The following is a 277,146-nucleotide window of genomic DNA, read 5'->3' as shown; positions in this document are numbered from 1 at the left end:
TGCAAATCAATAAGTGAGCAAAGTGCCGATTGGAATTCCACACTTGTGTGAATTTGATCAGAATTTGCACCAGGATTCGCGGGGCTAGTCTATCAGGGGTAATTCGCCATGAAATATCCGAGTTTCGCTTGAGTGGCCCCCATCTGGCCCCCGCCATTCATTTTGTTTAACTATTCCAACGTGGCAATCAAAATAAATTAGCATGACAATCTTAGCTCTAAAATTGCTTCGAGTGGCCCATTTTTTGATGAATTTCAATGAGGTCTTCACAAAAGGTTCTTCAACGTTCCCCGTCAATACCCCTCCCCATCCCCACCCCCCAACTTGACCTTCAGGTGTGCTGTCCTCATCAGCAGTAATCAGTTTTCTCAGCATCTGTTTCTGTGTTTGTGTTGGTTGGAGAAGGTAAGCTCTCAAGGCGATGGAAACATCTGAGCAGATGATGATTGCAGTCATAAATCTCCCCGTGTGTCGTGTTTAAAAGTCATTCAGATAATTCCGATATTTATCTCTCTGAGTGTTACAGGCTGTAATTTAGATGATGAATGGATTTCTGCACTGTTGTGTGTCATTACAGTGTAGGACTTGATAAGATTGAGTGGAAAAAGTGCAATTAGTTATTGAATCTGTTCAAAAAAAAGTTAGAACCAAAATCTTGGTTTGTTTTCCCAGAATTTTCAACAATTTAACAAAACATTTTTGGTTTAGATAAGCAAGGCTGTGCAGTGAGCCGCAGCATCAGCAGCACTAATGCAATTATTGCAGTGCTTGATTCATCTGGTTAACCCTTGTGCTATCCTAGGCAATTCAACATTGGGAGTTGGGTCATCTAGACCCACTAGACAGTGCTCTGAACCTTTTTGCTTCAATGATTCATAGGATAGCACAAGGGTTAACAGTGTTGCACTGCAGTGTGCTAATTACAGTACAAAAGAGTTCAGCTCTGTTTTCCTCCCAAAGTCCAAAAAAAAAGGCTCCACACCACCCCCACATCTATCTGTCTGTCCGTCTGTCCCTTGTGCTATCTTAGATGACCCCCCCCCCTTACAGTGACGTGTTCTCCCTACCATGACAAAGGTGGATAAAGGTGGAAAGATTTCATGTAATCCATGGACACCAGTGAAGATCACAAATCATTGAAGAAAAAAGGTTCAGAGCACTGTCTAGTGGGTCTAGATGACCCAACTCCCAACGTTACAGTGCCTAGGATAGCACTATGGTACCTATCTATCTGTTATGATAGAAATTCAAAACGATTCCCAAACAATTGTGCCAGAGCTGAGCTACAGGAGCTCAGTTTTCAAAGAGGAGCTACAATCTCTGCAAAAGAGATTTCGGAAAAAGGGAGAATAAAGACTGGAGTATAAGATCCTCATGGATGACAAAAAGTCTAAGTTTGGGGAGAATTCAGAACTGGAAAAGAAAAGTCGAAGAGCTCCTAGGGTCAAGGGTGGATGAAATCCGCAGACTACCTTGAGTTCCTGGGTGCTGTTGTGGTTAACATGTCTTTGTAGGAATGTGTGGCAGTCAGGGACAGAACCACTAGATGGGCGGACTGGGGTGGTGGAGAAAGTTTTCCTACTACCTGGGAATAACAGTCCTTGTTCTCCCTGAGGAAGTCTGAACCAGAGTACAAGAGAGGAGATTTAACCGATAGCTGAACCTCAGATTCAGGACCAACAGTACTGTTTCCATCTTGGTCGCACTACACCGGACCAGCTCTACGCCCTCCACAGGGTACTAGAGGATTTGTGGTAGTTCACTCAACAAGTCTGTACGTGTTTTGTGGATTTGGAGGAGGTGCTGCCCAAAACACACTGTGGGTATTGAAGTTGCGCTGCATTTGATGCTGAGGTTAGGTATGAACAGCAATGTGCTGCATTCACGCTGAACTACATTTGTGCAAGCTATATGCATATTCCACCTCTGGATAGTCCAAAGAGTGGGTGTCTTCTGGAGACATGCCTGTTTGTTATCGGAACAACTCCACCGTACTGTTGAAGAAGTTACATACTGTTCACAGCTGGGAAGGTGAGTGGAAATGTCACGCCTGTTAAAACAACTCACTAAATGTGAAAGTGAACTCTGCAGCTACGATGAAGTCTGGGCTGTTGGGGGCATACACTGAGATGACAGTCATTTGTGTGAATTTTTCAAGGAAGATGTTGTGGTCTGAAAGAAACAGTCAATAGTTCCTGATGTTTGCAGCGTTCTGTCTCCCTCTCTGTGGGATTTGTGGCCCCTGATTTGTTTACGGCCATGCAAACCATCCAAATGAAGCTCTGCTTCTCCCTGCTGTTTTCTAGTAATAAGCATGAATCCACCGTTTGACCAAATTTACTAGCAGCATCCTTGTAACAAAAGATAGCTGGTTACTAAGTATTCTGCATTATTATTATGGTCTGTGGGAACAACTGTCACAGTTTATCCATATTTGGAGTAAAGACTCCTGGTTTGTGTCTTTTAAATGCAGCTTTTTGTTATTTTGAAGTCAAAGGTTCTTCCTCTGTGTCATCTTTTCTGCCAAAATACATTTTCCAAATCCATTTTCATTAACTCTGCTAGTTTGGGGGTTTCCAGTGCATGAAGTCCAAACATATGAAGTCTTCAGTTTATCAAATTTACAGAAAGCTTTGATTGCAAAACGATCTCCGGTTTCATTTCCTAAAACTGGACTTTGTTTTTTTTTTACGAAGGAACAGTTTCAAATTTGAAAATAAGAAAAACCTAAATAACATTGGAAAAATCGGCAGTGGCACAAGGAATAAATGTTTCTGGAAATTTTAACCCTTTAAATTACAAATATGAATTGTGCATCTTTTTATAAAGTATGGCTGTTGTGAAAATCAGAAAGTCATCCAAAAGGACATGAGCAAAGTAAATCCAGAGGTCTGTCTGTAGAATGTTCTACAGGTGAAAATGATGTTACTGAATTATTAAAGTGATAAAATAAATGTACAGAAGATTGTCGCCCAGAAAATCTAGAAATCGTTTCAAATGATCAAAACAATTTTTAACGTGTGGAGTTTTTAACCGGACTTTCTGTTGCCAGGTAAAGGTTTTGTGGTCATCATGAGTGACTCAGATTCACAGTTTCTTTGATCAGAAGCTAGAAATGAAAACAAAAACATAAGGAGATGGAACAACATGTTGATTTCCTAACATACATGCATAAATTTTCAAACAGCTGAACCGTTAAAATCCTTTTCACCTTCGATTAGCCTCACTGCGGTCAGAGCAGTAATGGGAAGAGATGCAGGATTTTACCCACAGGTGCTGCTGCGGCTGCAGGTTTGGGGTTTTCAGTGATGACACAGAAACTCTTTTGCATCATTTTTATCACTGTTAATATCAAAGAGCAGCTATTTGATGTGTCTTGGATCAGAAGGTGATTGACAGAACCGTCCTGCTGGGCTCCGAGAAAGGAACTGAAGCGGTGCAGACTGAAGTGGAGGCTGCTCCGTTCTGCTGCGCCTGGGGGAGCTGGCGTAATTGAGACCAAAGGGAGTCCGTCCGTTTGGGGTCCTGGAGGGATTTCCCAGCAGACTTCATCGGCTCCTCTTCAAAGGCAGAAACTGCATGTCAGGCTGTTCACAGATCTTTATCCTCCGCAGAGCCAGTCCAGCAGAGATGCAGCAGAATTGCATCATTATCGTAGAAAAGTAAAAAAGACTGACAGCTCTAACAAGTTGGTGACGGCTCCCGTCTGCGTTCCATGGGGGGGGGGGGGGGTTCTTAATGGACTTCTTAGCAGAGATTTCTGTCTTTTCGATTTCAGCTCTGTTTGTGTCCATTCAGCTCAGCAGTATTGATGGCTGAGGAAGAACCTTTTGGCTCAAATCATTAAAAATCACATGGTCTTCCTCACAAAGGCTGCTCCTCATCGCCCGTAACTCAGCCCTGATCAGCTGAAAGAAAGCTGAGTGAGGCAAAGACGGCTGGTTAGTACTTGTCCATCAGGCTTGGCCCAGACCCCCCCCGTAGAATGTAAATGAAGACAAAACAATAAGGCAGAAAGGAACATCATTTAGGACGGATTGATCAGCAGAGTGGAAGAAAGGAGGGAGGAGAGGCGAAACAGAGGGACGAGGAGAGCGAGAGTCAGAAGCAGACAATGTCCTTCATTAGATCAATGCTGCTTCCTGGAGGCCGCGGCGGCAGACAACCAGAAGAGCGCCCTCACATCCCTCCCTCAGCGCCTGCAGCAGTTCCGATAGATCCTCTCTTCCTTTAGACTCAGACGAGTTTCCTGCGGTTTGAGGCTTTCGTCTACTTGAGACGAGAGAGTTTCTGATTTGAGGAGCAGTCAAGCTTGAATGCAGCTGAGCGTACAGAGGAGCGGCAGCATCTCAGGGGGAGCGCAGGTGAGTCTTGCAGTTCCCTTGAGGCTCGTATGACCACCTCAAGCGATTCACTTATGACGTACAGGTGATGTGGTCGTACGGCGTCCTTGTGCCACACTAGCCGTTAGTAGGGTGTGAGTACTGACTCTTTACTGACCTTGTTGACCATTTTTCCCCTGCAGACAGCGCTGTGAGGACAGGTGAGATGAAGGCTTAAGAACTGTCTGAATGACGCCTTAACAGTGATCTACAGCCAACCGGCTGGTTCTGCTGTCCAACAATGCCTTGTAGAAGTTGGAAGGTGTTTTAGCTTCCGGGCGTCCGTGGTGCAGTGGTAGGGCGGTCGTCCCATAATTGTAATATTGCAAGTTTGAATCCCGACTTGCATGGCCATGTGTCAAAGACTCTGAACCCCACCTGTTTGGCAGCGGAGCTGAACCCCACCTGTTTGAATGTGACTGTGACTGTAAAGCGCTTTTGGGCCTTCGAAAGAAGGTAGGAAAGCGCTATATCAGTATACGCCATTTACCATTTAAACTCTGATGAGATTAGGATACATTAGGATCATGAACAAATTGCACCTTAGACATGTGGGGCTCTTGGTAGGGGGGGTGCTTGGACATCACTGCCAGCAAGCAGCAGATGCTCTTTTAGCGCCCTACCCGCCAATTTTAACTGCACCGTAGACATTTAGGGCCCCTTGGCGGGGAGGGTGATGGTACATCACTGTGAGTAATCAGGAGATGTCCCCTCAGTGCCCTACCCGCCAATTTTAACTGCACCCCCTTAGTACACCCTTTACTCCTCAAAATATACACTGACCAAAAATATAAACGCAACACTTTTGTTATTGCTCCCATTTTTTATGGTATGAACTCAAAGATGTGGAAAATGTTTCACATCTTTGAGATTATACCATAAAAAATGGGAGCAATAACAAACATCACCTGTACGTCATAAGTATTGTTCACAAATCTGTCTAAATCTGTGATAGTGAGCACTTCTCCTTTGCCAAGACAATCCATCCCACCTCACAGGTGTGCCATATCAAGATGCTGATTAGACAGCATGATTATTGCACAGGTGTGCCTCAGACTGGCCACATGAAAAGGCCACTCTGAAATCTTCAGTTGTATCACAGCACAATGCCACAGATGTCGCAAGTTTTGAGGGAGCGTGCAATTGGCATGCTGATAGCAGGAATGTCGACCTGAGCTGTTGCTAGGGAATTGAATGTCCATTTCTCCACCATAAGCCGTCTCCAAAGGCGTTTCCGAGAATTTGGCAGCACATCCAACCGGCCTCACAACCGCAGACCACATGTAACCACACCAGCCCAAGACCTCCACATCCAGCATGTCCACCTCCAAGATCGTCTGAGACCAGCCACTCGGACAGCTGCTGAAACAATTGGTTTGCATAACCACAGAATTTCTGCACAAACTGTCAGAAACCGTCTCAGGGAAGCTCATCTGCATGCTCGTCGTCCTCATCGAGGTCTCCACCTCACTCCAGTTCGTTGTCGTAACCGACTTGAGTGGGCAAATGCTCACATGTGATGGCGTCTGGCACGTTGGAGAGGTGTTCTCTTCAAGGATGAATCCTGGTTTACACTGTTCAGGGCAGATGGCAGACAGCGTGTGTGGCATTGTGTGGGTGAGCGGTTTTCTGATGTCAATGTTGTGGATCGAGTAGCCCATGGTGGTGGTGGGGTCATGGTATGGGCAGGCATATGTTATGGGCGACAAACACAGGTGCATTTCATTGATGGCATTTTGAATGCACAGAGATACCGTGACGAGATCCTGGGGCCCATTGTTGTGCCGTACATCCAACAACATCACCTCATGTTGCAGCATGATAATGCACGGCGCCATGTTGTAAGGATCTGTACACAATTCTTGGAAGCTGAAAACATCCCAGTTCTTGCATGGCCAGCATCCTCACCGGACATGTCACCCATTGAGCATGTTTGGGATGCTCTGGATCGGCGTATACAACAGCGTGTTCCAGTTCCTGCCAATATCCAGCAACGGATATGTGTCGCACTTCATGAGGCAAATGGTGGTCACACCAGATACTGACTGGTTGTCCAAGTCCCCTGACCCCCTCAATAAAACAAAACTAAAGATTTCAGAGTGGCCTTTTCTTGTGGCCGGTCTAAGGCACACCTGTGCGATTAATCATGCTGTCTAATCAGCATCTTGATATGGCACACCTGTGAGGTGGGATGGATTGTCTTGGCAAAGGAGAAGTGCTCACTATCACAGATTTAGACAGATTTGTGAACAATACTTCAGAGAACTGGTTATTTTGTGTATGTGGAAAATGTTTCACATCTTTGAGATTATACCATAAAAAATGGGAGCAATAACAAAAGTGTTGCGTTTATATTTTTGGTCAGTGTATATTTTGAGGAGTAAAGGGTGTACTAAGGGGGTGCAGTTAAAATTGGCGGGTAGGGCACTGAGGGGACATCTCCTGATTACTCACAGTGATGTACCATCACCCTCCCCGCCAAGGGGCCCTAAATGTCTACGGTGCAGTTAAAATTGGCGGGTAGGGCGCTAAAAGAGCATCTGCTGCTTGCTGGCAGTGATGTCCAAGCACCCCCCCTACCAAGAGCCCCACATGTCTAAGGTGCAATTTGTTCATGATCCTAATGTATCCTAATCTCATCAGAGTTTAAATGGTAAATGGCGTATACTGATATAGCGCTTTCCTACCTTCTTTCGAAGGCCCAAAAGCGCTTTACAGTCACAGTCACATTCAAACAGGTGGGGTTCAGCTCCGCTGCCAAACAGGTGGGGTTCAGAGTCTTTGACACATGGCCATGCAAGTCGGGATTCAAACCTGCAATATTACAATTATGGGACGACCGCCCTACCACTGCACCACGGACGCCCGGAAGCTAAAACACCTTCCAACTTCTACAAGGCATTGTTGGACAGCAGAACCAGCCGGTTGGCTGTAGATCACTGTTAAGGCGTCATTCAGACAGTTCTTAAGCCTTCATCTCACCTGTCCTCACAGCGCTGTCTGCAGGGGAAAAATGGTCAACAAGGTCAGTAAAGAGTCAGTACTCACACCCTACTAACGGCTAGTGTGGCACAAGGACGCCGTACGACCACATCACCTGTACGTCATAAGTGCATCGCTTGAGGTGGTCATACGAGCCTCAAGGGGAACTGAGGTCGACATTCCTGCTATCAGCATGCCAATTGCATGCTCCCTCAAAACTTGCGACATCTGTGGCATTGTGCTGTGATACAACTGAAGATTTCAGAGTGGCCTTTTCATGTGGCCAGTCTGAGGCACACCTGTGCAATAATCATGCTGTCTAATCAGCATCTTGATATGGCACACCTGTGAGGTGGGATGGATTGTCTTGGCAAAGGAGAAGTGCTCACTATCACAGATTTAGACAGATTTGTGAACAATATTTCAGAGAACTGGTTATTTTGTGGATGTGGAAAATGTTTCACATCTTTGAGTTCATACCATAAAAAATGGGAGCAATAACAAAAGTGTTGCGTTTATATTTTTGGTCAGTGTATATTCCAACATAAACACACACACATGCAAACACACACCCTCACAAACACACACACATGCATTTCACAAGGAAGGTGGGACCTAGGACCATCTGTCCCCTACCCCATCCCTGGTAGGGGGTACTGGGCCCTTGGCAACGGCGGCCGTGTTCCCCGGGTGCTGGCTTCCTGGGCCCAGCAGTCCTCTCTCCACACAGGGAGGGGGACCCCTAAGCTTTCTGGCAAGGCCAAAAGCCGGGGATCACACCCCACCTGAGCTGGGGGTGTCCGTGTCCGTGTCCCTGTGGTGTGGGTTCTGGTCCTGGCCCCTGAGCGCTGGGCCTCGACAAATTTCCAACTGTGGGTGAGCCTGGTCGGGCCATGTTTACAACACCTCATGTGGACCTCCTCTTCCCCTGGGGGTCCTCCTCCTGGGCGGGGGCGACTGGCCCCTGGCTTGCTCCTTCCTGGACCAACCGTTGGCCAGGTGTGTGGCTGCCTGGAGCACGGGGGGCGGGTCTCCCTTGGGGGTTCCTGGCTCGTACCTGGGGTTGGGGTGGGGGGATACCCAGAACTCCTGGGTAGTGATGAGGTGCTCGTCTGGGGCTGTGAGTGCTCTTCTGGGGCGGGGCCCTGCGTGGGGGTGGGGGTGGGGGGCTGCTGCTTCCCTGGTTGGGCTGGAGCAGACTCTCTTTCCCCACGGCGGTCCTGCTAGCCATGGCCTGGGTGGCGGATGTTCTCCATCTGCTGCTGCCGTGTGGGTGTTGGGGGGTTCTGGCTGCCTCTGCTGCTGCGGCGGGGGTCTTGGTGTGGGGATGGCTGGGCACTCTCCCTCCTTTTCACATTCCACCATCCATTTTAGAAGGACATAAACACTCAATTGAGCACAGGTGTTAGCTCACCTTTGCACTAATAGTTTGCATGATGGAATGAAATATTTCACACTAGTTGGTTTGAAGGCATAGGTATGCGTGTGTGAACACTATTTGTATTGTGTACATGTTGACATTTCTGGAGCCAACAGGTATGTTTACAACATTTGAGTGTGTGTGTGGACGGGCCCCGCGCCTTCTAGATTTGTAGTACACCTGAACCTTACCGTAATGATATACATCCAGCAACTTGTTGTTTTATGCTGCTTCATGGTTTTACCCCCCCCCCCCCATAATCACCCTCCTAACACCCCCCCCCCCCCCCTCTAACATCCCTCTCTCTTCTTCCCTTCTTTCCTTTTCCGTCCGGTCCAACACAAAAGATTTTCAAACATGATTGAAATTAATAAAGTTTGGCCACGATTCCAAAAGGGGTTTATTCAGACATACCTTTGGTTTGTCAGAAGATTCATAATCCCTGTTGTTAAAATAAAATCTGTCCAACACAAGAGGCCCTCAGCTCTCATCTGTTTGCCCAGCTGTTGGACAGGACAAGTTAAAAAAAAAAAAAATTAAAAAAAATTAAAACAAAAGGATGACGAACAAAGATTAAGGAGTCATCGACGCGATATTTTGTCATGTGCATTTATCCTAAAACTGGCTTTCTGTTGCTTTCCAAAAATAGAATCATGTGCAGAAATTTTCCACTTTTAGAACCTTTATCCTGTTGAGGGGTTTGTGTTTTCTGTCTTTAACGGCGACAGTCTCACAGCTGAACAAAGAGCATCCTCCACAGGCAGAGCGGACATTGTCTGCAAATGTTACAAACTCAATGGAGTAATTTAAAATGAATCCCATCTGAGCCGCATTTGTTTGGTTCCTCATGAAACAGAGCGTAATTTGAAGATATTGTGACTCATAGCTGTACACACTCAGAAAAGGCAGAGTCCAAATACGTCATTTGTACTGGGCTAGTACACGAAAACACACTTCTAAGCTTTAGTGTACATTTTTCCAGAAGATTGTGGTGATTGACAGAAACAACAGATGAGCGGATGTAGGTCAGCATTTGTTCACCAACAGGTTCTTATAAAGTTTTAACAGAACAACGAGGATCTTGTTTTTAAACTGCTCGGCATGAAAAAAAACTTTGGAGTTAAGAAATGAACTCTAAAAAGTGAGAATTCGATAGCAGAATACATGTTTTTACTGCTTTTCACACTTGTGTCTCACTGTTGATGTTCGTTTATGCAAAGCAAAGGATGAACTCTGAAAAAAACACACATTTGTGTCTTTTCTGAACTGAAATGTGATCCAGTGAATCAGAATTTATAAAACTAACCAAAGCAACTCGAATGAGCTGGATAGCATAAAGGAGCTGAAGACCCCCCCCCCCCCCCCCCATAAGTGGCTAAAGCGGGTCATGATGGAAGAGCATGAAGAAGAGATTTGTCACCAGTTCAGAGTTCCATGTGCCACTTTCAGGTGAGTTTTTAACACTGAGAGTCTTACATTTTATTAAAATCTGTATGAAAAACATGATTTTTTAATCCTGATTTGTATAAACAGCCAGTGATGTCTTTCTACGCTAGAGGAGCATCGTTCAGCCGTTTCTGCACATTCTGACATTGATCGCAGAATAAAGATTAACAAAGAAAAGTGAGGATTATTTGAGTGTTTAGCTGATTGATTTAAATCCTTCTTTGTGACTCAGTGTCCCTGAAAATCAGGATGATGTGAGCTGTGATGATGTGAACTCGTGCCACTTTCCATTAAATCTAACTTTACTGTTGATTGTTGAAAAAGGACAAACGGGCTAAGAAAGGTTATTTTTCTCGTCGTTCTTTTCCCTCTTTCACATCGCTGCTGTTTCTTTCATGTCGGTCCCGCTGCCTTCATCTAACTTTGCAAATGTAATGTTCTCATTTTCTCTCCGTCGTTCTTTTCTCCTCCTACCTCCTGCCTTTCTCTTCTCCTCTCATCGCTCCATCTCTGTCATCGCCTCGCCTCCTGCATCATCTCTCCTCCTCTCTCCGCTCCTCACCCTCCCTTCTCCTTTCCTTTTCTTCTGAGCCGTGAAGTGTGTTGCTCATTAGTTTGCTGGCCGCACCATCTCCCGTCAGTCTGTCCTTCACATTTCACTGCACCGCTAAGAAGTCATTTACTCTGCCGTGATGCCCCCCCCCCCCCCGGCCCCCATCCACACCATCACCCCTCTCCGCAGAGCCGCCGTTTGGTTCCATCATCATTTTGCAGTAGACAGTAGAAAAAGACATCCCAGACCCAGCACCCCCCCCCCACCACCCATCTACCTCACCTTTGAACACACTGTGAGCACAGTCGAGGGGGGGGGGGGCTTTCAGAAAACGACATTTCACGAAGCGGGGGTGATGCAGAAGGAGTGATGAACAGACCTCCAGCTTACCAAAGCAAAGGTGATGAAGGCTTGGCATTCATGAGGTGGGAGGAGCATCAGTGGCGAGAAATCCCAGCTGTGATGTGAAGCCCTCGCTTCCGACTCAGTGGGGCGTTCGGGTGCTCTTTGGGGAGGTGGGAGGACTGTAAGATAGAGGCCTGGGAGACAGTCAGCATGATAGTTTGCCTGTTGGTGAACCTTCAGCTTCAAAATGTTAGCTGTAATATTGTGAAATGACTGACATTTTCATCATCATACATTCCTGTAATTCTATTTCAGCGTTTAACGTCTGCCACATTAAAGAACAGTCGAATTAAAGCATTGAATCAATTTTTTTTTAATATGGAGTCAATGTCCTGATTTATTATCGCTGCTGCTGAAGAAACCAGAACTGATGGGGAGTAAAATCCTGTTTCTTTAGGCACAGATTGACATTTTAAGTTTTAGTCCAACTGTCCTTACAGGTGGAGACGGGCTGTCTGCAGGTGAAAAAGGGTCAAACCTGTACAGGTCATGCAGGTGACCCACACAAAGTGTCAAGGCCCCAACCCTTAGTGAGCCTTGGAGATAAATTGTTCATGTATGTTTTTCTACGTTCATGCTGCAGGCAACATGTCAGAGTGAACTCTTCTAACCCGTGAGGAGAAGATAAGGGGGAGACGCAGTCGTACAGATTTGACATTTTTTCAACCCCCCCAAATCCTGCTGACTGAACAAGGACCCCGTGAGAGCTGTAGTTTGTGTCACGTGCACACCACGTCCGTGCATGCAGCCTTTGTGCCGTCAGTAAGGAGGCAGAACCATCGCGCCTCACTAACCACTAGAGTGCGGCGTAAGGACGCCGTCCGTCCGACAGCATCACCTGTACATCATAAGCGTGTGGAACTTCCAACATCCTCACGAACACTTCAGCATACACCTACACGCACGACAATGGTACGTTCCATTTTGATGACGACTCTTGAGGTGGTCGTAGGAGCCTTAAGGGAACTGAAAGACTCACTCGTCCCCCCCTGAAGATGCAGCCGCTCCTCTCTACGACGCTCCACGGACCCGGACAACCCAAAAACCTGTGAACCCATCCGGGTCAACGTTCCCATACGGGTGCATGTGATCAAGTCTTCAACGGTTAACAAATGGGAGTCGATATTTCTTGTTTAATAAAAAGGAAGTTATGTTATCATATGAGATAAAATCATTTGTTCTTCTTTCTGAAGTCTGTAAAGGCCTGAAGAGGAAAAGTAGATCAGCAGCATCAGAACCGTGACATCATAGAGGATGAAACGCTTAAGGTGCTTCTTTGACGGACTCACAACAAATACAAGAAACTGACTTTTAAACAAAGCAAAGATGGTTTTTTCAGTCATATTTAGGTTCTGTGGATTCTTCCAGATATGAATTTTCTCCTGTGTACCTTTTTACTTTGGCACAGCCGAGTGAAATGCCCCTTCAGATCCGCTGTTCTGACATGTTTGATGTTTTCTCACGTTTGTGAAAAGCAAAGAGCTTTTATTCTGACCTGAAAAGAGGCACACCCACCAGGGAAACAGAGTGGATCTCTGCACCTGCTAAAAGTAGAGGCTATTAATGAAAAGAGCTGTAATGTGATCTTCTACATCCCTGTGGTAATTTGGCAAAATGTGTCACAGAATTCATTATGACCTGAAGCAAATTGTGTCAGCCTGTAAAAAAAAAAGACATATTACAACACTTCATTTAAAGTACTCTATTCCCTTTTCCCCTCCAGGTCTTAATGTTCTGTTTCTTTTGTTCCAGTCCAATCCATCCTCGGCTAAACTGCACGGCTTAGAAACCAGAAAACACTGAGATCCCAGACTGCAGACAAGGCCTGGAGTCCAACTTCTCACCAGCAGAGCCAAGAAGTCTGCATTTCTAAAAGGCACCAGAATGTTGATCTCCTCACCGTTAGACCCGTTTTTTAACCGTTACCACTTCCGAGGAAGAGGCAGTGGAATTCCAGATCACAGGAACCGGTTTGCAGTGTCAATTTGAGTTTTTAGTTTTCCCACCTTTGGTGATCCTACATGTCTGAATCAGCCTTTATGATGCTCTTTGTTCACATTTCTTTCTGTACATGAATTACAGCATTTTCTATTTTATCTTTACACAGAAACTAAAATGAATCCTCAAATCTTCTGAGGTCTGAGCCTTACAGCCGGTCTGACCTTTTGGATGTTTCCCTCCTCTGAGTTATGAAATCTGCTGCAGGAAAACCTTCAATCCTGAGAATAATCCGACTCTTACACTTTAGTTTAACTGTGACCACTAATCATTGTGGAGTAAAGCTCTAACTGAAGCCAGATTTTGGTGAAGGCGTCAAAGAGTGTGTGACGACCGACAACGGGGATGAAAGAAACACTACAACAACAAGTGTAAGAACACAAACCATCATCAGTTTCAGTAAAGGACATTTTTATTGAATTGTTTTGCTTGTTCAGCAGCTGAAAACCCAGAGAGAAGCAGAGAGGAGCCTGTGGTGTTTAGTGTCACAACAGTAACACAACACCAGGTGTGTATTAAAAAAAACACCTATTCTGGTAGAGGATAGGTGACTGTTATCTTTGCTTTATGATTATTGATGACTGACAACTTTTAGGCTCTGAAAAATGAGAAAAAACACACTAAAACACACACATTCACACACATTTACACACTAAAACCCACACATTGACTCTGAAACACACACATTAATACACTTAAACACACTGAAAGACACACATTCACACAAAAAAACACACACACTCACACAATAAAACACACACATTTACACACTAAAGGCCCGTACACACCGGGACGAATATTCGCCATCGTTTTTCGCCACGTTTTTTGTGTTCACACCGAGGCGATTTTCGCTGACGATGAGCCGAGCGAACATGCAATTTCATTCCCTGACATTAGATGGCGCTTAATGTAAAACAGAAATACCCCCTCTCCACAAGGGGGCGCTGCACAACTTTACGCTTCTTAAAGTCGGTTTTCACTCAGAAGAAGAGAGCAAGTATTTACGTGCTTGTCAGAATCAAACAAAGAAAACATGAATATTTCCAGCACCAGTAGCTCTAGCTCCAGTTCCAGTGATGAAGAAATTATTGTTCTGTTGAATGAGGGAAGACGCCGGAAAAGACGCCGATTTTGGGTACATCCCATAGTTACGAGAAGACAAGAACATGGGGAGTTTTATCGACTGGTACAAGAGCTGAAAATGTATCATGAGCGTTTTCTGGGATATTTTAGAATGTCCGTCAGTGAGTGCATCTTCTTTGTCTTATTTCTTTGCGGCAGTGTAGACGCTACTTGGCGTCTATCTTCTTCGCCGTGACGTATGTATGCTCTGCAAGACAGTTTTGTGTTTGAGCGCCCCCAAGTTGTGTGTTACTGTAACTTCAGAAGCTCCAGACACGTCTGCTAAAGCGCCATTCTCATTGGTCGTTTAGTTTTTGACGCGGCGCGTCAAACCAAAAAAATGAACCCGAGGCGTTTTTTAAAAAGTGACGCTTTGACGCGTCGGTGTGCACACTCACATTGGTGCCCTTTGTTTAGTCACGAGGCGTTAAACGTCGGCGAATATTGCGCGCAAAATTCGTCCCGGTGTGTATGGACCTTTAAACATACCAAAACACACACATTAATAGAGTAAAACACACTGAAAGACACACATTCACACAATAAAACACACACATTTACACACTAAAACACACACATTAATAGAGTAAAACACACTGAAAGACACACATTCACACAATAAAACACACACATTTACACACTAAAACACACACATTAATAGAGTAAAACACACTGAAAGACACACATTCACACAATAAAACACACACATTTACACACTAAAACACACACATTAATAGAGTAAAACACACTGAAAGACACACATTCACACAATAAAACACACAAATTTACACACTAAAACACACACATTTACACACTAAAACACACTGAAAGACACACATTCACACAATAAAACACACACATTAACACACTAAAACACACACATTTACACACTAAAACACACTGAAAGACACACATTCACACAATAAAACACACACACTCACACAATAAAACATACGCATTTACACACTAAAACACACACATTCACACAATAAAACACACACATTTACGCACTAAAACACACACATTTACACACTAAAACACACTGAAAGACACACATTCACACAATAAAACACACACATTTACACACTAAAACACACACATTTACACACTAAAACACACTGAAAGACACACATTCACACAATAAAACACACATTTACACACTAAAACACACACATTCACACAATAAAACACACACATTTACACACTAAATACACATTCACACAATAAAACACACACATTCACACAATAAAACACACACATTTACACACTAAACACACATTCACACAATAAAACAGACACATTTACACACTAAAACACACACATTTACACACTAAAACACACTGAAAGACACACATTCACACAATAAAACACACATTTACACACTAAAACACACACATTCACACAATAAAACACACACATTTACACACTAAACACACATTCACACAATAAAACAGACACATTTACACACTAAAACACACACATTGACTCTGGGTTGATGAGAACCAAACCATAATCCTGCAGTGTGAATCAGAGGCCATCTAACTGCTGAAAATGGAGAAAGAAGCAAAATTGTACATCAGAACATGAAGGACTGTTTCTGTTGTTGCTACAGTTGCTTTTTTTTTTTTCGTTCTACAAATCCGTCTGATGCATTCTGCAAAAGAAGAGACGTGTTTGCTCTAAAATCAAAGCCTCCAAACTGTTGGAAAACGATTCATAATTTGCCAAATAACAAGTTGTAACGATTATCGCTGTCTGTAGGAAAATCCTCCAGAACAGACGGCAAAGCTTTGTGATTTTCACCTGCTGCTACCTTTCATCAATTCTGAGACCCGTTTTTAATATGTAGAATTGAGGAGGGGGATCCTGGCCTTTCAAGCAAATGTCCCTGCACTCAATCATGTTCACTCAATTCACCCCCACCCCCCATGCATGGGGAAATGAGAGTCACTCAGTGCCGCTCTCTGCATGGGGACCAGGACGCCATAAAGACAGAAATGAACAAAACAATCAGCGCTGGAATTCTGTTTGATGTATTTGCCAGCAGATTGCTTCATGCGATGTAAATCCTGACCTTTCTGTCAGCACTGGCTGTTCATGGAAGGCTACTGTCCTGCTGAGAGGACGAGCTGAGCGACAGATTTGGAGAAAGACGGAGGAAAAGGATCTGTCACTGCTGACTAATTACACTGCAAGCAAACAGTTGAGTCCTCTGTTTACATTTGGACAGCCAAGAGATGCTGGGATGAGCATCATTAATCAGAGGTTTTCTCCTGCAAACCTCCACACATCAGATCACAAGATTACAATTAACCATCCGTCATGTTTCTGATTTGACGTGAAGAACGGTCTTTCTAATATCAGAGTTTGCAGTGATGAATAACAATAACAAACGTGTTTAATCAAACAACAAATCAGGACATTTTTACCAAAACCATTTGCAAACTTGGTCAAACAAGAATAGATTAGAGAACCATAAAAAGCCCACATGTTGTCTGACACAGGTGTAAACTGCAGTGGCTTTAACAGCTTAACAAAAAAAAAGAACTTTATTTTCTCTCATTTGTCTCCAAGATCAGCAGAGGATGGAGGAAAAATTAAAAGCAAGGATGTTGAGCATGGAGAGGAGTCCCCTGCCTTATCTCTTTAGTCATGGACCACTGATCATGGGTTGCTTCAGGTCATCTGGCACTAACACAGAGACTCTGCACAAGTACACACTTAGATAACGGCCACTAGACAAGCGAGCCAAGGGGGAAGAAGGGGGAGAGTCTTGAGAGGAGTGGAGGATGTTTCCGTGCAGCTGAGTTTGAATCCAGGACAAACTGAAGATGCAGGATTCAGGTTTTAGACCCAACAACCCAAACGAGCAAATTGTGTGGATTTGTCTGGCCTGTTGAAACTGGTTACTAGGTTGTTGACAGAGTGACGATACAGTCTGACATTTGCTCTGGTTTGATCTGCTCTGAAAGGAGCTCAGATGTCTCAACACATGAGCCTCCATCATCATCATTATCATCATCCGCTGTGATTGATGATTGATGATTGAGAAAGGCGGTTCTGAAGCGTCTGTCATGTCTGGACTTTTCGGAAAACGAGCAGCTAGTTTGAGGCAGCGAAAAAACGGCTGTGAAGACGAGCTGTCGATGTGCGTCTGAACGCCGTGACACGAATGTGATGAGTGACAGGCGGCTCGATGCAAACACGCTAAACACGCTTAGAAGAGACGGTTCGTCCAGAGCTAACCGGAAGGAAGTTCTAATCTGTGTGTGCGAGTGTGTGTCTGTAGGTGTGTGTGTGTCCATGTGTGTGTGTATGTAAGTGTGTAGGTGTGTGTGTGTCCATGTGTGTGTGTATGTAAGTGTGTAGGTGTGTGTGTCCATGAGAGTGTGTCTGTAAGTGTGTAGGTGTGTGTGTTCATGTGTGTGTGTATGTCAGTGTGTAGGTGTGTGTGTGTAGGTGTGTGTGTGTGTGTCCATGGGTGTGTGTATGTAGGTGTGTGTGTGTGTCCATGTGTGTGTGTCTTTAAGTGTGTAGGTGTGTGTGTCTGTAAGTGTGTAGGTGTGTGTGTGCTCCTCCATGAGTGTGTATGTAAGTGTGTAGGTGTGTGTGTGTGTCCATGTGTGTGTGTCTGTAAGTGTGTAGGTGTGTGTGTTCATGTGTGTGTATGTCAGTGTGTAGGTGTGTGTGTGTGTGTGTAGGTGTGTGTGTGTGTGTCCATGGGTGTGTGTATGTAGGTGTGTGTGTCTGTAAGTGTGTAGGTGTGTGTGTGTCCATGTGTGTGTGTCTGTAAGTGTGTAGGTGTGTGTGTGTGTGTCCATGTGCGTGTGTCCATGTGTGTGTCCTGGTATGTTCCAGGTCTTCTGGACCACTGAGCTGCTCAGACTGCACTCGTCACTGTCACCACTCGGCCGCTCTGACAGTCATCCGGGGCAGCCATGACAGGCGTAAGTAACGTGTTTTATCCTGGAATCTAACACGCTGTGACTTCTGTTCTCTGACACACGGGCAGCCCACTCTCCTTTTGTGGGTCCGCCACTAATTATAGGTTCAAGCGTCTTGGGTGAAATGCCAACGACTTCAGTGAATCCTTCAAATTACTGTCAGTCCAGCTGGAAAAAGGAAACGCAGGAACAGACGGAAGCGTCTTACCAGAACCGTGACGTCTTCATTTTTTAACCCTCACTGAGATGAGGAACGAAGGTTCTGAGGGAAAAGCGGTCCGTTTTCTTTGATCAGAGATGATCTTCAGGATGAAGATGCCCTCCACACGCTGCACTGTTCCCATAACCAGCAACCATAATGAGACTCAATGAGCTCCATCGTGGCCTCCTGCCTTTTCCTCCTCTGCATCTGCAGGTTTTCAGCAAAAAGAGCTCATGGTTACTGAGCAAACGCTGTTTTTGTTTCTTCACCCAAAGTAAAGGAGTATTTAAAGACAGTAAATGTGCAAAAAGGTTGATGCTGTGTTCACACCGGGCATGTGACGTCAGTTTAGCATACGGCGCTCACGCTGGCCAGGCTGGGCGCGCCGTCTTCACGTTTTTCTTTTTGCTTCTGTTTACAAGCGAATGTCTGCCACCTACAGTTGGAAGAGTCTGGGTGTGAAATGTGGAAGTGGTGCACATCTCAGGAATCTTCCTCCAGGGTTTTTCTTTCACGGGCGGCTGTGGTGCAGAGATAGGATGGCGACTTCTGATCAGAAGATCGCAGGTTTGATTCCTGCCTTGTCTTCTCATGTGTCAAAGTGTCTTTGGGGAAGACACCAAACCCCAGCTTGCCTCTGGTGGAAGGTTGGCACCAGTGTTTGGCAGCGGAGCCGCCATCCGTGTGTGAACGTGTCTGTAAAGGTCTTTGGGCCTCGAAGAAGGTACAAGTACACACTCTTTACTATTTTTCTCACAGCTCGATTCCGAAATAAGACTTGTTTTCATAGAATTCCATCCAGGCACAAACCAGCCGTATTTATGTCTCCTTCATGATCAATGTTCAAACGGTTCCGTAAATTAAGAAAGAATGCTATTCACATGTCACCACAAAATCTGAGACCCTGATTGGTCAAAGTTCAGTCTGGTTCAAGAGGACCTGTTTGTAGACAACAACATGACACCCAGACATCATTAGCCAGATCCGGAAGTCCAGAACTGGAAGTTCACGTCTTGTTCTCCCCGCCCTATTTCGGTGGGAAAATATTCTATTTTTTTTGGTCCAAAAAGACAAATTTACAGGCGACCCTTTTGGATTCAGTTTCAAAGTTTGGAGCTAAAGCTCTGGTGTAACAACTTTACAAACTGGAACACTTTTGAAATGAAAAAAACAATGACAGTTTTTGCCCCGTTTGAAGCTCGTGTTGCACACTGAACCGTTAATTCACATGAAAACGTTTTAATACAACGTCCTTCGATTCTGAAATCTTTTATGATGTCCAGATAATATGCGGATAATGGATCCTGGGCTCCATCTTGTCATCAACCAAGTCCCCATCATCTGGTTTGACTTTCATGGTGCGGTCAGTGGCTGCGCATTTTTCTCAAAGAGCCTGAAAAGGGTCTTAAAAATGTGCGTAGCGACATGTGATTCCATGAGTTTTGAACGTAGAAGCCCGAAGCGTGCATTTTCCTTATGAAGACGTACAGTTTTTCTTGGAAGTGGTCACCTGGACACATGTCGCCGAGGGCGGCGTGAACGTAGCGTTCCAGGTTCAGGTAAAGTTTTGATTCATCCAAAGTAGCTCTCTTTTTATGTATTAATATTACTTTCTCCTTACAGGAGGAAAATGTAAATACTTCTGCATGTTTGCTGAGATGCTACATAACCAAAGTATCTGATTACAAAACAAAGATCCTTCTGGCATCAAAGGGGTTCTGCACTCAGCAGGAACCCAATAACACAGATGAGAACACAGATCAGACCCTAAAAACATGGACTGGATTGCACTGAAATGTGCAATCCACAAATGCTTCACTTACTGACCTGTCCTCATCAACAGTCACTGTGTAATGCTGTTCAGTTCAACGGAGCAGGAACATTCACGCGCTGTGTCTTATAATCCTGATGTTTGTTACCAGCTTTTTCATGTCTTTCCTTCTCACCATGGCTGCTGTCCTCAGATAAATCAAGATCTGAAATGTGGAATGCATAGAAAATTGTTCGCCCTCTTGGAAGGTAAGAACGTTTAGAAGTGCATCCATCCTTTGGACCAAGAACAAACTCATTTCAAAGTCTTTTGAAACTTCCTGAAGTACTGACGTTACGGTGGAGCTTGCACTTTTTCAAAGTTTTCTGTCTTTCATCACAGCTAAAAGTTGCAACCTGAGTTTCTCCTTCATTACTCCTCAATGAGAAGCTGTCGAACCCAACAGCACATTACATCCAGATAACAGTTTATCCACAATTCTGCGGCGCCGATCGTGACGGGCGATAAGTGGAGAAGACAGGCCTAAACTCCTCTTTAGCTTCACTTCACCGACCACCGGCCCAATTTAGTATTGACTGTAAAATTTTATTGATCAGCACTTGCTGCCCTTTTCTCTTAGGAGCAGCCTAATAGCATCACATTGTTCCACTGATGTGTAGTAAAAGAGCCGTATGAGGCGTGCTGAGCAGGCATGCAGGCGTTTGCTGCATGAACATCTTCTGTTGATCTGTGACCTCCGTCTCTGTTTGCTTCAACATTCTCTCACAAGCACAGGAGCCAGGCTACGGCTGATTACCTCCGCCTTTGCCCTCAGGCTCAGACTGAATGGAAAGTTGGTATTATGAATACTTTAGAAGGTGTGAGGAAAGTTGTGATGCCAAAGGTCACCCAAGCAGCCGCCTCCATCGTTGCTCCATCATCATATGCCACACGCCATTAGGACTGGCAGCCTCAGTTAAATGGACGGCCAGCAAACCAACAGTAGTGGAGCTAAAGTTGGGTTTGGGAATCACTGATATGTGGGTGAGATAAAACATGGCGGCGGTACACGCCTGCCTCCAAAGCTCTCTGAAGTGGCTCTCCTAAAGTGGGACGCTTTGTGCTGCCCCAGGAGCTGCCATTATCCAGCAGGTTTAGCTGATGACATTGTTTGTGTGCATTATTCCCCATCTGCAGCTATATGTTAATGCGTGTGTACGGCTTGTAGAGCTGATTTGAATGTTTCCTCTGCAGCCTCATTACTGAGAAATGTTCCGACCTGATGATAGGTCGGAAGGTGAGCCAGGTGGTTGGATGGGTGTAAAACTTTACGATGTGGGTCCTGATTGTTTTCAAACAGGAAACGGGCCGTGGATCTTCAGTGACTAAAACACTCATCACTCTGAGTCCTAAATCAGGAAGGACTTTGATTTACTGCAGTGAGGACTTTCATATTTCATAATGATCTGAATCGGAAGAACTACAGTATATCACAGGTGTCAAATTCAAAGGCCAGTGTCTTACATGTATTCTCATTAACCTGCCACTGAAGCAGCTTATTGGCTAAACGCAAGACGCTATCTTGATATCAGCCCTAGAGCCTTGGAGTCTGAGACCCCAAAAATCCATTGTTGTTTATAAAGTGAAACATCTCAGAGCTGTGAAGCTGTGACGTTTTCTACTTCCCACCTTAAAGTTCCTTTCCTTGGATGTTTCAACTCTACAAGAAGTCCAATTAAGGTGACTTGCCTGCAGAGTTCTGTGGTCTGTGGAGGGTCGCAGAGAGGAGCGGCTGCACCTTAGGGGAGCACAGGTGTGTCTTACAGTTCCCTTGAGGCCAGTACGACCACCTCACGGGATGCCATGAAAACGTAAAGTACCATGGTCATGGTAAGAGTATGGTGAAGTATTCATAAGGATAATGGAAGTTAAACACACTTATGACATACGGGTCCCTACGCCGCACTCTACTTGTCAGAAAGGCTGCAGTCAGTATCCCATGAACATGAACAGCACAATGAACAATCTGTCTCACCTGCTTCACCCTTACGCCCGTGGTGTCCACTACCACCTGTCGCCAGCAGCATGCCCGTGGAAAAGACGTACATGAACATTTTTTCTACGGGTTCACTGAGTGGTCCACCTTGATATTTCATTGGCGGTGGGGTCACCTGCGAACAGGTTAGACCATTTTTTACCCGCAGACTGCCCGTATCCACCTGTGAGGACAGCTGGGAGTATACGGCATCAAACACTAAACATGCAGCCGCTTTCTCTAGATAACTTGAGCAGCAACAAAAATGTTTGGACTTAAATCATCTCTTTTGCAGCAACAGGCTCATTCTCAGCATGACCCAGTTATGTGGCCGAACCGGGGCAGAACCTGAGCTCACAAGGGCACAAACAAGTAGAACCAAATAAAACTATGTTTGCTCTTTAAACACTGCAGGAATTCTTCTGCTGGATTCTTCATTTCTGTTCCTGTTTCTCAGTTTAATCTTAACTGGTGTCTTTGTTTTGTGTTTGGAATCGTCTTTATGTCTCCTCAAAGTGTCAGAGAACCTTCTCCTCAGACGCCCTGTCCTCTGAATGCACGTCACACCTGAGGCCGTCTGCTGGTCACCGCGTGGCTTGCTGTGGTGGTGAAGCAGTTGTTGGCTGAATGAATGGGTGTTCCAAGCAGCCCCCTCCCCGCTGGAGGTCACTTTGAAATGGGATAGATTTTTCAAGGCTTCAGCCGAGGCTCTGGGGAAGGTCACTTCATTAATCACAGCTAAATGCTGCTGTCTCCCCGTTTGACCAGGCTCCGCCCACAGATAGCATCTCTGATTGATTCCAATAAGTAATTACTGTTGGGTGCAGAACAACCGAGAGCTTTGTCCTGTGATGAACCTTCGTCACTGTGTGAGGACTCCTTAGCTTAATGCTGGGTTTTGCTGTGTGGCATGGGGGGGTCTGTTGGTCACTTGTGTTCTGGTGAACCCTGTCTGCTGGTTCTGAAATGTCAGATGAGGGTTTGCTTGAGAAGAAAGGACGTTGGGGGGGTGACAGGGTATAGGTCAGCCCACTGGATCTGTTGTCTTCACCAATCAGTGCAGACCGCCTCCCGAAGGCTCTTCTTTGTGAAATATGCAAAATGTGAATCTAATTCTCATTCACAGCTTCCCCCCTCCCTCTTTGCATCTGCTGTCTGTCTTTAAAGCTGAACCATAAAAACGGCTGCAGACCTTCACACACAAACTTTCCAGTTTATGGTTCAGCACAGACAACCACAAAGCCATAAATCAGAGTCTGGATGTTCTCATTAGCAGAGGAAGACAAACGCTTTCCTCAGACGTCCTTTTGGATCTCTGCATGACAGTAGCTCCATCTTGTGGTCTACTGATGGTTATTTCTATTTCACCTTTATTTACCCAGGAAATGTCCCGCTGAGCTTATGAATATCTTTTTCAAGGGAGTCCTGGCTAGGAGGAAACAATAAATTACATTTACAATAAAAATGTAAACATTTAAAACGTGAAACAAATCAAAATGAGAGTTTATTTAAAACAGGTACAGTTAAAAGTGACTTTCTCCTCCATCCTCAGCCTGGATTTAAAATTATTCAGAGGAATGAGCTCTTTTAATTTCTGTTTTTATTGTTGAGTGTTCCATGTGTGTGTTTTGGGGGGGGGGGGGGGGGGGGTTGCAGAAAAGACAAAAGCCTTTTTTCCCAGGTCTGTACGGGCAAATGGCACAGCGAGCAACAGACGGTCATTGGAACGCAGTCCGTGATTCTACCGGCAAAAGTCCAAGAAGAGATTTGTAAATAAAAATGCACCAGTGTCTGAACCTCCGGGGGGACAGAGAAGACCGTCCCCCTCCAGAGGACAGTTCACATGAGTCGAGGCCTCACAGTTTGTCACAAAGCTCAAAACAGCGTGATACTCAGAATCTATCTAACTCAAACGTTGAGCCGTAGCATTCAAATATAAAAGGTCTCCATAATCTAAAATGGAAAAAAAAAGAGTCACTTTTTAATCCCAAAAGAAAAACAACACTTGATTCGGAATTAAAAACCCCGTTTCCGTTTCAGACAGACTCATTTACCAATAAGGGCTGAAGAACAGCCTGTCAGATGTGTGTCTGAACACATGTTGTGAGCAGATTCAACCCCTTCAGTCCAGCTGGATGTCATACATGTAGTTTCTGTAGCAATAACTTTATGGATCAGTTCAGTGGAGGGTTATCCGGAGTGGGCGTGTGAAGTCTTCTGACCCGGAAAACATCTCTGATTTTTTGGCATTTCCCTGACATTTACCCGGATGAAGTGACAGATGAGCTCTGTCAGCGCCTGATGGAAGCTGCTGCTGAACCACGGCGACCAAACCCGACCGCAGAAACCAGAACCGATGGAATCAGGATCACTTCTGCCAACAGCAGAAACACCCACGAGCTGATGCCAGTGAGGAGGATGCAGGTTTAGATGGAGGCACCTGATTCGCTGTGGCGACTCCAGATGGGAGGAGCCAAAAGGCTTTTTTTTGGCTTAAAGCTTGTTTCTCAATTTTCAAGAAGGAACTTTCTTTTTTGGTCTCTTTTCCACGTTTTTGGTGCAGAAACTGTGTGCTGTCAGTCACTTTGTTACCATCTAACTCTGCTTTTTCATCTCACGCTGTTCAGTTCATCTCCTGACTTTTTCATCATTTCAGCTCATAGTTTGCATTTCCAAATGTTTCATCCTGCAGTTGGAGGTGAGAGGAGCCATGTGATGCTGACTGACCCGACAACCTTTGGTGTTAAAAAGCCTGCTCATTTTCTTATCAAACAACCATGGGCAGCTGCTGCGTCCTGACATGCAAAAAATAAAAAATATCTCGTTCCCACAAATTAATATTTCATTCCCTTGAAATAATTTGTACGAACGAAATAGTTATTCACGTGATTAGTCATTCATAAACACGGATGTGAGCAGTACTTGGATTTATAGCAGATACTTTCACATTTCTGTCTGTGTTCATTTCATTACATTGCATGGAATGTTTAGAGATCAGATTTATTGAATTTAAAAAGCTCTACAAAAGCATCAGTAACGATGTCTCCATGTCTGCGTTCATTCACATCCCGGTACGGTCGCCGTCCTGCCGCAAAAGCCGCTTTCTGCCGCTACTTCCGTGTCTCTGTGACCCACATTTGTTCAAGAGGGGGAAAATAAAAACAAGAATGATTAATTGATTATTGTCTCGATGAAAATAAGAAAAACATCAAAATATTTAGGATGCCCAAGCTTGCTGCTTCCCCATTCCGCAGCGATTCTCCGGACATAATCGCTCGGACTATGAGCTATTTGCTACGAGCTCCGGCCCGCCGCGGAGCTCCTCTGCTTGTCATTCCGGTAGACGGCCAGCAGCCTTATGGGATTTTGTAGTTTAGGGTTGAATAGGAATAATAATATTCAGGACTTGTCTTTATACTCGTTAGCAGGCACTTAACATCCAGAGGCTATATGTTAAGTATCCCATCATGCATCACACATATCCCATAATGCATCTCGGCCAATCACCGTGGCCCTGTAATTGTGATGCATTCAAATACAACAGGACAAATGATAGGCTAGGTAGCATATAGCCTACTAGCCTTCGGATGTAAAGTGACTGCTAACGAGTATTTTAATAAAAGGCAAGTCCTGAATATTATTATTCCTATTCGACCCTGAACTACAATATCCCACACCGCAGCAGCTGCCCGAATGCCGGCAAGACAAGCACAAGAGCTCTGCGGCAGAGCTAGGAGCTTTGTCTGGAGAATCGCTGCGGTATGGCGAAGCACCAAGCTTGGGCATCCTAAAGCTTATGATATTTTTCTTATTTTCATTGAAACAATAATAAATTGATCATTCTTCTTTTTCTTTTCCCTTTCTTGAATGAATGTGGGTCACAGAGACCCAGAAGTTACCACTGAGAGCTTTTGCGGCCGGACGGAGACCATATCTGTGTTGATGAATGACGCGAATAATTATTTCGTGCACACTAATTAATTATTGCGTGGGAACAAGATATTAATTTATGGGAACGAGATATTTTTTATTTTATCCATGTCAGGACACGGGCTCCGTAAACAACAAAACTAAAAAACGGCATGTCAGAGTATCGGCAACACTGATTTAAACTGTGTAGCTTTAATGATTTTTTTCCGTTCCACAGAAAGCCCAAAGTCAAAGAAACAAAGAAAAACAATATTTTTGTTTAAGAAACCTGAAGAAGAATCTTAGGAACAGAGTGGACATGACAAGAATGATCCAATCATGATGACACAGAAAGTCAGAATGCTGAAGACTCAAACGTCTACAAACGCTCTGAAGATTCAGAGCCAGTGGGCCGCATGACCCGAAAACCGACGGTTACACAACTGCAGAAGATCAAGGGCCCGTCTGCACGGAGGGGAGCCGAAGACGCAGCAGGAGAGAGGCTGTTAGAGGACAAAGACAGACTCTGAAAACAACAGCAAACCCCAGACCAGACACCTGACAGAAGAAGACGACAGACGCAGCTTGGAAGCACCTTCAACAAATGTCTGCACTAAGGATTCTGGGAAAACAGACTTCAGCTTTAGGCTAAAAGAGGAATCATAACTGCAAATCTCCGATGGAGATAAAATGCTCCTGTAAACGACTGTTTCAAGTTCCGGTTGTCCCTGGAGTTTTCTAAACGCCGACCTTTAGCAAGCATGAACCTTCAGTCAGCGATCAAAGAGCTCTACCTGGACAAGGTGAGTCAACTCATCAAAGACAGTGACTGCTGCTCTTCTTCTGAGGGAAAATGATCTTTTTATGCAGATATGTTTATGTTCAGCAGGAGCTTATCATCCTGCTGAAAGGATGGATGGATGGGAGGTAGAGCGTTTAGCCACCAAGCCCCTGTCTTATGGAATAAACTCCCAGCTCATGGAAGAGAGGCCGACTCAGTTTCTACATTCAAAGTTAGACTGAAAACATTCCTCTGTGGACAAGATTATTGTCAGACTAGTTAGTATTCAGAGATTATTTAACTTAATGTTAATGTGTTTAAATTAAACTTAATAATAACTATTTCTTTTAAAAGGCTGCTAGAAGTTGAAGCTGGGGTAACTATGGTACACTGGGGTTCTGTCCTCTTTTCTCATCTACTTCTACTCTTCCTCTCTCCTCTATTCTTGATCATTATTCATCATTTAGTTCTCCATGCCTCTGTTTGCTGCAGTGATTCATTCAATTCAATTCAATTCAATTCAATTTTATTTGTATAGCCCAAAATCACAACAACAGTCGTCTCGATGGGCTTCGAAGTAAAACATGAAATCAAAAGGATCACGAATACAAAGAGTTCAATAGAAAAATACTAAAATGAACTAACAAACTGACTAAACTATACTGGCATCCCTGCCCTTAGACCCCCCTTCGCGGTAAGGAAAAACTCCCAAAAAAAACGGATTCCGGAAAAAACGAAGAAACCTCAGGGGTGCCCACATGAAGGAGGGATCCTCCCCCAGGACGGACAGGCGATGTACCAGAAATCTTAGAGAAGAATTAACTTATCTAAATCTACAACTACATATATAAAAGTCCAGCAGACGAGCTTCATCCAGCCGTGGTTGTGGGGACAGTCAAAGGCGCGAGTCGAGCCGGAGACAGGAACCACAGCCAGGTGTAGGAGCAGGAGCAGAGACGAGGTACTCGGTCAGGCACAGAGCAGAGACGAGCCAGAGATGAGCCAGAGGCAGGATCCACAGCCAGGTGTAGGAGCAGGAGCAAAGGCGAGGTAAACGGTCAGGAACTGGAGCACGGATGAGCCAACTGGAGTCTGGAAGCACTCCCACTCCCCAGGAGGGGAAAGAAGAAAAGAGGGACAATACATGAATCACTGCAGCAAACAGAGGCATGGAGAACTAAATGATGAATAATGATCAAGAATAGAGGAAAGGAAGGGTAGAAGTAAAAAAAGGAAAGAGGACAGAACCCCAGTGCACCATAGTTACCCCAGCTTCAACTTCTAGCAGCCTTTTAAAAGAAATAGTTATTATTAAGTTTAATTTAAACAAACTAACATTAAGTTAAATAATCTCTGAATACTAACTAGTCTGACAATAAGCCTGTCCACAGAGGAATGTTTTAAGTCTAACTTTGAATGTAGAAACTGAGTCGGCCTCTCTTACATGAGCTGGGAGTTTATTCCATAAGACAGGGGCTTGGTGGCTAAACGCTCTACCTCCAACCGTACTTTTACTAATTCTAGGAACCACAAGCAGTCCTGCATTTTGCGAGCGAAGTGTTCTCATTGGATGGTAAGGGACTATGAGGTCCTTAATATAGGACGGGGCCATTCCATGTAAGGCCTTATAGGTTAACAGGAGGATCTTGAACTGGATTCTAGAATCAACTGGGATCCAGTGAAGTGAAACTAACACAGGAGTGATGTGATCTCTTCTGCTGGTTCCAGCTAACAATCTAGCTGCTGCGTTCTGAACAAGCTGGAGACTTCTTAAGGAACTCTTAGGACACGCTGCTAACAAGGAGTTACAGTAATCCAGCCTCGACGTAACAAATGCATGGATGAGTTTTTCAGCATCACTCTTAGAAAGTAGATTTCTGATCTTAGCAATATTCCGCAGGTGAAAAGGCAGTTCTGCACGCCTGAGATATGTGAGCCTTAAATGATAAATCCTGGTCAAATAAAACCCCAAGGTTTCTAACTGTGGAATTGGGGGCTATACTTATGCCATCCAGGGAGACTATCTGAGCAGACAGAGCATCTCTGAGGTTTTTAGGACCAAGTATAATGACCTCAGTTTTTTCTGGGTTCAAGAGGAGGTCATTAATTGTCATCCAGGTCTTGATGTCTCTGATGCAGGCGTTCAGTTTCTCTATCTGGTCATTCTGGTGAGGCTTCATGGATAAATACAACTGCGTATCGTCGGCATAACAATGAAAATTAATGCTGTGTTTCCTGATTATGTTTCCTAGGGGTAGCATATAAAGCGTAAACAGGATCGGTCCCAAGACTGAGCCCTGTGGGACTCCATAGTTGACTCGAGTGCACTGAGAGGAATGGCTATTTACATTAACGAACTGATACCTATCGGACAGATAGGATTTAAACCACTGGAGAGCAGATCCTCTGATCCCTATGTCCTGCTCTAATCTGTTTGTATTGTCCCTCTTTCCCTCTTTCCCCTCCTGGGGAGTGGGAGTGCTTCCAGACTCCAGTTGGTTCATCCGTGCTCCTGTTCCTGACCGAGTGCCTCGCCTTTGCTCCTGCTCCTACACCTGGCTGTGGTTCCTGTCTCCGGCTCGACTCGCGCCCCCGACTGTCCCCCCAACTCCAGCTGGATGAAGCTCGTCTGCTGGACTTTAAATGTGTAGTTGTAGCTTTAGATAAGTTAATTCTTCTCTAAGAGTTCTGGTACATCGCCTGTCCGTCCTGGGGGAGGATCCCTCCTTCATGTGGGCACCCCTGAGGTTTCTTCGTTTTTTCCGGAATCCAGTTTTTTTAGGAGTTTTTCCTTACCGCGAAGGGGGGTCTAAGGGCAGGGATGCCAGTATAGCTTAGTCAGTTTGTTAGTTTATTTTAGTATTTTTCTATTGAACTCTTTGTATTCATGATCCTTTTGAGTTCATGTTTTACTTCGAAGCCCATCGAGACGACTGTTGTTGTGAATTTGGGCTATACAAATAAAATTGAATTGAATTGAATTGAATTGATGGGTGATGGATGGATGGATGGATGATGGATGGATGGATGGATGGATGGATGATGGATGGATGGATGGATGGATGATGGATGGATGGATGGATGGATGGATGATGGATGGATGGATGGATGGATGGATGATGGATGGATGGATGGATGGATGATGGATGGATGGATGGATGGATGATGGATGGATGGATGGATGGATGAATGGATGGATGGATGGATGGATGGATGGAGAGATGGATGATGGATGGATGGATGGATGGATGGATGATGGATGGATGGATGGATGATGGATGGATGGATGGATGGATGGATGGATGATGGAGGATGGATGGATGGATGATGAATGGATGGATGGATGGATGGATGGATGATGGATGGATGGATGATGGATGGATGGATAATGGATGGATGATGGATGATGGATGGATGATGGATGGATGGATAATGGATGGATGATGGATGGATGGATGGATGATGGATGAATGGATGGATGGATGGATGATGAATGGATGGATGGATGGATGGATGGATGGATGGATGGATGATGGATGGATGGATGGATGGATGGATGGATGGATGATGGATGGATGGATGGATGGATGGATGGATGGATGATGGATGGATGGATGGATGGATGGATGGATGGATGGATGGATGGATGGATGGATGGATGGATGGATGGATGGATGGATGGATGGATGGATGGATGGATGGATGGATGGATGGATGGATGGATGATGGATGGATGGATGGATGGATGGATGGATGGATGGATGGATGGATGGATGGATGGATGGATGGATGGATGGATGGATGGATGGATGGATGGATGGATGGATGATGGATGGATGGATGGATGGATGGATGGATGGATGATGAATGGATGGATGGATGGATGGATGGATGGATGGATGATGGATGGATGGATGGATGGATGGATGGATGGATGGATGGATGGATGGATGGATGGATGGATGGATGATGGATGGATGGATGATGGATGGATGGATGGATGGATGGATGATGAATGGATGGATGGATGGATGGATGGATGGATGGATGGATGGATGATGGATGGATGGATGGATGGATGGATGGATGGATGGATGGATGGATGGATGATGAATGGATGGATGGATGGATGGATGGATGGATGATGGATGGATGGATGATGGATGGATGGATAATGGATGGATGATGGATGATGGATGGATGATGGATGGATGGATAATGGATGGATGATGGATGGATGGATGGATGATGGATGAATGGATGGATGGATGGATGATGAATGGATGGATGGATGGATGGATGGATGGATGGATGGATGATGGATGGATGGATGGATGGATGGATGGATGATGGATGGATGGATGGATGGATGGATGGATGATGGATGGATGGATGGATGGATGGATGGATGGATGGATGGATGGATGGATGGATGGATGGATGATGGATGGATGGATGGATGGATGGATGATGGATGGATGGATGGATGGATGGATGATGAATGGATGGATGGATGGATGGATGGATGGATGATGGATGGATGGATGGATGGATGGATGGATGGATGGATGGATGGATGGATGGATGGATGGATGGATGGAGTTCAGAACAGCTCTTGACTAACACAACACTAATAAGGAGATCAACTTTACATCTCTGGCCGGTGAGTCTGATAGAAGTTTTTTCACCCATAATTCAAAGCGATATACAATTCTCTATTGACACTTCAATTTGCAATTTGAAAATGCATTTTGCAACTGACATTTCAACAATTCAGCCTTACAATTTTACAAATGAAATTTTGAATAAAAGCTAAATCATTTGCGTTTTAAATTGTCGGAGCTTTTTGGTACCACAATTCGAATGAAAATGCACATTGAAATGTCAAAAAGACAAAAATATAGACTTGTAGGGAATTTCGATGTTCATGAGTCGCCGTGGAAACCAGACCAATTACCTGAGAGCTGTGAAACTCATAACAGACTATTCTAGTGACAGTATATCTGCAACGGACTACCGTTGTGAGTTAAAGTGTTGTGAGATTTTGTTTTTGTGTTGTAAGTTCTTTTTGTGTTGTGACAAATTGTAGTGTTTTATTTTGTGTTTTGTTGCAAAATCCAAAGTGTGTTGTGAGCCTTCTGGGCCGCCGTAGAATGGTTACCAACAATTTATTTATTTGCTGCAGCAAATGTTGCCTGGTGTTTTATTTTAAAAACATGGATGTACTTACTTCAAGCCTCGGTAAAAGCGAAATCATTGCATCCTTTTTGAATAACCCTCTTTCTGTTGTTGTGTCATAAATGGGATATTACTCATGAATTACTCACTACTTGAGTAGATTTTAATCAAAGTACTTTATTACTCGTACTCAAGTAATCGTTTGGATGCCTACTCAGTCTCTACTTTACCTTGAGTACTATTTTGCTAAAGTAACAATACTTGAGTAAAACGTTTGAATACTCTGCCCAGCACCTCTGGAGGGAAATCATCCAGACCCCTCACATTTCAGGTGTTTGTTACCTGAACGGGGATGTGTGGAAGAGAAACTGCTGTGGATTTGTGCAGGAACTCACCTGCAGGCTCCTGTTTCACCCTGTTCTGTGAGTGAAGCTGCAGGGATTCAGGATCACTTCATGTCAACACCTCCTCCTCCTCCTGCATGTGGGAGGAGGAAGGTTCGTCACGCGGACATGTTTCTGCGAGTTGGCTTCCGCGCGCGCGGCAGATCACACCTGGAAGTTCGGAAATTCTGCGGGGAAAACTTTGAGTGACGTCAGGACGCGTCCTGCTGCTGAACGTCTGCACCTTCAATCCAGGCTGCGTGTTTACAGGAAAGCGGAGATCACGGCTCAGCAGTCATTGGACGGTTCAGGAGCGACGTGATAAAGTCAAACACGATCTTCGACCGGATCCACGTGACATTTCCTTCAAAATAAAGCTTCGTGTCGTTACAAAAGTGTTTATTCCAGAAGAGAGACAGAGTAGAGTCCCACTCCGATGGAAATTGTGTTTTTAACATGTTCTTGGGGCATTTTTCTGGTGGAGAATTACGGTGGCCCTGAAGTGCAAACCATTCAACAAATCACTCGATACAAAAACATTTTTAAGATCACAGCAACAATTTAAAAAGCGTATTACATTTTAGAAAACAAAACAAAATTTCAGAAACCAAAACATAAAAAAGAAAAAAAGAAAAAAAGATTTCAGAAAACAAAATTAATTTCCAGAAAAAAAAGAAATATTACAAAATGAAAACATTTCAGAAAAAAAATTAATTTCCAGAAAACAAAATGAAATAAAAAAAATGAAAACATTTCAGAAAAACAAAATGAAATATTAAAAAATGAAAAACATTTCAGAACACAGAATGAATTTCCAGAAACAAAACGAAATCTTCAAAAATGAAAAACATTTCCAAACCGGAAGAAGCAGGTACTATGGGACAACGCTGATTGGATGATGATGTTTGTCGATCATTTGAACTGAAAAGTATTTTAAATGAAGCGACGACGGATTTTATCGTCCAAACAACAATGTACCATGATAATTCCCGTATTTCCCATTTACATATTAAATCAAAAATGCAGCAAACAGATAATGAAGGTTTAAATTATTTTTTGAATATTTCGTCTGAAGCAGAACGGTCACCCGGAAGTAGTTTGTGTGGATGACGTCCGTTCTGCAGGTAAACAAAGAAAGGGACGGTAAAACGTTAACATAAACTTTAATCTTTGAATATTTAGTGGATGTGATGACAGAACGCACGCAGAAATATCAACACCAACCAGGTTTACAAATGTTTCGAAATGTCGTGAGAGGATTCTGTCTAAAGCAGCAGCTGCGAAGAAACGGGTGTTAAAGACGGCGCACATCAGGAAATGCAGTCCCGCCATCCACAGATAAGGTATGGAGGCACATTTGTTTGATCTAATAAATGTAGCGTTAAACGTGATTTCTAGGTGGGTGTTTACAGACAGATCCAAGATCCTTCAGTCATACGTTAATGACAGGTTACCTCATCAGCTGGAGAGGGGGGGTCACGTGGGCAGGATTCACAGACAGGTGTACCAGCAGCATAAATCAGCAAAGCTGTCAGGTAAACTGCAGCAGTTTGTGTCTCAGAATAACATTTATGAATGCTTCTTATTCACACTATTAAGATCTGTGACTTTAGAGTGTGTCAGTGCACAGAAACATGACAGTAAATGACTGGATGTGCACATCATCAGACACATCCAGGTGTGTAACTAAAGGTGGCAAAGTCTGTAGTGTAAAATAAATCTTTAAAAAAAACGTTTTAGTCTTTCAGGCAGAGGAGGAATACCAAATTGTTTTAGAATGTATTTTTTATAAGACTGAAATAATGTATTTTATTCTGAGTTTGGTGTTTTGACCCCTCCCTAATGAATTTCTGGTTTAACCCATTTTCTCCTCATTTTGATGAACTCAACTTTTTCCTGAATGAAAGCTGAACGGCAGCTGATGTTTTTCTGTCAGGGATTTTTAATTTATTAATTTATCTCTGTCAGGGATTTCAAGAGCTGGAGCTGGAGTCCAGTGCAGAGGAAGCTGCAAGCATGTACGAGCAGGAACTGGGGTCCCTTACCTGTGCATCTTCCTCTGGATGTGATGCTGAGCAGCAATGTGGACAAAACTTCCCTGACATGACTCTTTTTGATATAGTTGTTAAGCACAAACAGACTTTTCCCAGATGCATTTTTTCCTCTAATAAATGTGACTGACAGGTACGCTGAGTAAATGCTGAATGTAAACGCAACATTTGATTGACTGCATGAAGAAGCCCATAAAGGGAAATCAACAACAGTTTCTTTGTTTCTGTTACTGAATAACGTATTCATGTTAAGTTTTCAATAAATATACTGCATTGCTATGAAACAAATTTGTTTATTTTCATATCCATTATTACAATCCTCACATCAGCATTCAGTTTTTTCATTGACAAAAATACATTTCTAAACAACAGCTTTGAAAATCAAACATCATCTTTGTTAATAAAGCTTTAAAACCTAAAATGGTAAACATGGAAAAACTCCTAAATGAAGCAAGTCTAATATGAACATTTTAAACTGGAGTTTTGCTTAAAGGAACATTAAGTTGTTTGGAGTTGTACAAGTGTTTGATGCGGTTCCTCATAGATGTGATTTCCAGATCATCAGCCCGACGCTAAAGCCAGGAATTGTGCTTCGTCTTTCACTCCCCACTGCATCATTTACAACTAATCAGGCTTATGCAGCAGGTTAAAGACGTTTTTTTTAAAGGACCTGCAATTTAAAAAAAAAATTAGATATTAAGGTTAAATAATATTTATTGATTACATTGCACATAAATCATGGTGACTTGCCTGTACACTGCACAATGATCTGAATGACTTTAGTCTTTTTGTATTCCCATGTAGAGCTGCCATCTGTTCTTCTGCAGCACAAACCTTTCTGGAACTTCGCTTTGAGAAACTTCACCTGCAGAAATATCACATGTTAATTCAATTAAGTATTTTATAAACTTTAAAGTTCATTTTTAAGTTTCAGTATATGTGTATATGCATGGTTCAAAAATATACAATGCACTTAAATATTATTTCCCATAAGAACTTGTTTACTGATTTCAGTCTTAAAGTCGATTTTTAGCAACACTGATGCCATATAATTACTGTAATTACTGTATAAATCACAGAATCAGGCTGGCTCGGAGCTTTTTCTCTCATGTTGTCACCGAAAACGGGAACGGCTATCATGTGAAGACGGTTCGTCTCCATCGGGTTCTTTTTGCGCATGCGCAAGATAAAAATAAATTATCTTTTCAAAGCAGCACTTTAACATCCTAAAATTAACATCCTTAGAGACATGTGACTGACAAAAGAAAAGATCACAGAATTGATTCTTACCTAAAGATGATTGACAGCGTGAACCTCGCAGCCGTAGACATTAGCGCACAGCGTTCAAAGTAAAAGTGCTCACAAACTACTTCCGGGTGACCGTGTGTCAGGCGAAATGTTAAAAAAATAATTTTAAAGTTCATTAACAGTTTGCTGCATTTTTTATTTGATATATAAATGGGAAATACGTGGATTATTATAGTACATTGTTGTTTGGACGATAAAATCCGTCATCGCTTCATTTAAAATACTTTTCAGTTCAAATGATTGACAAAAATCATCATCCAATCAGCGTTGTCCCATAGTACCTGCCTCTTCCGGTTTGAAAATGTTTTTCATTTTTGAAGATTTCGTTTTGTTTTCTGGAAATTCATTCTGTGTTCTGAAATGTTTTTCATTTTTTAATATTTCATTTTTTTTCTGAAATGTTTTTCATTTTTTAATATTTCATTTTTTTCTGGAATTTTTTTTTCTGAAATGTTTTTCATTTTTTAATATTTCATTTTTTTTCTGGATTTTTTTTTTCTGAAATGTTTTCATTTTTTAATATTTATTTTTTTCCTGGAAATTAATTTTGTTTTCTGAAATGTTTTTTTTTTTTGTCATTTTTGTTTTTCAAGTTTTGGTTTCTGAAATTTTGTTTTGTTTTCTAAAATGTAATGCTGCTTTTTAAAAAATTTTTTTTTTTTTTAATTGTTGTTGTGATCTTAAAAATGTTTTTGTATCGAGTGATTTGTTGAATGCTTTGCACTTCAGGGCCACCGTAGAGAATAGATATAAAGACGATTGCATTTCTGAGTATTACTTTGTTCAAATCATTGTGAATCAGGAGCAGACGGAAAAAAAAGTCACTTGAAAAAGATTGCATTTGTGATGTAGAGAATACGATAGAGTCGTAATTTTTTTATTACAACTTTTAAGTCGTTAATTTACTAGAAAAATAAGTCATAACTGTTAAATTACGAGATTTTAAGTCGTAAATTTACAAGGAGAAAACACCAAAGTTTTCCGTTTATCTGAGCCGTGCTTGAAGCTGAAATATGTGAAGCCTTTTGTGAAGCTTTATTTCCGGATAGGTTTAAAAAACTAAGAGATTCTGAACCTTTTGGCGACTCAAAATCAAATTATTGCCAGTGTAGCCGTCTTTCCAGGGTTCCGTGGCGGTAAAGCAGAGTTTCATCTGTAAAATAAGGAGCTCAGAGTCACGTTTGGGTGTAGAGGACCACTACTTTATTCTCCTTTTCATTCACACACAGAAGTCCATTTTTGTCAAAACGTCATGAACCTGTCATCCGAACACCAATGCAGAAGTAAACAGTGTTCCATACGGCCCCTCCTGCAGATGAAACGTCCTGTTCCTCAGCATAAAACAACAAAAAATGCCACAAAGTGCTCTTCCTCCTCAGACGGAAGCGTCACACAGACGTAGAGATCTGGTCTTTGGTGGAGGAAGAAAGGACTGAAGTGGACATCTGCAGGGACACCGACGGCTTCATCAACGGGCTGTAAGCTAGCAGGAGAGGGTGTAAACAAACAACTCTCAACTATGAGTGACAGGGAGGGGGGCCGTACTTTCTCTGTGCAATTCTGACCCCGTCTACCTTTAGAAATAAAAACAAAAAATGTACATTAATTTAAAATTACTTTTTGTTTCGTTGGTTGCAATGTTTTTTCCCATCATTTTTTAACGTTATCATGAAGTTTGGGTTTGAGGTCCTTCCACAAGTTTGTTTTTTAAAAATATCGCAGCTTTTACCCCAATATCTACCATCCATGTTTTAATGACACATTATCACACTAACAGTAATAATAATAATATAATAATAATATTAATTATAATCATAATAATGTATTTAATTAAGCAAATGGGATTTAAGTGACTTTTTTGTTTTGTTTTATTTCCTGTCTTTTTAATCTATACATTTCATCATTTCTGTAATGAGTTTGATAACTATGTGTAAATTATTTATTGCTTCGACTACAATGCTTGAAAAAAATCAATAAATCAATCAATAAATCAATCAATTATCTATGATGGTTTGCTTTGTGGCCCGGTGACTTATTTTGAAAGGTCTCTCCGGAAGTCACGTGTGGTCGTGTTTCTCTGCTGGCAGGCTGACAGGCGGGCTGTGGGAGGGAGGTGAAGTTTCTGCTGCTTCCTCGCTGCTCCTCTTCATCATGGACGCGAAGACACATTTCACCCGAGAGGAAATCAACAGTACGGTGTGGGAGGTCCCGGAGAAATACACGCTGCTGAAGCAGGTCGGAACCGGGGCGTACGGTTCGGTTTGGTGAGTGACTTCTTCATTTACCCCCCCCCCCCCCCCCTTCCCCCCGCACCAAGTGCGTGCGTGCGGGACCTGGCGGAGCGTAAAGGGTCGATGGACCCTCACTTAGCGCTGATGATGATGATGATGATGATGATGATGATGACGATGATGATGATGATGATGATGATGGAGGAGCTGCCAAAGGTCGCGCGCGTGAACCCCGTCTGCGTTTGCGCCCAAATCCCAGCGCGGATCCGCAGCCTGCCAGGTAAACACGCACGTGCCGTGCCAGCTCAGGTGAAGCTGGAGGCTCGTTCTCCAGCCTCAGGAACAGAACCGGTTTGGACGGAATCTGATGAAGATGAGGTGACAGCACTGAAGAGGAGCGGTCCAAACCTGATCCAATCCTCCAAACCTGATCCAACCCCCCCTCTACAGGACGACATTCAATCAAACGCCTCCAGACTGTGACCTAATTCTAGAATAGAATAAAATAGAATATCTTTATCAAAAGGAGCATAAAATCAAATCAAAACACAAAGAAGTAACAAAATACAATAATAATAATAAAACAAAACTCAGTAAATCGTAGTAAAACAAACAATAAATCAAAAGCTCTCCTGAATAAAAACGTCTTGACCTCAGATTTAAAACAGTCGATCTGACACAACGACCATGGAGGGAGTTCCAAAGACGAGGACCAACGGCGTGAAATGACGGCGGGTTTTTGGAACGCCTAAAAGATTTTGGTTGGAAGACCTCCAGGATCGGGCCGAAGAGTGCGGGGTTAAAGGTCAGATATGAACGTCGGAGGTTGACCGTGCAAGGTTCTAAAAATTAAAGTAGAATTTTAAAATCAATTCCAAATTTGACAGCTAACCGATGTAAAGCAGACAACAGAGCAGTGATGCGTTCACTGGTTCCTGTTAATCAGGATTGTTTCCATAAATGAACTCCCAGATTATCTGAAGGAGTCTTCTTCATCTTGATGATGAATCCCAAATCCCTGCTGGCCTCAGGAGTCCTTCTGTTCTGCAGTCACCAGTGGCGTCTGGATGCATCCGTTTAAAAATGGCTCCGCCTCTCTGTTTCACCAAACGCCACCTGTGCATTGCTGTTCTGCAGCACCGCCCCTCACCTATGTGGGCAGATGAACCCCCCCCCTGCCCACACGCTGCCGCCCTGCCACTCATTCATACAGCCGCAGCGCTCAGACGGAGACGCGGCGCCGCCCCCACACGTCCAGAAACAGAACCGCTCTGACGTCTTCCCGGCTGTCTTATCCCCGCAGCTCTGCCATCAACGGGAAGACCAAAGAGAAGGTGGCCATCAAGAAGCTCCACCGGCCCTTCCAGTCGGAAATCTTCGCCAAGAGGGCGTACCGAGAGCTGCGGCTGCTGAAGCACATGAAGCATGAGAACGTGAGTACGTGGAGCCCGGCTGGAGCCCGGCTGGAGCCCCTGCTTTAGGAGCTGCTGCCTGTTTTTGTGGCCTTGGGAGAGCTGGAGTTTGAGATACGCTGTGAGTGCCGGTTTAAGCTCCTCCCACGTCCATCAGAAGTTCATGGCTGTGTCCGAGTTCCTTCCCTACTCAATTTATAGAGCCTTCTCCATTTTATAGTTCTGTCCGAATCTACGATTCCAAAATCCAGTGACCTAGAAATTTCCCAGAAGTCCTGTGAAAAACCAGTGTGCATTGATGCTCACTAGGTCGGCTAATATAGACCACAATGCATTGTGTCGGAACAATTTTTGCCCAAAAAATGTATTTAAAGGTATTTTTTAAAAATAAACAATCAACGTTTTTATCTTTAGAAGACAGTGGACTCATAAATGATCATCGTAAAACGCTCACATCAATTACATTTTAACCTCGTATCCGCTGTTTAAAAAAAGAAAATGTAGTGAGCGTGGCGTCTGAATTGCTTTGAAAATTCAGGGCACTACATAGTGCAGCACTATGTAGTTTTTTTAGCAGTTAGGGGTCAGGGTGGGAATCCAGACACACTCCATGTTTTCCTGTAACAATGAGCCGTTTTGTCTCCGTCTCTGTAGGTAATTGGACTTTTGGACGTGTTCACACTCGCCTGCTGCTTGGATGAGTTCCAGGACTTGTGAGTATGAATCTGCACCTCTACCTTGGCGGCTCTACCTGTCCACCTGCATCAGGAACATCTGTAGGCCGGGTTTGGACCGGTTTAGTCTGCAGAGGAAACAACACACAGCTGCTAAAAACCCCTGAAACATTTCACCACTCAGACATTCAGCATTACAGCTTTAGCTAATGATGTGCTAATGCTGTGGTTTTGCTCTGACTCTGTCCTCTCCCAGCTGCCTGGTGATGCCTTACATGTATACTGACCTGTCAAAGGTGCGAGGGTCTCTCTCCGACGACAAAGTCCAGTTCCTAGTCTACCAGATGCTCTGTGGACTCAGGGTGAGGCGTAACAAGAAGCGAGGAATCCTTTAAAGCCCCACTCTGATGAAAATGGGGTTTTTAACCTGTTCTGGTGGCACATTTTTCTGGTGACGGAGGAAGAAAATTAAAATTACATTTCTGAGGATTTCTTTATTCAAATGGTTGTAAAACGAGGGGCAGACGGATAAAATGGCGTTTGAAAAAGCTTCGAGTTGTGACACGGAAGCTAGAACTGAGGCCCACAAGCTCCAAGCTCCGCCCCTTTTTTATCACCCAGCTGCAGACAAACCGATCCACGAACGTCTTTGATGTCCTGGTCTGAGCTGGAATCTGGATCAGAACTGTACGGATGGATAGATCTGATGTTGCTGCCATTTTTGTTGCACCGCTAATGTTACGGTTGGGGCTGTAAGCTAGCAGGAGAGAGTGTAAACAAATGGATGACGGGGAGTGTGGGGAGCCTTACTCTGGGCCAGTAGTCCAGCCCACAACTCGGAGGTGAATTTCTAATGATCTCCTGCCGCTCTGCAGAAACTATGTCATAGAAAACAATACAAGTTTTTGGCTTTTACCTAAAAGTGACATCATCGTACCTAAAAGACCACCAGGGAACGCTTTGGCAACAGATTCAAAGAGGATCGGAGTGGGACTTTAAAGGGATCATAGAACGACTAACGTGGTTTGAAGAACTTTCTCTGTGTGAACCTAAGCGGCGTTTCTCTCTTTGCAGTACATCCACAAGGCGGGAATCATCCACAGAGTGAGTCCAAAGCCTTTAAAGATGTTTAGAAGTGAAAGCATCAAAGCGTGTTCGGGTCATAGGCCGACACGCCATGCTGCTTTAATAACGAGTCAGACCCGGGCCTCAACAGGTTGGATGACTTCAGTCCTCGCAAGATTCACTGCAAGTCTGGAAATGTTAGGCTCCGCCCCCTCCCAAGCAGCAGCAGCAGCTGCGTGGAGTGGAGCGTACCAACTCTTCTTTAAGTCTTTGTTTCTTTTAAACGTCAGGAAGAGCAGGAGATCTTTGAGAGAACGCAATAACGGAACCGGGTCTAGAACCAGACCGACGTCTTTTTTCTGTTCAAATGAATCAGTCCTTCATTGGTTCTCTGGATGAAAGAAGGAAGTGTAAAACTTACCAGAGCATTTCCATCAATGTCTCTGAATGCAAACAGTCATCAGAATGGATGCGAACATCGGATTTGATTCCTGCAGTTTTGAAGGATTTTTTTTTTTTACTACAATGTCCAACCCAAAATCCCTGTTGGGATTCAAAACCAGCAACCCTCCTACCCTTCCTTCCTTCATTCATCCCACAATCCCTCTATGTCTTTAATTGCAAGATTAATATTTTCATGACCTAAAAGCTTTTTGCTCTAAATACTTTATGCCAAAGTAGAAAGTAGGCCTGCACAATAAATCGTTATGTATCAAGCTGTGCAAAACGCATATGGTAAATGGTTACCTTAAATGTGCTAAAACAAACTTATGGCAGCTTGAAGTATTTAACCAATCAAATCCATTTATGCATTTGACCAATCGGATGGACGCCTTCGTGCTGTTGACCAATTGGGTGGAGCCCGTTAATGTTAGATGTAGACGAGGGTTGACTCTTATTTAAATTAAACTGTTCCAGTGAAATAGAAATGACGTGTTTTTGGTTGTTTTGCTCTTTGTTCACGTATCGCAAGCTTTATCGTCATCGCAATATTGATCACTAATCATATCGCGTGTTTTCCCTATGTTGTGCAGCCCTGGTAGAAATAAATATTAGATAGATAATAGATAAAATCCTTCATTAAATTTGAGAATCATTTGTGAATTAGCTGATATTGCCTCACAGTTTACGACTCTGGAGTCGGACGTTTTGTTCACAGTTTGTTCCAGCTGTCACAGGGGGGGGGATAAAAGTCCCATTATCTATCAAACACCAAGGTGTGTGACATTTATTCTCCACATTTGACCCCTCCCGTGGCGGAGCGGTGAGCTGCAGACACAGCCGCACAGATATGATTGTTTATTTTAGGATCATAATATTTAGTTTGTAACTGAAACTGCAGTGTTTGGATGAGGATATGAGAAACAGAATCTTCTAAAACAAAATGACCATAAGGCTGAAAATTATTCAGATAACGATGATGATGATGATGTGTGTGTGTGTGTGCGTGTGTGTGTGTGTGTGTGAAGTGTAAAAATGTGTTCTTGTCTGGTGTTTCTGAACCAGTTCTGGTGTTGCTAACACTCGGTGACTCAGTGACATGTCTCCATATTTCTGCTGGAGCGTTTCTCTTCTTGCTGGTTTGTACAGGATTCTCATTCCTGCAGCAGTAATGCATCGCTGCAAAAGGCAGATCGGATAAAAGCTCTCAGACGTCGTCCGCCCGCCTGTCATGTCACGAACTAACACTCGTTTCCCCGACAGGATCTGAAGCCGGGAAACCTAGCCGTGAATCCAGACTGCCAGCTGAAGGTGCGTTCGTCCCAGAGCAAAAACTGCTCTCCAGACACGCCATCATCCAGACACGCCATCAACCAGACACGCTATTATCAACCAGACACGCCGTTATCCAGACACGCCATCATCCAGACACATATTCATCCAGACACGCCATCATCCAGACACGCCGTCATCCAGACACGCCATCAACCAGACACGCTATTATCAACCAGACACGCCGTTATCCAGACACGCCGTCATCCAGACACGCTGTCATCCAGACACGCCGTCAACCAGACATGCCATCAACCAGACATGCCGTCATCCAGACACGCCATCATCCAGACACGCCATCAACCAGACATGCCATCAACCAGACATGCCATCAACCAGACATGTCATCAACCAGATACTACATCATCCAGACACGCTATTATCAACCAGACACGCTATAATCAACCAGACACGCCATCAACCAGACACGTTATTATCATCTAAACACGCTGTTATCATCCAGACACGCCATCAACCAGACATGCCATCATCCAGACACGCTTTTATCAACCATTCACGCCCTCAACCAGACACGCCTTCAGCCAGACATGCCATCATCCAGACACGCTATTATCAACCAGACACGCTATTATCAACCAGACATGCCATCAACCAGACACGCCATCAACCAGACATGCCATCAACCAGACATGCCATCAACCAGACACGGTATTATCAACCAGACACGCCATCATCCAGACACGCCGTCAACCAGACACGCTATTATCAACCAGACATGCCATCAACCAGACACGCTATTATCAACCAGACATGCCATCAACCAGACACGCCGTCAACCAGACATGCCATCAACCAGACATGCCATCAACCAGACACGCTATTATCAACCAGACATGCCATCAACCAGACACGCCGTCAACCAGACATGCCATCAACCAGACATGCCATCAACCAGACACGCTATTATCAACCAGACACGCCATCATCCAGACACGCCGTCAACCAGACATGCCATCAACCAGACACGCTATTATCAACCAGACACGCCGTCATCCAGACACGCCGTCATCCAGACACGCCGTCAACCAGACATGCCATCAATCAGACATGCCGTCAACCAGACTTGCCATCAACCAGACGTGCCATCAACCAGACACGCCATCAACCAGACATGCCATCAACCAGACACGCTATTATCAACCAGACACGCTATTATCAACCAGACATGCCATCAACCAGACACGCTATTATCAACCAGACATGCCATCAACCAGACACGCCGTCAACCAGACATGCCATCAACCAGACATGCCATCAACCAGACACGCTATTATCAACCAGACATGCCATCAACCAGACACGCCGTCAACCAGACATGCCATCAACCAGACACGCTATTATCAACCAGACACGCCATCATCCAGACACGCCGTCAACCAGACATGCCATCAACCAGACATGCCATCAACCAGACATGCCATCAACCAGACATGCCATCAACCAGACTTGCCATCAACCAGACATGCCATCAACCAGACACGCCATCAACCAGACATGCCATCATCCAGACACGCTATTATCAACCAGACACGCTATTATCAACCAGACACGCCGTCATCCAGACACGCCGTCATCCAGACACGCCGTCATCCAGACACGCCGTCAACCAGACATGCCGTCAACCAGACATGCCGTCAACCAGACTTGCCATCAACCAGACATGCCATCATCCAGACACGCTATTATCAACCAGACACGCTATTATCAACCAGACATGCCATCAACCAGACACGCCATCAACCAGATATGGCCTCAACCAGACATGCCATCAACCAGACACGCTATTATCAACCAGACACGCCGTCATCCAGACACGCCGTCAACCAGACATGCCGTCAACCAGACATGCCATCAACCAGACACGCCGTCATCCAGACACGCCGTCATCCAGACACGCCGTCAACCAGACATGCCGTCAACCAGACATGCCGTCAACCAGACATGCCGTCAACCAGACATGCCGTCAACCAGACATGCCGTCAACCAGACATGCCATCAACCAGACACGCCATCAACCAGACACGCCGTCATCCAGACACGCCGTCAACCAGACATGCCGTCAACCAGACATGCCGTCAACCAGACATGCCATCAACCAGACACGCCGTCAACAAGACACGCCGTCAACCAGACACGCTATTATCATCCAGACACGCCGTCAACCAGACATGCCGTCAACCAGACATGCCGTCAACCAGACATGCCATCAACCAGACACGCCATCAACCATACACGCCATCAACCAGACACGCCATCAACCAGACACGCCGTCAACCAGACACGCCGTCAACCAGACATGCCGTCAACCAGACATGCCATCAACCAGACATGCCATCAACCAGACACGCCATCAACCAGACACGCCGTCAACCAGACACGCCGTCAACCAGACACGCCGTCATCCAGACACGCCGTCATCCAGACACGCCGTCAACCAGACATGCCGTCAACCAGACATGCCATCAACCAGACATGCCATCAACCAGACACGCCATCAACCAGACACGCCGTCAACCAGACACGCCGTCATCCAGACACGCCGTCAACCAGACATGCCGTCAACCAGACTTGCCATCAACCAGACATGCCATCAACCAGACACGCCATCAACCAGACATGCCATCAACCAGACATGCCATCAACCAGACATGCCATCAACCAGACATGCCATCAACCAGACACGCTATTATCATCCAGACACGCCATCAACCATACACGCCATCATCCATACACGCCATCATCCTGACACGCATTCTAAGAATGCATCTTTACTCTTAGGTTGACCGTATACAGTGGTGGACAAAGTAGTTGGTACCCCTCAGTTAAAGAAAGAAAGTCCACAATGTTCACTGAAAGACTTGAAATGTTCAAAAGTACGGTAATAATAAATTAAAATGTATTGAAAATTAAATAATCAAAATCAGCCATTACTTTTAAGTTGTTGATTAACAGACTTATTAAAAAAACAAACCGATGAAATAGGGCTGGACAAAAATGATGGTACTCATGACTTCATATTTTGTTGCAAAACCTTTTGAGGCAATCACTGCAATGAAACTGTTTCTGTATTTGTCAATGAGCCTTCTACACCTGTCCACAGGTATTTTGGCCCCCTCCTCATGAGCAAACTGCTCCAGTTGTCTCAGGTTTGACGGGTGTCTTCTCCAAATGGCATGTTTCAGCTCCTTCCACTGATGTTCAATGGGATTCAGATCTGGGCTCATAGAATCCACTTCAGAATAGTCCAACGCTTTTCTCTGAGCCATTCTTGGGGGTTTCTGGCTGTGTGTTTTGGATGGTTGTCCTGTTGGAAGACCCATGACCTGCCACTGAGACCAAGCTTTCTGACACTAGGCAGCACATTTCTACCCAGAATGCCTTGATAATCTGGAGATTTCATTTGACCTTCACAACTTCAAGACACCCTGTTCCAGATGCAGCAGAGCAGCCCCAAAACAGAACTGAGCCTCCTCCATGTTTCACAGTAGGGACAGTGTTCTTTTGGTTGGATGCTTCATTTTTGAGTCTACCAACATAGAGCTGATGTGCCTTACCAGAAAGCTCCAGTTTGGTCTCATCTGTCTAAAGGACATTTTCCCAGAATCTTTGTGGCTTGTCAACATGCATTTTTGCTTTTTTATTATTTCCTTTCAACGTCTGGATAATATGTGCCACTGTGGTCACAGGAACTTCAAGCTGCTTAGAGATGGTTTTATAGCCTTTTACCTTTACCATGTTTGTCTATAATTTTGTTTCTAATGTCCTGGGACAATTCTCTCCTTTGCTTTCTGTTGTCCATGTTCAGTGTGGTTCACACCTTTTCACCAAACAGCAACTATGTGACTATTTGTCTCCCTTTAAATAGGCAGACTGACTCATTCTGGGTTTGAAAACAGCTGTGATGTCAATTAAAGGACATAGCTGAGTTCATCATGACCCCCTGGACAATTAGTTATCAGTCTTTTATGGAGGTACCATCATTTTTGTCCAGCCCTATTTCATTAGGTTTTTTGTTTTAAATAATTCTGTTAATCAAAAACTCAAAAGTAATGGCTGATCTTGATTATTTATTTTTCAATAAATTTTAATTTATTGTTACTTTTAAACTTTTCAAGTCATTTCGGTGAGCATTGTGGACTTTCTTTCTTTAACTAAGGGGTACCAACTATTTTGTCCACCACTGTATCTACCAGAAGCTGAGGTTCAGACTGGTGCTGCTTCAGATCAGTCATGTGCTCTAAATCCCGCCTTCGTTCTTCGTGGCGTTCTTTCAGTTTCTAGATCACAGGAAAGTTTAAACGGTGCTGCAACACAGTTTTGATTTCAGTTTCAGTCAAATCCAGAAGACCCTGAAGGGTCTGGAGCTTCTTTCGGCTGCTGAGCGAGAAGCTGGGAGGGGTTGGAAGCTCCTGAAGCTCTTTGGTTTTAAAGCAAACCTTTTTCAGTGTAAATCAGAGACTTCCTGTCCCAAAGCTTTTGGTCAGTCTGAACATTTGTGATAAGAAATGCGACCTGGAACAAACGTCCCTCCACGTGATCATGGGAACTTCTGTTTGACTGGTTTCTCTTTCAAAAGCCTTTAAGTAAAACTGACTTTTGATCATTCATAAAAAATATATATATCATTTTACAATACACATTTTTAACCCTACAAAGAGAAATTTTACCACTAAAGTCTGTGGCTTCAGCTTCTGCTTGTTTGCTCTCCTCTTCATGTGGGTTTCTGAACAGGATCTCACCTCAAATCCACCAAATAATGTCCGACGTTGGATCGTGATATGAAGGTGTTTGACAGTGAAAGACGCAGCGCGGCGTCTGTAGATGCGGAGTGCAGACAGGAATGTCTGAAGTTATGCTGCAGAAATGCTTATGAACATTCATGTGGACATGCAGCGTTTTGAAGGCCTCTCTGGTTCCTGTAGTCTTTTATTTTGACAGGGTGATGGATCCAGTCCGTCTTTATTGACACTCGCGTGAGCCTCTATGACCCAGACTGATCGTTTTTTGGTTCTGCCGCAGATCCTGGACTTTGGCCTGGCTCGCAGCACGGATGCAGAGATGACGGGCTACGTGGTGACCCGTTGGTACCGTGCGCCTGAGGTCATTCTGAACTGGATGCACTACACCCAGACTGGCAAGAGCAGCAGTTGCTAATGTTTCCTCTGTCCTCCTGTTGGTGTCTGTGCTGGAACCGTTCAGTGTTTGTCGGCTCACGCGCACCAATGCTCGCAACACACCAGCTGGGCGGGGCCAGCACCACCCGGGATTGATGGTTCGCCATCCTTTGGCTCCAAACTCTTTTAATGCTGATACAGTAAGGGGCGGGGCTTATTCTTTCTACTGGCTACATCATCTGTCACGGCTCACTTGAGCTCACCGCACCAATGTTCTATTCACCTGCGCGAGGCGGGCCCAGCGCCTGGGAACCACCACGGCTTCCAGCGGGGGCGTGCTCCGAGGCTCCGGCGTCCCCCAGCTGTGTGCTGCGAGCAGTTTTCCGTGTTCGGTACCACTGCGGGTCAGAAACGTTTCCTAAAAGTCTAGAAACAAAGTTGGAATACTTGCTGAAAAGCGCATCTCAGTGGATCTGTTGGACGAGCAAACGGACATGTGGTTTCATGACCCCTCCCCAAAGCTGTGCTGTTGTTTTGTGAAGGGCCTCAGTCTGGGACTGAAGGCGCCACAGATGTTTGTTGAGAGGAAAAGCTGACCTTCTTCATTTCTACTGCGGCTCCCGTCCTCTGGCTGACGACTCTTTTGCTGTTCCCTCTAGTGGACATCTGGTCAGTGGGGTGCATCATGGGAGAAATGATCAACGGAAAAACGCTTTTCAAAGGAAAGGACTGTATCCTGTCATGAGCCGTGTCCCAGTTTTAGCTCTTTGAGGAGAAATGATCCTTTTATTTTAACTTGATCAAACACTGATGATAACAAAGTGGCCGTTTATTGCAAAAAGAGAAACATCCAAAACAAAATGTACGAGTTTTTTCTGTTCTTCATTGTTTTACAGGCTTCACTGAGGAAAATCTAGCTGATCCTCTGATGTCTTTTTGGAAACTAAATGTGAAATATCTAGATGTGATGATAAAAAAGTCAATTTCCAATTCTTAACTGCTGCCTCCAGACATGGACCAGCTGACTCAGATCCTGAAGGTTACTGGAGTCCCGGGCCCGGAGTTTGTTCAGAAACTGGACAGTCCGGAGGTGGAACACATTCAGTTTGTCCATTCTGGCTTCAGCCTGAACAAGACAGTTGTTTTTTCCAATGATGTCCTCTTGCTCTTAAATCCACACCAGTTTTAAGGTCTAACCAAACCTGTACAGAGTTAAAGTGGAAAGTCTTTCATTAAATGGGATCCATTTCTCAATCAGGCTAAAACGTATGTGAAGAATCTGCCTCGCTACCCAAGAAAAGCCTTCTCCTCGCTCTTCCCCAAAGCCAGTGAACTGGGTGAGTTGGTTTCCATCCTTCCCATCTCTTTTTCCTGGTTTTGAAGTCACAAACCGTTTAAATGGCTCATGATTTTCAGTTTTCATTGATGCTCTCAGAATTGTTATTTAGGAAATTTCATCACAGAATTTACATGTTAAGGAATTTTATGGAACACATTGGTTTGATAAGGAAGAATTATCAAAGTGATATTTGTTACCAGAATGTGTTTGTTTGTGTGTCAATTGTGTTGAGTTTCTGTCGGACATGCTCTGGTTCTCATGATCCGATGGTGTCTGAGCTTCTTTGGGTTCTGCTTCAATGTCTAGATTTACTTCATGAGAAACAACGTTTCTACTGTTTCTACTTTCTTTAAAGTCCAACGACTTTAAAGAAAGTCACGCAGGTAAACACAGGTGAGCTGTGAGGGACAGAAACAGGTGGGTTACAAAGAGGCTCCTTCACATCAATGGCACCATCTGCTGGTCCTCCTGCTGGTCCTCCTGCAGCTCTGCACGCCATCCTGTGGCCAGACCGCTGAGCTCCTGCAGAAAGGTCGTTTCTTACGTCCTCTGCAGAATCACACTCGCCACCACAGGAAGGCCTTCCTCCTGGTGTCTGTAACCCGTCTGCATTTAGAAGTCTTACGTGGGCTTTAAAAGCCTAGTTGGTGGCTCCTGCGTAGGAACTGCTTTCCTGTTGTCATGGCTACCGGCCACAACACAAGTCTATATGAACATGCATCGATAGCAGCAGGCTTTTAACACAAGTCTGACATCATGCATTATAGATTCAAAGGACAGCAGCTTTCAGGTTCTGCGATACATCATTCTCAACAATAGATCCTTGATGCATCCCTCCATATGGTTATTGAAGCTCAAGCAGATGTGTGTATGACAGCTAATCCTACGATCAAACTAATTCCCCCTCGACTGCACCTTTTTCTGTGAGAATGTCCAATACTGAATTCATGCACGTGTTTTAATAAAACTCTGTCTTTATTTGAATGCATTGAATCAGAGTTCTGAAATTCCCCTTTCAGCCATCGATTTGCTGGAGAAGATGTTGGTTCTGGACGGGGATGAGAGGCCCACAGCAGAAATAGCTCTGGAGCATCAGTACTTTGACAGCCTACGAGACCCGGACGACTTACCCGAGCCGGTGCCGTACGACGACAGTCACGACAACGCCACGCTGTCCCTGGATGAGTGGAAGCGTGAGTCGCCAACACAAAATGGGTTTTTCTTCCCGTTATTCTGGTTTCATTGTTTCAGGAAACGTTTCAGAAAAAGACTGAATAAACTGCTATCAGTGCTCCAGACATACATTAAGATTCTATAAAACTCAAGAGCCAAAACTTATCTATTTAGGGGTTTTACACGCAAGTAGGAGTGACAGAAAACGATTACATATCAGGTCTGCACTCGAAGTGCAAATGAATTCTCACTGTTATATTACAAAGAAGAACACACACAAACAACATCCTCATGTCTGTGGCCTTCAGCTCCCAGGACGGCGAGGTCAACGGCGCCCGGGTTGTTTTGAAGCAGCTGCGAGTGTGCAGACCAAACGTCTCTGTGTGGTCGTCATTTGATAAAAACAGGGAATACGTTCAATAACACAAAGGATGTCGTGTCTAACGATTCTTTCTAAAGATTAAAACAACAATGTTAAGTTGAGTAAAAGCAAAAACAATCGACGTTTCTATGACCTAGATTTGGATGATATTCTACAAACTATGAGTTGTGTGATCACACAATTTAAACTAACTAACAAGCTAAGAACTTCGAATAGATCCAAAGGTAAAAGGAATTTCTCAACGCTTCAACAGCAAACAGCTGGTCTTCAGTTAATAAATTATAGACTTGTTAATTTTCTAATACAAACACATTTTCATTTCAGAAAAACTCCAAATTTGAGATAATTAAAAAAGATCAAATCAAATATTAACCGTCCAAAAGATGATCCTATTTCAATTTGTTCCATTCATTTTAAACTTGAATTTTCTCTGAATTTGGATCAGAACTGCAGCCGCGCTAGTTTAGTACCTTTTCACTTATATGCAAGTTTTCTTTAAACAAAAAAAACTAAAAAACACAAAAGCAATTATTCAAATGTTTGAAAAAATCCCAAGCTAACATTAGCGTGGCACAAAAATTGCGAGCAAAATCTGAGATATCCAGCTGCACAGCCAGACGGCGGCTCAGACGAGGTAAACGAAGACGGGAATGCATTTATTTGTCTTCAAGGGGAGGATTTGGAATTGCAGGAGAAAGTGGAATTTTGCTGCGTCATAAGTCTGAGCTTTTTTTCATCTGCTCCTGATTCAAGACGATTTAAATTAATACTCAGAAATGCAGTTTCAAATCTTTTCTACTCATCCGCTATTGTGAGAAAAATGAACATGTTAAAAACACCAAAAGTAGCTTTTCCATTGGAGTGGGTCTTGAATTCTTAGTGGGCCTGGACATTTCTCTGCTATTTGCTGACACACAGCATGTCTGTGGAGGATTGCACAAACGCTTTCCTGTCCGTTACCATGTGATTCCATAAGGACCCGTCAACTCTGACTTGGAGAACCCAAACTGATGCAGCGCTGCTGCTGGTACTAAACGTGGTTCTTGCTACACTGATCACTCTGAAGCTGTTGTTATTGGATTAACTTTGTAATTTCTTCTTTTTTCCCCCCACAGGATTATGTTTCAAGGAGGTAAAAAGCTTTGTGCCCTTTCCACGGCGGGACTCCAAGAGAAAAAATACCCTCACGATGTCCTCATGATTCTCTCAATGTGATGTTACACAACCCTCCCACCCCCTCAGACAGCCAAGGGTGCCCTTGTATATTCCAGCCGCTGTTTTTTTAGGGTTTGTTTGTTTTTCATATCCATCCTCTTTGTGAAATTCTTTACTAAACATCCTGCCTTTTGTGTAGCGCCTTCAGACAACCTTTGTTGTCCTCTGGTGCTTTATAAAGAAACTGAATTGAATTAAGTGTCCATCAGTAAATTGTGTCAGAAATGAGTTGACTGTACTGCAGGGATCTCTCATGCAGACTTCCTGTTATAATGGTTTCCAAATAAACAATAAAACCAAACATTTGAAGAGCTATTTTTGTAATTCTGACATACATTATGGATGAAATGAAGGTAAAGAGGGTATAAATGCTTCAGAGGAGGCAGCTAGTTATGAACACGAGATGTGTGGATGAAGATTCTCCGTCATACTGTGTGGTCACTTTGTCTTGAAGTTGGATCACAGGCATCTGGACTTGTCTTCACTTCTTTTACCTTTTGATCAGTGCAAATATGCTGGTCTGCCTTTCAGAATTGGCTGACAGGTAAAAAATATTGGCCGATAAATTGGACGGCCATTGAAACTAGGATGACTGATAAAATGAAGACTATTTAATTAACGTATTGATTTGATTAACAAATACTTCATCCATAATTAGACATTTGTAAAGGTGAAAGGCCTAATAAACTGGGTTCTGAGTGATCTAAAAACTATATTCCAGATCCTTACATCACACTAAAAATAAAAGTTCCCCAAAAACTCGCCATTTATTAGATTTGTGCAAACCCCTCAAAGCAATTATTGTATTTTCCTCTCTTGTAAAAGTGTATATTTTTGTTCTTTTAATGTGTTTTCCTCTGCTGTTGTTTCAACATCCCATAATAATAATGTGAAAGTTGGCCATGCCATAATTGTTTGTTAAATCCTCATGAAATAACAAAGAGAGAAAATAAAAATAATTTTAACAATGATCAGTGCAGACAAACGTGTTTGGGTTATAAATTAACCAAAATTTAAATAGAAAAACGGGTCGATCCAGCTGCTCGTGGCCGATGCCGCGAAGCAGTTGCGCGCGAAAAGAAATGACTGGTGACGTCAGATGGGTTTCGTGAACTTTTACCAATCCGGTTTCATCAAGTTAGCGTAACAATGTCCGCAAGTTTCCGAGCGGAAGCAAAGGAGCCCCGCTGTCAAAATAAAGCTACATAATAAAAGGCATTTTTAACGTCCGCAGCCTTCCCAGATTAAGGTATATTTTTGTTGTTAGAATGTGATGAATGTTTTTTGAACCCCATATGTAGGTTTATGTGCTTGAATGTGTTTGCCTATTTATTTCACTATATACATACTTTTTTTTGGGCTTTTGGTTGCACCCTTCGATTACTGCGATTTGTGTTTCTTTCTACTTCTTATGTATTAAGTTATTAAATAATAAAACTGGTATCTTATTTCATTTAGTTTGTAGTTTTAAGGCGCATTAAAGTGAGGAACCTTCCAAGCTAAAGTTAAAATGAAATTATTTTATAACCCACAACCGGAAGTTGTTTTATTTTGGCTTGTGAAGCGCAAATCCCCAAACAGCTAGCTAACTAGCTGAAAAAGCTAGTAAATGTAACAAAATTACACGACAAGAACCGCTTTCTTCCGTAGATATTGCAGATATAGCATTAGTGTATTCTGCGTGTCCGGGGTGCTGCTGTCTGCTTCCAAGGCGCCGATTTGCGAAGAAACAGAAGTGTTGTGTTATAACGAAATATACCGGCTGGAAAAGCGAACTAAGACGGGCTAGCGGTAGCTGTTAGCCCCGAGAGGGTAGCGGAGGCGCCCGGTTTGGCGACCATTTCTGTGAGAGTGGCTCCGAGCGCCGGCTGTCAGTCGGTAGGTAAGACAGCGGAAATGTTCTGCTCTCTTAACTTCTACGCTGTTGTCGAACGATTTTAAACTTTCATGTGTTTAGTCTCGTAATGGTTTTTAACCACCGTTTGAAAATAAAAATAAGACAAGAACTAACGCAAGATTCTGTCAAGCTGAAAGTTAGCAGATCGGCTAGTCTGCTTGTTTTCCTCAGTAGTTTGTGTCAGTTAGCCGACACGTTAAGCTCGTTGATTTTATTCTAACTTGGTAAAAACTGCATCGCTCCTTAAAGTGCTGTCAGAATGAAATCTGTCTGAGTTAACAGTGTTTAGAACTGGAAATATGGCTGACATGTTAGGAAGGACTGTGTGGACGCCGCGGTTTTCGTGACTCTGATTGGCTCTTTGACAGATCAATCAATCTTAGCTGTAAGCTGATTGGATGTTCATGATTTGTTGCGGTAATGCTCGATAGCTCCAGAAAAATCTACTATTGTTACTTAACTTTATTTTACCAAGTTTTCTTTGTAGTTTCTCATGTAAAGCGCTTCCTGATTGAAGTCAAATAGTGTTTGTAATCGTACCTTGTTGCTAGGTGCCACATACCAACAAACATTTAGGGGAATTACAAACAGAACAAGTGTTTTTTTGTTTTTTTTGCATTAGTGCTTAATTCTATGACAGTTTTTTAAAATTCCAGATAAAATCTGTTTTTAAAGCTGCAATATAGAGCATCATAACAAAAGTTCTGCCTCACATTTGGGAAACATTTTTCCTAAAGGTTTTTTTTTTAAATAATACTTTTCTAATATTTATTGCTTGATATTATCTCTTTTTATTCAGGAAGGAGTGGGACGAGCGGCCTATGAGGAAACAACGTCAAAAAGGCCACGCGGGCCCAGGAGGTGAAGTAGATGTTAGGTCCAATGGAGCGATTGGTGGGAGAGGAGCCGCCCGCCAGCGATCTCCTTCTCCTTATAGCCTTAAAGCGTCTCCAACCCGAGAGACTCTTTCTTATTCTCAGGCTCAGAAAGTGGTGGAGGTGGAATTGGATGGAAGGCTCCACCGTATTTCCATCGTTGAGCCTTTGGAGGTCATTACAGAGGACGAAATGATGGCTCAGGACATCAGCGAGTGTAACAGCAACAAAGAGAACAGCGAGCAGTCATCAGGCCCCACCAGCAGTGCCCAAACAACCCGCAAACGCATCACACCAAGAGGTCGCAAGAAAGACTCCAAATGTTTCTCCGTCAGGTCAACGCAGCCCTCCAAGAACCACTGCCCTAGTTCTCGGCCACAGTCCTTAGAAAAGCTACATTCATCACACGGTAACCATGTGACTCTCCCCGAACCGAAGTTCCGTGTCCAGGAGACATTCACACCGGTCGAAGCTCCTCCTCTACCAGCAGCATACTATCGTTATATCGAACCCTCCAGTGAGGAGCATGAAGGAACGGCAGAATACGACATGGATGAAGAAGACACTGCCTGGTTGGAGATGGTCAATGCTGGCCGAACATCCGACGGTTCCTCGGCCATCTCACCGGACACTTTTGAGCTGCTGGTAGATCGGCTGGAGGAAGAGGCGTACCGCGAAGCCCGCAGCCGGGCGCCATCTCAGAGCTCTATCGATGACGATGCCTTCTGCTGTGTGTGCCTGGATGATGAATGTCTCAACAGTAATGTCATTCTCTTCTGTGACTCCTGTAACCTGGCTGTGCACCAGGAGTGTTACGGGGTCCCCTACATCCCTGAGGGCCAGTGGCTGTGCCGCTGCTGTCTGCAGTCTCCTCAGAAACCAATTGACTGTGTTTTGTGTCCAAATCGAGGCGGCGCCTTTAAACAAACCAGCGACGGCCGATGGGCCCATGTGGTCTGTGCTATATGGATACCCGAGGTCTGTTTTGCCAACACTGTGTTTCTGGAGCCAGTGGAAGGAGTGAGTAATATTCCCCCAGCGCGCTGGAAGCTGACCTGCTACCTGTGCAAACAGAAAGGCCGCGGCGCATCCATCCAGTGTCACAAGGCCAACTGTTACACGGCATTTCACGTCACGTGTGCTCAGCGCGCTGGTTTGTTCATGAAGATTGAGCCGGTGAGGGAAACAAACGTCAACGGAACCACGTTCTCGGTGAAGAAGACGGCGTTCTGCGAGGCCCATTCTCCGCCGGGACAGGACGCGGGGTCAGACGAGGAGACTGAAGGACGGGTGGTGGGGAGCCGAGGGAGGGCCAGCAGAGGACAGAGCGCCTACACTGTCGGTCCAACCACGCCAAAAAAAGGCAGAAAGCCTGAAGATGATGGGAAGAGTGATAAAAAGAAAGGCAAGAAGGCTGAAGAAGCATCGCCTAAACACACAGGTTCATTACAGGTGGCAATTCCTCAGATCCCCACCAACAGGTCAGATTACATCTATATTATTTGTTTTCAGCTGGGAGTTTGAGGGTTTAGTTCACAGGATTCTGATCTCTGGCAGCTTCAGGTTGATCTAGAACAGAGTCAATATCATGTATTTCTGTTTATAATAGAACTTGCAGTCCAGTTTAATTTTCAAAACCCCTTTTTTCCCTTTTATCTCGATGTCAGCACATTTTCTTTAACTACCTGGAGAACATCCAGCTGTCAACGTTGTTTAAAAGTCTGAATTCACTGGAGAAGATCACAGTCCTGCAGCGGGAACCTGCAGTCAGCTGTCAAGTGTTTCTATCAAGGATTACACTAATATTCCACCTAAAGTGGGTTCACTTTAGATGTTCATCAAAGAAACTAATGCCTCTGACATCTGGATAAGTTCCATCTCTTCAAACGTGGCAGCAGAACTGTGCTGATCTTCTCCATGAAGGACGACTCGGTGTTTCCTGTGTAAATAAACCATTCTAGTCCTTCAGAAGCATTAGAGTGGTGACACACTCTAAGTTTAAACCGACTAGTGTTAAACGTACATGTTATAAAGCAAAGGTTTTTGTTATAACCCAGGGGTCGGCAACCTGTACCACTCATTTTGGAGTTTCCCACAGAAATGAAAGCACAGGGAGCCGCAACACTACGGGTGTTAGAAAAAAAACTGTTTCGCCGAAATATATATAGGATACACGATAGTTCATTTGGTGATACTTGTATTGATTCAAAATGCTGTCAGGATATTTATTTAATTATTTATTTTAATTAATTATGAGCGCTATGTTTCCTTTGATCTTTTGTCCAGTTTACACAACCTTGAATAGACTTTTCCGTCTGTCAAACACCCAGAGGTGTTTGATGAGTGAGATGATGGAAATAAATTCACTTTGATGTGGACTCCTTTCTATTTTTTTCCCTTTAAATCCAGTAAACGCAATAAATTCATTCATCTTCTCCCATTTTGTCCCTTTTGGGGTCACGGGGCTGCTGGAGCCTATCCCAGCCACTTGTGGCCGAAGGCGGGGGACACCCTGGACAGATCGCTAGTCTGTTGCAGACACAATCACACACCCAATCATTCTCACAATTATGGACAATTTAGAGTTGCCAATTAACCTATGAAGCATGTTTTTGGATGGTGGGAGGAAGCCGGAGACCCCGGAGAAAACCCACGCGTACACGGGGGGAACATGCAAACTCCACACAGAAAGGTCCCCCTGCTGGGACTTGAACTGGGGGCCTAATTGCGGTGAGGCAAGAATGCTAACCACTGTACCACTGGGCAGCCCTAAACCCAGTAAAGTAAATTAATTTAATGGATGAGAACTATTTTTTATTAGAAAGCAGCTTTTAGTTTGTTGCGGGTCTGGAATCATAAGCGGTGAGTCTAAGCCCCGCCCCCGTCTCTCTACCTGTTCACACCTCTGCAGCTCCAAGTTGTTTTCTCCTGCGTGCAACCCCCCCCCCCCTCCCCCAGCTTGTTCCACACAGACAACGCAACATACGGTCATCGAAGCAGATAGTTGACAGGAATGTAGGGGCGCCCTAACAAAAATGTATTTAATTTTACGCGGAAATGGGTGGTTTTAGTCTAGGAGAAAAAAACGGGCTTTTTTGGGGTGTCCATGTGACCCCTACCAGGTACCAGAAGAACTTTCCATCCATCCCATAATAGACTGGTCCGCACTCACAGCTGCAGACGCTCCTGCTGCTGTCTTCCTCCTGCCCGCTTACGCTACCCGATGGTGTTAAAGGCACCACGACTATCTTAGAACATGATAGTTATTTTACAAAAACACAGAGAACCGCAGCTCAGGGAGGAAAGAGCCGCCGGTTGCCGACCCCTGTTATAACCCATTCTGTAGAAGCTGCGATGTTCAATGTAAACGTCTGATGTGCTGAAAATGCTAAAAATGTGTGTTTGCTGTTTTCTCTTGTTCAGGTTGAATAGCATATGCAAAGGAATCTTCCTCCAAAGGAAGAACCACTTCATACAGCGCTTGTATTACTATTGGCGACTGAAGCGCCAGTCAAGAAACGGCGTGGCGCTGGTCCGGCGCCTGCACTCGAATGTCCATCCCCAAAGGAATATAGAGCAGGTCTGGCCAAAAATGTTAGGCTACCAGACTGTTAAAGGGCCTTTTTCATGCTTTTCTCAAGAGTAAACGGGAGATAAAATATTACGCGTTGTCAGTAATGTAAAGATAAAGTCCCAGCATCTGACACACACCTAGGTGTGCAAAAGTTGTTCTCCGCATTTGACCCCTCCCCTGGGGAAGCAGTGAGCTGCAGACACAGCCGCACTCAGGAACCATTTGGTGGATTTACCCCCCCCCCCCCGGTTTTTAGAGGAATCCTCAGCTCAAAATACCGCTTTGGGGTTGTTTTTCTGAGAAATTAACTTTATAAAACACTGTAAAGCTCTAAAAGCTCTAAAACTTGATTTTGCATCATCTAGGCCCTTTAATGTTTTAAAGAAAACAGGAAAAACTGATTGCTGTACAAAAAGGTTTGTGGCTCTAAAGCGAATTCTCCTCTGTAGCCTGAAGTGGACGAAAAGATTTCTGCGGCACGAGAAGCTCTGAGATACTGGCAGAAGCTGCGGCATGATCTGGAAAAGGCGCGGCTGCTGGTGGAGCTGATCCGCAAGAGAGAAAAACTCAAACGAGAGCAGGTAAGACAGCGTACATGGATTCACTACAACGACCACAGTCAGACCTTAGATTTTGGTCTTGAAATGGAAATCAGAACATAAATAATAATAAAGTAAGCCAGGTTTAGTGAGGAAAGCTGTAGTTCCTCATGTGTTCCCAGCAGGTTTTAGTATTTGGTGAATAGCTGCTCTCCTCCTAAACGGTCGTGCTCTGTGGTCTTTGCAGGTCAAAGTTCAGCAGGCAGCTCTGGAGATGCAGCTGACTCCGATGCTGATGCTGCTTCGTACAACTCTGGACCAACTTCAAGAGAAGGACACAGCCCACATTTTTGGCCAGCCAGTTTGCATAAAAGAAGTAGGATTACAAATGTAAACGTTGTCAGTCTTTGCTCGTTGCCGTTTTCCTGACGAGGTTCAGTCACGTGTAACCGAGTTCAGACGGTCTGGGCTGCATTCATTTTCCTTTGTTTCAATCACTGCTGCCTGGCTGGCATGCTGGCTGTAGGATGCATACTGTGGCTCAGAGCTGGAGGGTTGGTGGTTCAAATCTATGTAGTGCAGTTACACATGGAAGTCTTCTGAGGCCAGACCCTCTGTCCTCAGTTTGAGCTGCATAGTGTGTGTGTTTGTGTGGGAGCTAATGAGGGCTTTACAAGTGCAGTGGAAAACACGACCCGAATGATAAAAAGTATTCATGCAGCCTCACATTCTGAGCTGATGGAAACGGAATAGATCCGGTGGAGATGCTGAACTTCAGAGTTCATGTTTGCCTCTGCTAATCACCGTCACGGAAATCAGTGGGTTGCAGGCAGTAATTTCAAAGACTTTGGGGTCAAAGGTCATCTCGGATCAGATGTTCATTAGCTGGTTTAGTTTACATATGTGATCATCTATTATTACAGTGTTTACAGTGGGGATTTGAACTGCCATTAGACATTATTGACCAGCTTTTAACAACATTAAATGATATTTTCCTGTTTCTGGCTGCAAAAGTGATGCACACACACACACACACACACAGCTTTCCCTCAGAGGAAAATGTGACGGCGAGACCGCTTTCTTCTGCCATTAAGAACAAGAAGAAAGAGCTGTTCAGACGTTAGGATGCAGGTGTGAAGATGTTTGAGTTCCCACCAGAAAGCAGAACTATGATCAGATGAACTATTATCATTTAATGTCCTCGGTCGTTATCAAAGCCCAACACACACTGATGGGGAGCAGGAAGTTCAGAATGTGTCTTGCCCAAGGACACTTTGGTACATATGAAGGTCGAACGGCAACCAAACCCGCCTCCCTCTGATCAAAGGTTGACCGCTCTTGCCCTGCTCAGCACTGGAATAAAAACCTTAAGTTAGAATAATGTTTTACAATATAAGTTCTTTATAAATAACATGAATTTAATTTAGCGGAAACTTAGACATGTTATGGAAAATGAGTATTTTAAATTCAAAACCACAGTAAAATCATGCAGAAAAGGTTAGCTTTTCTAAATGCGTGTTGGTCTAAACATGAATCCCTCAAAGTGCAGCATCTTTGAGACTTTAGGAAAACTTCTGCAGCTCAAAGTCCGACTCTTTTTGAAGTTTGTTGTTGTTCCGGGGCACAAAACATCAGTGAGAGATCTCAAAAGTAGGTCAAATGGCTCGGAAATGACAAGAGGAACAAGATCAACTTTGAGGCTTCAATCCAACAGAGAACAGGGACACCTGGTGGCTAACTGAAGCCACAGCACCCTGTTCACCTGCTGGCGGTCCTCAGGGTTCCGTTGATGGGTTTGTTTATTTTATCCTCAATGACTTTTGACAAAAGAAAACTAAGCTCTTCTTTCTTCATTTGTCTTCATTCTCCTGAGCAGCTTTGGTTTGTTTTCAGGTTCCTGACTACCTGGAGTTTATCAGCCATCCCATGGACTTCACCACCATGCGCTCCAAGCTGGAAAGCCATCTCTACTGCTCAGTGTCCGAACTGGAGGCCGACTTCAACCTCATGGTGTCCAACTGCCTCCTCTACAACGCCAGGGACACCGTCTTCCACAGGGCTGCGCTACATCTCCGGGACCTAGGGGGCGCCATTCTGCGTCACGCTCAACGACAAGCCACAAACATCGGCCTGGACCTGGACACTGGCATGCACCTCCCAGAGTCTCCCCAGAAGAGAGACTTCTACAGCTGCACCTGGGAGGACGGTAAGACACCGACATGAGCTTTTTTTTTGTCTTTTGGACCAGATGCAACCTGAGTTTGATAGAAGTCGTCTTTTTTGGTTGAAGACTAGTTTTGATTGATTTCTTGTGGCTTGTAAATTGGACTGCTTCAGCTCTGAAGTCTTTTCAGTACAGCTGCTGAAAGTGTCCCGCTGCCTTTGGACATGTGTTTTGTGATCCTGCGGTGGGACTAACGCCTGGCTGCGCTCAGTCGACAGCGCGCTGGATCCCAGGAACAGACTCCACATGAGCGCGGACGAGCAGCTGAAGGAGCTCCTGGAGAAGCTGGACTTCGTCACCTCCATGCGGTGCAGCGGCGCCCGAACTCGACGCATGCGCCTCCTCCGCCGTGAGATCAACAGCATTCGCTACAGGCAGGGTCAGCCCCCCCGGCACAGCCTCCTTAACGGCCATTTTAAGGAGGAGGAGGAGGACGACGATGAAGAGGACGGTGATGAAAAAGAAGCAAAGACAGAGAACGGCCGTTTGTCCTCCGACAAAGGTGAGAAAGACGCACGTTTACGACAGAATGATGTCTCCGAAGCACGAGCCTTTGACGCCACTGAGACCCGCTTGTGAACATGAGCTAATGGAACATTGTCCTCAGGTAATTGAGCCAGGGCCCCCCCCACGCACCAACCCCAACCACCCCACTGTCTCCAGTCTAGTAAGTAGGGGCCCACAGAGTCTGGTTGGCCTCCTCTCTCCCAGTGTCTGCGCCTCCTCTCTGCATCCCTCCCATGGACTCACCACTCTCCATTGGCCACATGCAGTCATGCCATGTACCATCCCACCTCTGACCACACGCCTGACAGACGACAGCAAAGCATGATGATGACAGTCGTGACTCAGAGGACGTGTCATTCTGCCATGTTGCTGCTGTACAGTTGTGAGAGCATTATCGTTTGCTGACAGAAACGGTCCTCCATGTTTTCCCCAACTCTCCAACTTTGGGTGCCGGTTAGCTCCGACGCCCTGACGTGTGAATTCAGCGCCACCGCATTGCACCCCCGCCGCCATTTCACACTCACTCTGGCTGAAATAAAGTTTTCTGTCCTCATCTTTCAGAAGACCTCAAGTCCACGTCCCCCCCGACACTGGAACCAACAGGCCCGGCTCCTCCTCCGCGACGGGGGGATGCGCCTCTGGAGCCCCCCACCCTGCGCCCCATCACGGCGGAGCCCCCCTATTGGCCCTGCAAGCGGCCGAAGACGGACGGCGGCGTGCCGAGCGGCCCCTCCCACAGCTCTGAGGTCCAGGAACAGGCTGCGGCGCCGTGTGAACATTTGCACAGAGAAGGTCACGTGGCGTCCAACCCTCCGCCGTGTCCTCCCACCGGCGGCGTGGGACGGCGGACGTCCGTATTATTTAAGAAAGCAAAAAACGGTGCCAAGCTTTTCCGAGAAAGAGACAGGACTTTACGGCATGGAAAAGGAGCGCCGGATGAACAGGACTCCTCCTCAACAACCCCGTCCACTACTCCTCTGTCCACTCCAACCAAGACCCCCCAGAGGAGCCCAGGACCCCCCACCCTGTCCCAACTGTCCACCCAGGACCTGTGCTCAGAGCCTGAGCTGGACAGGATTCAGACGCTGCAAACGGGTAAGAAGCTTCAGTCAAACAGCCGTTTGTCTTCCTGCTGCCGTCTGTTTGGGAAGAAGCGATAGATTTCAGGACGGACCAAGAAACACGTTCATCAGTCTGGACTTAGAAAACGCCAAATCTATTCTACACAGTAACTTCCTTACAAGGTCAGGGGAAAAACAGTTTAAGTGATGGAGTTCCACTTTTTAGTTTAAATCACAAATGTCACAACAAAAAAATAGAAGTTAATGGAATTATTTTATACACTGAGCTTAAAGTTTGCACTTGAGTTCAGATCTGCGTTTGAAAGAAAATGTTTAAGGGCCAACTGTTACAAATCAATGCTAATGGAGATCAGTGACTACAGTAAATGTAAGTTCTTTACTCATTCAATGAATTTAGTTTTGCTGAATTCTTTATATGGATGTACAGCTGCTGGTTGTGTTGTTTTGTGCATTATTCTTGCTTTGATTTCTCTAAAGTAGGTCAGACGTATGGATCCATTTTTATGGTCTGAAATGAGAAAATCATTTTTTACAAAATCCATTCCTGAACTTAAAAAATTGCTGCTGTATGTGAGCGCCGCCCTGTTGGTGAGGCTGGGCGTGGCGTCGCTCACGCCGGTCAGGAAGGAGTGAGGCTGCCTCCTTTTTGAGATGGTTTCCTGCTGCTGCCCACAGCACTGCAGGTTAAAACGGAGCACAGGATGCATCCAGAACACGACCGGCTGTTACTGGACGTTAGACATTTATCCTCTGGATTACTTCAGACTTTGCTCTCATTTTTGTAGAAATTGAGCTTTGTCGTTCTTTCTTGTTTCCTAAGAACACAGGACATTTTTAGGTTATTGTCTAATGCAGTTAAAGAACTTTTGAGCTTTTTTCTCTCCCATATTTTACTCTTTAATGTTTATGATTCATAGTTGGTTTTCTTTCAGGACTAACGAACGGCTTTAATGTCCACAAAGACGATGGGTCTGACTCCGAGTCCTGTCCGGTTCTGCACAAAGAAACGTAAGTCTCACAAACAGAACCAGTAAATCAAAGGTTAAAATATCTCCAAATATGTAGTTTGATCCTATATTTCACTAAATCAACAAGGCTAGAAAAACAAAGCACAAGAAATTCGGTTAGTTTTTTATTTTATTTTGAAAATTAAGGACGTTCTCTCTGGTTGGTGCTTTTAGCTTTCTGTCTTTTCAAACACTTGTGTGTTCTGTCATATTTTCATAAATAAAATAAAGTTGTGATTCCTGACAAAAGAAAATCGTTGGAGTTGAAGACTGCTGTATAATATAGTTTTCTGTTTTTTCTTCCAGCAACTCTCCCCCTAAACGAAGCCTTGGAAAACCGGCTCTTTCCAGAGTTCCTCTCTTTGAGATGCTCAATGGAGACTCGGATTACTCTGGTATTCTCTGGTTTCTGTCTTCTCTGGAGCAGCTGTCTCTGTTCCCATCAAGCGACTCCCGCATGTTTCGTCTTTCAGGCGTGGGCGGCCAGACGCCGGAGCAGGACGTGGAGCTGGAGCCTCTGGAGCTGGTGTGGGCTAAATGCCGCGGATACCCATCATACCCGGCGCTGGTAAACACCGAACGTTTCCCCTCAGCTGGAGCCGCCTGGACGCTGAGCTCACGTGACCCTGCGTTTTTTCAGATCATTGATCCAGACATGCCACAAGAGGGCCTGCTGCACAACGGAGTTCCCATACCTGTCCCCCCCAGGGACGTCCTCCACCTGGGGGAGCAGAGACAGGAGGAAGCCAATGAAAAACTCTACCTGGTTCTGTTCTTTGACAACAAGCGGACGTGGTGAGTGCCAACGCCATCAGCGGTACCCGTTAGCGTTTAGAGAGACCTCACTCCGGTCTGTCCGGCTCTGCAGGCAGTGGCTCCCCCGGGACAAAGTGACCCCTCTGGGTGTGGACGACACGGCTGACAAGCTGCGCATTATGGAAGGTCGCAAGTCCAGCATCCGCAAGTCCGTGCAGGTGGCGTACGACCGCGCCATGATCCACCTGAGCCGCGTCAGCCACAGCCACTGCTTCGTGGCCCCCAGCTTCTTTTAACCACTGGCGTCCCACACAGCGGAGCTGTAAGTGAAGTCGCCGAACCCCCCTGTTGGAATGGTATCTCCCAGTCAGGGACTTTTGAAGGTCTTGGATTTTTCTGCCAGTGTCGGAGGAATGTCTGCCTAGCGACAGATGATCACTGCCGTCTTTTTTACCCGACCTTTTCTACGCTTTCCTAAAGAACTCATGGACATTTCAACGACGCGCTTTTGTACAGATGAAGGTGTATTATAAAATCCTTTTAATTTAACGTTGCTGTTTTAAATGCGTATTTCAATCAGCTGACAAGTGTTACGTCACAGAGGGGGGGGGGGGGGTTCTTGGCGAACAACAATGAGCCGTTCTTTATATTTGAATCCTCTTTTTGATACAGAGAAAGATAGTTTATTTATGAAAGATTTAAAAGATGAAATAAAGCTATATTGGTTAAATACAGAGATCAACGTATTTAAATGAAAAGTTTTAATAACCTGCAACAAAAATTTGATAGAAAACTGTTTGTGAAGTCCGAACCGTCACTCAAGGTTTTATTTATTCCCACAACACATAGTGATAATAACTTCTATTTTCTCCTGTCAGTATTTCCTCTTTTTGGAAAATGATTTATTAAAAACTCTGAGAACTTTTAATGTCTCTTCAGATCTGTTTTTGAACAATGTAAGTAAAAGATGAACAAACAGGATTCATCACTTTATTTGGAATAAAAAAACAATAAAGGTGCTGAAAGTTTGTCTACAGGAACTAAAAATATGAAAACATGTTTTTCATCGTGGAGAAATAATCCTGTAAAGGTCAAAGAGGTCATTCCTACGTCTGCTCTTCATCGGCGTCCGTGCTGCCCTCTAATCAGAATGAGGTGGTTGTGATGAAGAGTTCGTAGCTCCGTCAGTCGGCCTAGCAGGCAGCCGAAGCGCTGTGCCCCCCCGTGTGCGGCCCCGGCCCGGGCCCCACACAGCCGGGACAGCAGGTCCAGGATCAGCTCCTGCATCTGCTCAACGCAGCCGGCTGCGTGCAGGGATGCTCGGTCTGCAGACGCACAGGAAACGCCGCTTCAGCTCAGGTGATCGTCTAAAGGTTTCTGTGGTTCTGGTGTCTCACCTGAACACAGCAGCGCTGTGGCGGTGAGCAGCGCATACTCCGCCTCCGTCACCTGCAGCGCCGCCATGCTGTGCAGGAAACCCAGCACGGGCCTGCGGAGTTCCTCGCTGCTTCCTGTTCACACCAGGAAGTCCATCAGAAAGTTTTTCCCTTTCTGGAGGAGGATTTCTGAGCTCACCTGAGGACGTCGGCGCCCTCCCCGCCATGTGGTCCGTGGCGTCTGCGTGTCTGAACCAGCTCTGTGCGGAAACGCCGAAGAGCTGCAGAGCTGACGACCAGGACAATCAGACCGTGCTTTCTGTGCACGGGGTTTCTGCAGGTCAGGCTGCGTCATCTGAGCGCCGTCTGCTCACCTGGACTGGGGCTTGATGGGTTGAGGGAAAACTGCTGAGCTGACAGCAGGAAGACGAGCTCCAGCCAGGAAGCGGACAGGAGGGCGTGCTGCTCCGAGAAGTCCAGGAGGTCAAACCCTGCCGACACGGGGAAACACCAGCAGAAGTATGGAGTGATATTTATGCCACCACGCTGCAAAATGTTCTAAGCTGCAAATGAAAACACGAAAGATTTGCTTTCAAATACATTTCTGTTTGCAACACAAATGTTTTCGTATGCGTTGTGTTATCTTTGATTTAGCTCTCAGCTGTTGGACAAGAAAAAACCCGGAAACTTGTGAGAACAAAAGCAAAGATAGGAAAAGAGTGAGATGAGAAACAAAGAGACGGAAAACATTTGTGTTGCAAACGGAAATGTATTTTCTGAGCAAAAATAAAACTGTTGAAAGCAAAGGAAAAAGTGGAGGGAAAAAAATATATATATTTTGATTTGCAACATGGCGGCATAAATATGACATCACAGACGCCACGAACAGCAGACCTCCACCTCCATCAGGGACCCCCACCTGGCGTTGGAAATCCTCCCCTCACCTGCTGGCAGATGTTTTTCTGGACGTCTTTAAACTGTTACGTCAGAATAGAGGCGCGCCTGCTGCTTCCCTCCCAGCAGGCGCGCCTCTACCTGCATTCTCTCTCACCGGGTGGAGGGTGAAGGCTGAAGGTACCTGGCACCGTCCTGGCAAACTGCAGCAGCTTGTGGAGTTGTGGCGACACCGCAGCAGGCATGCCTCCCCCGTCCTCTGACCACGCCCACTCAGAGACCTGCCGCAGTCACGGCAACCGTAAGGACAGCGGAGGAACTGTGTGGACGTCAAGCTTTCCGCTGACCTACCGTCCAGCCGCCGTCTCCCTGATCCCTGCAGAAGCGCTGCGCCTCCACCATCCTGTCCACCAAGCACCTCTCCTCTCTGTTCAAGCTGGTGGGCGGAGCCTGGAGCAGGTGGAGGGCAGAACAGTCAGGTTTAGGTTTGGAAGGAAGTACTTCCTGTCTGACGTATTTACTGTGATTGGCACAGATGCTAAAACTCCACCTGTGTGTGCTGTGTGGGTGTGGCTTTAGTGGCCAACAGGAAAGCATCCTGTGTTTTACCTGTCCAGGTAGTCTGACAGTGGAAGTCAGGCTCCTGCTTCCTGCTCTGTCCTCCTCCTTGATCCCCTTCCTCAGGCGCTTGGACTGGCACTGCACTTCTGTAAGGAGGCCTGCGAGGTTCAGAAATCACAGTTTCAGCCGCGGGTTCGTGTTTCCAGGTTTGTGCACGGAGGCAGACGTCCTCACACTCCGCCAGCATCCCCACCGCGCGGCACTTCCGGAGCCGGCAGTCCTGGCACTTCCTCCTCATGTACATGTCCATCTCGCAGCTGCCGCCGCTCTTGCAGCGGTAAACGGCCTTTTTGGTCACGCTGCGCCGGAAGAAACCTGTGGGGGGGGGGGGCATCAGCAGCTCACCTAGGTTTGAATCCAAACAAAAGCCAACAGGTGACCTTGGGTACCTTTACACCCCTCACAGGTGAGGGCGTTGTAGTGATACCCCGACGCTTTATCCCCACAAACCACACACAGCTCATCCTGGCCTCTGCTCTTGCCCCCCATTCCCACCCGGGACCTCCGCCCGAGGGGCAGCTCCACGGTTCCACACCCCTGAGCCAGGCCCCCGCAGAGGGGCTCCGGGCCCGGCTCGCAGGGCCCCACCAGGCAGACGGGGTATGAAGGGTGGTACGATGGGTGGCAGAGCTGGGAGGAGGAGGGGGAGGAGGGTGGAGCGCTGTGAAAGGACAAGGGCAGGTTTGCAGGGTGGTGCTGCTGCTGGCTGAACGGGAGCAGCTGGAGATCTGGGTCCTGCAGCGGACAGCCAAGAGGGTCGGGCAGCAGGTCTGCAGGAGAAAAGGAGCCAGAAATCCAGATCAGTAGATGGTTTAAGAATCACCGTCGTGTGTTTTCACTGAATCCGTTTTGGATTTAAACACAAATTCTTCAGTTTCTGCAAATCTGCAGCCGACAATCACAAAAATCCCCAAATCCCAGTTTCCAAAAAAGTATGAGAAATAAAAATGTTATTTTCTGAGTTGGTCTCAAATGGGAGGAAATGGAGCCAGAACATGAAAAGACCACAGAGTGAGGATGGAGAAACTGCTTCCAGCCCTAAAACCCGTTCAGTTCAGGAGGTCAGCGGGTCGGGAAGCCACAACCTTCACCGACAACAGTAGAAAACCAGAAACAATCTGTGCTGAAGACCCGTTTCTGCCAGGTTCTGGGTCATGTCTGCAGGGAAGTGGAGCAGCAGGAACCCGCCACGGCGCCGCAGACATGGCGGTTTCCTGCTGCTCCTGCAGGACGCCGTGAGAAGCTTGTTGCAGCTGAAACAGGATGCAGCTGAGAACTTCAAAGGTGCTCGATGGTCTCGGAAGGCCGATCTTCCTGGAGAGCAGTTCAGGCCACACCCCCTCCCCGAAGGAAACATGTGAAAATCCAAGCGGACTCCTGTGGGACCTGCACTGATGAAAAAGAAGGCCCACCCACGGGGTGGGGGTCCCAGAGGCAGAGAGGGGTTGTACTTAGAAAGGCTGAGTTTTTCCTTTGAACTGACGGCTCACAGGAGCCAGCACAGGAGGGGGCGGAGCTTGTACAACTGACCTCCACCTGAATTCCTGAATCTTCCATGTTTGCTGTTTCTGAAGGTCACCTCGGACCTTCTGGGTTGGAGCTTCCTCCTACTTTTGAAGGTAAAAATGGATAAGAGGAACCTGGTGACTGAGCAGCAGCGAGCTGAACGACCCGTCAGAACCTCCTGAAGAACAGAAACCGGCACGTCTCCATGGAAACTACCAAAGCAGGAGGGAATCAGACGGTGGACATCCTGAGATGTTCCTGCTGGAGTGTCAGAGAGCTGCGAGTGAGTGAGCCTCACCTGGTCAGGAACAGTTCTGGCTCCTCCCACTGAGCTTCACTCATTCCCTGAATTCCGATCGGATTCACGATCCTGACGTCATCCTGCAGATGCTCCTCAGGATCAAAGCTTTTCTAAGTTCTTTAGCCTCTTCATCTTCTGTGAGTGAGGAAGACTCTGAGAAGGTCTGCTCAGGTAGACGAAGGCTTCTCGTTTTCTGTGATCCGTGGGATTTCCATGAATCCCACTTTCATGATCTGAGGTCTGGTTGATCAGGATCAATCACTAGTTTCTATTGATGACTTTGCCTCTGCCTTTCTATTGAATTCTTAGTTTCAGGTCCACTGATATCTATTTAGCTGTTGCCATGGTGACGGTCAAATCTGAGCTTCGCTGGCTGTTCTACTTTGATGAGATAAGTAAAGTAGTTCTGATCAGCCTGGATCGGAGTTTTCCAGGTCAGCTTTGGACTCGTCAGAGTTTTCTGACTGAACTCTGGAGACTTTATTTTCAAAAAGAAATCTAACATTTTTAAATGATCTTTGAGGAGAATCCGACTTTAAAATTCAGGATTTTAAAATTCAAATGTGATTTCTTTAAAAAAACAGCTATACATCTTTAGACAGAAACCCCCTCCCCCTGGTGTTTTGTTGTCATGGTAACAAGATCCTTCATTCATCACAGTAAGGACAGAAATTCTGGTTTTTATAACAGATTTACTGGGAAAGATCAGAAAAACCAGGATTAGAAGCAGGAATCAGGACTCAGTTTGGGGTTTTTGTGGATTATCCAGCAGCAACACGGATCTCTAGTTGACGTCACAGTCTGACCCGGGTTAAAGCGACGGATGATGAAGGAGGACCTTCCAGAACCTTTAAAGGTCCAGAACGTTCCTGGGCATGTCTGAAGGATCCGATAGACGGGAAGTGTTCTGGACTCTCCTGGAACCATTCTGTGACTCTCAGTCCAGATGTTTCTCGTCTCCATCAGACCCCTCTGGCCGGGTGGGCGGGGCCTTCCCGGCGTGTGACAGAGCTGTTTGTAAACCATCTGAACGCTGTCTAAACACTCCTCACCCCCCAACAGCAGGGACAGTTTGTTGATGATGGGGACATTATAAATAGAGCCTGTGGAGGACGCTCTGCCTCCCACGTGCGGGGAGGCTGACCCCCCCCCAGCAACAGCTGACGGGGGGGAAACGGCAAAAAGAGAGGATGGTTTGAGCTGCAGAGACATAGATGTTCCAAAGGACCCGTTTTCAGGCTTTCATCTTCATCATGTTTATTCTGAGGGTCACAGCTCACGTCTTTGGGGAGCATCACCCCCCCCCCCCCCCCCCCCCCCCCAGGGAAGATCTGTCCATCAGCCCCCCAGGGAACCCTCAGTGAGAGCTCCAGGAACTTTTCAGTAGTTTAGCTTTCTCTTGGTTGGTGCTGACGGGTCGGGTCAACATCTGTCTCTCAGAACTGGGTGGTCTTCTCCCTCGAATCAGTGAAGTTCTGGTTCTTCCAGGATGTCGTCCTGAAGCCGAGTCTTCAGGGTCAGCGGTGAGCGTTCCAACGTGAAGTCCAGATGTCATGACTCAACTTCAAGTTGACCTCAAAGGTTTTTTGTTCGGTTTTTACTGACAGTGTCTGTTGAGTTCAAGAACCAAGGCAGAAAAGCCCAAAAGGTTCAAAAGGAAGTCTCACTTACGAGAAAACAAAGACGCCAAACGAACACGCCAGATCTGACAGACGACACCCCCCCCCCCCCCCCCCCCCCAGAACGAAGCTCTGGGGGGGTCTGTGAGGCAGAGGAGAAGCGGCTGAGGACTCACCGTAGTACTGCAGAGGCTCCGTGGAGCAGAAGCCGTCAGAGCTGGAGAGGACTCCTCCGGCCGAGAAGCTCATCTCGGGTTCGCTCCACTCTCTCATCTGGACCGAGAAGCCTCCTGGGGGGGGTGAGCGTCTCCCGCCTCCCGAACAAACAGGATCCGTGCAGACGTGAAGGACGAGGAAGACCAGGGGACGCTCCTCAGGTCTCTGACGTTCCTCACAGCTTTCAGAGAAGTGAGGAAGAGGAGCGCAGCTGAAGATCTGGAGTGCTGGAGGAGGACCTAAGAGTCCCGGGGGGGGGGGGATCCTAAAAAGAAAGTCTGGACGCTCATGGAGACAAGCTGGGACTGGGGCCCCAACGTCTGGATTGACCTCACATCAGGAGCGGGGTCGGCTGGTGGAGCTTCTGCCGTTCGTCCTGGAAGTCTGTTGACTCTGCCTTCTGTTTGAGCTGCAGTTAATATTGAACAGCAGTTGGATTTAAAGGGTTGGTGAGGCTCCGCCCCCTCCAAAGACAGCTTATGGAGCAAAGGGAGTCGAGGCCCCAGCAGCCCAAAGAAGACGGAGGAGTGACCCAGACGCCAGCCCGTAAATCTGTGAGCAGCAGCGGCTGACGGGTAGCGTGCTCATGAGGATTGATGGTGTCCTCCCACTCTCCCATCATCCCTTTCACCGGCTCATTGTGGGAACCAGGACTGAGCAGTGGATGGCAGAAGGTCAGAGGGAGAGCCTTGACTCTCACTCCCGCTGGACCTCCACTGGTACAGGCGCGACCCGTCTCAGAACGTCTCTCCAGAACGGGTCAGCAGGGATCATCTGTGTATGTGGAGGACCACCACCCAAACCCACATGGGAACATGCGTGTGGAGGACCACCACCCAAACACACACGGGAACATGCGTGTGTGGAGGGACCACCACCCACACGGGAACATGCGTGTGTGGAGGACCTCCACCCACATGGGAACATGCATGTGGAGGACCACCACCCAAACCCACATGGGAACATGCGTGTGGAGGACCACCACCCAAACCCACACGGGAACATGCGTGTGTGGAGGGACCACCACCCACACGGGAACATGCGTGTGTGGAGGACCACCACCCACACGGGAACATGTGTGTGTGGAGGACCACCACCCACACAGGAACATGCGTGTGTGGAGGACCACCACCCACACGGGAACATGTGTGTGGAGGACCACCACCCAAACCCACACGGAACATGCGTGTGTGGAGGACCACCACCCACACGGGAACATGTGTGTGTGGAGGACCACCACCCACACGGGAACATGCGTGTGTGGAGGACCACCACCCACACGGGAACATGTGTGTGGAGGACCACCACCCAAGCCCACACGGGAACATGTGTGTGTGGAGGACCACCACCCACATGGGAACATGCGTGTGTGGAGGTCCTCCACCCACATGGGAACATGCGTGTGGAGGACCACCACCCAAACCCACACGGGAACATGCTTGTGTGGAGGACCACCACCCAAACCCACACGGGAACATGCTTGTGTGGAGGACCACCACCCAAGCCCACATCTGCAGAAAACGTCTGAATGAAGGAGACGGTAGGCAGAAGACGTGTGAAGGAAATGGAGGAAATTTTTTGTTTTTACAAAAACAACACAATGACATCATTTTATTGTGTTTTCTTAATGACAAACAGCCAATATCTGTACAAAGACACCTGTCAACATCAGACTGCACCAAGACCAAAGAGCTGTCTGAGGACACCAGGGACTGTAGACCTGAACCAGACTGGGATGAACCCATCTACTATAAACAGCAGTTTGGAGAGAAGAGATCCACCGTTGGAGCCATTCTTAGAGGAGCAGGGACAACCTCCCTCCACCTGCATCTGCATGTTAGAGCCCAGAACTACACGGGGGAACTGGTCCTGAAGAGAGCTGGAACCACAGAAACAAAGGCCGCTACGGGAACTCACAACGTCACGGACCCAAATCCTGCAGAGCTCCACAGGTTCATCCTGCCTGAACCAGAACACGTCCAGGACCGTCTACAGTTCTGCACAGACCATGGATGATCCAGATGAGAAGGTCATGAGGTCAGATGAGACCAAGATGGAGCTCTTTGATATAAACGCCAGTCCCCGTGTTTGGAGGATGAAGACCCCCAGACCCACTGTGAAGCATGGGGGTGGAAGCATCATGATTGGTTGACTGATCTGATTCTGAGTGAAAACCTCCCTCCATCAGTGAGAGCATTGAAGACGAAACGTGGCTGCATCTTCCAGCAGTGACGCCAAACGCATCGCCATGGCAACCAAGAAGTGTTCAAGAAAAAAAGCATTTCAGGGTTCTGGGGTGTTTTTGACCCGTTTCTGGTCCACAATCCATCAGAGATGCTCTGGAGGGAGTCTGAAAACATCCCAGCTCTAGAGAAGATCTGCATGAAGAATGGACCAAACCTGCTGCAGACCTGCAGGTGACCTTTGACCTCTGTCACTGCAACCAGGGTCACGTTACGTTCAGGTGAACATTTGCTATTGACTGAATACTTGTTTTCTGCTCTGCTGTAATAACGGAATCTTTGAGAATTGGGCAATGATGATGGCGGGACAGTGGTGGAGCGGTCAACCTCTGATCTGAAGGTTGCTGGTCCGGTTCCCACCTAGCCCCCCCATGTATCAAAGAGTCTCAGGGAACGACCCCACATTGTTGACGGCCGGCGCTGTGGAGCCACCGCCAGCGTTTGGGCCAAAGTGGTGACGTTCCAATTCGCTCCGGTTCCTGGGTTCCTTGTTCCGTCTCTCAGTTGTTTCTGTGATGAGCATTACGACCAGAACCTGCAGAACCTGTGACCTGTTTGTTATTTCTAGAAAACTTACTGCTGATGGCCGTTTGGCTTTTCTCACAGGCTCGGATGAAACAGTCGGTTGGGATCAACAGTCTGCACTCGTCTGTCTGTCCATCCCATAATCGTGTCCGCCTGACTCTGGGGTGGTGCTGGGATTTCTCCGCACCCTGCAGAGCTCCAAAGCTTTGACCTCCTCATCTCAACCAAAACTAAAACGTTCATCACATCCTGCGACAGCGAGCTCTAACTTCATCGTCATGGAGGACTCGGGTTTGTCTTTCCAGCTGATGATCATTTGTTGCATGTTTATTCTCTTTTAATCTGCGTCTGTTACTCCACCACAGCTGGAAGTAATGCATTACAAAAGTAATCTATTACAGTAACATCTCACCTTTTGCAGCAACTTCAGTGTTCCCTCTCTTCTGGTACTCGTCTTTAACAGTCTCCAGATCCCAGGGAGCCGTTTAGATGTTCCACAAATACAGACTAAATGAAAAGGGATTACTATTGGACAGGAAGTAATCTCAGGAAGTAATGCTGCAGCAGGGAATTTTAGGAAAGCAGTGAAGTTTGATGGGTTTCTTTCCATGGAGATGAAATGTTCTGTTGGGTCAGAGGAGCTTCACACCGCCGATGAACCGTCATACTAACCCTCTCTGACATGCGACCAGCAAAAGGACAACAGGAAGTGAGCACGGAAAGGATGGCGGTCTCGTCTGAGCGCGTGCAAATGTCACCATGGATCTTCTGGACGTTTCCCTCGCTGTGGGGGCTCACCACATGGGAGACGGGCGGCGGGGAGAGGAAGAGCCGAACTCCAAAAACTGCTGACCGCTCAGCAGAAGCGATTCCTGTGAACGTGCGCTGACGTCGTCATGGAAACGTGGTTCCTGACACGAGCACTGAACGAGGGTGGCTGGTTTCAGCCCTCAGCTCATTCGTCCTGAGCCCCTCAGAGGTTCAGCACTTCATAAATCCAGGGAGGACCCCCTCCTGCCTGTGATCAGCTCATGTTCTTATCTGGTAGCAGAAGCTCTGGATTCTTTTTCCTCTCACAGGAAGCATGTCTGCGGCTTTCACTGAAGCTGCAGGGGCTTTTATTTTGAAGGTTTGTAGCATCGCGCTCCTTCCTTCAGGTTTGTTCCTCACATCCTCTATGGGAGCTGAACCCCCCCCTCCCCAAACACACAAAGCGGGGCCGCTTTGTCATGTTGACTGCAAACACATCGAAAACACGCCGCCGCATGGCGCCTGTGTGCACCCCCCCCTGCCCCCGAGCATCTCATTAGGAAATTCCCAGCATGCCGTGTTTATAAACAGCCTCCAGTCCGTCCCGGTGATGGATCGTCCCGCTAACTCCTCAATCTCTCTGCCACTGTTTCACAACAGCAAGCCCCCCCCCCAAACACACACACACAGGGTGTAGGGAAGGGAAATGTGTGTTTCCTGTAGAGGGGGGGGGGCCATGAGAGGCCAAAGATGCTGTGCTAATGAAGAAAAACGGCTGTCAGGGCCCCCCAGGAGCAGGTCAAAGAGGAGGTTCATGTCGGGGGGGGGGGGGGGGGGGGGGGTCAACATGGGGGCAGACCCCGACCTCTGCGGGACTGAGGAAGAGCTCCTCTTCATCACAGGAACGACAGAAAAAGCAGAACAGAAAGAGGCGAGGAGGCGGAGTCAGGTCTTTAATCTTTACAGGAAACTGAAAACCGTCCAACTCCTCTGAAAGTCTTTAGTGCTTTTGTGCAAACGGAGTAGAACCGTGACCTTCGGAACCAGAACACTCATGGAGGAAAATGAGATCCACCCTTTAGAGATTCTGGCCGGACCCCCGCATGAAGCCAAACATCAGAACCCGCAGAACCCGGGTCTGACGGCACCAACGGCTCCATCAGAGGAGCCTCCAGCTGAGAAACTGCTGCGTCCTTCATGAAGGACAGAAACCCAAACGGCTGGAGAGGGGGGGGCAGATTTAGGATCTGCTGTAAACAAACAGGATCAGGATTCACCTTCAAGAAAAAACTCAGATCAGATCAGATTTTAGGAGGAGGAGAGTCTGAACTCCAGTCCGTCAAGCTTCAGCCGATCAGCGGCGCCGACTCTTCCTGGTGGAGGCTCGGGTTCTGGTCCGGAGGGTTCCGATAAATCAGGAACTGTATGGATATCTGAACCCCAAAGTTTAGGAAAGCCGGGACAGGCGGTTCATCTGTCTGCTGGCGCCTCAGAAGGAGGAGCCCCCACCCCCCCCAGCAGCTCTGAAGGATACGATGAGGTCCAGGCTGAGGGTTCCCAGGCTGCCGATGAGCCAGGGCAGGTGGTGGACCAGGTAGCTCCTCTCCCCCTGACTCTGGTCCGGGTTCTTCAGCAGTACGCTGAGTCCGTACGTGGCGTTTCCCAGGATGACCAGAGCGAAGAGGAAGTAGGACACGCCCTCCGTGGACTTCCTCCTGAACTGTGAGGAGCAGACGGGGGGGTTGTAAAAAACCTGGAGCGTTGAGTCACACTGGCATGTTTCAATTCTCCAGGTGACATTTAACCCCCAAAGCCTGAACTCTGGTGGAACACATGAGCTTCGGTTAAAAACCGGAAAAATGATCCATTTCAGTATTTCTTTCCTCCTTTAGTTGGTTGACATGAAAATGTTGGATCTTACAAACTTTAGGCTTTCGTGGTTAAAGACAAACCGATCAATCATCTATTGATGAATTTATCTACAAGCCTCTTTTTTTAACTAACATTAATCATAAAACAGATGTTTCTCATGCAGCTTCACAAGTGAGCAGGAGGCCACACCCCCTCCCACGCCGCGTCCTACTCACATTGGTGTACATCTGTGGGAGTCTGGAGCAGAGGTAGAGGACGGAGGACAGCGACCCGATGGAGAAACCCACTATCTCCTTAGTGGTGAAAGCCTGCCAGAGGAAAAGCGAAACGTGTCAACAAACCGAGGCGGCTCCTCCCCCTCAGACCTGCAGGAGGCGGCCGGTTGGCTCACGGCGATGGCGCCCGCGTCGGCCGTCGACAGCAGCGAGCGACTTCTGAACCCGGAAGGACTCATCTCCGGCTGGGGGCTCAGTCCAGGAAGACGGGTGAGGCTGGCAGAGAGGCCCAGGATGCAGGACACGCCCACCGCGTTCAAAGCCGTCCTACCTGAGGACACAGCAAGGTCCAGCGTCAAACCCAAACGTTCGATTCCGCCCAGGACGTCTTTCTGAGCCGGAGTCAGCCGCTGAAACCTTGTTCTTTCAGAAACACTGTGGTTTTCAGTGACGTTCACACCGCACTCAGAAACGCACGTTCAAGCGACCAACGGAAAGCCCACGTGAACGCGTACAAGCGCGTTTGAGGCCGCCGTGTTCAATACTCTCACGGTCACGCGTCGCTGCGCAGGTTTCTACCACCTGTGCGTACAAAACGCACGGCCATTGAGCAGGTGTCGAAACCAGGCTGGACTTTGACCAATCAGGGACCCTGTGCCCGTCCCCGGCCCGGATAAAACACAGGATTGTGTCCGGAAGGGCATCAGGCGTAAAAATGTCTGCCAAACCGCATGAGCGACTCGAAGTGAGAACATTACTTTCTCCTCCATGATCTATTTTCAAATGTTGGCACTTGAATTCAAAAGGACGCCATCCATACGTCCATACGTCTAACTTTAAGGCGCGTTCAATGGCCGCTCGTTTTGGCCGTAGAGCCTGAAAATGGTTGTAAAAACATGCAAACGCACACATTGACGCGTGTTTACGAAGAGTTTTCCTAGAAAGTGGTTGCTTGATGAGGACGGTGCAAACCTAGTTTAAAGGTTACGAGGTCACCACGGCGAGAAACCTGAAGGCCTTTAAAGTAATTTTCTGGTGGAGCGGGCCAAAACGTCCCGTCTGGGCTAACGGACTCACCTGCTGCTCTGCGGTTCCTCAGCTTGTAGTAGGTGTACATGGTGAGCATCAGCAGGTCCGCCAGAACGTAGTAAACAGCTGTGTAGGTCTGAACCAGAAGGACCAACAAGACCAGACGGATCAACGAGGACCCAAAACCACGGCTCCTCAGAGAACATTCACAACCAGCTTCATCTGGATTCATTCACATTTTAGGACTTTTCTTTTACTGCTCTCAACACTTTGCAGCTCAAAGGGGAGCGTTCCTAAATCCTAACAGAGCGGCAGGAAGACGCTCGTCCTCTGCTCAGTCGGTCACCTGAAGGGGAAGCTGGTCTGCCAGAAACGAGCCCACCAGGTTGCAGGAGTCTCCTGCCAGCCAGAGCAGCAGAAACCACACGGACAGCGCGCTGTCCATGTTCCCCTTCTTCCACGAGTTCCAGTACTGCCTGCAGAGGGAGGAGGACAGACATGGGCCCCTGACGGCTCCTCACGCGGCCCCTGGACGCGACACTTACGGGAGGGAGGACACCATGAAGCAGACGATGGACAGCAGCCCCAGGTAGACGCTGGCCATGTCCCGCCCATCCTGGGCACACTCCCCGAGCCCGTCCCAAACCCATTTGGTTCCATTGGGACACAAGGAGGTGAAGTTTCCCCCGGAGGTCCACCCCAGGGTCCCACGAGCGAGGACCCCGTCTGTGGCCATGTTCCGCTGGAGGAGACGGTCCTGAGGAGCAGATCAGTTACAGACCTGAGGCCGCAGAGCATCAGGTCCTAATCCACAGAACAGAGGTCTTCTGATCACGTGATCACTTCAAAATACCTACACAGACCCGCAAAGGGAACAGAAGAGGAAATAAACACAAAAATCCACGTCAGCTGGAAACAGAAAGACACTTTCCATGGGAAAAAATTCCAATGTGGCGAATTTATGACGTAAAAATGGCTCCAACAACGATGTTTGCGAAGATTCTTACATCCAAACAAACAAACATCACGTTTCTTTCCGTATTTTTGTCTCGGCAGTTCGAGTTTTACAAAAAGTCAAATTAAAGCTTAGAAACAAAGACAGGTGAACAGCAGCTGTTGTGGCGCGAGCGCAGACGAAGAGCCTCACCGACAATTCCCGACAATTTTTTTAAGGAAACGTTTGTAAGGAAATGTCTCCAAATTGAACAAAAAAGAAAGAAAAAAAAGTACTTTGGCCTTTCTTACCTGAAAGTCGCCGAAAAAACGACGGAATCTGCCGTCAACCTCACGGAGGAAAGAGCCCGGAGCTGCTGAGAGCTGATTGGTCGATCCTCTGACACGTGACGAGGCTCATGTGACAGTCCTTTAAAACAAACGGGACTTTCAAAATAAGAGCGTTCTGCCATTTAAAAATCGTATTTTCTTTAATGTTTTAGAAAAAAATGACGCCTTTCATGATTTTTAAATGTTTTTGTTGTCATTAAACATTTGAATCAGGTCATACTGGAATTATTAAAGTTTTGCAGTGGAAGCGCTTTCGTGGAACAAATCCTTTCACACACACGCTTCACATTTCAAGAGGCTTCGCTAAACTCGCCTTCGTCTGTAAAACAACTGTGATCAGTTCTGAGAAACAGTCGCTGAGGTTCCTCAAACGTTCAGATCAAAGACGCTAAACGGGTCAACTTTACCCGGAGCCAAACGTCCGTCAGTTCCTGTGAAGTTTGCAGACATTTGGACACAAATGCAATAAAACCGAGCAGAACCAGAGGAGCGGCAGAGACAAAGTCCAGGAAGGATTTCAGCATTTTCTTCAAAAGATCTTCAGGTCAGCAGAAAATCAGCCGACTCATCATGCTGATGTCAGCGAAAACAACAAAAACCCCAAAGTTTGTGTCAGCCCAGCAGAATCAGAGCTCCTTTCTGCAGGCGGTCCGGATGTGACGGGTCTACGGCTGAAGGGAACCGGGCCGTCCTTCACGGAGCATCTTCAGCTCCTCTGGATCCACCAAAGACGGGAACAGCATGCTGACATCTGAACCGACTGCCATATATCTCAACAAGTTTTATTGACGACGCACTAAAACATCCATAGCGTAGAATATCTTCAGAGGGGCCGTCTCTTATTTACAGAACATCTCCACAGTCATCTCAAAGCGTATGATACAGCAAACAGAACACGGGATTGAGGGAAAAGAATCACATGAATCTACAAAGGGATAAGAAAAACAACCCAAAGTCCACTACTGCAAAACCAGTCCAGCTTCATCGTCTGTACAATGTTGTAGATGGGAGTTCTTCCAAAGGCAACCGTAGGATGAACCGCTGTTTGTGAGGAGCTCTCCTCCTCTTCCTGAAGAAACGGGAGTGAGGGAGGCGGGAAGACGGTCTTCACTCCTGGTTCAGTCACTATTTGATGTGGACCACCTTCTCGTCCGTTTTCAACCGCTTGCGTCGGGGCTGTATGAAGTCGTCCTCCGAGTCCTCCGTCTCCTCCTCCCGCTCCTTCTCATCCGGGGGCTCGGCTTCTGGAGTTTCGGGGAAGTTCTGGCCCGGGAACATCTCCTGCAGCTTCTCCTCAAAGTACAGACCCACCGCCTTCCCGGAAATGGCCATCTCCGACCCGGCCTGCCGGAGGAGGAAGAGGAGGGAGGAGAAAGTGGGAGCGGTGAAAGAGGAGGGAGAAGGTTTGAGAGCACCAGTGAGTGGGTTTGGAGAGGAAGGGTGAGGAGGAGGAGAACGAGGAGACAAATTAAACCTGGTTAAAAGTCTTGCGGGGAGGCGGCCCCACCTCAACCTTGCTGAGCAGAGCAGGAATATTCTGCCTTCCTGTCCCACTGCGGCTCCATGACGTTTTTCCACCATCAGACCTTCATCCATCTGCAGCATTTTCATTTTCTCTCCTTCTGTTCCAACATAAACCTTTAAAAAGGTTTTTAGCTTTAGCGCCCAAAAGATGCGGCTGAAGTTCCTTCATCTGAGGAAGAAGTCAACCTTCACTGATGTGGGCGGAGTCACAACTGAACTAAGATGACAAAGAGCAGAGCGCCTTCGTTTCTCTGGAATGATGGAAAATACAGGAACCAGATGTGTTCAAACAGAAAGAAAGGCTCAACTGAAGCGCAGAGGAACCAGGAGGCTACTGCACATGCTCAGTGTCACCACTGATCGGGACGACATCCAATAATAATCAGTGCATCAGATCAAATCAATCCTCAGGTAAAAGATGGAAAATAAACTATTCTGATATAAACCAAATTCTTTTATTATTTTTAGAATGCATCTTTTCTTTGTGTAAATTTCCCTTTGAATCATGACTTAGATGGATTTGGATCAGAACCAACCACCATATTTGCTGGTTTCATAACCTCACATGAATTAATCTGATTGGTTCGTGGCTTTGGCAGAACCAGCGATTCGGAGGGGTTGGAATCAAACTAACGGGATCAAAAACGGATCCCGCTTCATCAAACGGGTCAAACGGACCCTGAAAGGACGACTATTAATTCACGGCATCCCTTCCCGACCCCCCCCCTCATCACAGTTTGAAGTGGAAAAACCTTTCTAGGAGCCTCAGTGGGAGGAAACAGGTACCTGAGCTTACCTGTGGATTAATCTCTTTCTCCTCATCATAAACCTGGATTATTCGAGACATCTAAAGGGGGCAACGACATTACATCAAAGACCGTGAAGCAGCGAGGAAGAGAAGGTCACAGCAAAAGCAGGTTAGATCATCACAGGAGGGACGTCTGTCTCTGCAGGGGGGGGCTGCAGGACAGGCTGAGGACACCAAACCAGCAGCATTAACAGCAGGATCAAACCCACAATGGGGCGGTTCGTCTGTTCGGACGCTTTCTCCACAGCAATGCTTGAAACCATGTTCAGAGAACCATCAGCAAAGTTCTGAACATGAAACGGTGCTGCAGGACTTTTATTTTGAAAGTCTTTCTCCGGACGTTTTCAACGTCCATGAGGCTTTTTATTGAAATTAAATCAACTTGTTTTCATCTGTTGACCTTTTCCCTTTTATTTTACAGAAGTTCTGTTATTTTAGGTACTGGATCGAGCTCCAGAAGTTCTGGAAATCTTCCGTAACCATTTTCTAATCTACAGCAAAAGCTTTAAAACGGCCCCAGGGCCTGTCGCGGTTTGCCCTTCTTCGGAAAGGTATCTGGTGAAATAAAGGGGAATTGATCCTCCAACCTCTTCCACAGAAAGCCCCCACCCTACAGACAACAGCAAATGCCAGCTCAGGTCCTGAGACGGTTAGGCTGCTGGTTCTCCTCCCACCCGCGGTCCAGGCTCTACCGGGCTCCTGAGGCTGTTCCTCCGGTCCTCCTCCACAGAGAAAGGAGAAGCTCCGCCCCATCAGCTGAGCCGCAGCTTCAGTTTGTGTTTTCTAACCTCGCCACGGTCTGCTGGATGTTTCTCTTTACGGCTTAGCATGACGCGGCGACAGCATCCTGACTCGGCACAAAGCAGCTTCTCAGAGTGCTGCCGCTTGTTTTTCATCGTCACAGAGGTTTTAAATCGAGATGAACCGACCGTTTCACACGCGTTGGTGCGTTACAGACGCCACCGCCGGTTCCTGTAAACGTCAGTTTGTTTATAAAACATCAAGCTGAAGACCAACAGCTCAACCCAGACCCTTCCGGTTCAAACAGATTATTTTACCGGATTAAAGGGACGTGTTAGAGCAAACGCTGACGGTAGAGAGAAAAACAATTTAGGAAACAAACTCCAACAATTTGACACCAAAGGCCCTGCAGGAAGAAAACAACTACTGACAGGAAGGAATGAAACCCAGAGCAGCAGCTTTCCCACAAAACTTCAGCGGTTTAAGAATAAACACCTCTATTCTTTAGTTAGAATCTCTACCTCTGGATCCTCTGGAGATTTGGGTCAGATCTTTGGTTTTCTTTGGTTAAAAATCTCGTTTGTTGAGCCGCTGTTCCACAAACCAGTAGAGACGCCGAGTCCATCTGCTTGAAGGCCGAGTCTGCATTTCCTCATGATTTAGTGCACCATGTGGCCAGTGGACTGTTTTTGGTCTGTTTCCAGACGTGCTAAAGTTTAAACGGGTTCTGTTTGGTATCAGCGTGGTCTAGTTAAGATGAGGTCTTCAATTCTTTGATGCCTCAAACAGAAAATTCAAATAGGAAACAACATCACATTAAATCAGAAACGGACGAATCAAACATGTTCTGGTGCAGAGGCACGGCAGCCCCTCCCTCCAGTAGGGATGAGTAGGGATGGGTACCCAGACTCATAACCTGGTTGGTACTGAAATACACTGAACTACCAGTACAGACGTACCTGTAATGATGTGTACGGAACTACCTGTACAGACGTGTACAGAACTACCGGTACAGACGCGTACAGACCTACTGGCACAGACGTATACAAAACTACCGGTACAGACGTGTATAAACTACCAATCCAGAGGTGTGCGGAACTACCAATACAGACGTGTATTGAACTACCGGTACAGACGTGTACAGAACTACTGGTACAGACGTATAACGGAACTAACGGTACAGACGTATAACGGAACTACCGGTACAGACGTGTATTGAACTACCGGTACAGACGTGTACAGAACTACCGGTACAGACGTGTACAGAACTACTGGTACAGACGTATAACGGAACTAACGGTACAGACGTATAACAGAACTACCGGTACAGACGTATAACGGAACTACCGGTACAGACGTGTATTGAACTACCGGTACAGACGTGTACAGAACTACCGGTACAGACGTGTACGGAACTACCGGTACAGACGTGTACGGAACTACTGGTACAGACGTATAACGGAACTACTGGTACAGACGTATAACGGAACTACTGATACAGACGTATAACGGAACTACTGGTACAGACGTATAACGGAACTACTGGTAGAGACGTATAACGGAACTACTGGTACAGACGTATAACGGAACTACTGGTACAGACGTATAACGGAACTACCGGTACTGACGTGTACGGAACTACCAGTACAGATGTATAACGGAACTACTGGTACAAATGCAGATGTTGGTGCTTCATTTCAGCGAATCATTTTCAAACATTGTTTTGTTTTTTTCCCAATTCATTTTTGAAGCACAGTTTCAAGCACCAGTTATGGACTGGAACCGTCTCAAAAGTACCAGTCCAGCGCCGGCTAAGATCCACATGGTACCCATCCCTAGTAGTGGGGCGGTTAACGAAGTCATGGCGATGCTGCCTCTTGAAATCCTGTGTTAGAACATGCATGAAGCTAGAGGACAGCTTCAGCTGCGTCAGTAGGAGCAGGTAGAGAAGAAGACCTTCATTCCATGGAGGACGGGTTCATTCATGGTCTGCTGTTAGCATGCTCTCAGGAGGAAAGGCATTCCCTGAAAACTCATGCTGCTCACCTCATTGTACTCCGCACAGTTTTTGAAGATAAGGCGCATGTCCGACACAAACTCCTGGACAGATTTGTAGTACTGGGAGCTCCGTAACTGCAGCTTCTTCTTCACCTTCTTCAGGTCCATGGGCTGCTTAATGATCTTGTAGTAGTTGGGCACCTAAGTTCAAACCAGCAGGTTAGAGACGGTCTGTTTTTTTACAGCAAAACCACAAAGAGAAACGGATGTTTAGGTTTGAGAAGAAGCTAAATAAACAACAATTCTGGACGACATTTAATGTTTGAATGTGAAGAAAAGCTGAGACGTTCTTTCTCCGTCTTCTGGGTTTGTGCTTAGCACATGCTATAGCGTGAACTAAAACTGGCAAATAAAGGCCTGAAAAAGCCATTTAAGCAGCAGCCTGGACTTTACAGGGAGGAGCGGCAGAACTTACAGAGCTGGGAACGGGTTCCCTGAAGCCCATGCTGAGCTCATGACAGAAGATGTACAGCAGGACGCGCTCACATCTCTGCAGAACGACAGAACAGATGTTTCAAAGGCTGCAATATTCCAGAGGAGCTTCTTCCGGGAGGCGTGGACTCACCCGTTGGTCTTCAGGGTTCAGGCTCTGCTCCCCTTTGATTCTTTTGTTGTCGTCACAGTACTCGATTTCAGGGACGCTCAGACTCCGGCAGAAAGTGCAGAGAAAGTCCCCCCTGCAACACAGAACGAAGTGAGGAGGCTGGAGGCATCTGGGTGTGAGCCGCCAGGCGTGGACACAGAGGGGAGGGGCTTACTTGGGGAAGATTTTGATGGTGGGGACGTGGCATTTCATGTGGAACACTTTGGGGCAGTTGTCACAGCAGAGGAGGTCGCCCCCGTTGATGCAGACTGCGCACCAGTCTTCGTTGGGGTCGTCCTCTCTGCCCCCATGGTTCCCCTCAGATGCTCCGCCCCTGCTGGTCTCCGCCTCCTTGCCTGCGTTCCCGTTGGTGAGCAGAAGCTTGGGCTTGCCGTGGCTGCGCTCCGTGGAGGTAGACGTGGTTGCGGTGGAGGCGGCGCCGATGCCGTTCAGCTCAGAACACGGTGTCTCCGTCTCTGGCTCGGTTTTGATCCGCTCCCCGAGTCCCCTGGAACCGTCCGGGCCCGTGGATGCGGCCCCCCGCGGGCTGCTCTCTGGACTGCTCATCTGCAGGGACAGTCGGACACACCTGCGTTACGGCTGAAGCTCACCTGGAAGGCGTCATACGTGATGTCATTCTCAGACACGACGGTACCATGCAGGCACTCCTGCCAGAGTCTTTGCCCCGCTCCGTCTTCAGAGACGACGCCGTGCAGCTGGAACTGTCCTCTGAACCCGGCTCCTTCTTCACTCTGACCGGGTCTGCAGTGGCTCCGCCTCCAGGTCCCATCCTTCCCGCAGAACTACAGCTAAAACAAAGAAGGGTTTGTAAAATCTCATTCCACTCCTGGACGTTTCTATGTTCACAACCAGAGGAGCATCTTTGACCGACGCTTTTGTCTTCATCGGTCGCCGTCGTTCTTGGTTTTATACATCGTCTTTATGGGGGAAACATTTCAGGAGGTCCTGATAGTTGTAATGGCTTGGCTCACGTCTGTCCTGCAGCTTCAGTGGTCAAACGTTTTCGTTTCTGCTCATCCAACCACCAACGCTTTGAAAAATCATCAACGTTGCTCCTTTGTCCGTTCTAGGAGTCTGAACAGGAACCAAAATCCAACCATAGGTTTCAGTTAACCAACAACGCCTGTTTTGTAAATTAACGTCTTTCCCATGACCGCGGGATTCGGAAATGTCCCATGTATCCCATAATAAGCTGTAAATATTGCATCACGAGGGAGAAAATTGTGCAAAACCCCAATTTGTTTATTTTTTTAAAGAACTGAATAAGATGTAATGAGCGTTAGCTAAAACAATGGTTAGGCTGTTGTCATGGTAACAGCTGCATGCCGTACCTGCCCCTGCTTCCTGTGCTGGATGTGCTGGAGGGCCGTGCTGGCGTGTGAGCGTTGGACACACCTGCAGGCAGAAGTGCAGCAGGTCATGCAGCTGCTCACCTGAGCAAAGCTCACAAAGCTGCCTCAACGTACCCGAGGACCCGGGAGACAGAGTGGGTAACCCTGGAGACGTGTTCAGGTCGGCGGCGCCCAGGTGAAGCTGCGTGCTCGCCGTGATGTAACGAGACAGGATGTGTCCAAGGTTACTGGAACCTGCGTCTTCCAGCTGGAAATGTCAGAGGAAGAATTAGCAAAGCTGCCAGAGGAGGTTAGGAAGCTCTGAGGAGGAGGAGGGTCTCTGTGCTTCTTCAGGACATGACAAAAGCGTCCGACGCCTCCCTTCCCTCTCTTCAGTGTCGTGCACACGCTCCAGAGTGGTGCAGACCTGAATGGGTGGGATCTCTGGAAGGCAGGGAAGGTTCTCGGGGTTGGTGACGGAGGGGATCAGCTCGATGGGGCCGATGACCGGGCTGGCGGGTCCGCGGTGAGCGTGGGCTCCTGCCATGCTGGCACTGGTGGGACTGGTGGGGTTGGCGTTATGCAAAGATGCCACCGGGAAGGGACCAGCATGCCCCGGGTTGGAATGCTGCGCGTGAAAGAGAGGGTGGAGAGAAAGTATGAGGAGCGTCACCTTTTCCTCTGAACACACGACGACGAAATGGAGGCGCAGGAAAAAGATTGATGATCATGCAGGTGAGCGAGCGCACATGCTACACAACAAACACGAATGACAAGAAAGGAAAGGTGCCAAACCCCTGATTGAAGTAAGAAACGAAACCTTTGGTGGCTCATCTCAGATTCTACAGACATCTGGACACAAGAAAAGGATGTCATGGAGGTTTCACTGTCCCCGTCCCACATCTAGAAAACCTCTGTCATGCTGTGTCTGGAGGAAACTGTCGGAGCAGCAGTGAAAGCAGCAGCTGATGTTTGAAATGTAGCAGGTCTGCTTTCTGCGGTGGGTCTGTCATGTACCAGCACCAGCTGTTCAGGCTCCAAGGCTGAAGCAAGAGGGGGAATTCACTTTTTAGGTCTGGTTCCTAAAATATGTTCTCAGGTTTGTCCTGAAGAGCCTCACAAACAGATTTGTCTCTGTCAAAAGTTGGATTTCACCGTTAGAGATGAGGGACGTTTGACATGAATGCCATTTTAGACGTGCATGTCCCTACACGTGATCACAGCTACTGCTTTACATGATCAGACAAAGAAATCCTATATGGCACAGAAGCAAAAACCCACTTAAAAGACAAAAAGGGATTTTAATCAAGCTCATTGTTCCTTAAAGTCCCACTCCGATCATCTTTGATCTTTCTGTATCCCTTGTGCTATCCTAGGCACTTTAACGTTGGGAGTTGGGTCATCTAGACCCACTAGACAGTGCTCTGAACCTTTTTTCTTCAATGATTTGTGATCTTCACTGGTGTCCATGGATTACATGAAATCTTTCCACCTTTATCCACCTTTGTCATGGTAGGGAGAACACGTCAATGGAAGGATCGGGTCATCTGGACCCCATAGGATAGCACAAGGGTTAAAGTGTTCCCATTGGTCTTTAAGTTATGATTATGCCAAAATCCAAAAACCTGTGTCGTTTTCAGGACATAGTTTCTGCAGAACGGCAGGAGTTCATCAGAAATTCCCCTCTGAGTTGTGGGCGCAACCCGTTGGTGCAGACAACACCGCCGGATTCCAAGTGGGGCTTTAATGATCCGTTTTCAGCCTTTTGCATCTCTGTAATACCCCTAGTGACCTGCAGAGGGCGGTCTGTCATAGAGACATCAATGACCCGTTCTGTCGGTTTTAGTATGGAGCTGAACATCCCGAGATGTTGCAGTGATCGTTTCTCCATCTGGATCCTGAAACGTTCTTGTTGGAGCAGCTTTTTGAAGTTTGTCTATGGGGCTGGACCGCTGAGGTTCTTCCTCCTTCATCACATCGCGAGGAAAGGGTTCAGAGGACTTTCTACACTAGAACTGTGACACACTACATGCACATAGTGATGTAGAAAATGCATGAGTGAGCATGAATCTGCTGCTCCATTAATGCTACACATTAGTTGTTCAGATGTTAAACTGATGACATCATTAGGGAGAGTCCTTACTATATTATATATTAAATAGTATCTACGGAGCCGAACAAAACAGAGACTTTTCAGACTAAAGACGCTTCGTTTGAACTGATTTGGAAACAGATGAATCAGTAAATAATTGTCTTGTCAGCAGTCTGAGCTTTGACCCCCCCTCCCCGGTACCGACCTGTCTCTGTAACTGAGGCTGCATCAGGGAGGAATACTGCTGGCCGTTGGGTCTGGGCTGAGCCGCCGCCATCCGGCTCTGGGGGGGGCCGGGCAGGCGCATGTGATGGGAGGAAGGGTACATGGGGGGGCCGGGCCCCCCGTTCATGCCCCCGGGTCCTCGCTGAAGCTGCTGCATACTGATGAGTCGCGGGGGCTGGGAGGAAACAAGAGGCGCGTGAAAACGGAACCGAACCCTGCAGTGACGTCCAACCAGCCCACCGCCTGCCGTACCTGCTGAACCAGGGGGGGGCCGCCCCCGCCCTGCCGGGCGTGCTGCTGGGACATCTGAGAGGCCAACCGCATCTGCTGCTGCATCTGCTGCTGCTGCTGCTGCTGCTGCTGCTTCTGCTGCGCGTAGGCCGCATGCTGCATGTGCTGCAGCCGCAGCTGAGCCAGGTTGATCTGACCCGGGTGTTTGCCGGGGAGACCCTGACCCGGTGAGATGGGGGGTCCCGCCACCATCACACTGTGGGGCTGTGTCGGTGGGGGGGGTTTCTCAATGACCAGATTACCTGCAAACAGAACAAAGAGGCAGAAAGAAAGTCAACATTTTTAATCTAAGATGTCAGACGGAGGCGTGACGTTCCCTCTACGGCTGCACCGTCAGAATCCAAGCCTCGAGCGCCGCCGGCCTTCCACCTGAGCCTGAAGCTCTTCATTGGCTAAATACACCTGATCCAGGTAATCAGCAGCAGACACCCCTGCTCTAAATCTAGACTATCAGGTTTGTATTTTAAAGACAACCTCTAATTGTTGGAGGAAACTGCTGTGAGCAGGACTACACTTTCTTTCTGCGACTCCGCCTTCTGGGGGCGGGTTTGGGGGGGGGGGGGGGGGGGGCACAGAGGGGAAGACGCTGCACTCATGTTTGTCTTTATAGCAGCAGAAGAAATGAAAGCATGTGTGTTTCCACAGAACTAAAGAAACGCCTGATCTTCTGTCCAGAACTGAGCCGGACACACAATGACAGTAGTCTGATTATGTCTATGAAGACTGATTCATCCAGGTTGATTCCATCATAGCAGTAGGTTTAGGGGCTGTCATCTGGACTTGGTTGTTAAAGTTAGAAGACGTTTAACCTGTTATCCAAAAGGCTTTGTCAATTCGGAAATAGCTGGTAAAAGAGCTGGTATATATACGCTCATGGGGGAGGAGTCAGACCTGAAACTGGATGTCTCTCCAATCTCGCCCATTGTGGCCAACTTGTACATGGAAGAAGTCGAGAGAAGATCCCTGGACTCTTTCCCAGGTACCACTCCAAGCCACTGGTTCAGATATGTGGACGACACTTGGGTCAAGATCAAAATCCAGGAATTGGAGACCTTCACGGATCATATTACCGCAGTTGACAATAACATCAAGTTCACCAGGGAAGACACAAAGGACAACACCCTAGCCTTTCTGGACTGTGCTGTGATTATTGGAGAGGACAGACAGCTCCAGGTTGAAGTGTACAGGAAGCCGACTCACACAGATCAGTACCTGTTATTTGACTCAAACCACCCTTTACAGCACAAACTAGGCGTTATCAGGACACTACATCACAGAGCCCAGGAGGTGCCCACAAGCTCTGACGGAAAGAAGAGCAACACATCAGCCACGCCCTCAGAACCTGTGGATATCCAGACTGGGCTTTCACCAGATCCCAACATACAGGAAAACAAGACAAGAAGGAACAAGAGCCGAAAGGGAACAGTATTTCAATTCCTTATATCTCAGGCCTGGCTGAAAAACTTAAAAGGATTTTCAGACAACATAACATACCTGTTCATCTCAAACCAGTTAATACTCTCAGACAAAAACTGGTTCATCCAAAGGACAAAATTCCCAGCTACAGAGTAATGTTGTGTTTTCTATCCACTGCAAAGAGAACTGCAATGAACAGTATGTAGGAGAAACCAAACAACCTCTACACCAGGGGTCACCAACCCTGTGCCCGCGGGCGCCAGTGCGCCCGCGAGCACCCCTTGTGGCGCCCGCGAGCACCCCTTGTGGCGCCCGCAGGGAATGCACCCAAAAAAATATATATATTTTTTTTTATTGAAGCAAATATTCAACAAACAACCACGGCATGTCTGTCAATGACAACAATATCAATTCTGAGATAAAGGTAGACAAAGAAAACCCAAATATGTAAACAAATATAACTTAAAAAATAATCACTAAAAGTAAGGGTCTATTACAAAAGTTTAAATAGATCAAATAAATTACACAATTTCTGGACATTCTTATGATTAATGTAATGTAAAGATTAATGTGAGGATTAATATTCCTGTCTGTTTTTATTTACATTTATGTTTAAAAAGTTAAAATTAAGTTAAAGTTTTAAAGGTTTAAAAGTTTAGCTTAAATAGGCCACACAAAAGGAAGTCCTCAAATTGTGTTGGTTTTTTTTTTTTTTTGGGGGGGGGGGCTAGGAGGTTTTTAGTGGCGCCCTTCATACCACTTGGTGCCCATGAAATAGCCCTTGGCCTCAAAAAGGTTGGTGAACCCTGCTCTACACAAAGCCTCTTGGATAAGAGGTGAAACGTTTTCTAACTTTAAAAACTAAGTCCAGATGACAACCCCTAAACCTACTACTATGAGTAGTCTGATTACTTTCCTGTCCTTAGTTACTCTTCACAGATGGTAACTAGAAACTTCTGCCACTTGAACCATTAAACCTGAACAATCACCTGAAAAATGGAACCAAAAGATTCTTATTGGAACACAGCAGCCGCAGCTCTCTCCTCTTCTCCTTTAATGTGCCATCCTATGGGGTCAAAATGACCCCACCTTTACATGGACATTTGTGTATGAATGATCCCGGTGATGGTCAGAGGGGCCGTAGGCGGGAACTGGCAGCCACGCCTCTGTCAGTCTGCCCCAGGGCAGCTGTGGCTACAACAGTAGCTACCATCACCAAGTATGAATGAGGAGTGAATGAATAATGGACACAATGGAAGCGCTTTGAGCGTCTGGAAAAGCGCAGATAAATCTAATCCATTATTATTATTATTGAGGTGTTCTCCCTACCATGGCAAAGGTGGATGAAGGTGGAAAGATTTCATGTCATCCATGGACACCAGTGAAGATCAAGAATCATCGTCTTGTGGGGTCCAGATGACCCCACTCCCAACGGTAACGTGCCTTGGATAGCATTAGGGCTAATCTGCCTGAGACTCACAGAAGACGATTCACTTTAATGGATTCAAACCTTCACCTTGTTTGTAAGGCGCTTTGGCGTGAACTCATCTTCATCAGAGCAAAAACGAACAGAACGGATGGCGGTAAACGTTTCTCCATCTGAGGGCAGAAATCCAAACACGGAGGGATTCTCACCTAAATTCACCACATTTTTGGCCCAGAAGTTGGGGTCACAGAAGAAGCGCACCACCCCGTTGGACTGGGGGGCCGGTTCCAGTCTGGCCTTAAAGAGCTTACAAAGCTGGTACATGATCTACAACACAGAGAAGAAGAGGCGCTTTAGTCGCCGGCCGTCTGGGTTCAGATTCACTGCACAGATGCAGGAAATGAAGGAAATCTGCAGTAAATCAGCAAATATTTGGGAAAACCGCTCATCTTCATCACTGAACAGCCGCAGCATCCAATCATTTACCAAACCATGTTTTCTGCTTTTAGTTTCTCAAACTCACTAAAAAACAGCCAAATCTTCAAAATATTTCTATAAAAGTTCAATACGGGGTCAAATCAGGAAGACTAGAATGTTCATTTGAAAAAGAAAAAACTTTTATAATTTAAATTTTAAACCATTTTTAAACACCAAAGACGTATTAAACTTAAAAGAAAAAATGTCAATAAAAGAAAAGTTTAAATAAGAAGAAATACAGAATGAATCTCTAAACCTCAAGCTGTTAACAGATAAAGTTTATTAGCAAAAGCTGCTGTTTTAGATTTTTAGCTTTTTTTCCCAGATTTTTCATTTTCAGAGTTGAGCCTAATTTTACATGGGGGCGGGGCTTAAAGCCCATTAGCTACAGGGACATGATTGACAGGTCACAGTGACATCATTTCTGCTCCAGAACGGCATCTGTTGGCGCCGTTTGTGGCGTACAGTAGTGATAATGCACTCCTGAAACAAATAAACGTCGTTTTTTTTGGGTAATCCTTTTAGGTTTACAGTTTTGACTAAATCCGGTTTTCAGGATTTGGCCCATACTTGTCTGAAAACTGGACTGTAAAATGTTGCATATCAGCACAAAGCCGCTTTTCTCTGCTGAAGTGGATTAACGCTGAAGAGTTTCGGCGGTGGAAAGAATGTAAACACTGGAGCTGAAGCTCCGACGTCACAGGTTTGAGTCCCACAATGAAGGAGGAGTTTATAGCGTATGACCCCCTCCCCATCAACAGAACCTGCAGCAGGACCCGTGACGTACCGGCCTCTTGCTGTACAGCAGCGCCGTGTTGCTGCCCGACGTGATGGCCCAGCTGCAGAACTTGAGAACGTGGGTGATCTGCTGAGCCAGCTGGGTGGTGTCTTTATGCTGCGCCACGAGCCGCATGCTCCGCTCTTTGGTCACATTCTGAACGGCAACAGACAGAGGAGTGACTTCATGGATGTGACCAGGCAGTCAGGATGGCTGGAGATAACCACAAATGCTTCCAAAGAAGACAAGAAATCTAGAACAACCATGAACGGGACTGAAGGAGACATTATTGACAGAAACTTGACCGGCTGGGTCCATTAACTGTCAAAAATCCATGCTGTTAATGAGCAAAACCAAAGAAAAAGGGAGACAACAGGCGTTGGAGGCGGCCTCACCTCCAGCTGCTGCAACAGGGACTTGCCCTTTTTGTTGATCTCATTAATAAGTGTAAAAACGGCGATTTTGATCTCGTGCTCCACCTTCCTGTGCGTCTCATTCAGCTCCTTTAACCTGTAATGACACAGAAACTTCAGCCGTGAACAGACGTCTATCCCGCTGCTGTCAATCTGAACAGCAAGCAGGGCCTCACCTGTGCTGCACCTGAGACAGAGAATGGTGGACAAAACTGTTCTTCTCGTGGAGCTTGGCCATGTTGGTCTCAATGAGACACTTGTGGTTCTGAAAGGCTTCTTCCAGAAACTGGTACCTGCGAAGAAACCAGAACAATCCGTCACAACCCTGCAAACGAGGAACTAGCTTTGCGGTCGATCAAGACTTATAAACTTTAATAAAGCATGAGGTTTCTCTGTACGTTACAACAGCAAAGCAAACATGAAACAAGTAAAACGCAAACTTCCAACTCAGAGGATCTCATCCAAAAACTGTCGTCTTTAGGATTGAGGTCATATTTCTATATCCAGGATGATATTAATCCTGTTTAAGTAAAATTCAGAATAACGTGTCTGCATGAGTCGCAGCCACAGGCTCTGGGAATTGATGGATTCTAAGCGTTACAAACTAAAAGAAGACAAACGTATGTTTATCTATACATAAATATATCAAACTTAGGATACTTGGTGATGAATTGATTAGAAAATAAACCGTTAAAAAGTCAGGACATTTTAGCTAGTCAAATGCTGTCATGTTTAGATTTTATATTTCTGTTTAAGGTGAAGAGTCTTATAGTAATTCGACTTCCTGTGTGTATCCTCGCTCGAATGTACCCACTGTGTTAAGGTTGATTATTGTTGAAACCATGGAGACAACCCTGTGTAATGCTCTGTTGCAAAAAGTTGCAATAAAATATAAGTTCTAAAAAAAAAAAAAAAGAGTAAGGACAATTATATTATTATTTCTGAACAAATAGACCAGCATGAACTCACACAGGAGCAGGAAGTGACACGTCTTTCCTGCGTGGAAGACGTCACAATACTGTTTCTCTGACATTCATAGATTTTTGGGGACAGTTTATTTAAAAAGTTTACAACGTTAAAAGATGCAGACGTCAGGAGAAATTCTCCACAAGTTTCACTGAACACGAAAAACTGGAAAATATGTGACTGGATCCATCAAAGCAGCCGAAAAACACATTCACACGGCTTAGGATGAGAGCTCCTTCACAATAAAAGCATGTAAACATAGTGCTATGACTGCAGTCTCCTGCAGGCCATCATCCTCAACCAGTGTTTAAAGAGTTAGGAAAGGCCAGGTAAAGGGGGCGTGTCCAACATACCTGTGCTCTTTGTGCTCCAGCAGCTGGCAGTCTCTGCAGGTCAGAGCGTCACACGTCTCACAGAAAAGTTTGAGCGGTTCCTGTTTGTGGACCGGACAGAAGACCGGCCTCTGTCCTGAGGGGCTGACAGGTTCTGTGGGCAGAACAGACCAGAGGTTCTATCAGAAACCAACACCAGGAAAGTGGACCTGTTGGGAGATTCGGCCTCGTTCGTCTTGACATCAGCTTTTGAGGCTTTTACATTTCTGCCAAGACGTTGCTTTGGCGTTTTTGGTTCGTGTTCACTTTCCAGACTGAAAGGATGAACACAATCACACTGCAGCAGCAGGGAAGGTCTCTGCCCAGCTCTGCACGTGTGTGTGTGTGTTTGTGTGTGTGTGTGTGGGGAGGGGTAAGCTGTAGCTGAATCTTTAAATTTCAGCTGAACAGCTATTTAACATCTGTGTCCAGCAGCAGAAAAAGTGGATTTTTCCTGTTCAGAGCAAACAACACAACATGTTCTTACACAACATCTACACAACTAAAGAGCATCAAAGGTATGCTGACTATGGGGGGGGGGGCTTCCTGCCCCAGCGTAAAACATTTCAGCGACTGAGAGGCGGCGATGGTGCCGTCAGGACCGCCGTCACCGCAGACCTGCAGCCACTGACCTTCACCTGACAAAAATGTCCCGTTTCTTCTTCTACGGGTTTATTTTCCCGCCCTCACTCAAACGTTTCCATTAAACCCGAGCGCCAAACTTGGCGTTTCTTCACGTCGGCGTAAACGTGTCCGTTCTTTCTGACATCAGCGCCGTTAAATGTCTGGGTTCAGTCTGTTCTGTGTGTTTGCATCTGCAACACTTTAAAAGCTGAGGTTCTGAGGTTCTGACAGAACGGGCCCGGCTGCACTTTGGAGGTTCGTGGCCCCAGAACAGGTGAGCCTTCCTCTTTGGCGTGCGGGTGTTGGATCTTACCAGAAGCGGCGTCGGCGTCCTCCTTTGTGCGGATTTTGTGGTCCTTGGTGATCTTGACCCTCTGGTGGGCCTCCACGCAGGTCTTACACAGCCACTCCCCACACTCCACACAGAAGCCGATGGTCCCAGCGTTGTCTTCACAACTGGTGCAAACCTTTGGACAGAACAGCAGAGAGCGGGACGTTACAGCCCAGAGGAACGGTTCTCCAGAACCGGTCCTGGTATGGCGTCCACAGTCGCAGAAGGAATTTTCAAACTAAATCTGTGAAAAGGTTAAAATACCTCAGAACTTTCTCCAGTTCCAGCTCAATGTCAGAGAAGATTTTAAGTGGAAAATGAAAAAGCATTTTGGCAGATTACTTTTTCTTTTTAATTTTGAGTCAATAAATGCAGCTTCATTTAGAAAATGAAAAAGCATTTCTGGTATTGACTTTTATTTTTAACTACACTACAGAAATGCTTCCATAAGCAGGAGTCCAGTCACAGCTTCAAAACTATCTTTTTTTTTTAAAGCCTCTTGTGTTGGACAGGTTTTACTGTAACAACAGCAGTTATGAATCTTCTGACAAGCCAGGTGTCTATTTGAATAAACCCCTTATGTAATTTAGGCTAAACATTATTCATTTTACTTTTATTTGTAACATTTTTTGTTAGACCAGACGGAAAAGAAAAGGAGGGAGGGGGGGGTAAAAACCACGAAGCAGCATAAAACAAGTTGCTGGATGATTATAATCACGATGGTCAGGTTTATAAGTAACAACTCTAAAAGGGGCGGGGCCTGTCCACACACACACACTCCAATGTTACAAACATACCTGTTGGTTCCAAAAATGTTCACATGTCACAGACATGTCAACATGCACACAATACAACTCATGTTCACACACGCACAGTTTTGTATGAGGTGCCGTGTAGGACATTATTCAGAATTAGCATTCATAAACACATGTGAAATCTCTCACACACACTACCAAAATACTCACACACACTACTGAAAATGCTCTCACACACACATGTGAAAATGCTCTCACACACACATGTGAAAATACTCTCACACACACACATGTGAAAATACTCACACACACATGTGAAAATACTCTCACACACACATGTGAAAATACTCACACACACACTACTGAAATTTTCAATAGAAACGACGGAAGGCATTTCAGTAGAGACAGTTTTTTTTTAAACTTTATTGTTAGAAACGAAGTTGGTCGACGGAAGGCATTTCAGTGGAAACGAACCTGTGTCCGAATTCCTGCCCTAATCCCTAATTACTAAAACCCTATATAGTGCAGCACTATATAGTTCTCTATATAGTTCTCTGAATTTTAAAAGCAATTTGGACACCCATGCTCACTACTTTTTTCTTTCGGGTGTTGTTCATAAGGTGCTTGACACGAAAACAAATTGGCGCATTACCGCCACCACCTGGTCTGGAGGCGAACTACTCCTATTTAACGCAGATAATGACACCTATTTGTCAGAGTAAAAACACAATAAATATGTACATTTTACAAAGACTGCTCTGTTCTGATCATGGAAAACGTGGCTGATTTATAAATAATTAAATTACAAACACTTTGGTGTTGATTTAATGTATTTGTTCATAAATAAACCCCCAAGTTATTTATTCATGGAAATATTTATTTTTGTGCCGCTGAACGATTAACCGGCTCTTGCGAGGAGGCATTTTCTTCTGTAGTTTTCTCACACCTTACTAAAAATGGCTTTGAATATGAATCTGTCCGTGTTCATGTCAATAATTCAACCATTTTTCGTGAGATCATTTTGTATTGTCCCCCGCCCTGCAGGAAAAAAAACAGGTATTGGTATTGATATTATTAAAGAGATTCATGTCCCTCCTCCAGCCTCATCCTTTCATGCATTCCTCCTTTGTGTAATGTGCAACTTAATTATTAGATATATTTTCACAAATCCTGTTCGGTTAAAAGTGTGCGTGTGTGCGCGCGCAGACAGACGGCCTGAAGCGCGCTAAACCAGCTGGTAAAGATGCAGGTCAAAGTAAAAAAAAACATTGTAATGGTTCAACAGAGCTGAAAATCTATGAATTAATTTTTTCCTGATGGAAAAATACTTTTTTTTTTTAGCTTCAGCTATTTCCCGTTTTTGCTGTTCTGGCCTCAGTTGGGCATCGGCACGCAGATCTGAACACCATCCGTGACTCACGATGAAGCTCGTTTGAGCTTCTTTTCTGCTTTATCAATTGACATCATGTCCTTGCCAGGAAACCTGCTCCTTCCTTCCTCATCCAGCGCAGTGTTGCCAGATAGAGTCACAGCTCTTTCATCCTTCTGCTGTCCCAACTATCGTGCGTGCTCTCTGTAGAATACACTGGGAGCGCGGGGAAAACAACTCTCAGCTGCAGAGGATGTGAACAGGTGAACAGGTAGAGAGGAGAAGCAGGTAAAGAGGCGGGGGAGGGGCTTTGGCTTCAAACCCTGTCAGAGAGATGACAACGCGGGCGTCAGATTCAGACGCAGCTTTCCCTGCGGGAGTTGAAGCAGAGACTTTCCCTGGGATGATTTTATGAACTCAAACATGGAAACGTGATTACCAAGTAGAACTCTTCAAGATAATAAACCTGATCTCCACATTCTCAGTGTCTACCATGCATTGATGCACACATCGCTCCATGCAGCGATCAGACCAGAACTTTAGCTGGTAGCTCCGCCCACACGCGACCGCGGTATCAGGCTTTAAAGAACACAATTTCTAAGAGGCGGGGCGGGGCGTTGCACACCCCCAACAACAGGTTAGATGACAGTGGCCATTAGGCGTCTCTACCTGGTGCTTTCACGGAGCTTCAGTACATAAGACTCCAAAAGCCGCACAGCCTAACGTGGTCCGCTAATATATATTCATGATTCATGATGATTCCCGCGGGGTTTTTTTTTCTGCCGCCCGCTCCCGCCCGCAGCACAATTCAAACCGCCCAATCACGCGAGATTTTGGCAATCCCAATGCAGCCCTCTACATCGATCCACACTGGTTTTTCGTAGAGACTTCTGGGAAATTTCTAGTGCAGGCTGGTGATACACATCACCATAGCAACGCTTTTGACTGCCGTTAAATCTCGCGATAATCAGCCAACTTCCGTTTCTACTGAAATGCATTCCGTTTCTATCGAAATTTTCAGTAGTATGTGTGAGAGGATTTTCACATGTGTATGTGAGAGATTTCACATGTGTATGTGAATGAATATATTTTCAGTTGTATGTATACAAGCATTTCACTAGTGTATGTGAGAGATTTCACATGTGTTTATGAATGCTAATTCTGAATAATGTCCTACACGGCACCTCATAGTTTTGCATTCAGACCAACACATGTAAAACATTTCATTCCTTCATGGAAACTATTAGTGCAAAGGTGAGATATCACCTGTGCTCGAGTGAGTGTTTCTCTTCTTCTAAGGTGGATGATAGAATCTAGGGCTACGTTCACACTGCAGGCTGAAACGACCCAATTCCGATTTTTTTCCGATTGAGCATTAAGCCCTGCAGTGTGAACGTAGCCTAATTTGACTTTTTTTCTTTTACTAGCATCACAGATGAAAAGCTGTGCCGTCAGTGTCCTCTGAAGGACACTTTGGGATCATTACCATCAGCGGATAAAAGCTCAGATCTGCACACAGATCACCACCGGCTCCCTAACCTAACTTACATCATAACAGTAACGTTTGGTTTTCCTCTGCAGGAACCACATCTGCTCAGAATCAACAGAGTTTCCTTCTTTGGATCCCCAAAAACAGCTTGAAAATGTACAAAAATGAAGTGACATTTCTGTTTGATGGACAACAAAATCCCGGAGTTTAAATCCCAATCGGCCCAGTCAGGGCTCCAGACTGCGAGCAATTGGTCGCATTTTGCGACCAAAATTTGAGAGTGTGCGACTGAATTTTACATCCAGTCGCACATGTGCGACCAGTAAATTTGCCTCCCCCACCCTTCGTATTTTTTATACATCAAACGTGGAAGGGGCACGTCAATGATCGATGAAATAATCAATGAGACGCGAGCGCACACGGACGCAGGCAGACACACACACTCGCGCACACTCATGAAACGCGAGCACGTACACTCTCGCGTGATACCTGTCTGTGAGGCGGCCACTGCGTGTGAGAAGAATAGGGAAAGCCACTGTGAGTGGCTAAAATGCGTGGAGGGGGCGGGGCCTAGAGATAATCGAGTGCGCGTAAACATCTGTGGGAAGGAAACTGAGACAAATATCACAACCTGATATGTGCGTCTGAGCTATGGGTAAGTGAACTATTGATTCGTTCTTCCGACCTGCGGCTAGTGTACCAGTGCCAGAGTGTACAGCAGGGGTCTCAAACTCGCGGCCGCAGGCTATTTGCGGCCCCCAAGATGATATTTTGCGGTCCCCGCCTTAATATGAAGGTTTAATGTTACCGCAGCCCGCCAGTTTGTATGAATGACACTTTTTCATCGTCGTGCACGGAGCTGACCAACCAATCACAGTGGGGTATATGACTCTTGGGGGCGTGACAATGACAGGAAACCTGACAGCCCCCTCCCTCCCCGGGCCACATTAAGAAGTTCCTTACTTTCCTTTTGAACGTATCTATTCGCTCGTAATTTTCTAAATACATGCAGTCCGTGCTGAACTTTTCTCTGGGCCGCACAGAACCGAAAGGAAGGTTTAGGTTTTGGTTACGGCGGCACATCAAACGGGTTACGGCAGCACACCGCCCCCGTCCCGCGGGAGTCGGGTCAGCTGAGGAGAATAAATGTCCCACACCTACATGCGTGACAGCTAACGGGGCTTGAACTTTAAACACGTGCGGGCAAAAACAACATTAGTTTTAGACACACTGAAAATACGTGGGGAAAATGCAACGATAGACGTGTTTGAGATGAACCGGCACCTCGCCTGGATCGTTGGGGAGACCAGGCCGTTAGAATGTTAATTTACGGTATGCGCCCCTAAATTTTCTGGTTGCGCCCCTAAATTTTTCAGTTAGGGGCCACTGTGCTCCTAGTGAAAAAAGTTAGTCTGGAGCCCTGGGCCCAGTGCATGCTGGGATATCCCCTGCTGTACGTACCTGTGCGGCTTTTTCGTCCGCCGTGCTGGTGGCTTCGCTGGTGTCTTTAACAAAGTAGTTGTCAATGATGTCTGTCTGCTTGTAGTCCTGGTGGCAAATGGAACATCGCATGACGTTTACTGCAGAGAGGAGACGGGAGGATGGACAGGTCAGAAGGGTCAGAGGTCACACGTGCTCACATGTTACCTGCTCAGGAGCCGCGAGGCCCCACCCAGGAAGTCTCTTCCTCCACCCTCAAAAGCATTTCATGGGAACCAATGGCTTCCTCCGCCATCTTCCATCATTTTATATAAATAAATCCCATCATGGCGGCGGTAGCTGATAACCGTTTCACATGTGACTTCTAATGACACTGAATGAATCTGGTATAATCAGATCCCAGAATTGATTATTTCAGCTCTACTTGAACCTTCAACACTGGAAAAGTTTCATGTAACCGCTTTTCAATTGAAGGTGGGGGCGATAAGCTGCCACCTGTACCCCAAACACTCATCATTTCATCAGCGGTTCAAACCGGCGTGATCCGGTTTGAAGCGGTCTGCGCTGCCCGGAGCTGCGTGCAACCGGCTGCACGGGGCCCAGCTGGTTCAGAGGTGGAGGCAGCTGGAGGGGCGGAGCCCCAACGCGACCTCCAAGCATCCGCATGACACCACAACAGCTGTGACTTTAAAACACGGCCCACGGGCTCAGCGTCTAACCTACAACCCCGAAACACCTCGACCACGATGCCAGAAGGCGGTCAGATCACTTATGATTAAAGCTTCATCTCTACAGCACTTTACGGGGAATCAAACCGCTGTACAAGAAAGAGGGTTGATGAATAACAAGAGTTAAAATCGCCATCAGATTACAAAGAAAGCAATAAAATACATAAAAAACATAAGAATGCAACAAAACCAGTCAACGGAAATAAAATACAGCAGACGACTGGGCATTAAAAGCCATTCTAAGAAGGTACGTTTTTCATTTAAAACCGTTAAGATGGGATTTCACGCGCAGTTCTGCAGGAATGTTATTCTGTAACTGACAGCCGGCCATGGAAGAAGCGCGGCGACCTCTGTGTTTGTCGTGACCTCGGCACATGAAGCAGATATTGATCAGCCGACCTTAAAACTGTAGAACGTTAGCGGACAGATAAAAGTTCAGTAAAGTACACAGAATGTTGAAGACAAATGGGAAATGTGCTCTTTTCTCACCGACTGAGTTCAACTCATGTCATCAAGTCAGAACTAAAACATCAGCGTTTAGAAAAACGAAAAGCATTTTCACCGTTTTAGATTTAAAGGTTAGCCAGACAGAAATGGATGGAGATGAGGTCCCTCAATGATCCTTTAGTGGTCAGAAAAGAATAAAAACCTTCATCTTGATGGCTTTAGACTGAATCTGAGCTTCACTGAGGGAACAAACGTCTCTGAACGCTTTGAAAGGTCGTTTTATACGGAGACTGAGTCCTGAGGAGGGCGGGGCAGCTTCACCGTCACACCCCTCCAAAATCCGGGATTCAGGAAGCTTTCAGAGGAAGGAATGAAGCTGATATGATTGTGACAGTTCTTCAGGAAAACATGAATTCATTTGTTTGGACTGAATTCATCCAAAAGAGAATCCCAGCAAAGACGTGGTTGGTTGAAGCAACGTGGTTCAGGAGAACATTTTAGACCCGGGAACATTCATGTGAGGCTCAAACACCCAAGTCCAGATAAAACGGACCTCTACCGGGTCACTGGGATGATGGCAGAGTGTTCACCCCGAAACCAGGACATCGTGGTCAGGTCATACCTAAGACCCCACCTACTGCTTAACCCAAAGCATTATGGGATCGGAACGGAGGGGGTTGAACCCCTGAATGAACCACAGCAAGGCTGTAAATACAGTTGACGCCCCCCACACACACCCCCCAGGGGAGGAGTCACTCCTAACTCCAGTGCATTAAATACCAGTTGCAGAGGGATGTTATTCAATCCCTGAAAATATCAGATTAAACTACAGGGTGAGATTATGATGCGTTCAAACAACTGATATGGGTAAACTATAAAACTATAACAGTCGTCTGAGGTCAAATACACGCGTCCCACTACTTTAGAATGTATAGAAAATACCATTTTAAAAGTTTATCACAGCAAACAAAAAGGAAATGATCACTTTCTGGGTCATATCTCTGAAGATTAGGAGAGAAGCCCGGCAAAGGCCCGGTTCAGCAGAATGTGAGGGTTACTGTCTGTGAGAACCTCCACAAACGAGGAGAAAGGAGGAGGAGGAGGAGGAGGTCTGCTTCCTCCTTGAAACGGTTAAAATCGCACATTTGGAATTTAAAAACTATTTCTGAAGATCTGCATCTACCACAGAAGAACATAGCAGGTGATCATCTACTCCTAAATACTGCAGTAATCCTACAGGAAATACTAGACCCGAGTATTACTGCCAGCTAACTGAAGTACATCTGTTTTCAACCCTGCGTTTATGATCCATTTACATAAAATATGCATGTTTTAATTTAAATGTAAAAACGCTTTCTAAACTCATCAGAGTTTAATGAATAAATTATTAATTTTGTATGAAGCAGTTATAAAAATGCATTATTTCAAAGCGGAACATTTCATAATTAACTGACATTGATTTTTAAGTGAAGATCAATTTTTTAATATGAATCTTTAAGCCAGAAATGATCTTAACCCAAATGGATCCGTGTTCCGGCTCTGATTGGTCGCGTGATTCTGCAGAGCTCGGCCCACCCGCAGACTGACCGGTTCCGAAGGGGGCCGGGTTCTGGCTCACCTATGTGCGTGTCGGCCTGTCCGTGCGGGCCCGGGACCTGGACGCTGATCTGCCTGTCCGGTTGCGGGATGCACTTCAGGCAGAAGGAGTGCAGGCAGGGCAGCAGTTTGGGCTCACAGTCCCGGTTCTGGAGGCTTTCTTTACACACCGCGCACGTATCCAGCAGATTCAGCGGGACGGGGACCGGTGTGGAGGCTGCTGCGGCGGCGGCCGGAGGGGGGGACGCCTCGGCGGCGGCAGGAGACTCCGTCGCCGCCGGCTCCGCGTTGGAGCCGTTGGGCTCGGTCGGGCTAACGATCTCGCCGACGCCATCGTTCGCTTCCCCGCTAGTAGAGGCGGCAGCCTCGCCGCTGCTGCTAGCTTCACCGTCGGGTGTCGGTGCCTCGTTAGCGTTACCGGACGCTTCGGTGTCCGCGTCCCCCTTAGAACCCGGTTCCGTTGTTGAGGCCACTTTCTCTGGTGTCGAGTCCGAGAGGCTTTTCGCTTCCGCGGGAGGTTCTGGCTCCGAGCTCGCAGTCGGATCCATATCCTCTTCGCCTTTGTTATCCGCCATCTTGCTTCATCTTACAGCCACTGCACGTACGACGTCATGACGTATGCTTACGTCATAACGCAGAAAGACAACCGCCAGTCACACAAAGTGAACAGTCAGCTCAGCCTTTTCATGAACAGATGTTGCTTTCTTGGTCCAAAATTCACAAACATTGCTTTCATTTTCACGGCTTTTACATCTGGAACCAAACATATATATAACCTACAACCCCGAAACACCTCGACCACGATGCCAGAAGGCGGTCAGATCACTTATGATTAAAGCTTCATCTCTACAGCACTTTACAGGGAATCAAACCGCTGTACAAGAAAGAGGGTTGATGAATAACAAGAGTTAAAAGAGTTAAAATCGCCATCAGATTACAAAGAAAGCAATAAAATACATAAAAAACATAAGAATGCAACAAAACCAGTCAACAGAAATAAAATACAGCAGACAACTGGGCATTAAAAGCCATTCTAAGAAGGTAAGTTTTTCATTTAAAACCGTTAAGGTGGGATTTCACGCGCAGTTCTGTAGGAATGCTATTCTGTAACTGACAGCCGGCCATGGAAGAAGCGCGGCGACCTCTGTGTTTGTCGTGACCTCGGCACATGAAGCAGATATTGATCAGCCGACCTTAAAACTGTAGAACGTTAGCGGACAGATAAAAGTTCAGTAAAGTACACAGAACAAACCATGAAGAGCTTTGAAAACAAACAGCAATGTTTGAACTGAACTCTAGAATGAACAAATGTTAAAGACAAATGGGAAATTTGCTCTTTCCTCCCCGACTGAGTTCAACTCATGTCATCAAGTCAGAACTAAAACATCAGTGTTTAGAAAAACGAAAAGCATTTTCACTGTTTTAGATTTAAAGGTTAGCCAGACAGAAATGGATGGAGATGAGGTCCCTCAATGATCCTTTAGTGGTCAGAAAAGAATAAAAACCTTCATCTTGATGGCTTTAGACTGAATCTGAGCTTCACTGAGGGAACAAACAATGGCGAGCAATTAACATCCCCCGTGAGGGTCCTTGGGCAAGACCCTTAACGCTATTGCCCACCTCACAACATGAGAGACAATGAACCACATGTCATGCCGGCTCAGACGTCGCCCGGCCAAACAAGGTCTGCGTTAGGTGCTGGGGGACCAGAGCACTCTGATGGAAAGTGGGCTACTGGAACAAGATGGAAATGGACTAGATGTGAGAACAAGGTTCTGTTAGAATACTACTACTCAAGTAATCCCACCCAGAGGGGTTACATGCAGAGAATGTGGAATGAATTGATGCTTCGAAACCCACAATCAAGGCTAACTGCCAAACAACTGGTAGCCCAATGCTCGAACATCCACAAACGGCAACTCCCATCACAACTTGAGATTGAAGTGATACAATACAATTGCAATACCTTGGGAGAGCCAGAACTGCAGGTCAGAGAGGAGGCTATACCACACTCCCACCCTGAGCTTGGGTACACAGCCCCAACAACTACAGATATGCTGAGCGAAGCAGCAACTGACCTGAAAAACAAGATCATGTCTAGAATGAACACTAGGCAACCCCGACACCAGTTACAACGGTTAAGTGATGTACCGCCTGAAAGTCTTGTGAATGAAGCATTGAGGGGAATTCCTACCACAACAATCACAGAAACCAATGAATTGGTCTACACTTCAGCAGCAGTGATCCTTCAGATGCTTGGCTACAAGACCAACCATGGAAGAAAACAGTACCCACCATGGAAGCAACGGTTAAAGGCCAAAATCAAGGCAACTCGGAAGGATGTGAGTAAGCTGACAGAGGCTCAAAGAAGTACATTGAGAAAGCAAGTACCTAAGAGATACAGCCAGATGCCCATACCTGAAGCACTGGAAACTGCCAAACAAAGGCTCCTAGCCTTGAGCAGCCGCCTAAAGAGGTACACAAGAGACAATGAAGCCAGACGAATAAACAAGCTCTTCGCAACTCAACCTGCGAAAGTGTACGCTCAGTGGCAGGGTCAAAACAGCCGAGCAGACCCACCAAGGCTGGAAGCTGAACAGTCCTGGAAAAGCATATGGGAGAAAGAGACAGCACATAACAGCAATGCCCAGTGGCTGGTCTCTCTGATAAATGAACATAGCAACCTCTCTGAACAGAATCCAGTAACCATCACAGTGGCAGACATCCAAGAAAGAGTCTCAGGTATGAGGAACTGGACAGCACAGGGCCCTGACATGATACATGCCTACTGGCTAAAGAAGCTTACCACACTCCATGAGCGCCTGGCAGCACAAATGAACCAGCTGCTAAGTGATGGGACTCACCCCGAATGGCTAACGGAAGGGCGAACGATCCTAATTCAGAAGGATCCCTCAAAGGGTGCAGTCCCATCCAACTACTGGCCAATAACCTGTCTGTCCACAACATGGAAGCTCATGTCAGGCATCATTACAACCAAGATAAATAGGCACATGGATCAATTCATGAGTAACACACAGAAGGGCATTGGTAGAGACTCCAGAGGAGCCAAACACCGACTCCTGGTTGACAGAACAATCGCTCAAGACTGCAAGACGACACACCAACCTGTGCACAGCCTGGATTGATTACAAGAAGGCCTATGACTCAATGCCGCACACATGGATCACTGAATGCTTGGAGCTGTACAACATCAACAGGACTCTAAGAGCCTTCATAGGGAACTCAATGAAGCTGTGGAAAACCACCCTTTAAGCCAATGGGAAACCACTTGCACAAGTGTCCATCAAATGTGGGATATGCCAAGGTGACGCTCTGTCCCCACTGCTGTTCTGCATAGGTCTGAACCGCCTCAGCCAAATAATCAACAAGACTGGCTATGGATACCGACTCAGAAATGGGGCCAACGTCAGTCACCTCCTCTACATGGATGACATCAAGCTATATGCTAAGAGTGAGCGTGACATTGACTCCCTGATCCACACCACCAGGATGTACAGTACTGACATTGGGATGTCATTCGGGCTCGAGAAATGCAACCGGATGGTGACAAAGAGAGGCAAGGTAGTCCACACAGGAGGGGTCTCACTCCCAGAAGTAACAATAGCAGACATTGAGGACAGTTACAAGTACCTTGGAATTCCGCAGGCAAATGGCAACCTGGAGCAGGCAACAAGGAAAGCTGCAACAGCTAAATACCTCCAACGAGTAAGGCAAGTCCTGAGAAGCCAGCTCAATGGCAAAAATAAGACCCGGGCAATAAACAGCTACGCACTGCTAGTAATCAGTTACCGTGCAGGAATAATAAGATGGCCAAAGGAAGAGATACAGACCACGGATGTTAAAACACGAAAGCTCCTCACCATGCATGGAGGATTCCATCCCAAATCAAGCACCCTGAGACTGTATGCTAGCCGCAAGGAAGGAGGCCGAGGACTAGTGAGCGTAGAAGCCACTATCCAGGATGAAACATCCAAGATGCATGAGTACATCAAGCTCAAGGCCCCAACTGACAGTGTGCTCAGTGAATGTCTCAGGCAATGGAGAGCAGAGGACACAGTGCTGGAGGACAGATCCTCATGGGAGGAGAAACCCCTGTATGGGATGTACCACCGGACCATAACTGAAGTGGCTGATATCAAGAAGTCCTACCAATGGCTAGAAAGGGCTGGCCTACAGGACAGCACTGAAGCACTCATCCTGGCAGCTCAGGAACAAGCCCTGAGCACCAGAGCCATAGAGGCTCAGATCTACCACACCAGACAAGACCCAAGGTGTAGGCTGTGCAAAGAGGCGCCTGAAACAATCCAGCACATAACTGCAGGGTGTAAGATGCTGGCAGGTAAAGCATACATGGAGCGCCACAATCAAGTGGCTGGAATAATATACAGGAACATGTGTGCAGAATATGGACTGGAAACCCCAAGGTCAAAATGGGAAACACCTCCGAAGGTGGTAGAGAATGAGAGGGCAAAGATCCTGTGGGACTTCCAGATCCAGACTGATAGGATGGTGATGGCGAACCAACCAGACATTGTAGTGGTGAATAAAGAACAGAGGAAAGCCGTTGTGGTGGATGTGGCAGGGCCATGCAATGGGAACATCACAAACTGGAGAAACACCAGGGACTGGAGAACTGGAGAAAGCCTGGAAAGTGAAGGTGACAGTGGTGCCTGTGGTAATTGGAGCACTCGGGGCAGTAACCCCCAAGCTGGAGGAGTGGCTACAACAGATACCTGGAAAGACCTCAGACCTATCAGTCCAGAAAAGCGCAGTGTTAGGAACAGCTAAGATACTGCGCAGGACCCAGGCCTCTGGTAGAGGACCCGAACTTGGAGGAGAAACCACCCGCGGAGGGTGAGAAGGGCGTTTAATGTATATATATATATATATATATATATATATATATATATATATATATATATATATATATATATATATATATATATATATATATATATATATATATATATATATATATAATCTTTATACAAATAAAATAATCTAACCCTAACCAATTTTTCTCAATCTTAACATTTAATATTATTATTGTGTCATGAGACACAAGCAAAAGAGCCAATATTTTTATTTATGATTAATAGTAATGACTGAAGTATTTACTGGTATATGTGGAACGTATGCATATTTTGCAATCAGTTTTATGAGTAATCGTCCTGTGTTTGATCCATCTATGTAGAGATATCTATGTATAGTTCCATTGTTTGTCTTGTTTTGTATTATTTTTGCTTTGATTGCTCGAAATAAACCATTTCCAAATCCAAATCTTAATATCTAATAACATCAAATATTCAAATTCGGTCAGCTTTACATCCATGAATTCCTCCGACATGTCTGTGAGGGACTTTTCAGTCGTTTTTGATGCTGATCCTCTTCATCTCACCTGTTGACAGGAACAGCTGATCTGACCACCTGCAGCATCTTCAACACAACTGTAGGTCAAATCTGCTTTGTCAATAAAGATTTATTTTACAAAATCTGTTATTATATTGAAATATCCTGTATGCAGAATTGTTTATCTGGAAAAAATAAACATTATAAACTGATTTTAAAAAAAAGTTTTCATGAAGCATCTGTCTATAAAACCAAATGACTGACTCTCTTCAAATATTATAAATCTTTATTAACACAAAGTAGATGTTGACAGTGATTCTGGTCTTTGGCTGCTGACTTGCTTGATGGTTTCCCCTATAAAAGACTCAAATAAGGGGTTTTCCTGCATTTGGATGTGTGGGGTGGTCGGTCCATCCTTTCCAGAGGTGGAGGTGGTGGGGGGGTTGCTTTGATGGAGTAAACACGATCCGGTATTGGGTTGGAGGAGGCGGAGCTGGGACAACTGTAAGTCAAGCGTAAGTCCATCCTGAAAAAACATTAATATAAACTGTGTTCTTCTTCTGTGGTTTAACAAACACCAGAATATGATTTTATTTCTTTAAAATTTGGGAATTGTAAAGATTGCCCGACCCAGCTGGATGAGCAAAAGAAAATGGAGGGATGGGATAACAGGAGGAGGGATAGAAAGAAGTTTGATGTGATTCTCCCACAAGTCTCCCACAAATGGTAAATGGCATTTACCTGTATAGAGCTTTAGTACCTTCTTGTAAGGCCCAAAATGCTTAACAGTCACTGTCCCATTCACTCAACACATACACACACACACACACACAACGGCAGCTCCACATTTCAACAATTCAACACATTGTTGCACAGAGTGCGAACTGAACCTGCAATCTTCCAACCAGCAGTCGACTGTTCTACCTGCTTTTTTGCTTTAAAGCTCAAGAAAGACAACAAAGACATTATAAGAAAGCAGTACTGACTAAAAAGCATAGTGTGAGATTTTTATTCCACATTTCAGCATCATAGGGTCTTTGTGCTGTTGACTTAGAATGAAAAAAAGTAACAAGTTTTACTAGTAAACATTAGAAAGACATTTTTCCATAAAGGTCACTGGGGGATCTGCAGCCTCTTCCAGTCGTTATTAAATCTGTGACAAACTCTAATCAAGTTTTCCTTTTAGCCACGGAAAGCAGTGTATAAGAAACAAAACATGTGAAATCTAGACAACTTAATTAGATCATTTTCGTCTAAATTCAATTAAGAGGGAAATTAAATCATCCAAAAAACATGTTTTCTTTTTATACATTAATTCAATTAAAATAAAAAAATCACTTTTTGAATCAAATCTGCACATTTATTTTTTTCTGTTATTCTGTGGAGGAGCTTGGCCAGAAACTGATCCTGTTTTCCCAGATGTTAGGATTAATTTGGTTTTGCAACGTGTACACACGCAAAAAAACATACTATTAGGCCTGCACAATTAATCGCAAATTTATCGTTATCGCGATTTCAAGCTGTGCAATATCCATATCGCAAAAGTCAGCGAAAATCACAATAAATGGTAAACCTTAAATGTGCTAAAACAATCTTATGGTAACTTTAGCTATTTAATGAATTAACTAAATCCCTTTATGCATTTGACCAATCAGATATAGCCCTTTACGTTGTTGACCAATCGGATGGAGCTCTTACGTTAGATGTTGCCCTACTAATTAGACGAGGGTCATTTGGAAGATAAATTTAAGGTATTTTGACTCTTATTTATACTAAACATTTGAAGGGAAATGGAAATGTTTTTGTTGTTTTTGCTATTTGTTCATTTTTTGCAAGTTATATCTTCATCGCAATATTGATCACTAATATCGCATATAGCGAGTTTTCCTCATATTGTGCGGCCCTACATACTATAATGCATACACATACCAGTACTTCCCCTTTCTTGGCTATTTACTCTTGGTTATTATTTCTGTATTGTTAAGATGAAATGCCTTCAACGTAAACTTATAATTTTATATACATTATTTAAAAAAAAATATTGAAGTGATGATGAAGTATTTTTACAAGATTGATCACATTTGTATCAGAAGAAAAAGCTATTTATATATTTTTTTAGAACAACAACAAAAGAAAGATAAAAAAAGCATTTATTTGTTGAAATTTAATATGAAACTCTTTAAAGGTTTACTGTAGTGCAGTAATAGCTGAAACCTGAAGTTTGTTACACTACACATCTGCAAGAAGCTCCTGGGGATCTTCTATCAGTCTGTGGTCGCCAGTGTAATAACCTACGCTGTGGTGTGCTGGGGGGGGAGCACCTCAAAGACAGACTTCTCCAGGCTGGAGAAGCTGATCAGGCGGGCTGGTTCTGTGGTTGGCACAAGGCTGGACCGTCTGGCTACTGTGGCAGAGAGAAGGACACTGAAAAAACTGACAGGTATCCTGGACAATACCAGCCACCCTCTGCACATGACTATCGGTAGCCAGAGAAGCACCTTCAGCAAGAGGCTGCTCCTCCCAAGGTGCGGGACTAATAGACTGAGGAACTCCTTTGTCCCCCGGGCCATCAAACTCTTTACCACCCCCGGGCCATCAAACCACTTAGGAGGGGGGAGGGGGACAGAAAGGAAAGGGAAAGGGCCTGAATCACTTTTTTTTTTTTGTATATACTGTTTGCAGATATTTAAATTGTTTTTTACTGTTCTAATCTTCCTCATTTTTCTAGTCACTGTGCTGCTTTTTCCTTTTTCCTATATGTATGTCAACCAGTGCTGTATGCGATGGAGATGTCAATTTCCATGCGGGAACCTCCCAAATGGATAAATAAAGTTGTCTATCTATCTACTAAGCTGCAGTTCCATTCCTCAACGCAAGAGGCGACAATCACGATTAATACAACACCGTTGAGACTTTTATTTCGGAAAGTTTTGACCGGAAACGGAAGTTTCTGATTAGCCGTTTGGAGTCTGTTAGCAGAAAAGGACTTTCTTTCTTTATTTTTATTTTTTTTTACTGGGGAGCGAACATGGCTGGAACGGCCTCGGTCGCTGGCGAAGTGTTTGTTGATGCGTTGCCGTATTTTGATCAAGGTTATGACGCACCAGGTGTCAGAGAAGCGGTGGGTAAACAAGAATGCTGCTTTAAAAGCTAGCTAACTTATAGCTAGTTAGAACTGTTAGCTAGCGATGCCGCATGGTAACGCGCCGTTCAATGTATAGTTGGCCAAACCATTATTATTATGATCGCCTGTATATTTCTTTAGATCTTGTCATTATAGGTTTCTGCTTTGAAACTATACAAGTTCATAATTTAGGATGAAAACCTTCAAAGCCAAAGCTGCTGTTTACCTCATCGGGTAAAACAACAGCTGAGGGGTTTGAAACAGCCGGCAGATCTGGAGAACCAGGGTTTGGTGACACTAAGTTGACATGTTAGATCATCAGGGGTTGTGGCTCATTTTTAAATCATGTTTGTATGAAAAATGGAGAGAAATCATTTGTACTTGGCCCTTCAGGCCGCTGCGTTGGTGGAAGAAGAGACCAGAAGGTATCGCCCAACTAAGAACTACCTGAGCTACCTGCCCATGCCGGAGTTCTCGCCGTTTGAGGTGAAAACCTGCAGACATTTGAAACTTGATTCCTAGTCTGGGTTGGCTAACCGGTTTATAATCCTTTCCCGTTTTGTTTTGGGTTTCAGACAGAAATCATGAGGAATGAGTTTGAGCGATTAGCCGCTCGACAACCAATGGACCTCCTCAGCATGAAGAGGTAAAAAACACACTCTGTCTGTCTGTACAATATTTCTGTAAATGTAAAAGAAAGAGAAAGTTTAGGGTGATTCCATAGAACGATTCTATTCTGCTGTGGAGGTATGAGCTTCCAGCCCCCACATCGGGACAGAAGAACGACATTACCGCCTGGCAGGAGTGTGTCAATAACTCCATGGCCCAGCTGGAGCACCAGGCCATCCGGATCGAGAACCTGGAGCTCATGTCGCATTATGGAACAAACGCGTGGAAGGTCTACAACGAGTGAGTGGCGGCCTGTGGGTCTCACCCTTTGGTGTCTGACTCTTCTGAAGACTCAAAGCTAATGTTGTCCCTTTTCAGCAATCTGGCCTTCCTGATTGAGCTGGCTCAAAAGGAACTCCACAAGTTCAGGTGATTGAGGATTGGATCATACATGCCTGAAAAGATCCAACGGTTACCATGGTTACACATTTCTGAACTTATGCCGGCAGGAAGAAGATCCAGGACCTGAACTGGCAGCGCAAAAACGATCAGTTGGCTGCAGGCGCCAAGCTGCGAGAGCTGGAGTCCAAGTAGGTTCTTCTTAAGTTCTGGTGTTCTCGTGGATGAGGGGTGATGTCTGACTCTGGTTCTGATTCCCGCCAGCTGGGTGTCGCTGGTCAGTAAAAACTATGAGATCGAGCGCGCCATCGTCCAGCTGGAGAACGAGGTGGCTCAGCTGAGGCAGCAGCAAGGGGAGGAGAACAAGGAGAACATCCGACAGGACTTTTAGGAGTCACCTCACCGGGATCCGTTGGATGGATCTGATTCGGTTGGTTTGGACGACTCGATGACTGCTGGAGCGTAGCGGGTCACTCGACTCCAAGACGGATGATGTTTGAAAGGCGTCGGTTTCCTCTGATGGAACCGTTGGGTCTTTTGTGTTCAGTTACACACAAATCATGGTTTGAAACTCATGATCGATCGACATGATCGATGTCTTTGTAGCTTGTTGTACAGTTTCTAAGTTGTGGTGGAGAAAAAAAATCCTGTTTTTGATTCAACTTTTGTTTTTTATCGTTTTAATAAAATGAACGTTTCATACACATTGTTATTTTTTTCAGTCTTTTACCTGTAAGTCTCTGAGCTTCAGAGCTGCAGCTGATGAGCTGGAAGCTAACAGATGGGAGCAGCTGGATGGTTTGTCATTCATCCCTCTTGAAGAACAGTGAAACCTAAAGTCTGAGGCCTAGAGTGAGGCGGTTTTGTGTCAGATCCCCTGTCTTCTGTACATCCACTGAACTTTGATCTCAGAAATCTGCAGCATTTTGTGCTGATCCATTTTCAAAAGTCTCAGCGTCTTCCATGACTTCCTGGATGAGTCTTCATCTTTGTTGTTGGTCAGTGGCACAGAAAGGTCACAACACATTAACTCACAACACATTAACTTACCACACAACACATTAACTCACAACCCAAAAACTCACAAAACATTAACTCACAATGGAAGTAAAGCTGCAATGGAGGTGCTTTTATCCTGAAATTAATTAGTGTATATATATATATATATATATATACACATCAAGCTCAAGGCCCCAACTGACAGTGTCCTCAGTGAATGTCTCAGGCAATGGAGAACAGAGGATACAGTGCTGGAGGACAGATCCTCATGGGAGGACAAACCCCTGCATGGGATGTACCACCGGACCATAACTGAAGTGGCTGATATCAAGAAGTCCTACCAATGGCTAGAAAGGGCTGGCCTACAGGACAGCACTGAAGCACTCATCCTGGCAGCTCAGGAACAAGCCCTGAGCACCAGAGCCATAGAGGCTCAGATCTACCACACCAGACAAGACCCAAGGTGTAGATCTACCACACCAGACAAGACCCAAGGTGTAGATCTACCACACCAGACAAGACCCAAGGTGTAGATCTACCACACCAGACAAGACCCAAGGTGTAGATCTACCACACCAGACAAGACCCAAGGTGTAGATCTACCACACCAGACAAGACCCACGGTGTAGATCTACCACACCAGACAAGACCCAAGGTGTAGATCTCCCACACCAGACAAGACCCAAGGTGTAGATCTACCACACCAGACAAGACCCACGGTGTAGATCTACCACACCAGACAAGACCCAAGGTGTAGGCTGTGCAAAGAGGCGCCTGAAACAATCCAGCACATAACTGCAGGGTGTAAGATGCTGGCAGGTAAAGCATACATGGAGCGCCACAATCAAGTGGCTGGAATAATATACAGGAACATGTGTGCAGAATATGGACTGGAAACCCCAAGGTCAAAATGGGAAACACCTCCGAAGGTGGTAGAGAATGAGAGGGCAAAGATCCTGTGGGACTTCCAGATCCAGACTGATAGGATGGTAATGGGGAGCCAACCAGACATTGTAGTGGTGGACAAAGAACAGAGAATCACCTGAGGCCAACGCCGCCATCTCCTGAGTTGAAAATGGCTCACAAAAAGGCTCTGCTGGGTCATATTCAATCAGATAAGAAGTAATGAGATATGTTATGTGGATGTTGAGATAGCTTTATGTGGGGTGGATGGGACATTATTTTTATGTACATTTATGTCTGTGTGTGTGTGTGTGTGGGGGGGGGGGGGGGTTACATGGCCGCATACTCCTATGAAATTAGGTAGTTGCGCCCCTGTTGTGGGTTTATGTGTTGTATGGTAAGTTAATGTGTTGTGATGTAAGTTACTGTGTTGTGTTGTGAGTTAATGTGTTGTGTGGCTCAATTCAATTCAATTTTATTTCTATAGCCCAAATTCACAACAGTCGTCTCGATGGGCTTCGTGTCGGTAATTAAAAAAGTGAAACATAGAATCAAAAGGATCATGAAAACATAGAATTCAATAGGAAAATACTAAACTGACTAAACTAAACTGGTCATCTCTGCCCTTAGACCCCCCTTCTCTGTAAGGAAAAACTCCTAAAAAAACGGATTCCGGAAGAAAAGAAGAAACCTCAGGGGTGATGAAGGAGGGATCCTCCCCCAGGACGGACAGGTGATGGACCAGAACTTTTAGGCCGGCTGTACACTGCAGGTCTTGATGCCCATATCCGATTTTCTGACTATATCCGATTTTTTTGACGACCCGCTTACATCATCTTTTAAAAGTGACCCGTATCTGATTTTTGCATTTACACTACAATGCTGAAACTGTCACATGTAGACGTTCTGAGGACTACGTAGCAGCATTTCCGCCTTCCACGGTCATCCTTTGGACTTTTGTGACTGCGGTTGTCATGGAGGCAAGGCGGCGACGGAAGGAGGCGTTGCCTTGGGCGCTCCAGAGGGGGGGGGAAAGAAGGAGGGCTGGTCGGCCGTCTTATGTGCTCTCTCTGAGTTTTGAATGAGGAAGTGTTTGCAGACGTTGTGCTGTACTAACAGTTTGATCCAAGTGTTGAACCTTTCCTGAGCAATGACACACGGGAGATTTCCTCGGGGTTCTCTTTTCCGTTCTGAACCCTCTGCCTCCAGTGGGCTAAGAAAGACTCCAAAACTTTTGGGCGAGACACCTTATTTTTAATTTACGGTTCTCCGACAGTCCCCCGCTCCGCGCTCACACCCGCTCTCCTCTCCTTAAGTTACACGCACACACACGCAAGCACGCGCGCGCGCACACACACACACACTGTCCCCATCATACACGCCCCCCCAAAAAATAAACAGCTTCTAGCTTGTTCCATAGCAACGGTGTCCCGCTTGATTAGATACCGTTTGCGTCCCGACCGGGACCGGACCGGACATAACAGCGGTTTCCAACTACGGTCTGAAGCCTGAGGCTGAAAGGTAACACGCTGACAGCAAAATCAGCGCACAAAAAGCACCTTAACAAGTCATGTGATCTCAGTTGGTGGTATCCTGAATTGACATCACTGACGTACGACTCGCATTTACTGGGGAATATCCGATTTGTCTGCTTACATGGCACACGCAAATGCATGTATCCGATTCGTATCCGATTTATTTCCACATATGAGAGAGGCCTGTATCCGATCTGAGAAAAACGGAATCCATGCGCTTTTGTCCTGCTTACACGTTCACCGATCATATCCGATCTGTGCCACATGAGAGGAAAAAATCGGAATTGGGTCACTTGAACAATGCAGTGTGAAGGCGGCCTTAGAGAAGAATTAACTTATCTAAATCTACGACTACATATTTAAAGTCCAGCAGACGAGCTTCATCCAGCTGGAGTTGGGGGGACAGTCGGGGCGCGAGTCCAGCCGGAGACAGGAACCACAGCCAGGTGTAGGAGCAGGAGCAGAGACGAGGTACTCGGTCAGGAACAGGAGCACGGATGAACCAACTGGAGTCTGGAAGCACTCCCACTCCCCAGGAGGGGAAAGAGGGAAAGAGGGACAATACATGAATCACTGCAGCAAACAGAGGCATGGAGAACTAAATGATGAATAATGATCAAGAATAGAGGAGAGGAAGGGTAGAAGTAAAAAAGGAAAGAGGACAGAACCCCAGTGCACCATAGTTACCCCAGCTTCAACTTCTAGCAGCCTTTTAAAATAAATAGTTATTATTAAGTTTAATTTAAACACATTAACATTAAGTTAAATAATCTCTGAATACTAACTAGTCTGACAATAAGCCTGTCCACAGAGGAATGTTTTCAGTCTAACTTTGAATGTAGAAACTGAGTCGGCCTCTCTTCCATGAGCTGGGAGTTTATACCATAAAACAGGGGCTTGGTGGCTAAACGCTCTACCTCCAACCGTACTTTTACTAATTCTAGGAACCACAAGCAGTCCTGCATTTAGTGAGTGAAGTGTTCTGATTGGATGGTAAGGGACTATGAGGTCCTTAATGTAGGACGGGGCCATTCCATGTAAGGCCTTATAGGTTAACAGGAGGATCTTGAACTGGATTCTAGAATCAACTGGGATCCAGTGAAGTGAAACTAACACAGGAGTGATGTGATCTCTTCTGCTAGTTCCAGCTAACAATCTAGCTGCTGCGTTCTGAACAAGCTGGAGACTTCTTAAGGAACTCTTAGGACACGCTGCTAACAAGGAGTTACAGTAATCCAGCCTCGACGTAACAAATGCATGGATGAGTTTTTCAGCATCACTCTTAGAAAGTAGATTTCTGATCTTAGCAATATTCCGCAGGTGAAAAAAGGCAGTTCTACACGCCTGAGATATGTGAGCCTTAAATGATAAATCCTGGTCAAATAAAACCCCAAGGTTTCTAACTGTGGAATTGGGGGCTATACTTATGCCATCCAGGGAGACTATCTGAGCAGACAGAGCATCTCTGAGGTTTTTAGGACCTAGTATAATGACCTCAGTTTTTTCTGGGTTCAAGAGGAGGTAATTAATTGTCATCCAGGTCTTGATGTCACTGATGCAGGCGTTCAGTTTCTCTATCTGGTCATTCTGGTCAGGCTTCATGGATAAATACAACTGCGTATCGTCGGCATAACAATGAAAATTAATGCTGTGTTTCCTGATTATGTTTCGGGGTAGCATATAAAGCATAAACAGGATGGGTCCTAAGACTGAGCCCTGTGGGACTCCGTAGCTGATACCTATCGGATAAATAGGATTTAAACCACTGGAGAGCAGATCCTCTGATCCCTATGTCCTGCTCTAATCTATGGAGTAAAATACCGTGGTCGATAGTGTCAAAGGCTGCACTGAGGTCTAACAGGACCAGAATCAAATCAAACTTTATTTATAAAATAGCGCTTCTCATGCATTTGTGCAACTCAAAGTGCTTTAAGGCCCGTTCACACCGGGACGAATTTCGCCGGCGATTTTCGCTGACGTTTAACGCCTCGTGACTAAACAAAGGGCACCAATGAGAGTGTGCACACCGAGGCGAAAAAACGCCACGCGTCACAGCGTCAAAAAAAAAAACGCCTCGGGTTCGTTTTTTTTTTTTTGACGCCTCGCGTCGAAATCTATTGGACCAATGAGAATGGCGCTTTTGCACACGTGTCTGGAGCTTCTGAAGTTACAGTAAAACACAACTTGGGGGCGCTCAAACGCAAAACTGCCTTGCTGAGCACACATACCAGCGAAGAAGATAGACGCCAAGTTGCATCTACACTGCCGCGAAGAAATAATGACGGACATTCTAAAATATCCCCGAACAAAGCACCAGTTGGAGCTACTGGTGCTTGAAATATTCATGTTTTCTTTGTTTGATTCTGACAAGCGCGTAAATACTTGCTCTCTTCTTCTGAGTGAAAAGCGACTTTCAGAAGCGTAAAGTTGCGCAGCGCCACCTTGTGTGCAGGAGTATTCTGTTTACATTAAGCGCCATCTAATGTCAGGGAATGAAATTGCATGTTCGCTCGGCTCATCGTCAGCGAAAATCGCCTGGGTGTGAACACAAAAAACGTGGCGAAAAACGCTGGCGAATAACGGCTGGCGAATATTCGTCCCGGTGTGTACGGGCCTTTAATATTAAAAAGAGAAAACACAATATTACAGTAAAAACCCAATCCACCCTTCCCACTCCCCTCTGTTAAAACATATGACCCATGACCCCCACGTTCAATGAATAATGACTATGTAACTGTAAGAAAAATAAAATAAAATAAAGAAATAAACAAACAAGTAAGGATAGAAAGTATTCCCTTTTCTGAGGCCAATAACAAGTCATTAGAGACTCTAACTAGTGCAGTTTCCGTACTGTGGTGAGGTCTAAACCCCGACTGAAAGTCTTCAAAGTGGCTGTTGTCCTGTAGGTGGCAGTAAAGCTGCTTAACTACAACTCTTTCTAGGATTTTAGAAATAAAGGGGAGGTTTGATATCGGTCTATAGTTGGCCAAGATGCTAGGATCCAAACTGGGCTTTTTCAGAAGACGTTTAACAACTGCATATTTAAAAGACTGTGGCACGTAACCCGTTTCCAGAGAGGCATTTATCATTGTTAATATGGGATCATTAATTAGGGGAAAAGTTTCTTTAAAAAGTCTAGTGGGAATTGGGTCTAACAGACACGTTGAGGATTTGGTGGACGTAATAATTGATGTTATTTCCACCTGATCCACAATAGTGAAGCAGTCTAATGTTACAGAGGTTTCTATGGATGCCTCCATTTCTACCGCTTCAGCCTGCTCTGGGCTGATAGTAGGAATAACTTGATTTAACTTATGTCTAATATTTGAGATTTTACTATCAAAAAATGTAAGAATCATCAGAGCTGAGAGAGACAGGAACATGTGGTTCTACTGAGCTCTGACTGCGAGTTAATCTAGCAATAGTACTAAAAAGAAATCTTGGATTATTTCCATTCTCTGATATTAAGGTTGAATAGTACTGGCTTCTAGCTCTACGCAGAGCTTTTTTATAATTTAATAGGCTATGTTTCCAGATATCCAGAGACTGCTCTGAACCGGAGCGACGCCATTTTTCTTTCCGACTTACGGGTTTCTTGTTTAAGAGAACGAGTTTCAGCGTTAAACCACGGTGCTACTATGGAGGCCAGAGAATGCCCAAGAAGAAACTAAATACAAAATTCTGTTTCCCATCACAACTCAACACCTTTGACCGCACAATCCCAGAAGAGAGGGTGTTCAGTGTTCATGTGGGGGCTCTCCTTTTGGTAAGTTAATGTGTTGTGAGGTAAGTTAATGTGTTGTGTGGTAGGTTATTGTGTTGTGAGTTAATGTGTTGTGTGGTAGGTTATTGTGTTGTGTGGTAAGTTAATGTGTTGTGTGGTAAGTTATTGTGTTGTGAGTTAATGTGTTGTGACCCTTCTGGGCCACCGTAGAGAAGGTTCTGCACTCCGTGTCAGTGAAGGATCTTGTGTAACCATGCAGGGATGACGGATCTCATGGTTCTGCAGTCCGGACCTGTAACCGGGTCACTGATTCTCTTCTGTTTCTGAGGGTCTGGATGGTAGGCGAGCTTCATCTTTAGATCTTTTAAATCAGGGCTGGTCCTGGGGATCTACCATCCGTGTGCTTTGCAGTTCTGATCAGCTGACTCAGGTGTCTCTTCACTCTGAAAACACCTGATCCAGATGATCAGTAGCAAGATGGTCAGGGAGATCTGGAGAGCAGATCCTGTGTCGCTGCAGAACCGTAGATTCAAAAAGAGATCCAAAACATTCGAATTTGACAAAAACTCATTTAATTCATGAAATCTATCGTCTCTGCTACGTCGGAGGGTGGGGGTGGGGGGCACACCTGGACAGGTAGTCAGTCCACCACCAAACCACAGTCACCTCAGAAAGCTTTTTCTGAGCTGTGCAACAGAGAAGAGTCTAACTTCACACGGATGGAAACCCGTTGGGATTCGAACCAGAACCCTGATGGCGTGCAACAAAGAAAACTGCAGCGACACAAACAGATCTGGAAATTATTTTATAGAGATGTCCTCATCTGAAAACAGCCCCCCCCCCCCAGAAAATATTCACAAATGTTTCATCAAATCATCCATACTGTCACATTCCTCTAAAATTCCCATTAACTCCCGTTGGTCACCACTCAGCCGCGGGAATCAAACGCCCGTCACGGTGAAGTTCTACAGAGAAGCCTCGGAACCAAAAGAAGAACCAATCAGAAATCCTACAAACCGGGATTGGTCAGAGTCCAGCAGAAGCATCAGTGGTCAGTCCGGTCCCGACCGCTTCCACGCACGTCCTGCTGCTGAAGGAAACTATGGGACTCGCTTTAGGAGGAGCGTCTGCTGCGACAGAACCGCTGGACTTAGACATGTGCTAAACTGTAGAACTTTCCTCTGGAGGAACACTTGGAGAGACTTCAGTCTAAATACTGAGAGTGTTGAGAGCTGGCACTAAAGTCACAGCGTCCGGCACGTTCTGGTTCTTGTCCGGGGCTGTTCTGCTCTGGAGGAACTTCTGCCGGTGCCTCTCCTCCTGACGCTTCTTCTTCTCTTGTCGCTGCTGCTCTTTCCTTTGCTTGTTGGACACCTGGCCGAGACACAAAGCAAAGGTTTCAAATGCAGGAACGCTGCAGGAACGCTGCAGGAACGCTGCAGGAACGCCGCTGTTTGGATGTTAGTGCTTTAGACAGACTGAATTCTAGGATGAACAGGGACTTTGGTGACATCACTGAGTGCCTTTTGCCTCCACCTTGGATTTCTGCGCGTTGTTGCCCTCTGGTGGCGGTTTTTGCTCGGCGCAGTCCGCTCTGCAGGCTGATTCAGAGTCACGCTGGCCTTGGCAGGGCTGGTCCAGCAAAGAGCCAGCAAGCCATTCAGCATTTATTGTTGCTGCACTCAGCTGGAGCAGGTTCTCCTCATCACCTGAGGAAGAACGAGAGAGACGAGCGGCCGTGAAACATTCTAATCACAACAACAGATAACCTACAAATATTGGAAGACGTTTCACCACTTATCCAAAAGGCTTTGTCAATTCATTCAGCCTCTTGGATAAGAGGTGAAACATCTTCCAACTTTAAAAACTAAGTCCAGAGGACAACCCCTAAACCTACTGCTATGATGGAATCAACCTGCATGAATGAGAGTCTTCATCGATACAAATATAGGAGCTATCAGTGTGAAAGGAGGGCGGAGCCACAGCGAAATGTTGAGATTGATCTGCTGACCCTGCATTCCTCGGTTCTTGATGGAGTTCAGGATAACGTTGTCCTCTTCAGAGGAGGAGTAAAGGGATGGAGAAGGTTTTTTCTGTCTTTCTCTCTGTCCGTCTCCAAACTCGCGCTGACAGCCATGGGAACGCTGAAGATTCTGAGGACAGCAAACACATGTCTGCTAAAGCTGCTGTCATAAATGTCGATTGTGTCTTTTCTGACAAACATGGCGCGGTTACATCTCCTAACTACTGATCAGAAAGAGAATAATGATGACCTCAATGCGGAGCTGAGCAGGACTCTCAGAGTTGTCTCCAAGCCGCCTCACGCTGTCGTAATGATCGCCGTAACGGTAGGCGATGTGCAGCTCTCTGCACCCCTGCTTCTCTGAACCATTTATCTGCAGAGGAGAAAGTCTGGATAAAAACACCCCCAGAAAATGACAAAGGCTGTTCTGTCATGCCTCACCTCCCACAGCGGCGTGTTCAGCTGATGGATGACCACCTTCACCTGCTGACTGCGAGCAAAAGCCACAATGGCGTCGTTGCCAGCAAACGTGCCGGGCTGGGACAGGTTGGACACTGGAGAGACGCAAACGGGGGGAAAGCCGGACGAGAACAGCGGTTTGGTCTCAAACGCTTGTTTTTATGCTTTTCTCAAATAATTGTACAAAACTATTCATTTTATTTACTGTAATGATAAAAATAAAATAAAAAAAAATGTAAATCTTAAATGTCGCTTTATGTTCTCAGGTTGTTTGCTCCAATTGGAACAACAATTTTACCAAAAAACAATAAAATCTTAACCAGAAAGTACGAAAACACCAACAGAAACAGAATGACCACGAGAAGAGCGCCGCATCCGGTCAAAGGTCAATTTCCTGAAATCACTGATGTTCATATTTGGTTAAAAACCCCACAAATATGAATGTAATATCTGTTCATGTGTATCACTTGTCGAGTCTCTCACAGTGCTGAACGAAGGGAACGTCATCCTCCACGAAGGGCTCAAAGTCCTGTCGATGGCTCGTCATGTAGTGGACGGTTTCTTGGCGAAGTCGCAGGTGGTCGCGGGAATGTCCCTGCAGCTGATCCCCGAGGGCCCGGAAAAGACAATTCCTGCAGGAGACGGACACTCTGGATGAACCACAAGCTGTCGGCAGGTTAGAACCAGAGGCCGGAAGGTCGTCAGAGTTTAGTGTCGGTTTAGTCTCATAGTCCTGGAAACCACAGTTTGCTTCGACTCTTTGGACCAGAAACAACATCAGCTCCATGTTCTGCCTGAATGTGAAGTGGCTTTGAACAGCTGATCCCCAAAACCCAGAAGTAATCGGAATACCTGTACAATCAGATTACTTTAGGATTCACAGAGGAAGACTGTCTTTGGCTGAACTCTGTGTCTGCAGCCGCTTTGGGGGGGACGTGTGTCAGGAAAGCCCTCCCCCTTACCCGTCACCCGGCACCTCCCTCAGCTTCAGCCCCAGCGCCTGCAGCTGATTGGAGAAGCTGACGAACTCGGCCCCTTCGTCCGCGTCCTGAGGACGGTTCTTGCGGTCTTTGACGAAGGCCCGGCGTGCCGCCCGCTCGTCCCTCTTGCGTTCCAGTTCTCCTTTCTTGTTGCTTCGCACAGGTTTGGCCGTCTGTTTTCTGGACATGCTGGTTGATGTCAGAGACTCGTCTACAGGTGAGGAGTTGGTTCTTCATCCAGCAGCGTGACGCCTTTGGAAGAAGCACAAACATTCACAGCAAAAGGGTCAAAGTTCAGCTAAAATCCTGCATCAGCATCCCTGCAAAGACTCTTTTGGTTCCTCCGGTCAACTACAATCACAGTTTGCACCACAAACTGTATATTCTAACGCAGAGTCGGAACATTTAAGGAAAACTGCTCAATTCAAAAAGTTTCAAATGTTTCGTGGAGATACTAGTCATCAAATCTAAGTTTTCAGACGATAAGTAGATCCTGCCGCACCGGAAACTGTCATCGATGTATTTTCCTGAGTTAAACGAATGCAGACATTTTGAAGCGGTTTTGTTGTCTATGAAGTCAAGGATGTGAAACCAACGGTCGCTAGCTTTAGTTTAGCCAAACTCCACCGTGACCCAGAATTACATAACAGCTTCCGCCGCTCCTCCGTTAACGTTCCCGGTGTCTATAGATCAGCTCTTCTCCTCTGACCGACCGGTACCGTTTAAACTCAACGTCCGGTGACTTTTCCTTGGGTTTACCTCAGAATACTGAAGAAGTGATTGTCGGGTTTTGTTTACACCTGAGGTGCGTGACGCGTCTGCGCGGTTACGTCAAAAACGTACGGAAGGCCAAGTGGGACAAACTGCACGCGCGCTTTGTAATTTGACGGGGAAAAAAGCTCCTTCAGGTTTTTAAGAAATATAAACTTAATGAGAACCCCTAACAATTATCAAACTATTTGGAATGTTTATATTTTATTTATTTTTTAATGTATTTATTCTATTTCTTTTTTTTCTCTTTTGTGTCTTATGTTTATTCTTTCACTGTTATGCTCAATATATGTTTTATGTTAGGTAAGGGTGATTGTTATTAGTAATGTTGTCTATGTTGTTATTGTTCTATGTAAGGTAATTCAATCGTTAATAAAGTTCTTTGGGTAAAAAAGCTCCTTCAGGTCCACATACAGCAGAAATAATGACCAGAGGCGCATAAAGAACAAAAATAATAACAACAAATATGATAACGCAGCATCATTAAGGTAAAAACGTGTTGTTATGTTATGTTGTTACGTGTAATCTGTTATGGGCAGGAGCATTGGTGAAGAACATCCCACTTCCTGTCATCCATTCGTTTACATTCTGTCCTGCTATCTTACAGCCCCTCACACCCCAAAGCAAACATTAGTTCAGCAACAGAAATGACAGCAGTATCAGTTCTATGCATCCGTCCGGTTCTGATCCAGATTACAGGTCAGACCAGGAAAACAAAGACGTTCATGGATCTATTTGTCTAGATTTATTTCAAGCATTGTAGTCAAAGCAATAAAAAAATTACACCTATTTATCAAACTCATTACAGAAATGATGAAATGCATAGATTAAAACGACAGAAAATAAAACAAAACAAAAACGTCACTTAAATCACATTTGCTTAATTAAGCAGAAGAAGCAATCTTATATAATTCCACCCCTACTGAGTTCACAGAACTCATCTGAGACGACCTCAACTTCAACCGAATAATGTCATATCAGTCTGATTTTTTTCATGATCTAGACAGCAGTATTTGGACAAAGTCAATGTCAGTGATCAGTGATTGGTCCGTCTATCTTCATCGTCTTCATCTGTTTGGCAACTACCGTCGCTATTTAGGAGTGAGCTTGTTAGAAGGCCACACCCCTTCTACTGAAAGCGGGCGTGGGAGAATCTGTTAATCAAACAGACTCCACCTACTTATATTGAGGCATCTGATTGGTCAGTTTATAACTGGAATAATCCGTGTCAGGGTTCTGACTTTTTCCTTAATAAAGAGAAGAACCACACAGGAGATGGGAACTTTTGCTAGACTTCTGCAGAAGGAGAATCGCTCTGTGACAGCCCAAACTGTCACAGAGGAGTTCTGCCTTCTCAGTGGATCCAGTCTGGTTTTATTGGTGGCCGGGGTTGATAACATAAAAGTAGGTCATTCAATCAAGCAGTACAGGACATCGTATTCTTGTATAATCAGAACTTTTCAGGTCATTGTTTTCTTCCTGAAAGATAGAAGTTAGAGAATCATATCATGGTGATAGTAGCGTGTAAGCAAATGATTATTACATAACCCTAACAATCTGAACAGCAGAAAAAAAAAGAGGAGTAACAGCTGTTTATCTCTCTATAGAAGTCTATGGGATGTTGGCTTCTTGTAGCCAGCGGGTACTTCCTGTTTGGAGCGCCAGAGGGGAGAGACCACTCAGTCCAGTTCTCATATATAATCACTGGCTCAACATGGCAATTGTCCCACAAAATCTGCCAATCACAAACAGGTGGGTTTGTGCTGATTGGTCTGGATTCAATCACTGTGAATAAGGAGCAGACAAAAAGATGCTGATCGTATTTGTGATATGGAAAACAGGCTGGGGGGGGGGGGGGGGGGGGGGGGGGCACACGCTCCCTGCTCCACTTCATTCTCATGGCTCAACCAGCAGACAAATAGATCCATGAACGTCTTTGTTTTAGCTCTGCCATTTTTGTTGCACCGTTAAAGTTAGGTTGGGGGGTGTGGGGGGCTGTAAGCCAGGAAGAGATAGTGTAAACAAAGGGATGATGGGACATGGAGGCAGGATTTCATCGTACCAACAGTCTAGCTCACAGCTAAGAGATGAATTTCTAATGAACTCCTGTGTCACGGTTTTAGTTCCTTTACTTTTGTGTTCTAGTTGTCTTTTGTTTTCTGTCATATTTTGAGTTCAGTTTCTTGTTTTATTTTGAAAGTCTTCCTGTTATGTTGGTGTTTCGAGTTTTACTTTTGGTCCCCATCTGCCCTTATTGTTTCCGCCTGTGTCTCGTCAGTCCTTTATGTATTTAAGTCCTGTCTTTCCTTCCTCCTGTGCTGATCCATAGTCTGGCGTTAGCGGTGTTCTGAGTTCCTGTGTCTTTGTAGAGTAATTCAAGTTTGCCTGCACGCTGCAGTGGAGTTTGGTTTAGTTTTGGACTTTCAGTTATTAAAGACCCTTTTACCTGGAACCTCCTGCCTCCTCTCTGCACCTGGGTGCTTCCCACATCCCCCCGTAACATCCTGCCGCTTTGCAGAAACTATGTCCTAACACTGTTTTGTCCAAAAACAGCATCATCATAATGAAAAGACCACTGAGAACACGTTGAAAAAAAAGATGAAAAGATGATTGGGACCTTAAAAGGGCTGGACTTGTCCATAGACTCACTCATCCACACATTCTATTGGACAATCTAATGTCTGCAGACATAACAGCAAAGAGAACTATAAACTGTTCAAACCCAGAAGAACGGCTGTTAATGAGCAGAAGAAGAAATGCCAACCTTGGACAATCGACAGATTATGGAGCCTTTTTATTTTCCCTTACAGCATTACTTTATTAGAAAAAAAAAATACAAAATATAAAAATAAAAAAGTAAAACAAATGAGTAATCACTTATTGAAAATGGTTAAATTGATCGACATTTAATAAATATTACTTCACTTGCTCCAAAAATTGATAAATTGATTCAAAAATCTTTCCTAATGTAACATAATTTTGCACATGTTTTTAACTTATGATACTTGATGAAATTTTGCTATGAAAATCTCTGAAACAGTGTTGTGTCTACTTTACTGATATAGTATTATTTTCTAATCATATGAATGACTTTTATAAGTAACATAATCTGCATATATTTTATATAACTGATCTGCATTTACCATGTTGATTTCTAAAATAGTTATTTTTACATTACAATTAAGTAATTCATCTTTATCATGTGCTTTATTGATATTTCAAGATTCTTAATTCCGTCTGATAAAAGCTAGAAACCGGATATTGATAAATCATGTAATAAAATGGTTATAGTATAACGGGGTGGGATTATATAAGTTCGCTTCCTTCCACTCCCTTTCAAGCAATATTTATTAATATGTATAATTATCCTAATTTTGATTAGTTACTGTATGACTGTATAACTGATGATTGTATTGCTTTTGTGTATTTCTAATTAATTGCTTGAAACAAACCATTTCAAATCAAATCGAATCAAAAGTTTGAGAAGTTTTTATGTAAAAACTCTGTTATCTGTCAACATGTGAGAGTCAAACTTCGTTTAGGTGTCTCTGTTTTTCAGTGGAGTAAATCCACCGTGAGCTCCGCAGTCCAACCAAACACACCACTTATGTCAGTAGAAGTACCAACCTCCAGGAGCGCCAGAGTTTGTCCTGCAGCTTTTTTTTGGGCATGACGGTCACCGTCACTCTTTCCAAGGCTGCCTCACAGCATCGTCTTGTTTTTAGGGTGTATTTTTCAGTCAGATGCCTGCATCAGTAAATTATTCATGAATGCTGCCATGCAGACCTTCATGATCTGGAAGAGACTGGTTATGTTATCTCTGACCAAGATGCTGGAGTCTCTCTGAAAAGGAGAATCCACCAATTACACAATTGGCTCAGTTGAGAATCCTGCAGATACTCACACTTCTGCTGTGGATTCTCCTCCAGAACTGCTCCTTCTGGTCCTGTTTCTGCTGCCGGTTGATGCAGCAGTGTGTCTCTGATGCTGTTTTTTTAAATTTCCTGCTGAAAGGTACAGTGATCATCTTTAAAAACATTTTGTTCTCATTTAAAAATGATACAGTTTTGAATTTCTTGAAGATTTTGTAATCGTCACATTTTCATCAATGTTATTGCTTCGGCAGCTGCTTGAATGATGACCAACAAGTGACTGTATGTGAGAACTGGACCATCTGAGTGCACAGAACCTGGTTTACTTCTGGCTCCAATCAAATAAAGTCAATTCCGTCACTCGCAATTTTTTTTTTTGCCATAATGGCGCCACCATGTTGGAACAGTGACAATGTCCCTACGCAGCGATTGGTCTGAGTCACTGTTTCCATGGCAACCACTCTGACCATTCAGGAGTGAGCTTGTTGGAAGGCCACACCCCTACCCTTTGAAAGTGGGTTACACGAAATCTATGAATTCCACGAAAAATGTTTTGAATGTTGGACGTGGGGCCCAGCAGGCTCCGCCTACTTTTATTGAGGCGTCTGATTGGTCAGTTTATAACTTCAAAAACTTGAACTACAGAAATTATATCATGAAAAAAAGAGCATCAGACCAACCACGGTTCTTCTGATCAATAGAATGTCTGAATACCAGCTGTTTATTTCTCTGTAGAAGTCTGTGAGATTTTGCCGTTACTTCCTCTTTGGAACACCAGGGGGAGGGGTCACTCAGTCCAGTTCTCATATACAGTCGACGGTCATATCTCCTGAAAGTCTTAGGTTCTCTAAACTTTTTTCTACATCCTCCATCAAACAGAGTCAGGAGGGTTGGTCTGCTGTCAGTGAGTGAACCTCAGTGGATGCCGCTCTATTGTGAACAGATGTGAACGCCCAGAGCGACTGCAGGAATTAGAGCGCATGCAGGAGTGGAGCTGAGTGAAAACAACAGCAGTCAACTGGAAATGACCAAAAGCACAACATTTAATGCAGAAAATAACACTGCTGTACTTCAATTGGGGGGGGGGGGGGGGGGGGTTGTAACTTTTCTAAAAATATCTCACTTCACAGAGGTGCTCACTGTAAAGCAACAAAAGTGCTGCAGGTTTACCCATGATCCCTCTGTCAATTAACCAGCTGCAGAAACCCTTCGGTTCACTTCTCAGACTGTCAGAATCTCAGAGTGCTCCTCAAAGATCCCCTGAAATAGAAAACGCTGCATGTTTTAGTCAAATGAACTGATGTTCGTTGAGTTTTTGAAGTTTCTGAAGAAAAAAGAGGCATTGTTGGCATTTACCCATGAAGTATTAACTGCATTGTGAGTTTGTGGTCAATTATGGTACCAAGATATGTATTTGAATGGACTTGTTCAATTATTTCATTATTATCAGACAGTGTGTGTGATGGAGGGTCCATGGTGGAAACAGATGCTCATTTCTTTGGTTTTTGACATATTTAAGTCCAAGCAGTTATTTTTACACCAAGAAGAGAAGGTTTCCAGTTCATGCTGCAACACATGTGGTGTCCACGACTATTCCATATGAGTCATTGCCGGGGTCGAGCTTCTACAGTCATTTGTGAAAAGAGTGAAGAGAAGTGGAGAAATCCCAGAGCCTTGGGGAGCACCTGTGGAGGCCGAGGTGGCTGCTTACTCCGACCCACTGAGGTCAGGACGGACAGGAATGATGAAGGTTGACGTCCATCAGTCCAATTCTGCAGATCCACTTGTGCTGGTCAGCCTGAATGCCGGAGGAGTAGAAGGTCTTCCCGCATATTTATCAGGGCTTCGCTGCTGTATTTTATTCCGAAAGCCAGTGTGGGTCCGATCAGCAACGTAAACATCCACCTTCTCATGAGGAGGAGCGAGGAAAAAGGGTTCTGTCCTGCTCAGCACAGGTTCTAACAGTCTTTGTGTGTTCAAGTACGAAATGTCATTCAGAATTTCTTTTCCAGACGTAAGCTCATTCAGTCTCTCGAGACGTTCCCCTCCAGCTGTCGCCATCACCAAGGAAACCAGCGTGAAATGTGCACGTGTCACATGGATGCACATCTTTCACTGCATCTTCATCCCTGCAGACCTGAACTGCCTGGAGGTCCCGTGTTTGTCTATCAGCATGATGCACAGTTCATGCTTCTCAGTCACTCAGATCATGGAGACACAAACACACACAAGGATAAGAAAATGACAAACCTGCAGAAACGTCATCAGCAAAAATGAAGTAATTTCATTGAAATAATCTCTACCTTATTCTAAATTCTGCAGTTTAGAATTGTTTGATCCTGTTTGACCCTCCAAAAAGGAGGGTCTAAGGTCAGGGATGCCCAATTTAGTTTAGTTCAGTCATTACCTATTGAATTCTATGACTTTATGTTCTTTATGTTTTACGTTGATCACAAAGCTGGTTTGAATCCCACTGTAATATTGGGCTATTTAAATGAAATTGAATTGAAAATTGAATTGAATTTTTGGATAGTGTGGTTTATTTTTGTCTTCAAACAGTTCTGTTGTAGTAAGGAATGTTTGATTGTTGTGTCTTTTACCTGCAGATAAACCAGCTTTATGAAAATAATAATTATTTATTAAGGGCGAAGTTATATTTTTTAGCTTTTAATTATCTCAAGTTTTCCTCCTAAATTTATAATTTTACTCCAAATTGCCAGTTCTTTTAAATTATTATTGTTTTATTAAATTGTTCTTTTGGCCAAGAAGGAGGGAGGGTGTTGAGAGGTGGGAGGGCTGGCTGGGGTATGTAGATTGGGATGTGGGGTGGATAGAGAGGAAAAGGGTTGAAGGGTTTGGGGGGGGTGACATTCTTTAATTGTTTTCCTCATCCATAATTGGAAACACTTTGCACTGGAATGTATGTAAAGGTATGTTATGTTATTTGTAAATGTTTACTAAACAAAGCTGGAAAATAGAAAGTCGGATGAGGACAGAGGAGGGAGATGTTTGTTTGCAGGTCATGGAAAAGCTGTTGAAGACGGAAAACTTCTCTTTTCTGCCTGGTTCAGGTAAGTTTCAAGGCCTTTATTTCAACTCGAACTGAAGCTGAAGAGACATTAAGAAGTTTGAAATGTTACTAGTGTAATGGGGGGTTGGGGGGGTCTGCATTGTGTGACTTCGCTTAAGTGGATCCTTTTCTTTGTACGTTTTTACAGTCAGGAACCCCGAAACTTTGGGTCAACGCTCATCCCTGAATCTGTCTGTGCCGGTTGCTGTCCATGGTGCTGAAACCGTTCTGATGGTGAACTGACCTCCGTCTGTCTGTTTTTCTTTCCTTTTTTAGCAGCAGCATCTTAGTTCCTGAATCAAATGTAAACCAGCGGATTTTCTGGAGTTTGTGCTGCAAATTTGATGATCCAGGTTTTCATCTGATGGAAAAAAAATTAGCAGATATTTTCTTTAAGAGGAGGTAGAGATCAGCTCTAGAGTGTGTGCGGGGCGCTGCGGGAGGAGGAGGAAGAGGAGAAGGGGGGCGGGGGTGACTGACCAGAAGAATTACCAGAAGGTCTGCCATGTTTGGAGCCCGCTCTGCTGAGCAGGTACCCCCCCACAAACGAGAATCAGCTAGCCTGTGGGCCTGCGCCATAGAGGGAGCTTGCGGTTCTCCATCCTCAGTGCACTCCCGCGCACACGCGCGAGAGGTGGGAGTGATGCTGCCGTAGCTGCTGGACGCCGGGATGGGATAATCATGCGCGTCTCGCTTCGGGCGTTGGTGCAGATGCTGCCGTTCGTGGATTCGGTTTGGAACGGGATTGCAGGGTGGGTCTAGCTGCAGACCGGAACCGTTTGGACCTCATATCGATGTTGTCGAGCATTCTGATAGAGACGAGCGCCATGGCCGCGGAACAACGAGACGCAGTTTTTTCTTCGACGGTTTTAGCGACGGAAGGCGGGAATCTGTGAAAACGCACCGAAGAATCGGAGAAGAACCGGGGGATTCCGAAGCAGCCCTCGGAGAATTCCGGGCGGGTTTCTGCGGGGAATGGTCTTTTCCAACAATCTGGGGGAGAAACGCAGCGCAAAGAGCGGAATCTGTAATTAGGATCAAGCTCGAGGCTGAAGCACCACCCGGGGCGGGGGTGGAAGGAGAAGGCGCAGCGAAGGCTGACAGCGGAGCGGCGGCCGTGAGTGTAGGAGGAGACGGTGGGAGACCGGGCGGTGCAGTGACGGCGCGCGGAGCCAGAGGCGGCCGGGCGGCTCCATGAGCGGCCCCTGCCCGCAGAGAGCGCCCACAGCCCAGCCGGAGCCCTTCCGCCGCCGGGCGTCAGGACGGCGGTCAGTCTGGAGGTTTTGATGCATATGATCACAACCACCATGATTTTTATGATTCTGGGTGCCTCCGTTGTAATGGTAAGACATCCCCCCTCCTTCAGCCTCAGTATGATCTGAATGTGTTTTCTCCACAGGCCTGTCAGGGGCATGTGGAAGTGGCTTAGCTCACCTGCTGACTGTCATTAATAAATGATCAGAGTCCATTTCCAGGCAGGAGCCCTCCCTTCCCTTCCCGCCTCTGCCCCTGTCTTGTCCCGGTGTTTCCGGCCTTGTGCTTTCTCTCCCGAGCAGGAATGAAAATGTTTCTGTGGATCCAGCCTGACGTGTCCCGGCTAACCGGTTCGGTTCTTTTGCAGGCGATAGCCTGCTTGATGGACATGAACGCGCTGCTGGACCGCTTCCACAACTACATCCTACCGCACCTACGGGGGGAGGACCGCGTCTGCCACTGCAACTGTGGAAGGTAGGCTGGACGCTCTCCTCCTTCTCAGCTCTGATGGATCAGGGCCTCCTCTCCTGATTCCACCAGCAGATGCTCCCGCCTCGCGCGCTCCTCTGCTGCAAACACCAAGGTGTGCGAGGAGGAGTCATAAATAGGTAATGAAGTATGGCGGCGGAGGCCCGTCCAGTCTGAGCCTCACAGACCCGCTGCAGGGCGCAGACGATGAAGATGCAGCTGAAGACAGTAGATTAGTCCGTTTGGATTGTTTAGCATCTCCCTTTCATCAAACTCTGAACCCGTTCTTCTGTAACCTTTGATCCCGCCTGACTCAGACCAGCTCCAGTCTAGATGATGGACTGAACCAGGGTCCTAATGGAGATGGGGGGGGGGGGGGGGGGGGGCGCTCAGCAGCTGCATTAAGAGGCCAGCTCAATTTTCTTTTTGGCCCACAAACCCAGAAATGGGTCATCATCAGTCATTTTAAACTTGTCTGACTCAACACGAGGCAGCCCGCTGAACCACAGCAGATACTCAGCAGCAGATAGTGTGGGATGGTGCATGACGATGATGCACCGATTGGTCATCAGTGCAGATCTTCAGGCTTTAAAGGATATCATCACAGCTAAACGTTCTGATGAATCTGGAGCAGGCCGCACACCGGAGCTCTGCTTCTCCTGCCAGACTCAGGTCACCACACGTGTGTCTTTACTGACCTGGAAACACCTGAATGAAAGTCACGTTCTCTCGCACGAATAGCAGAACAGCTCTGGCTCCTTGTCCTTCCGGACGGCCACTGCGCTCACCTCACCGGGCTGGAGGACAGCGTCATCGCATTTGGCAGGTTCCCTGCCCTGCTGTGACGCCTGTGGATCCAACAGACTGAAGCTTGACCTACAGCAGCCTCCTCTGCGCCAGGAAAGGGTCTCTAAGTGGATTGCATGTGTCATTACTGAAGCTGTTCTGCTCCAGATTCCTTCCTAAAATTGATCTCCGTAAGAAGGAGAAAAAAAAATCACCCCCCATAACAATTCAGAGCGTAACTCCAGGATCGGGCAGACGTTAGAGGACCACAGGATATATCACAACCACCACAAAGTAACTGAAGGTTCCCTGTGAGTCCAATTTCCCTTCCCCTCATTTAAAGCAGCTTGTCAATCACAGGATGTCTCTGTTAACAGAGCTGAGAGAACAATTGCCTCAGATCACAAAGTTTCGGTAAAAAGTCAGTCCACACCGTATCCCACCCACCATCGCCCTAAGCTCTTCATGCATGCTGCAGGAACACGCGGTCTTCAGTCCCACACTGGCAGGTTTACCCATGCTGTCCAGAGTCTCCAAAAGCCTCAGTCAGTCCAAAGCTTTGACGTGTCCCAGACTGACCCCCCTCTTGACAGTCGCTGTGCTCCACACACCCTTCCTGTTTGTCAGGAGAGACGTCCATCCCCTCCCTGGAGGGGCCGGTACCATCAGTAAAGCTTTTAAACGCCGTTTCCTGCTTACAGCGGGTCAGAACGACACCGCCAGACAAACAAACAAACAGCATTTAGATGAGCAGACAGGACTGACAATCCCACCAAGACCAGCTTCATCTGGATGAAATCTGACTAGAGTGTTTCCATCCATCCATTTTCTGCAGCTGCTGAAGCCTTTTCAGAGTCATGGGGATCTGGGAGCCTATAGCTGCTGTTGGTTCCATATTTCCATGTTGGGTTTTTACTGACATTTATAATCCATGTGTGTTCAAAATGAAACAGCTTTTTATGTTTTTGTTCAGATCAGAAATCCAAACTGACGGGAGAACTGAGTGTCTTTAGTTAATGAGTGAAGCTTCAGCAGATCTTCAAATATCTCAGCCATGAAGTTTGCTGCTGAAAGTGCATCACAGAAACTCAGGAAGGCCCTGAAGTGGGCTTTGGGGGTTTCCTCCAAATGGAGGATTAGTGCCGATTTATGAAAACCTCCAGACGGGCGTTGAAGTTAAAAGGCTTTAAGAAAAGTGAAGACCTCCCTCCTCTTCCTCTGTGTGTCCAGGCATCATGTCCACTATGTAATCCCATATGATGGGGACCATTCCCTGGTGGACTCTTCGGAGAACTACTTTGTGAGTGACAGCGTGACCAAGCAGGAGATGGACTTGATGCTGGGGCTGCTGTTGGGCTTCTGCATCAGCTGGCTGCTGCTGTGGCTGGACGGGGTTCTGCACTGCGCCGTCCGGGCCTGGAGGGCGAGCCGCTACTACGGTGAGCTGGACTCTACACGCTCATATCACGCCGTCTGAACGTCAATGCTCTTGTGATGATCGTCACAGTATCAAACAGCTGTGAGGAAATTGACCCCGCCCACATTTAAAGCTCTTCCTGCACATTCTCAAATCCGTCTGTTGGTGAGAACCGATCAGATGAAGGTCAGTTTGGCGCCACGTTAGGTTTAAATCTGCTGCTGTGGATCAGCAGACAGCACTTTGGGTTCATAACCAGCAGGTTGCAGGTTTGATTCCAGCTGTGGCCAAATAGAAGCTCATCCAGCTTTAACATTATGCCAAAATAATGTGAAATTAAAATTTTAAGATATTAAAAATGGGATCAGAGAAACCTCCCCGTCTGTTCCCGTCTGTTTGTGTGTTTGTGTGTGTGTGTGGGGGGGGGGGTTACAAGGCTCAAATACCTATTGGATCATCAGTGAAAGAAATGTTTCAAACTGCAGCTAAATTATTGAAAATTCAGCACAAGTGATTGTTTTTTTAAAGGAATCGGCCGACTGGATCATTTTTCACTACATTTCAAATCTTTTGATTTATGAAAGCGCTTTTGCTTTTACGTCTTTCATCTTAACTTTTGTAACTTTTATGCATAGGAGTGGGAATTAAAGATGTGTGCTGAAAATAGTGGACCTGCAGCAGGCTGGGGCTCACCTGGCAGAAGATCCACGATGACAATCACAGAGACAAAACAGGCAGGGGGGGGGGTTACAAACCTATAAGCGGCCACTGCTCTGCCTCTGTGAAGTGGGGGCGTTTTAATGAATGCGTGTTTCATATTTCCAGTTTAGTAGAACTGGAAGTTTCATGAATGAAGGATTCACAGGTCAGTTTCCTCCCTCTGGATGATTATTGAGTTTCTGCTTGTAAAACAAACATTTATTCCACATTTAGAGTTTAGCTCTGTTTGACAGATCCCATTTCCACATTTCACATTTTTATACCACAACATCACGCAGAAACCGGAGAGCTGTCTTGATTCAGTGAGCCTGAACCACAGACAGACTTCAACATGTGATGGTTCTGAAGGTTTTGGGTCAGACAGAAGTTCAGGCAGCAGCAATGCTGTTCCACCAGACCTTCACCTTAAGACACCTGAAACTGGAATTATTCTTATCTCACCTCTATATGCAGGAAAGTTAAACGTAAGTAAACGTTAGTAAACGTTATTCATTGGCTGCTGTTAAATGTTGCTACTTAAAATGAAAACAAAAAGTCAAATTAACTTTGGAAGCCAAGAGTTCTGAACTCTGAAGAACAGACAGACGGCTGGATCCAAATGCAGCACGTTTATTAGCTCAGCTAAATCAGAGTCAGGCAGGCAGGAGTTGATAACAGGCGCAGGATCATCAGAGGAGAGACGGGATGGTCAGGATCTAGGCAAGGGTCGGGGCAGGCAAACAGAGTCAGGAACAGAAGATCAGGTCCAGATATAACGCTCAGTAAGGAAGCCAGAGAGGCACAAACATGACTTCACACTGAGTGAAGCTCAGTGCAGAGCTAAATGAATGAGAGTCAGGTGTGCGGCATCCAGGAAGTGGGCACTAAGGTTGCTGGGAGATGTAGTGTAGTAAAAACCCAGGAGACAATTCCCGCCGGTGACCAGAGGGAGAGACACAGCTCTGACTTCTGACACCAACTGAGAACCTTTCTTTTGAAGACATTTTGACTTTTTAATCAAAAACTAAGAGAAAAGCTGTTTGTTTTATAATGAGAAAATTCCTCAAAAAGAAAAATCTCTTTTTGCATCATATAAATGAAATTCAATCCAGATCATTTAATCCGCTTTTTCTTAACTTCTTTTTTAATCAATAAAAGTCTGAGATCAAAAGAATAAAATGCATAATTTTACAACAATTTACCATAATTCATAAAAACTTGAACATGCAGGCTGAGGCCTGTAGGGTCTGAGCTGCAGCTTGCTTTTCCGTCTGTTTAGCTTTGATGTTTCTGGACCAAACTTTTCAGAAAAAGCCTCCAAATCTTCCCTGACAGGAGAAAATGCAAACGCAGCCGTGGCGGGTGTTCCCGCTTCGTTATCGGAGCATGTCTGTGAGCGGGAGATGCCCTAGATCTTCAGTTTCACACTGAGGCGGCTGTACGTGACCCGGATCCTGAAGTTCTTCAGCCAGTTTTAGACCCGGTTTCACTGAACGGAGCAACGGTTTCTGTTCAACCTTGCACTGGGACTTTTAGTGTAACACACCTGTTGTGTGTTCTTCTAAGAAGACAGAGGGGTGGCGCCCGTGTGGACTTTGGTTTCTGCACTCGCGGTTATGCGGCAGCACCAGCTGGTCCAGTCTGGTTCCATCCCAGCTCTCCATTTATGGAGTTAAACGTTCTTTTCGGTCTTGGGCTGATTGTCACCACTATTCTGTGGAAATACATCAGTGTGTGTGTGTGTGGGGTCATTTGGAACGGGGGGGGTCCAGATTTGGCAGGTTATAGTCGGATACTACAGAACAGAATCTAAGGGGTTTTGGGGGGGGTGGCTCAGAACCAAATGGCCGTGCCAAAGGATGAGCAGGCGGGGAGGGAGGGGTGGAGGTGCTGGTGGAGCTGGGAGGAGTGGGGGTGAGATGCTGGGGTGAGACAGAAGAAAGAGTGAGTTATTTATATCTGTAAATGGCTCTGCTGTCCTCATGGGGGGGTTGGGGAAGGGGGGGGGGTCCCTCACAGATCCAACAGAACCCATGATGACCCGAACAGAGGGAACCTGCAGCCACAGTCACGGAGGAGCCCGAGTTTCTCCTGCTGTCTCTGTGATCTCCTCCCACCAGTGAGGAGGAGGAAGCAGGACGGACGTGGATGCAGTCGGGCGGGGGCGGAGCCTCAGACAGAGCATCACTGTGCATTTCAGAGCTGCAGCCATTCCAGCTGCTCTGCTGCTATTTTTAGCGTCGGAGCAGAATGCCGCGCCCCCCAGGCTCCCAGCCGCCAACACACACACACTCCCCATCACCTTCATGCCTCAGGGAGGCGGAGCCAGTCGAACCAGTATCTGACGGGGGGCATTCCCGCCCTGGAGCCACCAGGACACCCCCCACCTATCTATTGAGAACCTCACATCAAATGTTGACATAGAGACTCTTATTCAAGCTCTTATTACTAAAACTCAGAACAGAGAAAATAATCCTTAAAAACAGGAACTTTTTGTTCTTTTATTAATTACAAAATTTCAGAATCTCAGAGAAATAAACAAATAAAAAAACCGAGGGAGATTTTACTGATCAATTACTTCAAGACAAAACAACTACAGGGTTTTATTACAAAGTGGCTGCAGGTTCGTTTTTTTAAGGGGAGGAGCCTCATGCAGCTGAAAAACTGGAAACAAGGGGCGTGTCTCAGCAAGTCTGGCGATACGACATGTATCCCGATACGCGTCCCACGATACGACACGTATGCCGATACGCGTCCCACGATACGACGGGTATCCCCACACGGGTCCTACGATACGACGGGTATCCCGATACGCGTCCTACGATACGACACGTATCCCGATACGCGTCCCACGATACGACGGGTATCCCGATACGGGTCCCACGATACATAACAACAGAACAAGCTGCTTCACTGAAATCTTGTTGTTTTGTGGTGTAAAGCTGTTCAAAGAGGCTCCATGTTCTCTGTTGCCTACTAGTGGTCGGAGGTTGAAGTGGAAAACAAGAGTCAGACGCTGAAGGACGCTCAGAAATAATGAAATATCATCCTGACAGCATTTTGAATTCATATAAGTATCACCAAATGAACTATCGCAATATATCGCAGAATCAATTTTTTCCTACACCCGTATTAGAAAAGTAAAAACAGAAGATCGATGCAAAAACCTGCCTCTGTTTTCCAGTTTCTCCTGATTTTTAAATGGCTAAAGGTTTGACCGCCGTTTGGTTGTGTGTGAAAAAGACCAAATCTGATCACAGTGCTTTACGGTCACATTCACCCACAAGCACATTCTCACACTGATGCCGGCACCATCCCATAACCACCAGGTGCAATGTGGGGTTCAGTGTCTTAACCAAGGGCACTTCAGCACATGAGCAGGTATCGCAGGAACAGAACCGTCAAACTTCCACTCAGGGCTCGACCGCTGTTCCACAGTGCGTTTTTTGAAGGCTTGCTGAAAACCTTCACAAATTTCAAAATAAAGGCACTGGAATATAAAAACCAGCTCCAGCGGGGGAGACCTTTATTGTGAAGAGAAAGTCCAGAGTCTGAAGCTTACTTTTGGGGTGTAGGGTTTGACGTCTGCTTCATTAGGTGCTGTGTTCAATTCCCGCAGATACTCCGTCCTGGTCGTGGCTGCCACAGTTCTGCAACCTTCGAGACCTCCGGCGCCGAGCCCAGCTCAGGCAGCTGGAGGAGTCCAGTGGAAACATGGTCCACATCAAGCAGAAGCTGTACCACAACGGCCACCCCAGCCCTCGGCACCTCTGACTGAGACGCAGCCCAGAGCCACCAGGCTTACCTTCCATCTCTTCTCCCACCAACAGCCCCTTCCTTCCAAACGTTGCCTCGGAAGCCCTGGAAAACTGCCCTCCCACCTCCCCGACATGCCCCCATCCTCTGACAGGATGCTAAACGTCCCACAGAGGGCTTTAACTCGACTGATTTCAATCCAGCAACGTGGAAGGAAGACGGAGAAGAGCATTTTTAGGGGAGTTTTTCTGTAAAAAGACATTTTCTGTGTTCATTGTTAAACTCGGCATGCTCTTCTAGAACAGGGTAAGACGGGGGGGGGGGTCTTTTCCTTTTTCTCTCCCTGCTGGGTGGGTTGGAGGACACTGTTGGGGTGGGGCGCATGCGAGTGTCGGTGGGGGGGGGGGGGGGGGGGTTGTGACAGTCAGACGGCTGCTCCTGTAAATAGTCTTGGTGTGGGACGCTCTGCTGAGGAGGAATCGAACGCTGAACAAACCCCTGTGAGTTCTGATCGACACGGATCCATTAGCTTTGTTACTTAGTGATTAACTGAATGTAATATTTTGTTCCTGTAAATATGTGGGGGGCCGGGGAGGAGGCGCTGTCTGGGTTCTCTTTGCTAACTTACTATTGTTTCGTTAACATGGGGGGGGTAAATGCCAGCCATGATGAGCCAGTCAGCCCACACCCATTGATGCCCCCCCTCACTCTGCACTCAACAGTTTCTTTGCCCAGTTCCCCTTCACCCCCCAGGAGCAACCAGCCTATCTACCAGTGGGGGGAACCCTCACCCAGCCCTCCCCCCACCCCCGCCCCCCTTTGTCCAGACATTGCTGTTGTGAGGATAAGATGTCTGTTTTATTAAAAGTGCTGATGAAGCACAAATGTGATCTCTGACGTGTGGTTGGTCTGGGGGTGGAGGGGTGGGAGGGGTCCCATCTGAGCTCCACCCTGACAGAGATGGAGACGCCCTTCATCCCTGTCTCCATGACGTCATCGGGGGGGGGGGGGGGGGGGGTTGCTGCACATCACAGCCTTCCGCTTTCCTCTGACTTTGGTCCGTTTGTAAAATGTGGTTCCTCTGGTTTTTACAAGAGGAGAAACAGGAGGAGAAGTTTCTGCTCCTCCTGCAGGACCAGGAGCCACCCATTGGATCCTGCAGGACCAGGAGCCACCCATTGGATCCTGCAGGACCGGGAGCCATCCATTGGATCCTGCAGGACCGGGAGCCATCCATTGGATCCTGCAGGACCGGGAGCCATCCATTGGTTCCTGCAGACTCCTCTGCCTGGGTGTGGCCGTCAGCCGGTGGCGTGAGCGTCACTTCAGTCCCTGATGCAAACATCCCAGCGAGCAGAGGAGATGCTCGGACTTCCTGAAGATGATGATGGTTTTTTGTTCCTCTGAAGCTCAGCGGGCTGAAGTTTGGACCCAAGAGGGATGAAAGAAGAAGCATCTGAAATGTAACAAACTGAAAGACTTCAGCTGTCGACTTTTAACGCTTTATGACAAACATCAAAACGCAGAAGCCAAACACGTTTGGACACATCTTCTCCAAAGATCCACCTCCACCGTTTAACAACCCCCAAAAATAAGAATATAGGTTTTTTTCTCATTGCAGTAAGAAATACGAAATAATATTCTCATAAGAAATAATCAGTGTTTTAAAAACCTGTCACCAAAATGTGCTCCACACAGCAGGTAAAGGGTTGAGTGATGCTGAGGGGAGCTTCCTGTTCAGAGGATGATGCAGAATGAGGAGAGTTTCAGGGTTCTGAAGGAGGAGGTTCTGGCTCCATCACTGGTTCTGTCTTTGTGGTTCTGCAGGAGTTTAGCTGCTGTTTTAGTTCAGAAGATGTTTGCTTCGCTGTGGAGAAATCTGTGGTACCATCTTCTTAAAGTTCAGATGTAGACACACAAACTCCACTTAACTTTACATTTATTTTGCATTTATTTGCTTTGATCTAAGAGTAAAAAACAGGAAGTTTCAGGTGTTTTTGTTCATATCACAGTAACTCTGACATGAAGATTTTGCAGATGTAACATCAGTTGTTCATTAGCTGCATTAGTTCAGTCGTATTCAGGAACTGGTGGTGGAGGACCCAAAATGCAGGAGACCAGGATTGATGACAGGAAATAAAACATTTAATTAACAAACTGAAACATGACAAAAATATGAGGAGAAACAAAACTGTGACACAACAGAGCAGATGACCTGACAAGGATGAACAGAAAACAAGACCCTTAAATAGGCTGAGGGCAATTAACTGAACTGAAGACAGCTGTGGATCATGAACCAGAAACTGGAGTGACTTAACAAAAAGAAAACCAAAAACATGACAAAGAAAACCAAACCACTGAATCCTTACAGTCGTTCAGACAGACACAACCATCAGCTCAGTTCCACTTCATGTTTTAAAACAGGAGAACGTTTAGACCTTAGAGAAATGAAAGATCTTCGTGGGTTTTTGAGGAACCTGCATGAAACTGAAACCGGCTCGGTTCTGACTTAGAACGCGGAGGATCGTCGCTTGTTTGACGGCAGCAAACAGGTTGGTCTCTAAAATGGTTTATTACAGTGTCAGCTGTGGAGAAAGAAACGTGTAAAATCACGTGAGTAAAACCACCGAGCTGCAAGGACAGAAAACAAGCAGAGTGATTTCAAAATAAGAGCATTTTTGCTCTTATTTTGAACTAACAGGTGTGACAGACAGGTGGGACTCCTGCAGCTCATGACTGTAGATGTGATGCGGTTCCTACAGAAACTACATAACTGAACGCTTTACCATTTAGGATCACGTGTCACATGATGACCAGGAACATACCGACTCTCCTTGAGGCAGTGAGGGTGAAGACTATCAATTATTTTACAGGCGTATTATTTTTGGATATTTTACACACGGTAGATTTAATGCAGAGAAACGTTATTTAGCTAATTTACTTATAATTATGGCAAAGTATTTCATTTACAAGTGTAAACATGCTAACAAAAAACAGTATTTTATGTTTTTCAGAGAGAAATGTTTCTGTATGTAAACAGCATTAAATGCACTTATTAAAAAAAGCTGTTAGAACAGTTGAAGCATGGTCACTTTTGAAACGTTAACATTTTCCTTTACCTTTATTATTTTTGTTCTATTATTATTTTTAAACTTGTTTTTATATTGCTATTACTATGCCTTTTTTCTTTTCATTTTCCTGATGAGAAAATTTGTGTTACATAGTGAGAAGTGTCAATGTTTGGTATTTTGTATGTGCAATATTTGTTAATAAAGTTTTTAAAAAAGAGGCAATGAGGGTTATGAAAGTATCATAAATATGTTGCCTTCACTTGCCTTTGGGAATACCAGTGTTACAAAGATAAATTATAAACAAGAATAAGTATTTAATGGTCACGTATTTTTCCTTAAAAATAAGATCTGAGTGGGGAAAAAACCCTCGTGTCGTTTAACTTTGTGTCTCTGTAGCAAAAAAAAAAAAAGGCTGTTCTCATTTGGCTCTCGTTTGGCCGAGCTCTGAGGCTGTACGTGAACGCAGCAGCGTCGACGCATCCTAGCGGTGAGGCGTTCACGGGTCAGAATCATCGGAGTCGGTCTGCCTTGCTCACGAGCTCTCTGCCTGCGGTCCTCCTGCTCTGTTAGAAGATGTCGCTGGTTCTTCTGAGCCGAAACCTTCTGGCTTTTACAAATGGCGGGACGATGGTGGTGAGTTCCCAGTTCCTCCTCAAACATCTCCACATCCAGCTCTTTGAGGTTCTGCTGTTTTGGTGAACTTTCTTCTGCTGGATGTGAGTTTTTAGAAGCGTTATAGTCGTATAAAAAATAAAGAAAAAGCAGCATCTTCCCAGAAAGCCGGAGTGAAAACAGGTTTGTTTTAAAGGCAAAAGGATAAATCTGCTGAGAGGGTTCCCTCTGCACCTTCAGGTTTAACCTGCAGAGATCCAAGGAGGTTTAAAGTAGGACGTTTTACCGACAATCAAAACCAAAAATATATTTTTCATATTATCATCTTTTATTGTCCTCTAAGAGTCTGTTAACCCTTGTGCTATCCTAGGCACTTTACCATTGGGAGTTGGGTCATCTAGACCCACTAGACAGTGCTCTGAACCTTTTTTCTTCAATGATTTGTGATCTTCACTGGTGTCCATGGATTACATGAAATCTTTCCACCTTTATCCACCTTTGTCATGGTAGAGAGAACACGTCACTGTAAGGGTGGGGTCATCTAAGATAGCACAAGGGTTAAGTAATCAGAGAAACGCCGTGATGTAACACCATCCTGTCAGTTCTCTGCCAGCACCACAGGGGGGCGACACACCTTTTCATTCATGTGTTTAGAAAAAGGTGAAGTCACCTGATGAGATGAACTTTTCTCAATTTTACCGATTTAAAGAACAAGTGTGTTGTATTCTTGTAGAAGTAATCCTCAGATTTTGCACAGAAATCAGGACATGACTCAGAATGCTTTTCCCGCTGAATCCTCTTTTTTAATGCTTCCTCTTCACACGTAACATAAGAACTCAGTCCGTCATACAACGCGCCCTCTAGTGTTGTGGTGGAGCAATTGAATACACAACATATTTTCCCCCTTGTTTAAGAGCTTAACAGACCTGTAATGGAAAATTGAAACTTTCAAACAGAATAAGAATTTCTTTTGTGTGTTTGTCTCCACATTACCTCTAACTCAGATATTCTCTAACAACCTTTAAATAACCATAACTCAAGAAATCTGCATCAAGTAACACTTTTTTTCTTCTTCCCTAATCATACGACATGACTAATGTTCATAATCATTAAGCCATGCAGGCTTCTTTCTAACCCTTGCGGGTCTGGGCATCCTATCATCCCGCGGTGGTGTGACCTCCGGCTCAGGCATTACATCCGTAGCGCCAGTGCCTGTGTCTTGTGCACTTTCTGGAACCAGCGACAGGTGAGACGCATTCCACGTGCGCCCATCCTCCAGCACGTACGAACTTTCACCTGCTTTCTTCATCACTCTGGCTGGGGCGTGAAACTTTGACAGTCCTTTCTTTACATGAAAGGGCTTTCTCACTCTTACCATGCTTCCTTCTCTGATTTGTGGCACCCGCGCTCCTCTCTTAACATCTGTATAGGCTTTTGATGCTTTCTGTTTTGAGGTAACACGGGTACGTAGTTGTTTCTCTGATGGAAAAGGAGAAGTACTTGCCGGTCCTATGTCCATTTTTGTGCGCATCTTCCTGTTGAACATGAGTTCATACGGTGACACTCCGGTGGTGCTGTGTGGAGTAGCACGGTAAGTGAGCAGGAAGTTCTGTATGAAGGGCTTCCACTGCTTCCTCTCCTGCTCTGCTGTAAGGAGTGTTTCTTTTAGAACGCGGTTCCAGCGCTCTATTGCTCCGTTTGCTTGAGGGTAATATAAAGACACCTTCCTGTGTTTGATGTCTCTCACTGCTAGATAGTCTGCAAACTCGGTGGAGGTAAATTGTGTCCCATTGTCACTAATCAGTTCTGTAGGATTGCCAAACCTGGAAAATATTGTAGACAGGAATGTGGTGATTGCACTGGTTGTGATGGAAGGAGTAAACGCCACCTCTGGCCATTTGGTGTAGTGGTCGATCAGTGTTATTGCATAGCGGCAGTCCCCAGCTGCAGAGTCAAATGGACCAACGATGTCAATCCCCACTTTCTGCCATGGAGCATCTGGAAATGGAATTGGGTGAAGCGGTGCAGGATGTATTTTGGCACTTTTATCATTCAGCTGGCATGTCACACATGCTTTTATGGTCTCCTCCACACACAAGTCCATATATGGCCACCAGTACAGGTCTCGCAGCCTCTGCTTGGTGCGGACGACGCCCTGGTGGGTTTCATGTGCCAGATTAATAATCTGCTTTCTCACTGCTACAGGAACTAACCTGCGGTAAGGGCCTCTGTAAACTATTACCTCTTCCACGGACAGTTCATCTCGAACAGCAAAGTAAGGTTGGAGCATGGCAGGTAACGATTGTGCAGTTTTAGGCCATCCTTGCTTCATCTGCTCTCTTAGGGCGGTCAGTTCTGGACATACCTGACACGCTGCAGTAAAGTCTTTCACTGTGAGGGCTTTCAGTTCTGTATCCAGGAGAGCCACCAGCTCAGGCTCCACCACTGGTTCTGCATTCTCGACTGAAGGAAGAGGCAATCTGGAGAGACAGTCAGCAGCATAATTTTGTGCACCAGCTCGATATTCTACATCATACGTGAAACACAAGAGTCTAGCTGACCATCGTGCAATGCGCATCCCTGCCCGTCCCAGTCCTTTTGTAGCTAGGAGAGTGGTCAGGGCTTGGTGATCTGTGCGCAAAGTGAATCTAGTCCCCCAAAGAAAAGTTCTCCACTTTTCAACGGCCCAAACACAGGCCAAGGCCTCTTTCTCCACAATGGAGTATTTCCTTTCTGCGGGAGTGAGGGAGCGTGATGCAAAAGCAACCGTTCGCTCTGTTTTGTCAGGATGAAGCTGTGTTAGAATAGCTCCCAATCCATAATCTGAAGCATCTGTAGCCACAATAGTTGGGAGGCTGGGCTCAAAAACGGCTAATGCAGGACTGTTGATGATGCGAGTCTTCACTGCATCAAAACTAGCCTGTGCCTCTGAAGTCCACTTGAATGTGTCAGTGTGCAGGCATGCTCTCATAGGCTCCACCAAGGATGCATAATTTTTCACAAATTTTGCATACCATGCAGTAAGTCCCAGGAATGAGCGCAGAGTAGTGGCGTCGCCCGGTGCTGGAGCTTCTGCAATAGCCTTCAGGTGATCCTCATTAGGCAGCAAACCTTTGGCTGAAATGACATGCCCAAGGAACTGCAAGCTCTTCTGGTTAAAATGGCATTTCTCCATATTAAGCTGGAGACCAGCTTCATTAAGTGCGGCTAGAACTGCTTGGAGGTTGCGATCATGTTCTTGCTGGTCCCTGCCATAAACAATCACGTCATCCAGGTAGTTCTGGACTCCTTTTAAGCCTTTCAGCACCAGGGACATGAGCTTGGAGAATGCACTTGGGGCTGAACACAGCCCATAAGGGACTCGACGAAACCTGAACAGTCCTTCATGTGTTATGAACGCAGTTATGTCACGGCTCTCTTCTGCCAGCAACACCTGATGATAAGCATTTGCCAAGTCAATAGTGGAGAAAACTGTAGCTCCATACATGTTTGAAAAAATGTCATCCATATGTGGAAGAGGATGACTGTCCATCACTATTGCCTTATTTGGCTCACGATAATCCACACACATTCTCACTTTCCCATTTTTCCTTAGTGTCACTACAATGGGAGATACCCAGGGAGAGGCATCAATCCTCTCTATGACTTCCATCTCCAACAGCCTCTCAATTTCACAAGAGACAGCTTGTCTGACTGAGACTGGAAGCCTTCTGAGCTTTTGTTGGACAGGTTGAACATCCTCTCTGATCTTCACTTTATGAATAAACCCTTTTGCAAGACCCAGCTTTTCAGCTGCTGCTCCCGTTTTAATCTCGTCTACTGGAGCTGTTGATGAAGTCACCGTCGGTGAAGAAGCTGCTTCAGGAAGTACTGCATTGTTGTCAATGATGAGCCTCAGCGCTCTAAACAAGTCCAATCCTAGCAAAGCTGTGCCTGTTTTCACCACATACAGTGTAGCTGGTACTTTAGCATTAGCATGCTTCACTGTAGCTGAGAAACAGCCCAGCACAGGGACTTTGGACTTAGTGTATGTCACTAGCCTGGAGGCTGGCTCAGAAAGTGACACATCACTGAAGTGCTCTCTGTAGAGATGCTCAGGGATAATAGATACTGCAGAACCTGTGTCCACCACTAATGCAGCAGAGCATGAAGCTGACTGTGTAGTTATGGTCACTGTACAGGTAATCTTTTGGTCGATTAGCTCATCTTGTAACATCAGTACTGTATTCATTTCAAGAACAACCACTTCTCCCACCTTAGCTGTAGCTTTGGACTTACACACACGGGCAAAATGTCCAGTTTTGCAGCAGTTTCGGCAGGTCACTTTGCGTGCAGGGCAGTCTGGAGCGTTGGCAAGATGAGCTGAAGAGCCACATCTAAAACAACACCGGTCCCGTTTAGATGCTGCTCCGGGCTCGGGTGGTTTATTGCTCCTTACTCTGGGTGGGTGTTTTGGCTTTGCAGTCATGACGTGCACCGGAGCCTCCGGCGGTGATGTGAGAGTCTGTGCGTGTCCTATTGCCGACTCCACTTGAGACGCCATCTTTACTGCCATGTCCAGTGTAAGCGTTGCCTCCGTTTGCACCAACAATTTCTCCCGTATTCTCGGACAATTAGCATGCTCGATGAGCTGGTCCCGTATCATCTCGTCCGTATTTTCAGCAAACTCACATGTAGTCGCCAGCTCACGCAGTGCGCCCACATATTCAGCAACAGTCTCATGCGGTCTCTGCAGCCGCTGTCTGAACTTGTGTCGCTCCACCACCACGTTGATTGCTGGTGTGAAGTGTTTTTTCAATGCAGCTACGGCTGAGTCAAAACTTGCACCTCCGTCCTTTAGCGTGTAGAATATGCGTTGTCCTTCCGTGCCCAGGCAATGTAGAAGCAGCGCACGTTTACGCTTGTCGGGCCACTCATCCCCCTCTGCGCCGATAGCAAGCAGGTAGTTGGAAAACATTTTCATCCACATCTCGAATGGAATCGCAGGTTGTCCGGCGGACTGTAGAAACAACGCAGGGCAGGGGACAAGATTCGCCATCCTCGTCGCCAATTTGTTGTATTCTTGTAGAAGTAATCCTCAGATTTTGCACAGAAATCAGGACATGACTCAGAATGCTTTTCCCGCTGAATCCTCTTTTTTAATGCTTCCTCTTCACACGTAACATAAGAACTCAGTCCGTCATACAACGCGCCCTCTAGTGTTGTGGTGGAGCAATTGAATACACAACAAAGTGCAATTTGGATTGCACATTCATAGAATATTCAAGAGTTATTAAAGCAATTTCTACAAACCCATTTAATCAGAGTACGTGTACAAAAATCATCGATTTGACCTCAACTTTAAAAATCTTCCAAAACTGTGATATGATAATTGATAATGTATGTTTTAAAGATAAAAATGCAATAACAAAGTTTTAAGAGTCTCCTTGACAGCTAAATTATTTCCCCTTCCTGTTAGAAGGAAAATTCTGTCACAAATGTGTTCAAAATAGACAATTCTCACACTAGATTAGTTTTAATATACAAGATAATTCATGCTGTTTTTAAATATATTGTTATTTTAGGTACACTTTTTATTCATAAATGTCGTTTCATGAAAGAGAAGCTTAATTATTTGTAGTTCAAAAAACGATCTCCTGTTTTTCTTATAAATCCCTAAAAAAAAATACATAAGAAAACAATGAAACTCTTGAACTGTGTATCGGTTTATCTGGATTAATTTGTTTCTTTTTATTTTATTTTAATAATTTTTGTTTGTTGCTTCTTTTAGTTTGGTTTTGTATGTCTATGTTTTATTTATTCTTATTACTTATTATTCTATTTGATGACATTTTTTACATGGTTTTCATCTGCTGCTTAGACTTTGTTCTAGTTTTCTATTTCTAAAATCCTACACTGCCTTATATTTTCTGATTTTAATGTTCCAAATGGAAAAAATGCTCTGTAATTCTGAATTTTGTCAATAAAATAAATAAAACAAAAATCTTTTCCGGTTCTATTTTTAATTTTAGTAAAGATGCTTAAAGGGAAGAAAAAACTTTTCTAGAAGAAACAGGAATTCTGTCAGTATCACCGTGTTCACCTGAGTCTGTCACTGTTGTTCACACACCTGAAACAGTGTTATAGCGTAGATCGATACCTGCTGACTCAATCGTTCTCAGATGGTGCGGTCCACTCAGACCGTCGCCGCTGCAGCTCCAGAGCCCAGGATGAAGGCGTTCCAGGTGTACCGCTGGGACCCGGACAGGCCCGGCGACAAACCGCGAATGCAGACGTATGAGGTTGACCTCAACACGTAAGCAGTCGGGATGAGATCGATGACACTGCAGTAAAACATCTTAACGAATGAAAGGCTGACCCTTCCTGTTTGCACAGTTGTGGCCCCATGGTCCTGGACGCACTTATAAAGATCAAAAATGAAATGGACCCCACGCTCACATTCAGGCGTTCTTGTCGTGAAGGTGAGAAGAGAAAAACTCGGGTTCCGCTCACGCATCCTGATGCAAGCAGCATTGAAAACAGTGCAACCCTATGTGACGCAAACGTCTGCTCATTTCTGCAGGTATTTGTGGTTCGTGTGCGATGAACATCAACGGAGAAAACACTCTGGCCTGTCTGAACAGGATCAACGCGAACAGCAGCAAAGCCACAAAAATCTACCCGCTGCCACACATGTACGTCGTCAAAGATCTGGTGCCGGTGAGTGCAGCAGGAAGGAGCTGATGGAAAGTTTGTGAGCGTGAACTTAGTGAGATGATGCTGAATCCTGATGTACCGTTATTCCCTTCAGGACATGAGCAACTTCTATGCACAGTACAAATCGATAGAGCCGTACCTGAAGAAGAAGGATGGTAGTCAGGAGGGGAAGACGCAGTATTTTCAGTCCGTGGAGGACAGACAGAAACTGGTGAGATGCTCTGACCTCGCTCACATCCTCAGCATTCTTTCTGAAACCAGCGGTTTACAGCTGATCGGTCAAGGCCAAACCGGTTTCCTTTGATGCGACTGATGAAATGGACATGACCAGTGTAGAGACGACCTTCCTGTGGAAGGAGCTGACGGCTTTGTTTGTTTCTGACGCACTTGTGTCGTATAAACAAGACTCCGTCTTTTCTGTAGTTCTGCGTGTTAACTTCTTTGCTACGGAGCCCTCCAGGTGCCAGTGGCTAAAAAAAGAAATCTGATAAATCGTGCGCACAGATTATTTTGCCTACCGCAGGACTCCAATTTCTTCTTCTACGGTCGTACCGTAATTTATCCAGACCACTCACTATCTTACACGTCATCAGACCAACGTACAGCCAATCAAATAGTGTGATGTCATCATTAGTTGCAGGTGGTGTTCGGACTCCCATTGTAAACAAAGCTCCGACATAAAGCGAGATGATCTTCTAACAGGCTTTTATTATTATGATGATTATTACTAAGTGCCCGGAGGGCGCCGTACTTTTCACAAAAACGGCGGTAGAAAATGGTAAGTGTGCTTTGTAGACTATGATCTAATGAACTCGAATAACGAAGGACGGAAAAAGTGACTGCAAAGGAAACGGCAGTGACAAAGAAGAGGTCAACAACAGTAGGCTCTCCTCCTCAATCCTGAGCGTATAGCCGCCGTTTAGTAAAGCTTTTACCCAATGAGTTCTATCGCTAGAGGAGACACGCCCGCTTGGGAAGCCTGGCCAACGGTGGCGGAGCGCGATGCCATCTTGGTGAGGTCGTCGGCGCCCACATGACAATGCTTTCTATAGCCTTTGGTGGCATCTAAGTAGCTTTTATATAATGTATATTTATTCATACATATATATGTGTGTGTGTGTGTGTGTGTGTGTATATATATATATATATGTATATATATGTGTGTATGAATATATATGTGTGTATGTATATATATATATGTATGTATATATGTATATATATATATGTGTGTATATATATGTATATATGTGTGTATATGTTTATAGGTTTGACACAAAGTTTACATTTATGTCGACAGCAAATTATCCGTACATCATGCAGCATGTTGATAACAGCCCTGCAGCATCATGCATGTCAACATGTGTTCTATTAATGAAGCTCCTTCAGCTTTAAAAGAATAAAATTATAGTCCTTATCTGTCAAACGTTATGCCTTCCTCCTTCTATGGACTCATTTCTCTGATTTTGGCAGTTGAAACCTGCATAATGAACTGGCATTTTACAAAAAATGTGTTTGCATGCACTGCAGCAGAGACTTGACCTCACCAAGATGGCGGTGCTCTCCTCCCATGAGGAACCACGTGATAGAACTCATTGCTTTCACCCAAGTGTCCCTAATTAACACATTTAAACAGGAAATATGCAAAACTACAAAGTAAACAACGAAATGTGCAAAGAAAACTACATTCTGGCTGCTACATTCAGTATCAGATACATGTTCTGGAGTTGGGAGATGGCGCTGTGCATTCATGTCTAACTCTGTGGACCTCTGCAGGACGGCCTGTATGAGTGCATCCTCTGCGCCTGCTGCAGCACCAGCTGTCCCAGCTACTGGTGGAACGGAGACAAATACCTGGGACCTGCTGTCCTCATGCAGGTATGTGAAAATGCAGCTGTTCTTCATCCTTTAATTCAGATTGGACCAATAAAATCCGAACTTTCACGTCTCAACGGATATGTTTAGCAGCCACAGTTTGGATAATCAACACTACATTGAACATGTGCATACATCAGGCTGCAAACCAAAACTCCCTGCTTTCATCCGCAGGCGTATCGGTGGATGATTGACTCCCGGGATGAGTTCACTGAGGAACGGCTGTCGAAGCTCCAGGACCCCTTTTCCCTTTACCGCTGCCACACAATCATGAACTGCACTAAGACTTGCCCCAAGGTGTGAAAGTCTGTCCTCTGTGAGCCACATTTTTGCCTCAGTCAATCGTGTGATGGGTTTTCTCTTGTTTTCTTCTTACAGGGTCTCAACCCAGGAAAAGCCATCGCAGAGATCAAGAAGATGATGGCCACTTACAGAGAGAAAACCACCGCCGCCGCCTCATGAGTGACAGTAACGGTCGCCTGTTCAGAGCTCTACCACGTTGCTACATTAACACCTTTGTGGCGTCTCTGTCTGTGTGTGGGTGTGACGCCTGTGACTGTAGACGGGATGGAGGAACAGGCTAAGAAGGAATATTTGTGTCCTTCATCACAAAAGCTTTTGCTGTTTGCAGAGTAGATGCAGCTGGATTGCATGTCGTTGCTTTTAGCTGTGCGAAATTGTGTATTTAATGGTGATTTGTTGAGCTAACAGCAGCACAGAAAAAAAGCTGTTCTTTCAGTGACTGCTGAACAACCATATCGCGATAAATAAACATGCAATATGACACTAACCTCCCTTGGAATACACCCCATCATCTGTGACTGGCTCCTGGACTGTTTGACTGGCAGGCCTCAGTCTGTCAGAATAGGGAACAGGACTTCAGCCAGCATCATCTCTAACAGCGGCACACCACAGGGCTGTGTTCTCAGCCCCATCCTATACACCTTGTTCACCCACGACTGTGGACCTCACCCGGAAACTCAACACCTCACAGCTGGTGAAGAAAGCTCATCCGCGGCTGTACTTCCTGAGGAGGCTGAGGATGTTCGGCATGTCCCCAAAGATCCTCAGCAGCTTCGACAGCTGCGTGGTTGAGTCCATCCTGACCAGCTGCATCACAGTGTGGTACGGCAGCTCTACCGCCATGGACCGCAAACGCCTGCAGAGAGCAGTGAAGACCGCGTCCAGGACTCCTTTTCCCTCGTTGCAGAGCATCTACAAACGCAGGGTCTGCAGGAGAGCTGCCTCCATCATCAAGGACCCCACCCACCCGCAACCAGGTCTGTTCACCCTCCTCCTCTTGGGACGGAGGTACAGCAGTGTGAAATACAGGACCCCCAGACTCAGGAACTCCTTAACAGCTGACAGGAGTCTGGAACAACAAACAGCACCTTTGCTCATCCTCATTGTTCACTATTGTTTATCATCACTGTTTTTGCACACTTAGAATTTTTACTTCGCTTTGCTTTAATGATGATGCAAGACTCTGTTTTTTTCCCATTGCCAGTCCTCAGTTATAGAATAACAATAAGAAATCTAACCTCAACAGTTTCAAATATCACTTAAAAACTTACCTTTTAGAATAGTTTCTAGAGCTCAGCAGTTAGTGGCGTTTTATTTAATTCCATTATTTTCATTATTATTGATTTTTTTAATGTATTTTGTAGCTAATTGCTTTTCATAATTTTATGTAATGTTTTTAATGCTGTTCTTAATTTGCCTAGTTTTAAACTTTCTTCTGTCTGTCTGTCTGTCTTTTACTATAAAGCACTTTGGTACCCTAAAGGTTTTGTAAAGTGCTTTATAAATATTCATTCATTCATTCGTTCATCTATTCATTCATTCAGTAAAATTGCTTAAAAAAAACAAACAACTGAAATCCCTTCATACTTTTCTTCTCCTGGGTTCACAGAACCGATTAAAAAGTGTTTTTTTAAAATAAGTTTAAATAAGTTCATGAAATCTTACATCTCAAATGTATCTAGATGAGCGTCAGCAACAGTTTTTTCTCCTTGTTTATGCGTTGTCAATGTGACGTCACGGGCCGGCGTGTTCCTCAGTCGCGCGAGCGATCCTTTTGGTCCGCGCGAGTTGCCGTAGGGAGGGAAGCCGCAGCAGCTGCCTGTTTGAGGAAAGCGTAACTGTTTTTACGTTAAAGAGGGACTGTCACCGACCGGCAGGATGCGGAGACCGTGACCGGAGGATGGACATTATCGGTACGTTCGGTACTTACGGCCTTTAAAAACATTTTTACGCCACAAATCCGCCAAGATTTAGCTAACCGTTAGCTTTAGCGGTCTAGTCTGACTGAGTCTGCGCGAAGGTGACAGATAACAAATTAAGTTATCAGATAAAAAAAAGTCAGGAAAAGGATTTTCACTTCTGGAGTGATTTAGGAAAATAAATCTGAGTTTATCAGGTTTGTTTGAGTTTAACTTCAGAAACGAAACGTTTTATCGCCGCTTTTTCAGTTTTTCCTCCGAAAAATAAACAATAAAACTGTTTACAGAAAAAACAGTCAGAATTCTCCTGATGATGAAACTCAAGGTCTAAAGTAAAATAATGATCATTAAATCTACATGCTTTGTGTTAAAATAACCTTTATGATTCATATGGACTCTTTTTTTTATTAGGGTAACTGGAGATCATTTTTATTGAATACATAAATCCATCGACATTCTTTCATGGTCACATCTTCACCTTCAGGGGCGTAATTCCAGAAAGGATGTTAAACCACCCTGACTTTAACCCTGAACTCTGGCTGAAGTCCGCCTGGGGGGTATTCCAGAAAGCAGGTTATGTAGGTTTGAGGCGAAGGAAGCGGATAACCTCAGCTTTCAGTTCCAAAAACAGTTGTAGCTGTTTTACTGTGTTTTGTCTAGTTATTTGTCCTGTTCTGTTTAATTCTTTCTGCACCATGAGTGAGAGGGAGGAAGAGGATGATGAGGATATTTAGCATCACTAGTGCCTGGAAGAACAATGTTAAGGTCCGAGATATTGGAAAAGACGTCGTGTTTCATGTAGTGTACTCATTTAATATCAATTATTTTATTGTTATAAAAATGAGAATATCTGCAGGCTCAAATTTAGACATATGAGAGTTCAAAAATAACAATAAATGAAGATGAAAAAACATTTAATTGAATTCGAGTAAAATGACATTTAGTTAGATAAATATGTAAATTTGAGTTGTAAAAAAATATTGAGTTGGATAGATGTTAGAAATTAAGTTGAAAAAAATTTAACTCAATTACTTGTTACCAATTGAAGTAATTCATTTAAGTTGGATAATTTATATATATAAATATAGATAGATATAGATAAAGAGATATAGATATCACAATGAAAATAGAAATAAGATCAGAAACTCGTGTGTTTACTTTGTTCTTTTTCTCCAAGCAGAAACTCTTTCTTTTGCTGATGATGCAGCCGTGTTACTTTTTTGATGGATGTATAATCTTCATACGCCGTCATTAAAATCTCAGACTCCGCCTCACTGAAGTTTAGCGCTCTCTTTTTTTCTCCACGTGTTTCCATGGTGACTCCAGAAATCTGTGATCCATTGAGAATGTCTTTATGTACCTGCTGTGCACGTGCATTAACCCAGGGTTACCAAGTCGAGCGTAATTACGCCAACTCATATCCGGTCTTTTGGAACCGACATACCCAGAGTAAGCAAGTTCAGGCGGATTTCAGCCAGAGTTCAGGGTTAAAGTCAGGGGAGTTTAAACATGCTTCCTGGAATACCCCCCTGGGCAAACACCTTTGGGGTTTGTTTTGCTTCTTTAGCTTCTGATTCGTCGGTTAAGGTCAAATCTAAGGATCACATTCAAATGGATCTGACAGGAAACCAACAGTAAAGTCAGTAGGAAACACTTATAGACTTTTTACAGGAGTTACACTTTGATTAAAGGACGAAGATTCTGGTTTGTGAAAACAATCTTCTTGTATTTTTCTTATTGATGACATGTCAGTCGGGTTCCAGTGAGAAAACAATAACACTGAGACGCCTTTATTCAGGTTTAGATGATCCTTCAGAGGATGATGATTTATAAAAACACAGTTATTGATACCAGGAAACAACCCTCAGCTGTTTAGTTTTATTCCTGGAAACAATTCCCTCCTCTTAACCTCCTTCTGTTTCGGCCCTTTTTACAGAACGTTTTACCTTTGGGGTCAATGTGACCCCAGGGATATTTGCCTCCAGAAATTCATTCTTTCATCTTCTAATCTGTTTGTCACCTTTCGGGGTCATGGGGCTGCTGGAGCCTAGCCTGGGCACTTGTGGGCAAAGGGGACACCCTGGAAAGGTCGCGAGTCTGTCGCAGGGCCTCAATCACACACATGCACTCTCACATTCACACCTATGGGCAATTTAGAGTAACCAATCAACCTATGAAGCCTCTTTTTGGACGGTGGGAGGAAGCCGGAGTCTCCGGAGAAAACCCACGCATGCATGGGGGAGAACACGCAAACTCCCCACAGAAAGGCCCCCCCACTGGGGTTCTGGTTCAGGGTCCCCTGCCGGGACTTGAACTGGCTGTGAAGCAAGAGCGCTAACCACTGCGCCACCGTGCAGCCCGCCTCCAGAAAATGATTTACACAAAATTATTAACCAGAATTTTGTGTCAGGCACATTGTTTATTTGTTGAATACAGAAATAACCCCTTGATAATGAAACCTATTAGTGAGTTGACCTGTTCTCTAGCGCCACCATCAGGCCAAACATTTAAATCAGAATTCATGTAACTTAAAAAGTTTTCATACAAATCTTGTCACATTTACTGACAATATTAATGACCACAAGACTATGAAGCCTATTGGTTTTGGTGATATGACCAGCCATGTTGAAGACAAAGTCTTTGTTCGAGCTCTTCATGTAACCACCAATTGAAAATATGGTACTTGAGATGATCATTTTAGAGGGGAGGCATGTGTAGTTGGAAAGACTTGGATTTGATCAACTCACAAGCCTACATTGGATTTTTTTGAATGATAAACATTGAATGGGGTCAAATTGGCCCCAAGGATAATAGGAGGGTTAAGCGTTAGTCACAGTTAAATCATTCTATCAGACTATGAATGGGTCTTTTATCAGACGGTATAGCGACTTTAAGGCTTGACTGGTCGCTGCAGACGCAGAAACAGGCGACTAAAAGCAGAAGCAAGTCTATAGTTTGTATCGATAGGCAATACGGTGGCAGAGAACCGCCATTGCAGCAAAAAAAGAATAGCAACTGAAAACAAAGAAAAGGAAATGCAAATAAAAAAAGAAAGGTTGCAAACAAGATTAGCCTCAACTGAAGTGAATTGGGGATTGATTTGCCGGTGATGCCTCTCAGTCTGCCAACAGCTAACAGCCCGTAGGCCGGCAGACAGAGATTCACTGCAGGAGGAGAAGGCTACCTGCTCGGGCATTCTCTGCTCTCTGCCTGTCCAAAATGTGTTCCTGAGCTTGATGCAGCAGCCGCATGTGGGAGGAGCTTTCAGCTAATATTTTTAGCCTGAACCCGTATTTTGTATTATCCAAATGAGAGAACTACAAATGCATTTCAAAAGAAAAAAGATAGTTTTTTTGTGCCTTTTATCTAGAAGTGTTGTCTTCCATCTGTAAATGGAGACACGGACCGTCAACAAAGTGCACGCTTCGTGAAAAGACCATTTTGTAAAAGTCAATAAAAATTAATAAATGTCTACATTTATATGAGCTGGTTATGAAGACTCGTCATGGTGTTCATGCTACAATAAATACTTTGTGAGAAATGTATTCATATATTAATAGCTCTGAAGCTACTGTCACCAAACTTTCCAGTTGGACAAAAGGGTCGTGATTAGTCAGTATACAAAGTTTGGTGACAATAGCTTCAGAGCTGTTGAGCATTTTTGACCAAATATGATCCATATTTATATTTAAAAAATTCTTAGAAATACACAATAATTTTCTGACGATTTTTATTGTAGTAGGACAGTAAGGTCACTATTACTGTAGTCAGTACAGAAAGTTTGGTGAAAGTTTCATGAGTATCTTCGGAGCTATTGAGCACCTTTATTATGAGTCATGTCTCTATTAAAATGTGAATAAAATAAAGATGGATTTTCTCACAAATATTGATTGTAGCATAAATATGCTGAGACGTCTTCATTACCAGCTGATATAAATGTAGACATTCGTTTCTGAGAGATTATTGATTGATTGCACTTTGTTGACGGTCAGCCGTCTCGCTGCCATGTCTGCATTTACAGATGAAAGACATCAATTCTCAATAAAAGGCAAAAAAAAGATATTTTTTCTTTGGAAATTTGTAGTTCACTCCGTTTTTTAATACAAAATGACTGAAATACTTGCTGTGACATTTGAACGTTCATCAGTTATTGAGGCTGGAAGTGCAAATCTGTGAATATCTTTCAAAATGTATGGAACTGACATTTTTCTTATTTTCATAGCAACAATAATATAGTATTAAAAAGAGGTCCTCTGTTTTTATTTTTGTTTTTCTTCTCCCCTTTCGGGTTAGTAAGGGACAGTGAGCCTTCAAAGTGGGTCACAGAGACACAGAAACACAGTGGAAGCCGCCTTAGTCACACAGGAGTGGGACTAAAGCGGCCGGTACCGGTAGAATCTTTGAATGATCACATGAACCCTCAATGGAGACGTGATTGTTTTTGTAGAACTCTTCATAATAAATGAACCTGATCTCTCAACACCACCTGTGTCTTCCATGCATTGTACATGACATAAACACAGAGCGCTCCATGTAGCGTTTAGGCTAAAAACAGCAGCTGAAAGCTCAGGAACACATTTTTGGACAAGCGGTGAGCAGAGAACGCCTGAGCAGGCAGCCTTCTCCTCCTGCAGTGGATAACAGGTTGTGTCTGAATTCCTTCCCTACTCACTCTACAGCGCGTTCTCCATGTTCTAGTTCTGTCTGAATCTACAATTCCAAAATCCAGAGCTCTGGAAATTTCCCAGACGTCTCCACCAAAAACCATTGTGCATCAATGCTCACTGAATCGGCGAATATATAGACCACAATGCATTGCGTCTGAACACTTTTTGCCAAGAAAAGTATTTAAATATGTTATTTAAATAAACCATCAATGTTTTTATCTTCATAAGACAGTGAGACTCATAAATAATCGTCACAAAACGCTCATATCAATTAGATTTAGTCTGTCTGAATTCCCACCCAAACCTCTAACTACTAAAAAACTAGACAGTGGGACTATGTGGTGTCTTGAATTTTAAAAGCATTTCAGACACAGTGCTCACTACTGTTTTATTTTATTTTTTTAAATATGACATCATTGATTTCACAAAGTTAAAGGTTGTGTCTGAATTCCTTCCCTACTCACTACTTAGTGCACTCTACAGTTTGTTTGCCATTTTGAGTCCACGTCTTCTGAAGATAAAAACGTTGATTTAGTTAAAAAATACATGTTTTTGACAAACATTGTTCCGACGCAGTGCATTGTGGTCTGTATTTGCTAATCTAGTCAGCATTGATGCACACTGGTTTTTCACAGAGACTTCTGGTAAATTTCTAGGGCTCTGGATTTTGGAATTATAGATTCAGACAGAAATAGAACATGGAGAACGCAGTAGATGGTGAGTAGGGAAGGAATTCTGAGACAAACTTTAAATTTGTGAAATCAATTGCATCATATCCGCCGTTTCAGGGCACTACATCGTATAGTTTTTAGTGATTAGGGGTTAGGGTGGGAATTCGGCGTGACAAGTGAGCGGATCGAGCTCCGCCGGCCCGTGGGCTGTTAGCTGCTGGCAGACAGAGAGGTGTCACGGGAAAAACAATCCCCGTTTCACTTCCGTTGTGGCTTTTTTTGTTTGCATCATTTTTTTTTGTTTTGTTTGCATCGCTCTTATTTTTGTTTACATCACTTGTTTTTTTTGTTTGCATCGCTTTTTTTTTGTTTGCATCGTTTTTATTTTTGTTTACATCACTTGTTTCTGTTTGCACCATTTTTTTTCTGTGATGGCGGTTATTTGTGGCGTTTCTTTATTTGCGTTTATTTTTCTTCTTTTGCGGTTGCTCATCTTTTTTTGCTGCAATGGCGGTTCTGTAGACTCTGTAAGAATAAAACCTCCTTGGCAAACTAAGTACTTATATTTATTCTTAACCAAAAAAAGAATGACAGAAAACTCATTTCAGGTTAACAAGATAAATGCATCAGTCAGCAAAAAACACCAGGACCTGGCATCTCCCTCCACACACAGAGCAACACAAAACTCACACACACACCTTCCCTTCAGCTGAACGGATTTCCCAAGATCCTCTCCTGTCTGCTCCAAACTTCCCGCTGCTGTTGGAGTCAAACAGAGTCAGAGTCTCAGCAGGAGTTTTCCAGCATCCACGCTGGTAGAAGCCAGATTCTGCTAAAGTTCACAAAAGATCAGAACTAAACACTTTCAAGAGAGAAAAGTGACGTTGATGAACCATTACAGTCTCCTCATTCTAATGTTTGGAACATGGGAACAAGATCAGAAAAGAGTCTGATGCAATCTGAAACAGGAAGCTTTGATTGACAGGAGCTTGTCAGACCAGAATAGAAACATTTATCAAAAACAAGATTGCAGCTCAGGGTTTCAATGGAAAGAACCCACATTCTGCAGTTCTGACAGCGTCATCAAAAACAGCGAAGTCACCAGAAAGCGTGACCGCAAGAAAAACGCTTCCTATAAATGTGACGAAGCTCCCGTCCTGCTGCTCTCAGACGGGTGGAGCTTAGCTCCAGTGGTGGAGTTGATGAAAGCTGTCAGAGATCAACAGGCAGCTTGATGAAAGGTAAGAAACCCTAATTCTGTCTGCAGGTTGTAGTTTTCTCTCAGGACTCAGATGACATTCAGCGAAACGCCGACACATTGGAGGATTCGGCCAATAGAAGCAGCTTTCACAATTTAATGCAGAACGTTTACTCTCTGGAGAAAACTGTTTTCTTATTCATGGTTTAAAAAAACTGTTTTCTCTAACCGGCAGAATTTCCACAGTTGGTTCTCTTTGGACCTCAGCTTTGGCCTGAATCCATCATCCGATTCAGAACTTTCCCTTGAAAACAGAATCTAAAAATCCAGCTGCAGTTTCAGCCCTGAAGAGTTGAACTTGAATTCTGTTTAATTCAATTCAATTCAATTTTATTTGTAGCCCAAATTCACAACAACAGTCGCCTCGATGGGCTTCGTATCGGTAATTGAAAAAGTTAAACATAGAATCAAAAGGATCATGAATACATAGAATTCAATAGGAAAATACTAAAATGAACTAACAAACTGACTAAACTAAACTGGTCATCCCTGCCCTTAGACCCCCCTTCTCTGTAAGGAAAAACTCCTAAAAAAACGGATTCCGGAAAAAACAAAGAAACCTCAGGGGTGATGAAGGAGGGATCCTCCCCCAGGATGGACAGGCGATTTACCAGAACTCTTAGAGAAGAATTAACTTATCTAAATCTACAACTACATATATAAAAGTCCAGCAGACGAGCTTCATCCAGCCGTGGTTGTGGGGACAGTCGGGGCGCGAGTCGAGCCGGAGACAGGAACCACAGCCAGGTGTAGGAGCAGGAGCAGAGACGAGGTACTCGGTCAGGAACTGGAGCACGGATGAAACAACTGGAGTCTGGAAGCACTCCCACTCCCCAGGAGGGGAAAGAGGGAAAGAGGGACAATACATGAATCACTGCACCAAACAGAGGCATGGAGAACTAAATGATGAATAATGATCAAGAATAGAGGAGAGGAAGAGTAGAAGTAAAAAAAAGGAAAGAGGACAGAACCCCAGTGCACCATAGTTACCCCAGCTTCAACTTCTAGCAGCCTTTTAAAATAAATAGTTATTATTAAGTTTAATTTAAACAAATTAACATTAAGTTAAATAATCTCTGAATACTAACTAGTCTGACAATAAGCCTGTCCAAAGAGGAATGTTTTCAGTCTAGCTTTGAATGTAGAAACTGAGTCGGCCTCTCTTCCATGAGCTGGGAGTTTATTCCATAAGACAGGGGCTTGGTGGCTAAACGCTCTACCTCCAACCGTACTTTGACTAATTCTAGGAACCACAAGCAGTCCTGCATTTTGCGAGCGAAGTGTTCTGATTGGATGGTAAGGGACTATGAGGTCCTTAATATAGGACGGGGCCATTCCATGTAAGGCCTTCTAGGTTAACAGGAGGATCTTGAACTTGATTCTAGAATCAACTGGGATCCAATGGAGCGAAACTAACACAGCAGTGATGTGATCTCTTCTGCTGGTTCCTGCTAACAATCTAGCTGCTGCGTTCTGAACAAGCTGGAGACTTCTTAAGGAACTCTTAGGACACGCTGCTAACAAGGAGTTACAGTAATCCAGCCTTGACGTAACAAATGCATGGATGAGTTTTTCAGCATCAATCTTAGAAAGTAGATTTCTGATCTTAGCAATATTCCGCAGGTGAAAAAAGGCAGTTCTGCACGCCTGAGATATGTGAGCCTTAAATGATAAATCCTGGTCAAATAAAACCCCAAGGTTTCTAACTGTGGAATTGGGGGCTATACTTACACCATCCAGGGAGACTATCTGAGCAGACAGAGCATCTCTGAGGTTTTTAGGACCTAGTATAATGACCTCAGTTTTTTCTGGGTTCAAGAGGAGGTCATTAATTGTCATCCAGGTCTTGATGTCACTGATGCAGGCGTTCAGTTTCTCTATCTGGTCATTCTGGTCAGGCTTCATGGATAAATACAACTGCGTATCGTCGGCATAACAATGAAAATTAATGCTGTGTTTCCTGATTATGTTTCGGGGTAGCATATAAAGCATAAACAGGATGGGTCCTAAGACTGAGCCCTGTGGGACTCCATAGTTAACTGGAGTGCACTGAGAGGAATGGCCATTTACATTAACGAACTGATACCTATCGGACAGATAGGATTTAAACCACTGGAGAGCAGATCCTCTGATCCCTATGTCCTGCTCTAATCTATGGAGTAAAAATGTTTAGTCGTTTTCCGCACAGAAGCTGCTTTGGAATGCAACCCAGCGGGTTCTGTTGGTTCCATTTTTGCTGGTCCGGGTTCTGGTGGTTTGGTTTTTAAGTGATGACTCCTTTCTCAAAAAAGGGCCAGAGTTTTCACAGAGATGCAGCCCAGCAGCCTGTGGACCCTAATGGAGGCCCTAACATTTGCAGAACCCTCTCAGAACCGTCTAATGATGCTGATGGCTGCATGGACGTTTGCTCTCTGTCCTCTGCACCACCAGCTCAGACTTCTCCATCTCCTCCTCTCTGTGCTGACTCAGCATTTCCTCTTTTTGGGGAGCAGGAAGTTTGAAGATGAAACTGAAAGTCTGGACTCCCCCGGTGACCGAAGGAACCCTGCATAGATGTGCTGACGTGAGTCAGAATGTGGAACTGGGTTTTTTTGAGATGCTTCCAGCTGACTGGAATTCCTGTGTGTTGACATGAATCTGTCACGTGATCACCCGACTGTAAGGTGAACGTGAGAATCAGTGCTGACTGGAAAACTGCAGAAATCCAATCTGGGGCTGTTGGTTGAACTGGCCTGGTTAGATCCGAGGGATCACGTGGGTCGGATGGAGTTACTCCACCCTGATCCGCGCAGACGTGATCCTCCTGGATGGTTGGAGGTGGACGTGGTTCCAGCTGTGGTCAGAGGGTCTGTCGGTGCATCCAGGTGTCCGCTCCTCCCCGTGTTTAACCCCCCCAAAGGGCCGCGGAGGTTCGGGTTGGCTGCAGGAGCCGGATAGACCGGAATCTCTGAGGCGCGCGCGCCGCCGCCGCCAGGTGTGCCGGAACCTCACCTGGGCGCGTGGACCGACAGCGCCGTGTCGCTCAGATTTTCGGTCTCTGCATTGCGGTAAGGCTCGCGGGAACGGTTCTGTTCGTACCTGAAAGCGGAAGTGTGGACGTGTTCGGTTTTCAGTTTCCTTCTTTCCTGCGCGCGCCCGCCTCTAAGGAAGCCTCGACAAACCAACATTTCCGTTCGTGGGAAGTTCATGATTTTTCAGGTAACCTTGACCTCGGAGCTTAAACGCTTCAATGCCGCGTGCGCTCACGGGCATCCCCCACGCGCGCTGTGGTGGAAGGTGAAATTGTATCTTTGTGTTTTCTGGATGCTGTATTCTCACCTGTAGAGATCTGTTCCTTCCTGTCAGGATGAAAGCGATCAACTCATAAAAGATTAACCATTTGTTTGTCTTATTGATTATCACTGATGCGGTTGAAAGTATTTATCTAAAAAGGAAACCTGTAAACGTTAAGAGTCTAAGTGATATCTCTAAAGCTGGAATTTCTGCTCTCTTGTGCAGTGATGGAGAACCTGAAGGTTCCATTAGGAACAGAATGGTGGAACCAGAACTGACATCTGCTTTCTCACATGACAGAACCTCCTTCTGCTCATGATCTTCCTCCATAGTAGGGAGAACTTGACAGTCTGAGGATCTCTGTGAACTCTGCGTTCCTGCAGAACAACCTGTTCTCCGTTTTGGTGTCATGTTCTGGGCTCATTACAGCTTCCAGGACTGCAGTGATGGTGACCTCTGCGTCCTGCTGGACCTTCTCAGCTCTGATGTTTCTCCTCAGTGTCTCATGTCTTTGCTAGAATTCCTCCGTCGTAGCCTCTAGTGGTGACCGGTGGTTCCTGCCGCATCAGCAGAGCATTACAGGTGTTCCTGCAGGTGTTCCTTCACCTGGGTCTCTGATCGTGATGCGTCGCTCGTCCTCAGAGGTCAGTGAGAGCAGGGCGGCGTGTCCGTGGGTCGTCACTGTGTTGATGGAACGTCCATGCTTTGAGAGTGATGCGGTCCTGCATGGAGCTTCTTCATCATCAGACCTGTGTGATCGCAGGATGCAGCGTGTGGTCCTGCTCACCCCTCCATGCAGACTGAAGGTCTCATGGAGTCCATCCATCCATCCATCCATCCATCCATCTTCCTTCGCTTATCTGGGACCGGGTCGTGGGGGCAGCTGTCTAAGCAGAAATGCCCAGACTTTCCCTCTCCCCGGCCACTTCCTCCAGCTCCTCTGGGGGGACCCCGAGGCGTTCCCAGGCCAGACGTAGTCTCTCCAGCGTGTCCTGGGTCTTCCCCGGGGCCTCCGCCCAGTGGGACATGCCCGGAACACCCCTCCAGGGAGGCGTCCAGGAGGCATCCGGACTAGATGCACGAGCCACCTTAACTGGCTCCTCTCATTTCAGCCGCTTGTATTAGAGACCTTGTTCTTTGAGTCCTGAACCCAGAGCTCTGGGTTCATGGAGTCCTCTTCAAAAATGGAGAACTCGTTCTGGATTCAGCAGAACCTTCTGACCTTTAATTCTTTGAGCTTCTTCCAGTGTGTCCGTTTGTCAAATGGACTGATACAGGTGACGCGCCGTCGGTGACGCGCCGCAGATGCTGCGTCGTCTCAGGATCGAATTCCTTTATAAGCCTCTTAAGCAGTTTGAAATCAGCCAGAGAATCCTTCCCCCTCCTCTCAGGAACGCTCCGATCTTCTGCATGTCTGACACACGTCTCCATTCCAATCACGACACGGAGGAGCGATTGTCTCCTCTGTTCGTTTGTGTGGGAGGGGCCTAAGAACGGGGAACCGATCTCTGCCAGGTGTCCTTTGTTAATATTGACTCTGAAGGTGTGTTGCAGCTCGTAAACATGTTCCACTGAGGAGCCTTAAGGAGTCTTTCCCGCTCTGCAGGTTGCGTGGAGCCGCACGGCGGGCTCTCCTCGCCGAGCCCACGGCGCCCGCAGCTGAGTCCGGACTCCCACATGGTAAACGTCCCCCCTTCTCCCTCATCTCCACTGGGGCACAGCGGTCAGGTATAGCAGAGGAGGGGGTGGAGCTGTTGCTGTCATAGAAGTCCTCCATGAGCAGAGTGGATCTCTTGGAAGCTCCATGACTCCCATCACCTCCTAAACTTCAGTCTAATCAGTTCTCCTCCGTCCTGATGAACTTCTGTCCAACGTTCCTGTTTCTGCTCCACCAGGAGGTTCAGGGGTATAAGTGGGTGAAATGGCGGGTGTGGTTGTGTCGCCTGGCCGCCCTGCTGTCTTTGGGTCTGCTCCTGCTGGTGTTCCACTGGCGTCCGCGGCTCGCCGTCCTGGCCCGCTGCAGCTCCTGCCCTGTGGCTTCAGCAGATGTTCTACTGATCAGAGTGAGAAACCCATTCAGGTTCCCCTCAGGACTGTCCTTCATGAAGAAGCTCAGAGGTTCTAGTGAAGTTCAGTCAGTAAATTCCTGGTTCCGACAGGCTTCCTCTTCATCTGCGTGATCTTCTGACCGTCTTTCTCACCTTTTGGATGTCTTCTTTCAGGACAGCTGTGGGCAGCAGCACGTGGTGGAGGTGCTCACCGAAGAGGTGGAGGAGGGCAGGTGAGCTTCGCCTTTCCATCTAGCTTTCTGAGCGAGTCCTGAAAACCCGAGCGTGAACTCTGCTCTGTCGAAGCAGCTTGGATTTGTTGGGGAAACTGGACGAGTCTGAATGCAGAGACACAGTCCAGCTGTACAAAGACGAGGTGAGGATGGCGGCGGCGGCGTCTGACGGACGGACACGGCTCTTTCTCCACCTGACGTGGCTTCACCTGTGTTGCAGAAAACGCTGCTCCGGTTCTACGTGTTCGAGGGGCTGCGTTACATCTGGCTGGACAGGAAAGGCGCCTTCTGCCGTGTTAGGTACTGAACATCAGGACCGCTGAGATTTCAGACGTCTGTCTGCGTTTGCTCTGTCTAAACGGTCTCAAAGCCTCCTGCTAAACGGCAGAACAAATATGGAATTGGATCCGTGTGACACGTCTGGACCTTCCCTGTCATTTCTGCCTGCAGTGTCCTCAATGAGGACTGGACCTACAGAGACCTGCACCGCCTCCAGAGGGGGCTGGATCCTCTGGAGCAGAGCTCCAGGTGGGGCACGTTTGAGCAAAGACCTTTTCTTTTTGGCGTGCCAGCAGCGTTTCAGCTCATGTTTGCTTTCAGGAGAAGCATGTTTGGGAGCAACCTGATCGACGTACCTGTGAAGTCCTACATGAAGCTGCTGCTCGAGGAAGTCGGTTGGATTCTTCTCAGTCTTTTCATCCACAACACAGTTTGGAATCTCAAACTTTTTCCTTTTTTCAGGTTCTCAACCCGTTCTATGTGTTCCAAGTGTTCAGCATCAGCCTCTGGATGATCGATGAATATTATTATTATGCCCTTTGTATACTTTTAATCTCCATCGTCTCCATCGGCGTCTCACTTTATGAAACTCGAAGGGTAAGTCTGAATAAAGACTCATTCTGTGTTTTAGTTCAGCATTTATCATCTGATCTAAAGCTAACTTGGACCAAACTCCACAGCAAAGCATCACTCTACGAAACATGGCCCGGCTGGTGACCAAAGTCACAATCCGCAGAGGCTCTGGAGGTATGTGACCCAGGTTCCTATTAAGCTTTTTCAACTGAACAGCTATAAATACAGATGACTGATTTCTGAAACAGGACTAGTGGGAACCAGATGAGGGTCCGACCAGCAGGAGCCCCAAAGAGGTCCTCGCTGTTTAGAAGAACTTTCTTGATTTATATTTTTGGGGCCATTCAGCCATTTTATAACATTTAGCTGATGAACTTTTGCAATAATGGAATTATAAAAGTGTCATATTTCTGTTGACTTCTGACAGCAGCACACAAGTTCCTTTCAAAATAAAAATAACAATATAAAATTGTATTTATACGGCGCCTATCTGGGCACCCAAGGTCGCCTTACAGATACAAAACAATTATAAAATTCAGTAACAAGAATGAAACATTATTTAATGAATTAGGGTGGAAATGCTAGTCCGAAGACTGAGGCAGTCCATGATCCGTAAATCCAAGGGAAGTGAGTTCCAAGGCTGGGGAGCAGAGCGGCTGAATGCTCTGCCCCCCATGGAGATTAGCTGAGCGTTGGGTGTAACAAGCGAGGAGGAGGCAGACCTAAGGGAGCGGGTGGGAGTGGCTACACGGATAAGGTCAGACAGATATGGAGGGCTTTTGTAGTTCATCTGAAGAGGCGCTGGTAGCAGAACGGGTGCGATGTGCACAGTGGGTGTGTGTGTGTGGGGGGGTCTTGTTCTGAGTTCTGGGAGTCCAGGTAAAAGGGAGCTGCAGTCGTCCAGACGGGACGGGGTGAGACTGTGGACCAGAACGGCTGTGCAGTGAGAGAGGGACAGAGACGGCGGATGTTTGGAAGGTGGAAACAAGCGATCCGGATGATTTGATTGATGTGGGCAGTAAAGGAGAGAGGGCTGTAAGGACGACACCCGGACTCTAACCTGTGGGGAGGGAAGGATGGAGCAGTCGTCGAAGCAAATAGAGAAGTTAGGGAGTTTATCTTGGGTGGTGTTTGTTCCTACGATGAGAAGTTCAGTTTTATTGCTATTTGATTTAAGGAAGTTTATAAAAGACTTTGTCTCTGAACAGAAACTAGACAAAAAAGTTCAAACTTTGTGTAATAATAAGCCACTCTGTCACCGATCAAACCTCTCGCCATCATTTAGCGTTTTTTATCTGACGTGTGCGTTTCAGAGGAGCGGTAAAGCTCCCAATGTCCCTTGATTCAGTTTATGTGGTAAAAACAACGACAGTCACTTTTACTGACTGTAAGATCACCTCCGTTTTCAAATCTAAACACAACAAACGTATTATTTATTCAAGGTGTTGGCATTTGTCCTCTGAGCCAAAGATCCACGATGGAGGGACAGAATGTGGCTCAGTCTGGAGGTCCAGGTTGCAGACCCTGAACCTTCCTGCTGTCGGGTGGCGTTGATGTTACAGGAACTTTTTTGAGATCGTTTGGATCTGGAACAGGCTTTAAATATGGTCATACTTTCCCCCCTACATATGAATTTCTCTTAATTAACCAAACGATCTGCAATAACAGGTTCTTTGATGAATTCTGGCACTTTTTAGTTTTCACTAATTATTTGAAAAGTTGCAGAATTCTTCCAATCCAGTGTTGTAATAAGGTTGGGGAAATCATTTTTCTGCATCAAACCTGCTGAACAAGAGGCCTGCAGCTCTTATCTGTTCGTTCAGGACGAGAAAAAGGAAAAAGCCGCTGACCTGGATGCTTGTGGTTGTTCTTCTTAGTGGAGGAAAGCGTGAGTTCGGAGGAGCTGGTCCCTGGAGACTGCCTCGTCATCCCTCAGGAAGGCCTGCTGATGCCCTGCGACGCCGCCCTGCTGGTCGGGGAATGTCTGGTCAACGAGAGCATGCTCACAGGTCGGCCTGCAGGCTTTGTTTCTCCCACTTCCACTGCGTTCACATTTCAGCAGAACGCCATTCATTATCGGTGTATTTGGCATTTGTTTGCTTAAGACAAACTTTAAAGTCATTTAAAGTTGGATAGCTCATCATTTGGCCACTGTTCTTCGTTTTATTGATTTATTTTATCTATTTTATTTTTTGACTGCTGCTTTTTAAAAACTGTGTTTATTTATTTTGGCTTCTTTTAATGGCAAACAGAAAAAAGTCAAATAAAGGTTAAAAGCCCAGCATTGGGTTCTCCGGGGGTCACGGTGTACTTTATTATCCATCTATTAAATTAAATCTTCTAACTCTATAGAACGTTTACAACAAAAACTGCTCCAAACCTCATAATGTGAAAAAATGCCAAACAAAAGGATTAAAAATGAAAGCAAAGCAAAAATGAGGAATTTGTTTTTAAATTAAAAATCTTTCATCTATTTTTCCTTAAAGTCTCCACTTTGATCGTGTTTATAAACAAACAAAAACACAAATCCTAAAAACAACCCTTGAAAATAGATTATTTTAATGCTGGTAATGATTGAAGTTAGGGTCCAGTTTCCGTTCTTTCAGAGCGGTTCATCTCTCATGGTCTCGCCGCTCTGCACATTGAACTGTTTCTGCGTCCTGATTGGCTGTTGACTTGTCCATCAGTCTCCTGTCCAGAATGGGTTCAGTTTGTGGCGTTTACATAAATCTTTGATGGCGATCACATCTTTGTTTTCATTTGATAACATTGTTCTATGAAGGTTTGAACTTTGAGAGTTTAGGAGAGAAAAGTGTGAAAATGTTCACGTCTGTCTGAGAAAAGTGGATAAACTGTGCAGTGAGGAGTTTAACCGCACCACAACATCTGGAAGCGGACCTTACCTGGTGCAGATTCCTTATGGAGCACATCCCACCATGAAGGAGGGAACGCCGGCCGCCGTTTAATGCAATTTAAAAAAGAACTTCGTCAAATAAATGAAAACATTGAATAGAATTTACTATGAAAAACTAAAGGCAATCATTCCGGGTTTGAAAATGACAGAGAAAGAAAAACACAATAAAGAATCTCCTGAAGCTGTCGGATCCTCAGGAGACGACCACGATTCATCTGAATGACTCAACTTTTTACTTTGTTTTTAAAAAACAGATTTTGTCCCTAAAATGACATATTTAAAGAAAATAAGCAGTGAATGGATTTGATGAATCATTTCCTTTTCTATAGTAAATTCATTTGTTTAACGGATTTTTATTTCCTGTATTGATAAGAAGCTTTGAGCTCGACCCAGACCTCAGAACAAACCCGTCATCTGAGACGATGAAGGCCTCTGTTCTAGCCGCGCTTGTTCTGCTGAGTCATCAGTAACTCTGCCGCCGTCTCTCCTGTGCTCAGGTGAAAGTGTCCCGGTGCTGAAAACGCCCCTGCCATCAGGAGACGTGACCTACAGCGCCGACGGCGACCGCAGACACACCCTCTTCTGCGGTACCCAGCTCATCCAGGCCAAAGGAGGGGGGCCAGGGGGCAGCGGAGCTGTTGCCGTGGTTACAAACACTGGTCAGTGGGAGCAGAGGGTGTCGTTTTTGTGGTAACCTATAAGGTCTTCCAAAAAGGGTCTCATGAGGTGTTAGGCCTGTTGTCCTGCTAATGTTTATGTACAGTAAATCTAGGCACCTTCCAGTTTCATCAATGCATTTCTTCAGCTTATTCTTAATTGTTCCATTCATTCTTTCTACCAACCCAGCACTCTGAGGGTGGTTGGCACAGTGATTCTTTAAGTCAATGTGAAACATAGTTCCTATCCTTTTTTATGATTTGATTAACAAAATGAGACCCGTTGTCACTATAGATTTATTCAGGTATACCATACCGAGGTATTTTATCTTTGCATTAAGCTTTAGCTGCTGTTATTGCATCAGGATGTTTTGTTGGGAACAAATCAATCCATTTAGAGAATCTGTTATGACCAGACAGAATTTCTTCACTTTTGTTTAATTCTATAAAGTCCATGTGTAAAACTTGGATGGATGTTGGGGAGTTGGAAACTCCCCCCGTTTTGGTCTAAGATTTCCCTGAGCACTGTGTTTGGCACAGCTGAGACATGCTCTACAAAAATGTTTTGAATAAGAATTCAATGCAAAGGTTGTTTAGCTGTCCCATCACAAACCTGTCAAACTTTAGATGTTTATTAAAACTCACCACCAGTGAACAAAAGTGAAGAAACCTGAAGGTTTCATGAACAAAATGATCATTTTTCTGCTTAAAAACATACAAGAAACACCGGAGAGAAGAATCCTTCAGTGGGTTTCATCTCTGAACCCGGTTCTGTCGGCCACATGTCCTTCACTTCACAGGAAAACCCGGTTGAACCTTTTCCTCAGGCCTGACTTTCAGATCTCAGACCTAAGCGGAAGTGATCTATCGTCTCCCCTGCAGGGTTTTTCACCGCCAAAGGTCACCTGGTCAGCTCCATCCTGTACCCTCAGCCAATCGACTTCCGCTTCTATCGAGATTCTGCCAAGTTCCTGCTCATTCTCGGTTTCATTGGTGAGATTCTCTTCAGGAAATTCGTTTCCAGAGAAGTTCTGAGGTTTCTCTGACCCGGTTCTTTCTGCTTCAGCCTCCATCGGAACCATTTACATCTTTGTGGTCCTCTGCAGAACCAGGGTAAGTTCTGTGGGCCTGGGCGGCCTGTCGGTGCTGAGCAGACCACTGCAGTGCTGCTGCTGCTGCTTGGGTTGCAGGTCACCTGGCTGCAGCTGATCATTAGAAGTCTGGACGTCGTGACCATCGCAGTCCCCCCCGCTCTGCCCGCCGCCATCACCACGGGAACCATCTACGCCCAGAGCAGGCTGAAGAACCGCGGCATCTTCTGCATCAGTCCGCCCCGGATCAACGTCTGCGGGAAGGTCTCGCTCTTCTGCTTCGACAAGGTGAGGGCGGGGCCTGGAGCGGGGGGCCGTCTCTATGCACCGGGCTGCAGGCGGCGCATTTACAGCGTGTTTGTTCTCCAGACAGGAACCCTGACAGAAGAAGGTCTGGACGTGTGGGGGGTGATGGAGGCCGGGCCTGCCGGGTTCTCAGACCTGGTTCCAGACCCCAGACTCCTGGCTCCGGGGCCCCTGCAGTCCGGCCTGGCCTGCTGCCACACGGTGACCCTGCTGGATGGTCAGGCCATCGGGGACCCCCTGGAGCTGAAGATGGTGGAGTCTGTCGGCTGGGTACCAGGACTATTCTGTCCGACTCTTAATCTGCTGCACTTGGAGTCTCTTGTTTGTCATCTGTGCTGTCATCTGCTGGGCAGACTCTGCAGGAGCCGGAGGCGGCGGCTGACGCGCTCAACGCAGAATTTGGAGGCTGCAGAGTTCTGGCGGTGATGAGACCTCCACCTCAGCGGCCTCAGGCCTGGGGGGCTGTGAGTGTCCGCAGCGCTGCTCACTTTCATCTGCGTATGAAATGTCGGTCTTTCATGCGTGATAAACGTCATCCATACATGTTTCTTTGTCGTTCCTCGATGTGCACAGATGTCCATGGAGGGTTTCTGCCGATGGGTCTCTACATGAATTCAGTTTTGAACTGTTCAAAATTCTTAATTACACAGTTTATGCGATTTTTACATCGTTTATACACAATTATTATATTAATCGTATGCGATTGTGCGTAATTTTTGAGATGCACACACAAATGTGTGTCTTTCCATGACCGTTCCATGTTTGTCTAACAGACTTTTCCTGCATGAACCGCCGATGTAGAACATTTATATCACGTCTACGGTGCACACATCACGATAAAATGACGTAACTGACGCACAAATCACTAATGAATTACATATAAACAGCACAATGATTACACGCGGTTCATGTTCTACATTGGTTTACGTGTTCTTTGCGTGTTTTATTCGCTCTTATTCTGTGGTTTTAACGTGGTTTATTCCTGATACATCTGTGAACATTTCATGTAAAGACCACAACTTTTCTCACTTTTCCACGTAAATCCATGTATGACCAGTTTACATCCCTGACACATGCACTACATGTGTGTAGCGCCTGTTTGACACGGCCTTCACTGTAACAACAGGCTCCTATAGCCAATATGTAGAGATTGATGAGCAAACAAATGTTACCCCATTGGCAGATATATTTAAAAATAAGAGAAAAGATATCTGCCTTTTTGAAAACATTTTTTTCTAAAGATTCCGTCTTTGCCGTGTTGACGCATTTCCTTCACTGACAGTCAGGAGGCGCCAGAGCGCAAAAGATTTAAGCTTTGGTTCTCGTCCCTCAGAGCGAGCCGGCGGCCATCGTCCGGAGGTTCCCGTTCTCCTCGGCCCTGCAGAGGATGAGCGTGGTGACGGTGGGCCGCGGGGGGCGCCCCGCTCTGGCTTTCATGAAGGGCTCTCCGGAGATGGTGGCCAGCCTGTGTCGACCCGAAACAGGTTCCGTCACCAATCCTCCTGTTTGTTACGGTTCTGCTGCCGCCCGCCGTGACTCTGCGTGTTTGCAGTTCCTGCACAGTTTGCCGGCAGACTCCACGGCTTCTCCAGCGAAGGACTCCGGGTTCTGGCTCTGGCCTGCAAAGCCGTACGCGCCTCCTCTGACGTGCAGAGCGTGGAACGGTGAGAACCTTTCCTCTTTGTGGGAGCGGACTCTGGTTCCTGCTGAAGCGGCTGGGTTTGGTGTTGCAGGGCGGAAGTGGAACGAGACATGCAGTTCTTGGGGTTGATGATGATGAAGAACCTGGTGAAGGCCGAGAGCCCAAAGGTCATCAACACCCTGAGCCTGGCGCACATTCGCAGCGTTATGGTCACCGGTGGGATCCTGATTCATTTTGAGGATTTTCTTTTCTTCTGAATAAAAAGGATCATTTCTAAATGACGCCGTCTGTTGTCCTGCTCCGTGTAGGAGACAACATCTTAACCGCCGTCAACGTAGCCAGAAGCTGCGGGATGGTGGGGGCTGATGAGAAGGTGGTTTTTGTCACCGCCAACCCCCACAGCACCCAGTCTGCCCCCACCCTGAGGTTCAGTCTGGAAGAGCAGGGAGGCGCCGCCGCCGCTGCAAACCCCCCAGACGGCCTGAGTCAGGTTGGTGGGACGTTTCAGGTTCCTGTGTGCTGCAGCGCTTGCTGTCTGCTGGATTACAGCTGTGTGAGTCTCAAATGTTCTCACATCTGCAGCGTTAAAAACCAGACTGGACCTGATCTGATCCTCCAGTTCCATCATGTGCACGCTCACGTGCACGCTCACGCTACCAGGCGCTTTCACTCGGAGTCAGTCACAGTCAAAGCTGTTCAGCAGAAGCAATTTCCACGTGTCCCTGAACGCATCAGCGTCAGCCACTTGTGTTGCCGTGACAACAGCTCCTCTGAGTTTCTCCAATCAGAAGTTGTGCGAGCTGCGTTTGTGCCTCAAGGACAGGGCAAACGGGGGTGGGCTTCCTTTGTCCCAAACATTTAGTGGGATTTAGATCAAAACACAGGAATCTTCATGGAAACTAGATTGGGATTAAATAATCTGTCTTTTGAACAAAGTCGTCCTGTTCTGGAGAACCCAGTTTCCTGTGGCGGTTTGATTCCGCCTTCAGGATAAACTCTTCCCGTTAACGGATCCGCGTTTGTTAGCTCCGTGAATGACATCCGTTTCCGCGCTCATCACGTTGCCGTTTGTTGTTGTTTTTCCCTTTCCAGCATCTTTATCAGGGAGGCTCCGCCCATCACTTCGCCATCAGCGGCAAATCCTTTGCTGCCCTCTGCGATTACTTCCCAGACTACCTTCCAAAGGTGAGAGAAACCGTCGACCATAGTTCAGGTCCAGGAAAGACGCTGCTGGAAATAAACCGGTTGAAATGTCGCAGGTTTTGATGCAAGCCACCGTTTTCGCACGCATGGCTCCTGACCAGAAAACGCAGCTGGTGACGGAGCTGCAGAAGCTGAAGTAAGTTCCAATCATCTTCATGATCCCTGCCCTCTGCCGATCGGAGCACTGAGGTGGCGCTTGCCTCCTTCCCCTCTGCAGCTATCGCGTGGGCATGTGTGGAGACGGAGCCAACGACTGCGGAGCTCTGAGAGCTGCAGACGTCGGGGTGTCCCTGTCCGAGGCCGAGGCCTCCGTCGCGTCGCCCTTCACCTCCAAGACCGAGAACATCAGCTGCGTCCCTCTGCTGATCAGGTCAGGACGTCCCGGAGGTTTGAAGGTCTTCAGACTCTGTCCCGTTTGTGTCCGAGCAAACGCAAACGTTGGGTTCTCTGCAGGGAGGGCCGCTGCTCCCTGGTGACCTCCTTCAGTCTGTTCCGATACATGGCGCTGTACAGCCTGATCCAGTTCTGCTCCGTCCTCCTCCTGAACACGGTGAGAAGCAGCCTGGAAGTTCTTTCACGTGATAGAATAGAATAGAATATCTTTATCTATGGAGCACTTTTCCCAGAAATAATCCCAAAGTGTTTTACAAAAGGAGCAAAAAATCTAATTAAAACACAGAGAAGTAATAAAATACAATAATAATAATAAAACAAAACTCAGTAAATCGTAGTAAAGCAAAGAATAAATCAAAAGCTCTCCTGAATAAAAAACGTCTTGACCTGAGATCTAAAACAGTCGATCTGACACAACGACCATGGAGGGAGTTCTAAAGACGAGGAGCAACGGCGTGAAATGACGGCGGGCTTTTGGAACGCCTGAAAGATTTTTGGTGGAAGAACTCCAGGATCGGGCCGAAGAGGGCGGGGTTAAAGGTCAGATATGTACGTCGGAGGTTGACCGTGCAAGGTTCTAAAAATTAAAGTAGAACTTTAAAATCAATTCCAAATTTGACAGATAACCGATGTAAAGCAGACAACAGAGCAGTGATGCGTTCACTGGTTCCTGTTAAAACCATCGCTGCAGAGCTTTGGACGAGCTGAAGACGGTTTAGGGAACGTTTGTTAAAACAGGTAAAAAGAGAGTTGCAGTAATCTAAACCAGAAGAAATAAAAGCCTGGATCACTGTTTCCAGGTCAGATCAAGACAGTAAACCTTTTCATTTTGCCACGTTCCTCAGATGATAAAAACATTTTTTTATGTTTGGAGCCGCTGCAGAACCTTCAGAGTGTAGATGAATGGATTTGTTTTCTCAGTTTAACTGACAAATGTGGACAGAAACATAAAAGCTTCATAATCTTCTCTCTCTGTTTCTCTTGAATCTTTTCATCCAAGTCTTTTTGATGACGTGTTCTTCCTTTAGTTGTGTCAAACCTTTGAAGGCAGTAACGGGTTTGGGTCTGAGTTCTTCAGGGTTTCCAGCAGTTTTCCTCCGTTGAATCCAGAAGTTGGACTCGGAGCATAAAAGCTCCTGCTGTCTGTCCAGGTGAAGACCAACGTGGGGGATCTGCAGTTCTTGTTTTGTGACCTGTTCTTGGTGACCCTGCTGGCCATCGTGATGGGCAGGGGGGGCCCGAGCGAGGAGCTGCACCCCTCCAGGCCTCCCGCCAGCCTGCTGGCCCTGCCCGTCTTCGGCAGCCTCTTCATGCACGTCTGCATGCTCGCTCTGGGGCAGCTGGCGGCGTTCTTCATCACCACCTCTCAGGACTGGTGGGTTCAGGCGTTCCTTCGCTCTCAGGAGGCCAAGCTTCCGTTTCTCCTCACGGAAATGTTTCCCCCGCAGGTACGTCCCCCTCAACTCGACCGTGTTCGGGACGGCCAACCTGCCCAACATGGAGAACACCGGCGTGTTTGTTCTGTCGGGTTTCCAGTACGTCATGATGGCTGTGGTGGTCACCAAGGCGTATCCTCACAAGAAACCCCTCTACCATAACAGTGAGTCCTCACGGGGGATCCCATTGGGAAGGAAGGGGGGGGTAGCCCCTCCCCTCTGGCGTTCCAAACAGGAAGTGGCTCCAGGAAGCCAAAATCCCACAGACTTCTGTAGAGAAACAAACAGCTGTTCCTCAGTCATTCTGTTGGTCAGAAGAACCGTTCTGGATCTGATTCCTGATAATCCTCATTTTTTATCATCGTACTTTTTCTGTAGTTCAAGTTATTCAAGTTATAAACGGACCAATCAGATTCCAGCAAAGCTAGACTTGTTTCAAATGGAGCTCCGTGATTGGACGTGAAGGTCTGAGCCTCTCCTGCCGCTCCTCTTCAGAGATCTTCCTCCTGGTGTTGTTGATCCACTTCGCCGTGATGCTGTGGCTGGCGCTGGAGCCCGGACCCGTTTTTGCCGGGCTGCTCCAGCTGTATGACATCACCGACATGAACTTCAAGATGCTGCTCGTCGCCGTGGCGGCGCTCAACTTCCTGGTGTGCTTCGTTGCAGAGGTGAGCCAGCTGGAGGTGTGACTTCAGACCAGGAACAGCAGTTTAGTGCTGAGAAATGTGGTCTCTGCCTTTGAAGCAAATATTTTAGAAACAAAAGTTTCAACTAAACAAAAGCAGCCAAAGTTCTTCAGGGAAAAACTGGTCTTCAACCGTCTGAACGTAAAATTCAAATCCTTCAAATGCGCTGCATCAAATCTAACCATAAAATAATTACAGACTGGATGATCTTTGGACATTTCTACATTTAAAGTACTTTTTACTTTAATATCTTTACTATACATGTAAAGTAAATGTGGCAGGCAGAGGGCCCCTTGATTGAGATGACCTGGCACACCAGCTGCTTCATCAGCAGAGGGCTGATAAAAGCCTCTGTCAGTAGAGGTTCAGACAGACCTGCTGCTTCCAGGTGTGCAGGTCCAGCAGGTGGGCAGGTCCAGCAGGTGGGCAGGTCCAGCTGGTGTGCAGGTCCAGCAGGTGGGCAGGTCCAGCAGGTGGGCAGGTCCAGCAGGTGGGCAGGTCCAGCAGGTGGGCAAGTCCAGCAGGTGTGCAGGTCCAGCAAGTGGGCAAGTCCAGCAGGTGTGCAGGTCCAGCAGGTGTGCAGGTCCAGCAGGTGTGCAGGTCCAGCAGGTGGGCAGGTCCAGCAGGTGTGCAGGTCCAGCAGGTGTGCAGCCTTCGGCTGTGTGTGGGGCCCTAACCATAGCCGGGTAGCTTTGTGCTTTGTTCACCTCCAAGTTGCTGCTGCACCATTCTTATTGTTACCAAACAATACCCTAACCCTTTTACAAAAATCAATAAACTTCCAAATCTTCAGTCTTCTACCAAACGTAGGGCAGCATTTAGGAGAGCAACCAAACCTCATTTATCAATCTCCCTGGTCAAAAAATAAATCTTTAAATGTAAAATTCCTATTTTTGTGCATTGATTTTAAACAATCCTCTGTCATACAAAAATGTCAACTTTTATTGTGGAAAATCTGGTTTTAAATATATTTTGGAAAATGGGCATAAAAATAATAATCGAGCAACAAGAATTTCCAGCATTTTTACATTTTTCTGTAAAGATTTAGTTTGTTTTTACCGTAAAAAAAATGCTAAACAAGATAGGTTAAGAGTTAAAAGATAAAATATTTGAATGGTGAACTTCAGGGTCTGAGATGACGTTAGTATTCTCCACCTGCTGTGCTCATGTTTGGAGGGTCTTCTGCTCCCTTAAGCCTCTTTCAAACAGGGACCTTCAAAGGGATCTGGATCCTTGCTGGGGGATCGGGACCCTCATGAGGATCTGGACCCTTGCTGGGGGATCGGGACCCTCATGAGGATCTGGACCCTTGCTGGGGGATCGGGACCCTCATGAGGATCTGGACCCTTGCTGGGGGATCGGGACCCTCATGAGGATCTGGATCCCCGGCACAGGAAAACCTTGTCCTGATGTCTCTGCAGATGCTGGTGGACCTGGGTGTCTTGAACTGCCTCCGTTCTCTTTGTGGAACTCGTCAGTCCAAGAAACAGTACAAACGCCTGAAGGTCCTTCTGTCCGACCCCTCGTTCTGGCCCCCCCTCAATCAGACGCTGGGCCCCACGGACCACACAGCCATCTCCTGCAGCTAGCGTTTGCCTTACCCCACATGGGACCACTTTCCTTCTGGGGTTCCTGCCCCCCCCCCTTCAAAAATGAAGTTCTTAATTTGCAATAAACTATTTATACACAAACTGCAGGCGTGAGTGTCATGGTTTGTTAGCTGTGGTTCCTCTTTAGAAGGACAGACATGAGTGTGTAGTAAATCTGTTTATTAAATCGTATTTACAGGCAGTTTGAGCCCGGCTGCTCGCATCATATTGCAGGTTTTCTGAACTAAAGCAGGAAGTAAAGATGTCCTACAGGAGGCACAAGCTGAATTCAACCATCCGAAAAAGACTGTTCCACCACCAAATATGGCTTTGTGACGTGTGAGCAGGTGAAGAACAGGACGCTCCTGTGGGTCCTCCTGATGTTCCAGCGCTGAGATGTTTCCTGGAGATTCCTCACGGAGCGACGATGCAGTGACAAAAAAACAAAACAACTAGCATTCAGTTCAGCTTTAGCCAGCACCGTCTCTGTGCCAAGCTTCATACCGTCTGAGCGGGCCGACCCGCCGTACGAATACAATCCCGGTTGGTTGGATTACCGACATGGACCTGAGTTCCAACAGGCTGTTCTCCAGAGGACCTGAAGAGGTGGAGACAGAGGGAGGGGGGTGACGTACAGCAGGAAGTTCCCTCCTCCGTCTCCCTGTAAGCTGCTGCTGCCGCCGACGGCGCCTTCAAACGATGACATTTGTGGGTTTCAAAGGGCTTTGGGCTCATTTCTATTAAAATACTGCTCCAAATGTCTGTTTAACATACAAACAGAAAAGGCTACCGTAAAAGCCGAGCGAGGCCGCAGAGAAACCACGAAAAAACAACGGAACCTGAATGAAAAAGGCGGCGTTTAAAAACCACAGGCGGCGCGCGCCGACACGTAACGCTCTGCTGGGTTCTTGGCCAAAGTGCAGCCTCGTGGTGAAGCGGTTTACAGTTTAGGAACCAAATGATTTCATGTTTTCACTGCCAAAGAAAAGTGCAAAAACTTTTGAGAAGAACTGCAGATGTTTGAACCAATACTAGGGTCATAAAAAAGGTTCTCTGTGGCCCAAAAGAACTTCGGTCTTTAGATGTCAGCGCATCGAGCGATTAAAAGAAAATTAAAACCAGAGAAGGTGAAGACTTGAATTATTGCTGGGGGGAGGAGGGGGCTGCTGAAGAGCCAGCTCATCTCGTTTGGATATGGCACCTCGCTTCACCTCATCAGTGTTTCTTTGATCCCGACCGCGGCGGCGGTGTCTCTTAAAGGGGGGGGTAATCACAGTGAGTCCAGAAGACGTCCATAATCACAGTGCCAAAATAAAGCGCAGTGTGGGGGGGAGGACGTTCCGTCCGGCGTCCCCTGCTTCCTGAAGGGTTGCAGCGGCCGGGACCGTCTGATCCAGGGAAGCCAGTTTTCAGAAGACGGTCCTGTTGACCCCTGATGACCCTTGACCTCTCTCCCCTAGATGGCCGGGTCGCCCTGAGACCGGCTTATCTGTGCTGCCGGAACCCCTGGGTTCCGTCGGGGGCGGCGGGCTGCCGGATAGTGTGATTGTTTGATCTGGAGTCCTCTGAAGGCAGCGTAGAGTTATTGCGTCCGGGCCTGGCGGGAAAAGGAGCCAGAATCAGCAGAAGTCTGTGTTTTTATTTAAAGACCCACTCCGGTCATCTTCTCATCTATTGCATTAGAAATTCACCTGCTGCACACACCACCCTGCCCCCCTTCCCCTCCCCTGAGAAGTCTCTGTTCAAGCGGAGCAGGGGGGCTTGTGGGCCGCCCAGCGTTTTTCCCGTCTGCTCATGATTCACATTGATTTGAGTAAAGAAATCCTCAGAAATAGATGTACCCCATCAGAAAAATACCACAAAAACACCATTTTCATCAAAGAGGGTCTTTAAGCGGCCCCTCCCTACCAAATTAGTGTTGTCTGCATTTCAGGAACAAAATCCCAAAATGCTCGCTATGGTCCTGTTGACTCAAACAGCCATTTTGCTGTTTCCAAACAGAAATGCTTCAAACCCAGAGGACGCCTCATTGGTGTCGTCTCCTGGCGTCCTCACCTGTCATTGGCGGGCTTGTCCTGAGCTTCATCCTCTGGGGAGGCGCTGCCCAGTATTCTTTTCCGGGCCTCGGCGTATTCTGCTTCTCGCTGGGCCAGAGACTTCACCTGCGGCGCCGGTCTGTTTTGATTCATGGACGAAGCCAAGGACCCGTTACTGGCGGGCCGTTTCAAAATGCGTATCTGAGGTGGGGGTGCTGATGGGATGGAGCTGTCCTGTATTACCATGGTCGTCCTCAGGAGGGCCTGTGAAGAATTACTGGACTCTCTGCAAAAAAGGAAACCACAGGTCACGAAAAGACGAATAAAATCGTCTGTTCCTTCATCTCCTGGGATACGTTCAGGATACGGTTCCACGTGGAAAGTTCTCCTTATGTTCCCACAGATGAATGAGTGCAGGTGTGTACTCAGAAGGACACTTTCAATTTAAAAAGAGCATCTTCCACTTCCTTACTTGTCGTTGTGGCCGATCCGAAGCGTGTCTTCCAACCGCTTTTCCATTTCCTGAAGGGAAAGTAGTGGCGTATGTAAACAAACATGGCAGCGGTCTGAGCGCAGCAGGTAGCCGCACTGGAGATGGACAGCAGGGCTCAATTACAGGCTATTTATACACGTCAGGACAGCTGCCAAGTCATCGCAGACTGCATGTTCTGTTCAGTAGACGTGTTCCTGCTTAAAGTTTAGAATATTAGATGAACACAGAATTGTTCTACTGCCCCCCACCACCGCCGCCTGGTTCGGATGGGGAGTTTTCCTCCCACAGCCACCCGGTGCAGCACCGAATCCTACAGATCTGTTTGTTTATAGCCTATTAAAGCTGCCTTCAGGCTATGACGTCACTGAAAGGAATCAGAATAAACACTGAGGCAATGGTAAAACATGGCGGCTCAGCGTCCTTTCTTTCATCATCCAGAGGCTGTCAGACAGCGAGCATAAAAACTACAACTCCAGCAGTTCAGAGCGGCGTCTGACAACATGGCTGCAGCTGTTGCCCAACATTTTAGCATCGGAAGTTGCGGCGAACAAGTTAAAACATCGCCCTTTAACTAGAAACGCTCACAAATCTGGATCAGCAACTTTGGAGCAACTTAATCTTGTAAACAATCCGAACACGCGATCCAGCAACTATCGCCATTAGACTCCAGGAAACTATTTTTTCAAATGAAATTCTGAGGCAAATCTACTGCTCTGTTCTCATTATCAGAAAGGGAGTCGCTGTTCGAGCCCGAGTTGTTTTTGATATTAGCTTAATAAGAAGTTATTCAAATTATTTCTGAACTCAGTTTTAACACAGACTGCTGGAGAAAAGTGTCCATCTTTAAGCTATGGTTCTCATTCACTCCATACGAGACCGGAAACTACTTTAGATCAAAGCAGACCGCGTCAGGGTGCTACTAGCACGGAGCAGCTAAGCTAGCGTTTGGTTAGCAGCCATAGCATCTGAGTTAACTACCAGCAGTCGATAGTTAGCGTCTTCTGTCAAGATTCAACAGCAACTTAGCTTTACGGAACACCTGGGAATGATACATCTGAACATTTACATTAAAAAATAAATATGTTAGTTGTGCTCGTCCTTACTATGACAAACTCGTTACTTCGCTCGACAAGTTTCTTCTTGCTAGCATTAGCCACATTGTTGGCCCTAGAGAGCTGCTAACAGGGAGCTTATTCAAACATACCCCACATTTTAGGGATCACCTCAAAGTTTATTCTTATCTAAATGAAACATTTACTGTAACTATAACCGTGTACCCGACTCTCCACAGTTCCGTCCCAACTTTCAGCGACGTCCTCTTCCATGTTTCATTTTCGCCCTCACGCTGGGAGCAGCTCCTCCGCACCGGACCCGCCTCTGCTGTCAGCGCGCGTGACGTCACTTTGGCGGAGTTCCCCACACGCTGCGTCACAGCAAAGAGGCGAGGGGGCGTGTCCAGGTGGTGGTGGTGGTGGAGCTAGTTCATGTCACGCAGAATAACCTATTTATGTTGTCGACAGAAAATGTTTCATTTAGCAGACAAAAAAAGAACTACAGCACTGTCAATATTATGTTGACTCTCAAAGCTATTACTACTTAAACATATCATGATTAATACAGATGCAATCTATATAAATTCCCAATAATATGATTTGCTGCTTAATCTTTAAATTGTCCTTTAACGTGTTTATTCTAAGATGTTTTTTCATCCCTGCATTGCTTTCCAGTGGCTCCTTCTTTGATCAATAAAAAAGAAAGAAAGAAAATGTATATATAATAATGGGAAATGGGTTAAACAATTAATTATAAAAACACCAGATTTAACACAATCACTTTTTACATGTGAAAATAACTAATATTATTATAATAACTAATTATATAATAATTATTATACAATTGTTATTACTAGTATTATAAGTATTGCTTTTATTATTTTTATTATTATATTAGTTATTTTCACATGTAAGAAGTGATTACTCTGCCTTCCTCCCCACTAGGTGGCGGTAATGCAGCTTTTTGTTGAATCCTAAACAACTTCCGGTTAGCCAAAATACCGCTGTGCGTGTTTCGGGTTAGTCAAACTGTTTATCTGCTTCCTAGATAATCATTTCCCATTTTTTACCCAGGTTTTTATTTATACTCACAGATACTTAATTTTTACCACCAATTTAAAGCTGTTAAAAACATGTCTGCTAACTTAAAAAATAGTTTAAATTGGCTTTAAAAGCCTTCAAGTGTCAATTTTATTTAGCTAGTAAAGCTAACGAATGCTAGCTAACGCATTTGATTCGATAGCTAAACGCAAACCTTTAAACAAACAACACCAAACGAACTTCACAGAACCAGTCTGGGAATAGATTTTAATAAAACGCATTTCGTGAAAGTTGTTTTAAATAGTTTTTCAGGTTGAAAGTTTTGAACTGAAGGCTAACTTTGCATTGCCGTGTGTTTAGAAAACAGCTAGTTAGCCACATTTGCTAACAAGCGATGAATGAAACGTAGTATGTAAAAGTATGAGAATAAAAGTAATAGAAGTTGGTTATTGTAATAAAGTAAGTATTTTCTGCACAACATGTTTTAACCGTTTTTAAATTGTGAGTGATTGCATTTTAATGCCAATGAATGAATATGTAGTTCATGTGGATATTCGTTGCAAGTCTTGGATGTTTCTGAGAGAAGAGTTGAAAACAAAACGCTGTCCTGTTTGGTCTCCTGTGTGTTTTTGCTGAGCAGACTGTGGCGAGAGCACGCTGATGGGGGACGAAAAAGAGACCTGGAAAGTAAAAACTCTTGATGAAATCCTGCTAGAGAAAAGGCGCAGAAGAGAATTAGAAGAGAAATCAAACCCTAAACGCCAGAAAAATGTAAAGTATTTCAAATATTCACTGTTGTAACACCCATGTCACACATGTCTGTTTATCTTTAATTATGCTCTGAATTTTATTCTTAGCAGATGTATATTGTGTTGCTTCATTTGTAATATTATTTTTTTCACAAATTGTTGCTTTCATGCTTCTTTTGTGCATCAAAGTAAGTGTGTAATTCCGTAAATATTTTTGTCTTTGTTTTATTTTCAAAAAATAACAAAGAATTACCGCTCATGAAAAAAATGTTTATTTAATTTTTTCTTTTTTTTTTACCTTATTTCACCAAGAAGTTGTTCATACACTCCAAATGTCAATAATTCTCTTTTTTCTGGTTACATTGTTCAGTCATTTCAAAGAATTTTGGTTGTAAGTAAAAGCTGCAATCTCTTTGTTTTCACAGTGCGCACCAGGCCTTGTTCCACAGGCGAATGATCGGGAAACCAAACGAGACACTCCGGAGGAAGGAGAACTACGTGATCAAAGAATGGAAATAACAATTCGTAATTCCCCATATGCACGGGAGGACTCATTGGAGGACAGGTAAATATAGGATATTATTTAGTTACTGTCAGCAACTGGACTTTTTACAGATACGGGTTACATGTGGAAATGTTACATATTCTATTTCTTTGTAAAATGTGGACATTCTTTTTTGTTATTTCTGCTAGAGGGGAAGAAGACGAATCGCTTGCAATCAAGCCTCCACAGCAAGTGGCAAGAAAGGAAAAGTCTCACCACAGAAAAGAAGAAAAAAGAAAAGATAAAAGACGACATCGAAGTCACTCTGCTGAAGGAGGTTAGAGAGTAGTTTCACTTTGCACCTTTTATGTGGTAATTATATTAAATATTTTAAATATGACATGTTTTTTCCAAAAAAAATACAATAATGTATTTGTACTACAAATGTATAAAACATATATTCAAATTTTTGAGAAAACTTGTTTAAAACAAAATCAGCGTTGACGTTTGCGATCAATAAAACAAAAAAAGATCTGTGTTTGTAAAGCAAACAACCCAACCCGGCTTTCTTTTACTGGGATTTCCCCAAAACAGGAGGCAAACACGTGCGACCCAAAGAAAAGGAGAAAGAACGGGAAAGTGATCGCAGGAAGCGTCAGTGGGAAGAAGACAAAGCCCGGAGAGACTGGGAAAGACAGAAACGAAGGGACCAGGCCAGAGCTCACTCACGCAGAGAGAGGTGAGCATCAGCTTCAAGACGGGCTCTTATGTTCAGAGAAAAAGGTTTTCTTACCGTTTTTATACCATCTACTGTTTTTATGGCATCATAGAAACTGGTGCAGTAAATTACAGACTTTTTCTTTTTTTGTCAAAAGCTGCTGATTTTTATCAGATTTATGTAAACTATCACAAAAAAATCCCAGATTTCACTTCTGAATTCTGTGAAAACACTTTTCCTGATGTGGGTTTCATGTTTCACCCTGTTGTTTTTGACAACAGACTGTTTTTTCTTCAGAAGTATATCAAGTTTCACAAGTGGAGATGAATGCTACTATTCTCAGTGAAGCAAGTTTTCTTCCCACAGGGACCGGCTGGAGCAGTTGGAGCGCCAGCGGGAACGGGACCGGAAGATCCGGGAGCAGCAGAAAGAGCAGCGAGATATTAAGGAGCGGGAAAGGAGGACAGAGGAGCGGCGCAAGGAAAGAGAAGGTCGACGAGATGGTGAGTGACACAAACCGCTCACTCTCACCCTGCTGCACGTTTGACGCCAAAGTCCAGTTGGTCTGTGTGCAAATTACACATGGATGATGTTTTGCACACAAAAGCAGAAGACTGAATCTTCCAAATTTTATTAAAATGTAAAAGTTTCTGTACAAGCCTGTGTACTTTATGTGAGCTTTTCCAGTTACCCTCACCAGATAACTGTAGAGGGTATTTATGTGCTTCAATCTGCCCCCCAATGTCAGAAAGCTGCATCAAGCCTCCTCTGTGAGCAGCTTGATTGGTGGCATAATGCAGTTCATGTTTTCAGCCTTCATGCTTTTACGCACCACTTTAAAAAGTCAAACAGACAGAAAACAACCAGTTCTGCTGGCAAATCCCTGCAATTACTGAACAAACCCTTTTCCCGTCTGAAGTCCCGTCTCATCATCGGATGCTGCTGGACGAGTACAGCGACAAACCCCCGAAACAAAGCCACCGCAGCCGCAGCCCCCTCCCTGTGCCCCGGGACAGACCGGAGCCCGGTGAGCCGCGGAAAAGTGCGGGTGAGTTTTGAATCACAGTCGAAACAACAAGGAGTGTTTATTTCACTGTGGGTGTTTGTATTTCAGCATCAAAGGAAGACAAACCGGATCTCAAAGATCTGCTGGCAGATCTTCAGGACATCAGTGACACTGAAAGGAAAACCAGCACAGCAGAGTCTTCAATGGGTAAAGGATGACGTGCTGTTTTCTTTTTATGTTAGTGATTGCAATAAAGAAAAAAAACAAAAGCAGCTGTGGAGCATCATCAAAATCTGCGTTTTCTCTCCCTCCTTCCATCTTAAAAATAGTATTTTTTAATGTTGATAACACAGCATTTTATTGCTCAGAGAAGCTGTTTCCCTGTTTCACATTTGGAACTGTGTGTTCATGTTTTGTAGCCTCGGGATCTGGATCAGAGGTAGAGGAAGATGAAGGGGAGGAAGAAGAAGGGGCGTCTAGCAGCCAAAGTGGGGGTGAGGTGGAGCCGGAAGAGGAGGAGTCTGTGTCAGGTTCAGGACGGTCTGAGCAGAGTCCAGGTAAAATCAGCTTCTTCTATGAAGAGCGTACTAGTCTGGGAAGAGCAGGTTGTCTCTGAGGCCTCTTTGTGTTGCAGATATCAGTGAGGAAGAGCAGTCAGTGGAAGACTATGATGAAGAGGAGAGGGAAAATGGAAACCATATTCCTGCAGGTGAGTGCAGCTCTGCACACCGGAGGGTCCTACTAAATAACTCTGTAGTGCAGGACTTTTTCGCAGAGACTTCTGGGAAATTTCTAGGACACTGGATTTTGGAATTGTATATTCGGACAGCACTAGAAAACGGCTAAGGTGCTATATGTGCATTAAGTAGGGTGTAGGGAAGGAATTCAGACACAACCAGAGTATTCAGACAACTGATTGATCTGAATCAACCCCACAGTTCCACAGTCCCGTTTTGACCATGACTCAGAGGAGAGCGGTGAGGAAGAGGAGGAGGAAGAAGAAGAGGAGGAGGAGGAGGAGGAGGAGGAAGAGGAGGAGGATGACACAGGAGGAGAGGGTGAAGCCACTCCTCACTCTCAAACTCATTCTCGCTCCCTCACTCCTGAAGAGAGCTACATCCCAGAGTCGCCCCCAGTTTCCCCCGTGGAGCTCAAGAAGGAGCTGCCCAAATATCTGCCTGCTGTACAGGTGAGCTGTTACGGTTGCAGCTATAGAGAATTCGGTCAAACCCATGATCTGCTTCTGCTTTCTGCTTCTACCCTGCATGTTTTCCACAAGAGCCCCACATTGAAGCAGTTTGTGTGTCTGTGGTGTTGTGTTCAGGGCTGCCGCAGCGTGGAGGAGTTCCAGTGTTTGAACAGAATCGAGGAGGGAACCTACGGCGTCGTCTACAGAGCCAAGGACAAGAAGACCGGTAAGATCTTCTCTGACCGTTGCTTGTTTTCAGCCTCTGAAAATGTCTTCAGGATCAATAAACATGTCTTGATTGCAGATGAGATTGTTGCTCTGAAAAGGCTAAAGATGGAGAAGGAGAAGGAAGGTTTTCCCATCACATCTTTGAGAGAAATCAACACAATTCTGAAAGCTCAGCATCCGAACATTGTGACTGTGAGGGTAAGGAGTGTTTTCATGGGTGCAGATTATAGATCTCTGCCGTGCGTAAAACTGTCTTTTCTCCGACCTCATCAGGAAATAGTGGTTGGAAGCAACATGGACAAAATCTACATAGTGATGAATTATGTAGAGCATGACCTGAAGAGTCTGATGGAAACCATGAAGCAGCCCTTCCTGCCAGGTGGAGTCACCTGATGTTTCTACTTTCCGTCTGGGGTGTGATTGGGGGGAAAGACCCCGCCTGCATGTGGCAGAAGCTCACCTGAAGAGGAACGCTTGTCTTTCAGGAGAAGTTAAGACTCTGATGATCCAGCTGCTCAGAGGCGTCCGACACCTTCATGACAACTGGATCCTTCACCGAGATCTGAAGACGTCCAATCTGCTGCTGAGCCATAAAGGGATCCTGAAGGTGAGTTTGTTTCTGCAGAGCTCCTCTGAGAAAAGTCACCAGATGTTTCATGGAGGAGAAAACAGGAAGATGGGGAGTTTGATCAGCTGACCGTCACAGACGAAGAGGGATATTTAATGAGCTGCGTCTAGTGCGCGGGGGGGGGGGGGGGGGGGCAACTGTTATGACTCAGGGGGCCACAAAGGTTCTAAAATTTGACCCAAGGGTCGGACCAGGAGCAGACGCGTAGAGGATTTTGGAAATCCGCCTCATGAGAGACGGAAACAACAACAGCCCACTTCGATTTTGATTTAAAGTTGACATATATACTTTAAAACAGAACATTTTTGGGGTTTTATTTCAAAACTGTGGCCTTTTTCTCATTTTAGTGCCAATTGCACCAATGGGTTGATGGAAAAATGCAAAGTTAGAGAAATGCTGCATTCATGTGGTGCTGGAAAAATCTGAAAAAATGAAAAATACACATGAACGTCAGCAAAGACAAATCCTCCATGAACACATGAATGCAAAATGACTCTCTGCACCTCAGCAAAGGTTAGTTTATTAGTAGACCCCATAATTAAAGGAAAACTAATATGGATTACCACATAATTGATTCCAGCTAGGCGGGCCAGATTGATTACTTTAACGGGCCACATTTGGCCCCCGGGCCGTAGTTTGCCCAGCCCTCCTCCAGCGTGTATGCCTGAGGGAACAACAACAACCCAATCTCCAGTTCTGATGCCAATGACCCAAAATGTCAAAAACCATCATTTTAGATTTAAATTTCACACCCCAGTACTGAAGAAAAGTCCTGATCTCTAAGTAAAAAGAAAGTCACTTCAATAAAAATGATTCTAAACTAGTCTACTAAAAAGATTGGAGGCATTTCCTTGAATTTACCTGGAATTTTAAAACTATTTGCACCACAAAAGATCAATGCTCGCTGTTTTTCTGCCCCCTAGTGGCAGACTCCGGGAGCATTTGGAGTGACACAAATCTATAAAATAATTTTGTTAAAATTGAGATTTTCTTGGTATAAATAGTTTTTGTGGACTTCAAGACGTTTTTGTTCTACCACAGATTGGAGACTTTGGTTTGGCCCGAGAGTACGGCTCCCCACTGAAGCCGTACACTCCGATTGTGGTGACCCTGTGGTACCGATCACCTGAACTGCTGCTTGGAGCCAAGGTGAGAGTCCGCACAGAGGCCCCACCAGCCGCCTGCTTCCAAAGCAGATGAACTTCAGCTGGAAGGGACAGCACGAAGGTGGCGAGGGTCTGCATGGTTTTGCTTGCAGAGGCAACATTTCCGTTAGAAGAAAACATCTGTGAAGCGTTTGGATCGTAAGATACCAAATACCGCAAAAGGCTGTTTGAGTGAACTGAATGATTTCTGCAGCCGGCTGGCACAGAAATGCGCCGAGCAGGCGGCCTGAATGATGTGGGCGACCTCTCTGTTTGTCCCTCTCCCCACAGGAGTACTCCACAGCCGTGGACATGTGGTCAGTGGGCTGCATATTTGGCGAGCTCCTTACCCAGAAGCCTCTGTTCCCTGGAAAATCTGAAATCGATCAGATCAACAAGATTTTCAAGGTTAATATTTTCATTCAGTTCTTTAAAGAAAGTGCGTTTTTGAGAGCCGCACTCCTGGAAATCTGCTCCTAATGTAGAGCCTGCAGTCTCACGGTGGCGCTGTCACGCACAGAACATGATATTTATAGGAAAGTGTCCCCAGACGGTTAAATAGTTTCCACATGTCGCGGAGCATCTGAAGGCCTGTAGACTGAAGGCTCAGATCACACATGCAGTGTCTCACCTGTGTCTCACCTGCAGGATCTGGGATCTCCCAGTGACAAGATCTGGCCCGGCTACAGCGAGCTGCCCGCCGTCAAGAAGATGACCTTCACCGAGTATCCGTACAACAACCTGCGGAAGCGCTTTGGAGCGCTGCTGTCTGACCAAGGCTTTGACCTCATGAACACGTAAGGCTTCAGAACCTTCAAACCCTTTAAGGCTTCAGGACCTCCAAACCCTTTAAGGCTTCAGAACCTCCAAACCCTTTAAGGCTTCAGGACCTCCAAACCCTTTAAGGCTTCAGAACCTCCAAACCGTTTAAGGCTTCAGAACCTCCAAACCCTTTAAGGCTTCAGAACCTCCAAACCCTTTAAGGCTTCAGAACCTTCAAACCCTTTAAGGCTTCAGAACCTCCAAACCGTTTAAGGCTTCAGAACCTCCAAACCCTTTAAGGCTTCAGAACCTCCAAACCCTTTAAGGCTTCAGAACCTCCAAACCCTTTAAGGCTTCAGAACCTCCAAACCCTTTAAGGCTTCAGAACCTTCAAACCCTTTAAGGCTTCAGAACCTCCAAACCGTTTAAGGCTTCAGAACCTCCAAACCCTTTAAGGCTTCAGAACCTCCAAACCCTTTAAGGCTTCAGAACCTCCAAACCCTTTAAGGCTTCAGAACCTTCAAACCCTTTAAGGCTTCAGAACCTCCAAACCCTTTAAGGCTTCAGAACCTCCAAACCCTTTAAGGCTTCAGAACCTTCAAACCGTTTAAGGCTTCAGAACCTCCAAACCGTTTAAGGCTTCAGAACCTCCAAACCCTTTAAGGCTTCAGAACATCCAAACCCTTTAAGGCTTCAGAACCTTCAAACCCTTTAAGGCTTCAGAACCTCCAAACCGTTTAAGGCTTCAGAACCTCCAAACCCTTTAAGGCTTCAGAACCTTCAAACCCTTTAAGGCTTCAGAACCTTCAAACCCTTTAAGGCTTCAGAACCTCCAAACCCTTTAAGGCTTCAGAACCTCCAAACCCTTTAAGGCTTCAGAACCTCCAAACCGTTTAAGGCTTCAGAACCTCCAAACCGTTTAAGGCTTCAGAACCTTCAAACCCTTTAAGGCTTCAGAACCTCCAAACCCTTTAAGGCTTCAGAACCTTCAAACCCTTTAAGGCTTCAGAACCTCCAAACCCTTTAAGGCTTCAGAACCTCCAAACCGTTTAAGGCTTCAGAACCTCCAAACCGTTTAAGGCTTCAGAACCTCCAAACCCTTTAAGGCTTCAGAACCTCCAAACCCTTTAAGGCTTCAGAACCTTCAAACCCTTTAAGGCTTCAGAACCTTCAAACCCTTTAAGGCTTCAGAACCTTCAAACCGTTTAAGGCTTCAGAACTAGGGTTGTGCCGATTGACGATATCATCGTCCATCGTGATGGGTGACTGACATCCCGATGGAGAGACCACCATCGTGATGCCACGCCCCCGCCACGTTGCGTGTCGACACCATAAGCCGCGGTTACATGTACAAAATATCTTGATGGGATCAATGGTCAGATTAGAATCCAACCGTGTACATGGGCCCAGAAAAATGTTTTCAGAATATAAAAACGTTCACTAAGGTCACACTTTCCGTCGGAATAAATCATTCGCACATGCGCAGTAGGGTTTGAAAACTGGAAGGATATGAATTCCGCCGAGCGGCTTTTTTTTTCAAACTTTATTGAATGTAACAATTCAATACAAAACAATGTTAAACAGCGCCGAGCGGCTATATACATTGACATGTCAGCTCGGTTATATACGAGATGATCTTCTAAACGTGCTTTTAATAATGTTACGGTTATTATGAAACACCTGTTCGCTCATCATTTGAATTTTAATCCGTGTGGTCAGTGCTTTTTCTGAACGAAGCCAGGATTAGCAGTATGCTAACACGGGCTAACAACATTAGCTTTGGGTGGTGCTGCTTGCTGGCTGCACGTAAACATGTAAGAATAACATCAGCCTTTATTTAGTCGGGACACGACTGGAAACACGAATCCGCGTGATTGTTTGAATGTTTTCTAAGGACTGAGCGACATTTCTGCTTTGAAGCTCAAACCGCTGTGTGTGCTGACGATCCGAGCTGTGCACAGACACACACTTTTAGACCCGGTTCTGAGTTCGGTTGCTTGTACCCCTAGAGCTGCGGGACGGATCGCAGTCCTAAATCTCCCACACATAGCGCTCATGTAACAAAGCACCCCCCCTTCCCCTCAAACACAAAGCTGTAAGTCCGCGCTCCGCCGGTCCACTTCACTAGTTAAGTGCGGGAGCGGACTACTTCTTTTCTATTTTGTTTGTTGCTTTTTTTGTTAAAGTCACTTCCCTCAGTTTGTACTGGATCATCGCGGATTAGTCATTAGTTGGGAAATAAAATGAAAAAAGCAAAAAAACGAATAGCAGTTATATAAGAACGAAACATGTAAAAATACCCCCCCCACACACACACACAATGTCATCGTCCATCCCGATGGTTGACAGCAAACATCGTCAACGGCCAATTTAAGGGACATCGCCCAACCCTATTCAGAACCTCCAAACCGTTTAAGGCTTCAGAACCTCCAAACCCTTTAAGGCTTCAGAACTTTCAAACCCTTTAAGGCTTCAGAACCTCCAAACCCTTTAAGGCTTCAGGACCTTCTAACCCTTTAAGGCTTCAGAACCTCCAAACCCTTTAAGGCTTCAGGACCTTCAAATTCTTTAAGGCTTCAGAACCACCAAACCCTTTAAGGCTTCAGAACCTCCAAACCCTTTAAGGCTTCAGAACCTTCAAACCCTTTAAGGCTTCAGAACCTTCTACACCCACAAGCAAACGTGAAAAACTAATTTTCCGTCGAGTTAGTGAGGCGTCGTGGGGAAGCGTGTGCAGAGAATGAACAAGGTAACTGCTTTAACCCCAGAAAACATTGATGCTCCACCCCTGATCCAGAACATGCCAGCGTCATCTGCACATGGCAGATTAGGAGGGAATCGCCTCACATGCTGGCTGACCAAAGTGCTCCCCAGCAGAGGGTGGGAGCAGGCTTCTGGGGCCCTTCAGATGATGCAGGATCTTGTTTTGAAAGCGTTTGGAGCAGCTCAGAAGTCTGGCAGGTGGATACCACAAGCGGTTTGAAAGGTGAGGGACTCCACCCATGGAGTGGACTCACCTGTGATGCTTCAGTGCTGTGATCTACATTTAGTGTGTAAAAGCTCTTCTGTGCAGTTCCAGTTCTGACATAATCACTCCTCTAGAAGGCTCCACCAGCGATCCCCTTGCATCCCGGTTTACAAGGTGACCTTACAGCATCCGTCGTCTGCTGGTGGACGTATGTAAACACCAGTTATGAACCAGTTATTACAGTTGACTCCTATTCTCCTCTGAATCAAATTAACATCTAATCCAGATTAGGAGCAGAGACCTGTGGGGAAACTCGGCTGTTTGCCCGCACACATTTTCACAGACCAGAGATGAAGCACCCCCTGTCTGCTGTGAGACCGTCCCCTTTCAACTCTGGCATTGTCCCTTGTCCGGTGCGGGAGCATCCCCCATTTGTTGTGGGAGCGTCCCCTTTCAGCTGCGGGAGCATCCCTTGTCAGTTCTGGGAGCGTCCCTCCGTCTGCTGCGGGAGCGCCCCCGTCTGCTGTGGGAGCGTCCCCTTTCAGTTTGCCGTAGCATCCCTTGTCAGTTCTGGGAGCGCCCTCCATCTGCGGGAGCGTCCCCCGTCTGCTGCGGGAGTGTCCCCTTTCAGTTTGCTGTAGCATCCCTTGTCAGTTCTGGGAGCACCCCTCCGTCTGCGGGAGTGTCCCCCGTCTGCTGCGGGAGCGTCCTCCATCTGCGGGAGCGTCCCCCCGTCTGCTGGGGGAGCGTCCCCTTTCAGTTTGCCGTAGCATCCCTTGTCAGTTTTGGGAGCGACCCTCCGTCTGCGGGAGCTAGGGTTGGGCGATGTCCCCTAATTTGGCCGCTGACGATGTTTGCTGTCAACCATCGGGATGGACGATGACATCGTCGGGGGGGGGGGGGGGTATTTTTACATTTTTCGTTCTTATATAACTGCTATTCGTTATTTTGCTTTTTTCATTTTATTTCCCAACTAATGACTAATCCTCGATGATCCAGTATAAACTGAGGGAAGTGACTTTAACAGAAAAAGTAACAAGCAAGATAGAAAAGAAGTGTAGTCGCTCCCGCACTTAATTAGTGAAGTGGACCGGCGGAGCGCGGACTTAAAGCTTTGTGTTTGATGGGAGGGGGGTACATGAGCGGTATGTGTGGGAGATTTAAGACTGCGATCCCTCCCGCAGCTCTAGGGGTACAAGCAACCGAACTCAGAACCGGGTCTAAACGTGTGTCTGAGCACAGCTCGGATCGTCGGCACACACAGCGGTTTGAGCATCAAAGCAGAAATGTCGCTCAGTCCTTAGAAAACATTCAAACAATCACGTGGATTTGTGTTTCCAGTCGTGTCCCGACTAAATAAAGGCTGATGTTATTCTTACACGTTTACGTGCAGCGCCACCCAAAGCTAATGTTGTTAGCCCGTGTTAGCATACTGCTAATCCTGGCTCCGTTCAGAAAAAGCACTGACCACACGGATTAAAATTCAAATGATGAGCGAACAGGTGTTTGATAATAACCGTAACATTATTAAAAGCACGTTTAGAAGATCATCTCGTATTTTACCGAGCTGACATGTCAATATATATAGCCGCTCGGTGCTGTTATCGTTTTGTATTGAATTGTTACATCCAATAAAGTTTGGAAAAAAAGCCGCTCGGCGGAAGTTGTATCCCCTTCCGGTTTTCAAACTGCGCATGTGCGAATACTTCGCATGTGCGAATGATTTATTCCGACCGAAATTGTGACCTTAGTGAACGTTTTTATGTTCTGAAAACATTTTTCTGGGCCCATCTACACGGTTGGATTCCAATCCGACCATTGATCCCATCAAGATATTTTGTACATGTAACCGCGGCTTATGGTGTCGACACGCAACGTGGCGGGGGCGTGGCATCACGATGGTGGTCTATCCATCGGGATGTCAGTCACCCATCACGATGGACGATGATATCGTCCATCGGCACAACCCTAGCGGGAGCGTCCCCCCGTCTGCTGCGGGAGCGCCCTCCGTCTGCGGGAGCATCCCCCGTCTGCTGCGGGAGCGCCCTCCGTCTGCTGCGGGAGCGCCCTCCGTCTGCGGGAGCGTCCCCCGTCTGCTGCGGGAGCGCCCTCCGTCTGCGGGAGCGTCCTTCCCATCTACTGCAGGAGCGTCCCTTCGTCTGCTGCGGGAGCGTCTCCTTTCAGTTTGCCGTAACATCCCTTGTCAGTTCTGGGCGCGCCCCTCCGTCTGCGGGAGCGTCCCCCGTCTGCTGCGGCAGCGCCCTCCGTCTACAGGAGCGTCCCCCCGTCTGCTGCGGGAGCACCCTCCATCTGCGGGAGCGTCCCCCGTCTGCTGCGTGAGCGCCCTCCGTCTGCGGGAGCGTCCCCCGTCTGCTGTGGGAGCACCCTCCGTCTGCGGGAGCGTCCCCCGTCTACTGCGGGAGCGTCCCCCATCTACTGCGGGAGCGCCCCCCGTCTGCTGCGGGAGCGTCCCCCGTCTGCTGCGGCAGCGCCCTCCGTCTGGGGGAGCGTCCCCCGTCTGTTGCGGGAGCGTCCCCCGTCTGCTGCGGCAGCGCCCTCCGTCTGGGGGAGCGTCCCCAGTCTACTGCGGGAGCGTCCCCCGTCTACTGCGGGAGCGTCCCCCGTCTGCTGCGGGAGCGTCCCCCCGTCTGCTGCGGGAGCGTCCCCTTTTAGCTGCAGGTCCTGAGTGGCTCCCCTGCATGACTAACTTTATTTTTCTTACTTGTGCTGCAGTGAAATTGTCTTTGCAGTCACACCTGCATCTTTGTGACGACACCCGTGCCGTCTGGCTGCAGCGGCTCCCTCTGTGAGGATGGGGGGGAATTTATCCGACGTTCCCCATTGGAGCTGCTCTGGAAAATTAATTTCTCCATCAGGAATGTCTGCAGTAATGGGATGCCTGTTTTCCAGATTCCTCACCTACTGTCCCAGTAAGAGGATCTTATCAGACGCGGCCCTCAAACACGAGTACTTCAGAGAGAGCCCCCTCCCCATCGACCCCTCCATGTTCCCCACCTGGCCGGCCAAGAGCGAGCAGCAGAGGGTGAAGAGGGGCACCAGTCCTCGTCCCCCAGAGGGAGGCCTGGCCTACAGTCACCTGGTAAGGACATTATCCTCCACCAGGCTTTCCTGCTGTGTTAAACAGATTACAGACTCTAGTCCGAGTGTTTCCTCCAAGAGGAGCTTCAGAAGGTTCTAATGTTTTCAGCAGCGTCTGCTGCAGACCTGAGACATATTTCTCTGCAGATTTTCCACCTCGTGCTCCAGCAGACCTCAGTTATCTGTCTTTGTTCTCCTCATTCACCTTCTGCTGATGCTGAGGAAATTCATTTTCGATCAGCTCCGACTTTCACATCCCTTCTCTGATCTTTAAAACCCAACGCAGAAGCTGAAAGCTTGTTCTGACCCGGGTCGATTTCTGCTCTGTGTTCAGGGTGACGATGACCTGAAAGACACGGGATTCCACCTGACGACCAGCAACCAGGGAGTTTCTGCAGTGGGTCCAGGCTTCAGCCTGAAGTTCTGAGCCGGAGTTCCTGTGTGGACGTCCAGCACAGGAGGGCGGAGCAAACCCTTTTGTGGGACTTCTTTGGTTTGCTGGTAGATCAGCATCTGATCTCCAACCGGTGTCATCAGTGTCAGGACTGTCTACAGCCAGACTTCACCGCCTTGGTTTTCAGCTCCTTTTCTCCTCTGAAACCTTCTCACGGCTTCGTTTTATCTCCTCCTGGGGAGTCAACCCCAAATCTGTAGAGAAAGTATCTCTGGTGTTGGACTTCTCTGGTTTTACGTCAGAAACGGACCAGCTCTTTTACCAGAAACTGCCAGAACCCGAGCGGTGATGCGGCGGCGTTCGCAGCATCCTTCGGCGGCGCGTTAGAAATGAGCTCATGAGAAATAAAGTTTGAACTTTTTGTCTAAGAATTTTCTCTTCAGATTCAGTTGAAGGTACGAAACCCCCACAAAATCTGCCAAACGGTTCTGTGAGAAGCCAAAAGCTCTGTGGGTCTGAATGTTTTATTACAGCATCAAACCAGAACCAAGAAATCTTCTGATTGTAGCCAAAGGAAACGTCTGCAGACGTGGAAATCTTCATGAAGACGCCTTGTCTGGTTTTTGCCCCTGACGTGCTGAGTTTGGAGGGAACGCCGACGGCGTCTTGGGCAGTAACAGCGTCCGTGGACCTCCACAGGCTGCAGACGGCGCCATCAAGCTCTGGAAAGACGTCTGTGAAGTTTCAGAATCTCTTCCCTAAAGGATGGGGATCTCAGACACGGTTGCATCTGGAGGAGCCACAGAAAAGGTGTGGTGCTCTGAGATAAAAGGCAAAAAGTTGACTTTCCAGTCAGGTGCCGGTCGGTACCGGACCGGGAACGATGGGAAAATGCTCTGGATGAAGGAGACGGTGGGCGTAAAACGGGAAGAAGCAACACGTGTCCCGCAGCGCCGCTTCAGAAGCGAACACGCACCCTCCACGAGTAGCTGGTGAGAACTTTGTCCTTTTTCTTCACCACGCACGTGTACGTGCCCTCGTTGATGGCGTTGGCCACGATGGTGATGTGGTCGTCCTTCAGCGAGATGTAGTTGGGGTGGGAGTACTCCAGCAGCTCCCCATCTTTGAACCAGCTGAAACGGCAGGAAGAGGGAATCGAACTCTGACCTCGGCACGGCCAGGAAGGCGGGAACGCTCGAGACACTTACTGCACTTTGCCTCTCTTTGATGCGATTTTCTTCCCACAGCGAAACGTGAGCTTCTTTCCCTCCACCACCAGCTTGTGTTTGGTCCTGGGGGGAGATGGGGTGGGGGCTGCCGTGGGGAAAGGGAATTCTGGAAAGATAGCAAATATTTGAGCAGGAATGCAGTCAGTTTTTCAGATAAGCTCGCACTTCAGAATTAGAGTCACAATCGAGGCCAAGCAGCAGATTTTTTATCAGAGCAGACCCTTAGCTCTACCGAAGGATCTCCGTCTGGTTTCAGAACCATCGGGACCGGCCCGGCTACACTTCCAAGTCTGCTTTGGTGAGACTCGTTCTCATTAATGCTTCAAAAAACCCAAATTGACCTCGTGTGTCTGTAACCCTCAAGCCGCAGCCTGGAATTCCAGCGGTTTGGAGTCACTCAGGAATTTTCCACTGCCGTTCGTCTCCCGATCAATGAGGAACAGATTCCTGCGAGCGGAGAACCGAGCCTTGGTACCACTCCCCATGCTGTCCCTTCAAGCTGACCACAACCTCAGAAAGCCCCAGCAGTCGGTTTCCTGCAGCGGGAGGCGGCTCAGGCCTGCAGACTGCTCTCACAGGGGAACCGGCTGGCCTCTTCCAGCCTCGCTGGAGGCCACGCCCACTTCCAGAAACACAGCAGATCTTAGAGCCCTGATCTCCCCGCTGCCGGACCCGCTGGACCCGCTGCCTGGTTGGCTGCAGCAGCTCCCTGCGCCGGACTACGTCGGCTGTCGGCCGTCTTACCGTAGCAGAAGTCGCAGCTGGAGGGGCAGTGGCGCTGCATCAGCCTGCGCTTGCTGTCGCAGTAACCTTTCCGGGCCCAGGCAGGACAGATAAACAAGCGGTCCAAACATCCTGGAAGAGAAAAAAAGACGCAGACAGCTTCCTACAGGACAAAGAAACTGGCTTCTCCAGATCTCTGCTAGTGAAACGGACACCAACGATGGACGCCTCATGAGACGTTTACGTTCAAAAAGGAAATGTGAGCCATCGAGGACGAACACTGCAGGCTCTGGGACCCCACCCTCTGCGTGAGGGACTCCGCCCTCAAACCCGAAATCTGTAGCGTCCAGACATTTGATCGTCTGCCGGTGGAACTGCTTGACTGTGGTTCTGAAGCTCTGGTCTGTCGGCGCCTGACCCAGTTTGATGGCGAGGTGGTCAGGATGGGGTTCAGGGTTGACTTAAACGAGGATTTGTTTTCCAATCATTCATTGTTTCATTACAAATCTGTGAAATATGAAACTCCAAACGATGCAGAGATTTGGGGAGAACTTCAAACCAGAGCTGATTCTCCAGGGGGGGCCTTTGAGGAAGCTGCCCCCCCTGGAGACCCATCCTCAGGAGGCTTTGGGTGAATCCAGACCGACTGTATATGAAAACTGGACTGAGTGACCAATCAGTAAAAGTAGGTGGAGCCTGCTGCCCCCCCACCTCCAGCATCCAAAACGTTTGACAGATTTTGTGTAGCCTGCTTTGCAGGTGTAGGGGTGTGGCTTTCTGACGCTCACTCCTGATTGGAGAGAATGGTTGCCATAGAAACGTTGACCAATCACTGCTTTGTGATGACCTCTGGCTCCAACATGGCGCTGTCTGGATGGCGACAAAATGCCGACTGAGTTGATTTGGTTGGAGCCGGAATAAACCATTTCCTGTTGGTGATGTCACACACGCTCAGTCCAGTTCTCACTTACGGACAATGGTTCTGGAGTTCTGTGAAGGTGGACGCGTTTGGACCGTTACCATACAGACGGTGCAGGCCCCACACCTCATCCTGCGTGATCAGTTTACGTCCCGTCAGCGTGGCGTTCAGGTGCATTATGGCTTTGGGGTTCATGGAGTGCATGAGCCCGAGGGCGTGGCCGATTTCATGAGTCGCCACGTGGATCAGGTCCGTCAGCCAAACCCCTGCAGCAAAATCACAGCCGGTTATTTTCTGCCACAAGCGGCCGTCTGATCTAACGGCAGGGGGGGGCGTACCTCGCTTCCAGCTGAAACGCATGTTTCCAACTATCCAGTACTCATCGTCGTCAAAGTGGATCTCTCCTGTTGGCGGGAAGAAAGCGTGCGCCAGCTCCCCGGTGATGCCGTCAAAACAGTGGTGCAAGTAGGACTGCAGGCAGTCTGTGTGGTTGACGGGGTAGAAACCTGTCAAAAGCCCCCAAGGAAAGCCCCCGCCAGTTACTGTGGACATGATGGATGATGACAGGAGGTTTTCATGGAAACCGCACACATAGACATAGACACACACATACACACACACACACACACACATAGAGATGGACACACACACATAGACATAGAGATGGACACACACACATAGACATAGACACACACACACACACACATAGACATAGACACACACACACATAGACATAGACACACACACACATAGACATAGACACACACACACATAGACATAGACACACACACACATAGACATAGACACACACACATATAGACATAGACACACACACACATAGACATAGACACACACACATAGACATAGACACACACACATAGACATAGACACACACACATAGACACACACACACACACACACACACATAGACATAGACACACACATACACACAGACATGGAGACGGACACACACAGACAGACACACACCCAGAGGACGGCTACAGTTTCATCACCATGAATCCTGGAGAACATCAGTTAATCTGCCCCCCCCCCACACTCACCGATCTTAATGTCGGCCTCCTGGTCGGCCGGCACCTCCCTGAAGGTGAACGGGGACACGTCGCTCCACATGCCGAAGGCCTTGGCCAGACCTCTGCGGGTGTCGCTGGCGTTGATCAGGTTTGTGGGAAAGGAGAGCAACCTGTGGAGGAACCGCTGCTGGTGACCTTTGACCCAGAGAAAACATCCTGGCGCTGCTCAGACACAGGAGCATTAACAGTCTGCTTCCACTTAAAAGTGTTGGACCAACTAAACTCTGTGTTCCCGCACACACACACACACACACACACACACACACACACACACACACACACGACTCCTCAGATGGAGGTGCTAACCACTGAGAGGAGGAGCTAAGAAGTTTGAGGAGCATCTGGTGTGAGAGGAGAATGGGAAGGCTCTGGAAATCTCCAGTGTGTCAGAAATGTGGGTTGTTTTTTTTCACCAAATGTGTTTTTTGTTTTTCATTTTAACCTGCGGCTGTGGATGGAGGTGGGTGGAGGTAAATACTTGTATGTCAGCTTGAACTTGTCCCACTTCAGCTTCTCTGGCGTCAGCGTGTAGCGCTTGTTCCTGGACAGGTGAAGGACCTGCGTCCGGGCGTCCTGCCGTATCCCGACGAGCAGCACGGCGCCGTGAGCTTCTTCCTTGGACAAAGCAGAAAGCTTGAATGAATCACCTCACCGAGTTCGAGCGGCGCCTGATGCTTGGAGCTCTGGAGAGCAGAACCCAGCCGGAACGGAGATCTTCACCGTGAGATCCACTGCCACGTGAAGAGGTCGTTTCCGGCCTGACCTCCTCACAGACCCTCAGCTTCTTTCTCCAGAGGTGAAAGACGTTCACATCTGGACTCTACGCTTTCAGTTCATTGATTTCAACTGAAGGTTGTTTCCCACAGACATGAAATGTGTTCACAGCAGCTGGTGAATGTTCTGAAACCTGCTGCTCATTTCCTTTGAGGACAAACATCCATCCCTCTGTTCTTCTGTCACAAACGCTGTCAGCAGATTCAGTCTCACTGATCACATGTTTCCTGTTATTAATAAAAGACAAATATCTCAACTTTCCAGACATCCGTCTCACGTATGAAATCGTCTCATCTGCTGCTTCACGGATCAGAAGTCAGGAGAAAAGCTAGCTGGCACACAAACTCATTCAGTTCCTCTGAGTTGATGCTGCAATGAAGAAGAGTTCAAATATGTCAGGAATGCAAACGCTAAGAAGCTTTAACCAACAGCAGCAACAGGCCACGCCCTCCAACGTCGTCCTTCCTAATCCAAGAAATCTGGAATGAAGGCCTGTGATTTACCCAGAAACTCCTGACCTTATTATTCTGGACATTTTATCCTATGGGGCTTAGTGATGCATGACCCCCCCTCCTTCATAAGACGTGATGTCAGGCCTCCCTTTGCTTCACCCAGAAATCCACTTTCTTCCCCCGCCGTATCCCTTTCGGGGTCACGGGCTGGACGGGTCACCACTCACACACGGTCACTCCACCTCAGATTAATCAGTGAAGCACGTTCATGGACTGCTGGAAGCCAGAACGCCAGGAGAAAACCCACGCATTCACGAGGAGAACATGCAAACGCCACACAGAAAGGTCCCAGCTGGGATTTGAACCAGGGCCTTCTCACTGTGAGGTGCCAACCACTGCACCACCGTGCCCCTACTGCAGCATTTCTGAGTAAAAATGATGGAAAAAGTATCAGCTGAACAAAGGCGACGTCTCTACAGCAGCGACCCATGACGCCTGGATGGCGTCTTAGAATGACTTCAAAGGTCTGCTAAGAAAACACGGGAAGGATTCAGGAAAACCCTGAGATCCATCGGCTGTGTTTGTCCCTGTGATGCAGCTTCCTCCCAGACGACACTGACGTCTCCATCGTCCTGCACCGTCCCACTTTGTCATGACGGTTCAGGGCAGCTTTTCTGATGTCAGAGCTGCTTCCTTCTGATTCCACGTCCTGTTTGACCATATCGGGGGGCAGAAGAGCATTACTTCCTTCAGGGTTCTTCCAAATAAGGAGACTGGATGGTGTCTGGCTCTGAGAGCAACACTCCCTAAGTGGGAAGTGGCTGTTGTCCTGAGCCGGAGCTTCCTCAGAGGAGGGTCTGCGCTGACTTATGAAGACGTCTCATCTTCTACTCCCACACTTTAGCCGGGATCCACAGGGAGGAAGAGCTGAACCTCAGAGGAGCAGAAACGTCAGGAGCCTCAGGGAGGCGGAGACCAAACAGGCCCTTCATGACCTTTCAAACAGGATCACATGACCTGGAAAAGCCATCAGACCTTCTGAAGGTCCAGCAGGCCCCACAAGATAGAGCATATTTGTATGAAACAAACACATCTCAGGTCCCCGCTGCTCACTTTTAAAATCTGCCAAACTGGAATCGGTTTTAACTGGACCGTTGGTTCTCATCTCGTGATGTAATCCCTAATCTGACAGATTAATCTGTTTTATTTCACTGATTTTACTGTAAAGTATGGAAATAAATTGTGATTCCTCATAAACTTCAGTCTGGAGGTGAAGAAACCTGGGATGAAGATGATGATGATGATGATGTGCAGACTCCTCCGTTGAAGGAGGCTGGAAGTCCTCGCGTTAATCTGAGGCGTTTTGCGCAGAATGGCGCGTGCGCTCCCGCAGAGGACTGCGGGCTCCTGGCGGGTCACAGACGCGTGGCGAGGCGGTCGCAGCTTACCTCCAACCTCCGGGACGGCGGTGCGGCGGCGGGGCGCATCCCCGCCAGCAGAAAGCCGAGCAGCCACGCGGCCAGCAGAGGACGGAAGCCGCGCGTACTGCTCCGTGGACTCCTGGCAGTCCCGTGGCGCTCCATGGTCTCCAGATCACACCTCCGGGGGGGGAACCGTTCAACGCAGATGCTGCAGTGTAGATGAACTACTTACTGGCCATGGCTTCGGTCGGTCCGAGAGTCTGCGCAGCTGCAGCGCGGCGGACAGTCAGAGCTGGCTGCGCATCCACATGCGAGCGCCGCCCGGCTCCACACGCCCGCTGGCGCGGCCGGCCGGCCCCACGCCTCCGCGGCTGGGGCAGGAGGTCAGAACCGGAGCCAGGATGAAACCCAACATCTGCAGAAGGTTGATAAACCGAGACAAGAAGGATTCTGACCCACGAAAGTTCCGCAGGAGGACAGGGATCTTGGGGGTGGGGGGTTGTAACAGAAACAAAATGAAATGCTAAGTCTATGGAAAATGATCGATCATAGTCTATGGAAAATGATCAATACTAGTCTATGGAAAATGATCAGTCATGTCAAATGTAGTTTGAACGCTTGCAGGACTGGAGCTTGATCTCTGCTGGAAAATAAGAGAACATAAGAAACAGAATATTATAGTCCTGCTGTTCATCATAACTGCTGCTCTAAACAGACCAAAGAGCTGTCTGAGGACACCAGGGACTGTAGACCTGAACCAGACTGGGATGAACCCATCTACTATAAACAGCAGTTTGGAGAGAAGAGATCCACCGTTGGAGCGATTCTTAGAGGAGCAGGGACAACCTCCCTCCACCTGCATCTGCATGTTAGAGCCCAGAACTACACGGGGGAACTGGTCCTGAAGAGAGCTGGAACCACAGAAACAAAGGCCGCTACGGGAACTCACAACGTCACGGACCCAAATCCTGCAGAGCTCCACAGGTTCATCCTGCCTGAACCAGAACACGTCCAGGACCGTCTACAGTTCTGCACAGACCATGGATGATCCAGATGAGGGTTGGGAGAAGGCCGTGTGATCAAATGGGATCAATGAGAACTTCTTGGTACGAACGCCACTCACTGTGTTTAGGAGAGGAAGAACACCAGACCCACTGTGAAGCATGGGGGTGGAAACATCATGGTTTGGGGCTGCTTTTGTGCAAAGGAGACAGGACAACTGGTCTGTATGAAGGAAAGGATAAATGGATGGAGCTGATTTTGGTCATAAGACTCCTACCTTCAGTGAGAACACTGAGGAGGAAACATGGCTGGATCTTCCAGCAATGATCCTAAATGCATCGCCATGGCAACCAAGAAGTATTTTGTAAAGCAATTCAAGGTTCTGGGGTGTTTTTGACCCGTTTCTGGTCCTCAATCCAGCATAGATTCTGAGGAGGGAGTCCGAAAAGATCCCAGCTCTGGAGAAGATCTGCATGAAGAATGGACCAAACCTGCTGCAGACCTGCAGGTGACCTTTGACCTCTGTCTGTCTGTCATTTATAGAGTGAACATTCAAACGTTTATTTTTAATGGTTGTCCAGTAAATAAGGAATAATACTGTTAATCAGCCTTTTGGTGAAAATTTGGTGAAAAATTGGTGAAAATCAAACACAATCACTGTCTGTGGAACTACAACTGTTGTGCAGATAGTTGTGGTTAGCCCAAGAGACCCTAAGCAGAGCTGATATTGATGCTTGGACTGATGGAGGTCTTTCTGTGGTTTTGTCCTCACGTCTTCTCTGTCTGCTTGTTTTCATCCGAGGAAGGATGCCATCAGTACACAAACTCGCTTCTCTCTGTGTCGTCTCAGGTGTTTCAAAGTTTTGTGTTTGTCCGTCGGTGGTTCTGGACCCACGGAAACTGCATCTGCTGGGGGTCAGAAGTTTTACCTCTGCCCACCAAATACGTCATATGGTGGATTTCACTGCGAATGGTTCTGCTTGAATTACTTTAGTTTATTGGATTTCAGGAAAATCAAATTTTACATTTACAAAAGTGAAGCAGATTCATTGAGATTCTTGAGCAGTGTGATGTCCATCTGATTTGTCTGAATTGCTTTCAGCATAAATTAAGCAGGAAAGGGTCGATTTTCTTTGTTGAAACATTAGGAAAGCTAAGTAGAACATTTTATTTTGGAAAAAGCTTGACTCTCCTTGTAGAATTACAATGGAAGCATAAATGTAAAACTTTATTCTTGTAAATTGTTGATTTCTTTCCTCGTAATTTTATGACTTTATCCCTATTTGTTCATTTTCTTGGTTTATGCCTCATACTCCATAGTGCCAATGTACGGTGGCCCAGAAGGGTCCCAACACAACCCTCCGTCTGCCTTCTGGACCACTGTACAGATAAGTAGACGGCAATCATAAGTGCATAAATTGCGTCCTGCTGGTCAATTGTCTTTGCCCAACAGTAGCTTGGATAGGCTCCAGCAACTTTGTGACCCTAAAGAATTAAGCGGGCCCAGAAAATAGATGGATACATAATTTAATTGTCTGTCCTGATTTCAATTTTTCTTTGATTTTTATTTGTTTTTTAAATGAAGAATTAAAATTGAACTGAATTAAGTCACTCAGCATCTTTCCACGTCATACATTTTGTCCAGTTTTCTGCTTCTGTCACAATAACAAGAAAAACTGAACCAAAATGTCGAAAATCGTCCAGAAAGGTTTTCTTAAAATAAGTCACGTTAACGGGGATTCTCTGTTTGTTAACGGTGACCTTTGAAATGAGAGAATGTCGCGGATTTTGGCTTCACCAGCAGGACCGGGACAGAGCGGAACCTTCGTTCCGGTGGGGTTTTCTCGTCGACTACTTCACAGCGGTGCACCCCGGAAGAGGAAGTGGCGCCAGGCAGGACCAGCAGGGCAGTCTCCCCCCTCCTCCCCCAGAATTCACCCGGACGGTCTCTGCGCCCCTCGGCGCGGCTGCAGTCGCTCGGATATGCGTGTCAGCGGAGACGAACTTGGGCTGGGTTCGGCTCAGGAGACGTAGCAGGTACGAGCGGCCGCGCGCGGACCGGACCTCCTAGCGCGGCTAGGCGGCTAATGTCCTAATCCCATAATCTGAGCCGAGGTGTGACCGGCGATTTCACTGCAGAGTGAGTCTGCTGTAATCTGAGAGTTGTTGAGTCCTCCTCAATGTATGTGTGTGTGTGTTTGTATGTGTGTGTGTGTGGGTGTGTGTGTGTGTGGGTGTGTGTGTGTGGGTGTGTGTGTGTGTGTGTGTGTGTGTGTGTGTGTGTGTGTGTGTGTGTGTGTGTGTGTGTGTGTGTGTGTGTGTGTGTGTGTGTGTGTGTGTGTGGGCGGGCTACTCGATTATGAGGAAAACTCGCGATATGCGATATTAGAGATAATATTGCGATAACGATATCATTTGCGGTATATAAACAAATAGCAAAATATCCAAAAACATCATTCCCATTGCATTGCAACAGTTTAAAAACTATTCTCTAAATGACCCTCATCCACATAGGTGACAAACATCTAACATAATAGGCCTCCATCTGATTGGTCAAATGCATAAAGGCATTTATTTGATTCCTCAAGATTGATTTATTTTACCATAAGATTGTTTTAACACATTTAAGGTTTACGATTTATTGAGATTTTCGCCATCTTTTGCGATATGCTTATTGCAGAGCTGGATATTGCAATAACGATAAACTTGCGGTATATTGTTAATGTGTGTGCGTATGCGTGTGTGTGTGTTTAAAAATAAGGTGAAAAATATACAGAACACTAGAAGTAGCTCAAATGGCTTTTCAAACAATAAATATGTAGAATAAATTAAATAAAAGTATATAAACTATACATATACGGACGGACAGACGGACATTTCTCCAAAGTTTGCTTCACAACCGCCTCCTCAACACTCATAACCTCAGATGACCTCACTGCTCAACCTGAACTTTTACCTCAGAAATACCCCCCAACACCAACGCCATGATGCTGGATTCATGTTAGAAATGTTCTGGTCTCCGGTTCTTTGAAGCTTGTCCTCCTTCAGAATGGATGAAGGTCTGAAGTGTCCTGTTGGGGGGGGGGTTTCGGGTCAGAATATTGTCCTCAGCGGTGAAGAGGAGGTTCTGATCCGTGCCGCTCGTCCTCACCTTGTTTTGGTGTTTTTTCCTCAGGAATGTTCTGGAGGATCGCTGGCGCTGCAGGACTCGTGCAGAGGAATGGCTAAAGAGCAGAGCAGGGCAGAAACCTACGTCCTGGCGGGGTCAAACGGTCATGGTCACCAGCAGGGGCAGACTGGCGTGAATCACTCCGCTCCACCCCCCCCTGCTGACCCCCACCTCACGTCGAGGATGTCCCGTGTGGCCTCAGACGTCAGGCAGAAGTGTGCGGCCTACGTGCTGGCGCTGAGACCGTGGAGCTTCAGCGCCTCGCTCACGCCGGTGGCCCTCGGCAGCGCCTTGGCGTACAAGCTGGATGGTTCTGTGGACCTGGTGGTTCTGATGGTGTGCGCCGTGACTGTCCTTGTCGTCCACGGGGCAGGAAACCTCGTGAACACCTACTACGACTTCTCCAAAGGCATCGACCACAAGAAGAGCGATGACAGAACTCTAGTGGATGAGATTCTGGCCCCCCAGGACGTGGTCATGTTTGGGGCTTTGCTGTACTCGTTGGGGTGTTTGTGCGTCACGCTGCTCTACTTCCTGTCCACGCTCAGACTGGAGCACCTCGCTCTCATCTACTTTGGAGGACTTTCCAGCTCTTTTTTGTATACAGGAGGTGAGTGGAAACCTGAATGTCAAACTCCTCAGAGCCGCTCCGTGAAGCTCTACGCCGCTCTGTGATGCTCCACGCCGCTCCGTGAAGCTTTGTGCCGCTCCGTGAAGCTCCACGCCGCTCCGTGAAGCTCCACGCCGCTCCGTGAAGTTCCACGCCGCTCCGTGAAGCACCACATCGCTCCGTGAAAATCCACGCCGCTCCGTAAAGCTCCACGCCGCTCCGTGAAGCTCCACGCACTCCGTGAAGCTGCACGCCGCTCCGTGAAGCTGCACGCCGCTCCGTGAAGCTGTACACTTCTCCGTGAAGCACCACGCCGCTCCGTGAAGGACCACGCCGCTCCGCTAAGCTTCGTGCCTCTCCGTGAAGCTTCGTGCCTCCACGCACTCCGTGAAGCTGCACGCCGCTCCGTGAAGCCTCGTGCCGCTGCGTGAAGCCTCGTGCCGCTCTGTAAAGCTCCCTAATGCTCTGTAAAGCTCCACGCCGCTCCGTGAAGCTCCACGCCACTCCGTGAAGCTTCATGCTGCTCCGTGAAGCTCCACGCCACTCCGTGAAGCTTCATGCTGCTCCGTGAAGCTCCACGCCGCTTCGTGAAGCTTTGTGCCGCTCCGTGAAGCTCCACGCCGCTCCGTGAAGCTCCACGCCGCTACGTGAAGCACCACATCCCTCCGTGAAAATCCACGCCGCTCCGTGAAGCTCCACGCCGCTCCGTGAAGCTTCGTGCCGCTCCGTGAAGCTCCCGCTGCTCCGTGAAGCTTCATGCTGCTCCGTGAAGCTTCGTGCCGCTCCATGAAGCTCCACGCCGCTGCGTGAAGCACCACACCGCTCCGTGAAGCTCCGTGCCGCTCCAAGAAGCTCCACGCCGCTGCGTGGAGCTCCATGCCGCTCCGTGCAGGTTCATGTCACGTTCTGGGTGAATCATTTAACAAATCTGAACATGATGTATTCCCGTGGAACCTCTCGAAAGTGAATCTCAAGGAAGGTTTGGAATGTGAGGAATAAGATGGACTTGATGGAAGTTGTGGCTGAAAAGAAAGTTCCAATGTGTGGAAACAGCAGGAAGAAGAAAAGAGGGAGGATAGAAGGTCTTCTGCAGTTTCTCACTCGGTCACTAAACATTCTTTTAGTTCCGATAGCGTTTGGTTTATTTTTCTCCTGAAAGTAGCGCTCTGTTGGTCACGTCTGTGGTCACATGAGTGAGATGTTTGCAGAGTCACGAGGATTTTAGAGCCACCATTAGAGCCACCATCAAAGAGGTTTTAAAAAAAAAGTCAAAGTATTTTGTGAGAAAACTTTTGCTTTTGTGTATTTTCATATGGATACGACTCAGGCTTTAGATGCCGGCTAAAAACGGCAGAACCATCATGAAAAGACCGCTGGAAACGCTTTGACATCAGATCAGAAGATGATCGGAGTCGGACTTCAAACTGAGAGTTCTGGAAAGGTGTTTGAATTGATCCCAAAGAGAAAGCCGGACGCCTCCATGTGTTGGAGCTGCTCTGTTTGCAGAAAATGATCCTGATCTGATGAACCCTGCAGACGGAGTTTGCTTCGTATGATCGTTTTCATAGAACAATCCTTTTGAGAAGCAGCTGACTGTCTCTCTGACAAATGAAGGGGTTGTCACCTGATTGGTCTCCACTGACGTGAACGTCACACCTGTGGATCCTGTTCTATAGAACACTATGCTGCATTAGACAGCCAGGTGCATCATGGGAGCACAGACGGCGGCTCATGTGGAGTCTGAGGTCCTGTCCTGTGAATGCTGGCGTTCTGTGGTGACCGTTGGATGAAGCATGTTCTGCTCTCATAACCTCCCGTTTGCTCCTCCTCCAGGCATCGGTCTGAAGTACGTGGCCCTGGGGGACGTGGTCATCCTCATCACCTTTGGGCCTCTGGCGGTGATGTTTGCCCACGCCGTGCAGGTGGGCTACCTGTCGGTGCTGCCGCTGGTGTACGCGGTGCCGCTGGCGCTCAACACGGAGGCCATCCTTCACAGCAACAACACCAGAGACATGGACTCTGACAAGCAGGCGGGCATCGTCACCTTGGCCATCCTGATCGGCCCCACGCTGTCCTACGTCCTGTTCAACCTGCTGATCTTCGTCCCCTACGTGCTGTTCTGCATCCTGGCCACCCGCTACACCATCAGCATGGCGCTGCCCCTCCTCACGCTGCCCATGGCCTTCCCCCTGGAGAGGCAGTTCAGAAGTCGCTGCTACGCCAAGATCCCGCAGAAGACCACGAAGCTCAACCTCCTGATGGGGCTCTTCTACGTTTTTGGGATCATTTTGGCCCCTCCCAGGAGCTTGCCGTTGCTGTGATTCCCTCAGATTGACTTGTCCGGACCGCGTTGTGTGTCTTTCTGCACCGCGGTCCCACAGCTCTGCTGGCGTGGCAGGTTTCTGTAGTTCAGCAGACCTGAGCTCAGGATGAGGCGTGAAGTCCTCTGCAGCGTGTCGGTGGGAACATCCATGGACGGTGCACGATCATGCATCCAAATGTAGAACATCCTCCGTTGTTCTGCCTGTTTGGTACGAGGAATGACTTTGATTTGTGCACTAAACACGTTTTGTTGTTGTGCTGAAACTCCTCCATGTTGGTTTGCCATATGTTCTTACCAGAGAACCAAGATTTCCTTTGTCAGTGTTTAGAGCTTTGAAGCTGCAGGATTTACAGAGTTTAGTTACTCTTGGATAATTATTCTAAAGGGAAACGTCCCAGCGTCTCAGTCTTCTGGCTTCATTGTTCGTGTTAAGATTAAAATCATTTTTTATGTGCAGGAGAAATTGGGCTGAAGGAGCGTGAACGTCTGAAGTTTCCAAACAGAGGAGTTTCTTTGTGGAACTAAAAGTTCTTTTCCATCTTTGACATATTAGTCTGAAGGGACTCGAGGCCCGGCTCTGTTCCAGAACTCTAATGAACTGAAGTGTCGAGCAGAAGACAGCTGAGTGAGTCAGAAGGGGGCGCTGTGGGACGCTGATAACCCCCAACCCATTTAGTTGGTTCTCTTTTATTTACTTATTAAACTGCTGGCTCTGTTATCCATAAACTGTGTTTGTATTTGTCAAATATTTGCCATTAAATGTCCTCCATTCACTTTTTAAAGAAAACCATGTGGCATTCAAGTGTTAGTTTGTTTTAGGAAGCTTCTCTGAAAATAAACCATGACGATCTTGGAGCCACGACTGATCTTTTCACCTGAACGGAGGTCGACTTTGTGTTCTGGAGCCGTAGGAAGAGCAGGTGAACGTTTCTGTCCTCCTCAACCTCCAAAAACAGATCTGCTCTGTGGAGCTTTGGATGTTTTCCTGACAGAGGCTCATCTGTTGCTGCTTTTTGAAAAGTCAGGCTCGGGTTATGAAACCCTCCTTCAGTGTTTTTTTACTTTTGACTCCACGAGAGTCTTCAGAAGTAGAGAAGGATCTGTTTATTCCTCGTGTCTTTACTGATTAATGACTCAGTCAGATGTGCGACCAGCCTTTGCTATGAGTTGCTGGGATTGGCTCCAGCAACCTGCATAGGACAGAACAGGTGTAGCAGAAGGATGCAGGTGGATGTTGAGCAACTGGCTTGTGAGGCAGTGTGGCAAGGCAAGTTTATTTGTGTAGCACCATTGGTACACAAAGTAATCCAAAGTGCTTCACAAAACAGGAAAATGCATTAAAATTAAAAGATTTAAAAAAAACACATTATCGTGATCAAATTGACTTTAAAAAAGGAAAGAGAAAAGAACACGAATAAGGACCCTTCAGTTATAGACACGAGTAAACAGGAATGTTCTGAGTCTGGATTTGAACCTTAACACAGTAGAGGTCTGTCTCTCAGCATCAGGCAGACTGTTCCAGCTTTTAGCTGCATAAGACTGAAACGCTGATTCCCCTTGTTCAGTCCTGACTCTGGGCCCCCGCAGGAGGCCGGTCCCTGAGGTCCTCAGAGTACGAGATGGTTCATACGGCGCTAACATGTCAGAGATGTACTTTACGGCCATGGAGAGACTTGGAAACAACCAGAGCTGCTTTCACGTCGTTTCTTTGAGCAACAGGAAGCCAGAGCAGAGACCTGATGTGACGGTCCTTCCTGGTTCTAGTCAGGACTCCAGCAGCAGCGTTCTGGATGTACTGAAGCTGTTCTACAGCTGGTTTGGGGAGGCAGTGAGCCGGCCGTTACAGTGATCTAACCTACTGGAGACAAATGCATGAAGAAGTATCTCCAGGTCTTTTTTAGATGGTAAAAAGCTGCTGATGTTACTGTTAAAGTTCAGGTTCAGGTTTCTGACTTGATTTGAAGCTTGTAGAGACAGAGAGTGAAGGGAACTGCTGACACTTTCTCTTTGTTTCTGTGGACCAAAGACCATGACTTCAGTCTTGTCTGAGTTTAGCTGGCGAAAGTTGTTGTGCATCCAGTGCTTGGATGCAAAGCAGAGCAAGTCTGATCAAGGCAGCGTTCACCTGCGACTTCAACGCTCACGCATCCCCTCCTCCTCCTGCTGGGTGTCTGTGAGCACGTCGGTGCTGTCTGCTCTCACAAGCAGTCAGGCCTGATGGCCGTCGTCCCTCTGTGAGGTGTAACTCAAAGTACAGCTGCTCCTGCACGTCTCCTCTGCTCCTCCAACACTCCTGCTGTTCACAGGCCTGCAGAAAGCTCAGGTGAGTCAGGTCTTTATGCTGGTTCCCTTTGCAACTCTGCTTTTTTGTGTGTGTGTGGGGGAGGGGGGGGGGGTCATCTATTTTACATAGTAAAGAAAAAAAATGCAAAATAACAGAAGTATTGCATACACTAGAAAAACAGTTAAGTGTTAATGCAAAATGAAATAGTTTCAATTAGAATATCTTTATTATTATTTTTAAAGGTCAACAGCAGAATCGTAAGAGCACAGTTTGGAAAAGTTCAATAGATTTCTTAAAACAAAAATAAACGTATGTGGGATTTTTTTCAAAGCCAAGTATCTGCTGAGTTTTAAAAGTGTGAATGATCTTAGTTTGCTGCAGAGCTGCAAGACCACAACTGGTCAGAAGGGTTGGAGGTTTTTCCCATTTAATTTCCATGTGCATCAAAGAAGATGATGTTTCCTGAAGGGGGAGAAAAGTCCAGCGGGAGAAAGAGCTGCATCCTGGCAACAGAATGGTTGAAACAGGTGAGACTTTAGCAGAAGATAAAGGTTTGTGGAAGATTTAGAACTATGCTGAAAGGAAATGCTGTGCAGTTTTATGTCACCATGAAGGAGACTCATCTCTGCAGTTCAAATGAATGACATCCCTTACAAAAGATCTGGATATCACACTATAATCCAGTAATCCAATTCATTGCCATCTACTTCAATCCAATTGACGATAGTCCAGTCAGTTTCCCTGTAATCCAGCTCACTGGTGTCTTTTGCAGTAAACACGGGGTCGTTCTGTCTTTCTTCTCTGTTAGTAATTTTTTTTCCAACAAACTTCATTGAACACAACGATGGAATACAAAGCAGTGCAATACACCAATAGGAAAAGAACAAGCCAGGGGGTTTTACTACATTTTATACAACATTGATGCACAGATAAAGAGATTTAATGATTGTCTCTTATGGTCAGAATGTTTTATTGTGATCATGTAGTGTTTGATCTCATTGACAACGAGAAAAGAGGGGTATGATTAGAAAATGTGGATTTATGAATGTTCCATTTGCATGAGAAAGAGATTAATGATGTATAACTGTTCTTTTTAATGAGATGGAGTAGGGTGAGGCCAAACAGTACATGTTCTCAGCACAGGCGGAAGTTTGAGTCTATGTGGGCGGAATTGACGTTACAAACTTGAATTAGACCAGAGTTTTAGTGGAAAGAGGACATGACCAAAATAAATCTACAGCATCTTTTGGCTGTTTTTGACAAAAAGATGCGGTTACATCAATGTATTTTTTTAATCTTTGCAGGTATAGTCTGGATGGGTAGAATTTATGTATTAATTTAAATGAGATTTCTTTCACTTTATTGTCTCTGTTATTCATTTCTTCGCTGTCAGCATTTTCACGTTTACATCTCTCCATTTTTGTTTTAAATGCTGTGATTTTCTGAAAGAGATTTGCCTTGATCTACTTTAATTTAATGTTTAAAGGCTTCATAAAGATACGACTATAATATTATAGTGTATGATTTCCCACTGTTTCATAACTCGAAGAGGAGCTTCGATAAATGTCATTTTTGCGACTCCGTGCCACGAGCGCTTTGAAACAATCCGAGCGTAACGTGAACGCAGCATGAGCAGTGACGCAATGCATGGGCGTGTTGTCATGGCTGTGTGCAGCAGAACCTTTCAGCCTCGTAAATGCTCGTTTTTTTAGGTAAGGCAAACATGTCAGCGCGCGTGGCAGACACAAACATGGAGTGTCATCTTCCCACGGAGTGAACGCCGTGGACGAAGAGCCGGTGAGTTTCTGCTCCACGCCACGGCAGGTTGGGTCTCACGGCCAAACACTAGTTAGCTAGCTAGCGTAGCGGCAGCCTGGGAGCAGCTAGCGCCCGGACGGAGCAGCTGTCTGTCAGCCCGCCGAAAGCTGCCAGGAGGCTGACCCCGCGCGCCCGCGTCCGCGAGCTGTCCTCCAGCCGCGCGCGGCCGCGAGGGTCCCTGCGTTCCGCTCCAGCAGCAAACACGACCACCGTCGGTCTGGCGGCCAGAGCGACGGTGGTAATCCGTTACACCCGCGTTACTCCCAAAGCAGGGTAACGAAAGAATTGGAGTGAAAACGGAATCTGCGGGAACTGAAGTAGTCGAGTACTGAAGAACAGTCGGAATGAAAAACCGAGCCATCGTTGATCATGTCTAGAATCAGGCAGACACGCGAACGTTTCCCGGTTTGTCTAGAACCGCCGATTGTCTGAAGGCTTTATGGATGTTCTGGTTCCTCAGACCAGTTCCCCTTCAGACCAGAATGAGCTTGTCAGACGTGAAGAACCTGGATGAACGCTCTCCTTCCTTCACAGCTGCTTTCGGACCCACCTATATGTTTGTTAGATGTATTTGTAGAAACCCCACAGTCATGAGTGGAACCAGCTGGAGGAAAACTCTGATGCTCCATATGGTTCAGGTCCGAGTCTAAAACACCTACACCAGCTCAGCGGGCTTGTGGTAGAGTGTCTGCCCCGTGACCTGGAAGGTCATGAGTTCAGACCAAAGACCCTAAAAATGGTCCCCAGTGCCTCCCTGAGTACCCACTCAGCAGTGTTGAGCTGTGTCTGCAGCTCACCCCCCAGGGGAGGGGGCTGCTGCGGAGAACACATGTCCCACATGTAGGAGTGTGACAGATAACGGGACTTTAACTTTAACACGTTTATGGATCCTTTGATTCCTTAATGTAAACCAATCGGTTGTGATTCCAACATCAGGTTTTCTGGTGGATTTCTCGCCGCTGTCTCCAGCGCTTGCACTTGCTTGCTCCATTGGAGGGAAAATCCTTACAGACGTAAAAAGGAGAACACACTGGGAGCGTCCTCCTTCAGGAGGAGTCCTAAAGGCAGATGATGGTTCCTCTCTCTGCCTTCATCAGATAAACACCTCAAAAATCCTGATCCCTCTGAAGCCTCGCAGGTTTGCTCAAAGCGGCGCCTTCCTGCTGCATGTGGCCGGCTGATGCAGGTGCACACACCTGCACCGGCCTCCGCTCATCCTCAGCAGGAGGTCCAGCACAGATACCAGGCTTTCAAAGCAGACTGGCTTCGCATCAGCTGAATGACCGATAACCATAAATGCTGTTTACAGGAAGTGAAACGGCTCTTCCAGCTGTCGCATTCTGACCTAAAACAGGAAGCTGAACTTTTCACCCTCTGGTGTGGCTGTGGAAGGACGCCGTTCATGAACCAGACTCTTCACCCTTTCTGTCAGAACATTAAAACAAAACAAAAACAACTGAAATTAGTGACAGGAAGAGAGAAACTGAAGGACACGAAGGGTCCGAAGGCCGCCGCCCCTCAAGAAGGATGTGCAGACGAGCAGATCACTGACAGCGGCGTGACGGCCAGCAGTCGTCTGAAGTGACTGCAGACGGTGAACAGAACTCGGGAAGCACAGGGACGGCCAAACCATGAAAGACACCCAGACCAAGCTGATGGCGGTGAAACGAAAGCGACCGACGGCGCCGACCGGGAGAAGAAAATCAGACGCTTGTAGATTTTCATAAAAGTCCTATTCTGTGGATTATAAAACATCTAATCTGATTGAAACGTTTTGTAATCTGAGAACATTTTTCTGACAATTTTTGCCTGGACCTTTGATTTACCTGAACGTCCTACAGATAATTAGTTGAAACCTTTAAGTCATGTTTACCTAAATGTGCGGTTCTAATCCTGGTCTTTCTGTCCAGATTGAGGGCGTGATCCGATGCCAAGCGTGACCCGGATCTCGCTGACTTTTCATGTGGAGGAGAAGGATCTGCTGACGTCTCCTCTGGCTGAGGTGTGCATCTCTTTTGTCAGAGCTCTTACTTTGAAATGTGAACTTCCTGTTCCACCAATCAGAGCTTCAGTTTGATCAGATTAAATGTAAACAGTTCTTCATCCTCGTCATGCTGGTGTTCATTTCATAACATCTTTTATTGTGACGCCAGAAGCTTTGTTTTCATGGTTTGGTTTGTTCTCCATTGAAGCTCCATAAGAACGGCGCCGCTGTCAGATCGCCGTTCACGCTGAGCTGCAGTCATGAGGCCCTCCTTAGGTTTGCTTCCCACTCTGACCTAGTGTCCTTGAGCAGCGCCCCGAACCCCACACCCCGTGTGTGAATGCATGAGTGGATCTGCGAGGCGCGGCGTTGCCGTGGGGCAGACTTGAGCGAGGCGGAGGTGTTATCTGCTGGGGGGGCGTCAAAGGCTCCTCCTGAACGTCGCTCTGTCCTCACGGCTGATGGGGTTTGATGAAGTGCTGGTCTCAGTGTCAGACTGAGCAGAGGATGAAAAGCTCCTCTCATGGCTGAAGAACGGCACATCTGTCTGACGGAGAACACTGACTCGTTTGTTGGCGGGATGACGGACGGCGGGAATGAGCCTCGTTTAATCCGGGGTGAGCGGGCCGTGAGCTGCATATGTGTTGTTTGGAAAACGCGTGGTCGATGTCCTCTGCCCGGGGGGGGGGGGCACCAAAGTGATCTCCAGCCCCCCTCACCGTGTCCTGATCCAGAAGAATTCTCACCGCCATGCAGAAATGTTGCAGCAGCATGGGGGGCACGCGGACCCCCCAGGGCTGGAGCCTGCAGGCAGAGCCCGCTGGCCTGTTTACACCAACGTCAGGACGCGGCGAGCTCGCCGTGGCGCGTCCTTCCTCTGCTGCATGGTGGTAATCCCTGCTGACACACCACAGAGGAACAAATGCTGCATCCTCTCGCTACAGGACGCCGCTCCGCTGTCAGTGTGCATCCAGCATCCCAACGCCTGTTTTCCCGGACCCCCCACCCCTGGGTTCACTGTTGGAGAGCAGCACAGAGGGGCTTCAGCTTTTCCCTCCTTCAGATCAGAAAGGTTTTTATTTTTAGCACAGCTTGAAGCTGCTGGAGAGCGTCTGAGTAGTGGAGAGGTTGGAGCTGCTTCCTCTGATTCATGTTGTGATCGGTTTCTGTGTTCATCTCCATAGCAACAGGTAAACCGCCCAATCAGACCAGCCGCTTTCCCACTCCCTGCAGCTGCAGGAAGCTGTTTGCATGCCTTTTAATATTTGTTAATTTTTCATCCTGTTTTAAAGAGACCTTTATGCGACCTCTTTAGAAAAGACTGCGGGGTCACCTCGCTCCTCGCTCAGAGGCGGCGCCTCCTCATCAAACATGCCGGTGAGCCCGTGTTGTGGTCAGGCGTGTTTGGCGTGTTTTATACTCTCTCATCTCTGGGACAGACATGGGGATCACATGACCGCGGGACTCGGCAGACTTCACTCTGAATCTTTTTCATGTTTGAGTCTTTGTGACACAAAACAACGCTAAGGATATAAATAAAGTTTTATTTGAAGAGTTTCTATAATTGAGCAACTATTGCTTTTGATGTGACGTTTGATGGAACCTTTTTGGAACCGGTACCACAGCGAAGAACTCATCACACCTTCCAGCTGTTGAGGTTCTGTTGCTAAGTTTGAGCGGTTCGATGAGAGAACATTTCCCACAATGCTCTTCTTCCTGATACGTTTGCCTGAAGCACAGTCCACTCAGAAGATTGGCTCTCTGCTTGTTTGTTTTTCCCTGGGGGGGGGGGGGGGGGGGGGGGGATAAAACCAGTTTGTTCCAAAGCTAAGCCCAAAGTTCACAGTTAACCAAATAGTGCATTTGGACTGGGGGAGGTCCACTTCCCTGCTGGGGGGCTTCAGGTTCTTTTGCCCCTGAACTGCAGAGATTAGCAGAAGTGAGCTGTGGGGACAAACAGGAAAAGAGCTGCTGGCATGTTCAAGAGTGGGCTGAGGACCATGGGGAGTGAGTACACGCATGTTCTTCTTCCCAGGAAGACCCGGCGCTGCTTTAGGGCAGAACCGGGTCTGGTTTAAGGGAGAACCGGGTCTGCTTAATGGCAGAACCAGTTCTATCCAAGAGCAGAACCGGGTCTGGTTTAGGACAGAACCGGGTCTGCTTTAAGGGAGAACCGGCACATTCCCAAATGATCCAGGAAACTTCCAGAAACCTCCACCCTCCTCTCAAGCTCCATCATCAGAGAGCAAACCATCTTTGAACGCGGTCCAGAAGAACCATGACGTTCTGTGGACCCGGGGGGGGGGGTGGGCACGCGTGCAGGAATCTGCATGTTTGATGAAGGTTTAGCAAGTCTTCATCATCCAGAGGAGTCTGCACCGACCTGCTGCAGAGATTTCATCTGTTTGGAGTAAAATAAAAGTTAAAATAACTTCAGAATATTCTGGAAAAAGTCTTCCTTAAAAAAGAGACAAGGACCAAAAAAACGGATCCAGACGGGATCCAGTTTCATCCTCTGAAGACCAAGAGCAGAAGAAGGAACGGTACCGCAGCAGCAAAAGCTGAGTCTTTTTCCTGAATCGTTGGTTTTCCACACTAAAGTTTAACAAAACTTTTGTTACGGGGACTGACTTTATTTTCTACCATTACAAGTTGGAATTGATGGGAAATTCTAGAACCCAATTAAAGCTGTTTATAATGGCCCCCCATGGTGTGTTCAGGTGAATGACCATTTACCTGACTGGTTACGGCGTAAAGCAGGGAGGTGTCCCGTCTCCTACATTATTTGCCATTTTTATTAACAGTTTGCTAGATGAAGTTAAAGGAGCAAATGTTGGTGTTGATGTGGGGGATTTAAAGAGTCTATACTGCTGTACGCTGATGACATAGTGCTTCTATCAGGAAAAGAAACAGATCTTCAGATTATGTTAAATCAGGTTTTTATGTGGTGGACTAAGATGAGAATGAAGATAAAATGTAAACAAACCCAAGTTATTTATTTCAGCAGTAAGTGTCATCTGCTAACACGTTTTTAAATTTTGTTTTGGTTTAGCAACTTTATCCTTAGTTAAAACCTATAAAATCCCTGGGACTTATTTCAGATGAACATCTTGCATGAAGGAATCAGTGTCAGAGTCAGCGGGACGAGCCTGAGGAGCTGTGGTAAATAAAACCACAAGCCACCCGTTTCTGCGGGCGGAGCGCCGTGATCCCGTCTGTTTGCCCTCTGCTGCAGACCGCCACGACCCAGCAGAGCGAGGGTCATCTCCTGCACAAAAACACAGAGCCATGTCCACTAGAGAGACCTGACCTGCATCACAGCTGCTGCTACAGCCACACCTGTTGTCTCTAATCCAACTGTGTCTAGTTAATATTTGAATGTGTCCAAATCTGCATGAATCTACCGGTAAATCTGTTTTTGCTCACAGACAGGAAATGCCTCGCTTTCCTGTTCCTCTCATGTTTCTGAAGCCTTTTCCTCGTCGGCTGGCTTTCAAACAGAACCGCGTTCAGAAATACGGCTTTTGAAAACGAGTCTCACAGAAACATCTGGGTGGAGGGCAGCACTGAGGACGTGCTGAGGACATGAGCGTGTTTCTGGGGGGTCGGGGCATGATCAGTGCAGCCGGGCAGAGCGGCCCACTCCAGCTGCTCTCCAGAAGTGTGCCGTGATGCTCGGCAGCCCTCCACCAGCAGGGAAAAAGGAATTCCACTGCGATCCCACGCCGCCAAACACTGATATTGCAGTTTGCCTGTTGGCCAGATGTGGGGGTGAATCCTGAGGGGTTCACGCGTTTGCTCATGGAAAGCGGGGCAGGGTATCAGAGGGTCCCGCCTTCTTTCTTCATCACTTTGTGGTCTTTATTCATCTTCAGCACCAGCAGCAGTGAGGGGGGGGGGTGTTCAGGGACTCATCTTCATGCTGATACACATCAGATGAACTCTGGGCTGATGATGAAACAGCTTTTTTCACCGCATGGCTCCAAACGTGTCTCCGCAGTAACCCCCGATCTGTTCCCGGAAACCACCCTGCTGCCGTCTCTGCCCGCCATTCCCTCGCCACGAACCAGCTCTGCGGCCCAGCAGCTGCGGCGGCGCAGAAGCAGCGTAGGGTACGCCGCCTCCAAGCCCCTCCCCCTGGGCTCGGCCTGCAGGAGAGGCCCCCATAGGGGCAGCATGGAGGTGGGCATGCGCGTTGTGCGTGGCCTGGACTGGAAGTGGGGTAACCAAGACGACGGGGAGGGGCACGTGGGCACGGTGGTGGAGATCGGTCGACAAGGCAGCACCACCACCCCGGATAAGACGGTGGTGGTCCAGTGGGATAGCGGCACACGGACCAATTACCGGACCGGGTACCAGGGCGCCTTTGACCTGCTGCTCTATGACAACGCTCAGATCGGTAAGCATCCTGACCGGAAGAGACGTGCTTCTGAATTCAAATGTCTTTTAAAGGGTTTGAAGTTCATTCTATGCTGCTGCACCACCCAGGCTCATGAAATGTACATCGTCAGTTTGTTCTGCAGAAAATATACTCGATGTTTCTCCTTGTGAACAGAAAGAGAAAGGGTTCAAAGGTCGTTGTGGTCTCTGAGTGATGGTGCAGCCCTGCAGATGTTTTCTGAGAACATGATGCTGCAGGCGTCAGCCGCCGTCCTTCGTGTCCTTCGGTTCCAAAAGTTACGGATTCATAAATTCAGTGGAGAAAACAGAAGGTTTACTAAACGCCTCTGCTCTTGTTTCTGCTCTTCGTAGGGGTGCGACACTCCAACATCATATGTGACAGCTGTAAGAAGCACGGCATCATGGGAATGCGATGGAAGTGCAAAGTGTGCTTCGACTACGACCTGTGCACCCAGTGTTACATGAACAACAAGCATGACCTCAGCCATCCTTTCGAGCGCTACGAAACCGCACACTCGCAGCCGTGAGTAATGCGTGGGGGCAGCGGCAGGGATTTGGGGGCAGTTGGGGCAAAAGTCATCCGAATGCCACAGAGTTTAAACATACTTTAAGAAGTTACTTAAGTACATTTTGGAAAGACTTATTTTATTGCCTCACTGTGATAAGAATGTGCAAACATTTCTGATTGTTATTTGTCTGTTTGTCTTTATACTAAAATCCCTAATAATGTAGTTATAGTGAAAATAAGCCTTTAGAAGACATTTATAGGACATTACTTAGCATTTGTAGATGATTTGTGATGCCTTACAAGTGTTAATAAATTACTCTTAAGTAATTAATTCATATAAATAGTGGATTCATTGTTTGGCAGCTCCTCCTCTTGTCATTGTGAGTCATTGATAAACATATCAAGAGGGTCTTTGTTACTAGTTGTTGTATGACACCTGCTTAATGCTAATAAATGACTAATAAAATTCTAATTAACTCCTAAATCTCTCAAAAATCCTAATACATGTCTTATAAATGTTTTTAAAAGCCTAATAAGTTTTCACAAATGTAGTAAAAGCTAGTAAATGTCTTATGAAGGCTTGTAAACACATTACTAATGCTTTTTATGTCTAATAACTAGATTATTAAGGAATCTTTTTATAAAGTGTTACCGTTTTCTCTTGCCTAAGTCAGGTTGAAAGTGTAACCGGGTTCAATGCAGGACTTTGCGAGACAGTTGGTCTGAGTTGTTTATTTGTTAGTAGTTGACTCATATTGAACCAGCAGGTGATGAACGGTGTCTTTGGTTCTGCAGCGTTCCCTGGTTTAATGACCCGTGAAAGGTGAAACACGAGAACACGGATGTCTGAAGGCAGTAAAACTCCTCACTGCAAACTTTACCCGCTTTTTCTCAGACATGAACATTTTCACACTTTTCTCTCTTGGTTAAACGCTGAACAATAAGTTAAGATGAACACATTCTGTTCAGAAGACGCAGGAGATTGATTGACAAGGTCTACAGCCAATCAGGATGGAATAAAAGAAAAGCATGCAGAATTGCAGAAAAAATCCTTTGCTTAACAGCAAAAGATAAACAGAGAAGAAGCAGTTTGTTGCAGCTTTCTATCTGCTGCAGAACCTTTGACTGGATTCCCTCACAGTCCTTTCATTCTGTGTTTCTGAAGTCTCATTGCTGTAGTAGAGTAACACCAGGATGAACCTCTGCTAATATGTGAGGTAAACACAAGAGTCTTGAGCCACATTGGAAGGATCAACTCTAATCACAGGTTTCTAATCCCGTCTGCTAAATACACTACAGAGCTCCCAGCACAACAACAGCGGCGTCACCTCCATTAGACCCCGCCCACGTATGGAAGCTCTGCTCGTTAGTGCCGCAGTTTAATTAGCCAAAGGGGCAGATCTGTTTCGCCGCAGCTTTCGTAACCACACGGTTCGGTCAGGCAGACCTCAAGTGTTTGGCGACTCCAAGTTTCCAGAGCAACTGGAGCGAGCTCCTCCTTTAGATCCGCTCTGCTGCAACAATTCACAGCGAGGCTCCGAATGCCCGAGGCGCCGTCTGAATGTCAGCTGTTCCCGTTTTAACGCGGTGATACGGATGACCCAGATTCCTCGGTAGTTCCATGTGGAGCCGGTCCAGCTCGCCGCTGTGGTTCCTCTGGCCGGCTGTCCAGTGAAGGTCGCTCAGAGCTGAAGGAAGCACATTAGATCAAATTTCCAGGATGAGTCTCAAGGGAATTTATGGAGCAAGCAAAAGAACTGACCTGTGTTCACATCACAGAACTACATGGATCAGTGTCAACACATTTAGTTTGTTCCTCTTGCTGTTTAGTTTAAATCCAAACTAAGGCTGCTCAATATGAAGAAAACCTGCAATTTGTGATGTCAGTGATCAATATTGAGATGACTATAAAACGTGTGACACATGGACAAAAAGCAAAACATCTAAATACATCATTTCCATTTCACTGCAACATTTAAAAAAGAAAAAAGAGTCAACATAACTTAAATGAGGAGGCGAGCATCGGACACCAAAGGGCTCCCTCCGATTGGTCAAATGCATACATGGATTTTTTTATTCATTAAATACTTTAAGCTGCCATAAGACTGTTTTAGCACATTTAAGGTAACCATGTGTCGCAATTTTCTCCGACTCCTGCCATATGCGTGTTGCACAACGGTTTCTTTTAAAGGAAGCAGATTCCTGACGTCTCTCCATTGTTGGCGAGGAACCAGGAGGACGCCGTCACGTTAGACTGGCTCCGCCTACTGACTTCCTTAAAGAGGAAGCGGTCTGAAATGTCGGGTCTTGGACACACCAGGGTTCTTCTCGGGCCACACTGACCCACAGAGAACATCCAGACCGCCAAACGGCACGAGTGTGGCTGAACGTGCTGAAACTCCAGAGTAGAGAGAAGAAAATAGTCACATTTGATGAAGCCAGAACCCATCCAGAACCCTCAGTTGTCTGGAAGGTTGTGTTGCAACCCTGCAGTATTAGGAAGCTGCTCAGAACAAAGTCGGTTGGTTTTCTTTTTCTGTTCCGTGCATTTTGGCACGTAGCCACGTAGCTTCATTGTAAATCTTCTGCGCCGTTAAAATCTGATGCTTTGTTTACATCAGAAATGGTTTCTGTTTGGTTCCGGGTCCCTTCATTGGTAGATAAAGGCTGTGACATCATGGCGTGTTGTTGTAAGCTTCCTCCCAAACATTGTGTGATACTTGAGCTGCATAAACTGTTCCATTGTGCATTACATCAGAATTAACCGGATTAGCATGCTAGCCGTCTCAGATTAGCATTGCAGCCTCCTGGAAAGGAGTTATTAGATTATGGCGTCAGATCCTGGACACATGCAGGAAGTCTATTTGCAGAATTCAGCTGGTGCCTGTGTTCATGTTGTGTCATACGTGTTGTTCATGTTGTGTAGGAGTTCACGCTTGATCAGTACGTTTATTTTCTTTAGTAACCGTTTCACAATGTTTACCTCTGATGTAACATCCAGAGTCAGGTCAGGGTTGTGTGTGTTGTTCATGTGTGTATCTATGCATGTTTGTGTGGGTGTGTTTTTTGTGTCGGTGTGTTTGTGTGTGCATGTGTCCACATGTATCCTCAGTGACCTGCAGTGACCTCTGCTCGCCTGTACCTGTGTTGACGTCAGTCTCAGAATCAGGGGTCACTGCTGCTCTGGTTTACCACATGCATAGACGGTGTGGCGCTCCAGCGGAGGATTTGGAGCACGAACAGGACCGGTGGTCATTCACCTGACCGTGTCTCTGAGCGAGCAGCCGGACTCAGGAGAACCGTGTCTTTGGGTCAGTGTGTGAGCTAACGGAGTTGAATGAACAGTCCTGAGAAAGCGTGGAAACCATCCTGCGGATTCATGTTTCCAGTGGTGTCCAGACAGAATAAAGGCGAATGTTATTCCCACATGTTTACGTTCAGCCAAGATGCAGATTGCAGCTTTGACCGCATGGATTTGAACTGCAACCACGGCTAAATGTTGTTGTTAGCACGTACTAGCTTAACCCTAACCCTTCTTCCAGGTCAGTGCTGCCAACAATACAAGCACGGATTAAAAAAGTGATGAGCAAACAAGCACCTAATAATAATCATTCCAATGATAAAATCACGTTTAGAAGATCAGCTGCTCTTTGCTGCAGCTTGTTTGTTTACAATAGAAAGTCAATATTTCTTCTTCTGCAGTGGTTTCCGGTATTTTAGAGACTTCTGCACGTGTCACAATGATGCATTCTGACCTAAAGTGTGGCGTATGGAAACCTTTGTAAAGATCAGATAAGGTTTTTCTGGGCCCGGTTCAATTCTGATCCCGTCTTTCATCCCATCAGAGAGATTTTGCACATGTAGAGAACTCAGTCATTTGTTGTGTTGTCTTCTGCAGCGGTCACACACTTTTGTTTTGACACACGTTGTGTCTTTTTTGAGTCTTATGTTGTCGCTGAGATCCGGTGATGTTGTCGTGGTTTTAAACTTTGTAGCCTCCCTTGTCGTGATGCAGCAGCAGCAGCAGCAGTGAGGCAAACTCAGATTAAAGAAATCATGTTTGTCACTTAAAGACGGCTCATCCGGACCGATGACGCACAGCCAACAACCAGGCCTGAAAACTCTGAGGTTTCATCCTGAACAAAGGATGAGACCATCATCAGAGGGTCTGGGCCGTCTCCCAAGGAGGGGCCGTGATGCTCCCTCAGAAGACACGGAACGTTCTCCTCCAGGTCTGACCTCCTTTCATTCCGAATGATTGGAGGAGGGAGTTTGAAGAATTCCCAGCCGGTGCCGCCTCCTCCGTATTGTGAGGAAACATCTGTCAGAGGAGCTTCAGGTGATCCGTATGTGTGCAGCTCTCTAATCGGCTCTGCCCTCACAAACATGCCCCACCTGCTGGGGGAGTCTCGGCCTAATCCTTTTCTTGAGCCGCCCCCCACCCTCGTCCTCCACCTGCAGTCACGGCGAACGTGCATTTAAGCTGCTGCCCTGCAACTTTCTAGAGTTTGTTTTGTCTGCTGGATGGGACTAAAGTTGTCCACCAGCGGCGTTTCTGCTCACGGTCTAAGATAAATGTAAAAAGAGAGAAGAGTCTCCTATTGCTGATCGGTCAGAGTTTCTACTGTCGTCACAAAATGAGACAAAACCCTTCGTAGTCTTACATTCTCAGACAATTCAGCTAAAAAAGGTTTCATTTCCTTTTCCCAAACTGGTTTAGTTTGATAAATCCAATTTTCATGTAACAATTTATTAATATGTTTGTTAAAAAAAACAAATAATTCTAAAAACTCACTTTTTCCCTAAAAAAAAAAGTATATTCTCCAGGGGAAGCTTATTTTGATTGAATATTTAGTTTGTACCCAGCGGAGCGTTGAAGCTGAGGCCTGAACAGAACCTGTTGGTTCTGTGTTGGAGTCAAAGAGGAAAAGGGTTTGACTCTTGACCTCTGCTGCGTCGCTGTGGGCGGGAGGGGTTTTATGTCCGTACCATGTCTGCGAGCGCGGCTCACATTTGGTTGATCAGGATTAGAAATCTGGATCCCTGAGAAGAAAAGCTGCTATAAGAAACTTAACCTAAAACTCCGAGGTCAAGTTTCTCTTTACAGGCAGCTGTCGTATCGGAATACATTTGTCGTAAGAGCAGGATCTTCCATTGACGCTGTAGACGAGCACCTCTCCCTGAGAGCCTTTTGATCGCTCTGCTGTCCAGGATTAGGCTCAAAGCTGTGCTCAGACACTCTCCATTCTGAGCACAGACCTCAGTCCGCCTCTGACTGGCTTCTCCTGCTGCTGCAGCTGCCAAGAACCCCAAACCACGGCCAGAGAAAGCAGAGCGCTCGGCAGGTGGGGGCAGCGTTAAGATCTCTGTCAGGAGTTTTTGGGAGGTTCTTCTCTTCTCCTCTCTGGATGTGAAACGATGCTTCGGGTTCTTTTAAACTGCTGTTGGGTTGAGATGGATTCTGGAGCTTGATCTCGTCCAAAATTATGGGAATTGGCAGCTCTTTTGCACCACGATCAGATCAAATTTTCACCATCAGGTATGTCGGATCTGAGTGTACAGGTAACGCTGCAGGTCAGGTGACGGCTTTTAACCTTAGATTTGATCACGTCTGATGAGTTTCCCTTTTGGTTATTGCGTAATGTGGACTATCGCTAAAGCCGGAGTTCTTTTCTACTGTGGACAGAGAAACTGGTCCCTACACCCTCATGTCCCATCAACAGTCAGAGAGGTTATCAGACCGACACGTTTTGTTCGCGTTAAGGCAGAAAAACGCCGTTTAGATGCTCAGGATGTTGCAGAACAGAAGGGCCTGTGCTTCAGCGTGTCCTCCTGCTGTCATTGCAGAGTGAGCCTGACACCGAGGCAGAACCTCCCACGGATCATCCTGAAAGGAATCTTCCAGGGCGTGAAGGTGGTTCGGGGACCCGACTGGGACTGGGGGAACCAGGACGGTGAGTGGCGTGCTGGGCTCCGCTGACCCGTTTCTGAGGAGGGTGAAACCGTGCTTTCCCGTCTGCGGCGCCTCGCAGTCTGTTGATGTTTGTGTCCTCGCTGATCCCTGTTTGGTAACTGTGTTCTCTGCTGGGAAAGTGTCTGCATTCTCCATGTAAACATGGCCATTAATCTTCAGGAGAAAAGAGTTTCTGACCTCACAGGCTGTTTGGAAAACATCTGCTTTCTCCATTCTGCTGCAGACATGGAGCTGAATGCTCCGTAGAAATGTTTTATTTCAGAAGTGAATGAGTCAAAATGTCCTTCTGTTGTCTTAGAAGATGCGGGGTTTGGTGAAACTCCACAGAGTTTGTGTTTTTGGAGGTGGGACTTCCTGGTGCTCTCATTGACTTTCATTAGAAACCCAACGGTTCCAGTCATTTCTGACTCCGGATTCTCTGCCATGTTAGTTTAGTGAACCGTGTTTTTAGCGTGCTGATCGGCCTCCTCGCCCTCCAAACTCATGCTCCGTTGTTTCCTGCGTATGTGTGTCCTCGGTTCTGTGCTCTCACCTGCGTTTAGGCGGGGAGGGGAAGGTTGGGAAGGTAGTGGACATTCGAGGCTGGGACACAGAGTCTGGTCGCAGCGTTGCAAGCGTCACCTGGTCTAATGGCACCACAAACGTCTACCGCATGGGCCACAAGGGCAAGGTAGACCTGAAGTACGTGTCGGATGGTCAAGGAGGCTTCTACTACAAAGATCACCTCCCTAAGCTGGGTAAGAGGATGCTGCTCCTCAGCTTTCATCATGGAAAGCGTCAGAGTTGACTCCTTGATGTTTGTCCTTCAGGAGAGCATGCAGAGCTGCAGCGGCAGGAAAGTGCCGACGGCCATTCCTTCCAGCAAGGCGACAAAGTCAAGTGTCTGTTAGAGGTGGACATCCTGCGACAGATGCAGGAGGGCCACGGGGGGTGGAACCCCAAGATGGCAGAGGTATCAAACCAGAAACAGGAAAACAATTTCAGAACTGCAGGAGCCAAAGTGTCTGCTGGTGATGGCTCTGCAGAGACGGGATGTTCCTCAGAGGTCCAGTGGTGCTGAACGGTGCCGTTTGTGTTTCAGTACATCTGCCGGATCGGGACGGTTCACAGAATCACCGACCGAGGAGATGTCCGAGTTCAGTACAGCAACAACATCCGGTGGACTTTCCATCCCGGGGCTCTCACCAAGGTAAGCAGAGGCTGAGAAGCAAAAGCAGACGCTGCAGGTGAAGCTTTAGGACGAAACGTCTGTGCAAATCTGTGCTCTCCAGGTGAACACCTTTGGAGTGGGTGAGCTGGTCAGAGTGCTGGACGAGGTGGAGACCGTGAAGAGGCTGCAGGCTGGCCATGGAGAGTGGACGGACAGCATGACGCCTGTACGCTGCTCTGCAACCCATAACAGCCTCTCATGAATGCAAAGTCTGAACGCTCACAGTTTGCTTGAATTACTTTGTAACTCGTGAACACGACTGTGAATCTTAACTTTGAGGAGTTTCCTCTTTTCTGATTTTTGTAGAAAATTGCACATAGAATGCTTTTTATTGTGAGATCTACCTTTATTGTAGTCCTGACTCCAGCCTCTAACCACCCAGGGGTCTGATGCCGACTCACTGACCAACGTTCCTTCATATAATCATGAAGAGACTCGGCTGGACTTTAGGCGTTTGTCCCGGAACCCAAGGGGAACGTTGAAAGTCTTGCTCCTCGTTTCTGTAGGTTCTTGGCCAGGTTGGGAAGGTGTTGAAAGTGTATGCAGATGGTGACCTGCGGGTGGCTTTCGGAGGCCAGACGTGGACGTTTAACCCGGCGTGCCTCTCCGCTCAGCCTGTGGACGTGGACGCCAATCTAATGACGACAGAGAACCCCAACGAATCTGGAAGTAAGGCCTCTGGGACCAGCGCCCCCCGCCTGAACGCTGCAGCTCCTTCTCCTCATCCTCTCTTGCCTGCGTTTGCCTTCATGCATGCCTCTCGCACCCATCAGCCTTTTCTCTCCTTTGTGAGAACATTTCCTTCCCAGCATGCCCTGCGGCAGCACGCTGAAGCGAAGGCTTCTGCTGCTGCTCAGCTGACGGTTGTCATGATTCAGAGGTTTGCAGCAGCCTTGCAATCATGACTGTGTATGTGGAGGGGTGGGCACTCAGGGGGGCACATTGCAGTGCATGGTGGGACATTTTGACTCATTCATGTGGTTTCCGCTCAGCCGAGTTTTGATCATTTCTCTCTCAGCAGCTGTGAAAGAAAAATGTAAAAGCTTAAAAAAACATTCTTTTTGTTTTTGCCCTCTTATCCATCCCACCCCCCTGCTCCGCCCCCTCCCTACCTGTCCAGGTACGGTCATTTCCGTGCTGGAGAAGCTGCTGTCCCAGTCCACGGAGCAGGACAACCCCTGCCGGCTGGTCATCGAGGCCGCGCACGGCAGCGCCGTCAAAGTGAGGGAGCTGGTGCAGAAGCATCCCGACAAGGTTGGTGCTCCCCCCCAAACACTCAGGGTCCCAGACAGATGGAAGGGGGGGTCATTAAAGCCAAGACCAGCTCCATCCAGAGATAAGATCTGTTAGAAAAGAGGATTTCAGCTTCTGCGTTCTTCAGGAAATTCTGACTTTCTGCCGCTTTGGCAACAAATGTATGAGAATCAGGTGATAAATTTAAGGATGTAGCTTAACAACAACAGTTATAGAGTGAAATTCTCAATGACAAACACGTGACAGACAGCTGTCTGTCATCTCTGAAGGCTCCTGAACTGCAGGTCTTTCCCTCTGAAGATCCCTCTGAGCATGAATGTTATTGTTAAAGAATGACATCATGTAGGATCTCCGGTAATCCCGCCTGGTCGTCTGTGGCCTGCCTGCTTACCGGGATTACAGCTGACGCGCGAATGCTGCTGTTCATGCACAGATTATTTTGGAGCAGTCTGTGCCGAGCTCTGTTGGGGGTCCGCGTCACTTCTGAGGAACCCTCATCCGTGTCTGCGCTCCCCGCAGGTGGACATCAAGAACCAGGGGAAGACTGCGCTGCAGGTCGCCGCTCACCAGGGCCACATGGAGGTGGTGAAGGCCCTGCTGCAGGCCAACTGCTCCGTGGAGGTCAAGGATGAAGACGGAGACACGGCGCTGCACTACGCTGCCTTCGGGTGAGGACAGCTTCTTGTCAGAACAGTACTTTCAAAGACGAGCAGGTCACAAGGGATTATGGGAAAAGTCCCCGACTCCTGACATTGTTTAGGAAATCGGTGAAAATGTGGTGATTTGATCTGAACCTGTTTGGACTTCTCCTGCCTCAGGAACCAGGCGGAGATCGCGCGGCTGCTGTTGAGCAAGGGGGCCAACGTCAACCTCCTGAACAACTCCATGTGCACGGCGCTTCACATCGCCGTCAACAAGGGCTTCACGGACGTGGTGCGAGTGCTGACCGAACACTCGGCGGACGTCAACCTACAGGTGCAGCTTTGAGTCTGTTTCATTGCTCACGCTCCCCCCAACCACATGACCGTCTACCTGCTTTAGCAGCGGCGTCCTCCTGGTCTACATTGAGTTAGCGAATGCGACTCCAAGCTACCGAATAAAAGCAGTGGAAGCTCCTTTAAGCTGTCTCTGTGCACAGATGTGTTTGTGATCACAAAAACATGGTCCCTGAATCCCCCAGCTAACTGCTTTACTTCTGCTCCAGTAACGAGCTTGCTCAGCTAAACCACGGCCCCCTTCAGTCTGGTTTCAGTCCCAAAGTCCCGCTCAACCCGCCGGTTAGACAGCGTCTTAGTGAGAGGCTGCTGCGTTTTCTGAATGTTTGTTCTGTCCAATCTGCTTCTGTCAGGACTCGTACGGAGACACTCCGCTTCACGACGCCATCGCTAAAGACTTCCGCTCCATCATCGAGATGCTGGTGGTGGTGCCCAGCATCGACTTCACGCAGCAGAACCACCGAGGCTTCAACCTGCTGCACCACGCCGCTCTGAAAGGAAACAAGCTGTGAGTCTCCACACAAACCTCTGATGAGGGCAGACGAGTCCAGACTTTTTCCACGCCTGCTGTTTCTGTGAATGTGGAGGTTCATTCTGCGTGATAACGCTCATGGAGATAAGCCCCCGCCCCCCCAAACACAGTCCACATCAGTGTTTGTTTTGTCCTATGAATTGTTCCCAGACGTCTCACATGGGAATTCCGGGATTCCCAGCCTCGGTGTTCCCGCCGGTTCCTCCTGGAGAGGTTCTGTTTACGTCAGCTGTGTGGAACCGCATCTCCTCACACAAACTGAAACTCACAGCAGGAATGCATTAGTACTTTGGAATCTGTGAATATGGCTGAATGTTAAATCTGCAAATGCTTTCCACAGATATTTTCTAGTTCAGGATTAAGAGATTTAGACTTTCCAGGAACTTCTAAATCTGGAAATATTGACTTGGCTAAAAAGAGAGTGAGTTTTTAGGAATGAATCCACTCTGGCTGCTGTAATGCTACCTTAACAAGTTCTGGGAGGTCCGTTTCACCGTTGGCACTTCCTGGTTGAATCGGTCCTTAAGGATTTATTGGTGATGTGGGGATTTCTAACCGGCACTACAGAATGAAGCTGGACCTTCATGTAAAAGCAGCAAATGATTCCTGCAGCACCCAAATGTTGTGAAATAAACATGGAAAACAGCTCAAACCTAAAAAACTGCTGAACATCTTTACTGATCTTCATTTAAAGGAAGAGCTGCTAAATTCCTTTCAGCCTCGTGTTAATCTGCTGGATTACAGTCTGGAACTCGTAGACTCCTGTGGTTTAGACTCCTGCACCACAGACTGCAGGCTCATGGTCTGCTTCTGGGTATCAACATATTTGGACCCAGAGTTGATCCCCAAACACGGAACAATCAGAGCCCAGTTTGGGCAGAAAGGCTCTGTTGGGGAACCCAGATCAGCTCAAGCGGGTCTGGGTTCGTTTCCAATCGGTCTGAGCTTCGGTTTGCTCTGGGATTCCTCGGCCTGAAAACAATCCGTCCTCGGAGCGGAACCACTGGGCCACAGCAGCCACTGACTAGGACGGCAGGAAGCAATGAGCCGCGGACGAATAAAGCAACGATTGTGGTGTCAGCAAACAGAATCTAACGGTTGTTTGAACGTTTATTTCAACACGGCTGAAAACGCGGCTTCCATGCTTTTCTGTGTCTCGTTACGCGACACGTCAAGTGCTGCTGTGACGTCATCCTAAAAACGACCTTATAGCTTCCTTTAACAGAATTCTCTTAGAGCAACGCCATAACCCCCCCACGACTCACTAAAGTGTGGTCCCATCAATTCAGACTCATTAAAACAACTTTGAACCAGGCACACATCACTTCTCACTGTTTTCCCGGTGATCTGTATGTCAGAAACACTCATCGGCGCACCTTCTCCGCCGTCAGTAACCGCCCTGCGGTCTCCACTGGACCAAGGAAGCGAATAAAACGTGTTGAGCCTGATGTTGATACAGATGTTCAAAACTTGTGAGCGAAATTTAAAATTGGAATGAACTAAAAGCACAGGACTTCCATCATTTCTTTCTCTAGTTGCTTTGCCCCGCCCTCGTTAATTCCTGACCAATGAGTGAAGAGATCTTTAGTCACATGGTTTTGTTTACAAGCTTTACTCCGGAACAGGAAAGTTCCTTTGACGGCAGTCTGAATACAGACCAAGCGCACGGTTCAGGACTGGATCCGGACCAAGCGGTTTTCCGGGTCTGAATACTCGTTAAGATCCAAAGGGGGACAAAGTTTCTGCATGGGTTTTAGGTGGTTTTAATGCTGTGTGGTGGAACAGTGTTAACTGAAAACCACCTATCGTCTTGTAGTCTATAGATTAGATTTCAAACTCATTCCGACTGATGCTTCTGCTGGTCTGCAGGGCCACAGAGAAGATCCTGGCCCGGGCGCGACAGCTGGTGGACGTCAAAAAGGACGACGGCTTCTCTGCGCTCCATTTGGCCGCTCTGAACAACCACAGAGATGTGGCTGAAGTCCTGGTCAAGGAGGTGAGCGGTGGAGGACGGGGGGCACCTCCTCCCTGCCGGGCTCCTCTCTGGACCTTAACGTCTGCTCCTGCAGGGCCGATGTGACATCAACGTCCGCAACAACCGCAACCAGACGGCGCTGCAGCTGGCCGTGACGCAGGGCCACACGGAGCTGGTGCAGCTGCTGGTGGACGAGGGCGCCGACGTCAACATGGAGGACGAGGACGGAGACACCGCCATGCACGTGGCCCTGCTCCGCCCACAGCTGGCTAACGTCATGCTGAGCCCCGCCGTGGGAACCGGCGCCACCGAGGACAACAGCGAGGGCTGTTCGCCCACGACGCTCCACGGCAGGGTGAGGGCTGATTCCGGGGGGGTCAGGATTTGGATTTGATAAAGCTGGGAGGGGGGATTACAGTGGCCTTAAAGGTTTAAATACGGCGGATAAAAATAACCGTAGAGAAGGCAAAGACAGAAATAGACGGTGAAGCTGTTATTGTTAAACAGAAGGTCAGATTTAGCAGGTAAAGCCTCATGTGAACCGGAACCAGGTGAAGTCAGGACAACGCTTGAGGAGCAGACGGGGAGCTGTGGAGGTCTTTGGTTCAAAGGCTGGCAGTGAATTCAGAGGAGGTCCTTCATGATGGAGATGCTTCCCAAAGGAGGAGACTCGCATGAATCTGCCTTTCTTTCAGCAGATTCATACAAACATTATTATTTCAACCTGATTTAAACAGCAGTTCAGCTCAGGAGAAACTGTCCTTATGAGGGTCTGAACCAGAGGTCTACAACATTTAACCCGTCCTTCGTGTCTCTATGCTAAGGAAATTTTAAAGAAAGCGTAAATGTGTAGTTTTGATTCATTTGTTTTAGTTTAATGTAGTCGTGTTTGTTTTGATGTCAAAATGATAGAGAAGGTTTCATCTACTGTTCAATGGTTGTAGTGTTAGAATTAAAGCAAATGTTCTTATCTTCTGCTGCTCTTACTTTAAAACCATTTTTTAAACCAACATTTTCCTGTTTATATTAAATGGCAGAAGGATGATGATGCATCACAGTCATTACAATGGTCATAACTTTCTTCCATCTTAAATTCCAGTAACTCGGCTGCAGCAGGAGGATCTTTTCTGACACTGGATGTATTTTATTTTGAAAGGAACTTCTTTGTGCTGCAGTAAAAAAAAACATTTTTTTATATATAGAACAATATTAAACTGTTTACTATTTAACATCTTTATTTTCTGGATGCATGAATGGCCCTAAAAAATAAATGAACAGTGCAGGGATGGGTTCAGGTCTGTAAAATACTGGACCGAATGGCTCCTTCAGGGTTAAAGGTCGCAGACGGCTGGACTAAAGGGAACGTCTTCACACTCTTATCTAGTGTGTGTGTTTTTGGGGGGGGGGGGGTCTTCATGACTTCACTCTGTAAAACACGTCTCCTCCTGATCGTCGTTCTTCCTCTGAACCGTCTCCTCCTGTCTCCACGTGCATCTGCAGCTAAGCTCCTCGGGTCTTCTGGGAAACGGCGAGCTGAGCGTGGGCACCGCCATCGCCTGCTTTCTGGCGCAGGAAGGCGCCGACATCAACTACGCCAACCACAAGGGCAAGAGTCCTCTGGACCTGCTGGCGGACAGCGGCGCGCTGCAGCTCATCAAGAGCTTCTCTGAGAAGCACAGGTAGGAGCGCCGCCGCAGCCAGGTGATGAGCATCACTCGTTTCTTACGAAGGGCGCCGTTTTCCAGGTTGCAGCGCCTGCAGGCCATCACGTGTGGGCAGGGCCTGAGCAGCGCCAGCCTGCGGCGGGTCCACACCACCCCCAATACCATGACCAACCTGGTTCTTCCCACACCGCCCGGGCCCAGCGAATGCCTCATCTGCTCCGAGCTGGCTCTCCTGGTCCTCTTCTGCCCCTGCCAGCACAGCGTGGCCTGTGAAGGTGGGGGGGGGCGTCCCTGAGAATCATGCAGTCGTGCAAACAAACAGGACGTCAGCTGTTTGCTGTTCTAAGCTCTGCATTGTTTTGTTCTGAACAGAATGTGCTCACCGCATGAAGAAGTGCATTAAGTGTCAGGTCACGATAACCAAGAAGATCCGGCAAGGTGAGAAGAACCTTTTAGTTCTGGGTTCCTGGGAAGGAATGTTGTGTAAGGCCGTCTGGGCCGCAGGTTTTCTATAAATATTTCCTCAGTAAGTCCGTCCTGACCTTGTCTTCAGTGTTGTAATCAGCTTTCTGTTATCTGTGTCGGCGCAGCAGCAGGCCGCTCTCCTCTGGCCTGTAGTTCCCAGAACGCGGCTAATGTTGACTCTCTCCGCAGACCAAACAGAGGTGGACTGCAGCCCCGGGACGGAGAACTCCGAGCAGCACAACCTGCTGGAGCAGCTGCAGTCCCGCTACCGGCAGATGGAGGAGCGCATCACCTGCCCCATCTGCATCGACAACCACATCAAGCTGGTCTTCCAGTGCGGACACGCCTCCTGCATCGAATGCAGCGCCGCCCTCAAAACCTGCCCCATCTGCCGGCAGACCATCCGCGAGCGCATCCAGCTGTTTGTCTGAGCCTGCTCCTCAGTGGGGGGTGGGGGGCTGAGCCTCATTCTCACCCCCGGAGGAGGAGCTGGTGGGGGGGGAAGCTTTGTTCCATCACATTTAGTTTGGGTGTCCTGGAACTGATGGCTTTAAAGGCCCTTCCAGCCGGACGGGTGATTCTTACCCGAGCCTGAAGGCGTCAGAGGAAAGCGGCGCCGCGGGTGAGGAGGGCCGAAGAGGGTCCCTCACGCCCTCCTCTGCTGACTCCGCCCAGGCCCCATTTCCCGTCGGATCGTTGCTGCTTGAAAGTCTGTTACCCATCATCCTCTGCGGCTTTCCGGCCTCTTCTGTTTACGCGGCGGCGGCTGCACAGAGGTCGTCGTCTTCTCCTCAGATTGTGAATTGCGTTTGCTCTGTTTTGTATCGACCTCTTTATAATCAGTGTTACTCTGCAGAGAGCTGCTATAGGTAAAGGCTCTCCATGTAGTCCCCAACCACCTGTCTGTATGCAAAGGGGAAAACACACTATATATGCATGAGAGTATGCATATGCTAAAGCTAACGTGTTCTTGCGAGTGTTTGTCACGTCTGTGGTTTTTGATGCACCTTTTCGCTCATGTGTGGACGCTGCTTCGCTGGTCTCGTTTTGGCTCCGTCTGCTTGGCAAAAACGTCTCGTTCCTGCTGGAGTTCACCCCACTGTCCTCTTCTCAGGGTATCGGATCATTTGAAGCACTTGGGATATCCGTAAATGTTTCAGGAGCTCCTCCCCCCTCCCAGACCGCCTCCTGCTCTGGATCTGTGCGATTAGAGGAGCGCCCCCCCAGGAGACAGAATGTGAACCAGCAGCGAGAGCTCCAGCAGACGAAGCACGACTTCAAACATCTGTGATGAGGTGAAACACAAAGAAGCACCGGTGGCCTCTGCCGCCCCGAGTGCTGCTGGCACAGAGAGTCGGCCCGGACCGTCACTACAGCGGAGGAGGTCAGAGACGCCCCTCGCCGTGTTTTTGGACAGGAAAAGCCTTCATTTGACGTCCTCCTCATCCTCTCCAGTGTTTTGCTGTGTTCCCTTTAAGGGCTTATGCATATAAGAAAAACAAATTATTTATATCTTAATTTAATTTGATCTACTTCCAGGTGTTGGAGGTTTTTCTGTTTTGGATCTTTGTGTTCCCAGATTTTGGGAGAGCCAATGTTAAAAGTGTACATGTGAATGTTGGGGTCTCTGCCTTTTTATGTTTAAAAAAAAAAGATGTGAAGGTGGAAGCTAGACAGACCAAGTTAAACTAAAGGTTTACTCTGCAAAGAACTTTTTCATCAGTGCCAAAAAGCATCAGGGTGTGCGTGAGTGCCCAAACCTGTGGACACGCCCACCTCTGCGTCTAGAGAGGACTGAACTGTTCCGGCGTGGGACGGAGAGCAGAGCCTGCGTTTGGTTTCCTCACAGTCGGGAGTTTTATTTCAGCACATTTTTATTTAGCTAATGTTGTTGGCATTGTAGCTTCAGCAGTATTCCCAAGTCCTGTGTGGTTTGGAGCTTTTTACTACTATATATTTATATATATATAGAAATATTCAGACAACTGAGGGACGCATTTCTTACAGAAGTTTGAGCATTTAAGGATTGCCCAACAGTCTTCTAAGTGAAGAGTTTTCCAGACAATGGCAATAATGTGTTTTTTTTTACTAAATGAAAAAGGTTTTTGTTTGTTTGCTGTTACTTTGTCCTTTCAGAGGTTTGCTGTGAGAGCAGAAAAACACAAAAAATCAATCTGAAGATGAGGCGTGTTACTGATGGGTGTTTGTACAGTTCAGCTCATGTCGGCCTTACTGTCTATTCCTTCCCTGTTGATGTTTTTCAGTTGTATTCTGTACAAAAATATTTTGCAATAAAACAGAACTGTTTTTATAAAGACGTGAGAGCGATTCAACCTCCATCAAAACGGGGAACAACTCTGCATGAGGAGAAAGACCGTATTTATGACATGTTTTACCGTCTGAAACAGAAAATCCTCATCGTAGACTTTATGGGACAGTCGTCACCTCTGTCTGCTGTTTGAAATGATCGCAGACCAGTCACAGCTTCAGGATGAGAGTTACAGAAAGTACAGTTGGAGGCTGCTTTGGTTTGGATTAGTGGGGTAAAACCTGTGCAGTTATGGAAGCATTTCTGTAGAATAATTCAAAATAAAAGTCGATACCTGAAATGCTTTTTCATTTTCAAAATAAAGCTGCTTTTGTTGACTCAAAGTTAAAAAGAATAATCGATCCGCCAAACATCTTTTTCTTCAAGACCGCTCATTCTGTCAATTAAAATGATAAAGAAAATGGAATTTGACATTTCATTTTCATCACCCCCCTCCCTCTAGGAAATGAATAATGTGACACTTATCACACAATAGATGTGAAAACGAAAATGCAATGAAATGCCAAATTCGAATATCTTTAAAAAAATTTATTAAGTGACAGGATGAGCGGTCTTAAAGAAAAAGAGGTTTGGAGGATCGATTTTTCTTTTTAACTTTGATTCAACAAAAGCAGCTTTATTTTGAAAATGAAAAAGCACTTCTGGTATAGACTTTTATTTTGAATTATTCTACAGAAATGCTTCCATATGCAGTATTCTAAAGCAGTGTTTTTCAACCAGTGTGCCGCGGCACACTATTGTGCCGTGAGAAATTGCCCTCATTAACTGATCTAAAAGCAATTACCATCTCCAGGAAATCAGTCTTTGTTCATCCAAACAGGCCCTGATAAAACACTGAGAAGTTAAGAATATGAAATGTCATAAAATTATTTTTTCTTTGTGTTTATTTGATTCTATTAAAGACATTTTGATAACAATAACGGGATACCGCGATTTAGCTGCAGCTATAACTGTGTAAGGAAAAGTCCCGCCCCTTTAACTGTCTCCACCAATCATTCTTGAAGGCTTAATCACATGTCATCAGTCTGACCAATCAGAAGTGGTTAAAGTCTTCACTTCCTTGTTTCGATTTAGCGCAAAAAAGTCTCTGTTCTAACAAAAATACCAGCTAAAGCTCGTCTTTAGCGGTGTAGCTTTCCACAGAATCTGGTATCAGACTGGAACAAGAGAACAAAACATTGAAGCTCAAAGACGCTGGTCTTTCTGCGGTCGGCGGATTACGGGCACTACATCTCCCATGATGCAGTAAAGTGACTGTCTAAGCGCACAATGAGTCTCTCCTCTTAACGTCTTAAAACAACGAACACACATCAAACAGTTTTTGAATCTTTTGACTGAATTTTTAATACATCTTTTAGAAAAAACAGCTGCAGCTTTTCTGCAACTATTATCCCAAAAATGCATGTGAGATTGCAGAGCGGCTGTAGATCAATACAGACTGAGCTTTTTCTTTTTTTTAATTTATCTATTTTTTTGGATAATGGTGTGCCGCAGGATTTTTTTTAAGGTTAAAGTGTGCCGTGGCTCAAAAAAGGTTGAAAAACACTGATCTAAAGGATACTTTGTGGACAGAGAGAGAGAGAGAGACTTTAGTTACCCCGAGGGAAATTGTTGGGTCTGCTGATGAAACTTTATAAAGAATTTGTTTTGGCAGACGCCATCAATGATATTTAGACAAACTGTTTCCAATAAGTGTGAACATAAGAAGCTTAAACAGAATGTCGTTGGAGCTGGACACGAAATATGGCTCCATTCTTATTTCAAACGGAAGCTTCGTCAAGTTAATTACGAAAGAAATGACTTTTTTTGGTCAGGATTTATTTCTTGTTTTGTATGTTGCAATTGTTCAATAAAAAAAATAAAATAAAATAAAAAAAAGAGATTTATTTCAAAGGCAAAGCTGGAAAGTGGGTGTGGCTTGAAATGTACAATAACGTAAAAGCAACGTAAAGAGCGGTTACCCGGAAGTCCTACTTTAACAGGATGTGTGATCCTTTCAAAATAAAACTCCTGGATCGACGTTAGTTTCTCTCCGAGTTCAAATCATCTCTTTAACACCCCCCCCCCCCCTCAACACACACACACACACACACACACACGTTTTTTTTAATTTCCTATTAAAAACACATATTACATTCAGTAAATAAGCAGAAACCTGGTCAGCCGACGGGAGGTTCTTTGTCAGAAGTTCGGTCCGCCCAGTGCTGCAGTACTGCTGCGTATCACGGCTGGCAGCGCCATCTAGCGGCAGAAAACCGTCACACTTGCTGTAGTCAGGTGACCTGGATACATCTTTCCAGTTTTGTTTTTTCATTGAAGTTAAGGTTTGTTGGGGTATTTCGAGATTTGAAGGGCCAAATAAAAAGAGGAAGAAAGAGGTGAAACAAAAGAATTCCAAAATGACAAAAATAGACATGGAAAGAGAAAATCTCAGAAAATAAAAAAAACATATTATGTCACATTTCCTCTGTTGGTGTCTGAACAAACAGCTGTAATAAGAGGAAACAAAATTCCAGAAAATCTCTGCACAGAATCACGGAAATCAGAGAAACATAGATGACCAACCCTGAAAACAGGAACACTTTTACTGTTTGACAGTTGATCACAATCCTTTTTTTTAATGTTTGAACGTTAGCCTGACCATGGCTTCACCTTGAGTCCAGGCGTCCAGGCGCCCCCCCCCTCATAGGGAACCTCTGCGTCCGAGTGTCCGTGCGTGTGGAATCACACTGAATGGATTAAGAAGAATCCGGGATGAAGGTGACTTTTCCTGGAACTTTAATGTCCAATAATAATTCTGATCCAAGCGTCACGTGACTGTTAATCACCTGAAATGAGTTCCATCTGAACCTCAAACAGCTCCGGTTTCTTGTTTAGACTTAAGTCCTTTATGAAAATAGTTCCTGTTAGTCCATGTGGGTCACAGAAATGTTCTCTACTGAGTTCTCCACAGAAGAACTGTTCTGACATGAGAACAGAGAGGCTCCTCAGGAGCTGCAATGACCTCCTCTGGCCAGCAGGGGTCTCTGTCGCTGTTGGACTGAAGCCTTGAAGCTCTCAGGGTCTCAGAGAACAGACTCCAGAACCTCTGCTTGTGGTTCAGCACCAAAGAACACCCGGGACTCTTTGGTGCTGAACCAGCCAGAGTCCAGAGTCCTGCAGGACAAACCCAGACCTGAAGCAGACCAGCTTCTCCTCCATGTCCATGTGACAGTCTAAAAGGGATTTCTCATTTCATTTAGGATTTTATTATTATTGTTTTATTGTATTATTGGGACTTTTGGTCCATGTTTCTGTAAAAAACAACAGATCAAATAGGATTTGATCTGTTGTTTTTTATTTAACCTTTATTTAAATGGACAACAGACCATCATGACATCCGGATCAATAGGGATGACCTTTTCAAAGAAGAAAGACGAGTAATATGAAATAAAATCATCCTTTAAGAAACAGAAGGGTGACACATTGAAGCATTAGAGCATTTTCCCAGGACTCTCTTTGTCTTTTGGAAGACATTTTTTAGAAAATGAGACCGTCAGGTTGTTCCAGGAGAAGATGGAGAAGAACCTAAAACTTGTGTCCCCAGATTTCCGGAACAAAGAAAAACAACAGTGGGCTGAACTTTGGGAAACTAATACATATTAATAAAAACTAATACATGAATGGATTTGACATTCATTCTTGTTTGGACATATTTCATTTACACTTGATGATCTTTGAGTTTGAGTTCATTGATTGATTGGTCAGTTGGAACATGCTTCCTTCAACACGGGAACAGCACAGATAGAAATGATCAAAAATAAGTCAGTCTGAGAGTTTACATCCTCGGATCTAACTTTTCACAATACAAACTTCATGCTTGAAACAAGACAGGAAGAAGCAAACGTGTTCAATCCCTGCCCTATTATAATGTGCATAACTTAGCAATGATACATGGTTGCTATGTTATTATTTACCTGAATATAAAACTACTAAAATCAACATTAGATTATAAATATGTCAGTAATCACAGTAACCAATAATAACATACGTCAGTTTCAGATGTCACCTAAGTGCCCCCCCCCATAGGTTAATGCTGCTATCGTCGACCCTCGTGACCTTCAATCACCTTCATGTCTGTACTGATGCATTAACATTTCTTCATACCTGTACTTACATACATGGATATTAGAGCATCCTTTGTGCTCCTCACATGCCAAAGTTTGATGCCACACAAAAACATCTTCTAGGAGTTCTTGCATATTTTATTTTAAATTCTCTACATACTGATTGTTTGTAGCTTTTTCATTTTCAGACAAGAGTTATTGAACGGTAATAGGCAGTCAGTTTCTACTGGCTCTGAATACGAGTTGTGCCGTATGCAATGTCTGAGTCTGGATTGAAGGAATGAATCATTGATATCTGGCTCCAGGAATTATTCTGATTGCAAGTTTCTGAATTCTAAATAAAGGTTGAAAATTGTTTTACCTTGAAGAAATCCAAGAATCTGGAAAACTTCTCTCTGAGTGTCACTGGTTGGAGTTTTGGGTAAAGATGTTCTGGATCCACTTTATTTCAGAGAACCGGATCCAATCGGATCGTTCAATGTGAACCAATGTGGACTGGGAATCGGATCGGGATCCACAAACTAGAATGTGAATGGAATGGTTGTGAAAGTGAATTGTTGTGTGGTTAGTCCATAACTAACATCAGATGTTCCAGGGTTGATGCTGGTCCATCCACTTCCTGCTTCCTGCTTCCTGCTTCCTGCTTCCTCTTCTCTCATGGTGCATGGTTGCTAACGTTCGTCGTTTTCCTCCACTGGTTTTCAGTGTTTCTGTCTTTCCAGTTCTGGTTCTGATCTGTTAGAGTTCTCCACCGTCTCCTTTTGCTGGTCCCTCATGTAAACTAAATGTAATCAGATTACAGTAACCTGGAATGACCTGGGTGAAGGTGGTTTTGGCTTGGAGGTCGTTCTGAGCCCTTCGTGTTTCAGGTGTTCACTGATGAAGCTGTAGGAGACGATCAGATGAATCATCTATTTTCTGTTCACCTCCACTCAGGACGTGTGACTCGACGAACCGGTTTGAACGGGTCGGATCAGATCCTGCCTGTGTGGTTACTGGAAGGGGGGCGGAGCCAGCAGGTACACAGAAACCGGGATGTTCCTTTGTGTTCTTCATTTTGCTCCGTTGAAGTTTGTTGTTTTAGACGCGACTTCCGTTTTCCTGCTCGCCAGCTTTGGCTTTTCAGACGCTCACAGACTGGGGGGGGGGCAAACATGCTGTTGTCCGTGGTCTCATTTACAAACCGAGACCTTCTTCTTCTTCTTCTTCTCTGGTTCCTCACAGGGATCCAGGTTGTCTTCAGGAAAGCCTTTGTCCAAATGTCTCTGCTGACACAGTGAAGGTCACACTTTTCCATTCGTTCAATGTAAGGATGTGGAAACATCTGGGGGGAGGGGGGGTATATCTTTTGAAATAAGGAAAAGTCTTCTGAGGGGGGGCAGTGAGAACCTGATTTCTGAATAGATTAGATTGAACTTCACAGCAGTGAAGAAAGCTTCAGTGTGTGACGGGAAAGCAGAGCAGTTCTGCTGTCAGATGTTAAAAAGGACAGATGCATTGTGGGAAAATGAGAAAATCTCTTAGACTGTGTCCGAATTCCCGCCCTAACCCCAAACTACTGAAAAACGATCTAGTACGACACTATATAGTGCCCTGGATTCTAAAAGCAATTCAGACGCCTCGCTCACCACTTTTTTTTTAAACGGCGGATGTGACGTTGTGGATTTCACAAAGTGAAAATCTAATCATTATGAGTGTTTTACGACGATTATTTAGTAGTCCACTGTCTTCTGAAGATAAAAAAGTTGATGGTTTATAAAAAAGATACATTTAAATACATTGTTTTGGTAAAAATTGCTGCGACGCAATGCATTGTGGTCTATGTTCACCGATCTAGTGAGCATCAATAGTTTTTCACAGAGACTTCTGGGAAATTTCCAGGACACTGGATTTTGGACGTGTAGATTCGGACAGCTCTAGAAGATGGAGAAGGCTCTCTATAATGAGTTGGGAAGGAATTTGGACGCGACCTTCTGCCGGTACATTTGAAAGTTGATCTTGAGGCGATTTTCCTCAGAGGAGGTCAGCAGCTGAAGACTCTGAGGGAATCATCTTCATCATCCTAAACTCTGAAACGGCATTTCTGTGAAAAAGCATCTTCAAACTGTGACTCAGACTTTCCTCCAAAAGTCTTTTATTTTCTAAACATTGGAGTTTCTGCGGAGTTTTCTTCTTTTCTTGCACATTCTGAGCTGCAGCTGCTTTCAGACGTTGTTTCCTCTGACGGTTTGGTTCTCATCTCTCAGGTTTTCCAGCTTCAAACCTCCGTCTCCACCTCACAGCAGCTCAGCCTGAAGGTTGAGGGCAGAAACGGCCGCGCAGCGCGGAGACTCGCAGCACCACACCCTTTGGCATGTGCCCCACACGGCAGCCAGGCGTTGCAGTTGCCGTGGCAACGAGGATGTGCCGTCTCTGTTGTCAAACAGCGAACATGCTCTGACGCTGTCTCCCGAGTTTGTTTGGTATGAAATCACGTGTCGCTTGACTTTGAAGACGACCCTGGAGACGCAGGAAACGGTGAAAGTTAAGAGGACTGGTGTTGGTCCACATGGAGCTCCAGGATGTGAAAACCTCAGGAAGCGTTTCTGTGAAGTCATGCAGGTTGATGCAGTGAAAGGTCGACTGCAAACATCAGAATCTCCTCTGAATCTTCCTGCTGCTCTTCCTCCAGCTCCACAAACAACCCCACTGGGGGTATCTTGTTTTTCTTTAGCCGTGTTTCTCCCAGGGCTGATTCTGATGCAACCCCCCCCCCCAAACCTCCGCCCTCTGCCCGCGCCGGCTCCGTGACAGCAGGCGCTGTTTTTCCTGCTTCATAATCGTGATGATGAGCGGTCTGCAGAACTCCCCTTTAACTCCCTGGAAACCAGCCACACCTTTGTGTTGCAGCTTAACACATCTGTTGCCCACCCATGCCCCAACCTGTGGACCCCCACCTGCCCCTCATTGTTCTCCTACGGCTGTTGTCTGGGACCGCGGCGCTTTGTTAAGAGGGGGGTCATTACAATTCCTGCAGGGGAGCACCGCACATATGCAGCAGATGGGGTAATTATGGTGACCCCAGAGGACACGACCTGCCCCCACCTTCAGATGATCTTATGGATGAAGATCAGATGTGAGGTTCCAGGTTTTGACCCCAAAGCTCCGTTTTCCTGCGTCATTTATTTCAGAAAAGTTGGACATTTCTGCAAATGTTTCTCTTCTTCAGAGCAGGTCAGGTGACCGGACCGCTGCGGGTTTTGGAGGTCAGGTGACCGGACCGCTGCGGGTTTTGGAGGTCAGGTGACCAGACGCTGCGGGTTTTGGAGGTCAGGTGACCAGACTGCTGCGGGTTTTGGAGGTCAGGTGACCAGACTGCTGCGGGTTTTGCAGCCTCGGTTGATGCAGAACCAGCAGCCGTGATGAGAGCACGTCTGGGCCGTGTCGTCTGCTGCAGCTGCAGACGCTTCGAGATGCAAATTCACTTAAACCCATTTGCTTATGAAAATCAGCAGGAGGAGGGGGCTGAAGGTCTGAGCAGAAGACTCGGAGGGACAGACAGATCATTCTTCATGCCCACGTTTACAGAAAATGCAAACAAAGTCAAACAGAAGATGAGGAGAGACGAGACGTTTGAGGAGGATGTGAAGACAAACAGGTTCACCATAACATGTGTCTGTGGGGCTTCTTCACAGGGGGGGGGGGGGGGGGGGGGGTGAAAAACATCAGTCAGCTGGTCTGGTTGATCTTTTCTGATCTTCTCCACGAGGCTCACAAGCCGGCGGGACGGACGTCACTGAACGGGTGCAGCTTGTCCAGCAGCAGATTTGCCTTTGATGCAAATGTCAACCGAAGCTTCTGCAGCTCAGGACGTCCGGAAACGAGGCTTCAGACTTTGTGAAGCAGGTCTGCTGCTTCAACACTTCACCTGGATGATTCTGAATCTGTGAGAAGGACCCCCCCCAGCAAGGACCCCCCCCAGACGATGTCATTTGAACAGAAAAAGCCGTGCTCTCCTTCTGTTTGTCAACTTGTTGTTTGTTTGTTGTGCGTCTTAAATGTTGGTTTCCACTGAAAACGGACCCAGACGTGTCGGTTCTGACCCGGTCCTGTCTGTGTTCAGGTCTCTCTGCTGCTCTTTAGTTTGTTGGACTTTACAGAATCTTTGTTGATCATTTAGACCCCCCCCCTCCCCCCAAGTCACAATCACACTGGGTTGGAGGTTTCATCAGAGCAGCTTCTGCCCCCCCTCCCTGTTGTGTTTCAGTCTTTCACTGTCTTGGTTTGGTTTCTGATCTTTCATTAAACTTCTACAAGTTTCCTTTCTTCTGTCTTTTTCCAACTTCAGGATTTAAGATTAGAAGATTCTAATTAATAAAATAAATTCTGACTTTTAAACAGCTTTGATTTAACCCTGGAGAACCCACCGGGTCAAATTTGGCCTTCGTTTTTCTGTTTTTTTTAATGTAGTTTTTGTTTTTTCTGTTTTTTTATTTTTCTGTTTTTAGTTTTAATTTTTTGTTAATTTCTGCTTTACCAAAATGAACAAATAATCCAAATTTGTTTAGTTAACTTTCCAAACCCTGAAGATAATTGTTGTTTGGTTCTCCAGGGTTAAAAAACAAAGTTTTCTTTGTGAAGAATAGAGCTGAGTCTGCAGTCGACTGTCTGCTGTGAAAGCTCAAAGATGACATGCTGTAAATCCTGCCCGGGTCATGAGGCCCGGGTCTCTGCAGCCCCAGGGTCTCTGCAGCCCCCGGGTCTCCTGCATCCCCGGGTTTCTGCAGCCCCCGGGCCTCTTCAGCCCCAACGTCTCTGCAGCCCCCAGGTCTCTGCAGCCACCCGGTCTCTGCAGCCCCCGGGTCTCTGCAGCCCCCGGGTTTCTGCAGCCCCCGGGTCTCTGCTGCCCCCGGGTCTCTTCAGCTCCCGGATCTCTGCAGCCCCTGGGTCTCTGCTGCCCCCGGGTCTCTTCAGCTACCGGATCTCTGCATACCCCGGGTCTCTGCAGCCCCCTGGTCTCTGCAGCCCCTGGGTCCCTGCAGCCCCCGGGTCTCTGCAGCCCCTGAGCTTTGTAGTTATTTGGTCTCTCAAATGAAACATTGATGACAGTTTTTCTCTGTGACCGGTTCTTCTGCAGCTTCAGACCTGAACATTTTTGTAAAACTTTATTTCCACAAAAAATAAAAATGGCCGACGCGTTTGAAAGCTTTTATTTTGGTATACAGAGACGGGCTTTCTGCCATGACATTTCCTAAAAGCTCCTGGTCCGTTCCAAAACAACATGCGAGCTAAAAATAGCCGGTAAACTTGGAAGAAGTCTTGGTGTTTCTGTGATGACCTTCACTGCAGGCCTCTGCCCCCCCTCGCTGAGGGTAATCAGGAAGTCCTGCGGCAGGAGCTGCTCGCTCTGTGTCCATGAGGAGGCAGAGGCCTGAGACTGTACCAGGCAAAGGTTTCCACCAAAGCGCTCTTGCATAACTCCTGGATTGATAACGCCGCTGCATTCCTCTCAACACACATCACAGCTGCCAGCATCTTCTCCCTGCTTCTCCCAGCTCCAATGCAGTCCGCCCGGCAGCGGGACCCCTGCCTTCACCCGGCTCCTCTGCGGGACGTGCTGAGTGAGCCTCTGGAGGATGACGGGGAAGACACGGAGAGCTGGGATGAGGTTCTGGGCCAGAGGCGACCTTCAATAGGAGGTAGGTCCGCTGGGGTCAAGCTGCAGGTGTTCTCACCTCTACAGAGGCTTTTCAGTCTGATGGGAAACCAGCTGAGAGCGTTAAGAGGGGAAGTGTGTTTCATGCGGATGCAGGTTCTGTTGGTGTTTTTTCCTCCAAAGTTCCTAACAGAACCTCCAACACCGTCGGCTAAACCAGAGCAGCTTCACCCGGGTCCATGCATCGGTGCTGAACTGTACCTGCACTTCCTCAGCCGTCAGCTGGAGAGCAGCTGGTCTCCATGGCGCCCGCAGAAGCGCCTGCTTGCTTTTGATTGGCTCAGAGGACTGCATGAACCTGCTTACCCAAACAGCAGTGTTTACAGTGCAGCGCCAAATCCAGAGGGTGTGTTCGGTGGGCAGTAAAGCTCTACGTGTTAATGTGTAGCTGTTGCTGTGGCAGACGCGCTGAGATAATGTTTAGGCCGGCGGACTTTGATTCTGCTTCCTAATGAAGGAGAACATTTCACTGATCATTGACCCGCTCTGTGAGTTCTGACAGCACCTGTGGAGCGACCATGAGGTTCTTCATGTTACACGACAGCCACGGTTCTGAGAGAATCCGCTTTCTAAAACCGTACATGTGACAGACACAGGTCCTTCCTCTTTTCATGATGAGTGTGTGTGTGTGTGGGGGGGGGGGGGGTTGTTGGGGAACCTGCATGAGGAACAGAAGTTCCCACAGAGATGAGATCTGCTCTGCTGGAACCGGTCTGTACGGAAACAGGAAACATCCGCTTCGGCTCTGCAGGCTGAGACGGTGGAACCGGGAGCTTCAGGCTGAGATGTTTCATCTGCAGACGGACTGTGGGGACAGAACGGCCAGCTGCTGACATTCAACCAGACTCCCACATCAAATGATGAATAAAAACACTATCAAATGTTCAAACAGTGCATTTATTGCATTTGTTGATGCTCGGTTGTGGTGTCTAACAACACAAGACTCCTGAGTGAAGCTGGGATGGGATGGCGGTCTGCTGCTCTCAGTGAAGGCCTTATGGAGGGTGGGGGGCCATGATGGCCCTGACCTGCAGAGTCCTCCGTGGGTCCAGCTTCAACCACTGAGCTTCTACAGTAAAAGTGTGAAGAAACAAACAGTTCCATCTCCAAAAGGATGGACCTCCTCCTGAAGCTGCTTTTCTGAGAGCAGGAGGAGCTGAGCGGTGGGGGACGTGGTCCTGACAGAAGGGGAAGTGCAGTGGCTCATGGGAGGACGTTGGCTGGGGGAGGGCTGTATTTCTTGGTAACAGGTCCCAGGGGGTTGGCTCCTGGTGATGCCTTCACCTGAAGCCTCCCTCCCCAGACACCTTCCCCATCACAAACACGTCTTGCATCATTATAGCCTGAGCTGCTGCTACCTGCAGCGGGGGCCCATGACACGCTCTGTGGGGGGTGGGGGTGCCACAGCCTGTCACAGCACCGCAGCTTCAGAGGACCTGAGAACCTCTGAATGAATCCAACAGTCTCGGACAGAAACCCGTTCCTCGCTTTGAGCGTCTGAACCTCACGGGTCACATGACCCTGAAGGTCAGTGGGAAAAATAAAATACAAATTATCCACAGTGCACCCCACCCTTACATGGGGTGGAGGTGGTGGAGGTGGTGGGGAACTGAGTAAAGAGTAAAAAGTCTGAAAACAAAGCCTCTGAGTGCTGGTCTCAAACTAAAACATCACAACCAGAGATCCGGTCAGATCCTGAAGTCTGTATCTCTGGTTCCATCCTTCAGTGATCTAAATGCAAACTCTCCAGGAGCTTTGGTGGATTTCACTCCACATTTCACCTAAAGCTCATGGTCAGGAGACTTCATGATGTTTGTGCAGGAAGTTAGTGTCTTCAGGTGTTTTTCACATGCGTCATGTTTTCCCATCAGCCATTGCTGAACGTCTGGGTCGGTGCCGTTCCTGCCGCACCTGAGCGTAAACCAAACCATACAGTTGTTGAACTCATTGTCAGTGCTGTCATTCTGCTGCTTCAGCAAACACATGACAGAGCTGATTACCTGAGAGTCTTTGGAAGAAGCAAACAGGTGTGTTATGAGATGCAATGCTGTCATAGTGCCTCATAATGCCCTCAAAGCAAACGCACACAAGCACTTTCAAGCCTCACAATGCCAAATTTGGCTGTGTGAAGGTGCGGCTGGTGTGCTGTTTAAACACGGCCACAATGAGCGACGACCTTCAGGTCGGCGTTTTCGCTCATTTCCTGAACAAACAACAACGTCTGGAGCGCGAATGGCTGAAACCTGAGCCGGCCAGCAGCTCTGCAGGTGTGTTTGACCCACAACAAGGTGTGTGTCTGTGTGTGTGTGTCTGTGGAGGATGCATCTTCCTTCTGCTGGTTTCATCTGTGTGTGGTTGCTGCAGATTCCATCAGGACTTTTTATTCTAATGAATGAAACCAAGAATACTCCATCACCTAGATAAAGAGGTTGAGGGCGGTTGAGATCTTTGGGTTTTCGGGTGGAGGGTGGGTCAGATCTTTGGGTTTCGGGTGGAGGGTGGGTCAAATCTTTGGGTTTTCGGGTGGAGGGTGGGTCAGATCTTTGGGTTTCGGGTGTGGGCGGTTCAGATCTTTGGGTTTTCGGGTGGAGGGCGGGTCAGATCTTTGGGTTTTCGGGTGAGGGCGGTTCAGATCTTTGGGTTTTCGGGTGAGGGCGGGTCAGATCTTTGGGTTTTCGGGTGAGGGCGGTTCAGATCTTTGGGTTTTCGGGTGAGGGCGGGTCAGATCTTTGGGTTTTTCGGGTGAGGGTGGTTTAGATCTTTGGGTTTTCGGGTGAGGGCGGGTCAGATCTTTGGGTTTTCGGGTGGAGGGCGGGTCAAATCTTTGGGTTTTCGGGTGTGGGCGGTGCAGACCTTTGGGTTTTCGGGTGGAGGGCGGTTCAGATCTTTGGGTTTTCGGGTGAGGGCGGTTCAGATCTTTGGGTTTTCGGGTGGAGGGCGGGTCAAATCTTAGGGTTTTCGGGTGTGGGCGGTGCAGATCTTTGGGTTTTCGGGTGGAGGGCGGGTCAAATCTTTGGGTTTTCGGGTGAGGGCGGTTCAGATCTTTGGGTTTTCGGGTGAGGGCGGGTCAGATCTTTGGGTTTTCGGGTGAGGGCGGTTCAGATCTTTGGGTTTTCGGGTGAGGGCGGGTCAGATCTTTGGGTTTTTCGGATGAGGGTGGTTTAGATCTTTGGGTTTTCGGGTGAGGGCGGGTCAGATCCTTGGGTTTTCGGGTGGAGGGCGGGTCAAATCTTTGGGTTTTCGGGTGTGGGCGGTGCAGATCTTTGGGTTTTCGGGTGGAGGGCGGTTCAGATCTTTGGGTTTTCGGGTGAGGGCGGTTCAGATCTTTGGGTTTTCGGGTGGAGGGCGGTTCAGATCTTTGGGTTTTCGGGTGAGGGCGGGTCAGATCTTTGGGTTTTCGGGTGGAGGGCGGGTCAAATCTTTGGGTTTTCGGGTGTGGGCGGTGCAGATCTTTGGGTTTTCGGGTGAGGGCGGTTCAGATCTTTGGGTTTTCGGGTGGAGGGCGGGTCAGATCTTTGGGTTTTCGGGTGGAGGGCGGGTCAAATCTTTGGGTTTTCGGGTGTGGGCGGTGCAGACCTTTGGGTTTTCGGGTGGAGGGCGGTTCAGATCTTTGGGTTTTTCGGGTGAGGGCGGGTCAGATCTTTGGGTTTTTCGGATGAGGGTGGTTTAGATCTTTGGGTTTTCGGGTGAGGGCGGGTCAGATCTTTGGGTTTTCGGGTGTGGGCGGTGCAGACCTTTGGGTTTTCGGGTGGAGGGCGGTTCAGATCTTTGGGTTTTTCGGGTGTGGGCGGTGCAGATCTTTGGGTTTTCGGGTGGAGGGCGGTTCAGATCTTTGGGTTTTCGGGTGAGGGCGGTTCAGATCTTTGGGTTTTCGGGTGGAGGGCGGTTCAGATCTTTGGGTTTTCGGGTGAGGGCGGGTCAGATCTTTGGGTTTTCGGGTGTGGGCGGGTCAAATCTTTGGGTTTTCGGGTGAGGGCGGGTCAGATCTTTGGGTTTTCGGGTGAGGGCGGGTCAGATCTTTGGGTTTTCGGGTGGAGGGCGGGTCAAATCTTTGGGTTTTCGGGTGTGGGCGGTGCAGACCTTTGGGTTTTCGGGTGGAGGGCGGTTCAGATCTTTGGGTTTTTCGGGTGAGGGTGGTTTAGATCTTTGGGTTTTCGGGTGAGGGCGGGTCAGACCTTTGGGTTTTCGGTTTGGCAGCAGATGAGGCAAACAGGTGTGTTATGGAAACGATAGGAATCATAATTGGAGGGCCTCGCCTTTCCTCCCTATAGCAACAGAACCCTGCTGGGGATTATGGGATACTGCCGCGCCAACCACACTCACCAGCAACCCCAAATCCATTGGGGCCAATTATTCTGCTGCTGCAAGTCAGAGCAGAGCTGCAGCTGACAGAGCGCCCCCCCCCCCCCCCCCCAGTGCTCTGTCCCTGTCAACAAAAAGAAGCCGTACTTCTCCTACTGTACATTTAATAATTATTATGGGATGTAAAGCTTGAAGAAGGAGAATCTGATTTCTTCTGGGTGGATTTCAGCAGACGTGTGACACAGACAGGAGGTTAATGAATGTGGATGAAATCAGTGACTGAATGCTGATCCGTGTAATGAGGGACTGTAAAGATCACACCTGGACGATGGAGACCTCTAATTATCCCAGAGCCTCTGAGCAGAAGGGCGGTGGGTGAATAAAAACACACAGACGGACGCTTTCATCTGGGAACCGGTCAGAGCTGAAGCTGAAACGGCTCTGCTGAGGCCGTTTGACAAGCTGGGAACTGAGAACTAATGCAAAGGAGGGTTCTGCTTTTTCATGCAAATGATTATTAAAATGACTTTTGGTCAAATGTGCCGCCGTCATGTGACTGTCAAAGCTCCTGTGTGAGACAAAGCTCAGGGAATTGGGACGTCTGCTGTTGCTCGCCATCAGAGCGTTGACCTCTTTAGAGGACGGCCTCCAACACCTTCATCAAAAGTTAGAGACTTTTGGATCAAATCCTCCGATATGTCCACAGAAATGTTCTGGAGGAAAGTCCGCCGACGCAGAGAAACCAGCGAGGCGACAAACAGGCGTCTGAGTATCTTAACCCTTGTGTCATCCCATGACCCCCCCCTTCCATTGAGGTGTTCTCCCTACCATGACAAAGGTGGATAAAGGTGGAAAGATTTCATGTAATCCATGGACACCAGTGAAGATCACAAATCATTGAAGAAAAAGGTTCAGAGCTCTGTCTAGTGGGTCTAGATGACCCAACTCCCAACGTTAAAGTGCCTAGGATAGACCAAGGGTTACAGCAGGAGAAACGGAGCCAAGAGGAGCAGCTGCAGCCGCAGAAAAACTCCAAAGAATGGATTCAGTTTTAGACGACTAAACAAAATTATCACTGGATCTGTGACGGCCAGCAGGAGATTTAGCTCAGAAATGTAGGTCCATGCCAGTGAAACATTTGTTTGTGGACATTTTGGATCCTCTTTGGTTTCTTACAACAATCTGACGTTATGATGCAGCAGTGTGTACAGTATTCCACTAAACTCAGCATCAAAGCCTTACAGACTGAGTTACAGCAAAGAGTAACTTGTTACAGTAAGGAGTTACTCCCAGGACTGCTTTTTGTTACTCCACACCTGTGCTGAGACAAAACTCTGAGATAAGATGTTGATTGGCAGGGACTTGAGTTTCAGCCAAAAGGGAAAAAGTCTCCAACTATTTCTGAGACATCTACCTTAGGACAGGTAACTCTGGAAGTGGTCACACGACCCAGTGTCTTCCACAGAGCTAACCTGTTTGGGGCCTTTTCAGAGCCTCTGATGCCCAAATGTCCCTAAAGAGGAGGAACTGTTGGCCATTTTTAAATGAATGACAAAGACCTGAAGAAGGACTGCATGGTGGTGTAGTGGTTTGCACTCTTGCAGCACAGTGGGAAAAGTTCTGGTTCAAATCCCAGCTGGGTTCCCTCTTCCAATATACCAGCTGGAACCAGTCATTTTATTGATCTCTTATCATTGATTATTGATTCTCTGCCCTAAAGTGGATCCAGATCCTCTGTCCTAAAGTGCATCCAGATCCTCTTGATCCAAACTTCCAGACAGAAATTCCTGCTACTGAACAGTTTTCCAGATTCTTGGATTTCTTCCAGATCATCAAGTTAAATGAAATCTGTGTCCAAACAAACAAGTAAACTAGAATGAATGTCAAATCCATTCACATGTTAGTTTCCTAAAGTTCACCATTGTTGTTTTTCCACATCCAAAGAATCCAAAGGGAACATTCTTAGAACATTCTAGACCCTGGATGGTCACATGACTTTATTCACAGTCTGTCCACACATTGGACTGGAATGATGGACTGATCCGTGTTCATGACATCACACGTGTGTTGTTGCTGTGATTGGTCGGTTTTACATTAGAGTGACATAAACCTACAGTCTCTATTCAGATGGTATTTTCTAATATTAATTCGATTTTTGATTTATCTAACTTTGAAATGATTTTTTTTAATCATTTTAGGTCGATTTGATTCTACCTCAAACAGATTGATCTGGTTGGATCATGGGAACAGAAATTTTACATATCGATTAATCGACTAATCTTTCCAGCCTAGTATTTATTGATCTGGCTGCTTAACCCTTGGTCTATCCTAGGCACTTTAACATTGGGAGGTGGGTCATCTAGACCCACTAGACAGTGGGGTCATCTAGACCCACTAGACAGAGCTCTGAACCTTTTTTCTTCAATGATTTGTGATCTTCACTGGTGTCCATGGATTACATGAAATCTTTCCACCTTTATCCACCTTTGTCATGGTAGGGAAAACACCTCAATGGAAGGGGGGGGGGGGCGTCATCTAAGATAGCACAAGGGTTAATTGTCAGGTTTGAGTTGATCATGTGACTCTGAAAAGCCTTTGAACTATGAAATGAGACATCATTCTTGTACTGCGTACTTACCTTTAGAGTATTCATTTAACGTTTGCCTTTTTTGAACAAATTGTTTTTTAAACTATTGCGCTAACTTTTACCGCATAAATATAAGTAAAATGGCTGCAGGTTTTAGGGGTGACTTGGTGAACAGCATCCAGGTATCTTTGTCTTCCAAATGGTTCAGTCTGGAGGTCCAATCTTCTTGGTCTCAGGTCTGACCTCCGCCTTGGAGTGAACAGTCCTGCACACATTTACATGCATCCAGAAATGTACGACTTCTGCAGGTTTTCTTTCCGCTTTGGAAGCTTCTTTCACCTGCTGTGGAAAAAGACAGAGGAGCACGCAGAGGAACAGAGAAGACGCCGTTTGCTGTTGTGTCTTCTGTCACGCTGTGATCCACACAACAGTTTGCAGATATGGTTTCGTTCATTTAAGAATGTTTAATGTCAGTTTTCAGACATTTGTATTAAAACTACAGACTCTAACCTAAAATACTGAGAGAAACAAATCAAACAGATCTATACATTTTAAATTCCCAGATATTGTTTTTGCTGGAAGTCTGGCTAAAGGTTGTAGAAACCTACATACAACCTTTAGAAACCAAGCAGAGGTTAGTTAGTAGTCACTGGCTGCTCCTCTGGCTTTTTGTCAATAGTTTGAATGATTTCACAGACGGTGAGATCTGCACACAAGCAGGCAGAAAGGCTCTTCTGGGAGCAGCTCGTCTTTTCTTTGCTGATGTGAGGAGAGAGGCGCTCACGGCTGCCGCCTCACCTGCCAGACAAAGCTTCCTAAATCATCTCTTTGCTCACTGCAGGTTTGGGATTGATCCCGCTCATCCCGACCGTCCCGTTTGTTCCTCAGCGTTCCACTCTGCTTTGATCTGGCTGTCTTTGATGTTTTGGTTTGGTGGCTTTTCGCTGAGAAGCCACTTTGTTCATTTCAGAGTTTCACGCGTTTGTGCAGAGACGGACTCTTTGCTCGTCTCAGATCTTTTTCATCAACGTTGTTGATCCTGCAAACCTGCAGAGCAGCGGCGCCTGACTGACCCCCCCGCCTGGTCCAATCAGGTCGCTTCACAGCAGCAGGTGTGCTGAGCCCCGCCACCTTAACGCAGACGTGTCTTCAGAAAACAAAGGGTTCATCTTATGCTTCTGCGTTCATTAGGGTGTAAAAGCAAAGCCATTTATTTCCGTTTTTTGTGTTTTCATAATTTTGAAGGACTTCGTGAGGGATGTTATGCAACATTACCAAAAACGAAAAACTTTTTTTAAATTGTACAGTCCTTTTTTTTTTTTGCATGTGATGCATTTTCTGTTTTTGTTCTTGAGGGTGGAGGTTTAAGCTGCACCTACAGGGAGAAGAGCTCTCCCAGACGAACAATAAACCCACACAATGGTTTGTTCCATGGGGATATTGTCGCATCGCTCTGTCTGTAACTTCAGCCAAACCTGTCAAAAGTGGTGACATAAAGGCTGGCGGAGACAGTCCGACGCATGGCCGTGCAGCGGTTGTGTTTGCGCTGCAGAGTGTGAGCAGACGCCTCTCTGCGACGGCGGTTGCTCTGCATCTGAGGGTGATGGACGGCCTCCCATGCCGTCCTGCGTGACTGGCTGCCCAGATAGCCATCAGTAGCCAAATGAGTTCAGGTCAGGCTCTGTGCTCCACTCCAGCCCTCATTTGGAATGCAAATGCAGAGTCCAAACAAAGCAGACCTTTCTTAGAAGAGCTGCTCCTGGGAGCAGGCTGAGCTTCATGACACGAAGCGGATGAACCCACTTTGAGGATGAATCCTGGACGCATGCAGGTCCAGGATGGGAGGAATCCTCAACCTGCTTAAGGCGTGCGTCTTGGTTCGTCAGGAAAAGCTGCAGGAACCTGGTTTCTCACTGAATCATGTCATGAAGTCACATCTGCATTTTCCCCCTACAGTGTGCCTGACGCTGAAGCTCATGAATCGCAGAGCCGTTTCTCTGTGAAGCTTCTCACAGCCTGTTTGGGAGACGGCGGTTGACTGAAGGACTTGCTGCCGCTTGGATCGGGCCTCCACAGATGCCCGTTTGTTTCCCGGCCTCCAACAGTCGTCCGGTTCTGCTGCCCCGCCTTCTCTGAAACTGGATACGGCTCTGGATTTGTGCTCATTGTTGTTGAACTAATCCTCACAATTACACACAGAGACCCAGAGAGGCTCTGTTCCACAGTATCCAGGAGAGCCGGGGTGGGGACGGGGCCCCCGCTCGGTCCCCCCACGCTCATGGGCACCCTGCTCTGAGGTTAAAGCAGTGGCGTTTCACCTGGCCTTTGCTCAGCTGTCATGGCTGCTGTTACGCTGGGTTATTGTTCCAGGTAGGAAAAGGTGTGTGTACACAAAGGGGGGGCAAAGGGCAGGTATTTCAGGTTATAGCTCGGTGATTCAGAAGGAGGTGAAGGTTTATGTGTGTGAAAACCTCAGATGCTTCTGAGGACCCTGCGCTGCCCCCCCAGGCGGGCAGGAGTGCCGCGCAGCTGAGGCTGATGGCGTCTTACCTGTTGCTGTAATTGGACCAAAGGAGGTCGTTCCCACAGAAGCTGGAGCTGACATCATAAAAACAAAACACCGTACCTGGGGGCTGTTAGGGAGGGTGGAGGGTGGAGGTGAGCGAGTTGTAGGGTGGGAGGCATGCGAGGGGGGGTTCACCACTATCGCCATTGGCTGCTGACAGCGAGAGGACACACCTGTGACCGCCAGAGGCTAAGGAGATTGGCCACGACCTGAAAATTACACCTGTGGGGGAAAAGAGGAGGAGGTTGGGGGGGGGTCAGACTACATGTAAACCAAGCCCTTTACAAATTCAGCCTCTGTCTTGTGGAGGAGCTTAACTGTCCCACACCGCCAAGGAGGGCGCGTGGAAAAAACCGCCTGATCCCGCCAGGAGGAAGAGGAGTGACGAGCTGCAAACTGGTTGGTTTTGGGCTGGGCTCGTCCTCCGACTCAACGGCTGCATCTACCTGGGAGGGACGGCTTTTTTTCTCCTCAACCATTCCAGAGGTCGAGCGTCCTTCAGCGGCAGCAGGAAGGAGGAAGACCAGCCAACGGGGCGCCAAGAGCCCCCACACAATGATGCCTCTTGTGTTGGGTTTCCGGCCGACTGACTGCACCTGGGAAAGACCGGGTAAATTCACCAACGTGACCTCTCCTCCGTCTCCATCTTTAGCTCTTCGGCTCCTGCCGTAACCTGTTGCTCGGCTCTGCGTCTGTGCTAAAAGCAGGAAATGTTCGGCGCTCGGACGGGGGCGAGCTCTCGGCGATTGCGTGTCGGTGAAGGAGAGGTTAGTCGGTTTCGATGCAAAAATACTGCGTATCGTGTTCCAGCAGCTAAGAGAAAGAAAAGGAAACAATAGAAGGCTTCGCTCATTCCTGAACTGGACAGACCAGTCGGAGCAGGTAGAGGCAAACTGCCAGACACGTCAAAGGACTTGAAGGCAGACGCTGACTCCTCTCTGAGCAATAAAAACGACAAACAGGCACAGAGTGACGCCACCAAATCTCTTTACTGGTAATTACAAACGGGTTATCCCAACTGCAGACGGTTCACTGCTGCACATTTGCCTCTAAAGCACTTCGGGCTCAGCTTTGAACTTTTCCTTTACTTTTCCTCTCATTTCTTGCTGCTCTTTAGCTTCTCGGCTCAGACGCGTCCCAACAGGGACGGCTTCCTGCTGGGGAAACGGACACAAAATGTCTGCTCATCTTTCTCTGCGCTCGGCACGTTGAGGCAGAACCGGGCTTTTCGGGGGCAGAAAATGACCGCTGAGCTCTGATCTGGGGCGATTTAGGCCGAAAGGAACCTGGAAGCCGCAGACGGCTGAGAGGCAGGAAAATGGAGGGAGAACGAGGAGGGCATACAGTAGAGCGAGGTGGAGGGCTGTGATTGGTGGAAAGGGAAACATTTGTTCGCTTCTTTCACGCACCTGAATAGCTGCTGGTCACATGAGACGGGACGCTCTCTGCTGCAGCACAGCGGCCACTTCAGCTGAGGACTTCTGGGAAGTTGGACTCAGGTTTGCAGTGAAAACAGTGGAACTTCCTCAGAGGAGAGACGTTGAAACTGCAGATGAACCGAGGCGATGAGTCAGACGTTTGTGGTCCGTTCAGCTTTTCCTGAAGGCATCAATCATTCACAGCAGTTACTCATTCTAATCGTTTTGTCCCATTTTTAGGCAGATTAGGAAGTTATTGGACTTAACGCTTCCTCCGAGTTTCACAAACTGAACAAATTCAAATCAGGTGAATATTTTAGTCTCCCATTTGAAATATTCAAAGCAGAGGCCAGGTAGGGGGTGGAGTAACTCAGGGGGCGGAGCCACCAACGGACACACATGAACCGGCTTTGTCACTCAATGTACATTAAAAAGTAGCTTAGGTGGCACCAGGGGGATGAGAACATCAGAGCGCGGCGCTGCTCCTCTGCGGTCAGGGTGGGGTGGGGGGGTTGAGGGGTTAGGGGGGTCGAGATGAGGGCTGGAGTTAAACAAGGTTTAAGGTTTCCTCGCCATTGTTTTCTCCCAAAGACGGCAACTATTGATTAAGGGCCAGGCCAGTTTACCTATCGGGTTGTTCACTTCACAGCAGAGTCACATTCCAGCAGGGAGGGCAGAGTTACCTGATCAGGCCTCACCCCAGAGCGTGGGTCGCCGTAAGCGGCGCCGACTCACTCTGCTCCCCGCAGCAGAGCGGCTGGGAGTGTGTAGTCAGAGGAGGAGGTTTCTGGACTAATGGAGGACGAGGTGGTTGGTCAGACGTTCAGCGAGCTCTGATCAGGTACTGGTTTTTCCTGAACTTCTCTCTGGGGAGTTTTTCTGGGCTAACACTTTGTTTCTCCTCCTTCCTTCCTTTCTCTTCCTCTTTTCTTCCTCAGATGGCCTGCAGCCCTGGTTTAGAGCGCTGATGATTAACTAAATATGGGTCTGGGAGAGCAGGGCTGCTTGACTTTCTCATTTCACGGGGCCCGCCTGACCGGGAGGAAGACGCCGCGTTCTCAGGCAGCGGGCTGGAAACTCAAGAGCTTTTTCTGCCCCGGCCCCCTCCCTCTAAACACTTTACCTGGGTTTTGTTGCACTCTTTCCTTGGGGTACCATTGACGACGGTAAGGTTACAGGTGCATTTTCTTCTTCCACCTTCTTCTCCCTTAAATTTTCCTGCATTCTGCCCCCCCCCTCCTTTGAATAGCTTTTGTGATGACTGTACACACCTGTTCCTCCTGAAGGAGCACAGAAATGCCTCCAGTGAAAAAACCTGGCCATGGCGATCGGGGGGGAATCTTTACTTAATTTACGGCTGAATGATCGGTTGAAGGGAGCATTTAAAGGTCAGAATGGCGTGCGAGGGTTTCACGCTTTGTACCTGTGAAGGATCCGTGTTATCGAGTAAACGGGGGCTGACCTTCTGCACACACGGCTGACTCGGGTCGGGCCGAGCAGCATTCCATCAGCCTTTCATCACACAGCAAACACAAAGACCCGAGAGGTCCTCCGCCGCCGCTCTCCTTTCCGCCCGCTCCTCATGCCTGACACCGTGGCCGTGAGCGAAGCGTCGCCGGCGTTCTGCCACGTCACCCCTCTTTACACAACCTTCTCCAACAGAACCAGCTCTCCCAGTGGCGCCGGGTTCTAGTCCTGGAGACAAATCTGAAATAACTTGCAGCTACATTTTGGGTGAGGAGCAGCCGTGCCAAACCGTTGGACTAGTCAGAACAGGTTTTGGCAATCATTAACAAGTGTAGCGCAGCGACTGCAGGTTTGCGGTGAAAACCCCCCAGCCACCATGAGGGTTCTGTCACTGACTTCCCTGTTCCTGATGGGGACTCGTGAGTCTGTCTGAAGACGGTCCGGTGGTCTTTGGGGGCCGTCAGCGTGTCTTCTGCTGGCAGAGGAGGTTTGGAGGTGAAGGTGATGCTGCTGCCAGAGCAGCTTTAGGCGACTACCTCCATCTTACGAGGCAGCATTGGATATCATCCCTTTCTCTAATACTGCCTGGTAATGATGATGGTCGTCACCTGCCCGCTGCGACCGACTTACGTCTGCGACCCCCCCCCCCCACCCCCACCCCCATGGATCGGACCAATAGAAATGTCTTCTAGGATCCATCTTACCTGACAGTGATGGACTGTACAGCTGTTGCTCTAACACTGTCTGGTAACGATGTTTCCTGGGGGGCTCTGCCCTGCAATGTGGTTCTCCCGTGGGAGGGGGTGGTCCCTGAAGGACACCGTCCCGGAGCAAAGCTGACTCTTCATCGTGAACGTTTGTACTCCCCACCAAACCGTAGGATGTTGGCGGTTTTCTGCTTGGGTTACATCAGCCGTGCCCCTGGGGGGGGGCGCGGCGCTGTTGATGAATCAAACAAAGAGAGCTGCGGTGTTGACAGACGAGGCATTAGACTGAGCAAAGACAGATGGATCCTGAGAGGAGGAGGACGAGTTCTGCGCAGGAACCAGCTTAAACATCAGCTTTCATGTTCCGTCTGTGTTTTTAACCTCTCTGCTTTCTGTCTGCCTCAAAAAAAGAAAGAAACCTTTTATGGCTGCCCCACCCCACCCAGGTTAAAGAATAGCAGTCAGTTGACGGTTCCACCGGTCCTGCAGGCCTTTATTTCCTTGTCCCCCCCCTTAAACCGCGTCGGGCTTGGAAACAAGGCAGTGATTGGTCCGCCAGCTCTACCTGCGTGGCACATCCTGAAACGTTCCTCATGAAGGCGCCGCTTCCAAAGCTGTGTTTGCTGATGGAGAGCCAGGCTGAAGCATTACAATGATGGGGGGGGGGGGCTGAAACCTACCACAAAGGAGGGTCGAGCTTTTCAAAATGACCCCTCAGAAAATGTCAATGATGTGGGCAGATGTAAAATTATCAAACAGAGATTCAAAAAGGGCGTTAGAAAAAGCAAATAGCAGCAACGAAAACACTGTTTGTGAAAGGAGGGACAGACCCCCCCCATCTATTAGACCTCACCTTTGTTTGCTTACCTGCTCCATTATCCAGCCACAGAAACATCAAATAGGCTTTTTTTCTCTCCACAATTGTCCCTTATCGTGGTTTTATTGACAAGTTCCTTCTATAAATACAATCATGTCAAAAGAAGCGTCTCAGCCAAGCAGCTCGGCTTTGCTCTCCTCTCGGTCTGTTTGCCGCCGCCGCCGTGACCTTCTGCGCTCCGGGCCTGTTTCACTGCATGAGTGATGGACGTTGTTCTACGACAAAAGAGGAAGTGCTCACTCCAACCTGTTTCTGCTCTGTTCTCTGTCCTCCAGCTTCATCTTCCTCTTTGTGAAGGTGCAAAGCCAGAAGTCATCCTTCCAGCCTGTTGATTGGCGTCTTACCAGACATGGTTAGATGTAATTATCCGAGTCTAATACTGTCTGGTAATGCCGTCCATTAAACGGCATTGCCTTCCGCTCTTCTCCCTTCCCTTCCTCTTGTTGTCGCGCATCAGACTCGGTTAATGAGCAAACGCAGAGCGGCGGGGCGGCACTTTCCACAGACGTGGACGAGCTGCAGGAAGAATAAATCCTGAATCTGCAGGAGGGTTTTTCCTCACCTTTTTTTTAGCATCAGGTCCTTTCAGCTCCTCTGCTGGGACCAAACCGGAGCATCTATGTCAACATCTGTTTGATAAACTTCTGCTTCTGTGAAATGTTGAAGACTCTACAGTCTGAAAACACTGTTTGTACTGCACTAAAAATGTAAGGCATGAAAAATAAAACAGTTTCAGTGGAAAATGTTCTCCCTGGTTTGTCTTTTTTCAAAATAAGAATTTGGAAAGTTTAGTTTAAAGCCGTCTGTCGGACCTCCTGGACACGGGAAGCTCTTCTGTGGGACACGGAGGAATGCCGAGCCCCCGTCAGGTGTGGATCGGGTTTCAGCAGAACAGAGCCTCTTTCTCAGCGCCTGGTTTCACCCGTGAGGTCCCTCCATCGGCTAAGCCCCCATTGTGCTCTCTGAGCCGCCGTCCGGGGCGTCCTCCTCTGCATCAGGAGCAAAGCTCCTCTGTCTTCTCGGGGTTCCATGTGGACGAGGACATCCGTCTCCTTCTGGACAGTGGAGTCAAACGGGTTTGCTTGGGAGCGTCTGAGCCTCCAACTCAGTGATCTTAACGGCTAAGAAAGGAGTTTCCCAGAAACGCCACATCAGTTTCTCCTCATTTTAGCTTCATGCTGAACATTTGATGAAGCCGACAGAGGAATGTGTTTTTGATGGGGGGAAAACGTTGAAGGTCTCTTAGTTTCCTTCACGGTCAAATGCAATGACTGATTTTTAGATTTACTGCCCCATTGCATTGTGGGTTAAACATCCAGAACCTGGTCCTTAAAGCAAATCATGTCATCATGTTTCTCTCATCGCTGTTGAGTTTCTGGTAGAGAGAAACATCAGTCTGAGGTCTGTTTGGGAAGATTGATCAAATTTATTCATTAAATAATTCAACTAACAAAATTTTTTAAACTTTCCTTTAACTCTGGAGAATCCAAGTACAATTTTAAAGTTAATTTGACTATTTTTGTTTGTTAGTGTATTCTGGGTCAGAACAATTACCCCAAAAAAAGTGATGAAAAACAATAAAGTACAAAAAATTAAATAAAAAAAGAGAGCCACATTTGACCCTGTCTCCAAAAAACAACTTTATTTAGAAAAGAAAGTGGAAAAAAGAACCGAAGAGGCTTTTGTTGGCCGTTCAGAGCAGAACAGGGAGGGCCCATTTTCTATGGGTTCTAACAGACAAGGCTGGGGCAAAAGGGGCTTTTAAAAGCAAGCATGAAAAATAAATGACCTTAAAAACCATCTTTGATTAGAAAATGATAATGCACTCCAGGAAAAAAAGATTGGAATTCATCATTTTCTGCACTGAAAAAAGAATCAGGAATGTCGATAAAAAGCAGCAAAACATCAGATTTAAAGTGTAGTTTTGATATAAACTAGACTATTATCATTGAATTGCTAATTTACCATTTTTTTACTCCTTATTTTACTCCTCAATAAATAAATAGCATTTATTTTTAGTGATTATGGATTTGACTGCAAAGACCTTCATTCTCGTGCAGAAACATTAGAGGCATTTGTCTTCACCTCTGTGCTGCTGGAACAGGTAACATGAAACCAGAGCAACAGTACTTTTCATCTGAAACTTTGAAAGTTGAATCTGGTTAGTTTGACTCCTCTGACTTGCTGTAGTTTTTTTCTGCATTCAGATGAAAAAAAAGGGATTTTCCAGAATCTGTTGCTTCTTTGGTTCCGTTTGCAGAGATTAGAGATGAAGGATAATCTGCAGGTTGGGAATGTTAAAGCATGACTTTCTGTATGGCGTTATGTCCCCTCCCTGACATCACGACGTGGAATCACATTCCTGTGCTGCAGACAACCGGTGGTGGATTCCTGCACCGGTCTGAGCACGCTCAGTGCAGTCAGACCAGATTCCTGCAATACTGCCGGCTGTGGAGAAGTGAGCAGGGTTCACTGAGCCGGGTCTCTCCCTGGAGGGGAACACGGCGGAGCCGAAGGCTGCCACAGACCTGATCCCCCGTAAAACTGATGTCATCTGGATCCACATCTGATCCATCTGGGTCCAGAAGACCGGTTTGCTGTCAGCACTGGGGTGTGTGTGTGTGTGTGTGTGTGTGTGGGGGGGGGTGCTTTGGTGGTGGAGATCTGGGTTGATATCTGGAGCCTTGGGGGGGGGGGGGGGGGGGGGTCCTCTAGACAAACTGTGCCATGTGTGGCAGAAAGCGTCATGGCTTAGCTTCTCAGATATGTTTTTCAGACTTTGCAGTTGTTTTAAACCATATTATCTACTTTGAAACGTTCTAAAGCCAAACGTTTTCGAGGAAAACCTGTCAGTTAACCTCTTCCTGTCAGCGCAGCTGCTGCTGCTTCAGGTAGATTGTGCAGATAGCCTCCATACTTGAACCCTGTAAATCATTTCCTGCTGGGATGTAAACTCACCACTGAGCTCCTCAGGAGATGCAGACGAGAAGCTGTGAAAGCATGAAACCAGAGGACGGAGTGATGTTCCTGCCAGGTGTGCATTTCCACCTGGTTGATGTTCGTGAGGTTAAACTTGGGGGAAAAGATGACCTGCAGGGTGTCGGCACGGACACCTGAACTGCAGAGGGAGTGTAAAAGGTAACATGATTCTGGACTGTAAAGGTAATTGTTAGGATGACTCAGCCATAATCCAGTGACATTATAATCAATCATCCACTGACAGGACAGTGTTTGTGAAAGGGGCGGGGCCCAAACAAAAGTAGTGGATAGAAAGAGTTCAAGGCGATTGAACAGACAGAAACACACGCCACTCAGGCTCGGGAGAATCTGCCAATCAAATGTTTGAGGTGGGGGCCAGTGGGATCTACATGCTTTTATTGAGGCATCTGATTGGTTAGTTTATAACATGAACAATTTGTTAAAAAGAGAGAATATCATTAAAAAAAAGAGAAAAATCTAGAACACATAAAAAAATAGGTACCAGCCGTTCATTTCTCTACAAAAGCCAATGTTGGTTATTTGGAGCCAGCAGCTACTTCCTGTTTGGAACGCCAGAGGGGGGGGGGGGGGGGGTCACTCAGTCCAGTCAATGGTGGTCATTGGAGGAACTGCAACATGTGACTTTGTGGCTTAGTTTCCCCAATTGTGGTTTTTTTTGTCCCTTCAAATTTCCCAAATACAGGTGGGATTAATTTCTATCGGCCGTTAAAGATCTGATAATCGGGTTTTGACCGACCGGTAAACCTTACCGAACTGCTGGATCATTCTGTCTGGTTCTGTACTGCGTCCTGACCCGGATGGACCTGTGCTTCCTCCCAGAGCACAGCAAGAGGACAGGTACTCAGCTGAGGTGTTTGCAGGTTGACTCTACCTATTCTTCTACCTGCTGAAGATCAGCTAGAGTCAGATAAAATGAACTATAAACGACAGAAACCAGCTGGAGAGTAGAAAATGAAGACGAGGTCAGAGACTCACCTGTCGCCATCCTGAGAACATCACCAGACGGTGTCAGTCAGAGGTCGCTGTGTTTTCTGGGTGTCCCAGCTTGGGTGTTTTCTGGTTTGTGTGTCTCAGGTTGTGTGTTTTCTGGTTCGTGTGTCTCAGGTTGTGTGTTTTCTGGTTTGTGTGTCTCAGGTTGGGTGTATTCTGGTTTGTGTGTCTCAGGTTGTGTGTTTTCTGGTTTGTGTGTCTCAGGTTGTGTGTTTTCTGGTTTGTGTGTCTCAGGTTGTGTGTTTTCTGGTTTGTGTGTCTCAGGTTGGGTGTATTCTGGTTTGTGTGTCTCAGGTTGTGTGTTTTCTGGTTTGTGTGTCTCAGGTTATGTGTTTTCTGGTTTGTGTGTCCCAGCTTGTGTGTTTTTTGGTTTGTGTGTCTCAGGTTGTGTGTTTTCTGGTTTGTGTGTCTCAGGTTGGGTGTATTCTGGTTTGTGTGTCTCACGTTGTGTGTTTTCTGGTTTGTGTGTCTCAGGTTGTGTGTTTTCTGGTTTGTGTGTCTCAGGTTGGGTGTATTCTGGTTTGTGTGTCTCAGGTTGGGTGTATTCTGGTTTGTGTGTCTCAGGTTGTGTGTTTTCTGGTTTGTGTGTCTCAGGTTGGGTGTATTCTGGTTTGTGTGTCTCAGGTTGTGTGTTTTCTGGTTGTGTGTCTCAGGTTGTGTGTTTTCTGGTTTGTGTGTCTCAGGTTGGGTGTATTCTGGTTTGTGTGTCTCAGAATGTGTGTTTTCTGGTTTGTGTGTCTCAGGTTGTGTGTTTTGTGGTTTGTGTGTCTCAGGTTGTGTGTTTTGTGGTTTGTGTGTCTCAGGTTGTGTGTTTTTTGGTTTGTGTGTCTCAGGTTGTGTGTTTTCTGGTTTGTGTGTCTCAGGTTGTGTGTTTTCTGGTTTGTGTGTCTCAGGTTGGGTGTTTTCTGGTTTGTGTGTCTCAGGTTGTGTGTTTTCTGGTTTGTGTGTCTCAGGTTGTGTGTTTTCTGGTTTGTGTGTCTCAGGTTGTGTGTTTTGTGGTTTGTGTGTCTCAGGTTGTGTGTTTTGTGGTTTGTGTGTCTCAGGTTGTGTGTTTTGTGGTTTGTGTGTCTCAGGTTGTGTGTTTTTTGGTTTGTGTGTCTCAGGTTGTGTGTTTTCTGGTTTGTGTGTCTCAGGTTGTGTGTTTTCTGGTTTGTGTGTCTCAGGTTGTGTGTTTTCTGGTTTGTGTGTCTCAGGTTGGGTGTTTTCTGGTTTGTGTGTCTCAGGTTGTGTGTTTTCTGGTTCCTGCGTCTCAGGTTGGGTGTTTTTTGGTGTGTGTCTCAGGTTGTGTGTTTTCTGGTTTGTGTGTCTCAGGTTGTGTGTTTTTGGTGTGTGTCTCAGGTTGTGTGTTTTCTGGTTTGTGTGTCTCAGGTTGTGTGTTTTCTGGTTTGTGTGTCTCAGGTTGTGTGTTTTCTGGTTTGTGTGTCTCAGGTTGTGTGTTTTCTGGTTTGTGTGTCTCAGGTTGTGTGTTTTCTGGTTTGTGTGTCTCAGGTTGTGTGTTTTCTGGTTTGTGTGTCTAAGGTTGTGTGTTTTTTGGCTTGTGTGTCTCAGGTTGTGTGTTTTCTGGTTTGTGTGTCTCAGGTTGTGTGTTTTCTGGTTTGTGTGTCTCAGGTTGTGTGTTTTCTGGTTTGTGTGTCTCAGGTTGTGTGTTTTCTGGTTTGTGTGTCTCAGGTTGTGTGTTTTGTGGTTTGTGTGTCTCAGGTTGTGTGTTTTGTGGTTTGTGTGTCTCAGGTTGGGTGTTTTTTGGTTTGTGTGTCTCAGGTTGTGTGTTTTCTGGTTTGTGTGTCTCAGGTTGTGTGTTTTATGGTTTGTGTGTCTCAGGTTGTGTGTTTTCTGGTTTGTGTGTCTCAGGTTATGTGTTTTCTGGTTTGTGTGTCTCAGCTTGTGTGTTTTTTGGTTTGTGTGTCTCAGGTTGTGTGTTTTCTGGTTTGTGTGTCTCAGGTTGTGTGTTTTCTGGTTTGTGTGTCTCAGGTTGGGTGTATTCTGGTTTGTGTGTCTCAGGTTGTTTGTTTTCTGGTTGTGTGTCTCAGGTTGTGTGTTTTCTGGTTTGTGTGTCTCAGGTTGGGTGTATTCTGGTTTGTGTGTCTCAGGTTGTGTGTTTTCTGGTTTGTGTGTCTCAGGTTGTGTGTTTTCTGGTTTGTGTGTCTCAGGTTGGGTGTATTCTGGTTTGTGTGTCTCAGGTTGTGTGTTTTCTGGTTGTGTGTCTCAGGTTGTGTGTTTTCTGGTTTGTGTGTCTCAGGTTGGGTGTATTCTGGTTTGTGTGTCTCAGGTTGTGTGTTTTCTGGTTTGTGTGTCTCAGGTTGTGTGTTTTGTGGTTTGTGTGTCTCAGGTTGTGTGTTTTGTGGTTTGTGTGTCTCAGGTTGTGTGTTTTGTGGTTTGTGTGTCTCAGGTTGTGTGTTTTGTGGTTTGTGTGTCTCAGGTTGTGTGTTTTCTGGTTTGGGTGTCTCAGGTTGTGTGTTTTCTGGTTTGTGTGTCTCAGGTTGTGTGTTTTCTGGTTTGGGTGTCTCAGGTTGTGTGTTTTCTGGTTTGTGTGTCTCAGGTTGTGTGTTTTTCTGGTTTGTGTGTCTCAGGTTGTGTGTTTTCTGGTTTGTGTGTCTCAGGTTGTGTGTTTTCTGGTTTGTGTGTCTCAGGTTGTGTGTTTTCTGGTTTGTGTGTCTCAGGTTGTGTGTTTTCTGGTTTGTGTGTCTCAGGTTGTGTGTTTTCTGGTTTGTGTGTCTCAGGTTGTGTGTTTTCTGGTTTGTGTGTCTCAGGTTGTGTGTTTTGTGGTTTGTGTGTCTCAGGTTGTGTGTTTTGTGGTTTGTGTGTCTCAGGTTGTGTGTTTTTGGTTTGTGTGTCTCAGGTTGTGTGTTTTCTGGTTTGTGTGTCTCAGGTTGTGTGTTTTCTGGTTTTGTGTCTCAGGTTGGTGTTTTCTGGTTTTTGTGTCTCAGGTTGGTGTTTTCTGGTTTGTGTGTCTCAGGTTGTGTGTTTTCTGGTTTGTGTGTCTCAGGTTGTGTGTTTTCTGGTTTGTGTGTCTCAGGTTGTGTGTTTTCTGGTTTGTGTGTCTCAGGTTGTGTGTTTTTTGGTGTGTGTCTCAGGTTGTGTGTTTTCTGGTTTGTGTGTCTCAGGTTGTGTGTTTACTGGTTTGTGTGTCTCAGGTTGTGTGTTTTCTGGTTTGTGTGTCTCAGGTTGTGTGTTTTATGGTTTGTGTGTCTCAGGTTGTGTGTTTTCTGGTTTGTGTGTCTCAGGTTGTGTGTTTTGTGGTTTGTGTGTCTCAGGTTGTGTGTTTTTTGGCTTGTGTGTCTCAGGTTGTGTGTTTTCTGGTTTGTGTGTCTCAGGTTGTGTGTTTTCTGGTTTGTGTGTCTCAGGTTGTGTGTTTTCTGGTTTGTGTGTCTCAGGTTGTGTGTTTTTTGGTTTGTGTGTCTCAGGTTGTGTTTTTTGGTTTGTGTGTCTCAGGTTGTGTGTTTTCTGGTTTGTGTGTCTCAGGTTGTGTGTTTTCTGGTTTGTGTGTCTCAGGTTGTGTGTTTTCTGGTTTGTGTGTCTCAGGTTGTGTGTTTTCTGGTTTGTGTGTCTCAGGTTGTGTGTTTTCTGGTTTGTGTGTCTCAGGTTGTGTGTTTTCTGGTTTGTGTGTCTCAGGTTGTGTGTTTTCTGGTTTGTGTGTCTCAGGTTGTGTCTTTTTTGGTTTGTGTGTCTCAGGTTGTGTGTTTTCTGGTTTGTGTGTCTCAGGTTGTGTGTTTTGTGGTTTGTGTGTCTCAGGTTGTGTGTTTTCTGGTTTGTGTGTCTCAGGTTGTGTGTTTTCTGGTTTGTGTGTCTCAGGTTGTGTGTTTTCTGGTTTGTGTGTCTCAGGTTGTGTGTTTTCTGGTTTGTGTGTCTCAGGTTGTGTGTTTTCTGGTTTGTGTGTCTCAGGTTGGGTGTATTCTGGTTTGTGTGTCTCAGGTTGTGTGTTTTCTGGTTGTGTGTCTCAGGTTGTGTGTTTTCTGGTTTGTGTGTCTCAGGTTGGGTGTATTCTGGTTTGTGTGTCTCAGGTTGTGTGTTTTCTGGTTTGTGTGTCTCAGGTTGGGTGTATTCTGGTTTGTGTGTCTCAGGTTGTGTGTTTTCTGGTTGTGTGTCTCAGGTTGTGTGTTTTCTGGTTTGTGTGTCTCAGGTTGTGTGTTTTCTGGTTTGTGTGTCTCAGGTTGGGTGTTTTGTGGTTTGTGTGTCTCAGGTTGTGTGTTTTTTGGTTTGTGTGTCTCAGGTTATGTGTTTTCTGGTTTGTGTGTCCCAGCTTCTGTGTTTTTTGGTTTGTGTGTCTCAGGTTGTGTGTTTTCTGGTTTGTGTGTCTCAGGTTGTGTGTTTTCTGGTTTGTGTGTCTCAGGTTGGGTGTATTCTGGTTTGTGTGTCTCAGGTTGTGTGTTTTCTGGTTGTGTGTCTCAGGTTGTGTGTTTTCTGGTTTGTGTGTCTCAGGTTGGGTGTATTCTGGTTTGTGTGTCTCAGGTTGTGTGTTTTCTGGTTTGTGTGTCTCAGGTTGGGTGTTTTCTGGTTTGTGTGTCTCAGGTTGTGTGTTTTCTGGTTGTGTGTCTCAGGTTGTGTGTCTCAGGTTGGGTGTATTCTGGTTTGTGTGTCTCAGGTTGTGTGTTTTCTGGTTTGTGTGTCTCAGGTTGTGTGTTTTCTTGTTTGTGTGTCTCAGGTTGTGTGTTTTCTGGTTTGTGTGTCTCAGGTTGTGTGTTTTGTGGTTTGTGTGTCTCAGGTTGTGTGTTTTGTGGTTTGTGTGTCTCAGGTTGTGTGTTTTCTGGTTTGTGTGTCTCAGGTTGGGTGTATTCTGGTTTGTGTGTCTCAGGTTGTGTGTTTTCTGGTTTGTGTGTCTCAGGTTGGGTGTATTCTGGTTTGTGTGTCTCAGGTTGTGTGTTTTCTGGTTGTGTGTCTCAGGTTGTGTGTTTTCTGGTTTGTGTGTCTCAGGTTGGGTGTATTCTGGTTTGTGTGTCTCAGGTTGTGTGTATTCTGGTTTGTGTGTCTCAGGTTGTGTGTTTTCTGGTTTGTGTGTCTCAGGTTGTGTGTTTTCTTGTTTGTGTGTCTCAGGTTGTGTGTTTTGTGGTTTGTGTGTCTCAGGTTGTGTGTTTTGTGGTTTGTGTGTCTCAGGTTGTGTGTTTTTTGGTTTGTGTGTCTCAGGTTGTGTGTTTTCTGGTTTGTGTGTCTCAGGTTGTGTGTTTTCTGGTTTGTGTGTCTCAGGTTGTGTGTTTTGTGGTTTGTGTGTCTCAGGTTGTGTGTTTTGTGGTTTGTGTGTCTCAGGTTGTGTGTTTTGTTGTTTGTGTGTCTCAGGTTGTGTGTTTTTTGGTTTGTGTGTCTCAGGTTGTGTGTTTTCTGGTTTGTGTGTCTCAGGTTGTGTGTTTTCTGGTTTGTGTGTCTCAGGTTGTGTGTTTTCTGGTTTGTGTGTCTCAGGTTGTGTGTTTTCTGGTTTGTGTGTCTCAGGTTGTGTGTTTTGTGGTTTGTGTGTCTCAGGTTGTGTGTTTTGTGGTTTGTGTGTCTCAGGTTGTGTGTTTTGTGTGTCTCAGGTTGTGTGTTTTGTGGTTTGTGTGTCTCAGGTTGTGTGTTTTTTGGTTTGTGTGTCTCAGGTTGTGTGTTTTTCTGGTTTGTGTGTCTCAGGTTGTGTGTTTTCTGGTTTGTGTGTCTCAGGTTGTGTGTTTTCTGGTTTGTGTGTCTCAGGTTGTGTGTTTTCTGGTTTGTGTGTCTCAGGTTGTGTGTTTTCTGGTTTGTGTGTCTCAGGTTGTGTGTTTTCTGGTTTGTGTGTCTCAGGTTGTGTGTTTTTCTGGTTTGTGTGTCTCAGGTTGTGTGTTTTCTGGTTTGTGTGTCTCAGGTTGTGTCTTTTTTGGTTTGTGTGTCTCAGGTTGTGTGTTTTCTGGTTTGTGTGTCTCAGGTTGTGTGTTTTGTGGTTTGTGTGTCTCAGGTTGTGTGTTTTTTGGTTTGTGTGTCTCAGGTTGTGTGTTTTATGGTTTGTGTGTCTCAGGTTGTGTGTTTTCTGGTTTGTGTGTCTCAGGTTGTGTGTTTTATGGTTTGTGTGTCTCAGGTTGTGTGTTTTCTGGTTTGTGTGTCTCAGGTTGTGTGTTTTGTGGTTTGTGTGTCTCAGGTTGTGTGTTTTCTGGTTTGTGTGTCTCAGGTTGGGTGTTTTTTGGTTTGTGTGTCTCAGGTTGTGTGTTTTCTGGTTTGTGTGTCTCAGGTTGTGTGTTTTATGGTTTGTGTGTCTCAGGTTGTGTGTTTTCTGGTTTGTGTGTCTCAGGTTATGTGTTTTCTGGTTTGTGTGTCCCAGCTTGTGTGTTTTTTGGTTTGTGTGTCTCAGGTTGTGTGTTTTCTGGTTTGTGTGTCTCAGGTTGTGTGTTTTCTGGTTTGTGTGTCTCAGGTTGGGTGTATTCTGGTTTGTGTGTCTCAGGTTGTGTGTTTTCTGGTTGTGTGTCTCAGGTTGTGTGTTTTCTGGTTTGTGTGTCTCAGGTTGGGTGTATTCTGGTTTGTGTGTCTCAGGTTGTGTGTTTTCTGGTTTGTGTGTCTCAGGTTGGGTGTATTCTGGTTTGTGTGTCTCAGGTTGTGTGTTTTCTGGTTGTGTGTCTCAGGTTGTGTGTTTTCTGGTTTGTGTGTCTCAGGTTGTGTGTTTTGTGGTTTGTGTGTCTCAGGTTGTGTGTTTTGTGGTTTGTGTGTCTCAGGTTGGGTGTTTTTTGGTTTGTGTGTCTCAGGTTGTGTGTTTTCTGGTTTGTGTGTCTCAGGTTGTGTGTTTTATGGTTTGTGTGTCTCAGGTTGTGTGTTTTCTGGTTTGTGTGTCTCAGGTTATGTGTTTTCTGGTTTGTGTGTCCCAGCTTGTGTGTTTTTTGGTTTGTGTGTCTCAGGTTGTGTGTTTTCTGGTTTGTGTGTCTCAGGTTGTGTGTTTTCTGGTTTGTGTGTCTCAGGTTGGGTGTATTCTGGTTTGTGTGTCTCAGGTTGTTTGTTTTCTGGTTGTGTGTCTCAGGTTGTGTGTTTTCTGGTTTGTGTGTCTCAGGTTGGGTGTATTCTGGTTTGTGTGTCTCAGGTTGTGTGTTTTCTGGTTTGTGTGTCTCAGGTTGTGTGTTTTCTGGTTTGTGTGTCTCAGGTTGGGTGTATTCTGGTTTGTGTGTCTCAGGTTGTGTGTTTTCTGGTTGTGTGTCTCAGGTTGTGTGTTTTCTGGTTTGTGTGTCTCAGGTTGGGTGTTTTCTGGTTTGTGTGTCTCAGGTTGTGTGTTTTCTGGTTTGTGTGTCTCAGGTTGTGTGTTTTCTGGTTTGTGTGTCTCAGGTTGTGTGTTTTCTGGTTTGTGTGTCTCAGGTTGTGTGTTTTCTGGTTTGTGTGTCTCAGGTTGTGTGTTTTGTGGTTTGTGTGTCTCAGGTTGTGTGTTTTGTGGTTTGTGTGTCTCAGGTTGTGTGTTTTTTGGTTTGTGTGTCTCAGGTTGTGTGTTTTTTGGTTTGTGTGTCTCAGGTTGTGTGTTTTCTGGTTTGTGTGTCTCAGGTTGTGTGTTTTCTGGTTTGTGTGTCTCAGGTTGTGTGTTTTGTGGTTTTTGTGTCTCAGGTTGGGTGTTTTCTGGTTTGTGTGTCTCAGGTTGTGTGTTTTCTGGTTTGTGTGTCTCAGGTTGTGTGTTTTCTGGTTTGTGTGTCTCAGGTTGTGTGTTTTTTGGTGTGTGTCTCAGGTTGTGTGTTTTCTGGTTTGTGTGTCTCAGGTTGTGTGTTTTCTGGTTTGTGTGTCTCAGGTTGTGTGTTTTCTGGTTTGTGTGTCTCAGGTTGTGTGTTTTATGGTTTGTGTGTCTCAGGTTGTGTGTTTTCTGGTTTGTGTGTCTCAGGTTGTGTGTTTTCTGGTTTGTGTGTCTCGGGTTGTGTGTTTTCTGGTTTGTGTGTCTCAGGTTGTGTGTTTTCTGGTTTGTGTGTCTCAGGTTGGGTGTATTCTAGTTTGTGTGTCTCAGGTTGTGTGTTTTCTGGTTGTGTGTCTCAGGTTGTGTGTTTTCTGGTTTGTGTGTCTCAGGTTGGGTGTATTCTGGTTTGTGTGTCTCAGGTTGTGTGTTTTTCTGGTTTGTGTGTCTCAGGTTGGGTGTATTCTGGTTTGTGTGTCTCAGGTTGTGTGTTTTCTGGTTGTGTGTCTCAGGTTGTGTGTTTTCTGGTTTGTGTGTCTCAGGTTGTGTGTTTTCTGGTTTGTGTGTCTCAGGTTGTGTGTTTTGTGGTTTGTGTGTCTCAGGTTGTGTGTTTTTTGGTTTGTGTGTCTCAGGTTATGTGTTTTCTGGTTTGTGTGTCCCAGCTTCTGTGTTTTTTGGTTTGTGTGTCTCAGGTTGTGTGTTTTCTGGTTTGTGTGTCTCAGGTTGTGTGTTTTCTGGTTTGTGTGTCTCAGGTTGGGTGTATTCTGGTTTGTGTGTCTCAGGTTGTGTGTTTTCTGGTTGTGTGTCTCAGGTTGTGTGTTTTCTGGTTTGTGTGTCTCAGGTTGGGTGTATTCTGGTTTGTGTGTCTCAGGTTGTGTGTTTTCTGGTTTGTGTGTCTCAGGTTGGGTGTATTCTGGTTTGTGTGTCTCAGGTTGTGTGTTTTCTGGTTGTGTGTCTCAGGTTGTGTGTCTCAGGTTGGGTGTATTCTGGTTTGTGTGTCTCAGGTTGTGTGTTTTCTGGTTTGTGTGTCTCAGGTTGTGTGTTTTCTTGTTTGTGTGTCTCAGTTTGTGTGTTTTCTGGTTTGTGTGTCTCAGGTTGTGTGTTTTGTGGTTTGTGTGTCTCAGGTTGGGTGTATTCTGGTTTGTGTGTCTCAGGTTGTGTGTTTTCTGGTTTGTGTGTCTCAGGTTGGGTGTATTCTGGTTTGTGTGTCTCAGGTTGTGTGTTTTATGGTTTGTGTGTCTCAGGTTGTGTGTTTTCTGGTTTGTGTGTCTCAGGTTGTGTGTTTTGTGGTTTGTGTGTCTCAGGTTGTGTGTTTTTTGGCTTGTGTGTCTCAGGTTGTGTGTTTTCTGGTTTGTGTGTCTCAGGTTGTGTGTTTTCTGGTTTGTGTGTCTCAGGTTGTGTGTTTTCTGGTTTGTGTGTCTCAGGTTGTGTGTTTTCTGGTTTGTGTGTCTCAGGTTGTGTGTTTTCTGGTTTGTGTGTCTCAGGTTGTGTGTTTTCTGGTTTGTGTGTCTCAGGTTGTGTGTTTTCTGGTTTGTGTGTCTCAGGTTGTGTGTTTTCTGGTTTGTGTGTCTCAGGTTGTGTGTGTTTTTTCTGGTTTGTGTGTCTCAGGTTGTGTGTTTTCTGGTTTGTGTGTCTCAGGTTGTGTGTTTTGTGGTTTGTGTGTCTCAGGTTGTGTGTTTTCTGGTTTGTGTGTCTCAGGTTGTGTGTTTTCTGGTTTGTGTGTCTCAGGTTGTGTGTTTTGTGGTTTGTGTGTCTCAGGTTGTGTGTTTTGTGGTTTGTGTGTCTCAGGTTGGGTGTATTCTGGTTTGTGTGTCTCAGGTTGTGTGTTTTGTGGTTTGTGTGTCTCAGGTTGTGTGTTTTCTGGTTTGTGTGTCTCAGGTTGTGTGTTTTCTGGTTTGTGTGTCTCAGGTTGTGTGTTTTCTGGTTTTTGTGTCTCAGGTTGGGTGTTTTCTGGTTTGTGTGTCTCAGGTTGTGTGTTTTCTGGTTTGTGTGTCTCAGGTTGTGTGTTTTCTAGTTTGTGTGTCTCAGGTTGTGTGTTTTCTGGTTTGTGTGTCTCAGGTTGTGTGTTTTTTGGTGTGTGTCTCAGGTTGTGTGTTTTTCTGGTTTGTGTGTCTCAGGTTGTGTGTTTTCTGGTTTGTGTGTCTCAGGTTGTGTGTTTTTCTGGTTTGTGTGTCTCAGGTTGTGTGTTTTATGGTTTGTGTGTCTCAGGTTGTGTGTTTTCTGGTTTGTGTGTCTCAGGTTGTGTGTTTTCTGGTTTGTGTGTCTCAGGTTGTGTGTTTTTCTGGTTTGTGTGTCTCAGGTTGTGTGTTTTCTGGTTTGTGTGTCTCAGGTTGGGTGTATTCTGGTTTGTGTGTCTCAGGTTGTGTGTTTTCTGGTTGTGTGTCTCAGGTTGTGTGTTTTTGGTTTGTGTGTCTCAGGTTGGGTGTTTCTGGTTTGTGTGTCTCAGGTTGTGTGTTTTTGGTTTGTGTGTTCAGGTTGGGTTTTCTGGTTTGTGTGTCTCAGGTTGTGTGTTTCTGGTTTGTGTGTCTCAGGTTGTGTGTTTTTCTGGTTTGTGTGTCTCAGGTTGTGTGTTTTCTGGTTTGTGTGTCTCAGGTTGTGTGTTTTTGTGGTTTGTGTGTCTCAGGTTGTGTGTTTTTGGTTTGTGTGTCTCAGGTTGTGTGTTTTTTGGTTTGTGTGTCTCAGGTTGTGTGTGTTTTTGGTTTGTGTGTCTCAGTTGTTTGTGTTTTCTGGTTTGGTTGTGTCTCAGGTTGTGTGTTTTCTGGTTTGTGTGTCTCAGGTTGGGTGTATCTGGTTTGTGTGTCTCAGGTTGTGTGTTTTCTGGTTGTGTGTCTCAGGTTGTGTGTTTCTGTGTTTGTGTGTCTCAGGTTGTGTGTTTGTCTGTTGTGTGTCTCAGGTTGTGTGTTTTCTGGTTTTGTGTCTCAGGTTGTGTGTTCTGGTTTGTGTGTCTCAGGTTGTGTGTTTTCTGGTTGTGTGTCTCAGGTTGTGTGTCTCAGGTTGGGTGTTTCTGGTTTGTGTGTCTCAGGTTGTGTTTTGTGGTTTGTGTGTCTCAGGTTGTGTGTTTTCTGTTTGTGTGTCCAGTTGTGTGTTTTCTGGTTTGTGTGTCTCAGGTTGGTGTTTCTGGTTTGTGTGTCTCAGGTTGTGTGTTTTGTGTTTGTGTCTCAGGTTGGTGTTTTCTGTTTGTGTGTCTCAGGTTGGGTGTATTCTGGTTTGTGTGTTCAGGTTGTGTGTTTTCTGGTTTGTGTGTCTCAGGTTGGTGTATTCTGGTTTGTGTGTCTCAGGTTGTGTGTTTCTCTGGTTGTGTGTCTCAGGTTGTGTGTTTCTGGTTTGTGTGTCTCAGGTTGGTGTATTCTTGGTTTGTGTGTCTCAGGTTGTGTTGTTTTTCTGGTTTGTGTGTCTCAGGTTGTGTGTTTTCTGGTTTGTGTGTCTCAGGTTGTGTGTTTTGTGGTTTGTGTCTCAGGTTGTGTGTTTTGTGGTTTGTGTGTCTCAGGTTGTGTGTTTTTGGGTTTGTGTGTCTCAGGTTGTGTGTTTCTGGTTTGGGTGTCTCAGGTTGTGTGTTTTCTGGTTTGGGTGTGCTCAGGTTGTGTGTTTTCTGGTTTGTGTGTCTCAGGTTGTGTGTTTTTGTGTTTGTGTGTCTCAGGTTGTGTGTTTTGTGGTTTGTGTGTCTCAGGTTGTGTGTTTTTTGGTTTGTGTGTCTCAGGTT

At 46.5% G+C, this 277,146-nt stretch overlaps 17 protein-coding genes, 2 long non-coding RNA genes and 2 other non-coding genes across 46 annotated transcripts; 13 read left to right on the top strand and 8 right to left on the bottom strand.

Moving 5' to 3' along the window:
• The first annotated feature begins 37,936 nt into the window (after window positions 1-37,936).
• Window positions 37,937-53,216, top strand: LOC101171243 (mitogen-activated protein kinase 13). The gene is made up of 12 exons (XM_004070226.4): window positions 37,937-38,113; window positions 39,384-39,513; window positions 40,147-40,205; window positions 40,423-40,528; window positions 41,241-41,270; window positions 42,936-42,983; window positions 48,045-48,159; window positions 48,799-48,870; window positions 49,150-49,229; window positions 49,398-49,476; window positions 50,498-50,671; window positions 52,149-53,216. The coding sequence occupies exons 1-12, from the start codon at window positions 38,001-38,003 to the stop codon at window positions 52,232-52,234; spliced, it is 1,092 nt and encodes a 363-aa protein (XP_004070274.1). The 5' UTR covers window positions 37,937-38,000; the 3' UTR covers window positions 52,235-53,216.
• LOC111947636 (uncharacterized protein C2orf16-like) lies at window positions 42,990-45,843 on the top strand. The gene is made up of 2 exons (XM_023956306.1): window positions 42,990-44,739; window positions 45,610-45,843. The coding sequence occupies exons 1-2, from the start codon at window positions 43,776-43,778 to the stop codon at window positions 45,801-45,803; spliced, it is 1,158 nt and encodes a 385-aa protein (XP_023812074.1). The 5' UTR covers window positions 42,990-43,775; the 3' UTR covers window positions 45,804-45,843.
• Window positions 53,217-53,790: 574 nt separating the features above from the next.
• Window positions 53,791-65,634, top strand: LOC101156010 (bromodomain and PHD finger-containing protein 3). Of its 4 annotated transcripts, none has more exons than XM_020704391.2 (14): window positions 53,791-54,126; window positions 54,945-55,006; window positions 55,126-56,501; window positions 58,444-58,600; window positions 59,044-59,175; window positions 59,381-59,509; window positions 61,027-61,339; window positions 61,569-61,859; window positions 62,426-62,959; window positions 63,879-63,954; window positions 64,260-64,348; window positions 64,427-64,521; window positions 64,594-64,748; window positions 64,822-65,634. In XM_020704391.2, the coding sequence occupies exons 3-14, from the start codon at window positions 55,213-55,215 to the stop codon at window positions 65,003-65,005; spliced, it is 3,444 nt and encodes a 1,147-aa protein (XP_020560050.1). In that variant the 5' UTR covers window positions 53,791-54,126; window positions 54,945-55,006; window positions 55,126-55,212; the 3' UTR covers window positions 65,006-65,634. The 4 variants fall into 4 exon arrangements, with proteins under 4 accessions (XP_020560050.1, XP_020560051.1, XP_011474966.1 ...); XM_020704392.2 differs by having other exon boundaries at window positions 53,791-54,130; XM_011476664.3 differs by having other exon boundaries at window positions 54,945-56,501.
• A 51-nt stretch (window positions 65,635-65,685) lies between these two features.
• Window positions 65,686-71,975, bottom strand: LOC101155766 (bile acid receptor). 2 transcript variants are annotated; one of them, XM_023956305.1, is made up of 10 exons: window positions 71,203-71,975; window positions 67,990-68,370; window positions 67,775-67,915; window positions 67,589-67,698; window positions 67,331-67,429; window positions 67,164-67,260; window positions 66,460-66,576; window positions 66,285-66,366; window positions 66,107-66,220; window positions 65,686-66,034 (listed from the first exon to the last, which is right to left on the bottom strand). In XM_023956305.1, the coding sequence occupies exons 1-10, from the start codon at window positions 71,297-71,299 to the stop codon at window positions 66,001-66,003; spliced, it is 1,272 nt and encodes a 423-aa protein (XP_023812073.1). In that variant the 5' UTR covers window positions 71,300-71,975; the 3' UTR covers window positions 65,686-66,000. The 2 variants fall into 2 exon arrangements, with proteins under 2 accessions (XP_023812073.1, XP_023812072.1); XM_023956304.1 differs by having other exon boundaries at window positions 66,285-66,374; window positions 71,203-71,967.
• A 3,724-nt stretch (window positions 71,976-75,699) lies between these two features.
• Window positions 75,700-79,256, bottom strand: pqlc2 (PQ loop repeat containing 2). Of its 2 annotated transcripts, none has more exons than XM_011476662.3 (8): window positions 79,122-79,256; window positions 78,422-78,729; window positions 78,223-78,352; window positions 77,925-78,012; window positions 77,024-77,178; window positions 76,848-76,940; window positions 76,295-76,480; window positions 75,700-76,193 (listed from the first exon to the last, which is right to left on the bottom strand). In XM_011476662.3, exons 2-8 carry the CDS (start codon window positions 78,610-78,612, stop codon window positions 76,107-76,109), a joined length of 930 nt encoding a protein of 309 aa, XP_011474964.1. In that variant the 5' UTR covers window positions 78,613-78,729; window positions 79,122-79,256; the 3' UTR covers window positions 75,700-76,106. The 2 variants fall into 2 exon arrangements, with proteins under 2 accessions (XP_011474964.1, XP_004070273.1); XM_004070225.4 differs by having other exon boundaries at window positions 78,422-78,633; window positions 79,122-79,247.
• Window positions 79,257-79,921: 665 nt separating this feature from the next.
• Window positions 79,922-104,066, bottom strand: trim33 (tripartite motif containing 33). 4 transcript variants are annotated; one of them, XM_023956300.1, is made up of 21 exons: window positions 103,483-104,066; window positions 100,711-100,829; window positions 95,619-95,772; window positions 94,664-94,796; window positions 93,521-93,637; window positions 93,327-93,441; window positions 92,941-93,087; window positions 91,886-92,003; window positions 88,796-89,076; window positions 88,524-88,718; window positions 87,022-87,078; window positions 86,654-86,854; window positions 86,362-86,494; window positions 86,227-86,290; window positions 85,530-85,683; window positions 85,050-85,441; window positions 84,857-84,968; window positions 84,707-84,781; window positions 84,280-84,432; window positions 81,481-81,531; window positions 79,922-80,504 (listed from the first exon to the last, which is right to left on the bottom strand). In XM_023956300.1, exons 1-21 carry the CDS (start codon window positions 104,033-104,035, stop codon window positions 80,286-80,288), a joined length of 3,543 nt encoding a protein of 1,180 aa, XP_023812068.1. In that variant the 5' UTR covers window positions 104,036-104,066; the 3' UTR covers window positions 79,922-80,285. The 4 variants fall into 4 exon arrangements, with proteins under 4 accessions (XP_023812068.1, XP_023812070.1, XP_023812069.1 ...); XM_023956302.1 differs by lacking the exon at window positions 87,022-87,078; XM_023956301.1 differs by lacking the exon at window positions 81,481-81,531 and having other exon boundaries at window positions 103,483-104,065.
• Window positions 104,067-111,754: 7,688 nt separating this feature from the next.
• Window positions 111,755-113,666, top strand: bcas2 (BCAS2, pre-mRNA processing factor). Its single transcript, XM_004070224.4, has 7 exons — window positions 111,755-111,951; window positions 112,348-112,440; window positions 112,530-112,600; window positions 112,702-112,863; window positions 112,942-112,992; window positions 113,073-113,153; window positions 113,227-113,666. Exons 1-7 carry the CDS (start codon window positions 111,859-111,861, stop codon window positions 113,351-113,353), a joined length of 678 nt encoding a protein of 225 aa, XP_004070272.1. The 5' UTR covers window positions 111,755-111,858; the 3' UTR covers window positions 113,354-113,666.
• Window positions 113,667-120,913: 7,247 nt separating this feature from the next.
• On the bottom strand, window positions 120,914-124,453 carry otud3 (OTU deubiquitinase 3). 4 transcript variants are annotated; one of them, XM_004070223.4, is made up of 8 exons: window positions 124,345-124,453; window positions 123,568-123,837; window positions 123,089-123,237; window positions 122,588-122,700; window positions 122,397-122,519; window positions 122,135-122,276; window positions 121,660-121,832; window positions 120,914-121,497 (listed from the first exon to the last, which is right to left on the bottom strand). In XM_004070223.4, the coding sequence occupies exons 2-8, from the start codon at window positions 123,771-123,773 to the stop codon at window positions 121,333-121,335; spliced, it is 1,071 nt and encodes a 356-aa protein (XP_004070271.1). In that variant the 5' UTR covers window positions 123,774-123,837; window positions 124,345-124,453; the 3' UTR covers window positions 120,914-121,332. The 4 variants fall into 4 exon arrangements, with proteins under 4 accessions (XP_004070271.1, XP_011474961.1, XP_011474959.1 ...); XM_011476659.3 differs by lacking the exon at window positions 124,345-124,453 and adding an exon at window positions 124,305-124,327; XM_011476657.3 differs by lacking the exon at window positions 124,345-124,453 and adding an exon at window positions 124,182-124,285.
• An 8,005-nt stretch (window positions 124,454-132,458) lies between these two features.
• Window positions 132,459-140,023, top strand: tmem240 (transmembrane protein 240). Its single transcript, XM_023956298.1, has 4 exons — window positions 132,459-132,641; window positions 132,920-133,026; window positions 135,037-135,245; window positions 139,542-140,023. Exons 1-4 carry the CDS (start codon window positions 132,585-132,587, stop codon window positions 139,694-139,696), a joined length of 528 nt encoding a protein of 175 aa, XP_023812066.1. The 5' UTR covers window positions 132,459-132,584; the 3' UTR covers window positions 139,697-140,023.
• Window positions 140,024-142,012: 1,989 nt separating this feature from the next.
• On the top strand, window positions 142,013-152,721 carry LOC101170091 (succinate dehydrogenase [ubiquinone] iron-sulfur subunit, mitochondrial). Of its 3 annotated transcripts, XM_020704387.2 has the most exons (10): window positions 142,013-142,230; window positions 143,146-143,382; window positions 144,476-144,607; window positions 149,523-149,656; window positions 149,737-149,822; window positions 149,924-150,060; window positions 150,152-150,268; window positions 151,831-151,932; window positions 152,104-152,226; window positions 152,308-152,721. In XM_020704387.2, the coding sequence occupies exons 2-10, from the start codon at window positions 143,323-143,325 to the stop codon at window positions 152,389-152,391; spliced, it is 975 nt and encodes a 324-aa protein (XP_020560046.1). In that variant the 5' UTR covers window positions 142,013-142,230; window positions 143,146-143,322; the 3' UTR covers window positions 152,392-152,721. The 3 variants fall into 3 exon arrangements, with proteins under 3 accessions (XP_020560046.1, XP_004070269.1, XP_020560047.1); XM_004070221.4 differs by lacking the exon at window positions 144,476-144,607 and having other exon boundaries at window positions 142,015-142,230; XM_020704388.2 differs by lacking the exons at window positions 143,146-143,382; window positions 144,476-144,607 and having other exon boundaries at window positions 142,015-142,230.
• On the bottom strand, window positions 145,730-149,311 carry LOC111947635 (uncharacterized protein K02A2.6-like). 2 transcript variants are annotated; one of them, XM_023956296.1, is made up of 2 exons: window positions 147,617-149,310; window positions 145,730-145,841 (listed from the first exon to the last, which is right to left on the bottom strand). In XM_023956296.1, the coding sequence occupies exons 1-2, from the start codon at window positions 148,397-148,399 to the stop codon at window positions 145,794-145,796; spliced, it is 831 nt and encodes a 276-aa protein (XP_023812064.1). In that variant the 5' UTR covers window positions 148,400-149,310; the 3' UTR covers window positions 145,730-145,793. The 2 variants fall into 2 exon arrangements, with proteins under 2 accessions (XP_023812064.1, XP_023812063.1); XM_023956295.1 differs by having other exon boundaries at window positions 145,754-145,841; window positions 146,376-149,311.
• Window positions 152,722-153,976: 1,255 nt separating the features above from the next.
• On the top strand, window positions 153,977-179,171 carry atp13a2 (ATPase 13A2). Of its 4 annotated transcripts, none has more exons than XM_011476653.3 (29): window positions 153,977-154,145; window positions 165,627-165,700; window positions 165,916-166,083; window positions 166,243-166,301; window positions 166,378-166,444; window positions 166,522-166,601; window positions 166,752-166,829; window positions 166,902-166,971; window positions 167,043-167,177; window positions 167,261-167,327; window positions 169,031-169,162; window positions 170,565-170,726; window positions 171,606-171,716; window positions 171,790-171,836; window positions 171,914-172,102; window positions 172,184-172,390; window positions 172,474-172,584; window positions 173,454-173,604; window positions 173,673-173,784; window positions 173,854-173,978; window positions 174,071-174,252; window positions 174,855-174,947; window positions 175,022-175,101; window positions 175,183-175,335; window positions 175,419-175,515; window positions 176,510-176,733; window positions 176,807-176,958; window positions 177,290-177,462; window positions 178,902-179,171. In XM_011476653.3, exons 1-29 carry the CDS (start codon window positions 154,133-154,135, stop codon window positions 179,067-179,069), a joined length of 3,480 nt encoding a protein of 1,159 aa, XP_011474955.1. In that variant the 5' UTR covers window positions 153,977-154,132; the 3' UTR covers window positions 179,070-179,171. The 4 variants fall into 4 exon arrangements, with proteins under 4 accessions (XP_011474955.1, XP_020560044.1, XP_020560045.1 ...); XM_020704385.2 differs by lacking the exon at window positions 153,977-154,145 and adding an exon at window positions 159,915-160,730 and having other exon boundaries at window positions 178,902-179,069; XM_020704386.2 differs by lacking the exon at window positions 153,977-154,145 and adding an exon at window positions 163,837-164,664 and having other exon boundaries at window positions 178,902-179,069.
• Window positions 179,172-179,234: 63 nt separating this feature from the next.
• Window positions 179,235-183,007, bottom strand: LOC101169854 (SUZ domain-containing protein 1). 2 transcript variants are annotated; one of them, XM_011476654.3, is made up of 4 exons: window positions 182,876-183,007; window positions 181,578-181,627; window positions 181,125-181,391; window positions 179,235-180,666 (listed from the first exon to the last, which is right to left on the bottom strand). In XM_011476654.3, exons 1-4 carry the CDS (start codon window positions 182,921-182,923, stop codon window positions 180,555-180,557), a joined length of 477 nt encoding a protein of 158 aa, XP_011474956.1. In that variant the 5' UTR covers window positions 182,924-183,007; the 3' UTR covers window positions 179,235-180,554. The 2 variants fall into 2 exon arrangements, with proteins under 2 accessions (XP_011474956.1, XP_011474957.1); XM_011476655.3 differs by lacking the exon at window positions 182,876-183,007 and adding an exon at window positions 182,702-182,846.
• A 575-nt stretch (window positions 183,008-183,582) lies between these two features.
• On the top strand, window positions 183,583-197,489 carry LOC101154777 (cyclin-dependent kinase 11B). 3 transcript variants are annotated; one of them, XM_023956294.1, is made up of 20 exons: window positions 183,583-183,669; window positions 184,332-184,462; window positions 184,866-185,005; window positions 185,134-185,261; window positions 185,519-185,663; window positions 186,009-186,145; window positions 186,562-186,690; window positions 186,757-186,855; window positions 187,068-187,205; window positions 187,283-187,357; window positions 187,587-187,837; window positions 187,973-188,063; window positions 188,142-188,263; window positions 188,339-188,444; window positions 188,551-188,672; window positions 189,735-189,842; window positions 190,130-190,246; window positions 190,487-190,635; window positions 196,479-196,668; window positions 197,002-197,489. In XM_023956294.1, exons 2-20 carry the CDS (start codon window positions 184,352-184,354, stop codon window positions 197,092-197,094), a joined length of 2,451 nt encoding a protein of 816 aa, XP_023812062.1. In that variant the 5' UTR covers window positions 183,583-183,669; window positions 184,332-184,351; the 3' UTR covers window positions 197,095-197,489. The 3 variants fall into 3 exon arrangements, with proteins under 3 accessions (XP_023812062.1, XP_023812060.1, XP_023812061.1); XM_023956292.1 differs by having other exon boundaries at window positions 185,991-186,145; XM_023956293.1 differs by having other exon boundaries at window positions 183,661-184,150; window positions 185,991-186,145.
• Window positions 197,490-197,571: 82 nt separating this feature from the next.
• Window positions 197,572-205,045, bottom strand: mmp23b (matrix metallopeptidase 23B). Its single transcript, XM_004070219.4, has 8 exons — window positions 203,698-205,045; window positions 201,502-201,638; window positions 200,994-201,133; window positions 200,271-200,438; window positions 200,034-200,198; window positions 199,035-199,145; window positions 198,270-198,396; window positions 197,572-198,194 (listed from the first exon to the last, which is right to left on the bottom strand). The coding sequence occupies exons 1-8, from the start codon at window positions 203,830-203,832 to the stop codon at window positions 198,020-198,022; spliced, it is 1,158 nt and encodes a 385-aa protein (XP_004070267.2). The 5' UTR covers window positions 203,833-205,045; the 3' UTR covers window positions 197,572-198,019.
• A 1,417-nt stretch (window positions 205,046-206,462) lies between these two features.
• On the top strand, window positions 206,463-211,629 carry ubiad1 (UbiA prenyltransferase domain containing 1). Of its 2 annotated transcripts, none has more exons than XM_004070218.4 (3): window positions 206,463-206,709; window positions 207,848-208,451; window positions 210,285-211,629. In XM_004070218.4, exons 2-3 carry the CDS (start codon window positions 207,893-207,895, stop codon window positions 210,770-210,772), a joined length of 1,047 nt encoding a protein of 348 aa, XP_004070266.1. In that variant the 5' UTR covers window positions 206,463-206,709; window positions 207,848-207,892; the 3' UTR covers window positions 210,773-211,629. The 2 variants fall into 2 exon arrangements, with proteins under 2 accessions (XP_004070266.1, XP_011474952.1); XM_011476650.2 differs by lacking the exon at window positions 206,463-206,709 and adding an exon at window positions 206,718-206,812.
• Window positions 211,630-214,689: 3,060 nt separating this feature from the next.
• Window positions 214,690-238,153, top strand: mib2 (mindbomb E3 ubiquitin protein ligase 2). 5 transcript variants are annotated; one of them, XM_011476648.3, is made up of 20 exons: window positions 214,690-214,855; window positions 216,787-216,878; window positions 220,861-221,259; window positions 221,613-221,784; window positions 227,617-227,723; window positions 228,286-228,480; window positions 228,553-228,695; window positions 228,825-228,932; window positions 229,015-229,119; window positions 229,460-229,622; window positions 230,074-230,207; window positions 230,727-230,875; window positions 231,026-231,182; window positions 231,556-231,710; window positions 233,604-233,730; window positions 233,804-234,064; window positions 235,210-235,388; window positions 235,455-235,648; window positions 235,746-235,811; window positions 236,028-238,153. In XM_011476648.3, the coding sequence occupies exons 3-20, from the start codon at window positions 221,037-221,039 to the stop codon at window positions 236,267-236,269; spliced, it is 2,880 nt and encodes a 959-aa protein (XP_011474950.1). In that variant the 5' UTR covers window positions 214,690-214,855; window positions 216,787-216,878; window positions 220,861-221,036; the 3' UTR covers window positions 236,270-238,153. The 5 variants fall into 5 exon arrangements, with proteins under 5 accessions (XP_011474950.1, XP_020560042.1, XP_023812057.1 ...); XM_020704383.2 differs by lacking the exon at window positions 216,787-216,878; XM_023956289.1 differs by lacking the exon at window positions 220,861-221,259.
• An 18,014-nt stretch (window positions 238,154-256,167) lies between these two features.
• LOC105354304 lies at window positions 256,168-260,956 on the bottom strand. The gene is made up of 2 exons (XR_002873497.1): window positions 258,833-260,956; window positions 256,168-258,019 (listed from the first exon to the last, which is right to left on the bottom strand). It is a non-coding gene; the product is annotated as an uncharacterized LOC105354304 (long non-coding RNA).
• Window positions 257,948-262,639, top strand: LOC105354305. Its single transcript, XR_002290492.1, has 2 exons — window positions 257,948-258,033; window positions 262,168-262,639. It is a non-coding gene; the product is annotated as an uncharacterized LOC105354305 (long non-coding RNA).
• mir200b (microRNA 200b) lies at window positions 260,825-260,922 on the top strand. The gene has a single exon (NR_107113.1). It is a non-coding gene; the product is annotated as a microRNA 200b (primary transcript).
• Window positions 260,985-261,081, top strand: mir200a (microRNA 200a). Its single transcript, NR_107112.1, has one exon. It is a non-coding gene; the product is annotated as a microRNA 200a (primary transcript).
• Window positions 262,640-277,146: the final 14,507 nt, after the last annotated feature.

The sequence above is a fragment of the Oryzias latipes genome, chromosome 7 (assembly GCF_002234675.1).
Source record: "Oryzias latipes chromosome 7, ASM223467v1".
In the NCBI taxonomy this organism is placed as follows: Eukaryota; Metazoa; Chordata; class Actinopteri; order Beloniformes; family Adrianichthyidae; genus Oryzias; species Oryzias latipes.
Note: the sequence above shows the minus strand (reverse complement) of the source record. Positions and strands in the feature narration are given on the sequence as shown.

Coding starts and splice junctions, on each gene's coding strand:
- LOC101171243 (XM_004070226.4), top strand. CDS start 38,001: ATGGACGCGAAGACACATTTCACCCGAGAGGAAATCAACAGTACGGTG. Junction 42,984..48,044: donor ATCCAGACTGCCAGCTGAAG/GTGCGTTCGTCC, acceptor GTTCTGCCGCAG/ATCCTGGACTTTGGCCTGGC. Junction 48,160..48,798: donor GATGCACTACACCCAGACTG/GCAAGAGCAGCA, acceptor TGTTCCCTCTAG/TGGACATCTGGTCAGTGGGG.
- LOC111947636 (XM_023956306.1), top strand. CDS start 43,776: ATGCCATCAACCAGACACGCCGTCAACCAGACATGCCATCAACCAGAC. Junction 44,740..45,609: donor CACGCTATTATCAACCAGAC/ATGCCATCAACC, acceptor CATCAACCAGAC/ATGCCATCAACCAGACACGC.
- LOC101156010 (XM_011476664.3), top strand. CDS start 54,967: ATGAGGAAACAACGTCAAAAAGGCCACGCGGGCCCAGGAGGTGAAGTA. Junction 59,176..59,380: donor AAAAACTCAAACGAGAGCAG/GTAAGACAGCGT, acceptor TGGTCTTTGCAG/GTCAAAGTTCAGCAGGCAGC. Junction 64,522..64,593: donor ACCCATCATACCCGGCGCTG/GTAAACACCGAA, acceptor GCGTTTTTTCAG/ATCATTGATCCAGACATGCC.
- LOC101155766 (XM_023956304.1), bottom strand. CDS start 71,299: ATGAGAGAGTGGAGCGAACCCGAGATGAGCTTCTCGGCCGGAGGAGTC. Junction 68,371..71,202: donor GGAGCCTCTGCAGTACTACG/GTGAGTCCTCAG, acceptor TTTCTCCTGCAG/ACCTGCTGCCCGACCCTCTT. Junction 66,221..66,284: donor GAGGGCGCCGACGTCCTCAG/GTGAGCTCAGAA, acceptor TGGTGTGAACAG/GAAGCAGCGAGGAACTCCGC.
- pqlc2 (XM_011476662.3), bottom strand. CDS start 78,612: ATGGCCACAGACGGGGTCCTCGCTCGTGGGACCCTGGGGTGGACCTCC. Junction 77,179..77,924: donor GAGGAACCGCAGAGCAGCAG/GTGAGTCCGTTA, acceptor CTGTGTCCTCAG/GTAGGACGGCTTTGAACGCG. Junction 76,941..77,023: donor CCGACGCGGGCGCCATCGCC/GTGAGCCAACCG, acceptor TTCCTCTGGCAG/GCTTTCACCACTAAGGAGAT.
- trim33 (XM_023956300.1), bottom strand. CDS start 104,035: ATGGCGGATAACAAAGGCGAAGAGGATATGGATCCGACTGCGAGCTCG. Junction 94,797..95,618: donor GGACGCCGACGCCGCTTCTG/GTAAGATCCAAC, acceptor TTCTGCCCACAG/AACCTGTCAGCCCCTCAGGA. Junction 84,969..85,049: donor ACCATCAAAATCTTCCCCAA/GTAAGCCCCTCC, acceptor TCTGTGTTGCAG/GGGGGACTTTCTCTGCACTT.
- bcas2 (XM_004070224.4), top strand. CDS start 111,859: ATGGCTGGAACGGCCTCGGTCGCTGGCGAAGTGTTTGTTGATGCGTTG. Junction 112,441..112,529: donor CGGAGTTCTCGCCGTTTGAG/GTGAAAACCTGC, acceptor TTTGGGTTTCAG/ACAGAAATCATGAGGAATGA. Junction 112,993..113,072: donor AAGGAACTCCACAAGTTCAG/GTGATTGAGGAT, acceptor TTATGCCGGCAG/GAAGAAGATCCAGGACCTGA.
- otud3 (XM_004070223.4), bottom strand. CDS start 123,773: ATGTCCAGAAAACAGACGGCCAAACCTGTGCGAAGCAACAAGAAAGGA. Junction 122,701..123,088: donor CGTTCCCTTCGTTCAGCACT/GTGAGAGACTCG, acceptor GCGTCTCTCCAG/TGTCCAACCTGTCCCAGCCC. Junction 122,520..122,587: donor TGAACACGCCGCTGTGGGAG/GTGAGGCATGAC, acceptor TCTCCTCTGCAG/ATAAATGGTTCAGAGAAGCA.
- tmem240 (XM_023956298.1), top strand. CDS start 132,585: ATGCATATGATCACAACCACCATGATTTTTATGATTCTGGGTGCCTCC. Junction 132,642..132,919: donor TGGGTGCCTCCGTTGTAATG/GTAAGACATCCC, acceptor GTTCTTTTGCAG/GCGATAGCCTGCTTGATGGA. Junction 133,027..135,036: donor TGCCACTGCAACTGTGGAAG/GTAGGCTGGACG, acceptor CTGTGTGTCCAG/GCATCATGTCCACTATGTAA.
- LOC101170091 (XM_020704387.2), top strand. CDS start 143,323: ATGTCGCTGGTTCTTCTGAGCCGAAACCTTCTGGCTTTTACAAATGGC. Junction 144,608..149,522: donor CTTTCTGGAACCAGCGACAG/GTGAGACGCATT, acceptor AATCGTTCTCAG/ATGGTGCGGTCCACTCAGAC. Junction 152,227..152,307: donor GCACTAAGACTTGCCCCAAG/GTGTGAAAGTCT, acceptor TTCTTCTTACAG/GGTCTCAACCCAGGAAAAGC.
- LOC111947635 (XM_023956295.1), bottom strand. CDS start 148,399: ATGGCGAATCTTGTCCCCTGCCCTGCGTTGTTTCTACAGTCCGCCGGA.
- atp13a2 (XM_011476653.3), top strand. Junction 172,391..172,473: donor TGGTGGAGTCTGTCGGCTGG/GTACCAGGACTA, acceptor TCTGCTGGGCAG/ACTCTGCAGGAGCCGGAGGC. Junction 173,979..174,070: donor TCGCAGCGTTATGGTCACCG/GTGGGATCCTGA, acceptor TGCTCCGTGTAG/GAGACAACATCTTAACCGCC.
- LOC101169854 (XM_011476654.3), bottom strand. CDS start 182,923: ATGGAAGAGGACGTCGCTGAAAGTTGGGACGGAACTGTGGAGAGTCGG. Junction 181,628..182,875: donor ACGGAACTGTGGAGAGTCGG/GTACACGGTTAT, acceptor CTTTCCCTTCAG/GAAATGGAAAAGCGGTTGGA. Junction 181,392..181,577: donor CGGATCGGCCACAACGACAA/GTAAGGAAGTGG, acceptor CCTTTTTTGCAG/AGAGTCCAGTAATTCTTCAC.
- LOC101154777 (XM_023956292.1), top strand. CDS start 184,352: ATGGGGGACGAAAAAGAGACCTGGAAAGTAAAAACTCTTGATGAAATC. Junction 188,264..188,338: donor CGAACATTGTGACTGTGAGG/GTAAGGAGTGTT, acceptor CGACCTCATCAG/GAAATAGTGGTTGGAAGCAA. Junction 190,636..196,478: donor GGCTTTGACCTCATGAACAC/GTAAGGCTTCAG, acceptor CCTGTTTTCCAG/ATTCCTCACCTACTGTCCCA.
- mmp23b (XM_004070219.4), bottom strand. CDS start 203,832: ATGGAGCGCCACGGGACTGCCAGGAGTCCACGGAGCAGTACGCGCGGC. Junction 200,439..200,993: donor GGAGGCCGACATTAAGATCG/GTGAGTGTGGGG, acceptor GGCTTTTGACAG/GTTTCTACCCCGTCAACCAC. Junction 199,146..200,033: donor GGGCCTGCACCGTCTGTATG/GTAACGGTCCAA, acceptor TTTCTCTTCCAG/GATGTTTGGACCGCTTGTTT.
- ubiad1 (XM_004070218.4), top strand. CDS start 207,893: ATGGCTAAAGAGCAGAGCAGGGCAGAAACCTACGTCCTGGCGGGGTCA. Junction 208,452..210,284: donor CTCTTTTTTGTATACAGGAG/GTGAGTGGAAAC, acceptor CTCCTCCTCCAG/GCATCGGTCTGAAGTACGTG.
- mib2 (XM_023956288.1), top strand. CDS start 218,837: ATGTTCAAGAGTGGGCTGAGGACCATGGGGA. Junction 230,208..230,726: donor TGCAGAAGCATCCCGACAAG/GTTGGTGCTCCC, acceptor CGCTCCCCGCAG/GTGGACATCAAGAACCAGGG. Junction 231,711..233,603: donor GCTCTGAAAGGAAACAAGCT/GTGAGTCTCCAC, acceptor GCTGGTCTGCAG/GGCCACAGAGAAGATCCTGG.